The sequence below is a fragment of the Eutrigla gurnardus genome (genome assembly GCF_963514095.1).
Source record: "Eutrigla gurnardus genome assembly, chromosome: 18".
Lineage (NCBI taxonomy): Eukaryota > Metazoa > Chordata > Actinopteri > Perciformes > Triglidae > Eutrigla > Eutrigla gurnardus.
Genome location: NC_139929.1, coordinates 10,495,343 through 10,728,827, shown reverse-complemented (window position 1 = coordinate 10,728,827; position 233,485 = coordinate 10,495,343). Strand labels below are relative to the sequence as shown.

Sequence of the window (233,485 nt, the reverse complement as noted above, 5' to 3'; positions counted from 1 at the left end):
TGTGGTAGGTGGAGAGGAGGGGAGGCAGCTCTGATGGTGGAGGTTTATAAAAGAGAAGGTCCTGGCTGGTGGTGGTGGGGTATGCTGTTTAAACAGCCTGGCTTTGATTGACAGGGGCTGATAGAGAGCGGGGGGGGGGGGGGGGGGGGTTGGGAGTGGGAGGGGTGACTGAGCAAGTGCTTGAGAAAAGAGAAGAGAGAGAGAGGGGGTGTGTGTAGTTGAATGCAGGTTAGATTGTGTGTGTGTGTGTGTGTTGGGGGGGGGGGGGGGGGGGGGGGCAGGAGGAAAGTGAGCTTTTAATTACCAGGGCAGAAGCAGATGTAGCAGAAATGGTGCCCCCACCTACCACACACACACACACACACACACACACACACACACACACACACACACACACACACACACACACACACACACACACAGGGTTGTTTCTTGGCAGCTGGAAGTCATCAGCTTTTGGTGGGGGGGGGGGGGGGGGGGGGGGGGGCATATTTGTTAGGACAGGAGCCTTGAAGCACATTGTTTAAATTTAAAAATGTTCAGTTTCTATTGGCACTTCTTAGCCTGATGACTATTCATGGCCTCCCCCTTGTTACTGAATAAATCACATCTTGCTGCTGCCACCTCTCCCATAATATTCAATTAATGACATCAAATACAAACCTGGTTCCCTATACCATCTAAATTTACACTGTATATATATTTTATAAAAATACTTATTTTATCTACACTAATATATATATATATATTTTTCTTTTTTAAATGTCTACTTGCCCCATGGGTGGTCTTGTGCTTCTTCCTTCAAGCTTGGGTCCTCTATAGCTGTAGCTATAGCAGGACAGATGTTGATCCTGGACTCTGCTGGAGCCGCTGTCCCAGTTTAGGGGTAACAGCCCACTGCTTGGATTAGCACCATACCAGTGATGCCTTTACTCTCCATATCTTATAGCCCTGTGAAGCTTTGGTATTTTTCAAGCTTCTCCTGTTCCTTCTTCCTGATGTTGCTGTCACTTGATAGCTACATCTACCACTACTGCTGGATTTCTCCATATCAGCCACTTCTTCTATCTGTTGTTGCTGTGCAGGAGCTTCCATCATGGTTCCCCCTCTTCCTCCTCATCAGGTTTCTGCTGTCTGAGATATTCACTTAGCAGGTCATCACATGGGGCCGTCTTCCTGATGTACTCTTGGCTGTTTAGTCCTGGATAGTGGCTCTGACGCTCACCAGTCCTCAGCCTCCCTCCGATGTCACGGTCATTCCTGGCATACAGCTTCATGTCATCCATGTAGGGGAGGTGGCTGATTGTTGCTCCACTTCGGACCTTGTGTCCTGAGGGATGGTCTGGCTGAGCGGGGACAGAGCATCTCCTTGGTACATAACACACACTATCTATATCTATAAACTCTTACAAAGACTGAATGCTTTAGGTTACTTTATCCAGAGTGTTTCTTTATTTTGGTGTTTTGAAATACATTGTCAGATTTCCCCCCCCCCCATTGTTTTCCACTCGTACAAAATCGATCTAAACAAATGTGTGCACAGATGAAAAAATGGTGCCAAGTATAAAATGACTTCTCATCAAGAAAATGGTGCAAAACTTAAAAAAGAAACACAATGTCCCTGCACATATAAAAATAAATTAATACTTTGTGTGTCCAGTCACTGTCAACCTTTTTTGTCTGGTCCTAAAGATTCACACACACAAAATTGAGGCTTCATTGGCTTTCCTTCACACCAGCACAGCTAATCACAATCACTTATGTACACCAATGGCCAATGAGAGAGGTTTATGTACACTTAACGAGGTAGAAACTGTGCCACTGCCCGCCCCCATGACACACTTCCTCCCCCCCTACAAACAGCTATATACAGCCACACCCCCACCCCAACCAGCCAACTATCAAGTAGCTTCTAGCTTTCAAAACACAACACAGAGAAGTCATGAAACGGGTTTACAGCAAGATTCGACTGTATGAGGGAAATAAACAAAAAACACAAACAGAACTTTACACAGTAGTACAAAAATGATGTTAAGTTGCAACACCAGCAGGCTTTTAAAATATATCATCTTATGCCCATTACACAAACAAACTCCCAATAAATAAAAAGCACAATACAAAGTTGGCTTTGATATTAGAGAATGCAGCAGAATAGTATTTCCTGGCTTTATTTAAGAGACTGCACATCCAGCCTGACATTATAAAGTCTTTTTGTAATCTGTTGCCTTAGCAACGCAGCTTAATTACCAGTAGCATTGTGAAGAATTGGGCTGAGTGACAGGGACACAGGTATAAGGAAAACAAATCCCACCTTCCCCCTTGGCCTCAGGCACTTGGGTTTAGACCCTGATTGGCCAGTCCTCACTGTTGTGGGTTTTTTAGCGGCCGCTGCTGTATCGGCCTTTTAGGTCCTGATAGGCTGGTCCTGCTCGAGAGGTAGGTGCAGCAGGGGGCTCAATCAGGAAGATGAAATGCAACGACGTCCACGTGCTGACAACCAACTGCATAATTTCTCTTTGTGAGTCCGTGCCATGTGGATTAATGCATCCCTCTTCAACATTCAAATAGCTGTTTCCCCCCCCACCCCACCCCACCCCAACTTTACATTTCACTTCCCTGAGTAAGCCCCCTGTATCTGGCCCAGACAAGAGACAGTCAAAAGCAAGGCTTCTGCGGTGACTGTGTGAGGCTCGTTTCACTGACATTAACAGATCTGCACGAAACGGAGTGAAAGAAGCGGGGACAGAGGCTGCAGCGAGAACATGTGGAATATTTTCACAAGCCTTTCACCCAATATTCCCCTCGGGATCGCTGCGAGACAGATGTCAAACATACATCTGCTACTGTTAAGTCCTGTGGTGGGGAATTGCAGTCTTTCTTTTTTATATACATGAATTTCTGCTATTCTTCTTTTTATGTCTGTAGTTGTGTGTGCTAGCTTGTGTGCCGAGTTAGCCCCTGAGAGAGTGAGACAGCAGAGAGACCAGACTGAGAGGGATGTTAAGAGGATGGAGAAGCAGTGAGAGAAATGTGACAAAGAAAAAGAGAGGAGATGCTGCAGAAATGTGACACAGCAAGAAAAGGAAGAAGAAATGTGGAAGAGCAGCAGGATGATGAGATCACAGAAGAGAAACTCATTGAAGGAAAAGGCTGACCTCAGTCAGTCAACTCACCTATTTACGGACACTAACACACTTAGTTGCTACCAGTGATATCAAATCAAAAAAATTAGGTCTACAGAGACAAAATAAGAACATGAAGCAGCACTAAAGCTAAAACGTATATCCTCTAAAATTGGATGGACATAAATAATACAAATCAAGACACAATGTTGTGTTAAGAGTGTAACCTGAAAAAGTTGCAAAAACAAATCCGATAATGCCAACTAGAGTGAGCTGGTGTCTGGTTCTCATCACTGAACCACAAAGTTGACCAACAGGCTGATCTCCCGAAGACTCTGCATATTTATTTAAAAAAAAAAAAAAAAAAAAAATCAAAACATAAAGAGCATCTGCCGTCATGTCTTCTCCTGCCCTGTGACGCCCACGGCCTTCTCGGCGAGCCGTGGCTTCTGTGGCCCCGAGGCGTGTGTGTCAGCATGTGCGTGCTGCAGTGCCAGGAAGGGGTTGGCGGTGATGGTGCCTTGGCCCTGGGCGCCGGGCAGCAAGTTGTTGATGGGCAGCTGAGCAGAGGAGAGCGGGATGGAGGGAATCTGGGCAGAGGAGGAGAGGGATTGCAGCTGCTGGAGGTCCTGCTGCTGCTGCATCAGTTGGTAGAGCAACACCTGCTGCTGCTCCTGAGAGAGAGAGAGAGGGAGAGAGAGGGGGGGGAGTGAGTGAGGAAGCAAGAGGGAGGAGGACAGGAGAGAGGAGGAAGACATAAAAGGATAAAGTGAAGGTTTTAGATAAGAAAGGAAACGAGAGATGGATATGAAGGACAACAATAAGGGATGGAGAAGAAAAGAGCAGAGAAAAGTGAGGGGAGCAGGAGAAGCAATAAGAGAGAAAAAAGAGTTAATAAGCTTGGTGATTTAGGCCATTGTCCAAAGGAAAATTGTAGCTCAGTGTCTTTGTGTGTGTTTAACTGTGTGTGATAGTGGTGATGGCAGCGAGTAGCTGCAAGCCTGCCAGTGTATGTGTTTCTGTGTGTGTGTGTGTGTGTGTGTGTGTGTGTGTGTGTGTGTGTGTGTGTGTGTGTGTGTGTGTGTGTGTGTGTGGGGTACCGCTGAAGGCTGAGAGGACAGCAGCTGCTGGAGCTGATGCTGCTGCAGGAGGAGTCTGTGCTGCTCAGACAGCAGGCCGAGCCGCGCAGCGCTGACGAAACAAAGACAACTCGCAGTCAGACATACACAATAAACACTGAGCTCAACACATTTTAACACAGAGGTTTACACCCAGGAGACCACCACAGCTGCTGAAGGCAGGACAACTCATCAATTTGCCGTGAAGAGCGAGCATTTGATATGTTGCACTATTTAAATATTTAAAAAATGTGTCTTAAATGTCAATTTCAGGTGCCAAAAAAGCAACAATCATATGAATTTACACACACACACACACACACAAATCTCTTCTGACAGTCTTCCGGGGACATGAAGGAAACAACGCTACAGGCTGTTGTGATGCTGAACCCACTTCGGTCTCACCTGTTTTTACTAGATGCTGAGCTGCAATAATCCAACGCGTGAGCAAAAGGAAGCAAAAAGGAGAAGATCCAATAAAGCTCACATTCAAACACCTTGGGAAAGCGAGAGATGACTTTGCCAGACATGTGTGTGTGATTACACAGGGCATGATTATGGTGTCTTCAGCACTCTAAGATGTGGTAAGCGGGGTCAACGTCTCCAACATTAATGTATTAAAGACATTGATGCGTTTCAGCTGCCTGACCGTGAACCGATTTGTTGGGGTGGGTTATGGGACACCACATGCAATGATTATATAATCAACTCAAGACACCATTTAGCATTACTGAGCATAACTATTGTATTTTTTTATTTATTAATAAGCTATTTCAAAAATATCAGACATACCTATTATTAACAGGCAATGTGACGCCCGTGGCTGCTCCTGTAGTGTGTGTGTGAGGGCTGGAGGTGCCCGTCGGCGTCTGGATCACCCCGTTCAGCACCCCGACAATTCCCCCGATGCCCAGTGCACTACCTGCACCCAGAGCGCCCATCAGCCCCGCCACCCCACCCAGCCTGGCTGGGGCCGTCCCCACCGCAGCCACCCCATTCAGCTGTGGCTGGGGCGGGCTCTGGGAGACGGAGGGAGGGGTGGAGAGGGAGGAGGTGGAGCCACTGCTGCTGTGGCCACCGCATGACGCACCGTCCTGAGAGAGAGAGAGAGAGAGAGGAAGAAAAACACCATTAATGATGATATACCTAATCACAAATGTGATTAAGGTGATCGCTGTAGTTCATCTAATCGAGCGTGTAATGAGATGTAAAACCATGACATTAGCTCATAACTTCACTTTAACATCTGATTCTTGTTTCACTGAACCTTACTTAATTCAGTTATGACATTAATGACATGTTACGGCTCTGTCTGCTATGGTAGCGGCTGACTTTGTGGTGATGCAAAACTGATTCAATCTGACTGTGCTGGGCGTTTGTTCTTGCCTGAGCTGCCACAGGTAAAGAAGAGTCAGTGGCTCCCAGCTGGCCTCCTTTCACATCTGCAACACAAATCAATGCAGGTTTAGATTCTCTTCGTCTTAGTGTCGTCAATCATTGTGCTGATTATTTTTTAATCAGTTATCGCTTTGTGTAGGATATTCAAGTTAAACTAGGTTAATTGACTTATTGTTTCAGCCCTTGTATGTGTGTATGTGTGTGTGTGTGTGTGTGTGTGTATCTGTGTATGTGTGTACCAGAGGAGGCAGAGGTGGAGGTGAAAGGCACTGATAGCTGAGCGCTGAGAAGCTGCAGTCTCTCCTTCTTCATGGTCAGATTTTTAATCTGCTCCTCCAGCCTCCTGTTCTCCTCCTGCAACTGGTGGAGCGACTTCAACATGCCCAGCACTGAAAGAGAGGGACAGACAACGAACGTGAGCGACTGATCGAGAGTATGTAAGTGTCGTTGAGTGGCAGCACTTTCGCCTTCCAGCTTCCTGAGTTTTCAATGTACTGCTTTCGGGTTCTGTGGGATTCAATTTACATTCAAATCTGCAATAAAAGAAAATCATCCTGATGCAGTGTGAGGTCACTGCACGCCTTTCAAACTACAGTTTAAATGTAAGGTTTTGTACTTTTGGGACGAAGCTGCATTCGACATCTTTTCACAAGCAGGAACAAAGATGCTCTGACCTTCTGAAAGGCCATGCATCTCTGTTAAGCCTCTACATGACTTCGTTCAAATACCCAGTGACTGATTAGACAGATGCACTCCATGGGGAGGTCAAGAGGTCAAGATCAGCTACAGAACAGCGACCGTGGTGCCTGTGCAAACTCAGCGACAAGGACAACTTGGTGAGCAGGAGGAGGAAGTGGAGGATTTGCACGTACACTCACAGGATTCTAGACCCGAGTCCGGATGAAGGACAACCTTTCTAACAACTAGGCTGCTTTCCCCTTTCATCTTTACGTATTAGATCCCAGAAGGGATGTTCAAGTAGGTATGGAACTGACTGTAATTAACAATAATATTTGAAATTTGTAGTGATTTATATATGACACCCAGCCCGGTGTGTGTGTGTGTGAGTGCATTCTCGTGCAGCTTCAGGTGTGTGTGTTCTCACCGTCTCCCTGCGCTCCCTGCTGCAGCAGGAAGCTCTGCCCTTCGTTCCACTGCCTCTCCAGGAGCTGCTCTATGCTGGTGGCCACCGGGGGCAGCGTCTCCCCACTGCCTCCCCCCGCCCCTAGCAACCCCAGCCCTGGCCCCGGCAACGACCCCGAGGAGTCATAGCGAATCTGCAGGCCACCAATGGGAGAGCTGAATGAAGGGAGAGAGAGAGAGAGAGAGAGAGAGAGTGGGAGAGAGTGAGCATGGATAGAAAGGGAGAGATAGAGAGGTCAATGGGGAGATTAACGACCCAACATAAACGTCAGACAAACATAGACACTGCTGGCTATAAAACTACATCAATTTGTTGTTACAGTGGCCTCTAATGAAAAGGGGCCAGGCTTTCTGTCCATGTGTGTGTGTGTGTGTGTGTGTGTGTGTGAGGCAGAAAGAGAGAGAGAGAGAGGTGGGAAGAAAGAGGATATGCAAGAGAGAGAGAGACAGATAGAGGGAAATGGACCGTCTAGATGCGATAAATCTGTGTGTGCTGAGACAATCTGTTGAGTGTGAAAGAGGGGAAATGAGGGACAGCAGGAGAGAGTAGAAAGGACAGGAGGTGCATACTGTGGGGGAAATTAAAAAAAATGGAGCATAATGGCAAGATTTCTCCACTTTTGCGTTGCAAACTTACATACACTCGGATTTTGAGTGTCAATGTCACAGTAATATTCACGTGGGATGCAAAAACGTGTCAGCTATATTAATATTAAGACATTACATTGTTTAACTAGAAAATGTCAATCAATATATGTGTATTCTATTACGATATTATTCTATTACAATGTTTTTAAATTAAATGCCACCCTTTCTTACACACACCGATGATGTCCCCTAAACGTAAGATGTGAAATATTACCGGTGCAGTGCAAACAAAAGTAACTAGGTAAGTAACGGAAATTGGAACCAACCTCATCAAGTGAAATTATCCATCCCACAAAGAAGTAGAAACAACCAGAAATGGATTTGTGTCATCAATATTCTCATCCTTAAAGATCCATGCAAACACTCCCAAATGAAGGAGATGCAGAAAACCAGACTGTCGTTCCATGTGTGATTAGAAAAAACAAATCTAACTGGAGTTGAAGGATGGTTACCCCCTTCAAAAAACACAAGTTATCGTTGGCTGAGAGAGCAACCGAGAATTGCCTGTAGGGGTGAGAGCGAAAGGGAGAGTGTGCATGTGTGTGTGTGAGGAGAGAGAGGAAGAGAGAGGAGACGAGGGGCCAGCAGAGGGAAAAGCAGAGAGGGGGATGGGTGATGGAGGGGGTGGGGGGCAGTGAGGAATGTAAATGGAGAGGGATGGGTGGGGGGGGGGGGGGGGGGAGCATCTGTGTGTGTGTGTGTGTGTGGACTCACCGCGGGGTGGTCTTGGGAGAAGCTCTTATGGAGAAGCCCTGAGCTCCGATGCCGCCGCTGCTGCCGTCTCCCATCTCCTGATCTACACACACACACACACACACACACACACACACGCACACACACACACACACACAAATCAATTGTACATCTAAGAACAAGCCCGCGCTTAGCCGGCTAAAGTTGAAAACACAAAAAAAAACAAATTGCACCTACACTACCGTATTCAGGTACATTTTGTTAAATTCAAAGGTTACAATATATATATATATATTTGATTTTCCTCTTGCTTCTATCATTTAACAGAATGAGCAGGGCCAAACAGTGGCTTATGAATATCACCTGTTAACCAGGCGAACAGCATTACACACACACACACACACACACACACACACACACACACACACACACACACACACACACACACACACACACACACACACACACACACACACACACACACACACACACACACACACACACACACACACACACACACACACAGTAATGACTGCATTGAGTGATTGGCTATTTTGAGATTTAAAATGACTGTGGATTCCTGGAGGCATTCCTAACACCTCAAGCATCATATCCAACATTGTTTTATAATTTGAATGAGCAGTTCTTATAAACATGATTGGGAACTGTTGACTAGCTGTTACATGCGGTTAGGCACAATGGATTTTCACAGTTTCTATATCATTGATTAGTGTTGACAGTATTGTTCTGTAATGATTTGAGGTCTAACAGAGGTCTAATTCAAACCCTGAGCCGGCTTACAGTAAATCATTTTCCAAAAGTTGCGTAGTCCTTGTCCACACTAAAAGGCATTGAGGTAGCTTTAAGATTTATCCGCTCGGGAGACTGGCTTGAATCAGAAAAATGTCAGCTGAGTAGCAAAGCAAAAAGAAATACATGTTCACATTGAATCAGTGTAGTGTGGAAGTATTGTAATTATTGTGGCTCTACAACTTCCAAAAACTTTGTCTCTCTTCCTTCACATCACACACACACACACACACACACACACACACACACACACACACACACACACACACACACACACACACACACACACACACACACACACACACACACACACACACACACACACACACACACACACACACACACACACACACACACACACTTCATTCAAAATGCATGTGCATTTCTCCCTCTACCTTCTGTGGGTCTCTACGTCCTCCCTCTGGGCCCCTGGCCAGACGCTTCTTTTCATTTTCCTCACTGAGAGTAATGAATCACACATGCACACACACGCAAACGCACACTTTTGCATTGACGCTCACACAAACTCCCCTCTACTTAAAACAGTCAATCCCAGCTTTTACCCCCACCAGGTCACCACTCTGGTCCCTCGCTCGCCTTCTTTTTCAAGTCCTTCTTCCCTCATAACCCTTTTCGTCCTGGCAACTCCCTCCAGACACTCAAAAGCAAAGAGCGACGGCTGCCAAAGTAAACAGGCTGCATGCATACAAACACACGCACGCACACCTTGCATGTTTGTGCTCACATGACCCTGACTAGTTGACAAACAGAACTTCTCCTGTACACACGTGCTGTACACGGCTGTTTTAGAATCACTGTAAATGCAATATCTTTGGATTGGAGACGGTTTTACTTTTAGACGATTTGAAGAGATCAAGCGGGAATCTCAGAAATCTGATATTTTTCTGATATTTTATAGAACAGTTAACTGATTTATCAGGAAATTAATTGGCAGATTAAATGATAATGACATTAAATAAATATATTCAAGAAATTAATATAAACTGATATAAAAGAAGATGATCTTCACATCTGAGAAGCTGGAATCAGCAAATGACATTTGTGTGAGAAATTACTTATTAATAGAAAACCAAATAATAATTAAATGCTTTTGTCCTTATTAATGGTTAAACATCTCTAACATTCTGCTTTTTATTTAATTAAATCAAATACAACATTTATACAAAATAAAATGTGTGTATATATATATATATAAAATATATGTCCAAAAGTGAAAAAGTTGCCACGAAGCTGTTGCAATTTGTTTCCAATATAATCTATTTTTCAGGAATTACACAAAGCTTGCTTGTGTAGACACAAAACCTGCCTAGTCTCTATCTACCCCACACACACACACAGACACACACACACACACACACAGACACACACACACACACACACAGACACACACACACACACACACAGAGACACACACACACACACACAGAGACACACACACACACACACACACACACACACACACACACACACACACACACACACACACACACACACACACACACACACACACACACACAGCCCTGTCATTCACCCTGATTAGTGAGTTGACCTACAGGTCAGGGTGGATCTGGCTCTGATGACTGCTGACCGGCAGCAGGAACTACCTACCTTCCTCCCTCCTCCTCCTCCTCCTCCTCCTCCTCCTCCTCCTCTTTCTCAACTCTCTCCTGTCTTCTCTCTTTCTTCTCTCCCCTCTGTTCAACCAGATGTCTTGTATCAGGAAGTGACTGCTCTGATTACTAAAGCCATGTCTTGCTCCTTCATCAGCTCTTCTGCTGTGGACAGACAAGGAACCAGCTATTTTCTCCCGCAGGTCAGGCAGCTACTGACTTTCTCTGCCCCTCCGCTAGCCACCACCTCGACACAATCCTCCTCTTTCTCTTACACGGACCACAGCTGACAGCAGAGTTCTACGTTTGACATGTAAATCATATGTGCGTGAGCTCGTGTGCTGTATTTGTTTGTTTGTGAGACAGAGACAACGGGTGAGAGAGGGAGAACAATCATGGTGTGTAACAGGAACCGAGTGGGAGGAGCTTGAAAATATCACGAGTGCTGACCCTTGACCTCTCTGTGGGACCAAGGGGGCGTGACCTATCCATTATCTCCCCCTCTCTCTCCCTCGAACACACATCTATACATTTGTCACATGCACGCACGCACGCACACACGCGCGCACACACACACACACACACACACACACACACACACACACACACACACACACACACACACACACACACACACACACACACACACACACACACACACACACACACACACAGTCACACTAGGTATGTTGCCGTACCTGCTGGTGAGGCCTCTGACTGGGCGATGAGTGCCGCCATGGCCGAGTTGGGATTCAGCCTGTTACCAAACATGTGGGAGGGAGCGAGGTTGAAGACTGACCCTGGCAAACCGCTCACCTGTAGACGGAGAAAAAGACACAGGAAGCCATGTTTCACTGCGGTGGAAATGGTTCTTCTATTCACTTAGTACCCCTACGGGTCTGAACAGCGATATTTTTAAACCCTGAGTAATGTACATTAAACAATGCCTCAAGTGTTAAACTGCTTCAATAAAAGTGTGGAAATATATGTATGCATTTAGAATAATTTTTCAGGGAATTAAACATAATTATAGGGTTGAAATTTACAATTATTTTGAATGAATTATTTTTATGATTCATAAATCATGAGGAATATATCCGACAATTCAACTATGAAAGTCAAGTGTATAAAATATCACAAAAAGGTGTTAAATTACAATTACAAATTTCCAGAGGCCAAAAGCAAAAAAAAAAAAAAAAATACACAGCGCCCCCCCACAGACACACACACACACACACACACACACACACACATTCAGATTGAGACCAGATCTGGGTGTTGAGACCAGATTTCCCGTGTTTTTGCTTGATAAATTACTAAAACAATTGGTTGATTATCAAAAGCCTTATTGATTTATTTTCTGTGGATTTAATGACCATTGTTTCAGCACTATATATCTATTAAAAAACAAAAAAACACTGAATCTTAAACGGTAACAAAACAATGCAATCTATGTATGAGTGGGGAAAGGTAAGCTGAAATTTAAATCTTACATTGGTCAGTTGCATTTTTTATTTGTGTGTATTTCATAATAAGCGGTTATTATTGTTATTATTAATAAATCCATGAGTATTGAAATACTCTGGTCTCTCAACACAAAGCATTTACATAATTTCATGAGATTGAAACTCATGTGAGTTAAGAATTAAAATATATATATATATTTTAATTACATATATATATATATATATATATATATATGAATGTGCATTTGACGACACTTAACTATCATTCATGGAAAAAAGGCTCATTATTCTGTTACCAACACACACATGCATACGGGGCTCAGAGTGCCTCGACACCCCGACAGTACGCTGACATGCTGACAAAGTGTTTCTGATGCATAGAGTTTAATCCAATTAAGGCATTTCCCAAATAAGGACCGTGGAGTGGAGGGTGGGGTGGGGTAAGATGGAAGAGAGCACGGGTGGAGCATCAGGAGAGGAATCAGGTCCAACTAAAATAACAAAATGGCTGACAGGTTTTGGTTCAAAATAACTACCAAAGCAAGTCACACAAAAGAAAACTTATTTTTGTCAATGGAAACATTTTTGGTCAAGCTGAAAAAGCATAATGAGCTAATTGTTTTTAATTAGGGGAGAGAAAGTTGTGTGTTGAACACAATTTAATAAATAATTGATGAGACATAATGTTAGCATAGTGTTGTTTCCTACACTTTCTGCTGGTTGACTGAAGGAGAGTTTTGATCAGTATTTAAAAGTAAAAAAGGTTTTTGCAAAAATATGAAAACACCAAAATGCTCAACAAAAGCTTCAGTATGTACATGCAAATCCTGCATTTTTGAAACGGGATCGTATTCCATTGCTTGGTAACTCATCCGTTTGCTGAGATTTAGGGTGCAAAAACAAGAATGCCTCCTCCCCCTCCCCTTGGTGCCATAATCTTGCCCCCTTCCCCATCAACATTCATTTTTCATTTTCATTCATTTTTCATTCAAAGTCTCTTGCACTCCTTTTCTCTGTCCTAGGCTGATGGCCAATAACAGTAGGCTGGGAGTCTGCTAGTGGACTGAAAATAGCAAACAGTCACTCACATACGCACACTCATCCGTCTATAGTTGCGTAATTTCTACAGGGTGTGTGTATCGCGGACGCCCGGAGACGTGCAACACACTTTACAAATAAACACACGTTTTTCACAATCAGCAGCGACAGGAGGGAAAATAAAAATGATTTCTCTTCCCTTACACTGGGTCACTCACAGTCGAGCACACACACACCCACACACACACCAAACAAACTCATCTATACATGCTGCAAACAGGCGTGATATCCTGTGCCTCCCTGGGCCTCCTGTCCTCTATAATATGTGCTGAACAGAGGAGCAGGGCAAGATGAAGGCCAGGCCAGCCAATTCAAAGCCTGAGTGCAACCCCCCCCCACCCCCACCACACACACACACACACACACACACACACACACACACACACACACACACACACACACACACACACACACACACACACACACACACACACACACACACACACACACACACACACACACACACACACACACACACACACACACACACACACACACTTGCCCCGATCCCTCCCTCCATCTATCCCTCCATCCCTACTGTGGTGCTTGTCAGATGTCATTACATCACAGGACAACGGAGGGAGAAAAAGAGAAATGGATGGGGACAGAGAGAAGAAAGGTCGAGGGTGAGAGAAAGTGTGTGTGTCAGAGAGAGAGAAAGAGAGAAAAAGAAAGAGATGGTAAGTGGACGCAAGAGAAAAATGGAGTTGGGTGGACAGAGACAGAGCATGGTCTTTGGGTAGGTTGTGAAAGGATGGACACTGGGGTCAGTGATTGAAGATGAGTTTTGGAGGGGTTTTTTTGGGTGGGGATGGGGCTGCGATAACCGGAGGGGGATGAGCTGATCAAATTAAAGTCAATGCCCTCACTTTTGAATATAAGTATATTTAAGCCAACGGGAAACACCAAAAACAATTACTCTTTGAGGAAAAGCATGACCCCAATTTTTTCAAGAATGCTTTATTCTCAACTATTTCCATGTGTGTCATATTTCTGATTATATCCCTGCACATTCAAAATAATAAAAGAGGCGTCTTGGTCAACTGTTGGATTTAATTAGGCAGAAGAATTACAGATGTTTCAATGAAATGTTCAGAGACAAAAAAAATACAAATATCTTCTTTTTTTGCTTTGAATAACGACCTTCTACAGGTGCACCATATAAAGTCAGCTACAGTATAACTCAAATAACTCAAACAAGGTCAGGACACACACACATTTCACACATCATTTTATTAATAATAGTGCTGAGGGATTTGGTGCCAAAGACGTTTAATTAGTACGCTTTGATTTATTTGTGTTCCCACAGTTTATCTGCACTTCAGCTCAAAGATGTGGAGATGTGGCTGAATTGATAGATGAATAGTGTGATGTCTGTATGAAAAGAGTGTGTGTGTGAGTGTGTGTGTGAGAGAGAGAGAGAGAGAGAGAGAGAGTGAAAGAAAGAAAGAAAGAATGAAGGATAGAGTGTGTTGAATGAGCATGAATTTTCATGCATGCGACAGTACGGAGGCCGTTGAGAGTTTGGAGCACACTTTGTATGTTTGGACTCACGTGTGTGGAGGCTGTGCTGGTTAGCGGTGCGGTGGCCGTGAACGGAGAGGGAGGGGCTAGCGAAGGTGTGGGTTGCTGTTGCTGTGACAACTCAGAGCTGGCTCCGCCAACGGCAATCGCTCCCGTCCCCGACGATGACCCATCTGCACCGGAGAAAACACCTGTGGAGATATCAGATATACAACCAAACAATCAACATCAATGTGTTCTCTTCCTCCAACACTAAACACTATAAAATAATTACTTTGAAGGAATAAAGCTGGTGTTGCAGTTAACAATTACTACAGTATGAAAAGCGCTGGTGTAAATAATACAACAAATGATGGCTGAATTTCATTTGGCTGGTTCCGTTTCAGGGGCCTGGTCTACAAGGAGATGCATCACTATATTACAGCACGAATCATTGACAGTGATAATCTAAAATGACGTTTTAAACAAGGTGCAGAGCTGTTGAATTTAACCAATTTAATGCATCATTAATAAAATCAACAAATGGGATGCTTGATTAACTAGGTGGGCTCGCCCGGATACGCGGTCTGATCATTCGGTTTCTTCATGTTCCCTCCGTTGTAATAAACTTAAACGTTCAGAAACACACAAACTCAATAATCCACATAGTCAATCATTCACGTTAAGCTTTTACAAATATTCTTTACTAATTCAGATAAAAACAATGACATTGATTTATTTAAAATCCTGAATGTTATATAAATTATAAATCACCAATGCAAACATTTTGCACCATTTTCACACACCCATACTCATGCTCCATTCTCTTATCTCTTTGCTCTCTCCCCCTCCCTTCCCCTCACACACCCCTGTTCTTGCCCACTAACCAGGGATAAGCCCGGCCCCTGCCCCCCTTTGACCCCAGCAGAGGGGGTGGGTGAGGGGAGGGGAGGGGGGGGGGGGACAGGGCCCCTCAGCCCCACAAAAGCCTGAATGGCTCAGGGCAGCACACATTCACTGGGGGAACAAGAGATCTTTGTGCCAGGAAGGGAGGGGTGGAGGGAGAGAGAGGGAGAGCAAGAGAGGGAGAAAGAGAGAGAGAGATAGGAACATTGCATGGGCCTACATACTATTTATAACGCTTTGTAATATGCACCAGAAAAATTGATACCCAAAGCAGGGCTGCCGTGACTCAGGGGGCATGAGCTACTGCAAGATTTTTAGCAACTGGATTAGAGGCCAAACCAACAGTTTATCTGAGTTTAGCTCATGCCATTAATGCAAACCAAGGGGTGGAGGAAAGAGAGTGCTAGTAATGGGAACAAAAATGAGAGGTTCATTTGAATTAATGTTGACTTCTTGATGTAAGAAAATAGAGATTAGTTAAAAGCGTCCCATACGTGATCATACTCGATGTATGCTGTGTTTTTAATGCTCCATAAAGAGTAATTTAACATTTTGATTTATTTTCCTGAATTACACAACCAAACTAAACAGCTGGTTAATTTCTTTTTTCCCCCCAAGCAAGTGGGACATTATAAGTTGAAGTTAAAATGTTCACGCCATTTGTTAACAAATGTGTAAATTGGTTATACTATTATATTTATATGACTTTTTAAAATCTTGTCCATTTAAAACCGTCTTTCTCCAACTCGGGCGAGTCTGACAAGAAGACAGGCTCCACCAATAACTCCACAAAGCATGCATTAATAAAACTTGCTATAAACTAAGCTCGTGTTGAAGTGCGTTCATCTCCAAATATAACACAGACTGTTATTTGAACAAACACATAACAATTTGATTACTGCTTTAGGAGGAGACGTAAAACTTCCCCAAGGAAAAACATAAAGACAGCGCGCGAATCAACAACAGTTTGGCCAAACAACCAAGTCATGAGTTTCAGTAATTATGAGCAGTTTGGTTGGTTTTTAAAATTAAACATACTCAGTGTAGTTTATTGAGGAAGAACATGAAAGAGTTGCAACGTTTGTCTCCAGTTTTCAGATGTGCTGTTTGAGGTATTCTGCATAATGTGTGCATACCGCTATGTGTATGCTGAACACTCGAAGCTGAAGAAAAAACAGCAGTCTTTGTTCTGGATGAATTTGCTTTTCTCCAAACATGTTTTAAGCTAAATCCACCCCAGTGCTCACAGTCATATATTGATTGAAGCCATATTGCAAAAACATAAACATTGTAAACTAAAAATTACAAACGCTAACCCCTAAAAAAAATTTAGAAAACTTTGAAATTGTGAAGTGAAATGTAATTGTGACAAAAGCATTTATTTATCCAACCCCCAATAATTACTTCCAATAACAAATGTACAGGTTTCATGTTTTACCAACAAGCTGATTAAATTAAATCCTGTTCGTCAAACATTTCCCTGGTTTTCATAACTTCTGCACTGTTTTTTTTGTGGTAAAACCAAGCTACTGATAATTATTAATAATTATTATTTCACTGGGACAAGCGGAAAAAAACAACGTACAGCTGAAGAAATCGTTGAAAACTATATAAATGACCAATTACATAGTTGAATAAACAGAAATAAGCATTTCTCGTCATTCTTATTCTTTTCTACACATACACTCCGCTGGTCCAAATAAATTAATGTCCATCCAACATCTTTCCTCCCCCACACACACCAAACCCACTGTGCTCAACCAGCCCGTCCGTCCCATCAGTGACCCCCCTGCTGTCAAACATTAACCTAACCAAAATCTAACCCCCTGCCTCTTCCCACCCTCAACACATATCTATCAGGCTAACTATCTATCCATCAACGCTGGGGAGTCAGCAGACAGGATGGAGTGGAGAAGATAAACGCCAAGATCCTCCCCATTACTGCCCTGCATTAACCCCCAGCTAAATATTTACAGTAGGAAGACGAACACACGGTTCTCAGACACTCAGCTGTACATAACCACCTTTGTCTACCCTATCTTCTTTCACCAGCTGTGGTCAGAAATGCCACCACTGCTGTCGGGAAAAGCACAAGCACCAAAAATTGGTATGAACGTGGAGCCACAAACAAATTATCCTCAACCGCCACTGCTGCAAATAATTATACATTCACAGAGCAAACGGCACCAGTTCTCATGTGTGACTCACCAACTCACATGTGCTCAAAGATACGCAAATATATCCACGAACCCCGCCATTCAAAGCATGAATGAATATCAATATTTATGGCTAGTGACGAGTTGTGGTAATACCATTAGCATCAATAAATTGGAGGGTTTGCAATGACACAATAATTCCAATGTGTTAGACAGTCAAATGTCTAATTGCAACATTTAAATGTTTAATAACATGTTTATATTTCCTCTCAGTCACATATAATTGTTAATGGGAATATATACGTATCAGGATATTTCTGTCAATTCACAAATTCACAGTTAACGCATTTAATTGGGGCTAAAGATCCATTTATAAAATGTCTGGCATAAAGCTATATTCTCACTATAAAATAATGTAATCTCTCTTGCATGCAGACAAAGACTATAGACTGTATTTCTATTTGTTTACCATACCAAGTAACAAATGTTAAGATTAGAATCAATGTATTGTATTATTGCACTTCTTCATTTTTCATACTTTTCAAATTATAGTGCTATGAGGAAAAACTTAGTATATATTTACTAGTGATAACTGTATTATGTGGACGCTACAATCAATTTGGTGTAAAATGTATTATAGGTTTGAAGGTTATGGACCAATAATTTAAAAATATGTATTAAATCACTTTAAAAAGATAACTAAAATTTAAAAATAGAGAATAAAATAGAATTGAAAAAATATTAATATTTTATCATTTGGAATCAGCAGAAAATAAAAAATAGCCTCAGTAACAGACAAAGAAACACATGAGTCTCTTATGTAAATATGTTAAAGAACAAGAACAAATTGGTGATCAGTATCGGATCAGCCAATCCTAGTGATCAGCGATGGATCCTGTCCTTATAACAGTATCTTTTTTCTTCATTTGCATTGGACCTAATAAGCATAAACACATGTGCTTCTACACTATATATGGATGACTTGGGAACTATGCAATCACACGTTCACCTTCCACAGCACAAAGCATCAACAGGTGAAACGAGGATTTCAGGAACGAGCAGAATGCAGGTAAGAGACAGCAGCCGAGAGGCAGGAGAGAGAAACAAAAGAGTGGTAATTCTGGAAGAAAGGGGAGATGTGGGATGTGTGGGCTGTACTGAGCCATTTCCATCAGCAGAGGGGAACTCCAAAGCATAAAGACAGTTGCCAAGCAACTGAACACGATGAAAGAAACATACAGACCACTTCCACGTGTGTGAGCAAACAGCACATAGTCCCGCACTCTTAGACACACAAGGCACCAATAGCAACGTCAAATCCTTCACGTTCGTGATTTTTTTAATGTTAATACAAATATTATCTGGTAAATGCATCAGCATTCAGTAGTGAGTGACAGGATGGACTCACAGGTCAGGGGTTGGACATGAACAAAACCCTGCTCCAACAATGCTACACATGAGCTACTTCGCTTTTAATAATTTTGAGGACACTATAGCGAAAGCAATGGGACACAACTTCTATGTATAACAGGACATAATTGGCTGATGGAGCTTGAATTAAACCAGCCCATTTCCTCATTTCAGCTGCACACAACAATTTCATAATTTCGGTTTAGCTATAGCACAACTGTGAGGATCATTTCCTGAATGCAGCCAACGCTGACAACCACATCTGAGAGTGTTTGTCGTTGTGAGACGTGAGCTTTCAAAAAACTCATTGTTGTGACATGTTGTTGTGTTTTGTGTGTGTTAACCGTTTCCTCCTCACCTGGCCCGGTGGTTGTGGAGCTGCTGTTGCTCTGCAGACTCCCATTCCTGAGGAGCGATGGGGACTTCTGAATCCCACCGCCGACACCCATGACCCCAAGCCCCCTCTCTCCGCCTCCCCCGCCTCCCACCCCCACCCCTAAACCGCTGCTGGATACTAAGCCCGGCCGGCCTGTGAGCAACGAGGATGAAGAGGAGGATGGGGAGGCGTTGGAGGAGGAGGTGTTGGCCGTGGAGGAGGTGGGGAGAGTCAGGGAGGGAGCTGGCTCTGAAGGCTTCACGTCCGTGGTGAAGCAAGGTCCAAATCTGTTTCGCCAGTTGCCCTTCTTTTTCTTCTTCACCCCTTCATCCCCTCCTCCCGCCACTGCTCCTCCGATCCCCGGCACTGAGCTGGAGGTTTGGGGCCGCTTGTAGCCAGCGGACCCACCCAGGCTTGTCATCTCGCTAGCTGTGTGACTGTGGGAATTCTCATACAGCTTCCCGCCCACTGGAAGGATAAGAAAGCAGAACTGAATATTTAAATATAAAGCCTGCAGCCTCTTGGTGTGTTTTTGTGTGGTTTATTTTGGCCATCAAAGAATCAACTTCAAGAGGAAAGCACAAACAGCCTCATCAGTTCTCTTGTAAATTAGGAGCGCATCCAATGATAACTACTTCTCATTATTAATTAATCTACTGATTAATTACTCAATTAAAGAAACATGCCTGAAAAACTGTGACATCGCTGTGATAATGAGACTGAAAATTTGACACTTTCTGAGCACCTAACAGGACAACAAAAATACATTTTAGGTGACCAACGACGTAAATACATTGCTGGTACCTGCAGAAGCCGTAGTGGCGGACATAAGGGAGCCAAACAGAGTCGTAGTTCCCTCCGAGGCTCCGCCCTCCGAGCTCGGCTTCACAAGGCAGCTGCTGAAAGATGGTGGCGAGGAGAAGGTAGTCCCGCCCCCCGAACGCAACGATGAATCTGAGAAACTTAAGAAGTCTGAGGAGGAAGGGGCAGAGGGAGTCTTGCTGGCACTGGTCAACAAGAGGCCTGCAATAAGAAAATCAAAGAAAAGAAGGTGAAGAAAGAAAAAGAAATGACATAAGTGGAGATTAAAGGAATGACAACTATCAGACAGAAACAACACAGACTTAACAGACATTCCAGCTGGAAAAGTTTTCTTAGCAGTCTCATTTCCATCATCATGGGAGGAGCAGAAACAAGATAACCAAAAAAAAGCACTTTATCTGCTCTGCCGGTCCGTATCTGCTCTACAGTTAGCCCTCCCTCATCGTGTAGTCCTCCCATGTAACAGAGGAAGTGCTTCGAGAGCACACACACACACACACACACACACACCATTTCTTCACGAGACACACACAAACAAACACACACATCTGACAAGGGCTTCAAGGTTCTGATACAACACACAGGAGCTCAGTGTGAGCTCTGACTCCTATCAGGTCCTGACCCCCCACATGTCCTTTCTTTCGTGTGTTTCTGTGCCTTTTCCCAGACAGGGCCTCCGATTACAGGAGTCAGAGGCCAGTCAAGACCTAGCACTGTTATCAAGGCCAAAAGTCTGGTGTCTGGCCAAAATCCAGCCAATGATACAACACACACACACATGAATCACACTCTTATTTGGGTTTCAGAACATTTCTGTAATTGCAGTTGTGCTGCACTTGGAGTTTTTTGGTGGTCGGGCAGGGCAGGAACACCGGATGATTTGTCAATGCGTTTCCATTTTTCTAACAGCAGGGTTAATTCCCAGTTGTGGGGAAATTAACATACAGTACGATTTGCAGCCATTAATTCACCTTGGTGGAAAGGCCCAGTGGAAGCAGAGGCAGATGTGGAGGAGGTTGCCATGGTGACCACGGCGGAGGGGAGGGGTTTCCCTGAGGAGGTGAGAGATTTGCGGCCACCCCTCTGTCCCACTGCATGACTTGCGCCGCTGTTCTTCTTGTTCTTCACCTCAGACGCCGCCTTCCCACCGTCTGCAGCCAAGCCGTCTTTGGAAGCGCCGCCGGAGAGCGCGGAAGACACTTCTTGAAAGTTTGCGGTGGTGAAACGGGCAGTGCCTTCATCCAGCCGCTTCTGCGAGGATGGCGGAAGAGACGCGACTCCTCCCCCGGAGCTGCTGGTGTTGTAGGGCTTGAGGAAGAAGATGAAAAGGGGTGGGTTAATAAAGAAAAATGACGGTTGAAAGGAAAGGGAGGCAGGAACCATGAGATGCATTGGAACAGGGGAAGAACATTATCAAAACAATGCCAATTGAAAGAGGGAAGACCAAAAATGGGTGTGCTCTCACCTTGTCTGGGACCATGATGTTAGGAAGGACAAGGGAGGGTGACATATCCATGGAGATCTTCTTGTGTTTTGGTTTGTGCCTGTCCCGCTCCTTGTGTTTCTGAGCATGGAGGGTAAGAAAAAAAGGAGAAACAGATGGGTGAAGCCGATTAAGACATGATGGAGAAAGGAGAACAATAAAGACAGACACAGAGAGAAAAACAGACCACTGAGCTCTCTGCATTTGAGTAACATTGGGAAAAGTACTTTATACATACTGAACCAAGTTTTCTGTCAGAAATTAAATACAAAGTGATGGCAAAAAAAAACAAAAAAGGGATGAGTTATTAGGATATAAGCACAATAGTAGGAAGAATGTGCGTGTGTGTGTGTGGAGGGGGGGTGCGTGTTTGGCTGATAGAAAGAGAGAGCATTACATTTCAAAGGCTCAGTCTGAGATGAAAGCTAAGAGATCTACAAACACAAAGAGAGTGATGGAAGAGTGATAAAGAATGGGCAGGAGGAAACAGGAATTCAGTGTGCTGCAGTTTAGTGTGTCTAAGTGCCTCTTGCCGCACACAAGGTCTCATCGTTTCATCCAATCATATCCTCCTTCCTGGACCATCGCAGCTCAATTTACACCCTTGCTATCACAAACGCGCTGCCACCCTCCTCTCGCACTCCTGGAGGTGGCGACTGGGCGGCAGCGCATTAACACATCACGTGCGTGCCCCGCACCCCGACTCCTCTCTGCACAGAAGTAAGACGGGCTCTCACTCACGTCCACATGCATGCAGGCACGCAGCCACACGCACACTTTCAACGATGGGCGGTGAAAATATGCAGCGATCCTGAGAGACGATGTGGGACTCAGCATGCTTGTGATGCTCAGTGTCGCGACGACTCCGAAAACGCCAGAAAATGCCCCCCTCCCCCACAGGATGACTGCATGGAGGCTGGTGACAGTTTAGCCAGACTTCCTCTATGAGTGACATTTAACCGACATCACCAACCAAATCAGGTGATAGCAGCCGCACTGTAACCGAACCTAATGCTAACACTCTGGGGTTAGAAACAAATGGGGCACTGTTCTGTTTGTGTGCGTTTTAGCGTATAATTTGGATCTTTTCCATTTTCGTTAAAGTTGTAAAAATATATATACACACACATACATATACATACATACACACACACACACACACACACACTATTTCACTCAATGTAAACATGCTGCCTCAAAGGAAAGCTGGAACAAATTGTTACAGAATTCTGTTTATCATTTTTATTTTTTTTACAGTTGCACATTTCTAACAAATGAAAATATTTTCTATCTTTGGATACACTGGGATGCCTACAAGAATTTTACATAAGTGTTCTGGGAGTCTAAACCATGTTTGTCTGCACAGCATGTAGCAGTTTGTAATGAGTGACCGACTGGTGAGGCGCTGTTTGTTTTTTTAACCCCCAGTGATTATTTTCAACTAATTAAGTAGCTGAGCCAATCACATTCTCCCACAGCCCAGGGTGGACTCTTTCAATTGCTTGCCATGTCAGACCAGCAGTCAGCAAACCAAAGGGGGAAAAAAAAGAAATATTGTAAATACAGTTTTTTTTAACTGTTTAAACTAATTAAAATGGTTAAAATCGTTTGGATATGGATAACTACAGAGAAACATAGGATAAAGTGACAAAGTTCGATCTACTGCAACAAAAAGGAGACTTGATACGGAAGAAAAAGCGAGTGAACGAGAGACAGAGAGGTAAATTCTTCGGGATTCCCTTGTTGCTTTTCATTAACATTCCAGAGGTAGGTGTTGATGGACAGAGGCTGAGCTGCGAGGGTCGGATAACACACACACATACACACACATACACACACACACGGACCCGACGCACTGGGCGTGGGAAACATAACGTGCACAATGTAACTCTGACACACCCTTATCAATCAGGTCAATTGATTATACAGGCAGAGACAAAGCCTTTCAGCGTGTCCTTTCCCTGCTTTCTCCGTTGCTGACCATTAGCAGCCTGATCATTTGACATGTCCGAGTGGTCTTTGAGACTGTGTGGGGTAAATATGAGCGGTGGCAGAGACTGAGGGCCACATCTATTTATCAACAAGCCCCCAAGCAATAAGCGATACAACAGCAGGCTGAAATCCTCTCAGTAAATGACGAATGCTGGTCATGAGCTTCTGAATTGGGGAAACCCACTTTTCGGGAGATAAATGCGATTTCTTGAAAGGTCTCTTTGCAGGTCAGAAAATATGTGCCTGGTACATCTTGTTTTTTGCACTTGGTATCTAAAACTATATGCTTTGCACCAGTAAATAACAACTCTATATAAAACTGATTGTTTTGCAAAACCAACAGTCATAAATCACAAATAATGATCTTATAATTGAATAAAAACTTAACTTAAATCAAACTGCCATTTGAACAGCACAATGTGTATAAGCTACTTTTCCTTGCCATTATATAGAAACACAAGAAATCAAAATTCAATGTACTTCGCTAGGTTATGTAAGAAATGAAGGGCCTGTACCAAGGGTGCAAGGAAAAAGGTTATTAATATGATGAAATATGCATCTTAAAGGCTTCACACAAGTTAACACCATGGCCTCAAGAGGAAAATGAGAGGGTGCAGACACAGAGGGGAGGAGGGCTGAGGAGAGGCAAGGGAAGATGGGAGGAAATGGAGGAACAGGAAGTAAGGGGAAAAATAATGCACCCTGACCTAGCAGGAATTCCCCTGTGCAGTTTCCTGCAGGATTTCTGACCATCCTTTGTGTATGTATAGATGCGCGTGTGTGTGTGTGTGTGTATGTATGTATGTATGTGTGTGTGTATTTCCTGCAGGCCTTTTCTAAGTGGCCAGTGTGGGGATCCTTTAGCCCCTGCTGTAGTTTGACTGCAGGGTCTAAAATGAGGTGGGTATACATCTGAGCCTCCAAACCACATAACAAATGCATCAGTAGATGTGTAGACACACACAGAAACACACCTCTGAGCCTACTGATCTCTGACCCTGGAATGTGGATGGAGAGCATATGTGTGTGTGTGTGTGTGTGTGTGAGTGAAAGTGAGAGAAGAGTAGGATACTCTGACTAATGCAAATAAGGCAGCGCACACACACACACACACACACACACACACACACACACACACACACACACACACACACACACACACACACACACACACACACACACACACACACACACACACACACACACACACACACACACACACACACACACACACACACACACACACACACACACACACACACACACACACACACACAGAGCCTCAATTTGGAATCCACAAATTACTATATGAATGAACACAAAACACATCTATTGTCTTTTTTCATCCTTTCTATGAAAAACAATTAACTACAAATAGAAAATATTGAAAGGGAAGTCAAAGCATCAAAGTATTTTCAACACAACAACATCTCTGAGCTGCGCGCATCAACACAGGTTTAAAAATAAATACAACATCTCATGAGAACATGAGCATTTCATTAAGTGGAAATGGAACAATTACGTGTTGAGCCATGACAAAAACAAGCTTGGTTGAGGAGCTGACTTCCTCTGATTTAGAGTGATGGAGCCGACTGCAGGGCAGAGAGACACTTTCAAAATGCATCCTTTCATTCCTTCTTCCTCAAACTGAGAAGGCTAACCATGTGTGTCATTATTTTCACTATTTATTAGAATTGCATTATTTTTATACTCATTATAATGAAGACTTACTATCACTGAGCTGATGTGAAATATCAATATTAGCTATATGCAGCCCTGTGATATATTCCATATGAAGAAAGCTAGTGACTTGAAATACTTATATTTCTGCTAAGAGTTTTTAGTTGTGATATTTTCACTGTTGGTTATATTGTTGAAACAGGCAATTTCTTCTAAATGTAGATTTTAAGCATGCCCTTTCTAAATGTAATTAGTTCTACATTTACCATCCACAGTGCAGGTGCATTATGTAGAACAGCATAAATATCAGGGACATATGGAGAGCATTTTAGACGACTGAGCCAACTTGTTTGGAAAGAACTTGACCGAGTCATAAAACAACATTTTATACTCGTAAGATACAGATTCTGTTGTGGTTCACATTTGTTAAACAACTGTAAAAATGGCCTGTTTCTTATTTTGGATGTGGCCTGGAACAAGTTTCCCTTTGGTAAAATATAGTCACACATAGTTGCACACGCTCGTACGAACACAAAAGCTCTGGTTCACATGCTCGATCATTTTTAGTACTTGTTTTATCTAATGAGAGTCCTTTATTTGCTGCAATGCCATTTGGGGGGATCCTGTTTGCTATAAGTGCTTGATAAACTTCACACATCAACACCAACTTAGCTGTCAATATTTGGCTCCTGTAAACTCTTCCCAGTGATTGCTACTCAAGAAGGGAGCAGCAAGTTGGAGATGGAGTATCAACCGTCAGAAACGGTGCTTATTGAAACGGGGAATATTCAGCTTGAGCCCTGTCCTCTCAGATGTCTGACAGCCTGTTATTACATGTCCTGCTAACAGCTGTGACTGATTAAGTCACACCAACGTATCATTCATTAGAGGCTGGGATAACTGGTGGGTGTAGGTGGGCTGCAGTCATACTAGCAGCTAAAAGACAATCCAAATGCATTCACTGCTGGGTCTATACAATGCAATTTCAGCGCTCACTTGGAAATCAAATCGAAGGACATTTGTGAATTTAAAGGCTTTGTTTAGTGAAACTGAAGGGCGCATTGATGGATTTGGAGGCGTGACAATTTTTTACACTCCCAACTCTCAAGGGAGTACACGCAAATCAATAACATCTATAGCGCAGGTTTTTCCTCAGGAATGTTTTTTTAAATAAAGATAACAAATGCAATACTTTCAGGGCCATCCATCCATTTCAAAACATTCTTATCTCATTTTCTTTAAATCAGCAGACTTAAAAACCGATGTTCAAGACTGGTTAATTGTCAACATGTAATAAGCTACATTAAGATAGGACTGAGAGCCCTAAATATAAACATCTACATTAGTTAATCAAAACCATACATGCCTTTTTCCTCTTGCCTGTTTAATTCAAACAAAAGGCCTTCTGCGACTCTGCTCGTCATAAATATAAATTAGTATTTTGCCGATATATTCAATGACTGTCTCCATAAAAGCTCATTGTGGAGCAGTTATATAAACCACTGAAAAAGTAATATTGATCAAGGCTTTTACTGCGTTTTTGCCTGTCCCTCCACAGTGTGAGTATGCATCAGTATGTTTCAGGGTTTGGAGGCATAGAGAAGGTAAGATCTAAGGACTGTCTTACCTTCTTGTCTTTGTCTGGGGGTATTATCCAGACAAGGACTGAGAGGAAGAGTCATAAAAGCTTTGAGACATGCTACCGCTGCTCCGTTGCTAAAAAGGTAAAGAGGAACTCAAAATTACTGCATGTAGTCCAAAGAAGAGTCTAAAATTAGACCAAAAAAGAACTCTATGATATAAACTAAAAAAGGCTGACTGAACTCAAAATTCAAAAACAGTCAAATGAAAGAAGTGGTTATAGGGGTAAGCTAAAAAGAAGTTCACGGTGGCAGTATTTAAACAAAAATACATTAAATGTCCATTGAAAAGGCCACTCAAGACATTCAAGTGCAGAGAAACCGTCATGACTACACATTAGCAAAAACAATCAGGATTGAGGGCAATAGAAGAGACACACACACATAAGTTGTGTTTTATCGTTCCTCCGTTGCCAAAACTCAGATCTAAAGAGGCATCATGGGACACTTTTGAGGGGTCTTTGTTATCGATCTCACTCCAAGTCAGCTTGCTCTTGCTCATAGCATCAGTTGCCATGGCGATAAACAACTACATTCTCAAATTACAGCCAAATTACCTCCAGGCATAGATCAAGGCTTGTGTTTCCCTAGTCTCTATTCAGAAATACAGATCTATGACCAGAGACTGTCTTACTTTGGGCATTAATGTAAAACTGACTCTCCGTGGCAACATGGTGCACCATGGGATAAATCCTCCTCTTCTGGCTGCACATAGACATTGTCTGAGTCACAGTGAAATCTCTCCCCTTTAAAAATGCCTAATATGGATTTCCAAGCTGACAAACCGTACAACATGCACAAAAGGTTCCTCAATTACTGTTCCTTCTGAAGAACTATGATCCAACCACAGGACAACCGTCAAAAATAAAAAAGCCTTTGTATCAAGTTGCCAAAAAAGCAAACAGAATTAACTTGTACCAGTGAATCCCTCAAGCTTTATTTCCTCTGCACCATTTTCCAGGGATAGATATTCAGCTTGGTTACAGTTTCGATGTTGCGACAGAAAGCTATGCAACACTGTTGGCCAATTACTGTCACTAAAGAAGTTTGAAATAACTTTTGAACCCAAAATGCAGCTGTGTGCCAGCAACACCCAGTGATGATGATTTGGAAAAGTAAGGCAGAAGCATCGATGAGTGCATTTACACTTCTTAAAAAAACGAAAAAATATTCACAGTCTCATGAAATCAACATCAAACAGGGATAATCTACCGGTATGTCTGAAATTGAAAAATTTAAAACACTGTGTCCAGTCGAATACCATATGTTGCTAACATGCCGTAAACATCCATCAAGTGGTATTTTATGAAACCCACTCTGCTAACAACATCATTGATCCCCTCTAGCACATTCCTGTCATCCATACAATCCCAGCTTAATGCCATTATGCCCCAGCATCCAAAGCCATTCATACAGGATCAATACAACAGCATGAGTCTTTCCATCAGCAGTTATTAACATTGCAAAATGGCATCTGTGTTTGTGAGTGTGTGTAGACACTATAAAGTCTGTTCTGTGTTTCCATCATCCTAATCAAGGAATCATAATAGTTAAGTCATGCACATCTTGCGATGGGTTAAGTATTGGAGAGGTGGAACAAAACAGGACATCTGTACAGTGAATTTTTTTGTACTGAAACCACATTTTCTCTGCATATCCAGTTGTTGGATTTGTGCTTTGATATGCCTATGCTTTTTCATTCTTCCTTTATCTGATTGAATTCTGCTTGACAACGGGTTAGCTATCCACCATCAAGTTTGCATTATGCTGGTTGCATAGTCAGAGTAAGGCTAACAGAATACAAAAGATAAGGTCGGAATCATGGACAAGACACCAGAGAGACCATATATCTGTCTTCTTTGTTCACATTTATGCTCTTAGTTTCCCCAATCATATTCATCACTATACCATGTACATTGTACGTCCATACCTAGGGCCCTATTGATTCCTGTGATGTGGAAAATGCAGATTCATTCAATTTTGAATATTTATTTATGAACTTGTTTGAAATCGTATTTCTCCATCCATTTTATTGATCCATGTGTTCAGACACTTTTTTCTGATAACAATATGTGCTTAAATCTTAAAAAACAGACCGCAGACAAATAAAAAACGGAAAACACTGTACTTAGGATAAAATGAAATGTAATCTGAAAAAACTAAACAAAATGGATTTCATACAGCACTACTTATACCATCTAGAAAAGAAGAAAATCTTATCCAACAGTGACCACGTAATACAATTGACTGAAAGACAGGTCGGTTCAAAACCTAAGAAATAAACCACTGACATATTTTTTCTTTGGACTTTGGAATGTATAAATAATGATCAAGTCTGATTGGACATGTTCAAGTGGGGTTTACGCTGTAAAGGCCCCTACCCACCACCTGCAAACCCAACCCAGGAGGTAGAGGGGGATCATGGACCACTGTTAGAGAGATTACAGGCGTCAGGAAAGGAGGATGAACAAGAGAAGATGGAAGGGTAAAGGACAGGTGGAAAAGAGGCGAGCAGTGGGGGGGATGGATTCATTGGTCCAGTGAGAGAGGAAGCAGATGGGGTAGAAAGATAGATGGAGGGAAAGGGGGAAGAGGCCAACAGAGACCGGAAGCAGAGAGCAGGAGGGAGACGGCCGAGCAGGAAAGAGAGACACAAAACGGAAGAATGGTTAGACAAAAGATAGGAGATGTGGAGCAAAGAGGAGAGTAGTAATAGGAGAAGGACCGCAATGAGATGTGCTAAGGGAGTTAGAGACACAAGGAAAAGGAGAGGGCAGAGTTGATGGCAGGTCGTCTCTCAGTGGCAGCTTGTTTACAAGATGAAGAAGCTAGTGTGTGTGTGTGTGTGTGTGTGTGTGTGTGTGTGTGTGTGTGTGTGTGTGTGTGTGTGTGTGTGTGTGTGTGTGTCACATCTACATGGTCATTCGCTGATAGACCGTTCATGCATGAGTCTAAAACAAGCTGGTGAGGGAGATATATCAACTTGTACACTTATGCGATTATGTTTGCAAAAGTACCAGCTTGCTCTTTGGTTAATTAGTACAGTCAATAATTGATCATCTTACATGTAATACCAAATAAAGACAATACTAAATTTGTCCTCATGCAGAAATAGGTCATGGCTACAAAAGTTAAAAATAATTACTGTTGGGTGATGTGTGAAGTTGTGTTTTAAAGTATCAAAATGCATGCCATCCGTAGAATATGCCAAATAAATAATATGAGAGCTCACTTACCAATTTGCTGTGGTGATACTTGCAATATCCACAGTACTTGACATTGTCTGCGTCAGATCCTTGTTCCTCACATAACAACCCTGCAAACTGGGCACTGTGGCAGAAAGTGGTGTTAAGAAAATTCACAAGATTAAAAAAAACTTTTCAACATTTACATGTAACATTGTAACACAATATGTATAATAATTCCAAGTTATGAACACAAAACAATATGATTTTATCACAAGAAAGCCTAAACAGAATTGGCATGAAAAGGTTTCACTACTTAAAACAAGGTTGTTATTACAGTTTAGAATACATGCAAATAATATCCATAGTTTACTCAAAAGTATAAAAAAAATCTACCAGTCTTTATTTGAATTGAGAAAAAGAACTGAAGACACAACTGCAGGAACAATCTCCTTCTTTGTCTGCTGAGGTTAATGTGATGTGAACCGGTCTCACCATGTGACGTGGAAGGCCTGCCTGCAGCCATGTTTGTTGCAGGTCATACAGGCTCCAGTGGCTGCTTTACTCTCTCTGCCCTGGTCCTCACAGATATAACATGTCTGCATAAACACGCACAAACACACAGTTATGAGAACCAGTTTATTTCAAAATCTGTCCCTCATAATCACACTGTATATACAAATTTGAGACATGTCTAAATGGAAAGATAGATGTTGTTACCTTGTTGTAGCGATCATGTGGCACAGACTGGAGTACTATGGGCTCCATAGTTGACACATTGGCGAATTCTACTTCAGGTATGTAAAGGGCACAAACAACATGGGCCCAGCCTGCAAACACAAACAAAGCAACCATCAACTTCTGCACATGAATAGGTCTTGAATAGAAATAAGCGTACAAAGAATTGGTCTATTATCCCCTTGTTTCATTTGTGGGTTTGCAAGTTGCAAAGAACTGATGATCTGAAGAAGACAATACTGAAGTAAAACCAAAAAAACAACCCTTCTCCTGCACATTATTTTGGACTTATAATTCATGACACACACTCTTAAATATTGTCTACCCTTAATGCATAACTGCTTTATTTGTGTTGATAGGAATGCTGCTTCCTGGAGTGGATCAAACAACCAAACCAGCTGATGAAAGGCCCTTCTCACCTATCATGTTGCACCTACATGCTCCATCATCCCCTCAGTATAATGAAGTCCCTAAAGACCAGTTCAATTTTGATGAATGCTTATGTCCTGATTTTATCTTCTGAGCTCTTTGTAACCATTCTTTACACTCAGTGAAGAGCAGCACAACTAAAAAAGGTCCTCTGAATGTGTTCCTCGTCAGTCCATGAAACTTTAACCAATAGAAACCAAAAGTTGCAATTTGTGCAGCGCTTAATTTGTTGTTTTTTTGGTTAATTAATGGAGCACTGAGTGGAATGTGACAGAATACACTGATCAACCTCGGAAAATGAAGTGTGGTTGTTAGATTAAGAGCAGTGGACCTTGATGCGATCACTGTCGATCACCCAGCTAGACCTTCCAGACCAAACCCCACCAAAAGCGGAGTCGACCTCCCCAGGAAGAGAGGGAGGGAAGCAGAGATTAAGCCAAGCTAACCAAGCTAGGACCTGAGGCTACTCCATTACCCAGTCTGCTTCTGGCTGCCCGATGTCTAATCGCAGGAAAATAAGATTGATGAACAAAGACTACAGACAAACCCCAAAACAGGAGGCGACAGTCCTCCAAAAAGAACGGATTACAATATTATTTTAGTGTGTTTCCCAGTAATGCGAAGTGGACGGATTGAAAAACTTGACATTCGATTCACAAACACCACTTCGACACAGTATGCCGCAAAATACAGTTACTGTGCATGTTCCTGATTTTAGCAGCTTTCCTTCATCAACTTCTTTGTGGACTTTACTATAATTTTGTGAGTTTTTGTCTTGAAAGACTCTCGCTGTCTCCCGTGCTGCAGGACGAGGCTGTGGCTCAGAGGTAGAGCATTCGTCCTCCAATCGCAAGATCTGCTCCTCCAGTCCGCATGCCGAAGTGTCTTGGGCAAGATACTGAACCCCAAATTCAGGGGTGTGTGTGTGAGTGAATGAGATTAGCTCCTGATCTGCAGGCAGCTCCTCTGCCATCAGTGTATGAATGTGTGTGAATGGGTAAATATATTCTGAAGCACCTTGAGGAGTCAAAAAGACTAGAAAAGTCCGATATAAATGGAGGTTCATTTACCATAACCATTAACAACTCTCCACCTGAACTGTTACCGTCACATTAAATGCGGTTTAAAGTGAAACTTGGTTGCAAATATAATGTTAAAATATCAAAGAAATCACGTAATCTCAAGTAAAGGTGACATCAGATTACTGCATACCATGTACTTTTACATTAATGCATTGTAACACTTTTAATTAATAGGAAAACAGTATTTGTTACATTCACTTATTTAACATAAATTACATTGAATTCAACTTTGAAATGCAGAATCTTAAATGTTTTAATTTGCAACTTGGTAGTTAATCTACCCAAGTAGCCGTTTATTGAGCCCTAACAGACACAGCTGCCTGTCAGTGAAGACAAACTGGGGGCTGTAGAATGACAGAGGGCCATGGTAGAGTGGCAGCAGAATTGACGACGAGCTGAGGAGGAGCAGAAGGCGGTCAACGGGAGGTCAAATGGAAATGGGAGTCTCCTGCCACACTGGAGGTGTCTGATTTTCCCCATAGCGGAAACAAAAACAGGCTTAAACTTACAGTTGAACCCCTGACCTGCCTTTGACCTGGTGAGCGGGACAGGGGGAGGAGGGCAGAGGGCGGGACGGATGGGAGGCAGCGGGTGTGAAATGGGGGCATGTTGTTGTTTTGAAGTCCCTCCAAGAATCTGGAAGAGGCCTATAAAACACGACTATAAAAGTGGCATAGCCTTCCTCCTCAAACTAAGCATTCACAGCCCCCCTCCTCCCAACCTCAATAAAGCATCCCATGACAAACATCCCCTATCAAAGTCCAATGTGTTGAGACCATTTAGGTAAAATGTTGTTCAGAACAAAATGTCAAAATAATTTGAAATAAACGAAAAAAAGGGGCAAAAAGACTGTTCTAGAAAATGCCTTTATGAGCTTCTGTGGTAAACCACAGTGAAACCATGAGACAACTACAAGGGAGAAGACGAGACTAACTTTAATTGATGTTTTTCTTATTGTAGCAGGTCATGAATTGCATGTATGGTGAAACCACATCAGAACAACCAAATTATGCTCAAGGGTGGCAGTATCCGCCTGTAATTTGTTATGCCGCCACATATCTTATATTTCTTTGAGTTGTAGGAAGTGAACTTATCGCTGAATTTAAACTTGTTTCCATTAAAACCCCTTTAATATATGGATGTGACAAATTATGTTTGAAAGCCAATTCTTTCAACTTTGTATATCAATCATCTTTAAACTCTTGTTATAAAGATTGCACCAATATTAAATCAGGTATCTACAACTAAAGAAGACAACAAAGTAGCCAGGACAAGCACCGGTAAGCTTAACTTTTGTCTCCCATTATGTCTTTTATTTCTTCTCTGCCTCTGGTAAATTAAGATGCTAGATCAAATACCAATTCTAGACTAATCCCCTTGCTCTACTTTCGTACTGGCCCACCTGAAATAACAGCAACTACCACACGGAACAACAAGTGATGACGAACTGACAAGAGCAGGGAAACGGACGGCCGGGGAAAGAGATGGTGAGAGAAAAAATGGGGAGGGAAAAAAGAGAAGGAGAGAGGGGTCATGGGAAGGGTAAAATAAAAGAGAAAGTAGTAAAACGGTGTGTGTTAGTGTTGTCCTGATGCCTCCCTGCAGGCCTGGACACAATCCCACAGCTGTGCCTCTCTCTCCGACTACAACACACACACACACACCCCACACACTCACATACACACACAGAATATTTACAGTCTCCACCAAGCTGACCTCCCAATGAACCCAGAGAGGAGACTCCTCACAGGCCATGCACTATACCCATCCTGGCCCACCCCCTCATAAACATAGACACACACACACACACACACTCACTCACTCACACATAAAACATGGACTGGTAAGGACGGCAGATAGAGGCAGCACACACAACAAACAGCAACATAATTCTCCCAGCACGCTCACACCCCTTAAACTTGCCGGTGACACGCAATTAATGACAAAATACACAAGAGGCTCACCACGGATGTGTGTGTGTGTGTGTGTGTGTGTGTGTGTGTGTGTGTGTGTGTGTGTGTGTGTGTGTGTGTGTGTGTGTAGCTGAGAGGGATTCTACCTCCGTTGTCTGTCCTCTTGAGAGCTCCATCTTTGTGGGGACACAGCTCACATCTCTGTGGGTAAAGAAGAAATGACAGGTCAGAAACCAGCACTTAACTTCATCTACTTACTGGACGGTAAGAACAGAAGTGTGACACATGACCAGTACGTGAGATAAACTGGCAAGTGGCTCTGACTTGGGCACGAGGCCAGAAACTCTACAAGATAACACCCTCACTGTCTGCCAGCCGAGAGGATTTCTTTTTCCAAGTGCATGTGTGTATCGAGGAAATACAAGTCCGGCGCGCAGGCGGCGGAGTGGTTAGAGCGCATGCCATGTCAGCATGTACGCAGCCGACCCCGGTTCGAATCCCGGCCGTGGTCCTTTGCTGAATGTCAAACCCCCCTCTCTCTCCTGTCTTTCCTAACTTTCCACTGTTAATGAAAGGTGTCTATGCCTGAAAAAATCTTTTAAAAAAATACAAGTCCACAAGCAATTATTTATGCAGCTCTGAGCCTGACAATCCAACTGTTACTTAAGTCATAAATAAGCTGTAGTTGCTCAACAAAGTGTTGCAACTACATGTTACAAACAGCACACAAAATCTCTCATGCCCCTTCTTTTCTTCTCCCACCAATAGTTTTCTATTGCATGTTTAAAATCACACAGACATAGAAATGGTGCTTCTATTCCACATAACCATCATGCAAAAAACAGGTTTTCAAATATCTGCCTTTGATTTTTTACTATAAGTGTTTTATTTAAATTGCACAAAGCAAATACACACCCATATATAATTACCAGTTTGTGTCAACAGTTGAATTGTTATTATCTTTAACGAAACACCTAGCCCATTTGTCGGTTGCAAGTTGTTTGGAAATCTGGACAAACAAGTTTGCATTCAGATTCCTTCAAGGAGAATTAACTTTGGATGTTTAACACTTTACACGTCAGCTGCAATGTAAAGGTTTTAGACACTACTTAAAGCATTTACATGTACTAAAGTGACCTTGTTATTGCTGCATTTCTACCCTGAACTCATTTCTTAAATGCCATATAAATGAGAAACCTGGTTTCCTTCATCAGGTTAATGGGTTAGAGGAAAACCTAGTTATCCTGCTACATTTTTGCAAGAGAAACTTTGCCCTGTGTGCACACATGAATTCAGTTGACAGATCATTCCCAGCACCTGTATCAACAACTACGCAAGTAAATCTTGTCCTGACATAATCTCGACAAGTCCTTAGAAGTTTTCCGAGGTCATATTAAGTTGAAACTCTGCAAGCCAGCATTACTACTTTGTGGCTTTTGCTCCAAGCTTTGCGAGAAAAAAAACCCCCTGCATACATCATTTCAGCAATTGTTGGAAGTACAGTGCTTCTGGGGCCATGTTTCTGCCTGGGCAGTAACATCTTCACAGTCTGTTATGATGCAGATAAGATAGCGTCACACACCACAAATGGTATTTGGTAGAGTTGGTAAATGGACACACTCAAACAGCATTTAACATAATATTTTATAGAGGTTTGCAATCAGGATTAAATATAATTTAGTGAATTATGTTGTTACTGGTGCAGGATACTGGCAGGCAAGCTGAGGTCAAAGGACAGCAGGACACATAATGCTGCCAGTACATGTATTTGCTCCACAAAAAGAGGCAGTAGCAGGCAGGTCTGTGCAGCACTTATATATATTTTAAATATAATATTTATTACTTCCATTGCCTTTGATACTGCAGCTTCTCAAGTTAAACAATGCTACTATTGTTCTGTTATAAATATTGTCATTTAATATACAATTCCTTCTTAGATTTTCTGTTTTAAATGAGCTAAAGGAAGACTCTATTTACATTTGTGCCCACAACTGACATTTTAATGGAAGTGTTCTCTGTGCACGCCCAAGCACAAATATTACTTTTCAAAATCCAAAAGCAAGAAAGTGAGTTTTTCTCATCCTACTAGTCTTCAGGCGCATGGGACTACTATTTTTGCAATATACTCCATTCTTGTATAAAGTTTTTGGTATCTATGACCTCATAACAACTTGAATATCAAAGATATGCACACATATTGGGAGGGAGGGGGGGGAATCATATGGAAAACATTTGAGAAACTCAATGCTAGTGTTTTTCTTTGACTATGTGTGAGTGTGATTTATCATGTGATCTAAAATCTATTACCATTAGATATCGACACACAGTATATCTATACCATATTTCAAGACATTAGATCATACATCTAGTGGACTGTGGTATCATTGTAAAGTGTAAAGTCAAACGTACTGGTTTGACTTTACATTTTGCTAATAAACTAATATTTTTTATTGTGTCAACAGATGAGATGCACCTTTTTTGTGAACATCCTTAAAATCTTAGAATACATCGTAAAAACACACAGTCAAATAATCCTAAATACGGGAGTTATAAATCCCAAGCCTCCCTGCATAAATAGAGAAATGTACTTTTGTGTCCTGTATGTTTTTGAATCAGGCACTATTTTTCACTTGTCTACCGTGTTAGCGAGCTAGAAAGCTTTTCCAAGTCGTGACAATATTTACAATTATGCCGATAATCTGCTCTCTAATTTATTGTGAGTATTTTTTTTTATCTAGATCCACAATAAAATCCTATATTCTCCCATCCCTACTGTGTTATTCTAAAGGGTTACTTATGAATGTTAAATGGAAAGCTGGATTTTGTGACTCACCACACGGGCAGCTCTCTCCTGAGACTCACATTTTCTGCAGAACCAAGGACCGGTGGGCACCTGCACAATGCCATAGCAGGCTGGGGAGAAACGGGAGGGGAGGGAGGCGTTAAGACTACATTTTATAAGGCAGAACGCATTTACACAGTGATAATAAAACCACAACAAACCTGAAGACACTTGGTAAAATCTTAACAATATCCATATTCCAATTATTTTATTCAAGTGCCCAAAGGCAAACTTGTGACAAACATTGTTTTGATGTAACAGACTGTTACTGTTAATATCACTCCACTGACCACAAGCTGAGTTTTTCTGCACTACATAAATATTTTGAGCCCCAGGGGACAATGGGAGAATCACCAGTAATGCATTGTTAATCATAACACATATAGGCATCAGTGCCTTCCTTGTGTTAATGTTGCGGAGCTTGTTACACCATACATAAAGAGTATTAATATGTCAATCTTGACTTCACACATTTCTATGAAAAAGTTTTTTAAAAGCTTGACATCTGAATTTTTTGGAGATGAGAGGATACCAAAATACACAATGAGAGTCCACTTTTATTTATCTTACTCACTGCTGTGTAGATCCTACATGAATGGGGTCACAAATTCAGAAAGGCTTCAGTTGCTACGAATGTCTCTTTACTTTCATACATTCTACAAAGTTCTTTGTTCTGGAATTCTGGACTGCAACTTAAAAACAGAGTTTCTTCACCTCAAGTTGGACCCTGATTTCACTGATGCTTACACGACTCAGATTTGAAGTTGCAGTACAGACGGTGCTAACCTAAATGCAGCAGCACTATCCTAACTAGCCTACCTCTACACATTTCCATATTATCTATAATCTGACTTGAGCCCATAATCCAATGGAATAAACAGCTATAACACCCATAGCTAAAACACCCAAGCGTTACTTGACGAAACATGCAGATAAAATATAGTAGCATTTGGTTAGAATATTCTGCACACAAGCCATACTTGACACTTAATCTACGCAAATCACTTAAAAACTTTAAATTTGTATTTGTTGCCATGCTAACCAATGCCAAATAGAGTATGTGAATGCTCTGATGTCATTTTAATTATTCACAATTGTCAAGACATTGCGAAAGTCCATAGAAAAAATAAGTATTAAAAAATATAAGTGACTTGAAAAGCTGTCAAGCTTGCTATCATGGTATAGAAAATACCAGGATACCAAAATAATTTTCTATATTTATGTATTCTTTATATATGCAGGGGTGCGTATATCATTTATGATCATCTCATCTGATTTTTTCACTAATAAGGATGTTAATATAATACAAATATAAGTTTCTTAACTGAATGTAAAGTGATATCAGTAGGTTTTAGCGAGTTTTAGAACATTTTGATGATTAGCGGGGTAATTGAGTAATAATGACAGTTTAGTAAGTAAGGATAATAAGTTATTATGAAGTAAGATTTTGAATGCAGGCATTTTACTCTGGTAGCATGTAGCTACTTTTTTTAAGAATAAGATTTGAGTTCTTCCACCACTGCTTAAGAAGAAAATAGACAAATACGTGGGTGAAATAGATTAAACATTTGACTAGATCAGAGAGTATGCTTTGTATGCTACTGCTGGCAGAGACAGGCTCCTGTCAGAAGTATTCAACAGTCCAAAAACACTAACAAAATGTTTAAAAACTTGTGATACAAGTGTAAATCTGTTGCATTAAATCTGGTTCAGAGTTTCTGACCCTGGGAATTGTTGTCAGTCTCACCCTGCGTTTGCCAAATGGACACATGGCCAGCTGTTAAATTTGTAAACACTGGACGTCATCATCTGAGTCATCTTGGGTGAGCAGTGTCTTGTTGCTAACGTGAAGCCGTTTCAGATCATTGTTTTGGAGTTGGAAATGCTCCGAATTCTGGACTCCCAAGTTCAAAAGCAGCTCATTAATAAACGTACGTACAATGCTGTTTGTACTATTGTTTAGCGAGCCAGAGGGCCGTATCAAATATCTTAAAGTCCGCGATGCTAGCTTGCCGCGCAAGTTTACACCTTTTGACAAGAGAGTACCCCCTCCCATCTCTACATCCCACATGACAGCTGCTGACAGGAATACAGGAAAATGAGCACAACTCTGACTAGAGGGAATCAAACAGGCAACGCTGGCCACGAAGCCAGAGCAGTGGACAGCCCTGCCGTGTGAGCAGAGCCTGACCTCAGCCTGGCCTTGGTAAGGGCAGGCGGAGGCGGAGGCTCCATAACCTTGCAACAAGACAGAGCTAACTAGCATGCAAGCTACATGCTAACGGTAACTACTAGCCGAGCTAACAGCGCAGCTTACCTTGATGCACGGCGACGTTGCAGCCGTGTCCGTCGCAGTACACCAGCGGGTTTTCCGCCCAACCCCTCTCGTCAGAGCAAACACAGCAACCGCCGATCATCTCCTTCATATTATTCGTCGACAACTCGTCGTCCACCGCCAGACAACGCTCGCCGGAGACCATCTACGAAGAAAGCGGACATGCGGAGGAATTGGTTGTAAAGATTAACCCGAAACCTCCGCCGAAGACGCCGCTTTTTGCCCCGCTACGCCGCTTTAGGTCCCACTTGGTCGCAATGGCATGTCCTGGAGGTATTTACGTCCCTTTTCGTCACCGTATTTTCTCACCAAAACATCCAGTTCGCGGCGCGACGGTGAGGAGGAGAGGTGGAGGGAGGGGGCGGGGGGTTGACTTCGTAGAGAACAGGATATGCGTAATGACGTCGGGCGCGTGTGTGTGCGTGCCCTCTGACAGGAAGTAAAAGGCGGATGTGATTGGATCGCCGAGCGCTAACGTTCCATTTTGGTTCCGCATGGCCGAGGCGGTTTGAAAGTTTGTAGCGAGGAGACTTCACTCAACTGTAACACTGTAGCAACATGGAGGTAGTCGAAGATGTGGTTTATTGACAGATAACTATTAAACGCAGGAAGTTTAGACAACACACGTGAATGTTGACTGTGTGGTGAAAAAAATGTTGACAGTAGATGACTGTAAGTTCATTCTTGGCCTGCGGAGTGGACTAAAGGTGAGTTTGTGATGCATATTGTGATGAATATGTCCTGTCCAGAGGTTTTATTTTCAGCGTGATGATCATGTTTGATTATTTTTTGCGTAGTTGAAATTGTTATTTCAATAAGCAAGCAGCTGATTTTTTTTTTATTATTTTTTTTTTTTTTAGAAAATCAAATAAGTAATTTAATCAAATCATTCTCAAGTTTGAACTTGTCAAATACGAGGATTTCCTGCTTTTCTCAATTCATATCGGATTATGTACTCAACCAGGAGGTAATTAGATCCGAGTTTGCACACAGCTGCACCAAACTGCATAATATTGCTCATTTAAGGCTGCCTGCTCAAGGACCTTTCATGGTGGCAGTTACTCACACATTCTCAAAAAACACCTTTTAATTGTCTGCTTTAAGGGGCTACGGATGATCACACTGGGTGCGTTGCCGCAGTTTGCTATTTTTTATTGTTGTTGTTTTTTCTCTCACAACTAATGGAACTACCTGTACAGGCACAGCTGACTGCATTGCTGCCCTCAGCAGCTGCTTTGTGGCAGTTGTGGGTTGTATTAATTCATCAAACATTACAGCAGTGGTCATTGCAGACACACCTGGAGGAGATCTGTACTGAATGCACCTTTCCAGCTTTATTATTTAGTTATCATGTTTGGACTGATCGTTGGACAAAGAACTTTTTTTGTGAGCATTTAATATTTTTCCCCTTAAAAATAAAATAAGTGTCAATGGACGCGACAATCCCTCCCTGTTGAAATCAACTGCATTTATAGAATAACCAATAATAATTAACAAATTAAAACATTTTTTGTTTAGATGGTTCAAGCAGACTAAACACACTAACACATGTTTTTTTCCTGCAAATTCTGGATTGCTACATGTTTTCCCTTTCTATGCAATTTTTCTACAATTTAGATTCCCTGTACCACTTATATAAAGGCAGACTATGCATATTTGTAATTTTGCTTGAGGTTTAAGAACAAATTTCCGCGCTGTAATGCAGAATGTGTTTGTATGCATAAGTCAGACGTTAAGGTGTTTTATTGCATCGTAATAAACTCATTAATACGACATGAAAATAGTTGATGTTAAAAATACATGACATTTAAAAATTGTCCATTACAGCACAAAGTAGCTCAAGCATTTTTTTTAAACCATTTTTGCAGTTTGACAAATATAGGTTTTCCACAATTTTCTCGCACGAAATTATAGCCCACACATACAAAACAATTTTTAATCTGAGTTTCTCTCTACATATCTGAACAATCAACAGCCTCCTTTGCAACGCATCATCTTCAAGAAACTAAAATATTTCACATTTTTCATCATCCCGTTTCAATATGACTAATAATGGTTGGAGTATGTACTGGCCGAGTGAGCGTAGGGGCAGAAGACTTGAGAGAAAGTCATTTGAATAGCTTTTTATCTTTCAAAAAATACTAAATAGGCTTTGAGAATCTTGTATCAGACCTGTCAATATACAGTTTTGTTTTGACAGCATCTCCATGCTGTTGCCAAGGATGCTCCTTAACACACACACACACACACGCTATTCCAAGCACTCAGCTGCTGCTTGCATCACCGATTCCTCTGAGCGAACTCCCGCTCTTGGTTTCCAGAGAAACGTAATGACTTGCCAATAATGCGCAAGAGCACACGAGCGTCCTCCGTGTAATATGGTGAGCGAGAGGTCCCTGGGAGTGCCTGCCCATTGTTTGCTTTAATTTCAAATTGCTCAAATGCTCCAGTCGACACTGGGCACTGCACTAAAAGGGGGTGTGGGAGGTATGGGGAGCTGGGGGAAAAAAAGTGAATTGTGTGTGGCAGGGGAAAACCTATTAGAGCTGGAGAGAACAAAGGGAGGCGAAGGAGGGGGCAGCGGTTGTGGAGGGGCCCATATAGCTACTGAAACACTGAAAATGGCAAATGATTTTTACAACTTGCACTTGATTAAGTCAGAGTCTGCACGAATCATGTAATGTTCCTCGAGATGTCGGAGAAGAGCTCTCTCTGAGACCAAAAAAAAAAAAATTGCAGCGACACCATCTTCTTCCAACCACTGTATAGTGCTACTTGTGTAGCACTCAGAGCTTTTATGTAATTTAAAGTATTTTATGATTATCACCGGGCTGTCCTGCATGCTAGAGCTTTGCTGCTGCACGTCAAGTTGGTATTTCTGTGCAGATCTCTACATCCACTGCCACACTGTTACAGCTGCTGGCCTTGATCTTTTGGGAAATGAGCTGCCTTTTCTCAACTGTAACCTTTTGCTACATAAAAGATAAAGTTAAGATTTTAACACACTGAAAAAACTTGCACATTTATTCCACAAAGCCCGCAGAGCAGAATTGAAGTCGTTGGGTTCTGACACTCAAGTTTTTCAAACATTGTAGGTTTTCCAAGGTTAGCTTATTTCCCTTGCCCAGAACAGTGGTGAAGTTGGACCTGGGTGAGAGACTGACTCACTGACACAACAACCTCCGAAAACATATTTGAGTGTGTTTATTTCTCCTGTTTGCAAGCATTTAAAGGAACTATATCAAAACATATGGAAATAAAAGGGCTCTCCTGCAGTATGCTCATTCATATGCTTTTGTTTTTTGGGGGGGATCTATTAATTGAAATATGACTTCATAGCTCTTGAGATTTAAAAAGTCAGAGGGCTCTTCTTGATTTTGTCCAGGGCATGATTGCATAGGCAGAGTCAAGTTTTGTGGTCTCTGTTCAGGGTAAGGAACGTGTAAAATAGGCTAGGAGGAAAGACAACACGGGGGGAAAAGCAGCCCCAACGCCCTTCTATGTAAGCTGCATCTGAAATGGCACAAATGTTGGAAACACTTAGTTGCCTGCCAGTTATTTATTTGTCTCATGGTTACTGTGCTTTATAGGTTGCCTTCCTAACGCCATCCCAGGAGCAATGAAGGTTTGTTAGAAGCATCACACCAGTAACAAAATAAAAAATGTTCTTCTTAAAGTGTGTGTGTGTGTGTGTGTGTGTGTGTGTGTGTGTGTGTGTGTGTGTGTGTGTGTGTGTGTGTGTGTGTGTGTGTGTGTGTGTGAGAATTGTTTTCACAGATTTTATGCATAAGCTTCAATAAATGACTACTGACAGGACTTTTATTTTGAAGTCATCGTGTGCTCAAACAGATGCCATGTGCTCGATTGCAATTAATCAACGAGGAATGCATATTTTTCATGTGTCGTGTAGAAAAAACATCTTTGGCTTTGTTAAACAGCCTTACATTGTTTATCTTGAGTTCAAGAAATTGTATTTTGTGTAACACATTTGATCCTTTTTTTACATATTCTATCCTGGCATATGCATTTAGCCCAACTGAGCAGTGTTTCACAGACAAAGCATTGAGTAAGCAGCACACACAAGTTCTTCAACCCTTCCTGTGAGAGCTGAATTCAAACATCCTGAATGTACAGTAGAGTGTGTCCAACTCTGTTGCATTAACAAAGCTAATGCAGTATGTTTTATTTTATTATATTCATCTGAAGCAATACATGCATCATTAAATTGTACAGAGCCTGATATTCATGTGGACATTAATTGTAGGCTTTATAGATATCTTAAGTGGTATTTTCTTTCTATTTCTATAGCATGGACATAGACTACTTGGTCAGATTTTGAATTTATTTATTTCTTATTTCTTGATGTGTTGGGAAGCATTGGAACCAATTTGTTTTTCTTTAATAACCATCAATGTTTGTGGGGAAAGTGTGAAATATTGAGTAAAAGTCGCATACACTGAAATGACCTGAGCGGTGAAATGAACCCAACGCTCCTGAGCCATAATACTCGCACCACGGTCACACCACATTCAGAGCCGTCGGCGTTTAGCCACGGTCTCCTCTCTGGTCGGCGAGTAGCACAGGGGCCCAGGGAAAAAAAACACAAACAGTCCCAACACGGCGGGGTGAAAGGTGAAGAGAGCCCTCCCCCCACCACTGTCCGCACACACTTCAGGCTCGGATTGCATGTAAAATCACATTCTCCCGGAGAGGGGGGTGGAGAGGAATTCATTGTTTTGGCATGGGGCAGTGGGTTTGTGTCATAAAAAGTCTATGCTCTTACAAGTGCCTGTGCCTCCTTGACCAAGTGTCTCCATAAAACCCGATGCAAAACAAATGACTTGAGCTGCAGGAGCAACATGTTTGGCTTGATGGGTGTTAGAGTTCAGAGGCTTCACTATAGGCTACCAGAAAGATTTTAACGCCCAGTGAGCTTATTAAAAAAAAAAATCACAAAAAAACGACTAGTTCCATAAACCCCGTCTAAGAAACTGGTTACATCTCCATTGTATGAAGTGTGAAATTGAAATCAACTGAGTTGATTTGATTTTTAGATATTCTGCAGACGCTGCCAGAGACATTCCACGCGTTCTCTGCTCCGTCACTTACATCTCAAACACTTCTACTGCTGTTAAAATGTAGGTTACACTGCACAAAACTATGGAGCACTGCTCAGGTGTGTTTATTGTGTGTGTCTGAGTGTGTGTGTGTGTTTGCGTAAATGGTGTTACCGTAATCCGCCTATCTCCTCCATTAAGCCGGTCTTCCACCATGAAGTAGTGGAAAATAAAGAAGCACCTAAAGCCGCATTCACAATGTGAACACCCGCCACGTGTTGGCCTTATAAACACATATACGTTTTATTCATTCATGTCTTATTTTTAAAGATTCCATGTAGTGTATTGTGATCATGTTCCACAGGTCTTACAATGGCACTGACGCTATATAGGAAGTAGGTTTAACTCCATGCCCTAAACATATCCTACAGATTAAAGTGTGTTTTAGTGGTTCCCCTCCAGTGTAACTGTGGCCATGCAACAAAACATGGCCTGCACAGAGAAGCGTAAAGCCCAAAGGAATGAGCCTAAAGTGTTAGATTTTGTCGGCTCAGGCATTCCCCTCCTGTCACCAGCACACTGCGGGCTTATAGCTGAACCACCCCCGTGCTTGAGGTCTCTCTCTCGGCCACTAGGTCTCGTCTCCTCCCCTCCAGTTCCCGACCAACATTCAGGCGCAGGAGAGGGTGGAATAAGTGCCCTGTGGCATCTGGTGCATCACAAATCTGCATAACAAAGAGTCCCTGGTCTTAATTGGAAATACTCACATATAGTGTGTGTGTGTGTGTGTGTGTGTGTGTGTGTGTGTGTGTGTGTGTGTGTGTGTGTGTGTGTGTGTGTGTGTGTGTGTGTGTATGTATGTGTGTGTGTGTTTATATATTTTTATATATATATATACACACACACACACACACCCACCCAACGTTATTTTTATTCAGTAATTACCACAATATTATATTATTGTTTTAGGGGGTTTTAGATGTCCCTCAATTGAGACCTTGAAATAAGCTGAGAGCTCTGATTTGAAAACAGTCAGCATGGGGCACTTATCACGTCTGTAATACCGATGTGTGAGAAACTTCACTGCAGATGTTTTTATTAATTCAACCTAATACTGAGGCTATTTTATTTATTTCATTTAAATGTTTTGCTGCTTAGTTTGTCTTATTTTCTTAAGTTTGTAAGGTTATAATATATAATAATAATAATGAATGATCATAATAAATTCGTTTTAATAGAAGTTTTAGATAAAGAATCATTTTCAACTATTGCGGTTGGCTCGAGATTTTCATGAAATTATCGTGTGTCCCTCACGTCAACTGTGTGTGTGTACGCGCACATACAGTGCGTTGAGTAATTAATCAATTAAATTAAATAATTTAAAGTTTGAACGCCAACTACACTACAACTCAACAGAGACCTGGTTTGCAACACTGTGGAAAATGTGTTATGTGAAATTGCCGCTCATTGATCCACGTTGCAGTAGCCTAACAAAGGTCAAACAGTTCTACAGTTGCTGTGCCATAGACAGTATTCGATAGAAACTGCACGTGAATGATCGCTTTGAGTATGAACTAGTTTCGGTCAGGAGAAGAGATTTGGTTGGTTTACATTGCTTTAAATCGTCCACATCCAAGTGAAAACCCCCCGTGGCTATATGATCCCATAAAAACAATAAGCAACTATTTTGTCAAACAAAAAAGGAAATCCGGATCTCAAAGGGACAAGACGTGCAGTGGTCATGACGTGGGATGAAACAATCCCTGTCTGTTCCTTCCTACATCTCCCAGGCCGGGCACAGTGCAACCGCCGGCTCTGGGATCGGAGTTATTCCCCCGGGGACCCCGGACCTCCACAAGCTGCCCCTCCTCTCACTTCACTCTGCTGCATCCGTGGAACTCTCCATGCCCCACGCATTAATGCTGTCATAAGGCTCCAGAAGCAGCACGTGAAAAGCGAGAATGCAGGTCAGATGACCATGTGTGTGTGTGTGTGTGTGTGTGCGTGTGTGCATGCGCGTGCGTGAGAGTTGAGCTGGATTGAAGAAGTGCTTGTGCAACGTGTAAGACATGTATTCACTGATAGCTGCACAGTGGCGCACCAACACACGCACAGTAGGACATATATACATATAGTGATATTGGTAGTCCCTGACCACCGCGTCGGTGATTCTGCCCTAAAACCGCGTGGCTTTTGTGAGCGCAGTCCAATCTTATTCTAAGGTTTACAAAATAACAACGCCTACAAATGTAATACGCTGTTTGACGTAACGTCGAGGTAACATCGATGTGGTTCGACATATCAGTGAATGGGGCTGTAAATCATCAAATGGGCATAACATTGTGCTGAGCGTGTCCAGTCTTGAGTTTGGCCCCATCGTGCACAGCGCTGCGGGCCACAAGGGATTCACGTGTTTTATAGATAACAAAGACGGAACATAACGCAGAAAGCTATGAAAAACGTGGCTCAGGGGGGGGAACATAACAGCCGGTCCAAACAGCCCTCTGAAGACCTACCGATAATTCAAACAATTAGCCAGTAGAATATACACGCTCACGTTATTTGGACAGCGTTGTGGGTGGTGGCTTCATCTTACGTTTCCTGTATTTGTACCCTATGCGCATCTGTGTGTACGCGCGTGTTTCGATAAAGATGTGCGCGCGTGTCTTTCAGATTGTGTCCATCACTGTGTACGTGTGTGCGTGCGTGACCTGTGTAAAGTCATTTTGTGTGCGTGTGCGCGTGTGTGTGTGTGTGTTGGGCGGGCACATTGCATATGCAAAAATAATCCAAATTGTGGAAATACGAAGTGTTACGCATGACATCAGACACAAAATGAGTTCCTAGAAATCAAATAGTAGCTGACTACATTATGTTAATTAATCCCACGACGGTGTTCTTGTACCTAAAAAAGGCTACTTGTTGATATATAATGTATATTATTACAACAATTAGGTGTCGTTATTGTTGCTCCAAGATGTCGACTTAAAAAAAAATAACCAGAGATCTTAATTGAATTGTTTATTGGCTACAGCTTCAACCTACGTTGTCTAGAAAACCATGTGGGAAAAGCAACCCTGACTCTGCACTTTTAGCCTGTCCAATCACTGTTAGCGTTGTTTTACTGGGATTAAAAGTAGGCTATAATTTAACAGGGATATCAATTAAATAATAAATATAATTTCTACTGATTCACGGTAATGTACATTTTAAATACACGATATATCTGCAGCGCTACACCCTGCTTTACAGCACATTCCAATTATTTCACACACACACACACACACACACACACACACACACACACACACACCCTCACACACACACACACGAGAGAGAGAGAGAGACCGAGAAATAGACAGAGAGGGAAAAGGCTAGCCTAAAACACTGGAAACCCGTTGAAGTCATTCAGGTACATTCAGACAAATGCAAATAGCTCTACGTATTTATGAACAAATATTGCAGCACAGTTAGTCAGTGTATCGTCAACCGGCGAGGAGGAGAAAAATCCTATAGACATAAAGATGGAGCCAACAAAGCAGACGAGTTGAGCCTTGGTCAGCGTGGAAAAGCAGCTCTCCAAGTGTAAAAAAGCGCGTGTCTTTGTTTAAGCTGCGCTGCGTTAACGCGCATCAAACCGTCTAAAAAGGGAGTGTGGAGTCGTTTACTACCGCGTGCATTTGGATTTGTGGACCGAAAGAAAAAGCCACAATACATTCCAGCCTTATCGTGACACTACCTACTCTTGTCGAACGCGCACTGTGAACTGGGGAGAAATGGGAACTTGTCATTTCTGCATTTTTGTTTTGTTTTTACTCTTAACAGGAGTCTGGGCGCATTTGCAAACTATTGTGATGGCGGGGTTGTATGCGAGGGGGTGGGGATGGAATATCCATTTTTATTGCATCACCTGTCACCGTCGTCCAATGGGCGTCGACTCCGAGGGCATTAATTGATGAAGGTGTCTCCAGACCGGCGCACCTCCCCTCTCTGTCATTTTATTTGTGGCTCAACCAGCAGTCAGAATAGCAGCTGCATTTTTGCTCTTATTCTATTTCTCTCTGACTCTCTCTCCCTCTCTCTCTCTCTTTCTCCCTCCCCTCCACCCTCACAACTCCCTCTCCCTCCCTCCCTCTCTCTCTCTCTCTCTCCTCGCTATTTTATCCCTCTGGCTGAGGCAGTGGTGTACACCTACCCCTCGTCCTGCTGCCGACCAGAGGGGAGTGGAGCCGGCAGAGGCAGGTAGCAGCAGCCCCCGGCTTGGTGGACTCATCCGTCGCATTCCTCCACCATGCCGGACCGGGGCAAGAGGCGACGAATGGATGCTGTCAGACCGTTCAACCTATTAGACACCGGCAGCTCCATTTAAGCCCGCATGTCAAAGTTTGCATTTTCATGACGCAGCAGTGTGGATGGATTAAAGGTATGAGCAGGATGCCTTGAGCTCGCGACCCCGTGCCATTTACTGGTAAATCCACAATACACTGAGAGTGACTACATGGATTAATACATTGGATCGGACACATAAAACATGGGAGACCTGGAGTGTGGCTTTGAGGAAATGCAAGGAGTGAGGCTGGGGTACCTGCTCATCAAAGGCAAGCAAATGTTTGCTTTGTCTCAGGTCTTCACCGACCTGCTGAAGAACATCCCCCGGACCACGGTGCACAAGCGCATGGACCACCTGAAGGTGAAGAAGCACCACTGCGACCTGGAGGAGCTGCGGAAGCTCAAAGCAATAAACTCGATCGCTTTCCACGCCGCTAAATGCACTCTCATATCGCGGGAGGACGTGGAGGCTCTGTATTTCTCCTGCAAGACGGAGCGGGTTTTGAAGTCCAACAAAAGGAAAGCGAAAGCGGTGCCTTCTCCCGAGGGCGAGGACGCGTCCCCGGGGCTCCTCGGTGCCGACGCCGAACTGTGGAAGGAAAAAGTTTGGTTTAGTTTGCACGGCGTCCCGGAGACTCTCGCACGTCACAACAAAACGGGCAGGAGGAGAGAGCTGACTCCTTGCCTTACCGACTCCAAACTACCTCAATTTTACCACAAAACCCACGGTCGGGAGCACCGTTCGGTGACTAAGTCCGGTCACAAACACTTTAAAAACTATGAAACCGCGAAAATTGCAGGGAGCCGTGTTACTTTGAGCCAAAGGCACTCGTTTTTCCGTAGCGCGGTGAGCCGGCAGTCGGTGGTGCTCCAGTCCGCCATAGCTGCTCAGTCCAGGCTCTCGCGCTCAGCCGGCGACCTACTTCACAAAAGGAAGAGGAGGCGCGAGGGGGGCGGCGGCAGGGACGGCGCGAGGCACTCGTGGAGCAGGAGCAGACACGCGCACCACCACGTACCGCCGGTGCTGCTCGTACAACCCAAATCCCCCGGCGGTCACGGGACCTCTTTCGGTGGTTTCCACCTCGGTCCGGATCTCTATGTCGACCCCAGACCTCACCATCACCACCACCACCAGCACCACCACCATCACCACCACCACCACCACGAGCCGACTTTCCCGGAGAGTTACAGCAGCGACACCGAGTCCAGCACCTACTCGGACCGGGCGTTCAACGACTCGGACTTCGGGTCCGGTCTCTCCACCACCAGCAACTCCGGCAGCTCCGAGGAGGAAGAGGTGGGCGAGGATCACGATGACACGCCGTCGGAGAGTTCAGAGGTCAGCTCCGACGAGGAGGAGAGCTCCTCTCAGTCCGACTCGAGCTCGGTTTCTAGCCGTGTTTCGGTCCAGAGCATCCGGTTCAGACGGGCCCGGGTCGGTTCTCTCGCCAAAACTACTAGTAAAGCACCTTTGGTCCTGCAGCCCACGTTTCACTACAACCACCAGCATGAGCAGGAGAAGCAACACAGGACGCTGGGCCACGTCGGGGACGGCAGACCGGAGAAACGTCAGAAATGTGAGTTTCTCTGCGGTGAAGCTGGGAAGGACTTTGGACCCTTACAGACACCCACATTTAACTCGGCTGTTCTGGGGGAGAGCTTTTTCATTGATTCCAAAAGGGAAAGGGCGTTTGAGGCAGATCCGAACAGGGCTGACAACGAGGACGCGTCGGCTAGTTATTCACCGGCACCCACCCGGAATAAGGCTTTTAACCCCTCACGCAGGACACCGGGGCACTCCACCTTGTGCCCCCCCGGACTGAGCGCACACTGTGACCAGGACAAAGACGCCAGGATCTCCAAATGTATCGACAAAAGGGAGGCGAAAGCCAGCAGCCTAAAGCTGCCCACTCCTCTGAAAAAAATCAAGTCCGAGCCCGAGGAGCTGTGTGTGACCGCCGCCCCCCACTCGGACGGCGGAAGGGCCGCCAGGACGCCCCCCTTCAACCTCCACAATGTGAAAGTTAAAGTGGAGGAAAGCTGTGATGAATATGAATACCAGAGTCGGGCCACTGTAGTCAAATGTAAAGGAGACCAGGCGGAGAGCAGCACTGGCCTATATCCCGTCAAACACGGGGAGTTTTTCCACGGCGCGATTAAAGCCACGGAGAAGAGCCCTGATGTGGCCCCCGGATCCCCCTGTGGTCCCCAGGGACACAGGAGCAATCAGGACACCCCGTGCGTCGAGGAGGGGGAGCACCGGTACAAACAGTGCCGGGCTCCGGTGCTGGGGAATAAGAAAGCTCGAGTTTCCAGGACGCAAATAAAACAAAACGTGCCGAGGGTCAACAAGGCTGCCCCTTCCTCCTCCTCCTCTTCTTCTCCCTCGTCTTCTTCTCGTCCCGTGGGCTGCGACGAGGCATCCACGGATGATTTACCGAGCAGACGCAAACGCAGCGCTGTAGCATCGCCTGCGAAACTGCTTTTCAGCCTGATGGCAAATTTCCCATCCCCGCCGTCGCTGGTTGTTGGCAACGACGGGGATTTGTGCCCTGCTTACTCCCTGAACTCGCTGAGGGGCCCCGGGCCTCCCCCTCCTTCCCACCCCGTGTGGAGGTGGCAGCCAGGCGGCCAGATTCTCCCTCCCCCACACGCTCAGAGAACTAGGAAATACTGAGCTGTTTTTTTTAAAGCAAAAAAAAAAAAAAAAACACAAAAGCCCCCCAACGTGCCCATCTCCAGCCCCATCGTAGTCTTAACGCGAGCTCGCCAAATTGCTCGCAACTTTATTGGCGTATATTATTATTATTATTTCCCCGTGAATGGGTTTTTACATTCCGCTTTGTTTTGAAGTCTGATCGAGGAAAACCCACAAGACCCCCCCCCCTTTTGGGGAGCCTCAGAAAACGCCCACGGGACAGCGAGACCTCGCTAGTGGATTTGCGCTTAAAACTTTTGTTTTAAATAAGCTATCAATCCTAAAGAATCTGTTCGGTGCTCGTTATTGTGTGACTTTTCTTCCTTTTCTTCTTCTTCTTCTTCTTCTTCTTCTTCTTCTTCTTCTGCTTCTTCTTCTCCTTCTTTTTTCTATGCTCGACCTGTTGGATTGTATGGTGCCAGGGTTTCAGTGATTGTGCTTTGTCTAAAAGAGGAAAGGGGTAAAACAACAACAACAACAACACTACACAATCTAGCTGGTACTGAGAGCAAGTCTGACTTGGCAACCCCCCCCTCCAAAAAGAAAAAATCAGGGTTTCCCGTTCTGTGCCACTTGGTATATTTTCTATATCAAAGCTGTGTTTTCGGCCACATGTGTCCAAGTGTTCAATTTCAGAGAATTGTTAAAAAATAATTGGTTTATTAATTATTACATCTTTTTTATAATTATTATTTTTTTTTATCTATAGCTTCTTGCTGTGGGTTAAACCCTTATTAGATTTGACAGGAATGTATTCCTTGTGGTTGTTTTCTTTTTCTTTCTTTTTTTGCCTGTGATTTGGTTAACAGTCTTGTTTTTAACGTCTGCGAGTTTGCAAATGTGCGACTGTGCACAGACGCAGGCCCAGACACAACACAGGCCTTATGTAGTACAGACAATCAAAAAAAAAAAAAAAAAAAAGAATAAGGCTCAGACCTTCACAGCACGTCAGGTCCCACGGTAGACTCTACCCACGTCCCTCCTGGTCCACATGGCCACCGATTCTTCCTGCACACCATATTTATGCCAGAGGTCGTCTTTATTTGCGATGAAAACACGATTTTAAATAAATAGGGAAACAGACATAATGGATGGGGTGTAATGCAGGAGTCCCAGTGGGGAAAACAACACCAAAACAGCGTGGCTACTCAGAAACAATGCGACAAAGCACAAGAGAGGCTTAAATGCATTGCACTTTGACACTGTTGGGCTGGTTTCAGCTTTAGGGTTTTCTGATTAGCCTGTGACACGACGTCTGAGAAATACTGATTTTATATATATATATATATATAATATATATATTATATATATAATATATAATCAACTGCCTTCATTTGACTGCTGCTGGAGGATTCACCCGTATGTGAGTCTCCAACCATTCCATGCTGGTTTTCTGATTTGCTATCATTTAAAAAAAATAAATACTAATTTGCGTGAAGTCACTGACTCGACCTGAGCTGGAAACGCCAATAATTTCCTGTTGTTGAACACCCAACATATATTCACATGTTTCTTTTTCTTTAAAATGTTGCTTTCTTGTCAGGTAAGCCACCACCGTTATCTTTAATGTAGCTCTTTGAATATGGCCGCGCAGTGAATGTAGTCCCCCCAGAGCTGTTCCATCCACACCTTAAAAATCAGCGCACACGCCTTTAAACGGAAGTGAACCGAGCGGTCGAAGCTGCGCCTGCTTGTAGGTGTTTTTGGAGTAAAAGCGTAGATGTTTTAATGGCAGTTCTCTGCTAATTGGCAGGCTTTTCTGTCTGCGACAAAGAGAGGCCCAGCTTATGGCGAGCCGGATCACAACAAACCCAAAGCCCGTGAATGATGTCAGCCCGCAAGCACAGCAAAAAAAAGGATGCATTCGGAGGATTGTAGAATGGGTGATTGTAGAAAAAAACAACAACAAAAAAGACTAAAAAGTAAGTTTCCCTCTGCTTACATCAGCGTGGGTATGTAGATGTTCAGCCTCGTGATTAGAGCACTACTCTGCAGCCACGAAGCCCAACTCACCACGGGCCTTATGTGCGTCTGAGGCTGGAGCGACGATTCAAACTTGAACTCATATTGTCAGCCTGTAAACGGGCTATTTTCTTTTTATGCAGCCGCGACACAAGCTGTATGTGCGCGCAGGCATAGCAGTAAAAACGGAGGGGGTTGCACGGGGGTTGAGAGGGGGGTGGGGGGGGGGGGGGGTCGCTGTGTTGCAAGAGCGAAGCTTTCAACCTTTAATCCGCATGTCAAAAGCATAGGCCGCACGGCATAGGAAGAAGAGGAATAGCCTGCGCCCGGAGCAGCGCGGGTTTGCCCCCCTGACGCACCAGCCTATTCTCACGCAGCGCTCACAATGCGCGGCTGAGGGAAGGAGATGGTGGTAATGGCCTGTTGGGAGGGTCTTTCCACCGTTAAGACAAATAGCTCTCTGACAGTGACGCTATCAATGCAAACAATTGCATCGGGCAGCGGCGAGAGGCTGCGCGCACTCTCCCCCCCCTTCCTCCTCCTCCTCCTCCTCCTCTTCCCCACTTCCCTGCCCTCCTCATTCACTCATTCACTTCGCTGTTTTTTGATACAATACTTGAGGTCAATTTTTTTTTACATGGAATTTGAAGTCACTGGTTGTTTATATGAAACTGAATATTTATTTTTTTGTGACTCTTTTTCTGGGCTTTCGTGTACATTGATTTTGGTTGCTGTGAACATATATATATATATATTCTATATATATATATAGAATATATAGAATATATATATAGAATAACTGCACTCAAATGGAAACTTGAACGGTGGATTTCTGACGCACTTTCCCTTTCTGTTTTTTTTTTCTTTTTTTCTTTTAATTATGGAGCATTCATTAAACGCGACTGAGTGTAATTATCAGACTCTTTCTCTTTCTTTTGAGTTGGACGATCATTTGTTGTTTGTGGGGTTTAACAGATTTAATGATGGAGAAATTGCCCTGGGATTTGCATTAGGGTTATGAAAACAAAGAAGTGAAGTGTTTTTTGTTTTTTTTTTAAACTTTTTTTATGGGGTTTCCCTTTTTCTTTTTTTGTATCTTTTATGTTGGGAGCACATCTGCTTTTCGTCATATGTTGCACTACTTTGCTATTAAATGTCCTCAACGTTTCAATTTACTCTGTAACACGAGTAATTTTATAAATGTTTAAAGGCGTTTAGGGAAATTGGACATATCCACTCTTCAATTAAATAACAGATAAGGGTTTTGTCCCAAGGCAAAAAAAAAAAAAAAAAAAAAAAAGGTTTGAAAGAAAATAGATCCCCAAATAGAAGAAGTGCTTCACAGCCACATAGAACTAATGATGACGTATATGGTTAATAGCAACTAACACGGCTACACACAGTATCTCCACTTTGGTGGAACTCTAGTAGTGAGGGAATCCCATCCCCGGTGTGTGACGGAAGAAGTGGTAGGCCCGCGGAGCCAGCAATAATAACAAGAGGCAAACCGCAGACATTTACGCATGCAGCATTTCCAACCACTGCGCATGAGGTGGTGCAACATGGGGCAGGGAGAAACCTCGATACACTGGCCCAAACTCCTGCAGCGACTCTGAACGTGTGTGCAAGACAACTACTGCTGCAGCTTGCATGCAACTGCAGGGAGCTCGTGTGCAGAAATGACCGAATTATTATTGTTCCCTTCGAAAAAACAACTAAGTATGCAAATAAAAAAAATTATATATTTTTTAAAGGCAAATCTAGAGTAGAGGCTTAAATACAATAAACTAAACTAATAATTAACAACCATAGGTACGTGTATGGACGCACATAGACCTCACTAAACTCGCCCACAGGCTTTTCACAATGTTGTGTGAGGCGCAGGACCGTGTCACTCTCCTAAGAAGCGTTGACCAGACTTGCTCTTCGCTCAATCTGCCATGTTTGACGTGATGTGTCGCTGATTAATGGGACTCTGCAGTACGGTGCAGGCCAAAAGCCCCGAGGTTGATAAGGAGATCCGGGGCTGGCAGGCTGTCTGGCCCCGGCTCGGCTGCTGCTGCTGGAGCCTGGAGGGGCCACACTGGGAGCAGAGACGAGCCATTATACTGCTGCTGGCGTTTCAGGGTTAAATTCCAGTGCGGATTGGGAACCAGTAGACTGTAACTTCTATAGAATAACAATAGAAAGAAACGTGGAGGGGAAAAAGAACAAAACCAGCCTGAACAGAATTTAGTTTTTATTTAAAAAATAAAATAAAAATAAAAAATCGTAAAGAGCTGAGCTTATTGCACTTATGTATGGTTGGCTGCGTGTTTGGGAGACGAACTTATGGGTAATGCTGACAGACACACACCGTGTTAAGGTCAGCACTTTGCATTGATCTTTGAGACAATTAAACACACGGAGACCGATAAAAGCTGTCGGGACGTTTTTATGTTTAATCTCTGAACTGTAAAGTATTTGCCTGTCACTCAGCCCTTCACACGAGGTCACTCACGAGCCCACATTATTCTGGTTTAAAATATCAATACATTAAAAAAAAAAAAAAAAAGAGGAGAACATTTGTGAAATGTGTGTGTTTTGCAACGGGCTTAAGTGCACCGACAATTTTACTTAGCGCTCCTTTTACCCGTAAGAACCCTGTTTAGCTTCTTTGTGTGTTATTTTTGAGTCGCAGCGCACGAAAAAGACTCCCTGCGTGATAAAATCGCGTCGGAACGTACCATAAGATGGTTAAACGCTGCAGGTTTTTTTTTACTTTTCTGACACGAAGCCTGAGAAACCTGCATGGATGACCGACCTCCTGGGGGTGAAAAAAAAAAACCGCATTTCGTATTGTCAATCTAAGTGAAAAGAAACTTCCACGGGTCTATTTATAGAATCAGGGAAAGGTCAAACTATTTAGAATAACTGAGATAAATTGTTAGATTAATTTTGAACTTTTTCCTGACATCATTGAAGCAAGAAAAGTGATTTAGATTGTTTTTGCGCCTATAGAGGTGATGACGGCACAATCTATAGGTCACAAGCAATCTGCGTGTGCACACATATTTAAACTCTACAGAGGATATGGATAAATAGGCCTAATTATGGAAGTCAACCGACTGGGTGATGATTCTAATATAATGTGGTTGGGTGTATTCATTGTAATTAATTCCATACATTCAAAATATTCAGTCGAGCGTCTGTTTAAGATGTAAAACAAACTTTTCATATAAACTAATGCTAACTTCATGCGCTGAACTGACCCTCTGTGGGAGTGCCTTTCCCCTCTTTGAGCTGAGATGTGATAAACAGGGTGGATTCTTTAATTCTCTCTCATTTTCATATTTTGACCTTTGTGATTTCTGAGCTATATGCCACGGTTGTGACTTTTTAAATAGAGTCATTTTTTTATCAGCAGCCCTGATTTAATAAACCACACTGGTTTCACTTTTTAACCAAATAGCCTCGAACACTCCCATTTACACCGTGTTTACCTATTACATGTTGAAGTGAACGGCGCCTGGCAATCAATCAATATGCCTTAAAGTCCGAGCCCTACGTGAATTAAGTAGTGCAAAGGTCAGGGGCTCATAACATTATAATAGTGATCTAATCGTGCAACCGTTACGTAAGAGCCGAGCTGCACAAAGACACACATACTAATCATCAATAGTCCATCAACCTATATGCTGGAGTTTAGGTCACCGGACGTTCCCACACATTCATTCGCGATCTCGGCTCGACGCGGAGGACAGCGGGGGGAAACAGCGCGGCCTCTGCTGGGTTGTACCCGCTGTCCCCGCTGCGCAGACGCGGGAGCAAACGCTGGAGAAACACCGCAGCTCCAACTTGAACTTTTACACAATCACATCCAAGCGTGAAATGGAACAAGATGTTGGTTTATCGCTGCAGGTTTAAACAGTTATGATGGTCGTACGTTTAAACGTCTGTAGAAGTTTACTAGCACAGCTCTATTGGTTTGGGCTCCTGCTAACACAACAACACTATTTCTAATTATGATAGCCATAATAGTCTGATCCCGAAATGTTGAGGATGTCTTTCCCGCGGTAACTCTACTGTCTGCACGTGCAAATTAAATTCAAATGCTCTCGAGTTAATAAGTGACCCCCAAAGCGCCGAGAACACGGCGAGAAAAGACACAGGGAGCCCACTGATGTCTGGTGGGTTTCCCTGGCTGGAGGGACTGCATTGGGGGTAGGACGAGGAGGAGGACGAGGAGGAGGAGGAGGAGGAGGAGGAGGAGGAGGAGGAAGGGGAAAACCAGCACCAGAGGGCTTCTGCTCGGTCATGGAGCTCAACTCCATTTGTAAAGGCTTTTCTGCGGCCAGGAGAGCGCCAGATGTAGCCTCGTGTTGAATGGTGACTGGAGCAACTTTGAACACCCAATTCAATCAGTTATCAACAAGGCCGGCCTCGGTGACGTGCACCGGCCTCAAGTGCGGCTGTAAGGCCGGTGGTGGGGCGATCGGCGTGAGCGTCGTCGGCCAGCTCGACAGTGAGCACAATCACAGGAAGTCACAGGACATGCACGCGGTTATAGCCTGTAAAACATGAATTATTACATGGGTTTTATTCGTAAAACCTGAAAACTATTTACACCCTCCTCTGTTTTCTGTTGGTCCGCATTGTGTTCGTGCAACTTGTGGCTCCTCATCAGATCAGACGTGTATTTATGAATGATTTTAACTAAAGGTCCAACAAAACTATTGATACGTTTATTATAATCAACGTTTTTGAAGATTTACCGATGGATTCGTAGAGGAGGTATTATTAGAAATTATTACCACTTTTAAAATTTGAAATTGCACTTTAATTAAAAACTATACAGACTCTAGTTTTCAAACCTTCCAAGAATTCCTTCTGTCAGTTAACGTGACACAGAAAAATGTCGTCTTTGGCTGAAACAAGGATTTAGATTCAGACATGAAGCCTCACTAAATACGTTGTCAGTTCTGTGTGCATACAAAAAAACTAAATGTAACCCCAGGTGTATTTTTTTTTTCCATTAAGTCATTTTGAAGTGACCCACATTTTAGACAAACAACGTTAAAAGTTTGAAATTCCTGTTCATTTTTTTTAAAATGGCCTAATCCCATTTCATGAGTGATTGAACATGTGCCATGTATGAGCATGTTTCCACTGCCGTCCTTCATTTATGATTACACACAAGTTCCATCAATTATTATGACTATGATTTGTTTGTTTTAAATTAATACACATACATACAAATTAAATGAGTCTTTTACAAGGAAATATGATTTGGGGTAACAATTTAAAAATTCCTTTTCCTGAAAGGTTTTTGTATTAAAAGCAACAAATGGTGTGCCTTTAAACTGAATCCCTCCTCCACACAAATTAATCTCACTGCTGTATTTTTTAATTTACATCTTTATATTATTTCTTACAAAAACACATCAAACTTTCACAATGTATTTGCTTTGAAATGGTTAATTTCACTGGTTTTTACTGGTTACATCAAGTTGACCTAAAAATATTATAACTTTCATCAAAATATATTCTATGCTCCCAGTTTTTTTAAAGGGTAAAATGACTGTGCTAGGAATTAAACTACAACTGTTTTGTGCCAGTCTATTTGGCTGCATTTGATAAAAGCAGCTATAAAGTGCAGGCAGTCCTGTGGGCCGCAGGATTAGATGACAAATTAAAGCTCCTGTGTGTTGGTTCTTTATAGCAGCTGATTGAAATGTTCCAGAGCTTGAAAACTAATATGTGGACACTATTTCCTTTTATAGCATGACCGATCAGTTGAGAACATTACACACTATAGGGGGATTTGAACACGGCCACAAGCAGCGGTGACCTTTGACCCCCCCTCATACCAGGGAGTTAGGACAAGGAGCCCAGGCTGGATCAGGGATAAAAGCCACCAACAAACACCTATCAGAGAACCTCCCCCACTGCTGACAGGGACACATAAAAAAAAAAGAAGAAAACACACATAATTTGTATTTTAATTTTAAATAGAAACTGCTTTCTAATCTAATAAAAGTGAGAAAATGAGTGAGACTTCTACCCGGGGCTGGCATGCATGCAGGCCACAGCTTGTTGATTATTGATTACTATGTCAGTGCCATTGCCCCTTGCCTAAGTCGACAGATCTTCTCACCTCAGTGCGGGCTGCATGTCAAACACCAGACAGATGAAAAACGTAGCATATTGCGTTGCTGCGGGGCGTGCAGGCAGGAGGAGACATGATGTGTCAAAACCAGGTTTAAGCAGATGAGTTTCCTTTTCTTCTCCTCTTCAAGTTAAGAACATAAATTGGGTGGGGGAGAAATATAATAGGACACTTTTTAGGGGGGCTTGTCTAGACCTTTGACAGATAAAGTTTCAGCCAACTTTTTCTTTTCACCCACTTCTTTATACTCTATCAGGTATTCAGGATTGTGGGACAAAGGGGAGAGGTAGACTTCTTAACTAACTGGAGTTTATAGTAATAAGTTAAGTCAGCAAGGAGGTGTATTTAACTTTGGGAGAAAAATCAGTAGAACTTTCCTTTAAAAATAATTTAGGTATGTCTGTGGTGATATTCTTTAAAACTTTATCCTGTATGGGAAGGATATTAATAAAAATGTGTCAGTTCTGTTTAATAGCGAGTTTACAATCATGCAGTTATTTTTCCCTTCAGCTCTATTCATATTTGTATTGAGATTCATAAAGTCATGCTCTCAAGTATATTCTGTTAGGTTGTGTCTGTGATTGTCAGGTTATAATGACTTTTGTGGATAAAAAAAATAAATAAATCGGATTTAGCATCTAAAGATTATTATGTTAAATTCTAAAAGATTAGAAAATGTGTGTTTTTGAAATGTGCTTTATGTTATTTCTTGTTCTTTATTTATTCAAATGATCTGTTTTCTTTACTTAATGGTCCAAAATGATTTTGCTTTGTTATTATTTATATAATATCCTGTTGAACTCATTTTCTGATGTTTTTTTCTTCTTGTCAAACACAGGCGATCGCTGATCCTGTTGATCTGACCCTGATAAGATCTGCATGTTACAGATAATAATTTAATAATTTGGTCTGATTGAGGCTTGTTTGGAGTGTTATCTGAGCCCAGAGCTGCCCCCCCCCTCCACCTCCACCTCCACCTCCACCCATCAGCTTTAAAAAAAGGATCTTTTACTAATATGTAAGCATCAAGGTGACTCCAAAGGACTACGACTTTATTCCGTTTATGCTTATATAAAGCTGGAGGATCTGATAATGCATGATTACCTCATGTGCTCTAATAGACCCAAATGCATTGTCTCTCTGTGCTTCCTAGCTTGATTACCCATTACTTAATGAACTTAAGGTCACTACTAAATCATGCAATATGTCACAATATTTGGGTTATTTTTGACTTTTCACATTCATTCATGTTTGACCTCCCTCAGATCTGCGGTTTACTTCTGCTTTATCATGACCCTGCTGCATTTCCCTTGCCTTTCCAGTCCTGCTTTTTTAGTTTGGGACCACGTTGAACAAGGACCAGATGCAGAGAGAGTTACCCAAGTTAGCCAGTGGTGCCGCAGCCCGACGTCCCATTCACAAGCTCCAAGAGGAGAATCAGGTATTGTTCTGCTTGTTGAGGGGACCATCAGACGCAGGTTTATCCCCTTAATGAAGCTGAATGGATGATTCCACAATAAGGCCTCATTAATAAATGTGACGCGTGAATATGGAGAGACAGGATTTGATATAAGAAACCACACTTACATTATACATGTCTTACAATAGTTCTCCATCAAAACATGCAGTTAATTGTTTCCTATTAACTATTTTGAGGGTGGAAATTTGACCTACAGATGACACAGAATGCCCAAAGCCTGCATATAGCCTCAATGAACAGCTGCTTCAAATACAAAGTAATAGGACAACTAAAAAAATGAGATATGTGGGAATAGATTGGGTGTACAAACTGAGGCAATGGTTATGAAACCAAAAAAAAACTGTTATTAGTATTTTATTTTCCACATTATTTTATTTTTTGTATTTGTATGTTGATTGAGTTGTCTCTTCTTCTCCTGTGTTAACTCGCTGCCATGGCCGCCTAATCTGTTTATCTGGTTGCATTTGTGTGTTTGGCAAAACATTGCCTCGCTGGACTTCTTCCAAAATCCAAACGGCCTGGTCGCGTCCGTTTCGAATATCACAAAGCTGATAAGTGAACTGAGAGAGGAGGGATTGCTTGTGGCCGCACATTTAAGTTGCTCAGTGAGAAAGAGCTTCTTCGGCAACTTAGACAACACGATTTATAAACGATCTCTCTTCATGGAATTGTTGATCCTCGCGCCAGAATGAGTGTCAGAAGGTTTCACGTGTCCTACGTGTATTTTTGTCTCTCAGAAAACTAAAAATATATCGACAGCAATCCATTCAAAAGGAAAGGTATTTGAGCTGTTTTATGGAACATTTGTCAGTTGTGTCGAGGGAGAAATCAGGCCTATTTATCATCCAAATTAAAGCAGCTGCTTTAAATATAGCTCAATTTGGAGAAAGTCTTAGAAAAGTTGGCAAAAACGGGTGCAAGAGGGTTAACGCTCCTCCAGAAAGCCCCAAATAATAAATAAAACGAAAGCGAAAGCTTCAGTCAGTGATCGGACATCTGAACAAAGACCGAGGTTTTTATGAAAATGTCTATGAGATGAGCAGAACTTTCTTCTGTGTGTGAGATGTGTGGCGAATAAAAAGGCGCGTCAAATATGACCTCCAGCCGCCGACCATCACATGAACAACTTGCATTGTATTTATAGATTTTTTTTTACATATTCATATCGCATGTCAAAGTGTCCCTTCTTTAATTTCCGTCTGTCACCCTAGAAACGCGTTTCTTACGCAACTCACAAGTGCTTTCCCTCCGCCGTGTCTCTACTTTTTATTTATTTATTTTTTAATTACAACTCATCACTGTATCTATTGTCGCTCCACCTCAAGCGACCTGACAGTCTGCCGGAGTCAGCTGTGCTCTTTTCTCCAGCGGGCTCGGCGTCCTCAGCGGAGGCGCAGACGGGCGGGCGCTTACATAACGCTCGCTCTCGTTATTACGCCTCTCCGTTACGCGGCGCCGCAATGCCCACCTACAGCAGCTTCTTCTGCGGGATTTCGTTGAATTGCTCAATTTGTAATCGTGTCGCCGCGCGCACCCGTTGAAAACACAGCGCGCGTTTAACGAATTAAGCAGGGTTACTCGAGCTTATATAGGCCCGGGGTGGGCATTACGCACCGTCACGACCGCAGCCGCGACACACTGGTGTTCGGGCTTTGGTTAGAAAATGATTGTCAGAGTGTGATCCGGAGACCTCCAGGGGGCTTCAATGGGCTCCGGAGGTCCCGCACCTAATAAAGCATTACGTGTTTTCACTATGAATTAATTCGCAAGGAATGGTCCAAATTTAATATGCAAGCTATACGGACGTCAAATATAGGTTTCGACGGTTTTGTTCATAAATGCAGTTGGATCTAAATTAAATCAACAATAAAGCCCGATATTTATTGTTGTTTTTCCCGGACCAAATAAGATGCGATTCTGCGGTCACGTGCGCGTGTGCGTGACGTGAAGACGTCCGCGGGTCCCCGGGTGGAGGGACGGAACGAAATCGCCTAAAATGTGCGGTATTCCGCGTAACAAATGGACAGAGAAAATGTGTTTGATTCCCCCCGCTGTGCCTCTCTCTCTGCTGCGGTCTGCTCGCGGAGATGCCGCGGTCTGGCAGCGCCCCCTGCCGGTCGCAAGGACGAGTGGAGGATTCTCTTAAAGGGGAGGTTTGGAAAACCGGAAGAGTTTTTAAGGTGGAACGGCGGAGTTAGCTGCACAACTAGGACGCCCCCCCCCCCCCCCCCTACACTAAAGGGCTCATACAGGGGCGAGCTGGACTCAGATGAAACACCTTCATCGGACCCGTTTAGTGTGTTGCATTCCTCACCGCAGCAGCTCGGAACTGCTCTGCAAAAATACACGTATAAGATCGGATCCGCGCAGCAGCTTCCAACCTCACCTTTCTCTAACTAAGGTCAAAATACCCCAGCTGATGGGATCTTTTTTTTTTTCTTTTCGCGTTTCCACTTCCAAACCGAAGATTTCCCTTGATTCAAGCAAATAAGTGGCGATCCGGACCCAAGCAGAGTGACTGACAACACGGCACATTAATCCACACAGCTAGAACTCAAGTAAAAGGACAGCGTGGTGACATATCCTACAACTGTCAGGAAATCATAAATAACTGTATCCTCAGAATCAAACGAAATGGTCAATAACATTCATATTTCTCATACTGCAGCTTATTCGGTGTTGGATTTTTACATTTCTAGTGTTTTAATGGCCCATCCATATCGTCTTGACAGAAGAGGGCTGCTCCCTGGAACACAACACTTTGGCACAAAAACCCCCACAATAAAAAACACACTTTTGGATACTCGTGCAGATTCCAGATGCTGTTTCAGTTTTCATCGACGATGAAAGAACGGAGGACAGTCTCTGGTCTTCAAGTGGTTCACTCGACTGCAAATGGACTACATTTAATGAACAATGGGAGATTCGTTTCATGATTCCACGCAGCCTCGGTCCAACAAACGGGTAAATAAACGACTAATATCCCTGTGATTAAGATTTTGGGACAGGTCACCTTAGGTCAGTTCTATTTATCTCTATGAAATGGTTTCATCACAACGCACATAATTATTTAATATATATTTTAAATCAGAGTCTTTATAAGGGTATAACATATATTATAAAATAACAGGAACAACTGACTTTCACTTCATGTTTCTGCTGTTTAGTTTAGTCCCCCCCACCCCCCACCACCCACCTCATTGGGCTACTTTTTTTTTTTTTTTTGCAGTGTTTAAATAAGCAGGAGCTCAGACAGCAACGCCTCACATGGAAACACGGGCTTAAAAACATACACGTGAAAGTTGCTTTATTCCGCACGAGAAAGCCCTTACTCCTGCTCCTAATTGCTGTTGAACCTTTTGTGATTGACAGGTGACCTTTGCGGTTTGTTAAACACACACGTGGTGTGCAAACTGTATATCACGTGTTCTTTTATGAGCATACTCACAGTTATAAAGCAGATTTATTTATATTCCCAAACATCACGTTGCAGTTCATGAAACCCAGGAAAACGACGGCCTCAAGAGCCCGCTCACTAACGTCTAATTAGAACCGTCACAAATATGTGGTTGCGTAGGGACTACTTATATCCGGACTATTTTATTGCGCAGCAGCATATTAAGTGTCCCGTTTGATGCCTCTTCCTTCTTCGTCACACCCGTTCTGGTACCTTCATTTGCACACAGTCTCGCTCTGTTCTCTCACACATCACACCTGCCTCTTCTCTCCCTCCTCCCTCCTTCTTAGCTCCTCGTCAAAACGCCGTCCGTCCACCCGGCTGCTCCCCCGAGCTCCTCTCTGTAGCTGCGGCCTTTGTCCGCAGACATGTTCGCTGCTTTCGTCTACGCGCTCGTTTCATTGCATCCGCTTTTTCCTCGCTCGGGCGCGGCCGCTCCTCCGCCGGACCCCGGGGAGTCCCGGTGGTTTGTGGGCTGCGTCAACGCCAGCGGCGGACTCTCGGTAACCACAGGTGTCCGTGACCTTGAGCCGGTGAGCTGCTCTGTGCGCTGCCTGGATGAAGGGTACGTGTTTGAGCGTCTGTTGTATTTCATCCAAAAATCCAATGGCAATGTTGATAACGCTGTATTAGATTGATCTCTCTTTGTATGAAAATAGCTTTTCTTATTTTTTATAAATATGCATATTTGTGATCCTCTTCTTAGTATGATTATAGAATTTAATTTCAAACACCAACATAGGTTTTTAAAAATAGTATACATGACATGGATGAAGAAAACTCACATTTTCAACAACCAGAACCCCTAAAAAAGAAATGCTTTAGTATCTGGGCTCATTCAGATATATTATATGACCTTTTGCACAACTCAGATGTAATGTTAGAAATAAGATCTATTTTCTAATTGTTTGCCATAACATGTAACGTATTGCTGCAAAGAGTTGCACCAAATTTAAATGGATTCCCAGCCTCTTCCTTAGACCCCACATGGTAAAACGAGTAGTGAGTTTTGTAAGAGTGTGTTTAGATGAGCTGCTGCATGTGTAGTAGTCAGACAGTATCTCATTAACTTTACATATTTGTTGTTGAAGCTACCAGGTTGCAGCATTGACCTCAGAAGCTTGTTACTGTGGCAACCGGCAGCGTGATTTGACTACCGGTGAGTGTTTCAACACATCTTCTAATGGAGGGATGCAGGACGTCAGAGGAGACAGACCACGGTGAGGAAGGCTGATGCCTTTTCCTTTTCCCCATCAGCGTCTGATTCTGTTTCATGTCCCGATGTGTTACCGTCTCCTTAATGCCACCAAATTTATTCTGATCCTGCAGCATTTTGTGTTTGACTTGTGCCGGATGCTTTTACTGTGTTTTCTTTCTTTTAGTGTGCTCTACTTGCCTGTTGGAGTAGAGGGAAGTGCTGCACTCTACAGAACCGAGGGACCATTTCTGCACAGTGTTCGTCTTTCCACATCTCCAGACAGAGTGCAGGCTGGGAAAAGTTTTGTCGTGGAAGTTTCTGGAAACCTGGCTGGTTGCCCCAACCAGCTCACAGGTCAGCTGCTGCTTAATACCATACTAAAAGTTGCACATAAAGCCGGAGTTCTGTGTTGTAAATAATGTCTGACTTGGCAAAGAGGTTAGTTTTTATAAAGATGTGTTCTCCTTAACATATGAGGGAAAATGCTTCTTTGGTTATATTGTCTTTTTGTAGTTTTTTAAATTCATGTTTTTTTCTTAACCGACTGGTACTATATAATAATGTATATTATTTATACTTTTAATTACAGATTATTTACTATTATGCATTTAAATTATTAACATCACAATTATTAAAATGACTATACAGGAAAAGTTGTTCAAAATGTACATGGTGTTTTAGACAGGCAACATTCGTGTTGTCAGTGTTTATTTATTTATTTGAACTTTTAAAGGTTCAGTTATTTTTACAAATAAATGACTTATTGTCAAAAACAGTCAAATCCACCATGAATAAAACCTGCTAATGCACATGTTTGGATATAAACTAGGAACAAGCTACATGAAGCAGTGGAAAACACATTTTACTGTAAAATGATCAACATTCATTTATTTATAATAAATAATTTAAAATAATTTTAATTACATAATTGTAAATATGAATATGTTTTTACAGCTAACTATAGATATAATTCTAAAATAATGTTTGTATTTGAGAAAATATTTGATATATGTTGTGCCGACCAATTTTTCATTCAAAATGTGCCTTTGTGTTTGTGTTTTTATGTGAAAAAATAAATTAAAGGCACAGAGAAAAAATATCAGGATTTTTAAAAATGACTGTTTAATATTTTTAAAAACATTAAAACATGTGTGCGTGTTTAAATGTTCCTGTTTCAAATGAGTTTTTCTGTGATATTTAGGGATTGTGGGTCTGGGAGAGCAGGACCTCTCTCACGTCACCGTTGAGTTTCAGGGAACGCCCTCTAAAGGTCAAAGTTCACATCATGTCGACGTGTTGGACGACGGCTCTTTTGTTGCGTCATCTCATTGGATTTTCGAAACTCCAGGAAAATATGAACTCAGTAAGTTAACAAATACATTTAGTTAAATGGTGAATCATGAATTAATGAAAATATATAGTCATCCCCTTTTCTCTCCTTTTTATCCTGTCATCTTCCATTTAGACATCAGTGTCTCCAACCCCCTCTCCACCCTCTCCTCCACCCTCCACCTCTCCGTCTTGCAGCCCCCTCCAGACAGCGTGGTGGTCTCTGTGCTTCATGGCCCGCTGGGTGGCCCCTCCTGCATCCCTTCCCTGCTGACAGACTCCAACGGCGTGGAGGCAGCATACCTGGGCGACCCTGTCACTCTGAGGGCAGACACCAGCAATGGTCTGGCAGTCGAGTTTTTCTGGTGCTTTACTCACAAGGAAAAGGAGAAAAACACAGAGCGTGTACGGACAGCTTGCCTTCCAAACTCCCGCTGTCTGAACAGCAGCGTGGTAAGTAGGGCTGAGAAAGTAGCACCGCTATGTGATACAGATAGATATCAAAGTGAAATGCTAAAAGTTCCCTCTTTTCAATTGATCAGAATGTATTTTTACACATTTACCAACACGGATCAACAAAACCTTTTAGTCTAAGCTAAATTAAGCAACAGACAGCCGGTTAAAAATGTTTTCCATTACAACGTATCAATGTTAAGGACACCCTGCTCATGCTTACAGTTGGGCTTATTTGTGACTGCTTCATAACAAAGAACATCAAAAAGATTACAACCCTTTCTAAACCAAACTAAAACATAAATGATCTGCCTCTGAAAGTGTCTTTCAGCTTCAAATATGGAGGAACTGCACACTTTCTTTAAAAAAGTAACCAGTGCTGTCTGAAAATGAAGAAATATATGATGCAAATAATTTGCAGTCAAGATTTATGTTTCATGATTGTATGAAGAATTTAGGTTTGGTGAGAAAATATGCAAAATATGTATTGTATTAGAATTATGAAGATGTCTCATCTGATGCCTCATTACAGAATAGTAATCAGTGAACAATAAAAGGTGTTTTTGTTGTATAAAAATGGAAAAAAAAGCATTAAAGTGAAAAAATAAGTAATCTCTGATCTTCCTCACCCCCGTCTGTCACGAATTAAAAGAAATGGACCTTTAAAACGGAGGGAGTTCACATGGTGTCAGTGAACGCCTCCAGTGCCTACGAATGGACACAGGAGACAATACATATTGTGAGTAGTTTGTTTGCAAATGTCATTCTCTAAATACTTTCTAACTCCCACAAGTTGTCTGTGGTTCTCAGCAAGAAGTCCTGCTGAAGACTTCTTTAATCATCTTTTAAAAATTAATCAAAAATATAGTTTAATTTTTTTTAAAAACCTCAGTAATTTTCTCAAACAGCGGGACATTTTCGTTTTTAGTTACTATGTTACTGAAACAGGAGTAAATGGAGCAGTTGTTGGGGACTATTTTCTGCTGCGTATTAATACACATTTGATGATAGACTCATGTCAACCAGTGCAACTCATGCTCATTGATGTCAGATATAAGATACTTGTTAGTGGAATCAATTTATTGATGTTTTTGGTCTTTTCAGGGGATTTGTTGGATATAAGAGAAACATTAAATATATCCAGACTTTAATCTGACTTTGGTGTGTTGTTGTGTGCATGTTGTCTGTGTGTGTGTGTGTGTGGCTCTACCTGCAGGTGGTTGTGCCTCTCATCGTCTCTGACCTCAGAGTGAGTGTATCAGGGAGTCAGCTGACTTCTGGAGAGGACTTCCCCATGGATGTGGATCTGTTCACCACCATGAAGCACCTGCTGGTCCTCACCCTCACGGCGTACGCTGAGCATGACACCGAGGACAATGACAACAAAGGCATCGGTGAAAGCATTGTAATGACTCACCAAGAAAGCAGTAGTCATCACGACTGTATCGACAGTAACCACGGCAACGCCAGCCGTGATCACAGTCTCAGTCCAAACCGACATACCGTCTACTGTCGGGGTGACACCCATAGCTCAGATGCCCGCCACTACGTCCCTCTCCGTCTCCTCCACGCCTCCGACGGCTCCGGCTGCCGTTTGCACCTCCGCCTTTACTGCCGCCTCCCCACCACCGCAGGACGGTATCACCTCACAGCGTCTCTTCACTCCGCCTCTGACCCATCACCAGCTACGCTCCCCGCCATCCTAGCCCTGATGGTGTACGAGCATATATGTGCCCTGAGGCCTTCTGGGAAATGGAAGTCAGCAGTTCCAACACACACAGTATTCAGCCTGGAGGTCGTCAGCCTCGCCAGTCCAACGGGGTCCAGAGTGAATTGGACCTTCAGTTTGGGTAATGCTACCGTGATGAGCAGAACAACGGAGGAGTGGAACCTAAATGTGTCTTTCACAACAGCGGGCCGTTACCATGTGACAGTCCAGGCCTTTAACCCAATCAGCTGGGCCTCATTCCGCACACAGATTCTCGTTCAAGATCCAGTCGGGGAGTTGGCGTTGAACGTCCCCAGCGTGCTCAGAACCCGTGGTAAACACTCTGTTTCATTTAGAGTCACAGCGGGGTCCAATGTCACCGTGTCCCTGTTGGTGAATGCAACGTTGCTGTACAGCGACAGCAGCTACGCTACAGGAGAGGAAGCAACGGTGGTTTTGCTCTTCGACCACACCGGGACAGCTGTGGTCGAGCTTCACGCTGAGAATCAAGTGTCTTCTCAGAACAAAAGCGTGAGAGTGTGCGTCGAGGGGAACAGGAAGCCGTCACCACAAGGTTGGGTTCATCCAACGTGGCAACCACCTACCAGTCGAAGACCTGTTCACAACCCGGCCCATAATGGTGAGAGTGTTTTAATGAACTGAGCAGTACAAACCATTCTATATATATATATATATATATGTTTCCACATGGCATGCCCTTTTAACATGCAGATTTAGTTAAATGAAGGTATCATGTGTTTATCTGAAAATGTAAAATGTTAGCCAAAGTATTTTCTGACTTCTTTTTCTAACCTTTTTTAAACTCTAAACTTTTTTTAATACAAAAGCTGCAAAATGATGACGAAGGAGACGAATTCTCATAAATAATTTGTGATACACTCTCTCTCTCTCTCTGTTTGTCCCCAAGCAGTGCAGATTTATGCAGCAAAGCAAGTTTATCCCACAAACACAGATATAAGTTTCCTGGCGGTGGCTGAAACACCAGACCCAGTGGAGTTCCTCTGGCACTTTGGAGACTCGAGATCAGACAGAACCACCTCAAGGACCGTCACCAGAAGATACCCCAAACCTGGCAGGTACGAGACGCAGATGAAGTAACAAAATAATCTAGATTGTCTCATAAACATACTTAACTGTAAAAGCAGTTTACACGAATAAATGGAGATACAGTACATAGACAACTTTTCTTCAATGTAGGTATGATGTAGTTGTGGTCATGTCAAGAGACCGGACCCCCCTTGGCTCCGATGTGTTCCCGCTGGTGGTCCAGAGAGCAGTGAAGCTCAACAGGCTGGTTCACCAGGCTTCTGTCCTGCAGAACCACACAGTGGAGGTGAGCTGCCGGGTCAACGTGGGGACGGACGTCAGCTATGTGTGGAGCTTTGGAGACGGGTCATCGAGGCTGGGACGGAGCACAGAGCAGCACGTCTTCCACAGGTCAGCTCTCATTATGGGATTTTAATTAGCTTCATGGTAGATGTGGGTGTTTCTAATACAGATAGACTTATTGTAGATATATCTATATTGTTTTTTTAATATATATATATACTGATATATACATATTGTATATTTTAATCTCTCAAATATCTTGATATTTGTCAAACTATAATTTCTGATTATTTGTGGACCAGTTTTATACTTTTAAACTTAAATTTCCTCACCTAATAAATCTTGATGAAGGGGTTTTCTGTTGTTGACATCCCAGTCAGTTTGTCTTTTTCATTGTTCTCCAGCTACTTGTAAATCTTAAAATGATCTCACACCGAGTGGATGTGTTTCCTGTCTGCAGGACAGGAGAGTTCAAAGTGGAGGTAACGGTGTCCAACCTGGTTAGTTCTGCCTCTCTAAGCGGTAGCATCTTTGTTGTGGACCGGCCTTGTCAGCCGCCACCAGTGAAAAACATGGGGCCTCTCAAAATACAGGTGGACAACATTACATTACCTCAACATTAAGATGGCTGTACTAAAATATAGCTAAAAACATAATTAAATGTATCATTTCTCTTCAAGGTGAGAAGATATGAAGTTATCCGTCTGGGGGTGACCTATGAGACGGAAGTGGACTGTGACGTTTCAGGAGGCCTTCACTACACCTGGACCTTGTTTGACTCTGCAGGACAGGTCTTCCCTTTGCCTCTAGTAGACACACACAGACAGACCCTCATACTACCCAGTCACCGCCTGCACTATGACACCTACACTGCCATCGCTAGGGTAAGTAGAGGAGTAAACTGGGGCTCCTATATATAGGAAATCGAGACTGCAGCAGCTGCCTTGGCTCCACAGGTTCAGGTCGTTGGCAGCGTGGTGTACAGCAACTACAGCGTGAGAGTGCAGGTGATACCAAGCCCTCCTGTGGCCTTCATCCAGGGGGGCACCAACGTATTCATTAACAACAGGAACGTCACCATGGTAACCTTGGATGGGCGGGGATCTTACGACCAAGACTTCCCCATGAATCCACTCAGGTGCAGAAACGGTGCACGAAACCTTTAATGGTTGTAAAGTATTTAAATTCTGTAAAGATGTGACTCAAATACGCATGGCATTTTTTACTTCTCCACAGCTTCAGTTGGACGTGTAAACCAGTCAGCTCTGTCACCAGCTCCTGTTTCCACCACGACGTTCCCACTTCATCCCCTGTGCTTTCGTTTCCTGCCAGTTCTCTAAAACACAACTTCGACCAGTTCCAGTTCTTGTTCACCCTCCACAGCGGCGAGCGCTCGGCGCCATCGGAGACCTTCCTCACCTTAACACCAAATGTGATCGGGTGAGAATCCCAGGATTTGACAGGACAGATGAAACGTGGATGTGAATATTTGCCACCGATATTTGTCACAGTGTACTTGTGACTGTTACCATGCATCTGAATGCTTCCAATTCAGGCAGCTGTCAGTTTACTGCCCTCAGTGCCAGGGAGACCACGTGAACTGGCATCAGTCCTTCTCTGTCAGCGCCTCGTGTGAAGGCTGTGGTATTTCTCCAGAGTACATCCAGCACACCTGGAACCTCTACTTGGTCAACGCGTCATCCAAGCCTCTCACAGAAGGTACAAAGAAGACAAATACACTTTGACATGTACAGTACATTTTTTCATTTTCAAGAAAATAAATCCCATCTTTATACTGTTCTAGTCCCGTTTTGTTCCACACTGGATCTCAGTGCTCCGTCCATCATCATGGAGGACCCCCGTGATGTCGATACCTCTGCTGCCGTCTCTCTGAATGAAAATGCCTCAGAAACTAGAGCCAAAACTCAGACCACAACCGACCGGAAATTATCAAGCAATAGAAGAAGGAAGTCAAGTATGTCTGCTGTGTAATTAAATGGGACCTGTGTGCTTCCTAAGTGGTTGCCTCTGGACTCGATAACATAACTATGGGTACAGAAATAGAAAATGACACTGTGTCACTAAACTTACCTCTTTTTATCGTCCTCCCACAGGTTTGACGGAACCCGAGTCCTCTGCTATCTCTTCTCTAGTTGACATGACAACAGCAGGATCAGGTAGCTTTTACTGTTTTCAAATGGAAATGATCTCACACTGCAGGTATTTGGAATTCAATGTGAACACGTAACGTTTACCATGATTAGATTTGAATAAAACAACGCATAGGCATTAAAACATGGACATCCATAAGGAAAATCAACGAGAAGTAATCTGCAAGGTCATAGTAAAAAAGGATAGTTGATGAATTATTGAACAGCTTTTCCTCTTTATGTCCAGGAGAGGAGGCCTTTTATCGCCCTCTGGGGGAGTTGGACCCTCCAAAGCCTTTGTCCTCCTCCACTGAATACCCGCCCTTTGCCTTTGACAGCAGTGGCGTCCTATACTCAGGCCACTTTCTAGGCCACGGTGATGTTATCAGTGAATCCCCACTCGATGCTGACTGGGAGTTTTCTTTTCCTGTCCTGGAGAGCGCTGACTTGGGAGGTCGACTAGGTGAGACCAAACAGCGCTGAAACTTTGGCTGTGAAGCTTCTCTGGTCTGACAAAATCAGTCAAAATCAGTTATTCCATCTGATTTTAGAATGATAAAATTAAAGGGGTAGACCTCTGCTCAAGTGGAAGCTAAGTTATCCAATTAGTACCACTGAATTTCTTCATCAGATCATTACACAATAAGCACCTTGTTAGATTTCCATATGTGTGTGCAGATGTCCAGTATCTATATTGTGCATTAAAGCTGATTTTACGGCAGATTCAGATTATGATGCTCCCTTGATCAACGCTGAGGAAGGAGACCCAGGGATCTCGGCAGGGAGACCCACAGGTGCAGTACATGGCTGTTTGTTCATAACCACACGATAGCGTCGGGAGGTTGTGTGTTCATCACATATCATTCCCAGATGTAGATGGTGAGAGCTTCAGGCCAGGAGAGGATTCAGTGTTTGATGCAGCTTTACGTGAAGACGAGGGGAGCAACCTGGTCGACTCCAGACCTTCCGTTGTGATCCAGGAGCCAATCTTGCTGGATTTACCCCGAGACTTAGTAGACAGAGGCCTCTTTGAGTCCTACACGTACACAGGTACGTTATTCAGGAAGCCCACAGTCACATTTCCTCCCTTGGTCCGCCTATTGGAGCCTTTAGTCATCGTTTAGTCATCTCTCTCTCTCTCTCTTTCCAGGTATTTCCTCAGCCTTGCTTGGCTTCAGACCATTTAGTCTGATTCCTGGAAGCAGATACATGTTGGAGGTCACTGCCAGTAAGTTGTTGTTGTTGATGGGATGACAAATACATTGAAACACCAATTATATACAGTCTAATATAATTCCTGTTTCCTACTTAGAATTATACAATAATGAGGTTTTCTGGTTGTTCCTCTTTTCTACTCAGAATCTCATAATAGTCTTGTCGGCCGGACTCAGCTGTTCTTAAAAACCAACCCTGCTCCCAAAGGCGTGACGTGCCAGGTGCAGCCAGTCAAAGGAATGGAGTTATACACACACTTCAGCATCTTCTGCACCTCAGGAAAAGAGGTGTTTACCATTTCATACAGTGAACACTCATACTCTCATAATCATATTACTGATTTGACCCTGCATATTGTTCTAGATGGGAGTTTGTAAAGGAGACACCTATTTTATAGACAAAACTGACTTATATTTACCATAATTTATTGTTTTTTAATGGCAAATCTTCAGATTTGAATAGCAGAAACAAGCACTTTGACCTTTTCACTCCAGCTTTGATGTCTTTACATTGCTGCCTGCATGACAACCCTCACACCTTTATGTGTGTGTGCTGAAGGACTTGCTGTATAAGTACAGCGTGGGTGTCGGAGACAGACCTCCCAGGACTCTGTATCAGGGCAGAGACTTCCAGCACTACTTCAGCCTTCCTTCTGGTGAGCCCAGTGATGACTACAAAGGTACGCCGCACACGGGGACTGATTAATAACTTTTTATGCAGCAAAAGGATGCATCGTTATTGCAGACATTTCCTTTTTTTCATTCGCTGAGTGATAGATTGTTTGTTGCTGTAGTAATTATTTACACAGAGATCAGGAGCAGCACATTTGGGTCGCCCACTAAGCCGTGTCCCGTCACCGTCCGAGTCCGACCGAGCTTCTTCAGGGACGCCTCGTCTTCTTCCCACCGTGATCCAGATCTGGAGCTGTAAGAATCACCATCCCTTCACTTCCTACGTTCACTGTACAATTACAGTGACTTTGAAATGACTTAAAATCATATAAACATTTTGTATTTTCATAACCTAGGGAAGACATTATGACTAAAGTGTTTATTAGTGGCAGCTAATAGCTTTCTAATGACTAATAAGATATTCATTAATGCTAAATATGCCCTTAATTGCCATCATTTCTAGAGTTTTACAAGTTTGACTATTTATACAGTATATTCTGGGGTCGTTACTATCATTTCTCTCCAGGTCAGAGGCAGGTCTGACGAACCTGTCAGCTCTGATGCGACTCGGAAACAGTGTTGAGATCCGTAACTACGTCACTCTTCTGTCCACCATCCTCAACAGACTCAGTCTGGACACGAAGGCTAACACACACGCACAGAGATGCACGCGCCATGTGCTTATGTGTACGGTCTGTGAGCTTGAGAGCAGTGGACAGGTACACACACACACACACACACACACACACACACACACACACACACACACACACACACACACACACACACACACACACACACTTTTCCACTTTAACAGCATTTTCATGACATTGTCATTTAATCCTAGGCATCAATGATGGACAACATCTGCATTTTGAAAAACCTTTTCGAGGTCACAAGTCAGGTAGGTGGAACGTTGTCTCCTTTCATGGACTTTCAGACACTAAAGGATGCTGAAACAGTGTTTCTCAAACAACACTCTATCCTGTTTAGGTGACATTGGCGAGCGTCAGACGTGTGACGGCCCACGTCCAGGTCATCTCGGAGCGGTTTTCCGAGCCCAGCGCCCCAGCGTTGTACTCGTTGGAGCGGGATACACTCGACGCCCTGGTGGCCCTGCTCTCACACAGCCTGCGAGCTGCTGTGACTAGTAACGACTACACACCAGCAACCGGTGCTGACATTACACAGACAGCAGAATCAGACCCGCGTGATGAAGTGCAGGGCTCACCCTGTGATATTTACATGGAACAAGGATTATCGATTTCAGCCAAGCAGGCGGTGCAGCTTGTAGCTGATATTCTGCAGACTGCTTCAGACCTGATGCTGGTGAGAGAGGACAAACACGTTCTTGTGCATACCTCTTGCATGTATTCATATTCCTACCTCCACATATCCCTCTACTGTCACTCTTTTTTCTTCTTCAGAAGTACATCTTGTTCCATGAGGCCTATGAGCACAGAGTCAGCACTGGCCTCATCTCCTTATATGCCACATACCAAAACCAAACCTCCACAGTCCTCAGCAGTGGTTCTACCGCCGTCTACATGCCTTCCTCCCTGATCCGGCTCCTGTTTGTTCATGGCAGCGGAGGGACTGAGAGCAGACTGTGTGTGCTCAGCATGCTGACTGAGCTCACTCACAGCCCTTACACCTGGGCTCACTACCCTGGAACGGTGAGGCTGGCGGGGTATGACGACACGGAGTGAGTAACCGGCAAGGCATGGCTCTCATTTTTCCTCTGCCGATTTCCAGCTGCGTGGACCCGTGGTCGACTTCAGCCTGTACGAGTGCAGCACGAGGAGAAAGATCCCCGTTCGCTCCCTCATTCAGCCAATAAACGTCGAGCTGCGACGACCACCGAGAAACGTGCGTTCCTCCGTTTGCACCGTATCACCGCTAGTGGAGCATGTTGTTAAATGAAAGTGAGTGACCACGCGCTCGCATCCGCTCCGCAGGAGAGCCGTTTGCCTGAGTACGTCCTCCTGCGCAGCCGGATCAACTACCACACTTTCAACATTACCCAGGAGCTTTTGCAGCAGGCCATCCAGCTGAGTGTGGTGTTCAATCCGCCGCTCGACAAGGCATTTCCCATCATGCTGCTCTTCAGGTAGGCTTGCGGTGACGTGGCCTTGTTCATCTGATAGTGGCAAGAGTATGATACACAATCAAACCAAGAGTCTCTGTTGTGGCAGGATGTTTGAGAGGCCGACTCCCAGCATGCACCATCTGCACAGGATTCACCACTGGGAGAGCAATATCACATGCTTCACTCTGCCCCCATCCTACCTCAGTGGTAAGACTGTCAAATTTCAGTTCTTTCCGTCCAACCTTTTTCGTGTCCTACACTGTCATCTATCCACCCTTCTCATATTTACCTGTTTTAAAATGTACTTTCGTGGTTATTTAAAAAAACTGGATTTCCAAAATCCTAAACCTTTCTAGCTGGAGGCGTTGGTCACCTGGCCCTGCTGAATGCTGATTTTGGGAAAACACCCACACACAAGCACCTGAGCAAACAGGTGAGCTACAGTCTCACAGTGGACAGCAGCCTGTGTTTGTCCTGGGACGGTCGCCAGGGGACCTGGACACAGCAGGGCTGCAGGACACAGCAAGCAGACACAACGACTGCAGTCAACTGCAGGTAAGGCATGGATTATGTGTGTGTGGGAAAACATGAAACCATCACGGAGGAAAACACACATGCGAGAAATAACATGTACATGGGGAGGACTCGCATAAATGATTCACCTGGTGCTGTTTGTCTCAGTTGTCACCAGTTGAGGCCGCTGGCTGTGGTGCAGCAGCAGATCCAGAGCAGCCATGAAACAACTGACCTGGACCCGTTCCTAAGGTGACCTCATTCTCCTCGAACTTGGATCGTGTTTTTAACCAGAGAAAATCAAAATCTGCAGCAGTAATTTGGACCCTGGACTTTGGACACATATTGAATAATAATCATTTACACACACATTTGTCATTCTGTGCTCTCTCCCTGTCTGCGCTGCAGCGTGTCCAGTGATGTGACGATGCTGGCTGTCCTGCTGCTCTGTGTGTGTCTGTACATCCCGGCGTTGGTGGTGTGTAAGAGAGCTGATGTTGCATCTGAGGAAAACCGGAGAGTACACTTCCTTTCTGACAACTCCCCCCGTGACCCATATCTCTACGCTGTTACAATCCACACCGGCCTCTGCTCCGCAGCCTGTATGAGTGCAAAGGTTGGTTCTTTCAAACCGTGAGGCCAAACTGAATGATTTCACAGTACTTTGATACCAGGATATTCGTGCACTGACCACTGGGTTAAGTGAAACTGTTGTCATGTCGGCTGTATGGCTCTGATGAGGTTTGGTTTCCACAATAACAACATTAATGCTAAACTGTAAACTTCAGTGTGTATTGTGTTATTATTGTAAAGGTCAAGTCCTGTACTTTCTTACTTTGTTCACCAGGTTTATATAGTGCTGAATGGTGAAGATGGGTTCTCGCAGACAAGAGAACTACAAGTCCCAGGATGCACTCTGTTCAGGAAGAACTCTCAAGACACCTTTATATTAAGGTAAAAATCCATATATTTCTTTCAACAAGACAAGAAAATGACACATTTACGACAATACTATAAATATTGTAATATGTAATATTTAGAGTAGATTTAAGTTTGGTTTGCTCATTCATAAAGTCTTTGATGTGCTCTCTGTGGCCACAGTGCAGCAGACAGCCTGGGCCCAGTGTGGGGGGTCCACATCTGGCATGACAACTCTGGACCCTCCCCGATCTGGTACCTCAAACAAGTGGAGGTATCCGAGGTGAGGTCCTCTTGTTAATCCGCCAAATATCTCAATATATATCCGTATCTCGATAACAATACATATCACAATGTCTGGTAATTCAATTAATAAATGGTCTATGTATACTCCTTTCAATTTGCCCACAAAGATATCTTTTTTTTCTACTCTGAATACAGGTGAGCAGAGGGCATGTGAAAGGTCGCGCTTGGCTCTTTGTCGGCCAGTGTTGGTTGGCTGCGAACAAAGCCGATGGCCGGGTGGAGAGAATGCTGCGATCTTGCACTCATGCAATGGGCTTTGCTAAGGTAGAGTGTTTGCGTACGTCTGTGAACTCTAAGCTACAAATAAGAACAGTATTTAATCTCTTCTTCCGTGTGATTCTGAGTCTCCACCTGTGTGCGTGCAGATGTTGGGCCTCAGACTATCTGACTACTTGGCCGACTACCACGTCTGGATGTCCGTGTGCAGCTGCCCCGCCCCTCACTCCTTCACACGCACTCAAAGACTTGCCGTGAGTCTGCTGCTGCTGCTGGGATACGCATGTGTCAACACAGTAATCATATCACACATGGATAATCAGGTAGGTGAAGAAAGAAAACACCTTGATACTTCGGTGCATGATACATGCTGCCCACAATGCTGTTATTCCTGATCGCCTGTTTGCAGCTGCCGCTCCAGTTGGGCGTTACAGATCTCTCAGCTGTTTCTGTGACGACGGGAGTATTAAGTGTGGTGGCAGCGTTGCCCGCAGCAGCAGTTCTATCATTCCTGTTCAGACTGCGTGTGCTTAAGCTGACGGGGTCAGGAGTCCAACATGCGAAGTGCAGAAAGACTGAAAAGGACTTTTATGAAGGTTCGTATTTAAATAGAGGGAGATTCAACAGAGGTTCTCCTCTTTCTTAGAAACGGACAATCTACCCTTTCCCCTGCCTCCCTGCCTCCCTTCATTGTTGTTCTGTCTCCTCATAGATGCCCTTTCAGTTAATGGCAGTGTATCTTGGAACAGACTTCAGGAGTGGGCACAAGAAGCCTGGAGGAAGAGATACCAGGTTTAACTTACACTTTCACACACACACACACACACACACACACACACACACACACACCATCTTTCATCCCTATCTGACCCTTCTTCTTGTCTTTGTAGGGCACAGACCCGCCGTCGGGGTCCACAATTCTGGAAAATAAAGGCAGCGATAAAGAACCTGTACCACAAACAGATGTGGAAGGAAAGGTGGACACTTATGCAGTGGATTACAACACGGGACCAACGCTTCAAAATGTGCTGCTGGTTACCGAGAGGAACAATGTTGATCAAGCACCTCCGGGAAAACGGTTAGATCTTTTAAGTGAAAGCAGCAGGTTTCGTGGAACCCAGAGAGCTGTTTTGTGCGGCACGACGGATGGTGGTGAAGCTCTTCGCAAGGAGCGAGATCCTCATGGAAAGGTTTCATCGGACTTTCAGGAGGATCGCTATCACCCGGCAGCGTGGCAGCCTGACAGCAACGTCATCGACAGGCTGAGAGGGAGAGGATTCAGACCAGTATCTCAATGGTCTCACTATTTGGCCTGGACTCTGTGTCTGCTGTTGTCCCTCTGCTGCCTGGTGCTCTCTGCTGTGCTGGGAATGAGGTAGATGAGATGCATGGCATTAAATGGATGATGACGTGTGAGGCCAGTGGTGTGGATTATGCTTAATTGATTTATTATCAAAGGTATAATATGCAACACCTTCCTTAAAAGGCAAAAGCCTGGTAGAGACAGAGGGAGCAGACAGGCCACAGCAGGATGAAGCAGGCCTTGAGCTGCTTGTATTTAAAAAATCCACCTGCAATTTGTGAGGAGGTGTGGTCCTGCTGCACTTTCTCACTGTTTACACCAATGTGACTACATATTATGTCTCCAGGGCTTACTTTTTGAAACATGCTGTACATCCGCTCTCTCAGAATTCAAATCTATGCATGTGTGTGTGTTTCAGGTTCAGCAGCAGCAAGGTTCTGCTATGGATACACTCCCTATTCTTCTCCCTGATGTCTTGCGTCTTCCTCATCCAGCCAGCACTGGTAAACTAATTCCAGCCTCTAAACTACACTTAACTCTTTGCACTGTACATAAGAAACATTGTCTTTCCATTTTGCAGATAATTACAGCAGCAGTGACTGTCTCCTACTGGAACAGGAGGAGATCAGACTATCATAGTTTCTTCAGCATCAGAGAGATTGAGACGGATACTTTAAAACTGTGGAGCCACAATGATGCGATTCAACCAGCAGAGCAGTTTAGGACGTCAGCTTTTCCCCAGGATAGTCGCTCACACCTGGAACAGGTGATAACCAGACTTTATTATATGCGATTCTGCTCTCAGAATTCCTTTCTATTCCAACATCAAGTTCATTATGTGTGACAGCTGCTTGGCGCCCGTCGGCGAGCCCGCTACCTCCGTCTTGTACGCCCACCAACCCCAGCAGAGCTGAGGAAAACCTGCAGGAAGAAAAGAAGAGAGGCACTTCTTTATGACACGCTCAGGTGTGTTTTTGTGAACGTGTGCACCTGTATATGATTTTAGAGCTGTGTAAGCAATCGTCTCCTCTCTTCATAAAGGGATTTGTCCATCTGTGGCTCCATGATTTTCCTGATGCTGTGTATCAATTATGGAAGCTCCTCCACAGACCATTACCACCTCAATCAAGCTGTCAGAAAACAGTTTCTAAGGTAACACGCACACACACACACACACGCTGCTCTATGTCCCTGTTGCTCTCTAAAATCTTCACTCTAAAATACCTACTTTATCTTTCAACAGGGGCCGTGATGATGCATTTATGTCCATACGAACGCATGAGCACTGGTGGAAGTGGGCACAGACCAGTCTCCTCAGTTTACTCTACAGGAATGCATCAGCTGCAACTGAGGTGAGCTACAAAAGCTCTACAGTGACTCATCACGCCATGAAGGTTTCACAAGTACAATGAAAATGATTCATCCATCCATTCATTCAATGAAAATATGACTATGTAAGCAAGTCTTTGTAACCCAAAAGAAAGAACTGTCCCTGAAGAAAATATCTTATTTTCTCTTCCATCATTCTGTAACTAAACTATGTTTTTTTTACTGCAGACACACATCTTGATTGGAGAACCAATCCTGTTGAAGTTAGAGGTGTCCAACTCATTTCAGGGCCAGGTAGGTAACAAACAGAGACATGTCTGTACATGTAGTATTACAATACTTACTTACGCCTAGTTCATTATTTTTATTGCATGCATGTGCCATCTTAATTTCATTTACTGCAAAAATAATTGTGATGATTTTTCTTTTAATGTTGAAGAGGAAACCATTCTCATATTGCACACCATTGAAAACAATGTTTATTGGTAATAGTTGAACATGATAACTACATTATGTAATATTCTGTGTTGTGAAATAACAGCAAAGCAACAATATTCTTCTCAAATGATCCATACTTTACTTTACTATTCTACTATACTTTACTTAAAATAATCATTCAAGATCTTCTCAAGACATCATTGTACTTTGCACTAACTTCCCCTGTAGAGAGCGCTGTTTGACAAACATATATTCTGCAGTAGTCCAGTGTTAACTTCTATTACATTGAATTATGTGCGTTTATTAAAGCAACCATGGTATCACAGTTACTACAAGTGTTGCCTTTGGTTTATGATTAGTTCTGACTGTGTGTATTCTGACAGACTCTGTCTACTGTGGATGACTACTCAGGTTTTAGTTTCTATGACGACGCCTCCAAGGACATGTGGACACCTGGGCTGCTTCTCGGGACCAGGCGCTACGGTTGGCTTAGGCCACTCAAAGTGAGAAACAGACACACAGTTTTTTGCTGCAATGATTTTCTGCAGTATCAACTCTCATATCTGTAATATGAATGGCGCCTTCATTCAGTTGACCTCTGCTCCTCTGCAGGTCGGACGCTGCGTCCAAGCTGAAGCTCCTGCATTCAGGTAGCTGGCTGGGCAGACAGAGCGTGTCCGTCCGCTTCACCTTGTTCAGCCCTGCACCCAACCTGTTCACCAGTGTGACCATGCTCTCTGAGCAGAGCCCCACCGGCGTCCTGCTGCCCTCTGCCAAAGTCCAGTCAGTTAGGATGTATCACACTCCTACTGTGTGGGACTATGTTGTCATGGTGTGCCAGGTAAAATACTACATTACTTTATCTGTAAAGGTCTTCACTGCCATTAGAAAGTCACTCTAACTTTGCATGAACACTGTACACTTTGATCACAACATCTCAGATAGTTCCATGTCGAAAAGCCTTCAAGCTAGGGTTGGAAACAAGCAAGATTATGCTAGATTATTATAGTTATCCAAACAACAAACAAAAACCCAATATTAGCCAGCAGTACTAGCCCTTCAGCCCTCCCTCAAAAGCCACTCCCTTTTCAGCTAGCAGTCACAATGTAATAAAAATGTCTATATAACAATATTTTTAAAGAAACTTCCTCGTGTGTTTTCTTCCTCCCCACCAGCTCCTCTTTCTTCTCTTGTCTCTGCTGCAACTCTGTGATCAAGCGTACGCTATGGGGCAGCAAGGGCTGATGGGATACTGGAGGACGCCCTGCAACTGGCTGGAAGTGAGTCTGCCACATATGCCTAAACACACACAGGCAGGACATTTGAATTTCAACATTGTAATTCAATAAAAGATTAAAAGCTCAAAGATACATGCAAACATGCATAGGCAAGCACAACCACTGGGCCACACACCAATGCAAACAAGATCAAAATGACCCAGCTGAAAGGGTAGAATAACCTGTGACTCTTAAACTAACATACCTGCGACGTTTGAAGGTCAAAGCATGCAGCGTGTTTTTAACTGTGTCTGATTATGCTTTTACTGCCGTATGAATATACCTCACTCTCTGTTTTTCAGGTCATTCTGCTGACGGTATCTCTGGTGTACTATGTTTATTACATCTATCGCTCCATTATTATCTTGGAGGTTGTCGAGCTGCTCCAGAGAAACGACTACAGAGGAGATGTTGACGTCAGCCTGCTGGCTACCTGGGAGCAAGTGAGAGACAGGAAAACAAATATTTAATGTTGAGAACACCGTTCGCTGCCTGCCCTGCTTTAGTTTATTCCAGTTAATGGAAAAACGAAAGAGCCTCATCTTTAAAAAGAGTATTCTGAACATAATTAAAATGTGACATTTAATACGACATTGTAGGTATACTAAAAAAAAAGCCCATCTTTGAGGTGGAGATGTCCTTTAGAGATCATGGTGTGGGTTTAATTGGTTAATTAAGGTGTCTTTTGTGTCTGCAGTATATTCGTACTCTGCGTGGCGTCACACTCTCCCTTCTCACCATGAAGTGTGTGGCTGTGTTGAGGCTGAACAGGACCATGGCAACCCCCGCTGCACTCCTCACCCACTCTCTCTCCAGCCTTTTCTGGCCCACGGTAACCCGGTTGTCACAACACCACCAGGAATTCCGATCCCTACCTTGAAATAATATTTTTAATAGGGAGCTCACAGGTTTTTAAAGGATGTTTGACCAATTCATCAGAAATAGTGCTGTTTGTGATACAACCATCGGCGTGGTGTTCCACATGGTTTTGCCTTCATGTGTGCTAGAGTGACATTGATAACATAATGATATGTTGTCTCTGCTTGATTGTCATTAGCGTTATACATGTACTAAAAAAATCTAAATGTTCTGTTCTAGATTTCAGGTCTTATCCTGGTGGTGGCTCTGGCCTACGTCGGGAACCTCCTGTTTGCACAGAGCTCCTTGGCCTTCAGCTCTCTCTCCTGCTCCCTTCAGACTCTGCTGCGGCGCTGCTGGGGTCTCAGGGCCGGTCCGAGCCTCGCCTTCTCTGGGCGTAATTACCTTTACCGTGGGCTTCTCTATCTGTCCTCTGTGGTGGGGACAGCCCTGGTACATATCTGCTATATAATATAAAGGTTTTCTTTTTTCTTTGAAATATTGTGATTGTGATTTCTGCATTCATGTTCATGTCACTGTTGATCTGTCTTTCCTGTAGGCCATAGGTGTGGTGTCCTCATTGGTCAGAAGTGCCAGAAGATCTCAAAGCAGAGGGAATGTCTTCACCATAGCAGAATTAGCCGGCTACGTCAGATGGAGGGTCTCTGAAGTCACCGGGCAGCGTAGACCAATATGGATGGAAAATCACATGGAAGGGAGGGTGAGTGAAAAGCTGCTCAGGCCATAAAACAGCAGAGTGTGTCTTAAAAGTAAAACCACATTTCCCATGCATCCTGATACCTTTTTTCGTTACTCCTCAAATATCCACCTAATAGTTTGTAAAGTTTACAATAACTTTGCTTTCTGTTTCTACAGACATATTACTTTGAGGAGTTTGAAAGCTTAGTCGATGAACTGCTGTTCAGACTCAACGCCCTCTCAAACAGTCTGCACCACACGCTGCCCTCCAAAGCTCATCACTACAGGCAGGAGGACAGTCCTGTCATCGTGCCCATACAGAAGCCATCCAACGTGGAGGTGAGCCAGACTCATGGACACATACATACAGTGCATGCACCTACATGCATACTTGCTCTCACATACAATATATCGTTTGAATGGTTGTATTCTGGAAAGCCAGTGTTGTTTGAACAGTGTGATTCTGTTACAGGACTTTGTAGGAGCACAAAAGACAGAAGAGATGATGATGATGATGATGATGATGAATGATCACAGAGCTCCAAAAGGAGATAATTTCCCCTCAGACAATGTTGTGGCATCGGATACGTCACAACAACGTGAAGAAAAGCCAAAAGGCCGAGAGCTCCGGACTTATTTAAAGGCACAAAACTACCCGTCCCTCCCAGAGTCAGCATCACTCATCAGGGTTTGGACAGAAGATGTTCTGGAGGAGGAAGTTGACCAATGGACTGAAAATAGTGACAAATGCTGCATCAGTAAAACTCAGGCCACACATACAGAGGTGGTGGTCGAAGTTCTGGTCCATGTGGAGCCTGGGAGTTTAGAGCCAGGTAAACAGTAGGGTCGCTATGACAACAAGTGGGAGTTATCGAGATGATAGTTGTGGATGGGACACTGCAAGCATTTTAAAAAATATGTATGTTCTAAACTATTAAGGTATACTGTATTGTAGCATTGTGGCACTGTAGGCAATGAATTAAAAGGTACTCAAATTCAGAGACATGTTGGCTGAATTATGAATAAATGTTTTTTTTTACAAACAATGAAAGTAATTTGTCTCAATTTCTATAGGTTTTTACAAGAATATCTTATAATTCGTCCTGCCATATATTCTGAAGATATGGTCTTAAGATATTGCTTTAGGATACTGATTTGCTATCACAATATCTAAAATCTAAACCCTGAGACACTGGATTGTGATGAATATTCATTGTTTGTGCATTGCGAGGTGAAGATGTGTCAAGTTGCACTCAAATTATCATATTTTCTTGCACTAAATCAAGTTTTATTATCTCTGCCTGCTGGCCCATATCAAAAGAAACGACCAATAAAAGGATCCAATCACATCATCCAACGTAGAGTTGAGTGGCGAATTGTGATTCGAGGACGGCGGAAGATGAGGACCAATCACAGCGTGGCAACTCAGACAAGTTCCCGACGGAGGAGGCGGTGCGCGTGATGTTCGGAAGTGATTAGTTTGTATGAAACCACCAGCCAAAGGCGTCTACAGCCACACTATTGATCCGGACAGCGGGTCTGTGCAGCCGACAGTGATTTGATGATATTCATCAGCGTTATAAGCTTAAGCTAATTAGCCGTAATTTACACGCGAGAGGCGCGTCGCGAACACCGTTTGTGGACAATGAAGAAGCTTGCCCTGCTGCTGGTTGTGTTGCTCGGCGTTGCACACTTTGCAACTCTCGGCAGATGCGAGGAGGGTAAGTGCGAGACTTTTGACGACCTAACGAGTCAACTCGTCGTAAAACGTCGCAGTGGCTGCGTGTCCTGCTCGTTATGGTTACGCCAACTACGTTAGCTAAGTTACTGTAGACACTCTTGCTAGTTATGCTAGCGAGGTGACGTTAGCGTCAGTGGCTGTCATTGGTGCTGCCAGACATGCAGATGTGCTAACTACGTCAGGCATGTCCCACATCTTATGAAAGTATGTTTCTGTTCAAACGTTACGTTGTCTGTGTGGAGTATGATGAGAGTCCCCTCATTTGCAAACAGGAAGTGCGTTGCTATCACTGTGTTGCTAATATGTCCACGCTGGTTTCTTTAAACTAGCTGTAGTAAAACGATGAGAAACTCACTGGTACATCCCAAAATCAGTCCATGTCCTTTTCTTGTTGCAGAGGAGGAGGAGGAGAAGAAGAAGGATGCTGAAGATGAGGACAGTGATGATGAGGACAGTGATGATGAAGATGAAGATGATGACACAGAGGTGAAAGAGGAGAACGGAGTGCTGGTTTTCACCAACAACAACTATGAGACTTTCATGGAGGGCAAAGACACCGTTCTGGTTGAGTTTTATGCCCCGTGGTGCGTCCGTTATTCCTCCAGGCCGTTCCCTGTTCCCAAGCATTTTACAGCATTCCTCTAACTGTCCTCACCTTCCAAACTTTTCATATTCTTTCTATGTTCTTTGTTTGTCATTTTTTAGGTGTGGCCACTGCAAACAGTTTGCCCCGGAGTATGAAAAAATTGCTCAGGCTCTTAAGGAGAATGACCCTCCCATACCCGTGGCCAAAGTGGATGCAACAGTAGCCAATGAGTTGGCGAGCAGGTTCGACGTGTCTGGGTATCCCACCATCAAGATCCTGAAAAATGGGGAGCCTGTGGACTACGATGGAGAAAGGACAGAGACGGGTACGGACATTTGAACGATTTAATCGTAGTCGCAGCCTTTCATTTGAAAAGAACTGGCGTTTATATGATGAATGTTTGTCGTAGCTATTGTGGCCCGGGTGAAAGAGGTGGCTCATCCCGATTGGAAGCCCCCTCCTGAGGCAACACTGGTGCTGACCAAGGACAACTTTGATGACACCGTTAACAACGCCGACATCATCCTGGTGGAGTTCTACGCTCCATGGTCAGTCAGGAGACATACAATTTATTATAAAATACAAATGGTGTCGCTGTAAATGTCGGTATCAGCTGCTTCCAATGAGACGTTTCTCATGACTTGCCTGTTATGACTCGCCTTCAGGTGTGGACACTGTAAGAGCTTGGCTCCAGAGTACGAGAAGGCAGCCAAGGAGTTGAGCCATCGCTCTCCTCCTATCCCTCTGGCCAAGGTAGATGCCACCGTGGAGAGTGAGGTTGCTGCACGTTTTGAAGTTACAGGCTATCCCACCATCAAGATCTTCAGGAAAGGAAAGATGTTTGACTACAATGGACCCAGAGAGCAGCACGGTAAGTAATTTTGCATGAATACATGCCTGAGTGCGCCTTTTTATTTCTGTTTATCAATCGCAGATGATCCACTCTGTCTTTCCCTCTAGGCATTGTTGACTTCATGGTGGAGCAGGCGGGGCCTCCCTCCAAGCAGGTCCAGGCAGTAAAACAGGTGCAGGAGCTCATCAAGGATGGTGACGATGCGATCATAGTCGGCGTGTTTTCCAGTGAACAGGATGCAGCCTTTGAGATCTACAATGAAGCCTGTAAGTACCGTGAACATCTATGTGTGGTTCTCGTGAACATGTGTTCTTCAAGTGCCAGTCCAGTTAACATGCTGTCATTCTGGCAGGTAATTCTCTGAGGGAAGACTTCACCTTCCGTCACTCCTACAGCTCTGATGTGGCCAAACTGCTCAAAGCTTCGCCAGGTCAGATCGTCATCGTTCAACCGGAGAAGTTCCGCTCAAAGTACGAGCCAGCGTCGCACACACTTGCAGTAAAGGTACAGTCTGTTTGCTCATTTTCAGTTCAATAGTTGTGATTTGAATTGTTTATTTATGAGGTGTTAATAGATTGTTGATGGAATATCAATGTTTTTTCCCCCCTGGCAAACTTTAAGTTTAAGGTGTCTATGTGATTTTATTTCTTAAGTGTCCCTTTTGCGTGATACGCATTCATTTATTTGTCACATAGGACTCTACATTGGTGTCAGAAGTGCAGGACTTTTTCAAAAAGAATGTGATTCCTCTGGTCGGCCACAGAAAGCCAAGCAATGATGCCAAGCGTTACACCAAAAGACCCCTGGTGGTTGTGTACTATGGGGTGGACTTCAGCTTTGACTACAGGAAAAGTGAGTTTGTTGCATCTTTTTGTTATTAAGTTTGACCTGTTTATGTTCATTCATTGCCATTTTGATTATTTGTCATAATGCTCTTTATAATGTCATAATGCTCTTTATAATGTCATAATACACTATGCCTTTTTATGGTTATATGTTATGTTACTATGAAATACTTTTTATGGCATTCTGATTTTTTTTCACAGGTGTGTGGCATACTATTCCGATTTGTCATAATATACCATGACTATAGAATACTACACTAACTTTTGATGTTGCGCTATACTTTTTTAATAACTATACCACTGACTTTTTGTTTTGGCTAATTATACTATTTATAGACTTGTTATGACATTTTATTTACATCATATGCCATGACTTTTTCATGGCATACTATAATACTACTATGCTATGGTATACAATGTTTTGTTTTCATAGCATACTAAGCTATGATGTATTACATTTTTATGGCACTCTGAATTATGATTGTTAAATGTTCTATAACATTCATTTTATGGCATGTTTTTTTATGAACTTGTATGACAATTTTGTGACATAATATAGTTTATTTTTCATGACATGATTTTTATTTATTTTATTTTTGCACTTTTGTGGCATACTGTACCATGACATTTTAAATGTTTGTCATCCTTTTTAGGACATTTTTTGTGAATTATTCTATATCATGACTGCTTTTATGGCATAATTTACTAATAACTTTAACTCTATCAGGTGTTGAAGTTCGGTGAATCTTGACACCAGCAAAATACCCTTAAGAATTTACACCATACTGGAGGATTTATCATGCAACAACAAACCTTCATCTTGTTTTCTTTTCATTTTTAGATACGCAGTTCTGGAGGTCCAAGGTGCTTGAGGTTGCCAACGAATTCCCGGAATACACGTTTGCCATCGGTGATGAGGAGGACTTCGCCGATGAGCTGAAGGCCCTGGGCCTGAGTGACAGTGGAGAGGACGTACATGTGGGAATTCTGGCAGAAGGCGGCAAAAAGTTTGCCATGGAGCCAGAGGAGGTTGACGCTGATGTGCTGAGAGACTTTGTAAAGGCTTTCAAGAAAGGCGAGTCTTAAAAATAGTCTTGAGAATAATTTGTGCTCCGGTTTAAACGGTTCAAACTGCAAGTTAACTCCTTTATTTCACGTCCACAGGAAAGCTCAGTCCCATCATCAAGTCCCAGCCAGTGCCAAAGAACAACAAAGGACCAGTTAAAGTTGTGGTAGGAAAGACCTTTGACCAGATCGTCATGGATACCCAGAAGGATGTCCTGATTGAGTTCTATGCTCCCTGGTGCGGCCACTGTAAGAAGCTGGACCCTGAATTTTTGGCTCTGGCCAAGAAATACAAGGGGGAGAAGAATTTGGTGATCGCCAAGATGGACGCCACAGCCAACGATGTGCCAAGCGACAGCTACAAAGTGGAAGGTTTCCCCACGATATACTTTGCCCCAAGCAACGGCAAGCAGAGCCCCATCAAATTTGAAGGTGGCGATAGAACAGTAGAGGGCTTCAGCAAGTTCTTGGAAAATCACGCCACAAAGCTATCACAGAAGAGAGACGAACTTTGAAAATATCGCTCTCTCTCCGAGTATCTAAGAACTCTTAACCGTGCTAGACGCCCCTGGGAAGGTGAAGGGAACACGGAGGGGTTAAACGGTGTTACTGAGTTGCTGTGATGATTACAATGTTCAATCATCTTTTCTTTTTTTTAAGTTTGTTTTCATTCCAAGAGATTCCGCTTTCTTCCATTCATAAAAGCATGTAAGCACTGTTGAAGATTTCAGTCTTTTTAAATAAAACGACAAATGATGGCAGCTTTGTGGGCCAGCACTCAAACGGGACTCTTTTTGTTTTGTTCATCAGCACTAGCTGGAAAATGTTTTTGCAAATATATTCCAGGTTTAAAAGCTTGCATTGTCAACACTTAAGAAAACACGTTTTGTAGAAATTAGTTTTAATCACATTTAAGAACAATTTCAATATATTAAATCACTGGATACAATCTGAGAGAGGCCCTTAAACACACATTGACCTGCCTTGGATTGCCCTCAGTAATGTAAAATGCTGTTATTGATACTTCCAACTAATTTGGCTGCTTGGAAGGACATATGCACCTAACGGTATCAGTCTTAGTCGTTATATAACATAGAATCGGCACTATAACATTTTTAAGCATTGAAAACCTGTCATACTTTAAGAAAGTGTTTAATTTACTAAACACGATCACATGCTATACATACTGTGAGCAGCACATCCAACTTTCAATAGCCGTTACATAAGGAAGGATTCAAGTATCTTCACTGATACAAGCTGGAAATGTCTGTAAATTGATCTTGTAGTGAATATACAGCCTTGGAAGTGAAGGAGCTGACATTAAGACTTTTGCCACCTCCTCACAAAAGGCACTTAAAAGATACTGGCATTTAAGTAATTGGTTCTTGAGACGATGGTTATGAAAACTCTTTTGTGAACCGCACGTGGAAGTCGCTGATCTTCTGCAGCACGATCTTCAGCTTGTCGGTGGGAGGCAAGATGGTCATCCTGGACACGACAGCAGGAAGAAGGATGAGGGTTAACGACACCGTCACAGGAAATACTGATGATGACTTTCATGATCATTCTGCTATCATGACCTGAATTAATTTAAGAAGCAGTAAAGAACTTGTAGATGAACTAGAAGCCTTTTGAAAATTAACTCTACATGTAGTGATTATATCACAGAGAAATCCACAACTTAATTAATGGTCAATGTATGGTCAGAGTGCATGTTTCTCCTTTTTCCACCACGAAGAACAACAAACTGAATCAGTAAAATCCCCAGATGTTTTAGCCATGCTCACCTGAAGTGGAAGGTTCCCTCTCTCTGGCCAAAGCCGCTGCCTGGCACCAGGCAGATCCCCTCCTCCTCCAGTAGCCTCATACAGTAGAACATGTCTGGGACCTGGTCTTGCTCCTGTGGACGGACACATGTATGACATTTGAACACGTCGAAACAAGACGGGTATATTGGGGTGATGCTCATTAGTGCGTTCTCGTGCACGGCAGACCTTTGCCTTGTCGATGGCCTTCTGCGGTAGAGTGATGCGTGGGAAGGTGTACATCGCCCCCTGCACAGGGTTACAGGTGATACCTGGTACTGCGTTGAAGATCTGCTCCGTTAGCCTGGCCTTCTCTGCTAAAGCTGCCAACACTGCTGTCCGCTCCTGAAGAGGAAGCAAGAGTTAGAAAGGTGTATTCTATCCTTAACATCCTGTGATTAACAGGTAATTGGGGTTTTCAACAGTTACGTAAATGTGATACTGTATATTGTCTGAACCAAATTCCTCGTGAAACGTTATTATTTCCCAACTATATGAATTGACAAGAAAGCATAGATGTTCAACAGAATGTGGAATACAAGTCATGGTATAGTAAACCATAAAAAGGTGGAGAATATTAAACCATTAATAAAATATTCATAAAAAATAGCAGAGAATAATATTCTGTAAACAATGTGATAAAAAAGTATAATGTCATAAAGACATTGTATAGTATGCCCCAAAAAGTCAAGTAAAAAAAGTATGCACAGTATGCCATAGAAAATGTAATAAAAAAAATATCATTGTAACCTACAGTGTTTTCAAAATATCATAAAAAGCAATACTATAGTAGAAGTCATAGTAAAAGGTTCATAGGTATATGGTATCAAAAATGTCGAATAGTTATATTCTAGTATGCCATAGAAAATGTTATGAAAGAAAAATATCTGTTTAGAATGTTAATACAAGTATGTTATATAATGTAATTGAATGAATCATCATCAAAAATGCCGTTTTGTACGTCATTAAATATGTCTTTGTAATGTCTTATTAAAAATGTAATAGTCTAGTCATCAAAAATAATAATCATAATATAATATATAATAACAAACTAAATTATAATATAGTATTATATTAAGATTTTTTTTAAAGTAATGGAGTAGTGGAGTGTAATGCATCTATTCTGGTGCGTAATGTCACCGCCGTCCTCCCTTCTTCTTTGCTGTTTATTTTTTATTTACATGTCTAATGAGCGGTGGAGCAAAACTATCCATATGCAAACAGAGGTTTAAGGGCATTGCTACATCTGTTCATAGCCACCGGTGTCAACACGGTGTGTGTGTGTGTGTGTGTGTGTGTGTGTGTGTGTGTGTGTGTGTGTGTGTGTGTGTGTGTGTGCACGCCCAGCTCAACAATGACACACATTATGTAAAACAGAACAACACTTTTTAAAGGGCCTTATTTCTCCCTAAATTGTTCTACTTTTTAAGACCCTGTGATAAATATGATCCTCTTTAAAAAGCTCAAACCTCTTTTCTGAACATTACAGGATTCAAAAGCTGATTATTCATTATTCAGAGACCTTCAACACACGTAATACAGGGTGTGTGTGTTTCCAAGTGTTTTCAAGTACATATTTGTTTTACACTCAGGATGTGTGCTAGCTGCCGTGTTCCTCAGACCTTCATAAACGTGGTGTAGGAGGGCTCATCGGGCTGCGGGGGGTTGACCACCAGGTCCATGAGAGCCTGTCCAGGGACCGGGGGGCACAGACGCACCGACACCAGTTTGGTAAGTTGGGCCTTCACTTCAGGGTCCATGTTAATCACCTCCATGTAGCCTCCACGAAATCCACACCTGACAAAAGCAAACAGAGGAAAGGAGTGAGCGAGGAAGGAGGTATACTCAAGAACCAGTACAGGTGAAGCACACGTCAGCAACGGGAGCCTTGTTTGTTTGGAGAGGTGATATCCCAGAGGGTCTTTGAAGTAAAAATACACAAGAAAACCGTTTCACTTGTGTACACAAGTGAGTGTCCAGCTACTCACTCTCCCATGTAGCATTTGGAGGTGGAGTGGAAGGAGGCCATCTCCACTGTACTGGAGTACTCTGGTCCCATCTCAAACAGCACCCGTTTAAAGGAGTGGAACTTGCAGCCCTCTGCATACACGTTGTCCTGGTAGACCTGCAATGGCATTATTATCCATTAATGAGTAAACTGAAAACCTGTTCTGACATCACTAATTTTGCTCTTTACGACAGACGAACACGAAAGAGGAAAACATCTGAATGAAGGAAACGTTATGGAGTATTACTTCATCGGCCATCAGGAAGAGATGCTCCTCTTTGGCAAATCGGATCACATCTTCAATGCACTGCCTGCTCTGGACCTGACCTATCGCACAAGATATACCAGAGTTTGATGATTTAATCAGGCGTGCACACACACACACGCCACCCCGCACAATTATACCATTCCAGCAGCTGTTTCAATGAACGCACAGAAATCCCCGTCAGCAGACATACCGGTGGGGTTTCCGGGATTGATGATGCAGAGGACGCGGGGGTTGCAGTGCTGCCTGGCTGCCGTGACGGCTCTCTTGAGCTCTCCAACATCCAGGCTCCAACACTTGTCCTCGTCCAGGTAGTAACTGATCTGCACAGCGCCGAGGTCTGCCAGGCTGGCCGAGTACAGAGGGTACTGGGGGATGGAGATCATCACTCCCGTGCGGTCACGGCCCTCGCCGCACACCAGCAACTTCAGCATGGTCTGGGATGAGGAGGAGGAGGGAGATATGAAAATAACGGATCATTTGGAAGAACACACAGAATGTGCCTTTCAGTGTCAGAAAAGCCTCCAATATCTAAAGATGGTATATAAGAGGTAGAGCATTTCTACTGCCTCTCAGCAGCTAACAAACACACCTACATTAAGGGCCGACATGTCACAGGTAAACACTCCAGTAGCTGATTATACAGTATATTCAGGTCAGTAGTAGCTTCATCATTTGCATACAACTGGAGAAAGACTGTGTTGGCTGTGCCAAAGGTCTGTGGGTGGAGTGTACAAGTGAGTAAGTGTACAAAGTACAGCCGGTACAGAGTATATAATTAACCAAGGGTGAATGAAGATCAGACTCGTAGGCCAATTACACACAAAGTATGTCACCTGATTAAGGCACTATATCAACTCGTGGGGAAGAGACAATAAAAAAAGTAGAGCCCATACCACGATGGCATCGCTGGCTCCGGTGGAGAGGTAGATGTTGTCGGGGTTGGAGGGGATTCCACCATCTCTCTTCTCTATGTAGAGCGCCACATCCTGGCGAATGCACTCAATGCCCTGGCTAGCGCTGTAGGCCCCTTCAACACATGAGAATGAACTTTGGAGTCAAACTAAACACACCGCAGTTGATGCCCTGTTTAAATAGTGTATAGGCCGTCTAAGACAAATGATTAATGAGTAGGATGCTAGTGACGTGTGTGTTGGAAGGGAGGGGGATGTGAACGTGGTTGGTGGAGTGAGCGGGAGGCGTCGGACCTATACTGTGGCCTCCGCAGGCCTCCAGAATACGACGCGCTCTTTGCTTCGCATCCTCCGGAAACTTATCGTCTTCCAGGAGCTCGGGGTAGGAACACAGAGCCAACACCTTAGAGAGGGGCACAAAAACATGACATGACATGCATTTACATACACAACGTGCAAATTAAACAGATGCAATGGAGAGGCAAAAGCAAGACAACCTCCCTAAAAAGGGAATGGTTTTCAATGTCGGATTCTTTTATAGCTTTGTGTTCTGCTCCTGTCTTTGTCACTACTTGTAGCATGAGCCGGCCCCCCTAGCAGCCCAATCAGGTTACACAGGTATTCCAGCTCCTTGAGGATGGTCCACCATTGGGGCCCCTTTATGCTGCCTGTTACATCACCCAGCATGACCGGTTTGGTGGGTGATAAAGTTGTACTGACTTGATGTTACACTGCAATTATTGAGTTTTTTAGATGCAAAAAATGTGATTGTTAAGCACAAGCACGAAACTGTAGAATGTTGTCTTACCTGTCGGAGAAATGTGATTGGTTTCTGACCCATGGCGTGGGCATCGCCTATGTTGGCCTTTATAACCTCGGTGAAAGGTTTCTTTAATCCCTGGAAAGATCAAGACAGAGAAATGGGGCACATTAAGCTCAGAGTTCAAGTTATGGAAGGTGTGGAAAATAATGACACTGTGAGGATAAAAGAGTGAGAACATGCTGACTTTTAATTATCTCTTACATGTAGTGACAGCACCTCGACAAATAGGATAACAATGAGTTATTGGGAAGGAGACACATGAGTCAGTGGAAACATCATGACTCAAAAAAATAATAATCATAAGTCCCTCTGTGTGTCTTTAGCCCTCTTCATATAATAAGAAAAACGACTGTTTGAAATTCACATTAGCACATCCTGACTTTACTCGGCAGCCGAGACCTAAAATAGAAAGAAAATTCTGCACATGTGCATTTTCTGCACAGCTGGTCTACATTTATAACCCCAGAATACAAATGGGATTTATCGATGTTAGTTGCAGGACTCAAAAGACATTCCTCCAACATCTGCGTTTCAAATCTGAAAAGGTTAATAAGAGACATTTTGCATTTGTAGAGCTTCAGACAGAGACAGATGTTTACTAAGCGCATCACATCTGTGTCCATCACTCATCTGCGTTGTTACCACCTAATGGCACAGCATGCAAATCAAACCCGAGACACTTATATGCATCCCGCACATGCATCTTCTCTCCATAGCACCCTTTTGTTGCAGACTTTGGCTCGGCTTTTGGAGCAGGAAGCGCCGGCCTGGGCCAGGATGACGTTGCTGCAGGCGCTCATGGAGACACAAACCCTGTTCTGTTTCTGGTTATGGATTCACTCAAGAATTACTGGCTTAATTCAATCGAGTGACAAGCTTGAGTCTTCTTCATTACATTTCTCTCCTTTGTCTGTGTCATTTGCTCCGATCACTATTCATCTTCATTGAATCAGAAAGGCATTGATCTGGTGGTTTGGTACCTGCAAATCTGTTTGCTGCAGCTGTTGCTGTTTGTCAGATGAGGTAATGTGACAATTGCTATTACACATCTGTAGCTCCAGCCAGCTGCTGTTCATGCTGCACAGAAATGCAACGCCCGACTCAACGAGAACATATCTAAATCTTATCAAACTGAAAAATCGTTTTATCCAGTTAAAAAGCAGAGAGCTACAGAAAGAAGTGCCCTAACCCAATTAGAGACCTACATTTAGGCTTACTTCATATATTTTCCTATTCTTAATAGAAGTGGATTACATCAGATCACTACTCACTAATTAAGCTACAATGCAATAGGAGTAAACAGGCTTTTCAGCATGTTTTACATGATAAAGTACCAGCCAAACTGCTGCCAAGGGACCGAGAACTTTCTTCAGACCTATGACCTTGCATGACGGCTACAGAAAGACCAAGATTATTTGGCATTTGCATTCAAATCGGATAAGATGTTTGATCAAATCAACGTGGATGCAGCGCGCTTCCCTTTTGGTCCTCGTCCCTCGAGCAACAAAGAGGCTGCTGTTCTCTGGGGGGGGAAAGAGGAGCCAGTCGGTTCCGCGGCTCAGCACTGCGTTCTCCTGCTCACTCAGTCAGCACCAGGCAATGATTACACAGGCTGGACAGGCGAGCCAGGCCAAGAAACCCTCTAGGTCATCGGGCTGAATAGCGCCTGACCTGAATTCATATTTCACGTAGTCTCATGATTATAATGTGTAATAGTCAGTGTTCGGTCATGCAAGAATCATCAGAACTGTAAAAACTCAAGCTCCAGCCGATGCAAAGTCCAAATGCAAGATAAAAAAAAGAGGTTTTCTGTGATAACCGCTGTTCTTTCTTTGCTCTCTCTTTCTACACATTGTTTCCACTCCATTGTCACTGACAATGCCAGTAGCTTAGATCCAAGCCTGAAAAGGCTTACTGCAGAGCAGCCACTATCATGCCATATGTCTGTGTAAGGATTTATAAGAGTCATCAACACACCAGCACACACAAAAACACACACACACACACATACACTTGCCTGGAAAAATCTGCTGAGCTACCAGTAAAAGTGTTCCAGTCACAGATCTGACAGGAAGCACAGTTTACTGAAATAAACCTCCCTGACCGCTCAGAAAACTCCTGGGTTTCACATTGTTTTCACTTGCAGTTTTATTATTAATTAACGTGTAAAGTTCGTCTGAACTAATGTATGTGTCTAAGATTACACTCTCTCTTCAACTTTGGATTTGACCTGCCTAAAATAAACCTGTAGAAGTCATAAACAAACATTTTACGGCACTGCAGTAAATGACTCTAGTGTTCGTAATTGAGCACCGGGTTTGTTTTTTGCTTTTGCTTCTGCAAGTGGGGAGAAAACAAGTGGATTTCCAAGAACTCCAGCACTTTTAACAGAACTGGGGCGGCTTGTAATGGACTCCTTGAAGAGAAAAGGCCTGCGACACTGCTGGGGCCTCACAGCTGCAGCGTCATCCAATGAACTCTCTCCCCAGTGGGGAGGAGGGAGCGGGGGGCAAACCCAGGGAGACAAAAGAGGACCGAGAATGTACCCTCTCATCTTACATAATAACCCTCCAGGATATACACATCCTCTTGGGCCACCTCGGGCTAGAGCAGCAATGTAGTCAAACAGAGTTAGACTTCCACATCATTACGCGTCTTGTGAAGACGACATACATTACTGCAGAGGGGATTGCGTTACACCCTTTTAACCCTGTCCAACACACTCCTTAGGAAAAGCACGGTGGGTCAATATTCCCACAGCAGGATGTAATAGGAGTTGAAGTGCAGAACATAACAGGACTCAACCGCACCGCTGCCGTCATGCAGAGGCTTTTAAAAGCCACTCAGCAAATACAGTCCATGGCGAGCACCTTATTGATCAGGGCTACCCACTTCTCCTGGCTCCTTCTTTAATTTCCACAGGAAATAAAGGCTTCTTTTTTTGCTCACTCTCCAAAGTAGCTGTTGAATGCCAAAATCAACTGAGACTTTTTCAAATCAAAAGGTGATCCAAAAAAATGTATTTGAAAAAGGAAAGATAAGCATCAGCTATCAAATGATTACAGTAATTACAGGCTGGCTGACGTCCAATTCCAGCTGTCTCTGTCTCTCTCACACGCACACTATTAATTCTCATGTACATTGATTTCACACATTTTTGGGTAGGCTGCTGCTACTAATCTCGTTATGAATCAATACAATAACCCCCAACATGTACACCTGATTAAAGCTCAACTTTGTGTAGGTGGTTAAAATAGATCAACAGCTGATCATAACTTCCTCTCACTGCCCGTCACATCACAACTGGAACATTTCATTTCGTTTTATTGTTACCTCTTTCAGTTCCCTCTCTATCTGCACGGCCCTCTGGACTATGGCACCACGGACCGCGTACTCGACCCGCTTCACGTTGAGGTTCATGCTGTCCAGAGTCAGCACCTTGCCCCGGCACGGGACCCCGTTCGTTGCCTGCTCTGACATGTCTGTTATGTCACGCGCGCTCCGTCACGCTGGTCTGCACGTCTGAAACATAAAAAGAAGATTTTAGAAATATCGACAACGACCTCAACAGATAGTACACTGGAGCAGAGGACGCGTTATCAGCGGTTACCAGTTGGAGTCGGTTTAGTCCAGTGTGTTAACTTTCCCCGCAGCTCCTCGGAGCTTCGACTGACAGTTGAAGCCTCTCGGTGTTCATATTCCCACCCGGCCGACACGCCTTCGCTCGCCTCCGCTCCTGGTTGGCTGGATTGCTTCACCGACTTCGCCTCCGGCTTCGGCGTGCCAAATGACGCCTTCACGTGCTGTCGGAAAAAACGTTACTTCAAGGCTCATTCGCTCAAGTCAACGGGACTTTGAAACACTTGAAATTGTATTTTTTTTTAGGAATAACAGACGAGTCTATTTGTAAAAAGTTAATTATTATTAATTGTAATTCAGGTGTCTTGCAGTTGTGTAGTGAAGTATGAAGAAGTAGCGTCTTAACCATAATAAAAGTACCAATGCAACAGTATATAAAGCACTGCTGCATTCAAAACCCCCATACTGATTTTATGTTGCTACTTGGAGGCAGTCACACATGGTAGCAACCTATAAAGTTAACATGGCACACATGAACACATTTAGACAACTGTGACCTAAGGGAGTGGATGTTGCAACACTGGGTGTTTTGCTCGGGCTTGCAAGGAATCACAGGGAAGCAATTTGGTCGGATCCTTTTAATCTATCATGTGCCCTGCATTAACAACAAGGGGATTTCTGAGAAAGACCCTCAGAGTGCAAAGGTTAATGCACATAACCAGAAAACAGACTTTGAAACAAGACTGAGAAACAGTTTTTGAATAAAGTCTATGGGTGGTAGCGACCTGAGATAAAGCAAAGGGAATCACATTACACCAAAAAGAACAAAGTGTTAGGAATGAAGGCGGGAGTTTGGAAGACATTTGTTAAGCAAAAAGCTTCCTCTGTGTGTCTTTTGTTTGTGCAAGAGAATGTAAGCCACAGAAAATAGCTGTCTGCGTGCGAGAAGCACAAAGTGTGGTCAGAAAAACCCTCAGAGGACTTGGAAAGGACATTTGATATCCCAAACCAAAATGGCGGTAATGCCCCTGTGATTTGTGTGTCATGCTGTGCATATTTTAGCAGCATCGCATAAGAGTTTGTTCCATTTATCTGCTCCTATAAAAAGTTTTAAAAGACAAACCGACATTGCGTTATAGATAATTATGTCAAAACAGCTCTCTCATAGTTCTTTGGTTGCCAGTCAAAACATGTTTGAACAGAAGCGGCTTCCATTTTTAACACACCGTATGCACAGCTGTTACCAAGGCCACATACAACAGTGTTAGCATGCTGGAAGAAATATGTAAGACAGCAACTCGTAGCCTTCCAATACCCTGGAACTGTTTTAGCCACATGTACTAGTTATGTGTGCAGTGTCATGTGCTGCCCTGGCAGGTGCATCAGAACGGACTGTGACATTCCAGATGAGCTGAAAGTGAATGACCACGTGATATAAGTGGAAGCGAAAGTGCATTGGAGGAAAAGTGTGTAATGTGCAACTGCTCACCACTAGAGGGAGACATCCTCAACATCAGGTAAACGAGACAGTCCAGGGACAAAGGTCAGAGTCTTGTCTCGTTTTAATCACAAGGGCATTATTTGACCTTGACTAATGTGTTAAAAGCCACAAAAACATAATGTGATGGTGTTTTGTTTTATTTTACAAACACATTTATCTGATTCCATCCTTTTAAGACCAAGGGATGTAAACTTATGATCCATTGAATAAATCTATCCACTTGCATAAAAGACAAACACAAAAATAATTAGTGAAAACAAAGCGGTGTTTCTTTATGTTTTGTTTTTCTAAACAGGTCTCAGTAAAAATCACTAACAAAACTAATTTGCAATACAGAAATTAGAGTGCATTGACAGCACATCAAGTTGAGGATAGATCATTTTATCCCACTGCTCACCAAATGTACACGTGGGACTCTGTGCAAGCATTGCAAACCTCTATCAAATTTGCCACCTGAAGAAGGCACAACCCTTTGACATATAATCATCATCAAGTTTGTCAAAAAAAACTATATCTCATATCTTTGATAAATATCTTGCTTTCAGACTTTTATCTCCCCCCCCCCCCAAACAATAACTGTACACCATCAACCATATTCAGTATCAGATCAGAATAAATAATGTGATTTCATTCAGAGGGTAGAAAAATAGAAATACTGACAGAAAAATAGAAATCTAGAAGTGATAAAAAATGGGCGTAGTAAATTATCCACTGATTTAAATATATGTAGATCATCTCACATTCTTTCAAAGAAAAACAATTTACAATCTTCTTTAAATGTATGCTTTTCTGTGCACTGGAAAAGTAACAACAACAACAAACCCTCAGAAATGTTTCAGTCCAAGAAAATCAAGTAATCAAGTAAGGAAACAGTCCTTGTTTTCATATTTGTGCAAATGTTAGTACTGTAATGTATAATGAAACTACCAGGACCAAACAATCTCTTCACCACCAATAATGTATGCAAATATAGACCAAGTACCCTTCATAGCACTCAGTAAAGAAAACATAACCTTAACCTCTTAAATTTTTACAAATCATCTCGAACTGCTCATCAGTTTCATTCACATTCACATGGATAATTTTCATGATTCTAAGGCTTTTCAATGAAATGTCAATGCACGGCAGTTTAAGCAGTGAAGGAAGAGATTAATAAACTAATGACCAAAGAGGAAGTAAATATTTGCTTGTGATGACAAAACTGTAGTTCTCGTCTGAGCCACTAGATGGACATCTGACATCCAACAGATTGTGCAATATTGAAATAAGAGAGAGCAAAAGACCTTTAGAGAAAAGGGTGCATCATATTGCTAAAAAAGGAAGGTGAAGCAAATTGGTACAAAGTAGTACAAAGATTGCACTTCAGTTCACTGAAACGCAGAATAGCTCAATCCCTCATTGGCAAGTGGCCTTAATTAATGCTGAGTTCACACTATGAACGACACAACAACATTCTACAAGTCATTTTAGATGGAGGTTGGTGACATGAAGCAACAAAATGATGCCCGATACTTCTAATGACACAGTGAAGTGTCAACCAATCACAAGTGTTTGTTTCACCCTGTTCCATTACAGCTAAAAACATCATGTTGGCTAGTTCCCAGTGCTATTAAACCACATAACTACATCAATATGCACATCAACGGCAACTCAAGGACAATGCAGCTGGCAGCTTTTTGTTGCTTTTGTCATTCGCAGTGTGAACATAGCATTACAGTTGTCAATTATTCGTTTTTTTTTTTTGTCACTTTGGAGTGTAAAATGCCTAGTTTCTCTACTCTGTAGGCAATATGTGTGTGTCAGGCTGTCTACATGAGTCCACAGCAAGGCTCCTTATTGTTAGACTGGTCCTCCTCAGGGGCTCTGAGTTTGAGAAGCGGGGGGTCTCCACTGGCTGGGGTAAAGTACACCTGGCTCGGGGAGGCTGGCTCCTCTGTGCTGGGCGTGATTTGGAGCTCTGCTTGGGCCTGAGTGGTTGCCACTTCGGCCACTGCGATAGAAGGCTCCTCCTCTAAAGGAGGGGGCAGTGGTGGGGGAGGAGCTGGGTACTTATTGAGCTTGGCGGCAGCCCGCTGGCGTTTCAAGTCAGCTAGGGTTTGGTGGGATTTCTCCCGAGTCATACTGTCTCCTCCCTCTCCCTCTGCGGACCCTACCCCTGCTCCAGATGCAGGGCTGAGCTGGTACGAAGCGCTGCGCTCCATGAGACCTCCGGCGCTCCATAGCTCTCCAGGTACAGAGGAGGCCAGAGAGACGGAGGTCCCTCCATTACCTAGACTTGACACAATTTTCCTGTCTGCAGCCTCCAATTCCTCTAAACGTGACGTGGCTCCACCACCAGCAGCCTGAAACAAAACATTAAATAACACATAATAGTTGAAATCAGCTGCAACTCTTTGACAATGTGAGAAAAAAACAGTAATAACGAGACACCACTGAGCTTGCTCACCATGGTGGCATGCTGGTGCAGCTCATGGTCCGTTTGTCTGTCCTCATCGTCGTCCTGTGGTTCTGGCTGTCGGCCACGCTCCTGCCACACCATGGCCTCTTTGCGGTGCTCCCGTCGGTACAGACTGGAGCGCTCGTTCACACTGACACGACGTACCACCTTACTGTATAGACAAACGACAGAGTGGGAGACAGTAAAGCTTCACTGCTCTAATGTTACATCTTTCAACCCCTGCTTCCCTAAAGCTCTCTGGCCTAATGTCCTCTCTCACCCTCTGCTGCCAGTACTAGAGGCTCGTCTTTGCAGTGTTCCCTTCTGCCGGTCCTGGCTCTTCATGATGGCATCGTGTTTGTGCTTCAGGTCCATCAGTTTGGCTCTGACCTCTTCATCCATACACACGTCTGAAAAGGCAGTTGCAGCAAAGGTTAACCACTGGGGGCTATGAAAGGAAAGGCGCTAACAAGAATGCTATAATTGACAGACATTTAAGAAATGGGTGAGGATAATTAGTTCCTATTTTTACACAGGCCGTTATTACACTTGAGGCATTACATCATTAAGATGTGAGAAGGTAAAAGGTACTTTCAGGTACAGAATTCCGCTATGAGGCAACACAGGAACAATTGTCTCTCTGGTCTCACCCAGGGGCGTCTCCTCCAGGACAGACTTGGTGTCTAAACTGGCTCCATGGGCGACCAACAGTTCCACCATTTGGATCTATGGAACAAAACAACCATATTAATAGATAAATGAAGAAAAGTGGAAGATTCTTACCCTCTGCCTTATATGCAGCACCTACTTGTCCCCAGCAGGAGGCGGCGTGTAGCGGCGTCCAGCCATCAGAGTCCTTCACCTCCACCAGAGCTCTGTGCTCTAGCAACAGTTCCCCCACAGACACATAGCCGTTAGCAGATGCTATATGGAGCTGAGAGAGAGCATTGGTCATTTAATTGGTGACCTAGCGGGAGGCACTTCTAAATTGTAGGGTTTAACTCAAAGCAGAAAAAACACCTCGTGTAAAAGACAAAGTCCAAATGCAGTTTGAAAAAAAAAAGAAAAATGGATCAAAGTCTTTAAAAATAAAGGAAATTGCTGCATTTTATTTTTATACTCTACTGCTAAATTAAACTCAATTTACACTCCTGTCTTAAACCTTTGGAGAAATCCTTAGTAATTAAGAAATTCCAGCCAATTACATTCCTTTATAACAGTTCAAATCCCTGGCCATGCTTATGCATTCATGTATTATTTCTTAAATGTTCTTTATGTATACACTTCATGTCCCTCGGTCTCACCGGTGTTGCTCCATTAGCATCCTGTGCGTTCAAGTCTGCTCCGCTCTGAACCAGAGCCCGAATGTCAGCCAGCATGGTGGCCTCTTTAGCCCCTCGACATTCATCTATATGGTCCTGAGTTATCCCTACAGGCAGACAGAAACAATGGTAGCACACTAACAGCCTGAGTGTACAGATGTCAAAGACATTAGATTTTTAAAATGATGAATGAATGTTAGGCTTGTAAGAAAAATGTGACATTTGATGAAACAGATGAACAGATGACTACAGAGGAAAATGAGCTTTTAGCTATAATATAATAAACTAATAACATGCCGGATTCGACTCATCTTACTGACCCTGTTCAGCCATAACCATCTCCAGCAGCTCAAGGGTGGCCTCGTCTTCACAAAGGTCATAGGGCATGTTGCCATCCGCATTGACAGCCAGCAGATCAGCACCACTAGAAGCATGCATGCACCACATGCAAAGACACACGGATGAGCAGCCACTCAGGAATATGCATACACATTGTTTTGAAAGTCAAGCTGAGCCTTATTTGCATCGTTTATGTAAACTAGCCTCTTGTCGAGAAGGCTCTCGGTCGGTTTGGTCTACAAAAAGAAACCATTCCGCATTCAAGCAGGATTTATATTATATAGCAACATTTTTCCTAATACAGCTCAGAAAAAAAACTCCACAATAAATCAGCTCAACAAGTTCTACACTTTGTTACCATCATGATGGCAGGAAAAAGGTTTTATGGTTTAAAGGATGCATGAATGTTTGGCTGAAATTAATAAGAAAACTCACGCCTGAATCAGGAGCTGCACCAACCCAGTGTGTCCACAGGTGGCAGCAGCATGCAGCGGCGTCCACAGCTCACTGTCACATGCGTTCACACAGGCACCAGCATCCAGCAGGCACTGCACCATCTCCACAAAGTCATCAATGCAGCACTGAGGAGAGAGAGCCGATGCAGAGATGTATGAAATGTGAGGGAAGGGAAGAACAACAGGCTTAGAAAACGTACTATGGGCAAAGAAGCATAAAGAGCAATGTTGAAATCTATGCATAACTATTTCAGGCAAGTAATACATTGGCTTGGGTAATAGCAGCATTTGCGTGCATGGCCCAGCTCTCTGGTTTTCTTCTTGGAAAACGTAGTGTTTACACAGCAGAGTCAACTGCTTTTATAAAGAGTCCTCTGTGCTCAAAATACCCGTCTCATGAATTTATAGTAGCATGTGTATGTGTCCACATATAAAGAGAGCAAAACAGTACGGGAGACAGAGTGCCCATCTGCGTAGTAAAGATTTTTGTGATGCTTTAGATTTGCGCGTTTCAAGGTCCCGACAAACAAAAGGAAAGGAATGCAGGCCTAACCAAGTTGCCCTCACTCTTCAAAAAGGCCGGCCCTTGAACGTGCTCGTGTAAACTGACTTAAGATAAGTTACGGTTAAGACAAAATAAAAGCAAACAGTACTTAGAGAGCTCAGAGCTGTGACCGCACGCTACATAAACACACTACTCAAAAGATGACCTGCGTCTTTAAGGTCACAATAGTGTTGGCGCGTGGCACAGGGTTCTGATTTTATTTTGGCTTAGTTGTGCATTTCAGTGAACCCACTCGGTGGTGTTTGCAGGTGGGAAGCCAGTGAGGGACTGCTCTGGTGACAGAACTGAGTGTATGTGTAGGTACCTGATGCAGGGCTGTCAGTCCATCCTCGTTGACCAGATCTGGGCTGACACCACTGTTCAGCAGCTCCCTCACTAGAAGCACAAACACACAGGCTGCATTATGACTGGCCACCAGGGCAAAGTCCTTTCCTCATAAAACATTATAACACTTGTACATTTTGATTGGCCTATTGAATGGTCTGAAATCACTTCATCCTGTCTTACTTCTAATTTAATAAATAGTAGTGTTTAAGCTCTTCAGCCCATAACTTGTAATGCTCTCTAGGAGTGTGTGTGTTTCTACCAACCTTCTTCCAGGTCGTTGCGTGCCGTTGCATCCAGCAGGGTGATGGACTTGGGGAATGTAACTTTGGTGGTGCGCTTCTTTTTCTTATCCGCTTTGGCCCTGGACCCTCGTGCTGTGTCCTTCTCCATCTGTGCCCATCCCTTCAGCTGCTGGGCGCGCCGCTTCTGCGCGTGCTTCAGGCGTTCGGTGGCACTCAGACGCCCAACTGTGGCCATCTCAGCCAGCAGCTCGCCGTGCTCTTCTGCCATACCACCACAACACTATGAATGAATGTCAACGTGGCTTTGCTTCCCTGTTCCTGTTTCTTTTAGTCCAAAAGGATATTGAATATAAAAGTTTCAGGTTTTCCCCTTAAAGTGGCCCTTCTGTAAGGCCAACAGGCCTTCGTTAGGGCCTCTGGGACAAACAGATACTGCAGTTTATCTGAAAATGTATGAAAAAAATTCAAGCCAGCAGCAAAAATATCCAAATTATGATGAAAGAAAACAACTTATGTTGTGCATTTAGGTAACGGATATCTCCATGATTTCAGAAAAATGCAACACTTGCAACGTCTCTTTCCCATCTTTCAGATAATAACAACCCTTATTGTGCCACTGAAAAAAGGGGGGAGAAACATATCCAAAACATTGTCATTCCTGTCAGTCCTCCCATCCATAGCAACTCTTGGTAACTTGGCCTATGATCCACTGAGAGAAAAGACGGACAGAAAGAGAAACGGGCAAGAACGGCAGAGTCAAAACATTCTCCAGGTCGGATCCTCCATCTGAGCTTCTAATCCAAGGTGGTGGTGTCCAAGACTTGGATCCAACAGAGGAGTCAGTCTTTGAGAATCCATAGTGAGAATATTGTGGCAGCGAGCAACAAATCCACAAGATAGGAACAACTGGGGAGTTTAAGCAATGACAAAAAGTCCTGCTTTAGTTAAACCAGTGACAGGATTCAAGCGGGAGGAGAGACTTTTCCAAAGTCGACTTGTTGTTGTTGTAACTGTTGGTAGACTTTTTGGGAGGTCACCAGAAGGAGAGAGCTGGAAACGAAGGTTTCAATGATTTGTCCTTCAACGTCATTGTCTTCCGTCTACAACTGTGGGCAGAGAGAGGAGGGGGGGGGGGGGGGGGGGGCAGGGAAACAAAATGTGAGTGCTGTGTTACAGTATAGTGTACGCACGCTGCCCTCGTAATCCTGTTATCTTTAACCCCTGAGCTCCTTCCCCCCCCCTACTCCCTCCTCTCCCACTCCTCTCCCGGAGGAAACCTGAGACGGTGGGACGCTTTTCATTAATGATTGACACACCCTGCAGCCTGACACACACTTTGCTGCCACTGGCAAACACATGAAGGAAGACCGATAGAGGAGATGTAGCAGAGAAGTGGATAAATAGCTGGTATGTGACACGTTTCAGTGCAAGTACCAACACTGGCAACCTTGCTCTCGTTGCATTTCGTTAGCTTCCCAGGTAACTCACCTGGGCTCACACACACACACACACACTCTGCTCTTTTGAGGCTACTCATTCATTATTTAGGCCCGGGGCCTGTGAGCGCTGAGAGGAAGGTCAACTAGAGGCACTCAGTGAGATAGAGAGAGTGACTGACGAGACCGTGGGCCACAGAGCCTCTGCAGCAAGCGGCCAACTACCTGAAAAGGTGGGAAACCACAGTGAATTTTAAATCAGCTGATAGCTTGGCAAGCAGTTGCAGTGTGATTGCTAATAGACAGGTAGCGGTTACATGGCTACTCTTTGGTTCATCTCTCAATGAAGTGAAAGTAATGGGTTTAAAAGTGTTTAAGACCTAAAATTGCAATAGTCCTTGCCTTGAGAACAGGCAGATTTTTGTAATGTGTTCCTTCACTAAGCCTTCCTACTATTTTTAGGATACCTAACTCGACCCTTTGTCACAAGCTACAATGTAAGGATTTCCTTAGTTTGAAGCAATAGGCTTAACTCTCCCCCTTAGCTTGGAATGCACAAGATTGAGACGTGTGAAATTTATAATGCCAATGATGGAGAGACTTTCTTTTAACATGTCTTCCTCCTGCAGGAAAAATGAGTCCATGTTCTTGTCAAAGGTCAACAGGAAACAAAGTAACACTGAAGGAACAATTAAGGCTCGGCCTAATAGCCAAACCTGATGTTGGTGTGTTTAACCACAGTTAACAAATGAAAAAGGGAACACGTTTTGTGGTATTTTAAGGGGCTTTAAAAGGGAGAAAGGATTGGAGAAATAAAGAAAATTCCTGCAGGAACTTAGCGGCTGTATTAGCGGGATAATGCCTGACACAATCTGAAAGGTCAGTGGAATAGGGATCCTAATCTTAAACGTTAGTACTGTGTGGCTCACAAAAGAAACTCCATTCTGAACGAACTCTCATGAGGCTGCATTTGACTCAAATTCCAGATGACTCAGAAGCAAACACAAATGTGTTTTATTTAAGAGTTTGTGTCAAATGCAGTGGTGAAAAATGGCCTTCAAAACAGACCCAGACATAAACAACAAGAACAGATTGGGCATGTCACAATGCAGCCAGTTGCACTGTGCTTGTGTTGATTTGTGCAAATCAGAAGTTTCAATAAATGTTTACAGTTTTTGTGAACATGACTCTTCCAGTGTATACTGTTTGACTGGAGTCCATTCATCTTTCAGATGAGTCGACTATGAAAAACCAGCAGTGTTAATTTCAGCTTCAACTTGATGACAGTGCGTACTGGGCTCAAGTTTGATGGCTTGATTTGACTATACTATCTGTAATATTACCTATGATTGTGAGTGAATGAAGGCTGCCTTAATTTGAAGGCATTATAATGTTGAAGTGAATGACATTTATGTTATATAGCGTAAATAAACTCACTACAAACTCCCATTAATGTATAAAGCAGCTTGGAGGCTACAGTGTGGGTCACATACGGAGCAGCATTGTCTCCATCTATTTTTATTTTAGCAACAATTACTGATCATGTGATCATGACAATTAAACCGGTTTACTGTATGCTCCACCCAGACCACACAACCTCACCTGACTGCACAAGTGATATTTATAGTACTATAAATATATCTAATTTTCAGGATATTTAAGCATATTTTTGTGTAATGTTGGATCAGGGATGTTTTAGTGTTCCTTCAAAACAGAAAAACAAAGTGAAGCTTCGGTGGGTGAGAGGTTATTTACATATAAACTCATTTCTGGCTTGTGTTGAAAACATCAGGACAACACCAACCAAAACAGACCTTTTCTATCTGTTAATTTGACCAAGCTTTGGTCCAATTATCATCTCTCAAACGATCATAGTCTAGATTCACCTGACGGACAAAACCCTCATCGAGAACTCCAGCTTCTGCCTTTAACAGCCAACGATTCTTTTAAGTGTTTCTTAATGGACCACAATAGACCATGTCGAGGCTGTGTCAGGAAGATGTTATTTATAAGGTAATATACCTTTATATATAGGTCAACTTTGACACATAAACACATGTAAAGTCACATTTACATGCACAAACACACACATAATCATTCACTCGGCACACAGGACAATGTCTCCTGATTATCCGTCTTGGCCAGACAACTCAAATCTCAGCCAAAGCCAATCAGTGTGGGGTATCAGGGGGAACGGAGCTGATGCACAGGCTCAGACAGTACGATGTTTACTGGCTGGTCCAGGTACACAAACATGAAGGACGCATTGTGTAACACTAAGAACACGGGTCAAAAAAACACGCTTACTCGTCCACCCAATCAATCCAACCCAGGCCTCATCATCATCATGGAGGTACACCCACTCTGCTTTCACACACTGTAGTAGAGTTATACCATAGTAATATGTTTCCCCTCGACATGCTTAAAACAGACAGTCAAGAACAAATATATTCAATAAATGTGTTAAAATGGAAATAGCAGGCTGTGCATGGGAGTCAGTCACCACTTCTTCTTTCTCGTGTATGTAAACCACGACTTAACAAGTGTTTGCATCAAACGGAATGTGCTCTAATTTAAAATGGACTCTCTTAACCATAACCTTTCTGTTCAGTACGTGCTGCAGAGTCTGAGAGTGGAGACGAGGGCGAGGGCTATCATTTGGAAGGAACTAAACAAAGTAAAAACCAGGGTGTGGTGGAAAAGAGAGGGGGGAAAAAGCTGTAGGATCCTCTCAGCTGTGTTTGTCTGACAGACTAGCAGCTCAGTCAGCCTCAGTCTGCTGGCTGGCAGCAATCAGCCTACTGTCCCACACTAACCAGCAGCAAACTAGTAGCAAGAGTGATCCATAAACACTAGCATTTCTGGGTACATTTAGCAAGGTTGTGATCCAAAGTAGATCACAAAATATCTTGCCTTTAACATTTATTGTGTCTCCTGTGATTTGAAAATCGCAGGAGGCCATATTTTCAACATCAGGTTTTAAAGTCAGTTGCTGGCAAGAGTTTCTTTTCTAAATTTGGATTTTAATGTTGAAAATCTTCACAGGCAGAAACGGCTCTTTCTACACAAACAAGAGCAACAACATCCAAGTATATTATTAACAAATTAACTGACCCACCATATACATGTATAAACCCAGACATAAAGATCAACTGTTACTTTGGGAGAAAGTAATTAACAGAGTACCGATACCAGTATAGGAAATGCCTCTACAGCACAAATGGACATAATTATTTCCGTGATGTTCTGATCTTACCTCATCCATCCATGTGTACCTTGCAGATTAAGCTCTTAACTGTATGTATCCCAAAAGGTTGACTGAGAACTTGCTATCAGTGCATGCAGCGACCTAACCTCGTGTAACATTTTATACGTAGGACCTTAGGACTGTCCCTTATAAATTGAGCCTCTACACACATGCAGAATGGGGAATTTGTGACTCTAGAGCCTTGTGATTCTTTGAGTCAGGCAGAACCCAGACAGACGGAAAAAGACGAGGTGAGATCACCGATATTGTACAGTCTCTTGGCAAAGCACATGCACGCTGAGGAATACAACTAAACACGTTGTGTGAAACTGTCCCTGCATCAATCCGACGTTTGTCGACTTTTTCCACCTAATGACCTCACAGGAAGGGCCGTCTGCAGCTTCTGAGGAACAGAATCTTTCTGTCAACAGCTGGAATGAATAGCCCAGTATTAATACACGCACAAACTGAAGCTCATGCATTTATCGAGTGGGTGGTACCTGCAGTGAATGTAAAAGCTTGTGACTGAACTCACAAGAACACAACAGAACACGCAGCTAAAACTCCTGCTCAGCCTTAAATCTGGCTTTACTGGAGGAGGGCGAACAGAGCTGCGTGCGTTATTCACGGGTTCGCCATCACGGAATGACATGGCTCAGCTGTTGTGTGCGACAACCAGTCCAGTGTACTGTTCGGTGTGACCCGCGGGACCTTGTTGATTGAAACAAACAATGCTGAGTCAGTGCAGCTTGATGATTCGGGAACACTCCCGCTTGCTATCTGAGCGAGTGCCAAGTGACCTGCCCGATATTCAGAGCGGGTTTTTATCCATGACAGTGCAACATAAAATTAAAGGAAGTCGAGCTGAAATAGTTTGTTGGTGACTCGATAAGCTGTTGGTTTGACAAACTCTGGACAACTACTTTTCTGACATTTTCTTTAATCAATATATCAAGAAAATAATCAGCACATTAGTTGCAGCCCTCGTGGGGAAGACAAATCTGAAAAGAGAGCGAGAGGGAGTGAGAATAATGGTTTGAGCTGCTCCATATAATCACTCAGCAATCGCAGTAATGCTGCAGAGTAGCCAGAGTAGAGAGAGATCAAATGGCCATGCAGAGAAAAAAACACAGAGAGAGAGAGAGAGAGTGTGTGCATGTAATATAGAGATATACTGGAGATTTGGAGATATATTGACAAACAGACAAAGAGGCGCTGCTTTTTCTGGAGTACAGGATATGGTACGAGAAGGCAGGAGGATGTGGAGGAAAGAATGTGAAGGAGATAGGGGATAGTATGAGGAGGAGGGGGAAGGATGGGGAGGAGACAGACTGGCCCACTTTAACTCCTCTAACTGCTCCCAAGCAGGAAGTAGGGTCATGTCATGCATGCAAAGTGGACAGAAAAATAGGGATAAAGAATTTGTACATTGTGCCCACGTGATGAGATTAGATATATGACATCCATCAGAGGAATCTTCTTGCCGTTAAACATTCACACGGGATGGTGAACGAACGCCTCGCTAGGAAAAGACAAGGGGGGAGTTTCTGCACGAGAGAAGGAATGTAGCAGAGAGCCAAACCTTAGCAAATACAGTTTGACCTTTAAAAGAACTGCGTAAGTCATTTGTTGGAACCATCTTATCATGAAGAACACAAGTGTATTAGGATGAAAAATAACTATTTTTTAACTCCCACTGGGTTCAGGCCTTCATCCTTCTCCAATATCTAATAAAACCTGTTCTGTTGAGATAACGTTTTGTCAGCATAATGGATGATGCACACCTTGGATCTAAATTAAATGCATCACAGAGGTTACAGTCTCCTGACGTATACATGCAATGTTGAAATGTAATCAAACCTTTTTATGATTCCCTTCTAGATCATCGACACCATGCGTGTGCTGTCATCAACACGGCCTATGTTGTGAAACCGTGCAAATATTTGCCCATACATACCAAGGAAATTGCTATTGAAGAAGTACTTTGACCACATGTGCTAATAGTTGTGAGAAAGCTGGCTTGACAAGAACAGATAACGGTGAGATTGTTTACATTAATAAGTAAGTGATGTGTTAAAGTCAAATAGTTTGCAAATTACAATATACTGTAAAAACTCCTAGATTTTTTCCCCCTTGAAACAACATTCCTCCACAGATGATTGGCATTTTTGCTGGATGAATGACTGAAACTATTCATCTAAACGTATTGACCTAATGGATGATCAATTCTCTCAAATGACAGCTTGTTTCAGCTCTACAGAATAAACTGGGGACATGGTGAGCTGTACAATCTATACAACAAGAGGACGAACAGCACTGGGTTGGCATATGACCCATTTGCCACTGAACTATGAGCTGCAGCTCGTACTATAAAAGTCATATCACATTTATGTCAGCCTATGGCGCTGATAGTAATAAGACTTTGCACCTGTTGCCCTATCACGACGCTGCAGTGTGCTGGATTAGATATTAGCCAGGAAACTTAAGCGAAAACCCACCGTGTAACTATCCACTTTGACGGTTGCTACAATGACTGTAAATGGCCATTAAACGCTTAACAAGCGGCGGCGGAAGCGTTTGCTGTCGTTTGTCTCATAACGTCGCTGTGTGGGTGTGAGATTAAGATAACTGTGAGCAGCAGATTAGCTAACATTAACCTACCTAGCGGTCCGCAGACGGGCTCAACAGGTGGCTAAGTCTGACAGGTAACGTAAACAGCTCGTTTAAGCTAGCTGGCTTCATTCATCGCGTCCAGGTGCAGACTCGGTTCACAACGGCGAGTTTACCCCAACTCGGTGACTATTATCGTTAAAAAAAAAAGTAAAGAGCACTTACGTTAACGTCACCTTAGCCTCAGGTTAGCTTACTTTTCAGCCACAACCAGAGTCGCGCCGGGTGTTTTAGCGAATTGAATGTTACGTCGACTTAATTTACTTTGACAGACGCCAGTTAAAGCGAGCAGGGTGCGCAGTACCGACGTAAAAAATGAGAGAAAACAACGTGGCGACGTCTTACCTGTCAGCTGTGGCTCCTGTGCAGGTCTGCGGCTGTGAAACTAAATCAGCTGCTGTCCCCTGCTCCCTGCTCCCTGCTCCCTTCTCCAGTCAGCCCTCGGGGGAAATGCTTCACCATAACAACCGGACCTGCGCTCTCTCCTCCTGCAGCGCACACCGTCCACCAGGGGGCGACAAACGTCTGCAAGATGTGGTGCAGGTCTGCAGGTTGGATTCAAGTGCAATGGAAAATAACATTATAAGGAATTAAAAAAAACTCAATTCCAATATAAATAGGAATCTAATATGAAAGACATGTAGCTGCTGTATCAGTGAAACAAATAAATAATGAATATCAGGAGTCAAGATGAGAGGAGACATGGATAAATTGCTCAACTCTTTTTGAGGAAGGAGCAATGTTTTTTTCTCTGGCAAATTGAAATACTGATTTATACTCTAATGTGCCGATTGAAGTTGAGGCATGAATAAAAAATGTAAAGCACAGATGAACGTGATCCCAGATGAAGCTGGCATTGCAGTCATATTCACCACAGCACTTCCCTGCAAGATCACTTTTAATTAGAGTGCAACAGAATCAATATTAGACACACATTTCAAGTCCAAGTATTATTATAACTGAATATCAATAAAGCCAACCAACTGACGGTCTTAATTGAAAGGAAACAGCATCAGAATCAGTTGTAAACCTAGAAACAGACAGTGATGACCCTGTTATCTGCTGACCCCTGCAGTGAACTGGCCGACCAATAAAGCAGTGACACTCTGCAGAGATGCAATGAGGGAACAGCTTGGGAGCATGACATACTGTTACATCTCTGGTCCTCGGGATAAGATAAGATAACTTTATGATGTTTCAATTTTTGGAACATTTTCACGAAGGATCGGGTCAGCACCTTTCAGCATATTGTAATGAATGTGATCTGAGATGAAACTAGACTTCTACACCTCCTTGTGGCTATGTTTTCCGGTTCTATCTAAGTAAATCTAGCTGTTGATGGGAGACTTTGGCCAATCACAGGTCATTTTAGAGAAATTACATACCTGTGTTTCACGTGCATGGTCCTTTAGATGGTAAGAGCCTGACATGATAGAATGCCCTGCAGAAAAGGGTGCTATTCAAGCACTGGCAACAACTCAAAGAGATTAATCAAAAAGAGAGTCTGACAAAGTGTTGCTACTAGTTTAATCTTCTGCCAGGTCATCTAAAATGACCAATTTGTGCACAGGGTGTTGGTTTTGTGTGCCCATATTTTTTTTTAGAAATCTATCTTTGAGAAGTTTGCATTTCCTGTAACAAAATGAAGGTGAATGGAATTTCATTTGTGATCCCCACAGCATTGAAAAATGGCATTTTTACAAAATTGAACAGCAATGCATCATTCCAAAAATAGTCCAGAATACTCTAAGTAATCTAAACACTCACGCTTCTTTGGAACTACCCTAATACCCAGAACAAATCATTTGGTGTACGTTATAGGGAAACTGAGGGAAAATAGCAGCAACAAAGCTGTGACAGCACAACGAAAGCTTCCCTCTCACTTTCTCTGTCTCCATCACAAAGGGCTAAACCTCATTCCTCCTCTCCATCTCAGTTCCAGGATGCATCCCAGGGCAGCTTAGGAGGGATTTGTCCAGACACAATCAGTCTGTGTGAAGCCTCGTCCTGGATGCTATCCTATTCATATGGTCTCCCATTCTTCTCATGCATGGCTCACTAATCCAGGCGCAACCTATTAATTGCACTCCTGCAGACAGGAAGAGATAGATCGACAGTTTGTATTTAAATCGGTGTTTTGCACTGAGCACTTCTCTGTGAGAAGGTGTGTGAAATGGGTCCAGGTTTTGCCTGTACATGTCTAGTTGTCCACCTCACTAAAACAGATCATTCTCATTGAAATGAAACTGAACAAATGTACTGTCTCTGAACAGAGCATGCTTCCTGTGTGACTCGTTTAGAAGTGACTCAAGCTTCTTGTTTCATTTTGGGTGAAACCACTAGAGGGTGGCAACGTTTCTGGCTATGCAACAGAGTGTGAGACAACCAGAGAAGAAAATCACTTATGCAAATTGCAGCAGGTTATGGGGTTTTGCTGCTTATCGGGAGAGAAGCCATCTGAGCTGGAAAACAAGGTCAAACATTTTGTGTTTTACTGAAAAAAAATATATTCAAAAGTCCCAAATCCACGTGGTGAGTTAGGCTACTTAAGCGATGCCTCTGTTCAAGAAAATTAAAATAAAATGCTCTTTATATCTGCACCCCATTCACAAATTACTCCATTTGCTCTGTGAATTGGTTGGAGGCAATTTGGTGTGATTTAAATTGAAGGTGAATACATTTTTGGCATACAGGCCAAACACCGAATGTGGTTTTAATTGGGGAAAGTAGATTTCTTGGGGCAACGATTCTGGGAAACACGATCGCTCCTGTTTAAGGTGTGAATGTCCCACCTGACGACGACACTTAACAGCTTGTAAAGCGCCAGAAAACCCCACGAATGGTGTTGAATGGCCCCCGTATTTTCTTCACATGCTAAGCAGCTTGTTTGGGCAGGAACAGTCTCCAAGTTGGCCAACGGGGTTCCTGCTAATCCAACTTGTTTTCACTGTCTCGCTGGGAAGAAAGCGTTTGCACATTAGCACGACGTTAACGTGAACAAAAGACGCGCATTCCCGAAACTTAGTCTTTCAACACCGAATGACATCCTGCGCGGCCCCGAGGAGACCCCGCTGCGCGCCACCATAACGTCTCCAAACTATTTATTCTGCGTCAGTTGACCAGTTGTAAACTTTCCTCGAACTGGGAAAAACTTTTTTCAATGCGCATGCGTCGCTCCCTGGAATTACCTGCATGAATAACAGCATGCGATTTTCAGTGCGTTCCTCACAATCTAAGTATTCCAAATGACTCGGATAAATTAAGACTACATTAATTTGATGTACCCGGATGAGACGAATGGTTCCCAAATGGTTCCATTAATGTTTTCACGTTTTGTATATTAGCCATTCATTTTGTATATTGCTCACCAAATATTGTTGATTGCATGTGAGCTTCAATCGAAATTACTTCTGTTGTACCCCGCCCCCTCCCCCCCAGTGTCACTCGAGAGAGAAACGTATTCACGATTTACGAGGTGGGAAGTACAAATACTTCGTTACTGTACTTAAGTAGAATTTCCAGGTATCTGTGCTTTGCTTGAGTATTTGTTTTTTTGACAACGTTTTATTTTTGCTCCCTACATTTAAAACGCGTGTCTGTTCTTTCAGGCTCGTTGCTTAAGTTTTAATGTATTTGTGGGGAATTAATGATATTTTGTTCTTATTAATATGACGCCAGATTCAGTCACTCTTTCAAAAAAACATCCAGTAGAAATGTCCTTCATATGAATATTGTTTACTTTGAGTTATCCTACATATCAGACACTTCTTAGATAGATAGAGGACTTTTTTTAATTGTAAAGGGAAATTAAATGATCATAGCAGCATTGAATAAAAGGTGGAAAACCCACTTTCACTTTAACTCGAGTAAAGAAGTAGAACCAAGACTTTTTTTTAACACTGACATCTGAAGTTCTACTTGAGCATAGATTGGCTGTACTTTTGGCTACTCTGATTTTTGGGTAAAATGGAGATGTAAAATTAAGGTACTGCTCTTAAGTTGTAAAAAAAAAGCGTAATTGTTTGTTTTACGTGTATTGCCTCCTTCAAATACGCACTTAATACTTTAGGAGTTGTGCGTAAATCTTCTTAAAGCACTGATTCAAGCTGAATCTCTTCGTTACAAGCAGTGTGTTGATATTATCATAAGGGTTATTAACAGGTTTACTGTCTTTCTCTCGCCCCTCCTCGTACACAGACCCTCCCCAGCCCCCCGGGGCGATCAGTCATTCTGCCCTCAGATAACGCGTCACTCTCCCCTCGATTACGCAGCAGGATTTACATGAAACTGTTAATTGTTTGCTCTTCAAATAGAGTCAGCCTGGAGCCACCAGTCTGCCAGAAGTTAAGGACCGACTCTTTGACCTCCCTCCCCCCCCCCCCCTCTCCGCGTTCCTGTCCGAACGTGCGTGCCGATCTTCCCCTCTGGCTGATCAGCATGACAAAGCACTGGTCGGAGCAGATCCTCCTGGCACCACCCGCTCTGCCCCACCTTGGAGAGCAGCGCGACCATCACCTTGACTTCCACAGAAATGCGCAGCAGACCTTCCCTCGCAGCAGCAGCAGTGTAGCGCGGAGCTCTCCGACCCGACACTGGCCCCAACACCTGGCTCAGATGGTTCCCCAGCAGTTGTCGCGCTTGGAGAAACCCGCGGCGGGCCACGAACATCTCCCTAGTTCCGCGGCGTTCATGGATAACGCCGCGCCACAGGGCTCAGCGCACCCGAATCCTCAAGATGCCAACTTCAAACTGGAACCCGTTACCCGGGACTCGTGGAGCGGTGACCGGGAGAAGAGTAGCACCGGCGGTGGGAAGAAAAAGAACTATCAGCGGTATCCAAAACCACCATACTCGTACCTCGCTATGATTGCTATGGTCATCCAAAGGTCCCCGGAGAAGAAACTGACGTTATCTGAGGTAAGAATGCATTTAGATTGCTAAAGTGAACACGTTTGAGTGCCCAGTGCTGTAATTTGGGTACGGTTTGATTGATTTGAGGGTTGCACACGGTGTGATTTACGCACGGTGCTTTTTTAAAATGAATTTAATTTAATTGAATACATCTCAGATGAAAGGGTCTGTAGGAAACTTCTATCAGGAAAGTAAACCGAGTCGGAGATTTACTGTCACTTTTCCATCGATAAGACACTGACGGATCATTTTACAGTGACATAAAACAGCAGCCCCTTGGTGACACTTGAGTGACTACCGCCCCTACCATTCTTGGTTTGCGTTGATAAGACTGTGAAACCAGACACTGATCTATAAAAGTAATGCCCACAACTTAAATTCTTAAACTGATTATTTAATTCATTAACAACTTCCAAGTGAAGGGCTAAGCATTCACTCTGGATATGTATGTCACACTAACCTCTAAACTGTAATTTGTCCTCCCATCAGTGTGTATTTAGACAGCATATACCACGGCATAGTTTATCCAAATTGAAATACAGTGAAGCAGAGCATCTTCTTCAGACAACCATACTGACATTTTTGTTTTATTTTTTAGATCCTCAAGGAGATCAGCACCCTTTTCCCATTCTTCAAAGGAAACTACAAGGGCTGGCGGGATTCTGTACGACACAACCTGTCTTCGTACGACTGTTTTGTGAAGGTATGTTGAAAATGTGGACAATTCCATGTTAAGGACCCTATTTAGGCTCGTCAATGGGCTTTAGGGAAAGAGTCCACTGCTTAACATTTGCATTGCACTATCCTGAGTTTGAGGTGTGTTTGTAGAAATATCCAAACCAGTTTGGCGTTTTCAGTGATTGTTAACAGTGAAACCAGCTCAGTCCTGCCTGACTAGGTTGTTGGGCAAGTGCTCTTCTCACTGTCCATCCTCCCTCCCCCTGTAGGTGCTGAAGGACCCTGCGAAGCCACAGGGCAAAGGCAACTTCTGGGCAGTTGAGTTGAGCCGCGTCCCTCTGGAGCTCCTCAAGAGGCAAAACACGGCTGTGTCACGTCAGGATGAGACGATCTTTGCCCAGGACCTGGCCCCCTACATCCTGCAGGAACACAAGCCAGATTCTGAGCCGCCACCCCTCCCAGTCACCCCTCTCCCTCCCATGTGCTCAAGTAACCCCTCCCCGCCACAGGAGGAGTTGTTCCGACCAAAGCTGGACTCGTCCTTCGCCATCGACTCTCTGCTACACAGCCTGCGGCCACCGAGCACCTCTGGGGATGTGGACCTGTCTACCAGGGACTGCTGGGGCAAAGTTCAGCACCTTCGTACTTCACCACCTCCACGACCTCGCTACGCCTCCTCTGCCCGCAGTGTATCAGCCAGCTCCGCCAGCCCAGCCTCCACCTCCTCCTCCTCTGATGAGGAGTGGAAAGGGATGTCTCTGTCTGGGAAGCGTGTTCCTCTTGACGGTGAAGCTGGCTCAGACGGTTACGAGGACTACAGACCGCCACTGCACAAGTCAGCCCGACGGGAGACTGTCGCACCTCCGTGGGAGCTCCCTACCTCCTATGCCAAATATGCTCCCCCCAATGCTGTCGCCCCACCCAGCATGCGGTTCAACGGGGGTCCACTAATGCCGCTGCATGGTGGACTTCCACTTTACAGCTATGGCAGCTCTCCTGTGGCCCCTGGTCACTTCTTAGGGCATGCCTATTGGCCCATCCTCCCCAGTGGACGCGTTTCTGTCCAAGCCCCTCCCCTCCTCATGGACCTGGACAACATGTTGCAATCTGTGCCTCCGAATAAAAGTGTGTTTGACGTGTTGGTACCAACCAATCAGAACTCTCACCCACACCATCAACCACCCAGTCAGTACACACTGCAGAATGTGCCTCCCCTAAACAGGTATCCTCAGTACTGACCTGGAATACTGACTCGTTTCCTCACGCTGTCACTCAAGAATGCACGGACGCTAACCCGCTATGATGCAGGACAGGAGTTTTGATAAAGATCCACTAAGGAAGTACATTTCTGCTGCAGCTTTTCCTCAATGAAGTCTCAATCATTACCTCAAGAAAATTGACTATAAATTGCAAAAAGGGCTGAAGTACAGATAGCAGATTCACGTTTTTAACGAGGTGAAAGGCCAGTGTTTTTCGTCTTTTAAGGTCAAGATTTTCCTAAGCAAACACCTTGTTTAACATCAATGGGATTAGCTTTACATACCACAAACAAGCTATACAATGCAACAAGTATCTACCTCAGGCTTTCAATGAAATAGTGTGTGTATTACTACTGGCTCTTTGCACTGCCAATCTTATTTGCACTGTTTTTATTGGCTTGAATTTGCTTTCTTACACAATTTTCTTTTGCATGTTGTCTTTCTATTGTGACCGCTGAATGTATTGTTGGATCTTTTACTGGTATTTGATGGTCATGTGAAAACCTACAGCAATGAGCTGGACTGTTGATGGTACGTGTAGTAAATCTGAGCTACAAAACATCAAATGCAATATCTCTCGTCACGGTTTATCCTGCCAGCATTTCAAACAGAATATAGGGTTGTTAGGTAAATAACTAGTATACGTGCAAACATCCCTCTGTCAGGGTGTGTCTGTGTACACAGATCAGTGTGTACACACACTTGTGTTGTTTGTGAGTTTTAGTGTTTGTTCAGATGGTGAAATATACAGGAACAGGTCATTTACAGTAATGTTTTTCCTGTCTTACATTTGCGTTATTCTGGACTGTCTGCACGGGTCCTGCAGCTACAATATGGTATTAACCTGATAAACCTGATAACTGTCCTTTTTCATTTGTGTTGGATTGGTTTCACCTGACAAAACCAACCCAGAATGCTGCATGTTCTGAGGACACTGGAGAGAATCCCAGCAGTATCTACCTCAGGAGTATAATGGGCTGGGACGTGTTTCCTGTGGACTTTGCACTGCTGGTTGTTTGCACTATTTTTGATGATCTTCCGAAGGAAATTGCTTATAAATGTCAGGTGAATGTCTTTTTTCCTGAGACTTTTTTTTAAAAAGGTGTGTACAGTAGTGAGCTGGAGTGAAAACAGCTCTAAGTATAAAAAGTTATGGAATTGAACAGGGTATGTAATAAAATGCCATTTATTTTAACTATGCTGCTCAGTGTTGTATGTGGCAATAAGTTAACTAAAAGTTTACAACAACTTTATTTTCTTTTTATTGTGTTTTGGTGTCACTTTATTTATTTACATAACACAATTCTAGGGTGCTTCTTCAGACGGCTGTTTAGTTCAGCTTGGGCTACTCGCTCGACCTCCTGTGTCTTTAAAACAAGAGACTGTAGTAGTTCTGCCCAATTGACTCAAATGTAAAGATGGCAAGGAAAAGTAGCAATAGTTCAATTAACAAGTAATCCATAATAAACAAGTATAATGCATAATAAAAAGAACCCACTACAAGTAAAACCTCTAAATTTAAAAATAAAAAAATATATATTTTGGGTATTATAATGTATTGAAAGTATCAAAAGTAAAAATGTAATGTAGAACAATGTCACCTGTGTGCATTAAACATTAGATGGAGTTGAGTTTTTCTGTTGTAGCTGGTCATGGTGGAGCTAATTATATATTGTTTGGTATTAATCTATAGCAATATGTCAAATTATATGAAACGGTAACTTGTATTTTCCGGTGCTAAAAGTCAAAAGATTGGTGATTTAGAACTTAAATGACAGGCTGCTCTAATGAATACCAACAAGGTATTGTGTGGATGCTGTATTAATTAATTTGAATTGACTACGGCTGTAAATTCACACAAATACTTCTCTTGATTCATGCCCGTTTTCTGTTTAGTCTCAAATTCTCCCACAACTAGAGCACCTAAAGCGGACCGTCAGCCTGCGGATGAGGTGTAAAGATGGAGAGATAGTTCCAGGCGGCAGCAGGGGGTGAGTCTCCGAATCCTTTCAGTGCGATTTATTGTTTTACCGCAGGAATAGTGATTTATAAACAAGGAAAACTATCTTTGATCCACGGTCCGTGGCAACTGTATTAGAGTTCCCAGCACAAACACACACACACACACACACACACACACAAACACAAACGGAGCCAGCTGATTTACATCAACAGTCCAGCAGCCGTCAGCCTCCTGCTGCTGTGGCCACTATCTCTTTATCAGCTGCCTACGCATGCCTGCACTCCCTCACCATCCTTCCTCCTCTCCTCCCCGATCATTCCTGACCCAAAGAAGGGAGGAGGGGACACCACTTAAACGGGGACGTGTCCCCCTCCCCCTTTGACAAACGCACGACCATTCTGGGTTGCATCTCAACACTCCCTCTCATGAATTTACATGACTGGCAGTAACTCTGGATTTGGGTGGGTTGTGTGCATTTTTAAGTGTCGCAAGTCTCCAGCAAACAGCAACTGCTTACATGATGAAGAAATATCTTTGAATGAGTCAAATCAATATTGATGAACAACCATTTCAAAGAGCATAAAAGTGACATTTAATACTAATATGGTTTATAGATGGAGGATGCCCCAAGAACAAAACCACAACAGCTATATTGTGAATTTCACAATATGATTTGACAAATCATAGCATTGCTACCTCTCTAAAACAGATTTCCTCCAAAAAAAGGAGGTGAAACTACAGTTTTCTCTCAAAGGAATAAAAAGAGGACAATCTAATCAGTAGAAATGGGGTTTATTTACAGTAACCACAGTGTGAGATAAGTGGTTGTTCCAGTTAAAAACACATTGCTTCACACTTTCTTGCATTGTAAGATTTAATTAACATGTTCAAAAGTACACACAGTTTATACCCTCCATAAAATGCAGTTACTACACAGGGAGATGTATTGACAAAGTGGGACAGTAAAACTTACTCACTTACTGTAGTTAGTGATAAGAAAAGGTTTCAAAGTGGAATGTCACATTTAACTGAGCAACACTTTTTGTTAAGTCCATCATATAAATGATTAATGCCTGAGCTATTACTATTCACTTCCTTGGCCTGCTAATGTAAGAAAAGGCTAACTTTGAATCTATTTAAGCACAAACAGACAGTACTATTGCTAACATCTAACCAGCCTGAAGCTTGTTTATTTCTCACAGTTCCTCGGTCATTTCTAAGAACCTTCCCATCTTCGACGATGAGTCACACATTGTTTTTTCCATCGTTCACTCTGCTTGAGTTCCTGTCATTTGAGTTTTGACTGAGCGCCTGAGCTTGGTCTGGGTCTTCCTCTCTTCCATACCCCCCCTTCTTCAGGGGTGTAGAGGCAGAAAATGTCCTGTAGGGGGAGGCACAGACAGAGTGAAATCAGCTGATTTATCAGTTACCTCATGAAAACTTTAAAATGTAAAGGGTTAATCGATGTGTATTCTGATTACTTTCAGAATGCTTGACCATAAAATAATTGAGAACATGATATGTTTTCTTACCGTGCCTCATTTCAACAAGACATAGGTCACCTTTTAATAACGGCAGATGGAATTTAGCAGATTATGGTTTCATGTCTGAAGTTAGTACTCATCTGAAGATATTTCCTTGAAGTTATATTTGATAACAGAATCATTGTGATGTAAATAACACATATTTTTGAATGAAATTCTGTTATCAGAATATAATATTTATTCTTGCAACAGAATTCAGCTGATGACGTCTCTTCAGGCAGATCCATCCATGGTCAGTGGATAAATAGATCCAGAAGCAAAAGGTCAGATTTAAGATTGATGCAGGGGCAAAATATTATAGTTATATAGTTATGAATCAAACATCAATTCAGAAAACCCCCCAGAATTGGAACATTTATTGCTACATATTTGTTTGAGCTCAGTTGCAAAATGATTTCCTTCATTCAATAACTGTATTTTATATAACTTTCAAAAAAACATAATATTGTTAATAACAGCATAACTCTTTATTTACAAGCAGTATAGAACCTTTAATAAATGTTTTAGACACCCTCTAATGGAGTGACTAGGCAGGCGCTGTGATTCGTCAGAGGGTCTGTTGCAGTGTTGAAGGCGGTGTATGCGTCTGCACTGAAGTGTCTCCTCAAACAGTGGAAGACCTCAGCGAGAAACACCTGACCGTCCACCTCGTAGGCGCTAACGTCCGTCTGCTCCGGAGGCAGGCGCCCGCTGGCGATCAGCTCCCTGAAGGCCTGAAGAGGGAGAGTTCAAGTTAGAATACGAGGCAGGCGGATCAGCGCGGTGGCAGGATGAGTAGCACATGTTACCTGGCAGACAGGCTCCTCCAGGTGGTTCCCCCAGATGTACATGTGGTTCAGAGCTGTGTTCACTGTCAGAGCCTGAGCCAAAGACAGCAGACCCTTCGTCCTGATGCCATTTCTGCTGATAGACAGTCTGACAGACAGACACACAGACGGATAGTGTCCTCCTGTAAATACTTCCAGCTGCTTTAGTCTGATAAGTCTCCATAACTCCTTCGGGGAGACCTGATGTTGCAGGAGTGTTGGACTCACTCTCTCAGGATGCAGCCCGGCCAGCTGATGGCTTCGCTCAGATACACAGCTCCCTCGTCTTCAATCCGATTGGCCGACAGGTCTACGACCTCCAGAGTCGGGTTGTGCTTCAGCAGCTCGGCTAGATGACGCGCGCCGTCACGAGTCACGCGGTTACTGCAGACAATAAAAGAGATGAAGAAGAAGTACAGGAGACAGCGGACGGCATGGATTCACATCCCTACCAGCGCAGGTCCAGGTAGCGCAGGCTGCGGTTGAGCCGCAGGCCTTGAGTCAGCCTCTCCATCCCCGTGTCCGTCATCCCCATCTTCCCCAGGTGGAGCTCCACCAGGCTGCTGTTCACCGCCAGCATCTCAGAGAAGTGCACCGCCCACTCCTCCTGGGAGACAGACAGTCATTTCTGACCTTACATTATGTGTCAGATGGGATTTTGTCTATAAAACAAGCCAGCGTGACGCTCTGGGTGCTTGTACCTGGTGGCTGAAGAGCAGTGGACGGCTGATATCGACAGAGCGAAGAGTCTTGTTGCTTTTCAACACGATGGCGAACGCCATCACACTCTGAGTGTCCTGCAGAGACACACGAGGTGACAACCATGCTGACCCCAACATTAGGCAACATTACTCATCAGCCTGGTGCTTTGCAATCTAAATAGTACCTGCGTGACAGACTTTTTATGAGTGTGTTATGAGTTTACCAGGTCGCAGTGGGCCAGCTCCAGCTCCTTCAGGGTGGCGTTCACCTGCAGCATGCTGGCCAGGTGCATGGCTCCTCTGCTCCCAATCTTATTACCTGACAATCTGAGCGACAGCAAGGTGCTGTTACACTGCAGGGAGACGGACAGAGAGAGATTAACGTCTTTATGAATATAAAGGTTGTGACAGATAATAAATATCTTCTTCCTCTGAGCTATTAAATCAATTAATGAGCCTCCCTGGAAGACATGTTCCTTCATCACCATTAACACAATCTCACATACTCCGTTCTACTGCCACAAATACTCACTGGAGCACCAAATGTGCATTCATTTGCTGCTGAAATAAGTCCCCAACTAATGCACTATTTCCTCCTGTGTGTTTTGTAAGTACTATAACGAGCTGTTTTTAAAATAAAGCTATGTATTTGTGAGCTTGGAGCTGCCATACAGAATTTAGTCTTTTTGTGTAATTTGTTGACCATAACAAGGTGAAAGTATGCAAAAAATTATGCAGTAAACAGTATTCTTGTGTGTGTCAGAGAGAGAGATAGATATAAACCTGCAGACTCTTGGAGAGAACTTCAGCTCCGTCCGCCTCGATGTCGTTGAACATCAAATTTAGAGAGTGCAGCGCTGAGCTGCCCTCCTGCTCGGTGAAAACAGAAAGATAAACTACAACTGGAACGTGAATAATATCATATATGACCCACAAACAAAAACATATGGAGGAACAACAGTTATCAACTGGTCCAGAGAAATTAACCCTATTATAATATTGTAAAATACCATCCTTAATTTCTTTCCTACCTGTAACAGGTCAACTAGGTGCCCAACACCTTCATCTGTTATGTTGTTGTACCTGATGTCAAGACCTGTTGATACAAAGAAAGCACATTTTTAATTGTTAAAAAAGGATGTCCTAGTGAGTTCAGGTGTTCACGTAAACCTGACTACTCACCTGTCACACTCTTCCTGTTTCTCATACATTTTGAGACAGCAAGGATATCTTTGTTATCAAGTCGCTGAACATGTTTCAGGCGGTTGTTTCCTGCCAGATTTAAGGTGACACTCCTGCCACACAACAACAAAACTAGAATGGACTTCATGATTAGACCCCCGTGCTGCCTCCAGGTGCCGGAAGCCGGATCTGTTGTGGTTGTATTTTTAGCCTACTCTGTATTTTACGGGATACAGAGTAGGCTAAAGGTAAAAGCAGGCATGGGTACTATATTTTTGGTAAATAATTTGTCCAAAATAATAGGCGGAACTTTATTTCTAAGCAGTGATGTTACCACCGATCATCTTCAACCACGGCACCTGAAGGCAACGTTAGTTCCAAAAGCTAATCAGTTCGCTTTTTAGCTTAATGTTGACGTTTAGTAAATTCAGATTACATTTAGATACTTACTCCGTTGTCGTAGTCTTCTCTAAAACTTGTGAAACATGTGGATTTATTTTAATGTCATGTTCTGCGCAGACAGCAGCGTAAAACTCTGACATATTGTAGCTAGACATCTTCGAGCGCGCAGTGGAGTTTGAGTTTCTATGGCAACACGGCACAGACAGAGAAACAGAGAAATTAACAAAAATATATCTTTAAATTCACGTTCAACATAATAATTATAATAACAAGAGGTTTTTTTTTTTTTTAGAATATGTGGTGCAGTCATAATATCATCAAACGAAACACAAATATATTGAAATACATAATTGCAGCTCAAAAACCACAAGTACAACCCCTGATATTGAAACAGTTGTAAAATAGAGAATAGAGGAATGACATTTGGCCAGTAATTCAATAAAAACTCCTCTCTCTGTTGCTAAGCTTACGTTTTTGCGATAGTACTGATACCTCACTGTCCTCCGTTGTCAAGGCGTGTCGGTGTTCATCTCGACCGAACCGACTATCTTTGCTAAACGACGTCTCGCGAGAGCCGCTGACGTCACAGGATAATGGCTGGAGATCGCGGATATTAGAAGGTACTTTTCTGCTTTTATTTACTTTGCGCTGGATTAAAAATAGTGTATTTACACATACGATACGTTATATTCGACGACGCGTTTGCGCGGCTTGTCCGTGAAATAAGCGTTTCTAACATTTCGTGCCAACTTACGTCGACACCGCCGGTACAAACCGTTGAACCTTCGAAATAAGAGCACAATGTTTTCCGCGCTTTTTACCACTACAAAAACACTTAGCTTCACACGTTATCCACTCTGGTTAAACACTAAACCGCTATAATCGCGTCCAAGGCGGCTTCGACACCACACGAAGTATTCGTAAATCTAAGTGAAACGATAAACCACCATCGGAAGTCATTTTAACCCATCTACGACACCGCTGCTAGCATTAGCATTAATGTAAGGCCTGCTCAGGAAGCAGGCGGGAGCTTTTATTTTCCAAAACTACTTTTCCATATCACCTGTCAAAGCTGCAGATTCAGAGAATTATAACTGTTTATACGTGTTTATATAGATGATATATGTCATTATGCTTCATGATTTGTCTTCTTACACGCCCCGGTACTCTCTTATTCATTCATACCTATCTCCAACAGAGAAAGCATTTAGGAATTAAAGAAAGAGGAAGAGGTGAAGCAGACACACTTCTGAGTAAGTTGAGATTTTTACTATAAATGTTTTCAATGACAGTAAAGTCGTTTTTATGTGCTACGAAGCCATATTTGATATCTTTTAATTTAAGTGAAATATTATGTTTATTTCGTCCAGCTTCGACACACGTGAGTGATATAAACACACAATCTAACCTTGTTCAATTTAATTTGTAGGTCTTTAAATTCATCCTGTCATGTTAGTTCATAAGTCAAGACCTGGACTGGTATTAATATGTATCTTAAAAACAGTACTTTGAGTCAAAGTTAAGTCATATTTATATTTTTATTGTTGTCAAGCCCATATCTTATTAATGTGTGCCGTGGATGATAAGATAATACTTTATTGTCACCAAAGCAATAGTGCTAAACACAGGACGGTACAGTGGCACCAAAGACACAGTAAAAAAGTAATGTGCATGCCTTGTGAGATAAAATATTTAAATACATAGGCATTATAAAAATGAGAGAAATCATATAAAATAACATAAAACCAAATGCAACAGTGCCTCTGTGCTTATCTGTGTAATGAATGTGTGACCGGCCCTTCAGAAGAGTTTGTGTGTGTCTCAGACAGGAGACACAGCTGCCAAGCTCCATTGTTGTCCAAAAATAACAGTTGTAAAAACAACAATCAATGAGCCTGTTTCCTCCTGTTTGAGTTCTGTTTGTTTCAGACAGGGACTAGCTGTTTAGCAAAATGATTGAGCCTTTTATTAGAGAATTAAAACTCTATATTGTGAGCACGGTTTAAAGATTCATGTCGTCAGTTGCAACAGTAGAAAGTGTTGAGAGACGGACCATCACATTGTTGTTTTTTGGGATTTTCATGGGATTTATTGACAAGAAAAAAACTTACTGCCAACGTTAAAATGGTAGATATGTAAGAATGTTGTAGTTGACTTACATTCAGTTATTCCTAATAAAACATGTTGTCTTGTAGACTTTCAGGAAAATTAATTCCATATTATTAATTTGTCTTTACCATGTTAGTGTAGTATTACATATTCATTTCAAACAAACGTAACGTATTAAAACCATAAAAGAAACGGACAGCAAATACCTTGATGCAGCAAAAAATTGAAAGGTTGTTTGCTTTTAGCAACATGCAAGTGTGAAGTGTCAAGCTGCTGTTAGTGCTTCATGAGGCTCTTGAACTTAAAATATTCTCAGTTGAATTTGACACATTACAGCGCCCCCCAGAGGAGTATATATATGTCATAATGAGTGAAACTAAATAACAGTGGCATTGACGTTGACTGTCTCTTTCATTGTTAAGCAGCAGAGATGGCTCAGGTCACCAATCATGGGAAGCTGCTCCTGCAGCGCTTGCATCAGCAGCGAGAGATGGACTTTTTGTGCGATATAACCATAATGGTGAGAGACGTGGAGTTCAGAGCCCACCGCAACATCCTGGCTGCATTCAGCAAGTACTTCTCGTCCCAGGCTGAAAAGGGTCAAGACGTCACGACTCTGGACCCTGATAAGGTCAGCCGCTACGCTCTGGAGAAGCTTTTGGAGTTCATCTACACTGGACAGATGAACCTCAGCAGGTAAAACAGCATCTACTGTACAGCATATACTGTATTTAAACAGTATATATTTAATTAAAATCACTTGACTCTTACTTGAATTAATAAAATGTTGGTTTTCATGGTTTCAGTACCAGACAAGCAGCTGTGCGTCGAGCTGCCGTTTTCCTAGGAATATCTGAGGCCACAAAGTATCTGGTGGACACCGCCAACTGGTCCGAGTTGAGCGAAACGTCCCAGTCCGAGCTGGATAAAGAAGCTGGTCTCTCTCCTCCCAGTCCGACCTCTCCTGGCAGCCCCTCCTCACCAGTTCCCCTGTCTATTATCTCAGTTGCGGGGGAATTGCAGGAGGAGGCAGTGGCTGGCGGAGAGCAGGGCGATGAAGCCAACGATGTATATATGGAGGAGGGGCTAAGGAGTGATGACGACTACACCCCTGCCACGCCAAAGAGCATTGGAAGAGGACAAGGGAGGAAGAGAGGCAGAAGGCCTAAAAGTTTTAGTGACGAACAGGTGGAGCCGAGCAGCTCGGCTGATGGCACACCCAAAACCCAAGGCTACAGGGGAAGAGGGAGAGGGAGAGGCAGGGGGAGAGGCAGGGGGAGGGGGAGAGGTGTAATTAAAAGCGAAGATCTTTCTTTAGAAGATTCTGATGGGAGCGTGAAGGATTTCGGGGACTTCTCTGAAGACTGGAGCCCCTCTCAAGAGGATGACTTCCCGGCCAAGAAACCTCGACTGAGCAGCGGACCGGGGCGGAGAGGGCGAGGCCGGGGCAGAGGCAGAGGGCGAGGCAGGGGGCGAGGTAAGAGGAAGGCCACTGAGGAGGCAGACGAAGCAGAGAGCAGCTGGCTGGGGACAGATGACGACATAGGAGAGGAGGAGGAGGAGGGCGAGGTCGGGGAACAGGATCCGTCAGAAATGGACGAGATGTCGCTGTCGTGCACCGAGTGCAACAAACTGTTTAAAGACGTGAGCAGCCTGCGCAGACACGAGAAAATCCACAAGGGCCTGAAGCCGTTTGTCTGCATCTTCTGCTCCAAAAACTTCAGACAGGCCACCCAGCTCAAAACACACCTGCGCATACACACAGGTGAGCTGGCTTATAAAAAAAATCATCTGTATGGGGAAGCTCATGCAGAAGTACCTTAAACCTGAATTGCTTCTACTGGCCAGCAGTGGGCGACACCAAAATAAGTCTGATTGCATGGAAGTCTATGAGAAACTGACCTTACTTCTCACTTGATTTATTACCTCAGTAAATATTGTTTAAACCATCATCTTATAACTACAGAACATTGATAATGCATCAGGTTGTTTAAGCTCAGCGGGTGATTGAGTCCTCACCAGTTTGGCTAGACTGTCTCTGGTGTTTGTTGCAGGTGAGAAGCCGTTTAACTGCTCCGAATGTGACAAGTGCTTTGCACAGAAGTGTCAGCTGGTCGCTCACCGCAGGATGCACCACGGAGAGGAGAAGCCGTACACCTGCGAACGCTGTGGTTTCAAGTTCGCTACCTCGTCCAACTACAAAATACACATCAGGTACGTGGCACTGCTTGGGGTATTCTTCTTAGTGTTCTTCTACTTCCTCTTCTTAACTATAGGGGACCTTTTATGTGTGTGTACTTTTGGTTTTGTACGTTTTATGTGTGATAATGTTTAGTTTCATTTTCACTTCAGTGTTCCTTATATTTTAGCATTTATCTGCTGATTGTAACATTGAGTAGAAATGTATCGTATACACATGAAATATCTCCTTGTTTCCCACAGACTGCACAGCGGAGAGAAACCGTATGTCTGCGACATTTGCGGTCAGGCGTTCGCTCAGTCCAGCACGTTGACCTATCACAAGCGGCGTCACACCGGAGAGAAACCGTACCAGTGTGATCTGTGCGGCATGTCCTTCTCCGTCTCTTCTTCTCTCATTGCTCACGCACGAAAACACACAGGTGAGAGTGTTTACCCACGTTTATCGATTAGATTGATCTTCAGTCAGCTTGGATTTCACAGTAGAACTTGTTTGGTTTCCTTCCAAAATGTTTGGACTGCATCGCGACAAAAGCAGCCAAAACGGGCTCAAAGCAGCAGTATCTCATGTGTCGATACAAATGTGTGTGTGTGTGTGTGTGTGTGTGTGTGTGTGTGTGTGTGTGTTGTCTTTCAGGTGAGACTCCGTATAAATGTCCACAGTCGCAATGTGATGCAAGTTTTGTGACATCTTCCGAATTGAAGAAACACATGAGGCGACTTCACCCAGGTGAGTTTTTCCTGAATCCTACATCAGATTTTTGACTTTAAAGTCAGCGAAGAGTTCAACTTGGAACCGAAAAGACTCTCACAATAAGTACAGTTTATCAGCAACAACTGGCTGAGATTTCTTCTGTGTAAAACATTATTTGAATTGGATATTTTCAGAAAAGAGTGTGACAGTAGTGAGATCATAATCACCATCTAAGAGGGTATAGAGGAAGGAGGAGGAGTTTCATTGATAGCTTTTTGATACTTTGTAGAACTGCTGCACTGCTCTCGTTTCCTGTTAGCTAAACACTAATGATCATGTGATGTTCAGCTGTGACCTTTTTGTCACTTAAGAAATGGGACCTTAGTCTGAATGTTCATCAACAAAGATCTTCTAATTGATCACAGAAGATGAGAGTTGGATTTAATTTTGCTCACTGTGTGTGTGTGTGTGTGTGTGTGTGTGTGTGTGTGTGTGTGTGTGTGTGTGTGTGTGTGTGTGTGTGTGTGTGTGTGTGTGTGTGTGTGTGTGTGTGCAGAGGGGAACAACGGTGTTCAGTGTCTGTTGTGTGGAAACCGGTTTGCCAGCGTGAAGAACATGATCAAACACCAGGAGAAGGCTCACGCTGATGAAGTGAGGCAACACAAGGAAAGAGCCAGAGCAGGTGAGTTGTGTGTGTGTGTGTTATGGACATCATACATTACATATATTACTGCAAATAAACCCTTAAACTTGAGATATTTGCTGTACGGATCTATCCATTTTAATTCTGCTAGTTTTCTCAATCCAACACCCATCCTCCTGCGTGTCTTTCCTATCGCTCATATTAGTTTGGAGTATCGGCAGCTGAGTACTTCATTTGTCATGCTCCTGCTGTGTAAAGGCCTTAATTGGTTGAAACAGAAAAGGACATACTTCCTGCTTGATCACTCTCGTGTGTGTGTGTGTGTGTGTGTGTGTGTGTGTGTGTGTGTGTGTGTGTGTGTGTGTGTGTGTGTGTGTGTGTGTGTGTGTGTGTGTGTGTGTGTGTGTGTGTGTGTGTGTGTGTGTGTGTGTGTGTGTGTGTGTGTGTGTGTGCAGTCGTCCTCCTGGCCTCCAGTCATCCCGTGGCCTTTGTCCAGAGCAAACTCACCCAGGAAAACAAAGGTATGGCCGCCATCCAGGAAGACGGGGAGCCGACCAACCCCGAACCCACCACCCCCAAAGCAGCTATGCCATCGTCGGCCGCCATCACGGACGACAACGCTACCGCCACCGCAGACACCGCTACCACCACCGCCATCTTGCAGGACTTCAAGGCAGAGCCAAGTCACCCCTCCATCACCACCACCGACACCGCCGACGACGACCAGGTGACCTTCGAACCCGACCAGGAGCAGACCATCAACTCAGACACTCTCCACGCTTTGGTGGAGCAGCTGCGGCCGCCGCCCTCCCCCGCCCAGAGCCTGGAGCAGATCGTCATCATCAGGACGGTGGACAACGGCGAACAAAACCCTCCTCAGCAGTGAGGCTGATCTTCACAGTCAGCCGCTGTTAGGATCAAAGTACATGACCAGAAATACATTTTAACGGACATTTGGTCTCCTGCAAGTGAAAGATAATTCTGTCATATTACAATTAGGGTCTTAATTTCATCGTTTTGTCCATATTTACATCAGTAAATATAACTATTGTTGCTTAAAAGTAAATCTCCAGGTTAGACAAGCTGATGTTGGAGGAGAAAACAAAGGTGAAAGCAAAATTATCAACCCTTTCTGGTGCATTTCACCTCCAAATGAAGTGGTTGAGATCATCTGGATGAACTATTGGTTGTCTGAGTTATTATAAGGATATTATTACTCCTAGAAATGGTGGCGAAAACTCAAAAAAAAAGAAGACCCGAGTTGTAATATATAGTTATTATTTAAATGATGTCTTGGACATTTTCATAGAAAAGAACAGAGAACTGGATGAAAAGTGAGTTTTTGGGAAACCAGAAATATCGGAACCTTTTCATTTTTGCCTCTTAAAGTGATTTGTACTTTTAGATGGCCCGGGTGGAATTAGCTCTCGCGGCCTCTACAACCTGTGAGAATTCACTGTCTCATCCGTTGGGTCGACAGTAAAGTAACGTGATGATTTTAGGTCGTTGTCTTGCAGAAAGCTGACTATTTAATCACTTTATTGGTCGTATTCACAAAATCGTCGTCAGTGCGCACTGATCCAGTGTTCTGACCCTGATAAAAGGGATTAAGAATCTGAGAGGAGACCAGATTTATTACTCGATATTATAAACTCTACCGTTTCCCCAGTTAGATCAGTCGTTTGTGTTGGCCGCAGACAGTTTTTTTTCGTCCTGTTTCTCCATGATTTGTTTGATTTATAGATTTTAAATATGTGGAGAAAGAGCAGTTTATACCTCTAGGTATCACAATCTGATCCTGCATCGCCAAACTTCACAGCAAACCAGAAGAGACAACGATCTTCTCAAATGTGGAAACGTTCTAAAAACTCCTCATTTGTCTTGTCGTTGCTCGTCTTCAGCTAAATGGTAAAACTGTGTAAATCACTGGCAGGTAGAAACCTACTCTTCTCTGCATTTCCTTCCACTCTGGCTGATGATTTCCAAACTTTTAACGGCTACTCAGCTTCCACGACTTTCACCAAAAACCCCCGAGACTAACATTTTCTCGAGCGTTGACGTGTCGCTGCAGTAACGTCGCTGCAGCTCCAGTTGGATGATTTAGTTGTTTGACGTGTGATAGTGATTTTTTTTATGAATTAAACATCACTCCGTGAATAAAACCTTTTTTGTTTCAGTGTAATATTTTTTCTTATTTTTTTTTTAGGTCTTAGCTTAAAAGATTGTGCTTCAAGTTTAAAAAACTGCATCATATTTCTATTAACGTGTTATTTTTTTTCATGCTTTCTTTTTTTTTTTTGGATCAAACTGTTTGTATTGTACAGAAATGTGAGCTACATGATTACACTGCTGTAAAAAAAGAAGAAAATAAAATGACAGAGAAAAGGAAGTTTTTCCTCCTAATGATGTTTCCTTCTGTATTTATTATTTATTTTGATTTACATTATGCTTTTAATGATCCCTGGAACATGCAAGGCTGGGATATGATTTTCTTTGACCATTAGTACTTATTCTCTAACAGTATTTTTCACTGTGGTATTAGTACTTTTAATGGAAGGCAGTATCTCTACAGTGGTATTAGTACTTTTACTTGCTGCAGAGTATTGTTTGCAGTGTGGTATTAGTACTCTTCATGCTGTAAAGGATGTGAATACTTCCTCCTACACTACTGTCAGTACTGATACCAGACAAACAGGATCACTCACATATTTGCGCCGATGTCACGTCGAAACCTCATAACTCCACACACACACACACACACCTGTATGTATGAGCCGTAGGTTAAAGGACAGAGAAAGATTCCTAGAGTTATAAGAGGACACAGAATCATAATTTACAAACATCAGATGATGATCGTGGCGTTGTTGAAAAAAAGGCTGCATATCCATTTTGAGTAAAGGGGGAGAACTGATCAATATTCAAGAAGATAGATTCTATGTAGAACTTATACAAACCCAGAGCAGCTTTAATGGAAACATGATATGTGGTCAAATAAACTCTTAGGACAGTTTTAAAAACAAAACTACAGAGACTGGTGTTGCCTGAATTTTATTTTAAATAATAGTATCATAATCTGTAATGGTGACGTCCAGTTGTTTTTATGCAGAACATTTAATTAAGTAAAAGTATACCAAGTATACAACTACTACAGAGTAGAAATACAAGTCAAAGTTGCTGCTTATTATTAGTATTATCAAAATATTGTAAAAGAACCAAATCATGATGCAGAATCATATAAACTACTGGATTATAATAATTGATGCATTCATTTTGCAGAAGGGACATTTTGAGTTAATTTTAATTATTTATTGGATATATTATATCTTTTTATTTATTATTTATTTTCGATCCAAAATAATCTTTATCTTAAACATATTCCTACTCATCCATCATTGTTATTAATATTTATTTCCAAAGATCAATAAAGTTACCTCTTTATCTATATAAATCAATTATACATTATGTATTTATTTGTTTTTTTTTTAAATATGAAATCTGAATTGTACCGTTTAAGTATCAGAGTATTCTCTGAGACACTGTTTAACATTTCCAAATCATTCTTTTGTTGTTGTGTATCATATTTAGTTTACAAATGTTCCTGGAAGGGGCCTCCCTGACAAACACTGTTCACATGGTTACTGAGGGAGTGTATTTTTGTGTCATAGAAAGAGAAAAGCAAACAAATGAGCTGAGAGGCTGTGGACACGCTGGAGTATCAGAGAGGTCACAGCCCTGATTTCCCATTTGGTAGCAACAATAACCCTCAAGGCGACGACTGAAGAACTGGTGCAGAGAAGAAAGAGCCGTCGCCTGGATCATTTTATTGATCTCTACGGGTTGCTGAGTTTCATACAGCAATGCATCAAACTATAAGACCATCATATTTCCTGTGAGAACCACGTATCTCTAAAAAGAAAAAGAGATATCTGGTCTTCAGAGTACAATATTTACCTCTGAGATACACCATTACGTAAAATGATGTAAGTAAAGTACCTCAAAGTACTCTAATAAAAACTTGTGATGTTTCACCGCTGGAAAAGATAACACCAGTAAAACTGCGTTTGCATTATTACTCAACTCTGCAGCGGAAAATGCAAATCTGCGAGGACAGGCAGCCACAGAATGAGATAAGGGCGACAGAATGTATAGCGGCTGGTTCAGGATCAGTCTATAGCACACCACATGTTTGCTATTTTAAAATAAATCATCTGAGCAGGAAGAATAAGACTTCCTTCTCCTTTAATGCTGCTGGATTCACTTTGACAGCATGTTTCTGTTGGTGCACACGGAGGACTTCAGGGGTCTGATGGCTCCGAGGGGAGTCGATGTGTGTGGGTGGTGATAGAGAGAGTTGTAATGGTACATAACTAGACGATTAACTGCCTCTCTAAGGCCTAAGGCTTCATATCAAGGAGGAGTCTGCTGATGTGACACAAAGAGGCAGATATCGGTCTGCAGGAAGCTTTTATGCACCAGTATAGTTTTACTATTATATTAGGTCCCAGTTCCTATTTTCTTCCCTCCCATATGTCCTTTACTTTGAGTAAATGTTGGTTTGTTGGTCTGTTTAACTTTTATCTGATCTGTGAACATGACAGATGCTTGTTCACTCAAAGTTTAATCTGTATTTCATCACCATATCAGCCCCTTTACAGCAACCATGATTCACAACAAGCACGCTAGCGATCAGCATTAGCTCGTTGCTAAGGTAACGGCAAAAACAGTGAAGCATGTTCAGCCATGTTAAAGTAAAACGTAGACCAAGCCCAGCAGTTCATGTGCTGCTTTTTATGTTTGCATCAGCACCAAAAAATATTACGCATAACATAACATTCTTTCTGCACCAAAGCATTCGAGAGCAAAGTATAATGTTAATGTTAATCACTCAAATATAAAATACATATCCCAGCCTTGCATGTAAACTCAAATTCACAAAAGTTGAGTAAAATCCATCTGCAGATGAAGACCATGTGATGTGATCAAAAGCTTCAGAACGGCTCACCATGAGAACCTTCTTTCAACTGTGCAACGAACTAAAAGCCATGTCCTGTTCTGTGGTCAGCCACATGAATTCTAACACTGAAAGAGAGGTGAGGTCTAAGTAGTCACTGATTACTCCCCTGCAAGCTCACTGCAGCACATCTGCTTTCTGGTAAAGCTCATGTAGGTTAGATACAGCCAAAGTAAGGTCAGACAGAGAGGACTCTCCCCTGTCTTCCTCTCACTTTCTCTCCCACCTCCTCCCCCTCTGCCACATAAACACAGAGCTCTTGACACATTGATTATGCGGTTCAGCAGATTGCGGATGTCAGCTCTGCAGACAAAAAAAGAAGTGTGTGTTTAATTGTGTGTGCGTGTGTCTTATTACCAATGAATCATTGTAATTTTCCTTTAACGATCCTGCAGGGACCTGCAGTTTCTCAGTACGTTCACAGTGTTTCCTCTTGCGGTTTATTATCACCCCTCTGTGGTATTTCTATGACGTCTCATAAGTACGATATTTTATGCATGATACATTTCTAATTACGTTACAGGTGAGCTGTGTTGCCCTTCTGTTACAGAGGTTTTCAGGCGTGGTTTGGCAGAGGAGGCGGTGGTTGGAATCAGCTGCAGCAAGTTAGAGACAGGAAAGTAAGTGCAACCGGAAATGGTTGTGATTCGCATTTCAAAATAAACATGTTAATGCCCAAAAAAACATATCAAATTGAAAAGACTTAATTTCTAATCCTGACAACCATTTATATGTTTGTTTGTGTTATTATAATTAACAGGGGATTGAACAAATACAGTGTCAAAATAATATATTTTTTTAAAGTGTAGCCAGTGCAGGATGAAGTACTTGGACAATACAAGTAGCTGATATTCAGTGTGGGGCCCTCGTTCCATTGTTAAGGTTTATTTAGTACAGTGTTTTGCCCAATGCTTGCTACAAATTGTGACATGACGGTGAATCACTGGAACTGATGAACCTGTTTACCTTTATTTATTCAGTAAATTCCAACCTTCTGACACTAAAAGGGCGTTTTATTTTGAAAGTAGAGCCACAGGAAGTCCAGCCTTTAGTCATTGTCGCGGATGTGCTGACCGGCTCAAAGCTCCTCATTCACTCAAACCAGCAGCTGCTGTCGCTTCTTCAGTTCGTATCAGGAGGTAAGGAGAACATCCAGACATCATTTCACAGTTTAATCCCACACCGGCCGCTCTGTTTGCTGTGTGTGTTTGGTGATTCCACCATGTCAGCGTTTGGTGAAGTTTGCTGACATTGTGGCAGCGCTGGTGCGTAAAATCCGTAATTAGTGCTAATTTGCGCGTAAAGTTGACGCGTAATCAGTGCGAGGATGACGGGAGGCAGCCGTGGCGACGCGGTGTTGTTGTTGCGGGTGTTTTTTTTTGTTTTTTTGGCATGTGAGGGCATCCGTCCTCTGCAGTGGTCCGGCGGGGCATCGTGGTGCTGCTGCGCGCTGGATTGCAGTGGGCAGCCATGCGTTACAGCGTCGAATCATCGGGTGATCCACGGAGCCAAACCCTGTCCCGGAGGCAGCTTCGCGCACGGCAGGAGGTTTCCTCAGGAGGATCAAGAACGGGTCAGACCTGAACTGTCCTGACGAGTGTGTCACCATGCTGGCCTGGCTGTCACCGCGCGCTCCTTCCTTATTTTCACTCCCATATTAAAACCACTTCCTCGAAATGATCCAGTCCATCTCACAGCTCAAATCCACCACCAACACCTTCTTATCGAAGCCGCGGTGTGAACTTGCGAAGGATGTAGAACACCTGGTTCTGCTGGTTGGTATTCTACATCTAAACAATACCAGCTCTTCTGTGAGCTCTTTCACACAACTGACGCATAGAAACATTAAGATTCCCGAGGCTGATGATTCACCACCAATTTGCCAATTTGGGTAACCACTAACAGGCATCTCTGGACAAGCACTGCATTGTAAACATGGGATATCCGACTCAGTTTCTCCCTCCTGTTGTTTTTAATGTGCTATACAAATAAAGTTACAAAATAAAGTTGAAATTAGACCTGACTACAATTTCATATCCACCACTTCCACACTATAAACCTCGCAATGGCTTATGGGATCTGTTCATTAGCTACACAGTAAAGAGAGAGTACTGACTAACTGGAATATGGAACAAAACTGGCTTCTCCTCATCTTCCCACCAGTTCTTACCCTCTTACCTAACTGACACGATTCCTTTAGTTGTACTTGGACATGGATGAGGGAGACTTCTCAGACATTTCCTTATTTGATCAGGCATTTTTCATGCTTTTTCATGCAGAATGATAGATTTAAATTGGTGCTTTTCATGGGATTCTTAGTGGATTCTGTCGATTGAATCAACTAATTGTTAGTTACTAATGCCAGTAATAAAATAGTCCAGTATTCTCAGTAAGCCTGCTTTATAACGGTCAGGGTGTGTTGTTATCGGATGTTTAATCCTGCTGTATTTTATCTACAGTTCCTTCCTGTTTCTTTCTCACATGTTTGATGTGTGACACGGGCCTTCTAAATAAGTCAGGGCTGTTTTGGCACAAGCATTATACAAATTAAACGTTTATCGGAACAGCATTCAGTTTTTATGCTCCAAATATCTGGAATCCCAGAAAACTGCAAATCAGCTGCAACTTTCACTTTTGCTGCCTTTGATTTAATCCATTTAACACTGAAAATGTCTTATTCAATTCTCACTTATTATTTTTTATTTCATTTTCTCAATGACAGCTTTTAATTGGATTTAAATGTTGTTTTACGATGTTTAATTTTGCTTGCCTTGCCTCAGTACACCCATTTGAGCGCTTAAATGGTAAATTAATTAGACTTAAAATGTGGACATAAATGACAAAAGTATTTCACTAATTATCAAGTGAGAATTTCAGACTCACTTCTGCTTCCATGAGATGCCTACAATGTGTCATCCGGAGTTTCCCCTTGAAAGTAAAATAAGTATTTTAATCTTTATTAATATCTTTTTTCTAGTGGATGTGGTAACTAAGTCACCCACATCCTGACGCATCTTATCTCATGATCAAAATGAAAAATGCGTCTTCATACTATGTCAGCTTGTGAACTGTTTTCCGGATTTCAAATCTTGAGAAAATCAATGTTTTTTCAGATCTGTGGAGTGTGTGGAGAAGATGTGTGAGTTGATGCATCTGTCAGTAGTGGATAGAGATGCTGAAATGACTGCCAACAATTTATAGTTTTACCTGATATTTTAAAAAATATGGTTTTCTGCGATAAATGTTTTCTGGTGCTTGTGAGAAACCAAACACATAGACTGTTGCTTTTCTCGCTTTCAACTTCCTACCTCCCAAAATAGATGAGTGCCAGTGGAGTTGTGGAGTGGGAGGATTATTCCCTCCTCCACTGAAAATGTCCATTAAGCAGTTTAATTTAATATTTTGGCCTCTTGTTTGCAGCCGAAAGAAGTTGTGAACACAATAGTAACATGAGGCCGAAGTGGATTTGTTGATGGTTGTTTATTTCCACATCCAGAAGTCGCAGAGCAACATGATGAGTCATTCAAATCTTTATGTTTGTGTTCTGAATGTTAGTCCAATATTGACTCTTTTCTCTCTGTATTTGGGTTCCACCACCTTCCAGGATAGCATCTGTCTCTGTAACTGTTTGCTGCTGAGCAGGTCATGTACGGTTGCTTCTTCTCTGAATATGAGGCTGTGAGAGCCGTGAGAGTGAACCAGAACCACAACGTTGTCACATAACTTCTGTAGTGATGTAACGTCACTTTGGTAGTTATTTAACCATAAAGTTGAATTATTTGTCCTACAACTTCAATACTTTATTAACACCGCTTCAGCAGTGAGAAGAAACACGAAAGAAATGTAAAATGACTAAAAATAGATGCAAAACAACAAGGGGGTGCAAAATTACTGGAGACATAAAATGACACCATATAATTGTAAAAAAAAATGGATGCCAAACGACTAGAAGGAGATGCAAAATTACAAAACATGCACGTAGAAATGTCGAATAGACAAATAGACTCTGGGTTTGTCTATATCCACGGGCGTTTTACAGTAGCTGTGTTGAAACCCCGCCCCTCCTGCTGTAACGCTTGTTGTGGGGTCACCACATGAATTGTTTTGGGGTCACAAAGTCATCGTTGTAATACCACAGTCGTACAGCAAAGAGTGAGGAAGAAAGAAATCTCTTTTCTTATTGCTCGATTGTGAAATAAGCATGTGAGTGGATCGACTTGTTTGTGTTTGAGAAGGACCTGCTCTTCCAGTGAGAGAAATGTGACCAATTTTCTTTTTGTCATGAATTAAATGGGGCGAAGTTCTTCCATAGAGGCTGACTAATGGGCTTGGCTCGGGTATTGTGCACAGGTAGGATACTGCCTGTTGGATTGTACATGCACGTAATGGCTCTTCCAGCAAACACAGTCCACAGCGAAGGAGTGCTTAATTGACTTTGTGGGTGTGTGCGTGTATGCTCCTGCACACACACACGCACACACATGCACACACACACTCACTCACACACTCACACACACACACACACACACACACACACACACACACACACACACACACACACACACACGCACACACATGCACACACACTCACTCACACACACCCACTCACACACACTCACTCACACACACACACACACACACACACACACACTCACACACACACACACATGCTCACACACTCACACACACACACACACACACACACACACACACACACACACACACGCGCACACACATGCACACACACTCACTCACACACACACACTCACTCACACACTCACTCACACTCACTCACACACACACACACACACACACACACACACACAGGCTCAAGGGGCAGTGGGCGCGGTGGGAGAGGTCCAGGCCTTTAATCAGTATTGTCAGCAGTGAAATGTCATGACACACAACAAAGACTGACAATGAGAGCAGACAGGAACTACAGAGACCGGAGCTCACATATACCTCTAACGTCGGCCCAGAAAATGTCTGCAGAATAAAAACTGCAGATTGAGTTGGAGAAGCCTCCCATGACTTTTTTCTTTAATATCATATCACATCCATTAATTTAATGGAAAAATACAAACAGTCCGGAGATGTTTTGAAAAAATGCACATTACCTGGCCAGAAGTATGTGAACACTTGAACATTGACGTCACACAGTAATAGTGGGATGTGTGATTGCGTTACCATGGGAATGGAGTTCTGCACGGTTGATGTATTTTTGTAGGTTGTTGGTTTGGGTTAGCACGCATGGCCACAATTTAAAAACTAGTTAACGTTGTGAATTCAGAGAAAACTTCTTGCTTATGTTTTGCAAAATTTTTGGGTTAAAATAAGTCTGTTGCGTAAATTAAGTTACGTTCCATAAGTGAAGTAGTCAGTGTAAACCGTCACAAATGGACATATGGTCACAGTTTTAAAAAGAGTACGTTTGTTTCAATATTTAAAGTCGCAGTCGGCAAGTCTGGCAGATCGAGTTGACTCAGTCAAATTTAAAATATTACAACACTCACGCCCCTCCCCCTCTACCACCGAGCTCCTCCCCTCCCTCCCATGTGTGCTGAGTGCTCGTCAGTGCACGTGCACCAGATTCCTGTGAACGCGGCCGTGTCTTCCTCATCGATAAACGGCACACGCTACACAGAGGTAGGCTGAGGTAGGCTGGCTAACTTACTCATAGATAGCAACTGCTAACGTCATTTAGCGTATGCCTAGCTTGAGGCGTGTGCCTGTGATATTGGAACATGCATGAGGGGGGAGGTGGGATCTGTGGCGTGTGCACAAACGGTGGTGGATTTTTGCAAAACAAACTAGCTCTAGGTGCACGTAGAGGCATTTTTTTCCTAAAACCGGATAATTTATGTTGTTCTATTGGAGCATAGTGTCGGTTTCAGTGAATATGATCAAACAAATGCTGCTGCGACTTTAAGTTATGTATTAAAGTTAAGAATTCAACGTAAAATCTTACACTGTTATTCAGTGTAAGTATGTTACCGTATACACGCAAAATATTGTGATATTCATGTGCCATTTTGGTTACAAGTATCATTGAAGATGACTTCACCTTCACCTAAAGTGAAAAACAAACACCTACAAAGTATTAAAGCACACAAATCCTGCAACAGCAGCCAAAACCAAACAAATAATTGTAAGTAGGTGGTTTTGGACGGAGGGGGAATGAAACAAGAAACAAACGCATCAAAATGCTGTGCAAGCTATAGTGACTTTATGTTTCATAACTGGACTAAAATGGTGCTGAAGTGTAATGAAAGAGTCTCGACTCTCACAGTGTTATACAGACATAAAGTGACTGGATCAGGAGTTAAAGAGATTATTGTGTAACCAAAAGGTCACAGGTTTGATATTCAGTGTAGCAGCGTGTCGAGTTGCATTAAACTCTCAGTGACACGTTGAAGAACCTTTCCTACGGGTAAAAGCATCTCCTACTTCAGGTCCTCCCACTTCTCCATCGTGTCAGGATCTGAAGCGTTAGGTCACATCAGATGCATTTCTGTTGCTTTTCAGATGAAATAAGTTGCCATTAAGGTGCTTCCAGGGTGCTGTTGTTGAATTAAATAATAGGTTATGGTGTCTGTTTTTCAGTCAGTAATCAGAAGGAAGTTTTGACAATTTATTGAATCCAGCATTCCACCATAAGCAAACTTCTTTACAATCAGGGAGCTGCCTGCTGCTGGACTTTTTACTGAAGCATCATGTTCTTTGTTGCACTAAAAAATGTGGATTAATATTAGAGTCAGTATGAAAATAAATTACATATTTAAGATAGTTATTATCGCTTCAACCAATCAATCAATCAATCAATCAATCAATCAACCAATCAACCAATTAATCAATCAATCAATCAATGAACAGTGAAAAAACAGAAACCAATGCACACAAGACAATAAAATGATAAAAAAAAGAGCCTCTTTTAAAAAGCTGTAACAAATGATTCAATATTTTATTATAATATATTTTTTATAAAACTTTGAATCAAATAAAAACTAAAATGAATTAGGCTAGATACATTAAAACAAATATATTGTTATTATACATACATTATCCATAATCCAGTAATTTAATTGGAATTCCAATTAATTTATTACAAAGAAAACATACTAAACCAGTAGTTTTTGGGCTGCCAACTTGCTACTTGGTAATCCAGTTGGGGATGGACGCCAGAAAACATATTTTCTCAATTTTGGTAATCTGACCCCTTTAAATTACATTCTGAATGCAGCATCTATATTGTATATATTATATCCACCACTATTATTATTATTATTATTATTATTATTATTATTATTATTATTATTATTATTATTATTGTTATCATGCAATATCAGAATAAATGGTTTGTGCAGTAGACAGATGTGTCCACTAGGAAGCAGAGTCACACAGTGTCTTTACTGTGTCAGTGTTCAGTGAAGAGCAACTACTCCCTTTCCAGCATCTTTCCAGCGTCCTACATCAGAGAAGTTACTCTGAAATATAACTCAGCTCAAGATAAATATCCCCCTACTCCTGCGTAAAGTAAAGCAGCTGTAAAACAAGTGGAGTACAAGCACTGAGTACCGCTCGCTCAACCAGGAACAGTCATTAAGCTGGCAGTTAAAAATAATGGTCGAGGTGATTGCTACATAAGGAGCAGCATTACAGAGATGAGCTGGTGCACAGTATTGATCAGGGGAAGGAAATGGCTGGAACTAGCTTTGTCTAATGCAATTAGAGTTATTGCATCTTTTAATTAAACCAAGTTTCTTTTGTAATCTTGTGTATTTAAATAATTCCAACGTCTCCTGCTTTGTTTATTGCACATTTTGCACTTGAATGTGTTTTTTTGAAGGGTTTTTGCACAAACAATCCAAAGTACTCTGTTGACGGTTATAATGTCCATATTCTAAGAGGCTTGGGTGTTTTCTCAGACGTTAGAAGTATTTCACAGAGTCCTGTGAATATCCGTCTGTCCTGCGATCTGCAGGGCATGAAGTGCCTCTGCCTTTTGCTTTTCAGAGCCTAAACATTTGTATTTTATTAATTCAACCTATTATTTCACATTGAAACAAAGTATCCTAGTACCATCATGATGTACATTTTTTGCAGCACTTTGCAGTTTTGGGTGGAGGCACAGCAGCCACTAGAGGGGGCAGATTAAATGATATGAGTGCACAATGTAATTTGAAGATATTAATTATTAATTTGAGAGTGTCATACTGAAGAAAAGGGTGGAAACAAATGTAGTGAGTGAATAAATGAGTCATTTTAGGAAATGATTCATAAATTGAGGGCTTTCCCTCTGTGACTCCACCAAGAAATGTTGCAATTTAAGCAGCGATTCTGCTTCATACCGCTTTAAGCAAGATCCTATCCGTTTTACACTTCAGCTAGTGTTGTGAAAGCTTGTTTTGTGTGTGTGTGTGTGTGTGTGTGTGTGTGTGTGTGTGTGTGTGTGTGTGTGTGTGTGTGTGTGTGTGTGTGTGTGTGTGTGTGTGTGTGTATGCCTCGGTGCTCACATGTGGGTGGGTGTCTGAATGCTTCGTCCGTCTCTGGAATGTCAACAATGAGTCACGTCGGCCTGCTCGACCCGGGGCGGGTAGATGCTCAGTAATCCAGCTTCACTCGAACTCACTTCTGTAAAATCCACAGTAGGTCAGCCAGTTCACCACTGAGAGTGCAGGTTTGTATCATGAACTTGTGATTCCATTGTGTTCTGTTTCCTCTCTCACACACATTAATATCCTGCAGGGGAGTCTGGAGCCTTTATAACCTCCATAAATGTTCACAGGAGAATTATTATGTACGTGACCTCTACTGGTGGACTGGAACAAATAATAGCCAGGCCTCTTGAATCCGATTGGATTATTTATTTGAGCCAAACTTTTAGGTATTTCCTCCAACAAAGAAATCCTTTGTTGATGAATAAAGAATGGATTTGCTGACTAATCGATTAGTTGATTTAATCAATGGTTTCTCCTCAAAGAATAAAAACAAAAGTGCCACTTTAAATTAGTGTTTACCAGCATCAAACGAATAAATTGCGTCCTTAGTTTTTATGAATAAATATTTAATAAAGATACGTATTTGATTTCTTGCAGAGGTTTAGGTGAGAAGATTGATACTATGCTATACATATGAAGCTACAGCCTATGACGCTACAGCCTGTTAGCCAGCTAGCTTAGCTTAGCATAAAGGACACCTAGCCAATAACTAGTTGTAGCACAAGGCTTCCTGTAAAACCAACACTAATGTGTTAATTATTGAGCATTAGAGTCAACTAAAAGCAGATATTGTTACTTCAGACACAACCAGCCTTGGTGTTTCTCCCTGTTTTCAGTCTTAATTAAATTATTTCCATGCATGATTAATCTGCTGATTATCTGTTTAATCAGTTGATTAATTCTGCTATGTTTTCCTTGAACACACAGTCTGTTCTTTAAATGTATAGTTTTGTTTGACCAACAGTCAAAAATCCAAACGATTCAAATCAAGATTCAATCATTTATTAACATATCAATGAAACCTCGATTGTAATTTGTCTGTCTACACATCAACATAATCAACAGAAGTACATCAAGAATATTATTACAGATAACATTTAAAAACAAGCATTAATAAATCATTAATAAATAATCAATTATCAAAACAGCTGCAAATTAATTTGTCTTTTTCATCAATTGATAAATCAAGAATTGAAATAGAGTTGAAAAGTTGGCACAGAGCGCCTTTAACACAGACAGGTGCCTCAAACAGGAAGCCCCCCCCCCCACCTCTCCCTCTCTGATTGGCTGTCTTCAGCTGCAGAATGCCCCTCAGGCCAATCACGTCTCCTCCCTCCCCTCTTCATCCCGCCCGGCTGAGTCTTCCCTCGTCTGTCTGCGTCGCTGCTGCACTCCGCTGTAAACCTCCCATCCTGCCTGACTGGGCTCTGTGAATGTGTGTGTGTGTGTCTGTGGATGTGTGTGTGAATGAGTGTGTGAGTGTAAGTGAGTAGAGTTAGAGAAAACACACTGCAGAGGAAGAGAAGAGCGGTGGCTTCTCATTTTGTGTTTTTGAGTAACTTTGTTTCCTGACCGTGAGACAGTTCAGGGAAGTGAAGGTGATGATGATGATGATGTGCCTCCCTCAGCCTTCACGGGCTCAGGTCAGTGGATGCCTTCAGAGAGAGAGAGTGTGTGTCTGTGTGTCTGTGTGTCTGTGTGTGTGTGTGTGTGTGTGTGTGTGTGTGTGTGTGTGTGTGTGTGTGTGTGTGTGTGTGTGTGTGTGTGTGTGTGCGCCCGAGAAGAAAAGGAAATTCATGTTCCTCCTGCTATTGTACAATATTGTATATACCAGCATGTTGATGGCTTCCAGTTTCCTGTGTGTGTGTGTGTGTGTGTGTGTGTGTGTGTGTGTGTGTGTGTGTGTGTGTGTGTGTGTGTGTGTGTGTGTGTGTGTGTGTGTGTGTGTGTAGCCAAATGTTACAACTATACTGTTTTTTTAAGTATCAACGCAGTCTTTTCTACTGTGAAATAGCAAAAATAACAATAAATGTGTAAATCACAAGTTCTCAAAGCTTCTAATATATTTTAGAGCGCGACCTGTAGTGCATTTTTGATCCAGATCCAGATATTGATAATTGAGTCTAGGCATGGGATGATATTAAAACTTTGTGACTTTCATGATGATTATATTGCCCAAAATAATTGCAATTCACAATATTTTCCAGATAGTCAACAGAATATGCTTAAAACTCTTAAAATGGCACTAAATCTTACTGGAATAACTTAACATTTTGTTTGGAATCAAATGTTATAAATGTATTTTGTTGCAGTCTTTTTAGTGAAAAACAAATAATTTCAATTCTATAAGAATTTGCCTCAAAGAGCTTTGATCATACATCATAAGGCCTACCTGCATTTATGCAACATTTCAGACTATCCCGACAATGGAAATTCACCCCATTAAATTAATGTCGGTGATAAAATCCTCTATCATCCCATCCCTATAATTTATTTAAACATAAAATACAGACGTAACTAAAGGTGTGTTCAGTGGAGAGCAGATCTCCACCAGGTGTCTCTGCAATGACCAGTGTGTTAATATTTGATTGAATTAATGAAACCCACAATGAACCCCGTATAGACAGAAAGTATGTATTAGACGTGTTTCTCACGTCACACACAACAGATTTTAATCTTTGCTGATGTTTTCACTGACTCCTCGCAGGAACGCATCTCAGGCAACAACTAGCGTTGATAAAGGCTTCATGACGGAGACACACATTCCAACAACAAGTCCAACATAGATAGTTTAACTTAAACTATATACTCATTAATCAAAGTATTTTTAACAATGAAATAACTAATGTGTCCTTTATTATTTGTCACTGTGCATCATTTTAGATGCAGGAACCACCAAATATCTGGTGTCTTAAGTGACTTTAAATCAATCAATCTTGGGATTGTCATTGATTACCGATGAGTTGCACTTATGCATGAGGTGCTTCAGTTTGAAGAAGTTAAAGAAAAGGTAAAGAGGAACAAAGGTGTGTGTGTGTGTGTGTGTGTGTGTGTGTCTGTGTGTGTGTGTGTGTGTGAGAACTCAGCAGCCTGCCACCTGGTTGGCGATTGATGCAGTGGGGGGGGGGGGGGGGCTGTTATATGGTCCCGACTGTACCCAATTAATCTGAGTGCTCACTGGGCATAATGCGCACACACACACACACACACACACACACACCCCCCAACTGCTTCCCTGCTTTAATCAACTCAAAATATTTTTGGGTTATTTTCAAGGTCAACAATGAACCGCTCAATTTCCAATCTCAATTGTAGTCACGTAGATTTAACTTGGGTCATGTCCTCAGAAAATATCCTTAAATAGCAGCTCTATTACGTTACATTTTTTAAATGAAATGTAATGTGAACGAGTTTGCAGCAGCTCTGAATCCACAGAGGATTCTCTCACCGGCTCTGCAGAGCTTTTTAGCCTCTTAGGGTATTGTTTTGTTTGTACGGCACATTTAGCATCTCAACGTTTCCAGCTGCAGCGATTCTGATGAGCCTCCTTGTACGTTTCAGACAGACCCAGTTAGAGACCAGCTGGTGAACATGGTGGAGCATCTATCAATCAATCAATCAATCAATCAATCATTTATTTGTCATTGCCATAAATAACAATGAAATTCCGTTGGAGCATACAACCGTACATAGTGAAAAGTGCATAGTGCAAAAAGTGCAAAATGTGCAATGGTGCAGAATCCCACGGGCATGTCATTCATGTACACGAAAGAAGGACAAAAACACAAGGGGCGCCAGAGTACATAGTCAGAGGTAGTATAGTGTGTGCTGCAGCAATGCAGAGACCAGTTCACAGTTATTGTAAGATGGAGTATGGTTACTGTCCATGTGAGGGGGGGAGAGAGAGGAGGGGGGCACTGTTCAGCAGCCTCACTGCCTGAGGGTACAGGCTGTGGGCCATTCTGGTGGTTCTGGCAGATAAGGCCCTGTACCTTCTACCTGAGGGCAGCAGGTGGAACAGGTGATGGGCCGGGTGGTGTTGGTCATGCAGGATCGTACGCACTCTCTTCAGACAGCGGGAGGTGTAGATGGTACTGATCTCTGGTAGAATGGTCCCCATGATTTTCCCCGCTGTTTTTACCACCCGCTGGAGTGCCTGCTGTTCGGCCTTAGTGCAGCTGGAGAACCACACAAGGAAACCGTACGTCAGAACACTGCTGATGGCACAGTTGTAGAAGTTCACCATCAGCTGTTTCTGGATCCCGGCATTCTTCAGTTGCCTCAGGTAGTAGAGCCGTTGCTGGGCCTTCCCTACTGCTGAGGCGGTGTTGATGCCCCAGGACAGGTCCTCAGTGATGGTCACTCCCAGGAAAGTGCGCCACCCTCTCCACCGCCTCGCTGCCGATAGAGAGTGGAAGGTGGTTGTTTTGTCTCTTTTTGCGGGGGTCCACAATAACCTCCTTGGTCTTCTTGATGTTCAGTATGAGATTATTACCCACACACCATGCTGCTAGATGTTGCACTTCAGTCCTGTAATCCCTCTCATTATTGTTGTTGATGAGTCCGAGCACTGTGGTGTCGTCGGCGAATTTAACAATGAGATTGGAGGGAGAAGAAGCAGAGCAGTCATGTGTGTACAGGGTGTAGAGCAGAGGACTGAGCACACACCCTTGGGGAGCCCCGGTGTTGATTGAAAGGGTGGAGGACGTGTACTTGTCCACTCTCACACTCTGTGTTTGGTTTGTGAGAAAGTCCACAATCCAGTTGCACAGTGAGATGTTTAGTCCAAGATGGTGTAATTTAGCTTGGAGCTTGAAAGGCCGGATTGTATTAAAGGCCGAGCTAAAGTCGACAAAGAGGAGTCTCGCATAGGTGTTCTTCTGCTCAAGATGCTCCAGTAGCGAATGAATGAATGATCTAGCAGCTAAACGGACAGATATTTCCCCGCAGGAGTTGGTGGAGACCAAAAATGGAGCTTTAAAGGGATAATAACGGTACAATAGAATGCTGCAGGAAGTCACCATCTCGCAGGTTCCCACTACAAAAAGCCAATTGGATCTTTCCATAAAATTTGGGATTATTGCAGAAAATATACGTTTATGATACATTTTGTTTTTTTAATTTTTTTAAAGACTCTGTATCGGATGATTCATGTTACCTTGTGTTCGCTGGAAGTCTTTATAGTTTGCCGACATGTTTTCTGTCGTTGCTGAAAACGTATTAATTTAGGTTTGAAGGTGGAGAGTTTGACCATTCATGGTGCTAAGAGAAAAGTCTTCATGACGCAAGCATATATGTGATGCGGTACATATTTCTGCTACTGCAAAGCAAACAGCAGTGAAGAAGACTGTCTGCTGGAAAACATGGATTCAAACATTGTTAGCCTTCAAGGATACACACTTTGCATTTGAGTGAGAAACACTGAATGTAAAGAAAAACATTACGCCACAGAAACCTTTAGGTGCACGTCAACATCCAAGAGAATACAGGCAGCATTGAGTTTGCAGTGTTTTAGCACATGAATGTGCATCACTGTGTTTCCCTTTTGGCTCAGGACTAGCATCACCAGCAGATCTCATGTCATTTAGAAATAACCCACCATGTCTGTATTTCTGCATCTTTTACTCAAATTGACTGACATTATCCCGTAAATATCATGTCCAGGCTCTGCGTAACATCTTCTTATATTAAAATATTATACAAAATGTATAAATATTTCAAAATACCTTAATGAGGTGGGAAAAGGCATGGAGAAAACAAAACCTTTGCTTAAAATATGTTTTTTTTATTCCAGATCAACTAATATTATTACATGACCTCACTTCCGGTGTAATTTTTAACTTGATAAATGACAGACATGTCAGATTCACACAGGGTTAAGATCACAGACGGACGCCGCAGTGATTCCTGAGGTAATACTAGTCCAGTGTGAACAGGTCTATAGAATTTTCATCTCCACTCTACAGGATCTCACAAAGGCAAGAGACGCTCTCATATAAAACACAAATAACCTCAAGTACATGTTGGCATAGTGTACATTATTATTGCATGATTATTTATTATCTGTTCTATTTTTTTTTAATCACAATTAAATAAAGATGCTCATGCAGAAACCCTTTTAAAAACAAGGCAACCGTTTTGAGTCCTCGAATTACACTTAAAAGGCTCTTGAGCAGAAAGGGAAATATATGCAGCCGTGGGATGAAACACTCACAAGTTCCAGTTCTTTTAATCCTTTTTATTTCGTTCAAACAGGGAGAAAAGCCTCAAGCTTGTGTGATTTCAGTGCTGATTGCATTATTCCCTCGCAGACATGAGGGTGTGTGCACGATAGATAAAATGTAAATGAAGCCATTCTTTACATTCTGCAATGAAACCATTGGCTGTTGTGTTTCCCACCTCCAGCTCTTTATTTTCTTCTGTCTAATCTCAGTTTGCTGCTCAGCGCTGTCCAGGTTTCTTCACTTTCCCTCCTTTCCCTTTATTCAGTCCTCTGTTATATTTACATTCCCTGCTTCACCGGTTCCACCAGGATCTATTGTTAGATGTCTGCAGACACACCTCAGACGCAACAGCGCCAATGCAACAGTGCCACACAGGATGTTCATGCCGTGGATGATTTGCATACTACAAACGATATACTGTTCCTCGTGTTTTTGCGGCGTCATGGCGTTACTAGAAATGTTGCTGCATTTGCATCTCATTTGTTTGAGTTGAAACAGCTGAATGTGAGGTAACTGACCTTTTTCTGTTTTTGTTTTAATGATTAATTTACTTGATTTTAAATATGTTTCAGTTGGTGTTGTACACACTGTACACTTGGGACAAGAAGTCGCAAGATGATTGTTTTTGTAGGGAATAAGAATGGGTTTATTGGTATTACAAACTTTGTTGTAAACTTGCTGTTTAATTAGATAAGAAGTCAGATGAGAAGTATTATGTGTTTCTGCTATGAAGACAGGAGTATTTTGTCTTTATTTGTTCAGCACTTTTTGCTGGTGAAGAGAGATCTTTTAAGTGAAAACTGCCCTTTGAATTCAATTTAATATAATTGAGTCAAAACTCTTCCTTTCAATGTGGCGTTCTTGGCTTTTAGCTTTTTAAAGGAACATATACGTGTTCAGTGTCTTGCTCAAGGGCACTGTTTACGGGACTGGTGGCTGCTGGTCGTTGATTCCCTGCCTCCCTGCCCGCTGTGGTTGGTGGTGGTGTCTCCCGGAGGAGGAAGTGAAAGCAGACAGACCAATTTCAACCCGCAGCTTTACTCTCTACACAACTAACATCAGTCGAAGAAAGTTTTGTGAATCTCGTCCAACACTTTCTGCTTTTACTGAAGGACGAAGACGCTTTAATTCTAGACGATTAAGCTAATTAACAACATTTCACACGGAGCACTGATTTAGTATCAGTTTTGTTTTGGGAGTGTTAAGTTTTGGCAGCCGTTCTGCTGATACAGCAGCTTTAGAGTGTTGCATTAAAAACTTCTGCTGGACTGATACAGAATTCTTGACGCTCTTAAATCGTTTGAAAGATGTAAAGGCTTAACATACCAAAATTTAAAATTGGTATGAATACAACCCTAAATGACAACACAAATACAGAAATATATTGAAATAAGAAAACTATAAAAAGCTGCCTTTTATTATCAATATTTAACAACTTCTAGATTTAACACATTATTGCTCACATCAGCTTCTTGTTACTTTTAACGGCCCATATTTACACCGATACTGACATATCAGCGATATGCTAAACTTATATGATTTGTTTCATCCCGAACATGTATTGTTTTCTTTTTAAAACAGCTTTGTTATATGAACAGTGAAAATCCACTTAACTCCCACATCTCTGTTCCAATTGGTGACGTCATAATTTAATGGTGGAGGAAGTATTTAGATCCTACTACACACCACACTGTGTTTTTTTCTGCATCATTAATGACAGATGACACATTTACTTGTTCATTTGGGTGTCTTTTTGTCATCATTGTCTCTGTGTTTCACCCACTCACACGTCGTGTCGTCTCATTCATGTTTCTGGGTCAGTATATGTGAAAATCCCTTCAGTTTATCCTCCTCATTCAGGAGAAAAACACACGCCAACACTGTTTGACCTGTTTTTCTGTCTCTCACACACGCTTGCGTTGAGGAATGCGGTTAAAAAGCTCCTCTGCTTCCTCTGCTTCTCCTCGGGTAATCCTGTTTGGATTGGTGTCTCATCCGATCCGAGGCTGGGAGGACGGAGAGGAAGAGATGGATGGACGTAGCTGCAGGGTATGGAGATTAATAGGATGAAGAGACAGCTGGATGTAGAGGGCGAGGGAAGAGAGATGGAGAGCTACAGAAGACGTTAAAAGGATCCATCAGACAAAAAAGTGATGATGGATGAGACGGTCGTTTTAGCAGTGTGGTTCCAGTGTAGAAGCAGCGCTTTAGGTTATTCAGTTACTGTGGAGATAACAGCAGCGTTAGAGCATGACTAACTAATATATAAATATATATATAGGCCCTGAAACATCCACATATTTTTATCTTTCATGAAAGCAACTATCCAAAAGTTAAAATTCAGGAAACCCGCACCAAATGTATTTTGTAAAATCCAATGGAATTTGTTTGGGGGGAGATTCTGTAAAACCAGAGTTTGTGTGATCACTTGTGTTGCTTCCCTTCTGGACACTATTATTGTGGTTTCACCACTTGGGCCATGATATCCTTGATCCTCACCTTTTGGTTTAACTCCCACTTCCCTTCCTTACCTGTCACTCCAGGGGGGCCCCGGGCTCCAGACTGAGTGCTAGCCATGTTGCGGCAAACGGAGCCAACCTCCAGCACCCTGACGCTGGTTGCCAATGATATGACCGGCATCATGGAGAAGCTGGACACCCGCGAGCTCGACCTGGAAGATGGAGAGTACGACACAATCGACAGCCACGCCTCAGGTGCGTGCATTTTGTCAGTGTGGCGTTTGTCTCCCATCACCGCATATATCCGTGTCCGATATCTTTTATATGTTTTTTTTTTTGCAGCCGAGCGTTTGCCTTTCACGGCGATCTACCACACGGTGGGTTTCAAGGAGGCCCAGGCCAAAGTCTTCCTGTCCTCGCCGATCACCGCCAAGATCCTGGAGGTCGAGCGCTTCACCTCGGCTCAGGACCGCTTCAATGTCACCCAGCAGAGGAGCGTCAACAAGGTGCACATGGACACACACCTTCCTAATGGGTCACTCTCACAGTTATTACCCCTTATCATGTGTATCATTACACAGCCCACTATAAGACATACAAAGACAGAAGGACGAAATAGAAAAGACACAAGCACTAAACATAAAGTAGAGCCAACAGATGGTTTCGACGTGGTGATTTGACTTGAGAGAAAATTTGCTGAAACTCATTACCACACCAGACCGGATGAGGCTGGTTTTGTTTCCTCAAACAAACCCACAAGCAGCGTTGTTGCCTTCAAAGGAAACGATTAGGACAGCCAACATAAACCTTGCCCGATGATGTTATCACATAACAAACTCTACTTGATTAAAGCTGAAAAGTCAGAGACCAAAGTCAGAAGCAGTAGCAATCAATCATTTGATCAATTTTCAAAGCTTTTTTGCAAATAATTTAAATGCCAAACCTCTTTTAAAATGTGAATGTCCCTATCTGACTGACGTGTCCGTGTTGTTGCGTGCTCAGTCGTTGCCGGCGGTGTTTAAGATCGAGTTGAAACACGGGGAGTTCACATGGCTGGTGAAGAGGAAGGAGAAACACTTCATGGAGCTCCACAGAGAGCTGAGGACGTACAAGACCTTCATGAGGCTGCCGCTGCCGACACGCAGGTAAACACTGCCAGGCTTTTACCACCTTCTCTTCTTCTGGATTCTCTCAGGTTTAAGTTCAGTTAAACCCAGGAGCTACGCAAACAGGCTGGATCTTCTTTCATGTTGCCTCCATCCATCAACCTTCCAGGAAGCTGAAGTGTTAAAGTGACATTTTGTCATTTCTCTCTGCAGCCACACCGTGAAGAGGCAGACGGCGGCGAGGGGCGAGGTGAGGCAGATGCCGAACCTCCCCAGAGGAGGAGGAGACGAACTGGGCAGAGACGGGCAAGTTTCCAGTCGCAGGGTAGGTCTTTCACCGGAGCGGCTGTCAATCAACAGTCTCTCTTGATTTCTCACTATGATTTTACTTTCTCTCAATGTTGCAGAAACAACTGGAAGATTACTTGAACAACCTGCTAAAAATGCCGATGTACAGGAACTACCATGCAACGGTACGTAAATATATCAGAAGAGTTTTTCATCTTGGAAAATTACAAAATAGACCATAACGTCCAGGAAAAACACTTATTTGTCTGTTTCAGATGGAGTTCATTGATGTTAGCCAGCTGTCTTTTATCCACGATCTTGGACCAAAAGGCTTGTAATAAAAACTATCTTCTAATTTTGACACATATATACAGTATTTTCTTTTGGCAGAAACAGCAGCTTTGTTGTCTTTCAGAGAAGGAATGGTGTCGAAGAGATCCGGCGGCCATCGGATCCCTGGCATGAACTGCTGTGGTCGCAGCAGAATGTGCTACCGTTGGTCCAAACGGTCAGTGATCACCCACAAACACTGGCCATCATTCATTATTCATTTAAACTTCTTCAGTTAAAGTTGCATAAATGCATGTTGTTGTTGTTTTTTGTTTTTTAAACCAATGACTGGTGTGTAGCTGGCTGGTGGTGAAGGACTCCTTCCTGCTCTACATGAAGCCGGACTCGGGTGCCATCTCCTTTGTGATGCTGTTCGACAAAGAGTTCAGCATCAAGATGGACTCCAAAGACACGGAGACCAAACATGGCGTCCGCATCGACAGTCTGTCCAGGTGGGTCCTTTTATATAGCTGTTACTTTAGGGTGCTAACTGGGTGAAGCTGGCACAGTAGAAATGTAAATATGTCAAGATATAATGTATATCTCATGGAGCCCTCTTTCAGGACTGGTATAACGTGTGTGTGTGTTTCCAGATCACTGGTGCTGAAGTGCAACAGCTACAGACACGCCCGCTGGTGGGGTCAGGCCATCGAGGGCTTCGTCCACAAACACGGCTCGGCTTTCCTCACCGACCACCGCTTCGGCTCCTTCGCCAGAGAGGAAGTGAACATTCCAGCCAAATGGTAACCCTTTCAGTCTCTCTGGGCCAGATGTTAAAATGCTAGACGAGGCCCGGTCCAGTTGGCAGCGCGTGTGTGTCTGTGTCTGTCTATCTGTGTGTGTGTGTGTGTGGGTTAGTTTGTGTGTGTCTCGCTGGAGTAACCCGACACAAAGAGAGGGAAAGCGAGCCCCACCTGCTCATCACCTGTCTCCCTGCTGGGCAACACTATACTGTCTGTGAGAGAGACTGAGGGTGTGTGTGTGTGGGGGGGTGTGTTTGTTTGGGTTGTTCTTTCTGTCTAAAGGTGTGTGTGTGTGTGTGTCCCCTACAGGTATGTGAACGGTCAGATATACATGGAGGACGTGGCCGATGCTCTTGAAGAAGCCAAAGAGGAAATATTCATCACAGATTGGTGGTACGTGCGTGCGTGTGTGTGTGTGTATGTGTGTGTGTGTTCGCGTGTGTGTGTGTGTTTGTGTGTGTGTGTGTGTGTGTGTGTGTGTGTGTGTACACACCTCAGGGTGCAGTGAGTGCACTTGGCGGTCACCTCTTGGGGAGGTTTTCTGGTCAAACAGATCAGTTACAGTCTGAGGCTCAGACTACTGTTATACTAATACACACACACATACACACACACACACACACACACACACACACACACACACACACACACACACACACACACTTTTATCCCACATCGTGTGTGTGTGTGTGTAGGTGATTTACTTTATCTGCAGTACTGCAAAAAGTACTCTTGTGCAAAAGGTAGTAATGTAAAGAAATACCTCCATTCCATTTAAATATGCTGAGTACTGTAATGATATGAGTTATTGGCATTAAACTGAACTCAAGAATCCCAAAAAGAACCGTAGAGTTTTGTTGTTGGATGAAAGCCTGTCATTCAGTTTTAGTGATTGTCATGCAAGTAGTGAAGCAGAGCGTGAGGTCAGGAGATAGAGAGGAATATTATATTAATATATTGTTGCTCCACAGGTTGAGTCCAGAGATCTTCCTGAAGAGGCCGGTTGTCGAGGGCAACCGCTGGCGTCTTGACTGCATACTGAAACGCAAAGCGGTGAGCAGGAAACGTTTCCTCGTTGGTCTGTTTTCAACTCGACCGAGGCCGAACTCGAGTACTACAGTTCTGAATTAGTTGGTACTCGCTGATGGAAGCAGGCGCCATATTTTGTTGTCCAGGGAGAAAAAAAAAATGTTTTGATATATAAATTCAAATAATTTGATTTTTTTAAAACTTTTTTATTTGCATAAATTGTTAAATAGGCGTACATTATGACCAGGGATGTGATTGAGAAGAGAAAATGATGCACATGATATTTCCATCAGCTCAAATGCTGCAGCCATAAATAAATCATTGTCAGTATTCTCTCTCATACATATTTAATCTTAAAAGTAGAGCTGGAACTTACAGATGACACTCGATTATTGTTTTGCTGTTTTAGCTGTTGAAGTTTAGCTTTGTGTTTCCACAGCAACAAGGAGTGCGTGTCTTTGTGATGCTGTACAAGGAGGTGGAGTTAGCTCTGGGCATCAACTCGGGATACAGCAAGAGGACGCTGCGTCACCTTCACCCCAACATCAAGGTGAGCATCTGGTACGTTTCATACACTACACGTTTCCTGTATCAGTCTTTTTGCAAAATATATATATATATTTTTTTTTTACAAAGGTGATGCGTCACCCAGACCACGTCTCCTCCGCCGTCTACCTGTGGGCGCATCACGAGAAGATCATCGTCGTTGACCAATCGGTGGCCTTCGTTGGTGGGATTGACCTGGCGTACGGTCGCTGGGACGACAGGGAACACCGGCTGACGGACGTTGGGAGTGTTACCCTCTCACACTTGGAGCAGGTAACACACACACACACACACACACACACACACAGCTGCACTGACTGTCGGTACCAGTGTCACCTGATTTAGAACATATTTTTAAAGTCTGAAAAAAATCTATTTCTTTATATTTTGAGTAAATAGCAGCTAAAAAAGGGTCATAATTTATGGGCAATGTGAAGTTTATGAGTCATAGGAGACTCGTGATTATTGACTATTCTTTTTTCCAAGTCATCCAGTCCTAGATTAAAATAAATAAATAAATAAATTCAACACACAGACGATCACACAAAGTCGTGAATTAATTTTATGCCTACCTCCAGCAACTATCAAATAGAAAGATTAGAATAAAATAAAGTAAAATATTTTACTGAAGAAGCAATATAGCAAAAACATGTTAAATATATAAAAATGATAAAATAAAATATTTTGTAAAAGAAACAATAGAAAACGCTTACTTAAATAAAAAAACAATAATTAGCTTTCAGCACTCTGACCTTATTTAAATGATCGTCAGGCTGAACGTGCCTCTTCCAACTTGGCTGCACCGGCCAACGGCAGCGGTGCCGTTTCCCAGAAGAATGGGAAAGGCATCTTTACAGTGATGGACTCGGGGGACCAGCCCAAGCTCAAAGGACAGGGGAGGATGAAAAGGACCAAGTTCAGCATCCGGAGACACCTGCAGAAACACGGTCTGGCCCACCCTGACAGCGACAGTGATCTGGAAGACGAAGAGAGTGAGTGAAGATGTTTATTTCATATATTTAGATATACTTTTGAGGTGTGGATTCATGAGGTTTGTCTCCATAGTCAGTGTATTTACCTGGTAGATGGAGTTTAGAGAAACAGAACAGGAGCAAAGCAATGTACTGCTGTGGATGATTTTCCGACACCTAAAACATTATCAGTTTGAGCCTTTCTGAAGGGGAATGAAGCAGTTATCTACCACCAGACTCCATTGACAAAAACGCTCACACCTTGAGGATCATTTGACTAGTTGGTTCTGATCCGGCAGCGATCCCTCTAAGCTGCTGTCTCAGTGTTTGTGGCCGCTCTGTTCAGGTTGGTCCAACAGCATCACCAGCCAGCACGCTCTGATCCCCAGCAGGCTGGCGGAGCTGAGGACGGCCGCTCCCATTGGCCAGTGTCAGGCTGGTGAGTCCGTGGCGGCGGTAGTGTTGCTGTGTGGCCGCTCGCCTTCCAGTGTGCTTTGCTGTGGTTTTGGAGTGGAATGAACCACATCTGGTTCTGTGTGAGAGTTTGAAACTTCACTCTTCCCATGTGTCTTTTTATATTTGAACATCTTTCATGTAGACATGAGAATTTTGTAGTAAATCAGACGGCAATACCATTTATTTTTCACATTTTTATTCAGTATTGAAGCACAATTTTGATAATCTATTTATTTTGAGTCTTTTACTCATAGCAGAAATGTCATATAGCTGCTGGTTTCCATGTGTTTTTTGCTTTTCTCTGATTTATATAATAGTACATATAGTATTTTGGGTGTTTTTGACTCTTGTTCAAACAAAACTGGATTAGAAGATATTAATGACAAGGATAAAAACCTGCAAATACTGATTTGTAAGTGTAATAAAAAACATATGTACAACTGCAAAAATATAGAGCAGCACAAATGAGAAGCAGAGCAAACGCTAACCACTTGAAAAGTCCAGTTGATCTCAAGGAACAAGTAAAAATAAACTGCAACAACATATAGCCTATCCTTATATTTCCCTTTTTAAAGTCTTGCACATACATCAAGCAGAGCTGTGGTTTGGTTTGATGAGATACTGCAGCCTGTAATCTCTCTTTTTAAACAAACTCATATTTCTCTGCTGGCAGACGTGTTTCTCCTGCAGTAAAACAGATGCCGGAGCGTTTTATTAACTGCTGCTGGTTTGCCAGGATCACTGTTTGCTGCTTGTGTGATAGCTGGGAAGTGTCAGGGATGAACATGAGGCAAACAACCGTTACTATAAAAAGATTAAGTCGTAATTCCACAGAATTGTTTTCTTTTTTTTATTATTTTCTTTGATTTGTCTACAATCCATTCACTTCCACTGTTTATTTTGCTGTATTTCAGGTGAGTTCAGTGTCTCTGTACACCTCTGAGGTGTTATTAATCTCGACTGTAGTGCTGTGTTCCCTCCAGCCGCTGTTTCTTTTCTGTGAAATGCTGTCAAAGTATTATCCAAACACCAGTGTATCACAGTCAACGTGAGCGTGGTACAGATTAGACCATCGCCTCCTTTTTAGAGAGAGAGGTACCGAGGTATTCTTTAAACCAACGTTTCTCTTACATCACAATCCTGCTGTGGTTTTATTCCATATTCTATATTCTTTGTTATTATCATCAAACCGCATAAACACATTGTAGGTTTTTTATGAAACAAACAGGAGGAAATAGGGACATTTTTGGGGACTATTTTCAGCAGTGGATTAATCCATATTTGTGTCAGCAGGAAGGTGTACAAGTGTCAATACAAGTATCAATCTTTTATTATATATGATTAATATGGCATTTTCAATTTTTTCAAGACTTTTTCAATTCACTAGAGTTTAACGTTAATGGCGATTGTATCCATGCTTAAAAAATGAGAAACGTTTTGTTCATTTGTGAAGATTATCTTGAACAAAAAATGTCCTTTTTTTGAAATGTTTATAATCCATAATCCAAAATCCTATGAAAACTCAGAGGGCAATGCTTACTTCCTGCCTACAGAAATACTGCATCCCTGCAGGACTGAGTTTCTGAAAAGGTTCCTAGTCCCTGGGGAAATGGCTTCAGTTGTTGGTTCTTTTTTTATTGCGTCGCACTGCTGATAAATAACTGGATATTCACGTGTATGTGTTTCAGGGAGCGGCTCAGTACGCAGTCTACAAACGGAGGTCGGGGAGTTGTTTGGAAACACGCGGTTCTGGCACGGAAAAGACTACTGCAACTTTGTGTTCAAGGACTGGATCCAGCTGGACAAACCGTTCGACGGTAAGAACACCATCGAGCTCAAAGTTTACCCTGAGAAGTGGGGAGAGATTTATTTCACCTTCCCGTCCTCCTGCTCACATTCCTGTGTTTCAGACTTCATAGACAGACACACTACTCCCAGAATGCCTTGGCATGACATCTCCTCGGTGGTGCATGGGAAAGCAGCTCGAGATGTGGCCAGACACTTCATCCAGCGGTGGAACTTCACCAAGGTCAGAGGTCATGATACTCAAACATATTGAGTCTCTTTACCTGATTCCAGGGAGACATTGTTCCTTCTGTTGAAGAGTCACAGAGAAAAACACAGAAAAAGATTGAATCTAATCTATTTTTAACTGAAAAATATCAATATCAGTTCAAGTGTACACTTTATTTAGAATAATTTTACTGCGTTCCCTTGCTGTCAGACTTTCTGACAGGGAGCTTAGAGGCTGTTATCTACCACAAGACTCCATTGACAAAAATTATAATTTTACTTGCCCTGGACAGAAGTGATGCAACTAGATTGGTTGAGGAAACAAATTTAAATTTAAAAAAAATTGGAGATAACACAAAATCTGTATATCTGTATCATGTCTTTATTTTCACAATGTGGCGCCAGCGTCAGCATAAGCTGTAATAACAAGAATTTAAGTGCATCAGATAAACATTTATCTCTTTGGTAAATCTTGCTGTGATCTGACTCTGCAGCCACATTATTGTAGCAGTATGATAAATCTGCAGCTGTGTGCAGCAGCGCTCTGTGTGAACTGTGTGTTTCTATTTCCAGCTCGTGAAGCCAAAGTACCGTTCTCTGTCGTTCCCGTATCTGCTGCCCAAATCTCACACCACAGCCGGAGAGCAGCGATACCAAGTCCCCAACTGCACCAACGCCAAAGTGCAGGTTGGTGCTGTATATTAAACTACTTCTCTGCCAGTTTCCACTTCACTTTCAGTACAGGTTTTGGTTTATTTTATTTTATTACAGTCCCGCCATCACCACATTCTACCTATCTCAGCTCTGTCAGTGGGTTTTAGTGTGCAATATGTCTCCCTTCCCTCAGATCCTTCGCTCGGCCTCCGACTGGTCCGCTGGCATCAAATACCACGAGGAGTCCATCCACAACGCCTACGTCCACGTCATCCAGAACAGCCAGCACTTCATCTACATAGAGGTACTTATCCGTACCAGTGCAAATGTTTTTGTAAGACTGCAGGTAACCATAGCAACGACACATATGCTGAAACTAACCACAGATTAACACAGATTTATCCAATGCAAATAGTGAGTTTTTAGAACATTTTAAACAACTATGTAAGAGACATTTTTAAAACAGTGTATAAATATGAATTTAGACCAGAACAAATGACAGTTCTTGTTCATTAATTGACATGTTTGTTTGTTTGTTTGTCTTTCAGAATCAGTTCTTCATCAGCTGTGCAGACAACAGACACGTTTTCAACAAGATAGGAGACGCTATCGCAGAGCGCATCATCAGAGCATATAGGTAACCCACACACACACATACACACACACACACATGCAAATATGTAATTAGATCAACACACACTTTGTAAACTTGTGCACGGCTACTGTGTATATTTAGCCTCACCTTGTTTGTGCACTCGGCCTTATCTTGAAATTATTTCCCAGAAACACACACACACACACACACACACACACACACACACACACACACGCACACACACACACACGCACACACCTCCCAGAGAATTAATAGACTGAATTGATCACATCATATATCATGTTTGACTTTGGCCTCTGAAGATTTATGTAAATATGTTCCTATTTAGGGTTCAGTCTGTCTGTGAGGGTTTGTTGTCCAGGATATCAGAGCTTATCAGAGGACACACATCCTGCACAAAATAAGGAAACGTGTGCACACAAACTAGCACTTGCACACAAACCTGACCTGATTTCTTCCATAAAGATTCAGCGTATAAACAGTCCAGGGCTGCTTATATAAACGTTCTGTCTGTCTCAGTGTCAGCTGACACAAATGAAAGTGTTGACACTAACTTCCTCGTGTCTGAATGATTTTCTGAAGCTTATGTCAATCCAGCTCTTCTTGTCTCTGAATGAGTTTGCAAAGTGCCTTTTCTTGTCTTTCAGACTGTAAAACTGTTCAACTATACACTTATTTAGAAGATCATTAAGATTTTATACCCAGCTTGGCTGAACTGAAGCATCCGCCTCCTTAAGCTTCTTAAACTGCCCCTAAAATAGACTTTAAAGACATTAATACACTGCATCAGCCACTTTTAGCTTCTCACAGACATATTATCAGTGTGTGTTAGTAAAAGAAATATTGGAATGCCAAAGATATCACTTAGTTTATCCACCAGAGAAGTTTGTTTTTTAACCGTTAAATGTCGTGCATGGTTAATTCTTTAAGATGCACATTTAAGGTTTGTTTTGTGTTGTGTTTATATATAGAATACAGATTTTAGGGTATCTTGGTGCGTTTTAAGACTCTGACATTGAACATCCCCGCCCTCCCTCTTCTTTCTCATTGTAACTCTTAATATGTTATAATATTAAGAGTATATACCTGATATTTAACTTTTAATATCAGTATCAACTGCAAAAATCCCAATTTTTTTTATCACAGTTGGCCTAACTCAGGGTGTGAGTCTTTGTGGCCATATAAAAAATATATTCTTCCATTACTTCACTTAAGCATTTTTTCTCTGTGAAGCACTTTGTAGGGTTTGATAAGTGCTCTATAAATAGTTTATTATTAAAAAATAAACTGACAGTCAACAATGGAGCTCTTCAGTCCTTTCTCAGCTCTACCTCCTTAATTAATGTTTTCCCACAAAATGAGGATGCTTTTTGGTGGAAAAGGTTTGCTGTCCACCTCCAGCTGCTAGTTTTTGTGATCCAGCCTCAGTAACGCTGTTTATTCCTTACTTGTAATCCATCTGATAAATACGTCACACATAAATCACATCACACATTAACAGTGTCATCTCTCTCTGTATGATGTTTTTAATGTTTTCAGGGAGGGTAAAAGGTACCGAGTATACGTGGTGACGCCTCTACTGCCGGGCTTCGAAGGAGACATCAACACCGGAGGAGGCAGCGCCATCCAGGCCGTCATGCACTTCAACTACAGGTCTATTAAAGCTGCCTTAAGTCCCCTGTTGTTTGTCTTGAGTTAAACCCCAGAAGGAGCCGGTGATGGATTAACGCCACACCTTAACTCTTTAAAACGGTTGCTGTAAGTCGTGTACACGCGTGCGTGGTTACGTTCCATTCCTTTTTCAGGCTGACATTCATTGTCTAACCCGCATTGTTGAGTAAACACTCGGCCCTCCCCATGCAAACACTGTGACACACACAAAGGCTTGAGGAATGTGGACCTGCTGCTCATCCACCTCTGTCCCTTTCTGTTCCCTGCAGGACCATGAACAGAGGAGAGCACTCCATCATCTCCCAGCTCCAGAAAGAGAGTAAGTCAGAGTTAACCGCCGCTTCACACCGTCAGACTGTGAGCTTGTTGTTGCACTGGCTGTATGTGTAATAACCTGCAGCATTTTATTTTGCCACTTTTCACTTCCTGACATTATGTCACAATATTTCAGAGACGTAATATAAGATAAGTGCTTGATATTATTCCTTAAATTCTCTTTATTTGAGACTAAAGTTCTGTCGTTATTTAGTTTGTATGTAGTATAGTATTTATATACAACCCTAAAGAACAACTTAACAGCAGCTGGAAATCTTCGTTGTGGTCGTGGTTTTAACATGCAGCAACAAGGTTTCCCAATTTATAGACCTAGTTTTAAAGCTGGTTTTGGCCGTTATTTACAAAGAAGACATGGTTATGGCAACAGACCAAATTGGTGGCGATCAAGACTTCCTGTAGGTGTTTGCGTAGACCCGGTCATTGGGCTGATTGTCAGGCAGCTGTAGTTTCTAGAATATTGACCACCAGGCCAATGGATAAACCACTTTCACAGGTGAACATTTGCAGGAAATCCCACAACTTTTGTTGTCACCATATGCATTCATGTTACTGTGGAAAGATGTTGCTGAAGAAATAGAGCCTTTTCTCTGTGCTGTCGCAAATAAGTTGACATGCTTGAATCTTGTCATCAGTTGTTTAACACAATACCAGATGATGAAGAACAAAATATAAAGGACATTGTTTGGACATAAGAAGACGCCACACATGTTTTTCATTAAAGCCTTACAGCTTCTTACCCTGGTGGAGCTTTCCCTCAAATTGCCCCGGGAGCTTGTGGTCAGAGCTGCATAACATCGACAGTGCCTTATGAAGTCGCCCTGCTGGAAAAATAAAGGTCCCACATGTGCAGCTGGACGGCATATATAACATGTATATCCTATAATATAGGAATCATTTAAGAAACATTTCATTTAGTCTGTCATTATCCAACTAAACCCCACATCCACAAACACAAAACCACAAACTTGCATTTGCATTCTGCTTTTATGTATTTTTACATCAGTCCTTTAATCTCTGGTTTTTGAATGGTTTACTGTACATTATTGCCAAGTTTATTTTAAATCATAGCGCCTTCAGGTTCATTATAGTACAAAATGTAAATTCTATTTCTGCTGGTTCGATGTCTTCCCATATGTGACTGGTTCTTACTGTTGTCCAGTGGGTGAGCAGTGGATGAACTACATCTCCATCGGTGGTTTGAGGACTCATGCTGAGCTGGAGGGGAAGCTGGTGACCGAGCTCATCTACGTCCACAGCAAGATGCTCATCGCCGACGACAACACCGTCATAATTGGTACTTTTCTTCCATTCTGTGACAACCTCACTGACTCCTCAGCGTGAAACACACTTGCATCATACCACACGATTAGCCCATGTCCATATAGCCGCTTGAGTTTCACCATTACAAGATTAAAAGATGACAGATGTAATGAAATATTCCCACGGACACTAGACTGACCATGTATAATAGAGGAGAGAGAAACAGGAGCTGCAGAGACGGAGAGACCGGTGACATCCTTTTTATATTAAAGAAGGCACAGTAGAAAAACGACAAGATGAGAAACATTTAAAAAGCCTGAAGACGTTAGAAAGCAAAGTGTGAGCTTTCAATTTCAACTGCAGCCACTTGTGCTAAAAATATACAGCAAGTTCTAACAGGTGAGTCAAGCGCTGCAGATAAAAGCAACCGGCAGATGTCAGATGCTACATTATTTTGCTCTAAGTTTTCTTGAACTTTTAACCGTTTCACGTTTTAAATGCCCCAGATAGTCTAAAGTAGTACTGTGGTTGCCAAACGTTTTGGCTTCCCTTTAAATGCAGCAATGTGTGCTCGTTGCATGTCTCATCAGTTCACTTCTCCGATTGGTTGATTTGAGTTTCGTTGTTTCCTTCCCTTTTCCATTATCGTAGTGCCACCACAGATCTCTTTATATGTACGCTATGTTTTACTTAAGAGGTGTTTCTTTGAACACGTTGTAGTTCATGAACACTCATGCGGTCTGAGCTTAGATGTTGCAGCGCCACCTACTGGTGGACTCTGTGGTCTCACTTGTCTTGTTGTCTTGTGTCGTGCAGGTTCTGCCAACATCAATGACCGGAGCATGCTGGGAAAGAGGGACAGTGAGGTGGCGGTGATCGTGGAGGACTCGGAGACGGTGACCACGGTGATGGACGGGCAGGAGTACCAAGCTGGAAAATACGCCCTGCAGCTCCGCCTTGAGTGCTTCAAGTACTGAAACATCCTGAATCCTGCTTTATTTGTTTATTAATTCATCTGGTGCATCTCTACAAGTTTTAAAGACATTACACAAGAAATAATAACATATTAAAGGAAAGAGAAAACTCATTTTGACATATTAATTTGAATGGGGATGTCCATTCTACTCCTCTTTTATATGTATAACTAAGCTTTTTCAGCAGGGGTTCTTAAAGAGACGGGCACTAAAACAAAGCGTTTCAGACAGAGGGTCAATACAGATATATTCAGATTGACTGTGTGAGTTAAATTATTTGTTTTTTGAACATTAAAGCATGTAAACACGTTCTAGTAGAAACCCAAAATACAAGTATGAACCGGAAAATGAGCAGGATATGTCTCCTTTAAAATTCAACAACACAGTGAATCTTGAAAATCTAATTTCATGTGTCATTTTTCAAGTTGTTTTACACAATCTTTTAACTCTGCCGGGAAAATCGTGTTTGGCAGACCTCAGATCACAAACGACACAAGCAAAGGCTCTGCGTCTTCTCTCTTTTTGTTGTACTTCTTTTTAATTTCATCATCACGTCTGCATCTTCTTGCCAAATATCTTCATTCGCAATATCCTGCAGTGTTTCAGCATTTCCCTTTCTGTTGCCATCAGTGTTTCTTCATGGCTCTCCCCCTCCTCCCCCTCTCTGTCTCCTCTCTCTCAGGATGATTTTGGGCGCTAACACAGATCCCTCCATCGACTTGTCGGATCCTGTCAGTGACCATTTCTACAAGGAGGTCTGGATGGCCACCTCTGCTCGCAATGCCACCATCTACCAGAGGGTGAGTCTCCTGCTCGGTTTGTTGCACTTCTGTTGTCATTGCTTGATTTCAGAATTTTTTTTAGCTTTATCACAATGAACTTTAAATATATGATTTGGTGATGCAGCTTTTAACAATAAACAACAATTAATTGTTAAATTAAAATTAAAAAAAGGAAAATAGGTTGATGTTTGTTGTGATTTAGCAGATTTTGTTCCAGCCTTCCCTTTACATGTGTTTGAATGTTTATTTATGTATATTGAACATTTTCAAATATATTAAACAAACACCTGGAAATCCTGAACTGGATTTGCACACCGTCAGCCAATTCACTTGTTATATGTGCCAAATCATATTTGACAAGTCTTAATTGGCCACGAGGAATACAAATATTGAACAAAAAAACTATTCAAGGGGAAGTATGTTGCGAAAATGAAATTTATAGGAATGTTTTGGTGATTATTCTCCCTGTGCGGTTAGAAGTAGAGCTGAAACCATTAGTTTAGCAAATATCTATTCATTGTTTTAGTTTAAGCTTCTTTGTTGTGAGGTTTTGATGTCTTTTCTCTTTTTTATAATAAAGATCCTCAGAAATGGATGACATATTGGAAACTCAATTGTATTGACATTAATGGAAAAACATTTTAACAAGAGATCTTGTCCAAGGCCAGTTCTCAACACCAAACCCAGATTTTGTTTCTGACTTCCGTCTCCTTTTCTTCAGGTCTTCCGTAGTCTGCCGTCCAGCGACGTCCGTAACATCCTGGAGCTGGAGGGCTACCTCGCCAAGCTGGGCCTGGATAAAGAGGACCCGGCCCGGGCTCAAGAGGAGCTGAAGAAGATCCGCGGCTTCCTGGTCCAGTTTCCACTTCAGTTCCTGGCCGAACAGAATCTGCTTCCTCCCATCGGATCCAAGGAGGCCATGGTGCCCATGGAGGTCTGGACCTGAGACACGGGGACTCACCTGTGCATTCACATGTTTGCACACAGCATAAAGAAGGCTAACCGGTCGACAATACCCACTCTGGTGCCATTTTGGAAGTCACAGTGGCTGAAAACTACTGTTTAAGTGTTGTAGTTATGAAAATGTCTAACAACAGTATTCATATCTGTCCCATGGTAGGCTACAACAATGGTTCCCAACTTCTGGTCTGCAAAAAAAAAACCTAAATATAACTTCTAACCAATTCTCTAGTGTTAATGCAGTAAAAACGTTGTCTGTCTGTGCTATATCTGTTCCTTTATTATTTATTATGAACTACAAGTGGTAGAGCCTTACTTTTACTCCATTTGTAATATGTAAATCATCTACAGTGCAAAAGCGGTTGGGAAGCCCTGATGTACCGTTGGATTATGATGAGGTATTTAAGTAGAAATGGGGAAATGAAGCTACGCATCATCTGCGAAACACACACGAGCAGTCAGATGATCAAACAGATAAAACAAATTCTCTGTAAATATGGTATCGTTCTCCTTTGTTTTTTTCATCCAAATATCTGTTATAAACATCCACACATTTCAGCTGCGCTCGCTTCCACTTTGACCTCTGAAAAAGTGTTTAAGATAATCTGGATAAACAGTTTTGTTGATCGTCTAACTGCTCGTGTTTCTTTACCCATTGGACCTATTTTTAGTGACATGGCCACAAACTGAGATTTCACCCCAATAGGATCATTATTAAAAATCAAAAAACCATAGTTTTCCTTTAAAGGGACAGAGTGTAGGATTTGGTGGCATCTAGTGATGAAGTTGCAGATTACAACCAACTGAATACCCCACTCCTCCCTTTCCAAGACGTCTTAGCTGCAGCCTGAGAGGAAGCTCTGCCTTATAAGAATAGCAGCCAAAATGACTTCCAAAATGGCGTCAGCTGTGGTTGCAACATCGCCTCTGTACCTGCGGTGCCACTGAATGCACACCGATAACCTATTGCATCATGGGAACAACCTTGAGACTCAGAATGGATGTTTATGCATACAAATACACACATGTACATGCAAACATGGAGAGAAGTCAACTAGCAGGCGGAGTATTGAACGCCTGAGAAACTGGGCCTCATGTTTACACAAAGGAAAACAGTGGAAGTGATCTACTCTGAGGCCTCCTCCTCCTCACCAGGCTATTAATCTACGATCTTGCTCCTTCATTTTGCCGCAACACTATGCAACGTCAAGTGCCGGCAAACGCAGCTCTGACTCTTCGGTGTTGACGGTTTGCAAAGACACTAAAAAAGAAAACGAGACTTTAATGAAGACATCGGTGCAGAGAAGAGGATGAAGAGCAGTGTGGTGCTGTCAGAGGTCTCCAGATATTTTGACTCGTATCTCTGAAGCCCTGCTTTTAATATTTATGTCAAACAGGAAAATCACAAGTGCCAAAGATGACAGACTGTAGCCTGATGTAAATACAGTACATTCTTTTACATTCCTCATTCTGTGGATTCTACATCACGCCTTAAATTAACTGCTTTCATGCTCTGATCTGGTAGCACTTTTGTTTTGCAAGTCTGTAATTTCCAAAAAAGCAAGAAGTTGGTTTGAAAAGAACTGCTGTAATTTGGTTTTAATTGCAGCAAATTCTAACTTTTTTTTTTTTTTTTTTTTTTAGGTTTCTAACTAAGTAAACATCAATTTGTCACTCGATTATAATTGGAAACTTTACACTACTTATCATAATTTATTGCCTGTATAGAGAACATTCTTATTGGTGCACCAACTAAAATACTCTAAGTAACACTTAAAGTTATTCAGAATATGTGTGCAAATAATCATCCTTTCCAAGGAACTGCCAGGAAATTACAGATTTGAATAAACCATTCTTTTTTTTTTTTTATCTACACAGATTCATGCATGATAAGTTTCATTCAGTGTCAGCCAACTTTATATGAACAGTCAATGCTGATTTGTGAGGAAAAGTTTTAGCAGCTGCAAGTGCAAATTTACCGTTGCCCTCTAGTGGCCAAAATATCCATTATTCCAGGATTAGCTTTACGGTTTTATTTTCATAAAGATGTTATTCAAGTTTACTAATTATTTAATAGTTAGAAACCATGGTTCACAATGTCAACTTAATGCTGACTTCAGATGAACAGAATCAGTATTTCTGAAAAGAATAATCTCTAGATTTCTGGAAGGCAGCATCAGTGTTCTCCAGTGTCTTCCTCGTTGGTCTGTGTGTGATCTGCATGACGCTGTTTTGTGCAATGAATTAGATTTTTAGAATAAGAAAAGGCAAAACATGAGATGTTACCCATAGCCGACAGCCTGACAGCAGCTCGTTGCCATTAAACATTACAGGTAAATGCATGAACCCTGCAAGCTGAATGGTTGCCTTTTAAAGCCATGGACATTATTGATGCTAAACTGTGTGCCTGTCTACAAGCTGTGTGTCTTCCAGACACACCTGATACTTCTCTACTGTTAACAATATTGATGGAAAATGCACCTTAAATGTGCTCTTCATTTTAGTCTTCCTCTCTACCTCCTTGTGTTTCTACCTCCTGCTCCTGTGCATGTTTGTAATCTTTGAAAATGTGGAATATTTGCAGATACACCCCCAAACATTTAACCAGGTTAAGTCATCTGAAAAGGCAAAGAAAGGTTTGGAGTCCAATGACTATAATAAACTGAATTCATCCTACAGAGATGAGGAGCAAAAAGTTGATTTGGATGGAAAGATTTTCTGTGCATCTACAATAACTGAATTTATACCACAAATATGGATGTAGTTGTTGTTTTAGATGATTTCTCAGCAATCAGGAACACAGACATACTGTGCACATGGATTCGTACCAGGTGTTAATGGGCCTTTATACCGTCAATGGCTGCTTCATTTTCTCGCCACCTGAGAGGTAGAGGTTGAGAAACACTGGCCTGTTCTATCTTTACTCTCTTTTAATCACTGTGTCTCTGAAAATGCACTATTTGCACAGACTGTTGTTTTCTTGTGGTGACCCCTTAAATGATCTGCAGTACCATGTCATGTGCTTTTTTTTGAACGGAATAGATAAATTATGTAATAAGTCATTAAAAATGATCTGATCTTCAATCTATGTGACTTTACCTTTTACTTTTTCTCTCAAAAATGTGCCATTCATAATCATCGTCTTAAAAAACACAGCATTAATCAGGAATAAAATATCCTATATTTGGGTATATGAGTGACATCAGTAGAGGTAGTAATCAAAATAATTTAAAAAGGTGATGAACGTATTAAAAAACTGAAGAGCCACGTTGGAAAAAATGTTTTCCTGAAAAAAAATATATAAATACTTGGATTGCAGAGACAAATATGAAAAAGTATTAACAACCGTATTCAAATAATTCATTTTATTTATAAGCTCAGATGGCCCTGCTTGTGAGGCATCATCTCGAACAACTGTCCCACAACAAGAAACAAACATGAGTGAGCACACACAGAAAAATTCACTTTTATATATTCAGTATTTTTATACAAAGCTGCAACTGCAAATGCCTCAGATGCAGAACAAGATAAAAGTCACCCCAGGACTATTTCAGTAAATAAAACACATTTGATCCATCTTCTTCACACCTCCATCATCCCTCCGTCCTCCTCTATACTCATTGAATATGTATGTCTCTTGTCTCCTTCATTCTTTGCACAGCTCTGTTTATCAGCTGTCACCGCAATGAAAAACAAGTCTGTGGTGCAAATGAAAACAGCTCTGTCCTCAGAAAACCTCCACCGTCCCAAATTGTTCCCTCCTGCAGCTCTCATTTATGCCACTCGATGGCGCCACAGAAACACAATCTGAAGCCTACACTGCCAAAATATGTGGACACCTCTGTCCTTACACTTTAGTGTTGTCTGGATCTGGTTTGTATACCTGTCCTGGCATGACATCACTGATTCGGGTGAGTCCTGAGATCGACCTGTCTGTACTTCTACTGTAAAAGGATACACGTGACCTCTCACACACACACACACACAAAAGGATGCACACACATTATATGAACTGCTGTTTGCTCGTTAAGTGTAATTACTTGTTGTTTCATGGAGTGATTCAGGCTTTCAGTGTGTTGAGACTTGAGAACATGCACAGACAGAAACATGACCAATGATGTTCAGAGTTCTTCCCAGGAGTTGTGTTGAGCTCTCCGTTTTGGCACTTAGTTTGCCGCCATTGCATTAAAGCAATAACACACTTTTAAGTGTTCTGATAATTTTCATATATCAGCAGGGATTACCGAACAGGACATACTGGACTTCAAATGGTTAGGAGGCCCCTGGCCTGTTTGAAATCACTTACATGCTAACATTTGTTGTTGGGAAGTCACAAATAGACACAAAATGATCAGAAAGAATCCAAAATGACCAAAAAGAGACACAAAACTACTTCAAACAGATGCAAATCAACCAAAAAGAGAGACACCCACGAATGCGTCTCTCTGTGGCTCTTGTTATATAGGAGGGGTGGGGCCCTTTACATGTCTGTGCCCAGGGGCCCACTGTCTCATTATACATTGACATCAGGACTCCAAAGTGCAATATTGCATACTTCACATACAATATTCAGTATCTTAGCTTGCCTCGTTTTGCTCTAACATCATTTGCCTGCAGTTTGCAGCACTTGCTCACAGACATATGATCCTAACAACAGACCATGGGTGTGACCTGCAGGTGAGTCAGAAATCTGAGGTATTGAGAATCTGGCAGCAGCTAGAGAACAGTGACAGCAGGGTGTGTAAAATCAAAACTGTGCTTTCAAGCATGCATTTACAAATCTGCCCCTGCACGCTACCTCGACGAGGCGACTGATTCGTTGAACTGGGGGGGTGGAGTTACACAGGTTGAAAGGGCGCTACGGTGCTGTAAACGTTATGCACTTGCAAAGAGCCACCAGAGAGTCACAATGGAAAAAGGAACATTTTCTGTGTGACTCAGTGTTTTGTTTTGAAGGGGAAGGACTTGTCATTGCCATTCTGTTGCAACAGCGTTGGTCTAAGTTTACTTCCTGCAGTACCAAACATTGCAACAGGGAAGGCCAATTAGACAGTTTGAACAGGTCTATACAGTCAATCTAACAGGTGCATTTCTCATTGGATAGTTGGACAGGATTTCAAATCTATTGGATAAACGATCAAGGTGGAAGTCGCCATAATCCACATCCAAGTACACCTCCTGCCCTCTTAAAGTTGCAGATACTATATTGGTGTAATGTATGAATAACATTAATGAAATGCAAAATTCAATTATGTTCCACTATTTTATAGTTTTATACAAAATAATGCTCATGTTTTCAAAAGCTGATTCCAAAATAGAAACCAATATTTGTATTGTGCATCTGTTTTTTGTTGTTCTTCATCCAGATGGTAGGAAGACTGTTCAGGATCCTGGAGACACCTTCAGAGCAGCAGGACGTTTCTGCCGGTTATACATTTATAGGAAAATCCGATGCTTAGCTCGGTGACTGGAATACGAGAGACACGCAGAGACCGGAGGGCACTGGTGTTACCACTTAAGTGTCCCTCTGATGTGACATTAAGACATAAATGAAGCATGAAAATGTCCCACGGGGGCAGGGTGCTCGCCCCCTCGTGCACGTGCACGCCCCTAACAGTTACGGACGTGAGACGGTGACCTGCAGCTCAGAATCTTCATTGATCGCCAGTTTGTTTTGTCCTTAATGAGCTGCCATACAGGAACAGACAGATGCGTGCCTCTTCCTCCAACCACGCTTTAAGGTGTGTGTGCGTGCGTGCGCGCGTGTGACATTGTGGGCGTCTCTGTCTGTAGCGCAGCCTCCTCGCAGGCCACTCCCGGGAAGCGCGCTGCTGCTGCTCCGCCACACGGACGGACGGAACGACGGTGTGTGCTCGCTCTTCAGTGCGCCTTCCCCCAGCTGCTGTGTGCGCTCCTGTGCCCGGTCGCGGACTCCCGTCTTTCTCCCTCTGTGCGCGTGCGCGTGTGGCACCCCCACCCCCTTCCACCGACCCCCTCTACCCCGTCCCCAGTCCTCCACCTATCCTGTCCACACTGGGTGTCGGAGGTGGAGGTATGTAGCGCCGGATTCAGCGCGCCGAGCAGCATGTAGCACCTGGAGCACCGCGCACATCGCCTCCCTCCTTCGCTGCTCCACCGCCTTCTCTGCCCCCTGGAGCGGGTCATTTCTCCCGCCGGGAAAGCGACGCCTGCACGAGGATTTTTGTTGGGGGGCGGGTGGGGACATTTTCTTTATTTTAGCGGAGTGTTTGTGTGTGTTCATCAGCGCCGCTCTGCACCTCTCGGTCGATGGTCGTTGAGGAAGCTTCCATCTTGAGTCCCGTATCTACCGAGAGAACCATGGCGAGCGACTCCCCTGCGCGGAGTCTGGACGAGATAGACCTGTCTGCACTACGGGTAAATGTCTCCCTCTGTGTGCACGTGCGTGTGGTGGCTGTGTCTATGTGTGCGCGCGCGCGCGAGGCTTTTGAGCACCTGTCCTCCCCTCTCTTCTTCATCCTCACCCACTCCCCTCCCCTCCGTGCGCCGCGCAAGGATGCGTCTCCCTGCGCTTTCCTCTGCTTTTGCTGCTGTGCGTGCGCGTGCATGTGCGTTACCCTTGTGGTGAAAGTGTGTGGGCTGTAGCGCGCGTGCACGGCCGCCAATGATTGAGGAAATCAGGTCGGGTAGCAGAATGTTGGATCATGTTGCCTCCCACCGACACTCTTGTTTGTTGTTGATGTTTTTTTCTTAACAATTGGGACGTGATGTAATGAGGCCCTGAGCTGTTGCTGCTGCGCGCGTGCAGTCACCCCCATGCGCGTGCATCAGACAGCATAATAGAGGCCGCTCTGTCTGTAGCCTACTATGTGGGGCAGATGTTGAGCTGCCTGCTCACTGACAGATTCACAGCACACACACACACACACACACACACACACACACACACACACACACACACACACACACACACACACCACTCAAAGACACACACACACACATACAGAGGCTACAGATGCACGCACTCTCTCTCTCTTTCCCAGACACACACACACTCACGCGCACACACACACACAGCGTGAATAATTGCGATCATAACCGCAACAGGAGCGAGTTCCGCCATTTCGTGATGTTGTGGCGACAGCAACATTGCATTGCAGTGGCCGTCTGTGTGTCTGTGCGCGTGCACGTGCGAAACTGCGAGGAAAGGAGGTGTACAGAAGGAGACAGTGTTGGAATGTGTGTGTGTGTGACATAGAGAGAGAGGATAGATGGAGTGTGATGATCAGAGAAAATTAGAATTTCTTATTTGGATTCAACTGCTCTGATGACAAACTACACAACTACATGTGAGTGTGTGTGTGTGTGTGTGTGTGTGTGTGTGTGTGTGTGTGTGTGTGTGTGTGTTATTCTGCACAGCTCCCTTTCTTTTTTCGCCTGCTGCTTACGCAACACAGTTGTACCTGCAGAGCAACGCTCAAGTCTGGACATGCTCAACCTCAACCGGGTGGGACTGCATGTCTGTGTGTGTGTGTGTGTGTGTGTGTGTGTGTGTGTGTGTGTGTGTGTGTGTGTGTGTGTTTTACAGAGACAGACACACAAACATGCTGGCCGACAAAGACGTACAGACATCAAGATAGACACAAGAACCAAGAAAACGTGTATGTTCGTGTAAAAATGAGAATCCTCGCTCTCTCCACGAGAAATTAGGTCACCCAGGACGTAGAGCCGTGGGAGGGAGGGGGGGGGGGGGCATTTAAGTATGACGCAAAGCCTGTGGCAAGCACACACACTTCCTGTTTCACGTCCCAAAATGATCTCCACTCATGATCACGGATGTAGTCCTTCACCTCCACTTCATCCTCCTCGCTGGCTGAGCATGTCTGAGGACTCTGGTCTGAGACAGAATTAATTCATTGATAGACTGAAGATTCTTCACAGAGAGAGACGGAGCAGACATCATGTCTTCCTTTTAGCGTCCCAATCATTATTCACACAACGTGCAACTCATTCCGGACAGAAAGGGACCTGCTTTTAAACGTTCTTCTCAAACTTCCCCGTTTTGTCAATCAGTTCTGTCTAGAAGAGTCCAACCGATTGTAAACAAAGCAACTGTTCCTCATAACAACTCTTTGAAGCGTCCACAATTATCAGAACGTTTACTTTCATTTTCTCTTCCAAACAATAAAACAGAGGCTTAACGCATCATCACCAGAGGAATGTGTCATCAGTGTACAAAAGACTAGAGCGACCTACATCAGTAGGATTACCGGACAGAAGTAGTTGTTGTTAAAGCGCTGAAACCTCTCGGACTGCAGGCTCGGATGGGTCAACAAAGTGTTTGACACCTGAGACAACATCCTGATTCCTGCCGTCAGATGTTATAGAGACACCAAGAAGCTGTTTTGACTACAGATTTAGCCATTTAGTTTGGAGGACGGTTCGAACCGGCTGACCTTTTATAGGAAACAAATTAAAAAAGCCAATTTCAGAGTTGCCAACTTCTCAGTTGAAGACTGAATTAGCTAATTTTCAAAATCTAATTCCCCAATTTCTTGCAATTACTTCTTTATTGACTTGCTATGATTCATCAATTAGTTGTCAACTATTAAATTAACTCCCACCTATTTTTTTTAATGAAAGAAAATGAAAGCTTTCACAAAATTGTTCTCCTTTTTTCTTTTAAACTTCACAGTATGTTAAATGTTATACTGTATACTGATTAACAGCTATGTGCTCAGAAAGGCCTCCGTGTTAAACTTGTTTCATAACTGCACCCTCACAGCCTTCTAATCATGCTCTTGTGTGCAAACTCCTGCATCTGTGTGCTGCATGTCAATGGGAACTCTCAGCTGCTCACAACTTGCCTTGCTCACATTCTGATCAGCTCCTGGTATCTTTCTTCTTTGCTGGGGTTTTTTCTTTTAATGCTTTTAATTTTACAGTTAGTAAGGCCTGTAAAAGGCACGTACAGGTGTGTGTGTGTGTGTGTGTGTGTGTGTGTGTGTGTTTGTGTGTGTGTGAGGTCTTCCAGGATTAGATGTGCTTCTGTTTGACCTTGAGTGAAAAGGAACGCTGCTTTTTAAACTAATCCCCCTCAGGAGGCTCCAGTAGTCCCAACACTGCTGTGGCCTAGTGTAGCACACACACACACACACACTAATACCAAACACACAGGTACGTTTAAAGATCCAGATCTGTGTTATTGAATTTTAATCAGCCTGAAGATAAGATTATCTTGTGTGTGTGTGTGTGTGTGTGTGTGTGTGTGTGTGTGTGTGTGTGTGTGTGTGTGTGTGTGTGTGTTTTGTCTGCATGTCTGTGTTTTAATCCACCTGCTGGTTTTCATCCAGGTTTCCTGTCACACTAGTCCTGTTTCCATTCACATATATGCACATTTTGAAGTTTCTCAATAGAAAAGCTGAATCAAAACAGCAAAATGAGATAAAACTTTTTTTACGCTCGCTTTGTCGTAAAAGAGGTAATACAGAGTTCTGATGTAGCGAACATTTAACTCTCATGGTTGATCAGCTGTTTCCACTTCTTCCTGTCTGCAGTCTTTGTTGTGCATGTGGCCACATAGAAGTAGCTGGTTGGTTCCTAAAAAGGTTCCTTTTTTACATCAGAGGACATTCTGCAGATTGCTGCAGAGTCGGCTCTTTGTAGAAATTGCATTGAGTTGCAGAGGACGTTGAAACAGCAACTTTACTTGAAACTAGCTGAGCGTGATCTGCGTTGCCGTGGATTAACAGATGGATGGGTTGTGTAAGTATGTCGAGGGGGCACGGCCGTAAACATACGTTATCATAGGTTACCCATTGATGGAATAATGACAGTGTGGTGATACAGAGAGAGAGACTTTTCACAGGGTAATACCACAGCTATGCAGCGTGTGTGTGTGTGTGTGTGTGTGTGTGTGTGTCTGTCTGTGTGTGTGTGCGTGTGTGTGTGTGTGAAGGTCAAATTCCTCACACACAAATTCCTAAATCCATAACATTTCTGTTCCCCTGACTAACTTTGTCTTGTTGTTTTTTCCCCTCCATCTCTTCCCGTCTCTCTCTCTCTCTCTCTCTCTCTCTCTCTCTCTCTCTCTCTCTCTCTCTCTCTCTCTCTCTCTCTCTCTCTCTCTCTCAGGACCCAGCTGGTATCTTTGAGCTGGTTGAACTGGTTGGAAATGGCACCTATGGGCAGGTCTACAAGGTAAGACTTTATAATCTGCCGCCACATGCGTGTGTGTGAATATTCCTCCTATGAACAACAACGAGCTACATTTAGGTTAGAAACTGTAGCATCCTTTTTATCTGATAATGAGGGCTTTAACGAGTCAGAAACTTTCCACTGCAAGGTCGACTGTCTTTGCAGCAAAAAGAAAAGTAGAATTGCAGGTAATGATGTTCAAGCATGGAAGCAACTACGAGAATCATAGCTATAAAACATTTTCTAAAGGTGTGTACATAATAAGAGTGAAGGAACTATTCATCCCATAAACCATTGCAAAATGGCTGCATTTGAAAATCTTTAATCTAATCATTGAGCTGAGACTCAGCATCTCCAAGCTTCATTTTCTCCAGCTCCCTTGTTTTCAGAAACAGATTTTGGTGAAATATTTCCATAATATAAAAGAAAAGGAGCCGCCACGTTGGTCCTGGTAATCATTATAGCATTATTGCTTGGTTTGAACTAATCCTACTATTATGCGCTGCGTTTTGGCTCGCAGTGTGTTTAAAAGATGTGATTGGAGATTTGTTGGCTCAGGAGGACCTCATTTCACTCTCCATCATGCTCAAAGAAATTACATTTCTGACTAAAACCGAAGCTACTACTGACTTTCTCATTTTATCGGCCAGCGGTAGAAGCCCACGCAGACTCTGTGTGTGTGTGTGTGTGTGTGTGTTCTATCACTTGCTTATACACAACCAGATACACATCGCCTCGACACACTTGTTCTGTCTGCTGGACGTTGGGTATTGATCCGCTGCTTCAACAAGGGGACGCCTCCTCTGGCAAAATGATTGATAGAACAAACTGTAGTCGATCACAGAACACGGCGGGTAAATTAAGAGCTAAAACAATAACACACGCTCAAAGAAATATCACCTCATAAAAGATGTTGTCGGAGCCGGCAGATCAATACTTCAAGTATCAATACTGTAAAAACACTTGTAGTTAGTGTGGGAGCATCGATAATTGCATCAATACACTTTACACTATATCTCATTTTTACTTCAGAAAAAGTGGTTTCTATGATCTTAATGTGGTAACATTACCTGCTTGTCATTGAGGTCACTTTTTAAACAGTTAAAAAGAGAGAAAGTGCACTCTGCTGCCATTAAACACCCAACGTAATCACCCACTTTCATCAATTAAGGATACTTCAACGGCTAAATTTCATTCTAGTGAGTCAGTGAGTCCTTCCATCTGATGATTTTCAAGGCTGCATGTGTCTATCCACCATGCTCCTTTTTCCTGTTTTTCCTGGAAACAGTACATTTTCTGTTATTTTACTGAACAAATTTGAAAAATTGGCAATCCAGTTACTGAATCTTCACTCATGTTCGATGTACATGGTGTAATTTAAAGGTTGTAGAGCCATTTTAACTGGGAATGAGGCAGGAAAAGGGCACGAGGGGAAAAAAACATGTTAAAAAAACCCAACAACCCCGTAATTTGTGCTGGGATTTTTACTTTACTATTTTACAAATTACACACATGGCTGATTTGCATGGGATTAACATCACAGACGTCCTCCACAATTATTGCAAATTACTAGAGGTCCCCAGGCAATACTAATCCTGTGCGAATAAGGCTTAACTCTGAATTTAGGCTTTATTTTTTACCAAACCAGAGAGGGGATTGTTGGATTGCCTGTTTTGATGAGTTTTATTTTGCTTCTGTTGAGTTTGAAGTGTGTTTTACAATCATATGAGATGCCTTGTGGCTTTGAGGAGAGCATATTAATTGTATGTTGGTACATTTATAAACTGCTTTAATTGTTATTTTTATTCTTTATCTGCGAATATTGTTTTGAAGAATACAAAATCAATATTCCTTGTAGAAACTATAATGTACTGAATTATTTTACACACACCTGCATCAAACAAAGTTGTGATTTATTGAATGTATATCTTCTAAATGGCTGGTTTTCGTATTTAAGATAAGGTGATGTAGAATTAATGATCAGGAATGATCATTTACACACAAATTCACTCTTCTCACTATTAATAGATAATGCTTTATGTGAATTGGGTTGCAAGGGTTTGTCATTTTTAAAATGTGGGTCCCCAGAAAAAAAATCATGAAACACTGATCTCAAGAGTCCCGGGATGAGAGACGATATAGAAAAACAAAAGACAGCAAGATTTTTGCATTTCAGCTGACGTGCTGTGTACTCAGTGGAAGACTCTAGGCTCAGCGACAAATTAATTGGAATTAATTAATTGGAAGTGTTTCCATTTTGCCTACAATTAGTGCCAAATTACATCATGTTGTTCCAGGAAACTTAATCAGAAATTAGAATTAGTCAGCGGCTTCCTGGATATTTTTTATGAAGCTGCTGGAGTCTTTAAATAAACCAATGACATATACATCTCACTCAATCTTTATTTGTATAGCACCTTTTCACAGGTTCAAAGTGCTACACTGATTAACAGACAAGCTGAAGAATGAGACGGAACAAGTGTGGACGGGAAACAACATAAAGGAAAAGCAGTTCAGCAAGTTAACAATTCAATCATTTGAGATCAATGCACACAATGACAACGATAAAAAGTGTAATATAATAGAATGAAAAGCTATAATAACAGTTTAACTATAGTAAAACAGTATGAAATCAAAATCAGACTAATAAAAAATCTAATACAGATTCACAACTTACATACAATAAAATAAATGCTAAATAAAATAACAGTAAAATAGAATAATATTGTACAGAGTATATGCAATAAAATAAATGACAAATAAAAAACATATTATGCAACTTAAATGCAATAAAATAAAAGATACAAAAAAATAGAATAAAATCATGCAACTTTAAAACAATACAATAATTGATAAATAATTGTTATTGCATGAATATAAAATAAAAACTTAAATATGCTAAAATACACTAAATGATAATACATAGGAGGGGGCAAAGTATAAAGTCTTACAGAATGGAAAAAGGTCAGTTGCTCAGTTACTTTCCAGGAGAGTTTTCATTCATCCTCCCTTCCAACATCTTGCAGCTGCTTCCAAATCATTGTTCTCCCCTTGGGGCTGCGGACGCCTCCCCTCCTGCCTCCCAGGTTTAGTAATCTGTCACACTTACAGAGTGTTAGGTGTGAGCAAGCAACAGGGAAGGAATATTTGAATGATGGCGCAGGACTGTCAGTTCCTGGAGAGCATGCAAAATACATTTTACTGCAGTCATTTAGCTGCTACTCTTCTTGCTAAACAGCACATTTGCAGCTCCGGGGAATCAAACCTGTGAGTTTTTTTAACCAGACTGTAAAAACTCAGGTACGGGCTCTGGCCAATGAAGAGGCAGCGTTTCCTGGATCTGATTAACTTGTAAATCAGCGTTTGCAAAGTGGAGTTTATTCGATTTGTTGTATTGATTGAAAGACAGCGAGGCTCCAGCAAACACCTCTCTCATTCTGTTCCACTGCACTGGTGTCATTGTTAATCAGAATGAATTTTTAATTTACTCACTGGGTTAAAGCAGTCTTTTCTGTCTTATTGTTGGTCATAATAAGATCACATTCATGCATCTCTGTGCTGGAAGATTTCAGATGCTGATAACTTTGAGGTTTTGACTCGTTTATCTCGTTTTCATTTGTCAAAACGGAACACTGAGTTGATCCCTGTGCTGGAGGCATTTAGGTGTTGCCGACTGTGAAGCACAGATCTGATTTAAAAGCCCTCCAGCAACGCCTCCGCCCTCATTCATGTCTAACTTTCATCACATTCCTGGCAGCTGGGAGGCTTTTCTTCTGACTCTGATGCAAACACGTGACGTACACAGACCACAGAATGCAAATTTACCCGCTCTATTGAGGGTTTTCTTTTCACCATTTCACTTCCTGGGAATATAATCACACTCTCTTTGTAGAAAACAGGGGGAAAGGAATTGACTTTTAAAACAAATCTGCACTGAATGAATCGTCATACTTCTGACGTTCTTCTTTCAGATTGTGTGGTAATATTTTTTTTGTTGAACAACAATCCCATGATCTTTGAGGTGGAAACCATTCAGTATCATTTCAGTATTTTACCACATAGGGGTTTGTATGTTATCATATTTAAATGCTGGTCTGAGTACAAACTGTCCAATGGGCGTCAACACACTCACTGCCATAGGCGGTGTTTTGGTTTAACAAGCGACCGTATCAACTTCTTAATTACTTCGAGCGACTGCCTTTTTTCTGCCCTCCATGTTTGAGTTGTTTTAGGCACCTCCATACAGTCGTAATGACACTTTTGGATATCGACACGAGCACTGTTTGCATGCCAGAAACAGATAATTACGATAACTGCAATGTGACAGGAGCACAGCTTTAGCAGCAAACAGCTGCAGCTGAGAAGCCGTATCACTGTAATAATGACATTTCAGGATAATGCTTGGAAGCATTAATGAGGTTGTGTTGCAGTAGATATGACTTCAGCAGAACATGCAGCCACTCAAGCCTACACGTCAGTATTTGACCTGGAAAAGAGAGATTTTTTAATCATAATACCAATAAAATGTGGTACATTAGGCAGCCCAGGACATGTATTTCACTTGTGAACCAATATTTGTGCAGCTAAAATCAAATCAGCAGAGCATCTAAACTACAGACTACAATGAAATGTTTCTCTAAAATGTGACATTTCACAGCCACCTATAGGCCAAATATGGTGCAGATTGCATTCCCATCGCAGTCCTTACAGTCTCCCGGTGCTTAGCTCATGTGTTGCCTCTTACAGTCCCTTTCTGTCTTCATGTGTTGAGGCTTGTGTTCGGGTTAAGAATGTGAGGCTTGTCTGAACGCGAGACCCGAGGAGCGTTTTTACGCCTCAGGCCGCCTCAAAAGGCCGGTTTCTATCTGCTGCCTCTCCTCCTCCTCACCTGCCTCACCCCTCTCACTCTGTTGCTATATTGCATGTGTGTGTGTGTGGATTCAGGCTTTAATACGGCTTCCTCATGCCATCTTGATTCTGGCTTAATCTCTCACACACCGGGAGCCCGGCGTCACCTTTGGGAGATTGTTTGGCCGGCCGCCGATTTCGGAGGAAGAGCGATAACAAAACAAAGGGCCTCCCTGAGACTGTATCTCTTCCTCTCATCTCTGCCGTTTTATCTGCCTCGACTTTTATTGCTTCATCGCTGCCATTCGTCCAGGAGACACAGAAAAACCTTCCCACACTTAACCTCAGGTCCAAGGAAGCAGGTTTCTGGTTGATAAATCCACAAAAGCTCCAGAAATCTGGAGCTTGGGACATGGAAAGTCTGATTTTTTTTATCCAGATTACACTGTAAGCTCTGGAAACAGCTCAGTTGGTACATCAACACAGGAAATGTCTATATTCTGTAGCTTGTCTCATTTTAGTAATCTGATCAAAAATAATTTAGTAAATATAATATACAAAAGAGAAAATTAGACGGATCAACTAATTGGTTTACTTATTAAAAGACTCAACATTTATTGTTATTGATGTGATCTAAGTTTCTTAGAGCTAGTGTTACGAAGCTAAACAGGATTTAATTCCTGTAATGCAGCACTGTGCTGTCCACTGGCTGCTAACAGCTAACGGTAAATAGCTCTCCTCCTGCCGATTTCAATACAGATTATTCAGTTCAGTCCGTGCACCGTTAATAAGCGAACTGCAAGAGTTTCTCGAGGGATGGTTTCTGCAATACTCTTCACCTTGGAAATTTTCCACCTTTAAGTCCCCATACCAAGCACAAAATGTAGCTCACTGATGGTGTTTCTTCCCAACATGCACCATGGGAGTTGTTTACATCTACCCTGATATTTTTTTCTGTCCACAGGCTTGTACCTTTTTACTTTTTTTATTTTTTTTATCAAAGAACCAGACACTTAACCCGGGGCATTTCATACTGCTCGAGGCCAAGTAGCCATGCGTAAAATCACTGGGAATTTGAGAACCAAAATATCTCCAGCAACGGCAATATGTTATTTCACAAACAATGCCTTGGCAACAGCTATTTTCTCTGGCGAATGTTTAAAATAAGATAACAATGCTGAAAGTGGAGCCAGGCTTGTGTTAGCATGTTAAAGTGCTGCGATGAACCCTCAGAGGATCTAGAGGATTTAGCTGAATCTGCAGCTCCCCTCAGCTTTCCAAAGCTTTATAGTGAGTTCCAGCTCATTGTTCGTCTGTCCGGCCACAACCTAATGTCATGGTTCACTCGCACCGTTCTTATAGCGTCATTTCCATTACAGTCTGATCGGCGTAATTGACATTTTGCAGGTCAAATTGTATTGCGATGAAACCATTTTCTTGTCATGGCAGGATAGTAGTGTACTTAAATCTGTGCTTTCCTTTTTTTGTTCGAACAGATGGAGGTTAATTGTGGTCGCTCTGCTTCATGTTCTTCTCTCTGTATGGGCTTTACTGATGCAAAAGTATAAATGCAGAGTGAAAGACGCCCGCTGGGGTGTTGAACGAGCATGCATCAAGCTCTGGATTGACAGTCGCCTCACACTTCGATATAGCCGCTGCTGCTGCTGCTGCAACATGACTGAGAGAGTGAAAAGATAGGAGAGAGAGAGGGAGTCGGCAATCTAAAAGAGGAAAACAAAGATGAGAGACGCACAAAGAGAGACAGACAGAAAGAGAACACAAGACTTTCCCTACTCTGAGGTGGTTTCGGCCTGTCAGATGCGTTCAGTGTCTGATGCAACACTGAGTAACCAAGATGCAGTGTGTGTGTGTGCGCGCAAGTGTGTGTGTGTGCGCGTGTGAGTGTGTGTGTGCACGAGTGGAAGTGTGAGTATCTGTGTGTGTGTGAATCTGAGCAGCTCACATGTGAAAGTGACCCAGAGTGTGAAGTATCATGGCCTCCTAACACACACATACATGCACACACACTGCCATCTATTGCCTCTTCCAACCCCCCATCCGTTGCCCTCACTAAACAACCTGCCAGGCCTGTTGCTAGGTTACCATGAGGAGATGGTGTGTGTGTGGGGTGAGGTGAGGTGGATAAATTTCCACTTTCTCGCTTTAACAGCTGTGATACTGACTTAAGTACAGTGGTACGGTGTCATGCTCCTCGGCGGTGGTTCTCCACATAAGAGTCAGGAGCCTTCCTAGGGGCCACAAGATAAGTCTGAGGGGGGTTGGGAAAGAAGAAAACAAGTAGCTTTTTCATGTGAAATTCTGGATGATTTTTATCATTAAAAAAAAAAAAAAAAAAGATCACAGATCACATCATCTACATGTGATCATCTGTCAACTTTAACTACAGCAGCCGACTGAACTAACATGCAATTTCACAAGACATGTTATAAAAAATATATATTAGGTGTTTTTGTTTAATCCTAATCATCATTTTTCTTATTATGTCGTTTCTCTCTGTGTCTTTCAGGGTCGCCATGTCAAAACAGGACAGCTTGCTGCCATCAAGGTCATGGACGTCACAGGAGTAAGTAACACACACGCACACACACACACACACACACACACACACACACACACACACACACACACACACACACACACACACGTGTTCAATCTTTACATGCTCCTCACAAACCTGGAAAGACCTTTTTCTATATTGCCATTGTGTTGTGTGTTGTAGGATGAGGAGGAGGAGATTAAAGCAGAGATCAACATGTTAAAGAAGTACAGCCACCACAGGAACATCGCAACCTACTACGGAGCCTTCGTCAAGAAAAACCCTCCTGGCATGGATGACCAGCTGTGGGTACGTACAGCACGTGTGTCCAGAACTTAAAGAGCAATGTGACAGATTGGATCAGTGGTTTGACTGCTGTGATGTACAGGTGTACTTCAGGACCTCACAACATCAGTTTTGGGTGTGGTCGCAGGTGCAGCAGAGTACATTTCAGACCATCAATTAGGTTTGAGCCCATCAGTAGCATATTTAGAGTGGTGAATTAATCTGAACTATAGTCCAAAGCACAAAGATATTCAATTTACAATAATTGACAGAGCATCAGAAGCTGGATCCGGCATTTATTCTTGAGATTTGTCTTAAATAATTCATCCATAGCTCAATAATCATCTAGTCGGTTTAGAATAGCCTGTTGTAATGGAAAACACGTTTCAAAACGCTGCAGATTTATTTTGAGGGCATACTGAAAAGAAAAGCTGATCAATAATGTAAAAATATAACAAGATGTATGATGATCTGTATTGTAACATTGTTTTTGTGTAGCTGGTGATGGAGTTCTGCGGGGCCGGCTCAATTACGGATCTGATCAAAAACACCAAAGGGAACACTCTGAAGGAGGAGTGGATCGCCTACGTCTGTAGAGAGATCCTCAGGGTGAGAACTTAAAATTAAAGTCGCCATAAATTACATGTCTGCATGAAAGCGCTTTTTAGATCTCATTTTGAAGACATAAATGCTTGTTTGGTAAACAATAGCAAACAACCTGGAGATTTCTTTATGGAAACAACTTTTGTGGGTGTTATCTTTAAAAAAAAGGTGGGAAAGCAATTAACATAATAAAATAACCCCGGTTGGTACCATGAGGAACACAGTATTTTAATATTCTCTGTTATTTTAGGTAATGTATTTTATGCTGCAGTTACCCAAGTTGCGTCTGTTGTTAATTCAAATTAATCAATTAAAAAAAGCCATAGAGGGATATTGATGAGCCATTGTATTGATATCAGAGCCCATATTGGATCTTAGAAAGAAATTATTGTAAACATCTTTTGTAGGTGTCTTAAAAAAGTACAATTATGGTGGAACTCTTTTGATGGGAGAACAATTGCAAACATAAAGGAACCGCAGAAGGTGTCCTGAGGAACACCTTATTTTGCTAAATGAATGAATGAATTGCTAATATAATGTTTTCTTTTCTTTCTTTCTTTCTTTCTTTCTTTCTTTGAAATAATGGTTGAGCAATCTAGTTTCAATTAATCAGCAATATGTTTTAGACAATAATTATTATGTTAGCCTTAGATTCACTAGGCTTCAAGACTTGAATTTGGCAATTGTAAATATTACATTCAAGACTGGCAGCTCACTGTAAAACTGGACATGGCAACTAGAGTGTTACGATGTTCTGCTGATGAAAGGAGTGTAGCAAACCATGTTGACTATCAGTGATGTCTGTGTAACCAGGAAGTATTTTTCTTCTCTGTCTCCAGGGTCTGACCCACCTCCACCAGCACAAGGTCATCCACAGAGATATCAAAGGCCAGAACGTGTTGTTGACGGAGAACGCCGAGGTTAAACTAGGTGAAAGGGCAGGCACACACTCTCACACACACATTAATATATAATAATATTGCTTTCAATAGAGTGCTGCAGGAATGAGTCCTAAATCCAGGAAATGAGTCAGCATGTTTGCTCTTACAACTCCCTCGTCTCCAAGTTTTGGTTTTATGACTTCCTGCACAATGTGTCGTTAGTCCACCATGCTCAGATTGTGAAAAATAAATAGCAACTAGGGATCCTATCCTATAGCAGAAAAGTATTTTTACCTCACAAAAATATAACATATAATGATTTTATTATATTATGTGTTTCTGCAGTGGACTTTGGCGTGAGCGCCCAGCTGGATCGTACGGTGGGGCGGAGGAATACGTTCATCGGGACGCCGTACTGGATGGCCCCCGAGGTCATCGCCTGCGACGAGAACCCCGACGCCACATATGACTTCAAGGTAAACCTGATGTCTGTGTGTGAGTGTGTGTGTGCACATAGCAGTATATAGCACTGGATATAGACCAGAAATGTTGGTGGCTAGTATAATCTTTTTACTTAAATACCATTAGATACTTTGTAGTTTCAAATTATTGATACAAACATCAAATCACCTAATAGATGATGTTATTACAGATTAAACTACCCAGCAGTATATCATAATGAGCTCCCTCTTAACCAACTGCAACGTTGAAATTACACATTAATGCATAATTAATTATAATACAATAATATCAATAACATATATGATTCTAATAATAATTTGATGAAGGTACCTTCAAGTAACTTTTGAATGCTGGAGTTTTACTTGTAACAGAATATTTCTACACTGTAGTATTATTACTACTTTTTATTAAGTAAAAGATCTAAGAACTGGTGGAAGAATTATAGAAATTCAAAAGTACTAATACCACACAATTGTAGCTGGGTTTTTCAGAGTCAAAGTAAGTCTCTGTGAACACCAGCTGACCTTTAAAAACCTCTCGAAAAGGTTCAATGTCGTATCTGCTGTTGTGTTTTGGAGACATTTAATCTCTGATCATCGCTGCACGGCCGCATGAAAACTCCAACGACGGGCCCGTCTCCTTATAGAAACATTAGAGAATGGAGGATGTGCATTAATGGGGACATGAATCCCCACAGCGAGCCTGTGGAGGACGAGCGCTGCTCTGTTAAGATGCCATTAAGTCCGACCCTCTGGGGCTTTTAAAAGAAAAACCCCAGTTCATCCTTCAATATTAACTTTAAATAGCAGATACATTCTATTAAATCCAGAGGAAGATGGATATTGTTGATAAAATGTCAGCATTCAGGCAGAGATGTACAGCAGCAGTGTTAGGTGGGTAGATTCTGTATTTTTATCAGTTAACAAGAACACTGACCAGTGGGCCTCAAACATGATGTGTGAAGTGGGTAACAGGTTCTTAGGATGTGAAAGTTTCAGTTTTCTCTCTCTGTGTGTCTGCAGAGTGATCTGTGGTCGCTCGGTATCACAGCTATAGAGATGGCGGAGGGAGCACCACGTAAGTGTGAAACATCCGACTCATTAAACCATTACCAGTGGACGCAGGACAGTTTGTCTTCCAGTTAAAAGTCTAAATCTATCTCTCCTCTTTTCCTGCTATTATGTTTCTTTTCTTTTTCTTTCTTCTCATCTCCTTTTCCATCGTCTGCTTTCATCTTCTCTTACGTCCTGCCTGTTTCTCGTCTTTTCCTTTCCCCTATTTCCTTTCCTCCTTTCCTCTTGTCTCATCTCCTGCCTATTTGTTTCCTTTCTTCATATGTCTCCTATCCTCTTCTGTCCTTTCCTTTCCTACCCTCCCCCCTCCTCTCGTCCCATCTCCCTCCTGTCTTCTACTCTCCTCTCCTTTCCTCTTGGCTCATCTTGTCTCCCGTCCTTTTCTCCTCCTCTTCCTCAGCTCTGTGCGACATGCATCCAATGAGAGCGCTCTTCCTCATCCCCAGAAATCCTGCCCCCAGACTCAAGTCGAAGAAGTGGTGAGTCACTAAAACACTAAAATTCAGATAGTCAGTAGTTAAAAATTAAAATTAAAGAAGGGAAGTTTAATTTATGTTTAAAAGGACAACACAAATTAATCAACATTTTAATTACAGCCGGATATCACTTACATCCCATTACTGAATAACTTTTTAATTATACTTTGCACGTGAATTTAATTTTAAAAATCCCCCATATCGTTAATCATTTATGATTTAATTTGAATGTGATCAGCCGCGCGTCTGACTAACTTGTTTGTGTGAGAGTCCAGGTCCAAGAAGTTCCAGTCCTTCATAGACAGCTGTCTGGTGAAGAGCCACAGCCAGAGGCCGAGCACCGAGCAGCTCCTCAAACACCCGTTCATCAGGGACCTTCCCAACGAGCGGCAGGTCCGCATCCAGCTGAAGGACCACATCGACCGCACCAAGAAGAGGAGGGGAGAGAGGGGTGAGGCTACACCCCCACTGACTCACCTCACACACAGCCTCCCACAGCTGCAGCAACATCTGGATGTTAAACTGACGTGTGTGTGTGTGTGTGTGTGTTTCCTCCAGATGAGACAGAATACGAGTACAGTGGGAGTGAAGAGGAGGATGAAGAGAGGGATGTTGGAGAGCCCAGGTACAACTAGTACTACTCATACTACTGCTGGAACTACTGCTACTACTACTTCTACTGGTGTTACATTCATGATTCTACTACTACTACTGCTACTACTACAGCTGTTTGAATTTATGTTGCTACATCAGCTATAGTGCTACTAATACTTCTTCTGTCAGTCAAAGCAGTGTTATTGTTATGGTTACTGCTACTTCAACTGGTGCTGTTACTGGTACTTTTACTACCACTACTGCCACTACTTCCACTGCTACCACTATTGCTACTACTAGGTCCCTACTAGAGGTGTAGTACTGCTACTGTTACTGCCAACAGTTACTTCTTACTTACTACTGCTGTTAGTACTGCAACTGTGAGTACTACTGGACTACTACTGTACCTGCTGCTGCTGCTGCTAATACTACTACACATACTAGCCCTCAAACTCTTAACTCCCAAATGTACTGAATCCATTTTTAATTACGTTTTGAATTGAATTTGAAACTTCTTCATATATTTAAAGGAAATGAAGATGTATGTTATAATTACGGTGCATTGCTAATACATCAAATAAAAACCTTCTGGTGCTCTTCTAGCTCCATCATCAACATTCCCGGCGAGTCCACCCTGAGACGGGACTTCCTGCGCCTCCAGCTGGCCAATAAGGAGCGGTCGGAGCTCATCCGCCGTCAGCAGCTGGAGCAGCAGCAGAACGAGGAACATAAGCGCCAACTACTGGCTGAGAGGCAGAAACGCATCGAGGAGCAGAAAGAGCAGCGGCGACGGCTGGAGGAGGTAACTTCTGGTCTTTAATCATCTTCTAGATTATATTAATTACAGGGTCTCTGTGGAGTCTATTAGTGGTTCGAGAGGAGAATCAAGGCAATATGACTGTATTATGAAAGCAAAATGACTTGAAGTTACAAAAGTCTAAAAACGAATGACCCTTTTAAATTTCTAGTCACCTGCATGAACACATAATTATGAGTGAATGGTGACAGCTTTTAGGGGTGAAGGTGGAGCCGAGTGACACTTGACTATTTGAAAATAGGAATGCTTCTCATCATGGATTGGCAGACAATGGCACGCTAAGGCTCCTGAAATGCTTGCTTTTTAACAACGGGCACTTTTAGACAACCTATTGTGATGAGATTGACATTGTTCATTTACAAACCTGCATATTTTGTGCATAGTTTAAAATGTCCACTAGCAGGCAGGTTTGCGCAAAGTAAGCACTCGAGTTTGTTTATGTTGAAAATGTGACAAAAAAGCAGCTGCAACAAGAAAATCTATTACATTCTGATCAACTGACTGTTATGTTATTTCAGTTTCCAACATTATTTTCCCCCGCTTATTCCTGTTAGTAGTTTCAGTTTATTTATTAAAAGCAGTAATAACCCTACCCCCAACATACTTGGACTCGAATGCATCATGTATGACTGCAAACAGGAAGCTTGTTATTCAAGTCTGTGGAATAAGTGCATAAAATAAACCTTAAAACATTTAAAAAGGGAAGAGAAAGAGCTAAACTGATGGTGGTGGAGAGTTAAAACAAACCAATGAAGCACCTTCACATAAAGTCTAAAGTCTAGTCTGATAAATGACTGTTTCAGCCTGAGGTTGTTGTCTCGTCCTCCATGCAAATCACTCCCCACCTGCGATGTTTGCACCTCAGCCTATCCAAAGGGAAACTCGCATGATGTGCACAGACAGACACGCAGAGCGGCGGCGTTGACTTGTGTGAAATCCTCTCCACCTGCAGCAACAGCGTCGCGAGCGAGAGATGAGGAAGCAGCAGGAGCGAGAGCAGAGGAGGAGGTACGAAGAGATGGAGCAGCTCCGCCGAGAGGAGGAGAGGAGGCACGCAGAGAGAGAGCAGGTAAGGAAAACACCCGGCCCACGTTACATCACAGGTGTCCTCTAGAGGGGCGGGGCTTGTCGCCTCACCTTCACCACCCTCATATGAGCTATTTCTTCTTTATCTCCGTGTGAAACAAACAAGTGTTGATATTAATCGCTCTTTTGTTGCTCGGTCGACGGACCTTAGTGATTGTTTTTTTGGTTTTGTGTTACAAGCAGCAATTCACCCACAAAAACATGACAATATTAGCTCATCTGGTCCCGGGAGAACTGTGATCTCGGTGATTTCAAATGCTGAACGAAGCTGCAAATGAGGCCTTATCTTATTAAACATGTGCAAAACAGCCCAAAAAGAATTGATGAGTGCTTGAATAGCAATGTTTTTACCTGCAGTGTCTCCCTTTTAAGACCTTTTTCTTAATTATCTATCTAACTAATCAAGCAAACTTGTTACAGTACGATTTAAATATTTAACTACACATGGTTTTCGGAATCAATTTAAGAAATAATAAAGTTACTGGCGGATCATATTTTATTAATACAGTTTCAAGTATGTGATGCAGCCGGATGCCACATTCTTATAACTACAAAGGGAGAAATGGAGAAATATGTGAAGAATCACCACATATAATACAATTACATATAGGAGGCTTTGCAAAAGGCTGCATGACTAATAATTAACTTTCCTGCAGCGCAACGCTCTACTTCTTGCACAGCTGATTTTGGACTTCAACATCTGTTTCCAACATGAAGCGCGTCTTACCGCTCTCCTAATTACAACCTCCCGCTGCTTCTCTCTCTGTATCTCTAAATCCTGACTTTCACACCTCTTCAATGACTCTTCTTTCCTCCTCTTTCATTTCCATTTCTCCTGTTTCCTGCTCTGCTGATGTCACTGGTTGCCTGGGCTCCGATACACTTCTCACTCTGCCTCTGCGCTCTCTGATTGGCTGCATCTCACGCTGCTCCCGGGTGCTGATTGGTTAGGAGTATATCCGTAGGCAGCTGGAGGAGGAACAGAGGCAGCTGGAGATCCTGCAGCAGCAGCTCCTGCAGGAGCAGGCCTTACTGCTGGTAACGCCACACACACAAACACGCAAACACAGAGACTAAGTTATGGGACAGGTCCGCGCAACAAGAGAGTGCCCTGTTAAGGTGATCAATACTCGGTCAATACCAGGCAGCAACATCTGGGTCTGAAAAGTGAAGCCAAAGCTGAAGTGTCTCCTCTCCTTCCTCTCCTCTCCTTCTCCTTCTCCTTGGTTGCAAAAAGAAATCTGATTGCATGGAAGTCTATGAGAAAGTGACCCTACCTCTCACTTGATTTAGTAACATGAGTTTTTATTAATAATAATAATAATAATAATAATAATAATAACTTTATTTATAGCCTCTCAAAAAACTGAATTTTACATTGAAACACTGATAAAAGTAGTAAAAGATGGTACACCAGATGAAACAATAAAAATAAAGTCCAATACAATACATATAAATAAGAAGAAAATACATTAAGAAGTATTGAAAAAAAATAAAAGCAGTCAAAAGTCTGTCTGTAGAAATGGGTATTTAAGAAGCTTCCTAATTCTTAAAGCTGTATTTCCTTGTTTGGAGCCTGGAGCCAGAAGAGCCCCACCTGAGGATCAAACACTGGTTCATACAGGGTCAACATCTCTGCTATGCAGCATGAGGCCAGACCCAGGCATGCTTTAAAAGTGATGCGCAACATTTTTTAAATTAATTCTGAAACGAACAAGGAGCCAGTGGAGAGAGCCAGGATTGGTGTGATGTGATGTGAGAAGCTGAGCTGCCGCATTCTGAACTATTTGGAGGCGAGAAAATGACTTTTGGTGGATGCCAGAGAGGAGGGAGTTACAGTAGTCACATCTTGAGAAGATGTAAGCATGAATTACTTTTACAGCATGTGAGAGGATTGGTTTGATTCTGGAGATGGTTCTTATTTGAAGGAAGCAGGACTGGACAACTCTTGTGTGATTCGTGGTTTGAAGCTTAATTCTGAGTGAAATATTACTCCTAAATTTCTGGCAGTGGACTTCATGTTGGCAGATAAGAGAACAAGGGCTATTCAATGGGATAGATAGGGTTTGTAGGGTTGAACAATATGATTTCTTATTTTGAGTCATTGAGTTGAAGAAACGTTTGTGCCATGCAACAGCTAATACTCTTAAGACAGTTGAAAACGGCAGCTAAGTGTCTTGGGTTATCAGGTCTCAGAGGAGGGTATATATGTGTGTGTCATCTGCGTAAAAATTAAAAGAGATTATGATTATTTTGGATGATTTGACTAAGTGGGAGCATGTATGTAGAAAATAGAAGTGGACCTTAAATTGAACCTTGTGGTACACCACAGGTAATGTGAGTTCTAGAGAAATACCAAGTAGGTTCTGTTGAAAGCTAAGAATAAAACCAAATACATGTCCTTGATAAAAACCCAGGTTTTAAGACAAGTAAAATAAAACAGCAAGATCTACAGTGTCAAAAGCTGCAGATCTAAGATAATGAAATGCTCCACCCTTTTCATTACACTTCCTGGTTGCAAGAAGCCCAAAATGTGAAATTGTAGACTTCAAAACCGTTCTCAAACCAATGGGTGACGGACGACTGCGTCCACATCTAATAAAGAGTTTTTGGTTCACAGAATCACAGACAGAATCACACATCAGCTCTAGGAAAACACTGACAAACATCAAATCAATAAAAACACTCTGTGGTGGGCGTGTTGGTCGATAGCTGGCCATCCTGGTATTAAACTTTGCTCGGATTCATTGTTCACGATGATATCGCCAACTTTTAAAAATGACATGAAACCAGACAGCAGGGACAGTCTGTTTTTACAACTTCAGGTTCATCCACCTGGGTTTTGCCAGGTTCTGAAGGGACGTATACACACCTCGGCTACTGAACTGACGGTCACACCAGATAAATACCAGATCTCTGACCTGACCAGACGGTGTAAGAAACATGTTATATAAGTTTAGCTTTTGTCAAGTTTTTCTCCGAACTGAGAACTTGTGGAAACTCATAAACAAATCCTCACCATCTAAAGTAATAGATCAAATAAAAGAATAATTTTTGGGGTTGTAATTTTTTATTTAATATTGGAAGGCCAGTCATTTTCTATCAACGTGAGGAGGCCTCATGTCAAAACACAGTCCAGACAGTTTTTTCAGTTTCTTTCCCTCAGTAATTTATTTTTTCTGTCACGGCTTTATCAATTAATTATTATTGAAAGGCTGCACCGTTGAATCAGTGCAGTGGTTCATCCTGCATTAAAGAGCTGCCAACACTGAAAAACAGTCTGGTGACGTCCAATAACGACACTACCTGACATGAATTACATTTCTGAGGTAGATGTGTGGCCTTTGGGAACAAAAAATCTCCATCTATAAATAAGATTGTAATAACTTTGATGTAGTGATACATGAGAAGGGGACCTGGTAAACGGAATTAATGGACAGAGAGCTGCAAGATTTTCTTGCTGTAAAAGGAAGACGACTTTCCATGTTTTTGGGAAATTTGGGGAATTATTTGTGTTTCCCCTCCGTTAACCTCCCGTCTTTCCTCTTGTCGCGTTCATTGTGCAGGAGTACAAGAGGAAGCAGATTGAGGAGCAGCGGCAGGCCGAGCGGCTGCAGAGGCAGCTGCAGCAGGAGCGAGCGTACCTGGTGTCGCTGCAGCAGCAGCAGCAGGAGCCGGCGCGACCGCCGCAGGACAAGAAGCAGCTGTATCACTACAAAGACCAGGCGCCCGGCACCAACGACAAGCCGGCCTGGGCCAAAGAGGTAACCTGAGCTTTTACAGTACAGACACGTACTCATCACTGCTCAAGACCTGAAACCTTAGAGATTTGTTTCCAGACGTTTCTGTCTTACTCCCAGCGTGCTGATGTGTATGGTTTCAAGTCAACTCACACTTTTCTGGATAATTACATTTTATTTTCTTGAATAGACACATTTATTTGTATTAGACACATTTTAATACGCTGAAATAAACACGGCAAGACATAATACTAATTAATTTCATCTGTCATTTTCAAAATTAGAATACATTTTCAAGACATTATTTATAAAACTGATTTGCATAAGGAAAACAAATGAGGAATATAGCAATAAACCCCCCAAAAATGATTAGTAAGAATGTTAAATGAAGATGTGTCTTTTAATCACATTTATAATAACTAACAAACGACTTTCATCATCCTGACTTAATTATGGAATAGAAACTGCTATTGTTTTAAAAACTGGTTAATAAGTGAGAATGCAGGCTGTCAACAGTTTATATGAAACAAGTTTTTCCTCTCAGGAGGCAGTTCTGAACCACCGCATTTGCATTTCTTCCATTTTTTTCTTTTGTTGCTGATTGTACACACGAACACGCCCGGATTAGCTGTTTGCAGGCCAGCAGAACTGCCTGGAGGTTAACACTGTTTGTGTTGTCCTTGTTTCAGTTCACCTGTACATCACCTGCAGAGGAGTCAACCTCATCTCATGACCACTTTTTTATTTTTAGGTGCAAAAAAATTGATGTGCTGTGAAATCCCTCTTGAATGTTTAATGTGACAAAGATGTGGAGGTTAATTCCAATGTTCTTTTATTTCAGGTGGATAGGGTAAAACATGTAACTAGTAGATATTGCCAAACCTCCCCAGTTGATTACAGATGATAAATGTTGTCAGCTGATCAGTGAACTTCCAATATGGCTGCCAGGGGGCGTGTTGCATCGCCTGAAGGCCACATAAACATCCTCTGCTTCCCAGACTGTGAACCCTTTGTTTCCTGTCTTGTAAACACTCACCCTGCTCTCCAGGTGATGCGTCGAGCTCAGAGCAATTCGCCTCGCATCCCTCCCAAGAAATACCACTCCTTCAGGGAGACGCGAGACGTCAACCTCAACAACCTCCTCTTGCTCCCCGGTTACAAACCTCGCCGCCGCCGCCCCCCTTCCTACCCCGCCCATGTCAGTCCCTCTAGGAGTCACCAAAACGTGCCTCGAATCCGTGTCACCTGTGTGCCTGAGTCCTCTAAGGTGGTGATGCGCCGGCAGCACCACAGCAACAGCCCTGACAAGCACCCCGACTCCAGGGGTCGGAGCCCGGAATCCAGGGGCCGGAGCCCCAGCCGCCGGGTCAGTCAGAGGATGAACAGACTCTTTGCTCTCCTTTTCGATCCTGCACTTACTAACCCCAGCCGTTGGGAGGATTTCCTCTTTAATCACTTTTTTATTTCTCTAACCAGGTGGACTCACACGCATTAACTCTGGTGGCAGAAATGATAATGTGGACTCTTTTTTATCATCTCACTATTTCTCAGAGGGATCTTTTGATTAACTTCCTCTTTGATTGGTGCAATAAACTCCCACCTCTTTCATAATAGTCCTGAATCATATTAGACAACTCCTATGCAAAGTTGACTCTACAGCAGTGCTGATGAGGCTGTACAGTATTATTCACTGAGCGAAAAGCTAACATTAGCATGACAAAGACTACGTTTACATGCACCAAATATTATGTTTTTTGCACTTATTGTGAAAAAGACAATATTCCTACTCAGCTGCATACATACATTCCGAGAGAGTTTGTTGTCTTTCTTCATCATTTGAGGAGCTCAGTGCCACATCCTCATCATTGGGGCCAGTGAATCTGACGTCGACGCCGTTCTCGGCTCCGTTTGATCGATGTCCTAACAACTTGTAACTTCCCTCTTTCGTTCTCTTCTCTATTTTTAACCTTCACTTTCCATTATACAGGTTACTGACACTTTGTCTCTGGGTGTTGTCTGATACCTCCTCATTTTTGTTTTTCAGAATATTTACTTGATCCTGGCTTCTTCTAACGATTGTTGTTTTAAATTGGTCTTCTTGTTGCATGCTGTGGTGTGATGGGATAATGTCTAACATACTAATTTCAACAGCTCAAACCAACCTCAGCTTAATCTTACAGGCCTTGTTTATGTTAACTTACTGACTCTTAAAGGGCCAGCGCGTCACATTTAGGGGGATCTGTTTTTTTGAGTGTATAATCACTTGGAAAATAAGAATCATTGTGTTTTCGTTAGCTTAGAATGAGCCGTTTATAGCTACATGAGGACCTCTTCACGTATGCTGCCATGTTTCTACAGTGGCCCAGAATGGACAAACCAAACTAGAGGTGCAGTTGCACATTACAACCAACTTAATACCCCTACACTGGGCCACCTGGTGCAAAACTGTGGTAATGCCATTTGCCTCATTTAGAGGCCATTCTTACAATAACAACGCTACTTTACACTTATTGAATCCATTGACCACCTTTCACAATAAAATGCACTCCACATTTGAACTCTTATCAGCATAAATCAAGGCCAAACAGCACAGGGTCACTCGTGAACACCTCTCCCTAGTGAATGAACACACATTTAGGGCAGACCTCCAGGCCTGCCCTCTGGTGGCGGCTGGTAGATTGATGTAGGGCAGCTGTAGCTATATCAGGCTCTCTCTCCCTCTGGACACCGCACACTCTGTACAGAGAGGTCTACCCTCAGCCACAGCCTCCCAGGATTTCCCTCCAAGCTTCAGAGGAAGAAATATTTTCCATCACACACAATGTTCACCTTTAAAAACAGACGGCCACCGTTCAGATAAGAGGATTGTAGCCGTGAAGGTCCAACTGGAGCTCAACCCTTTATAAATGACAGTTGTGATTATGTGGACCTCTCACTCAATAGCTTTTACACACATAACCATTGAGACATTTGCTACAAAGGACCCACTATTGAGACTATTTAAATTTGTCGGTAGCAGTTTAATTAAAATGTGGTGTTTCCTTTGAATCTATCGTTCTAGTTCTAAATCTCTCCGATTAAGAAAAACTCCATTTCATTTATTTTCATTCTGTTCCTTTTCTCAGTATTTAAGTTTCCTTTTTTATGTTTCAAATAGTCGATGCATTAAGTACTTACTTTTTAGCATGGAGTTGACATAAATGCTCTTCTGCCGTGTTTACACTAAAACATCAGACTTTCTATTTCACACAGTGAACGCCATATACAGTATTTTATCAGTGTTAATGCCGTTATCTGGAAAGTGGATTCATTATGACACAAGATGCATCACGACCAGAATAGTTTATCACCAACCCTCAACAGCATTTCAACATAATAGTACAAAAGTACAACGTGCTATACAGAGAAAAATATTGAATGACAAAAATGAATGATTAAATAAATTTTAAATCAAAAAATAAGCAAGCAGCTCAGGTACAATCAGGATGAGCTTTCTTTAATCAAACAGATTTTGCACAGGTTTATCTGAGATGTTTAGATGTCTTTTGACCTGCAAATGACCAAAACCAAATTCTTACTGGAAACTGATCTGGTAACATTGATCGATCAAACACATGATGGAATTTAGCTGATGAACTGTCTTGTCATTTCCATTTAGTTTTACTACAGTGCAGGACAAATCTTTAAATCTTTTTTATTTCTGTATGCGAAGAGTGTGCAAGCTTGAGGAACGAACCTAAAGAGGACGTCAGCTGTTCACTCCAAGAAAAATATAATCTGTTATATAAAGAATCACGTTTACAGGAAATAAATCTTTCTTCTAACATCTGGATAAACTGATTGCTTATCACAGAAATCCGACCGATTCATGAAAAACCAACAGCAGTTCGTACTAAATGGAATTCAATTGTTTATACACATCTCGCTGCATGCTGGGAGTGACTGGTCATGTGTGTGTGTGTGTGTGTGTGTGTGTCAGGTGGAGGAGCATTATAAGATGAACAGACAGACTTCTCCTGCATTGCAGCACAAAGTCTCAAACCGGATCTCAGACCCGTCGCTGCCACCCCGCTCCGAGTCCTTCAGCAGTGGAGGCATCCAGCAGGCTCGGACCCCGCCGATGCACCGGTCTGTCGAACCACAGGTGTGTCTCCCGCGTTCTCGTGTGGATGTGTGTTGGCATGTGACACAAACTTACAGGCCTCGCGAGTTTGGTTTCATTGGTTTGTGTAAAAGCAGAAACGATGTTGCAGTTTTCAGGTTGTGACCTTCATACTCGAGAACGTGTACTCGACGGGGGGGATTGTTGCCATACCAGCAGTAATAAAACCGCTGTTGTTGTGAAGAAGGAGCTGATTCCGCTTCACATTTTTGAGGACATAATCTCAAGACAGAGGAAGTGATTCTAGGATTGCAGCTCTACTTTATGCAGATGATGTAGCTCTGATCGCTTCATCAGACATCTCCATGTTTGAGCTCAGTTGCTGCCCCAAGTGAGAGAGTGAAAGTGTCTTGAGAGCATTCACGTTAGAGTTTTTCCAATACCATCGTCAGAAATGCCTCCAGTACAGGAGCAGGAGAGCTAGTTAATGTTGGCTGTCTCCTGTTAGCAGCCAGCGGCTAAATGACAGAGCTAATGGTTTACGTGAGCGGAAATTACATTGACCTACATCATGATGCGTTCAGGCTCTATTCAATAAAACATTTTATTGGCCGATGGCAAATTATAACATTATCAGGATGTGTACAAATTTAATTTGAAACACTACATATATCAATCACACCAGGGAAGAAAACGGTACCACTCAAATCGTGGTGCTGTTAGCGGCCGCAGTCCATTCTTTGTGAATTTGCCCCCAGATGTGTTTTCATTCTGTTTACGACACACAGTTGTTGTGTTGCTGGAGGTGAGAGGCTTTTATTCTCAGGGCTGTTAAAGGAAACGTCGTTGCTGTAACTGAACGGTGGCTGGTGTGAACGCACCCTGAGGCTTGTGATTCTTACCTTCCTCTTCTTCCTCACCTCCTCTCTCTCTCTCTCACCACCTGCATCACTCTTCGATCACATTGTGTGAACGCATCCTGATCCTGCTCTTCCTCCTCAACCCTGCCTGTTTCCTGCTTGTGTGTGTGTGTGTGTGCGTGTGTGCGTGTGTGTGTGTGTGTGTGTGTGTGTGTGTGTGTGTGTGTGTGTCCAGATGGCCCACCTGGTGCAGGTGAAGAGTCATGGTCTGTCAGGCTCCCAGTCTCTGTACGACCCCCACGGCGTCTCCTCCTCCTCGGCGTCGCCCTCCCCCTCCCGGCCTCCCATGCCCCGGCAGAACTCCGACCCCACCTCCGACACCCCTCCTCCCCCGCCCCTCTCCCGCCTGGCGCCCCCCCTTGACAAACTGGACCGCAGCTCCTGGCTGCGGCAAGACGACGACATGCCGCCGAAGGTCTTTGCATGCCACCACCCGTGTGTTTGTGTGTGTGTGTGTGTGTGTTAACCCTTGTGGCTTATCTTCGTTTAAATTCTGTCTTCTTGTCTGTGCTTAGTGTTTATTTTCTGTTTCTGTTGGGTGTTTCTCCCGATATGTTATTTGTTTTATTTTTAGATCTAATATTTGCTCTTGTTGGGTTTAATCTCAAAGACCATCAACTGCAGTAAAGTGAAATACATTTTAATAATCTGCAAACAGTCTAATTTGCATAAACCTAAAGAAAATACACCTCTTATTTACTTGTAGGCTAGAATTTCAATTCATACGTATGAAATTCTACACAGATAAAGGGAATTGGTTCCAAACTTGAGACACAAAAGAGGAATTTTCACATTGATTTAATTCATCATAAGTAATAAAAAAAAAGTTGCATGTAAAAAATAAAATCAAGTGGAACAAGTGAAAATTCACGTGGTCAGATTTCTAAAAGATTTCTTATGTACATATTTAGTGTTTTTGCAGTGTAGACACTAATATGATTTTGATATAGTCAAACATGAAGTCTCCTCTAAGACCCGTTGGAGGTTCTGATCCAGATGGTTCTCCCCAGGTTCCTCAGAGGACGACCTCCATCTCTCCTGCTTTGGTCCGGAAGCACTCACCTGGAAACGGACCTGGTCTGGGTCCTCGGGCTGGAGCTCACCTGATACGGGCCAGGTACAAAAACACGCACACACACACACACACGTGCGCTCTGTGGAAACACAGGTGTTGTAATTTCAACTGTTTTTTACCGGATGAATGAGGCAGTGCTGTGTTTGTGTTGCTGTAGCAACCCCGACCTGCGGAGGACCGACGTCTCCATGGATACACCCCTGAAGAGGACGAGCAGCGGCAGCTCCTCCAGCTCCAGCAACCCCAGCTCCCAGGGAGGCTCCAACGAACGAGGTGCACACACACACACACACGTCTTTAACTTCTGTAAATGTGAGGCCCTCATTCATGTAATGATTCCCTCGCTCCTCACCATCACTTTACATTCATTACTAGATACAATTAGCTCTACAGCCACAAGCTAGAGGTCATTGAAATGTTTCCAACATTATTATTAAGTTAAGTATCCAGACTTTCTGAAACTGTCAATTTCCAAAGAAAAACATTTCTTGCAAAAACTTGTTTTGTCACTTCCCATATAAGGCCCACAATTTCTCAAATGTCCTTAATATACAAATCAAATCTCCTCACTTTCCAAATAACTTTTCCATTCATGTTTCTTCCTTCAGAAAATGTCTTTTCTTTTCAAAAAACTTTCCAAAAATGTCTTAATGTTGAAAAATGTGTGTGTTTGTGTCTGTGTGTGTGTGTGTGTGTGTGTGTGTGTGTGTGTGTGTGTGTGTGTGTGTGTGTGTCTGTGTGTCTGTGTGTTCAGGTAATTCCGCCGTTAAGACTGAAGGCTCGACACTTTCTTCCCACGAGACCAAAGATGATGGCAGAGAGGTGACACGACCCAGCAGACCTGCAGTGAGTACACTCACACACGCACGCACACACATGCACACACGCACACACACACACTTAAATATTAAATACACATTCGGGGATGTAGGAGAACATGTAAACTCACTGTGACTCTTCTCTCTGAACTAACCTCCTTGTTGCTGCTCATGTTCCTCTCTCTTCCTCTCATCCTGTCCTCCATTCCTCCTTTCATCATTCTTCAGAGCTATAAGAAAGCTGTAGACGAGGTCAGTGACATTTCTCCTCCTTCACCCCTCTCTCTACCCCCCCACCCCACCCCACACACACACACACACAAACCCTCCTCTTTTTATGGAAAAACATTATTTTTTAGTTTTTTTAATTTAATCCCAAGGTGTTTTGGCTTGCAGTAACCCATCTCATTTCTGGGCCTGCTGCTGCGTGCACGTTAATTATGAAAGGAAAAGTGGATTGACTTTAGCTGGAAATGTAATTCCACTTTAAAGTAAAACTCTAAAGAAAAAACCAAAGAGCAAGCAGTGAGTGCAGTGACACAGAGCTGGTGTTACACCACATTCTGTGACCCATCGGATTCTGTGACCGCAGAGGGACTTTTGGTAAAGATGCAACATTGGTGGATCTCAAACATGTTTGTAATAATTATCCGTTTGTGATCACTATCAGAGATGATATAATGATATCATGGAATAAAGTCTGAGCAGAGAGTACATTTGCTCTCATACAGCTGATAACTCCATCCTGCGGTGTAAACGCACATGTAAAAGCATCTCCTCTGGTTTTCATCTTGTGTGAGAGATGAAGCTGTTATTGATAGTTACTGCAGTCTTCCTCTCATCTCATCCACTTTACTTCCTGTTATCGCTCCAGACATCTCTGCACTCATGTTTCATTTCCAGTCACTCTCTTTCTTCCTCTTTCTCCCACTTTATGTCTTGTCTCCCTCTCATCAGGAGGAGTTGGTAAGATAAGATCCCCCCCCCCCCCCCTCCATTCCTCCCCCACCTTGTCCAGTCCCTGTCACTTAACCTGTCACATGCACAACCCCTTTTTGCTGCTGATGTCACAGAGACTGAAGTTAAAAGGTCCCTGAGCGTAAACGTCCTCCTGCACTGATGGCGTCTGTACTTTTGACTCTCTTCCCCCTGCACTGTCCTGCTGCTCGCTGCCCCTCCCCCGTATGAACTACTCAGTAATGTTACTAAAATCTACTCACTCAACAGCTTGTGCCACTAATAGTAAAACCTCTTTTTATTTGCCTTTCCTGCTTGGTTATTTCTAAAGCCGCATATTCTCTGATAGTGAAATGATTTCAGCAGAAGTGAGCACTTAAACACTGGCTTTCTACTGGTTAAACACATGTTCATGTTAAAATAAGGTAAGGTAAGATGGGGAAATGTGCAGGATTACAGCAGCAAGAGTCATCAGTAATAAATAAACAAAATAAAAAGAAGATTAACATAAAAAATAAGTAAGTAAACATTAGTGAATAGTAAAACGACTTAATATAGAATATAATAATGCACAGACTGGTGAACGGTGAGTTCACATTATTTCATGTATGAAATAAGAAATATAAAATGTTGATATTGCATAGTATATTGTACCGTTATATTGCGAATCTCTAAATTACTTCACAGATTGGATGCAAAGTAAGTAATAGTTATTTTTCTTCCATTTAGATTTTATATATGATTAGAAATTGTGCTTCCAGATGTCACTAAAAACTTTGTCTCCTGGATTTGCTCATCGTATCTTCCATCACAGTCACTTTATACACTTTATTTTTACATCGCAATGCAGCAAACTATCTGATGGCATCAGCTGTAATTGTAATATAATCTAAGTTGCTTTCAACGGTTAATTACTTTTTCCATGATCAACATTTTCCTCGCTTAATTAAACACTTTGTTTGTTTGTGGAAAATCGATCTCAATTTTAATGAAATGTCAATCTTATATCCCACTGGAGAGTTGCCTTCGACTACTGATGCATCCTTTTTTCTTTACACCTTTTACAGAGACAAAAATAGATACAAATGTCTTACCGTGTAGAACCCTTTACCTTAACTCTCCAACCAACTGGAAAAATATTAAAGACATATTCAAGTCTTTATTTGTCATATGCACAAGAGTGAAAAAGTAATTGTCAATTAAATAATGTAATATAACAATAATCAGGCTCATGATTTCATGCTACAAAATGCATTAAAAGAAAAACATGATGTAAAATAGTGCAGAAATAAAAATAGAATATGCTGCTGTGGTGGGCTGGTGTAATGGTAGACGTAATACACTTTATTATTGACCAGATAAAGTAAATGTATATTTTTGTACTGCAGGAAGCTATAGTTAAAGTTATTGTTTTGAGTAGTGACGAGACAGCGAATGATTACTTAAAGATTACTTGTAAAAAACAAAGTTGTAATGATCTAAAATCAGCCTCACTTGTCTTTTTTACATGAAGGTAAGCATTCCAAACCATGTTTTCTACAGTCAGCAGAGATCACGCTTCATAACCGACTGGAAGTGACGTCTGTTCCTGTGAGTTTGATCTTTTCTGACCTTCTTGCTGGTCTTCCCGTCCTCCAGGACCTGACGGCTCTGGCCAAAGAGCTGCGAGAGCTGCGGCAGGGGGAGGAAACCAGCCGCCCGCCCGTCAAAGTGACGGACTACTCGTCGTCCAGTGAGGACTCTCACAGCAGCGAGGACGAGGACGGAGAGGGCGGGCCTAATGATGGGACAGTGGCCGTCAGCGACATACCACGCATTATGTGAGTGTTGCTGTTTCCTGGCTTCCCACATCAACACTCACACTTTACTAGGTATACTTGTGTAATGTAATGCAGTCCAATGGTGTAAATCCATAGTTAAAGGTGGTGTTGTCCTGGACTACATTGTATTGAGAGCAGTGGCGTCGCCAGGTATTTTTAACATTTAAAAGTCCAGCATTCAAGTACAAAATTAGTGTGTATTTTCATCAAAATATACTTAAAGAGCTAAAAGTAAAAGTACTCAAAATGCAATTAAAAGTATTGATGCATTAATGAGTTTATCAGTTTTTATGTTGCCGCTGGTAACTCATAATGACTTTATATACTGCTAGATAGTTTGATCTATAGTAATACATGATCATTTATTAGTTGATTGATTTTGTTTTAATAATCCTAATCTGTATTCAATTTAGCAAAATGAGATACAGAGCAAGGAAGTCACTGGTAGTAGTTTGTTGAATGCTGGAATATTGCTGGTGTTGCTTCTATCGTTGAATGAAATTTGTACGTATTTAATGTGAAAACATACTTTTTGGTACAGAATTAGTACCTGAGATGACACTTCTCTGTTTAGGGCAGTGTATTTAAGGTTTATATTCTGTTTGCTAAATTAAATGAATAGAATGCATCCTTTCAGAAATAATATGATTGGAAAACAACAGAAAAGCGTGTTCAAAACAACATGGATTAGATATGCTGACTTCTCTTTTTCAGGCCGGCCGCGAGTCAAGGCCCTAACGAGTCGTTTGGCGTGATGGGAGGTCACAGCGACGGCCACGACGACTCGTATGGAAACAGCTCCCAGGACGGCACCCTGATGATGCGTGAGGTGAGTCAACCTTCTTTGACCTCGCTGAGTCGGCACAAACGTGCACGGCTGTTTCCTGATTTTGTTCTGGTTTGTGAGTGTGAATAAGGAACATCTGGCGTGGAGACTCAGATGTTTTTAAATATGACCTGAGAATCGACCACTCTGCTTCGCCTGGAGCCGGATGTTACAATATAAAATCTTGATAAAGTTAGACCATAAGTTATGTTAAGATTGATATGTTTGTAAAAGCAGTGTAAGCTTCTGGACTGTGGGCTGATTGGGTGGTTGGATGCCAGTGGATGTTCTAGTTTTCCCAGTTGAATTATTTGGGATTCAGACTATTTATTTAAAATGTGATGAGAGTAAATTGAGATTAATAAGAGATGTAATTAAAAAATGTGGTTAATTGTCCAATTTATTTGTCTGTGATTGAGTTTAATTGATATATTTACTGTAGATTACTGCAGCAAATATTATTATTATTTAAAGTAGTATTGTAAGTATTGACGATGTTTTACTTATTTATATATCTTATTTATTACTATTGTATATAACGATCGACTTATCAATTAATGGAATAATCATCTCAGCTCTGTGTGCGTTCATGTATTAAATATTATCATTACATTCACTAAGGAGGTCATGTTTTCGGTTCGTTGGTTTGTTCTGTGTTTTTTGTCAGCAGGGTTAGAGAACAACTACTTACCCAAAGGGTTTATCACAGACCAAGAACAGAATACAGCTGAATCATGGTGCAGCTACATGAATTATTTTCCACTAATGGGAACTTCTGCGTTCTCCGAGTCCCCCTCTATATATAAAACATGTTGTGTCTTTATAACCAGGGTCTTGGAGGATTTTAGTGTCCATCTTTGTTTGAGAAGCGTTTCCAGGAGTTATATGTTTTATATGATGTGCGACAACATGTATGAAGAAACACTTTCCTGTGGGTTCAGTTTCCACTCGCCCCCCCCCTTCTGAAAAATCCTGAAAACGAACACACTCAGCAGGTTCCTCCCTCCATCACCTGACCTGTCAGTCAGAGCCTCGCTGCACAGTAGCCCGCCCTCTCTCTCTCTTTCCAGAAACATGGGGGACGGAGGCGGAGCTCTGCCGCCAGCAACGGTTTCCCCGGCAACGCTAATCTGTTCCCCGGCAACGCCAATCTCCCTGATTTGGTGCAGCAAAGCACCTCCCCCCTGGTCTCCCCAGGCGACGCCTCTGGGGCCCAAGTAGGTGGAGCAGCACCCAGCTGGTGGCCCCCAAATCTCACACCTGATCCTGACAGACCAGCACCCCGTCACCTGTTCACCCTGTCCCCCCCCAGTTGCATCCCACCTGCCCACAAACCCGTCCCCTGGTCCTTCATCAGAGTGGGAAATTACCAGCAGCCACCAAACTAACACCAGGGACCTTAAAGGGACAGTTTTGATGTTTAGAAGTGGTTCTCCATAGTCAGTGTATAGTAGATGGAGACAGGAGTACCTCAATTAGTTCAAGTGTACGCTGTATTTAGAATACACTTTACCTTGCTGTCAGACAGCCATTTCTGAAGCTGTTATCTTCCACCAGACTCCATTCACAAAAACAGTCATTTTACCTCACAGAATACAGGAGCTGCTTATCTCCCGCTGATTCAGTTGGTTAGTTTGTCTGTGTTATTGTGTGACTTTGGTGTTTTGAAAGGTTGGTTTGGATTCAAACTCACAGAATAACACAAACAAGCTAACGGATGGAGGCAGCGGTAAACCAGCAGCTCCTGTAATCTGTGAGTCTCGTGGCTTTGAAGAGAGCATAGATAATGAGTTCAAACAACATTGAATTTTAAAAAAATGAATTAAAGAGCCGTCTTTTTTATTTCTCCAAACACCATCTAGTGCAATACAGTAATACACTCACTGTGGAGAAGAACCTTATAAAACCCCATTTCAAAACATCACAGCTATCAATTTGAACTGGTTTGTAAGAGCTTAAACATTTAGTGGGTTTTGAGGTTAAAGTGGGATTGTGGACAAAAAGAATAAAATGTGCAACATGTCATATATAGACATCAATAAATAATCATTAATTTCCAAAATGTAAGTGCTGATTTAAACGGATCACTAGAGATGATTTTAGAATTAGATTTAATGGTAAAGTAAATGTACGCACACGAGGAATCTAAGCTAAAAACAAGCTGAACAATGTCATTTAACTGCTGTGTACAAATATGTTAAGTATATGCATATAAAAAACAACGGCAATGTCCGCTGGAATAAATACAATATGATTAATATAACAGGTTGCTTTTCCTACACGAGGAAGGTGGATTTGACAGTTTATACAGTGTGCTTGGATTTGTAATTAAAAGTGATGATATTTACATATATAATACTGTTACAACAGTGTGTATTTATATGACACACTTATATTGTTATAATTCTTTTGATTTAAATTGAAGACAGCATTGAATTTACCAACGTCAACTATAGAAATATTTTTTCCCAATAATAGGACTGAACTATCTAAGCAAACATTTCAATTCCCTATACAACTTTTAAGACATTACTTGGTGGCAAATCTGGTGGCTGCCCAAAGAAATGTGAATAAACACTTTGATGAAACAAAGCATCAAATATAATGACTCATCTCAGTTAACCTTTTCACAAAGTAATACCTTCAAATTGCTGACTGGTCATTTTGCTGCCTTACTCAGCTTTTGTGCGTAACAGAGCAACAGGGTTTCTAGGAAATGAGACTCTTAGCATGAAAATTAAAAATGGCAACATGTGGCACCTTTAATTTCCTGCGCTGTTCTATTTCCGTCCGCCCCACTTTGGCTCCAGTGTTTTCCCCCACAGATGGAACAAACTGGAGTTTTTCCCTCCCTCGCTCTGCTTGTTTTATCCCCCTGTTTTGCTCCTCTCCCTCCCTCGGTTTTCCAGCCTCTGATCCAGAAAGTTTCCTCCTCTCTGATCACATGATGCAGGTAGCTGACAAAATAAAAGGAACACTGAGAGTAAAGTGAAACGCATGATGAGGTCAAAAAAGGGTTTTCATCGCTGTGACACGTTGTTGAAGCAAATAGTTTTCACTGAACACGCCGTGTTTCCTTTATTTCAATGGTTACCTGATTCATTCGGTTCTCCCAAAAAATAACAAACCGTCTGACAAAACATGTGGCTGACTGTAATCTGTGTTTGTGTGATCTGCAGTACGCGATGGGAAGCAGCAGCGGCTCCAAGTCTTCCTTCACACCGTTCGTAGATCCGAGGGTGTACGGGACCTCCCCGACCGACGACGACGATGACAACATCTCCGCCTCAGGTGCGTTTCCTCACAGTGTTCAACATTGTATTGTCATCGTCATGTAGTTGTAGCCCATTTTCTACAAAGAAAAATATGCTGAACAAAACAGCACATTAGTGCCTCTAGTTAATTCTTGAATATTTGCATAAGAAGGAAATTCAATTAAAAACACCTTTCACGTAGACTCAACACATTGTAGTTAAAGAAACAAGACATTGTTACATATTAAGGTGTCACAAACAAAAAATAGTATCAAAATATGATTAAATGTATACTTGCCATATGTTACCTTGAATTCTTGAAGAAAACTTTATTTTTCTCTCAAGAATCAAAAAGAAAGAGAGAAAAGTCTTGATAAATTATAGTAAATGGGGTCCGACAACAGAGGAACTATTGATACATCGGTTAACACATCGGCTCCCACACAACAAGCAGTAGCATTAAGTCTCATTTACTAATTTACTAGATAATTTGACCGTGTGTCATGTTGTGTTGCAGCGCTGTTTTCCGATGAGCTGCTGAAACACGAGCAGGAGCAGGCGAGGCTCAACGAGGCCCGCAAGATCTCGGTGGTCAACGTCAACCCGACCAACATCCGACCGCACAGCGACACGCCAGAGATCCGCAAATACAAGAAACGCTTCAACTCCGAGATTCTCTGCGCGGCTCTCTGGGGTGAGACGGTTACAAACCTTAACAACAGAAACTAAATGATTACACCGATGCAGGCGGAAAACACCAGTCGTGTGTGTGTGTGTGTTTGTGCAGGAGTGAACCTGCTGGTGGGGACGGAGAACGGCCTCATGTTGCTGGATCGAAGCGGTCAAGGCAAAGTTTACAACCTGATCAATCGACGGCGCTTCCAACAGATGGACGTCCTGGAGGGACTCAACGTCCTGGTCACCATCTCAGGTGGGTCTGCCTCCGGGTTTCACTCAATTACTTTATTTATGGTACTTTATGAGTACTTTTTACTCCACTTAATTTGACAGCTTTAGTTACTTTTCAGATTATGGTTTTTGTCCACTTCCTGTCCAGTGAATCCCACGTATCTTCAGATGTGTTGATGTTGAATATTTGTGATTAACTACTTCTTCGACCAAGTAAACTCTTCAAAAAGCCTCTAGGAATCAGCTGGAGAATACATGGTCACAAAGGAAAACAGGGCTTTTTATCTTCTTCAAGATACGAGGTTCTCACAGGACATATGATGATCTTATAGAAAATGATGCACTGCTGTAGATTTAACTAGTTAAAACATGCAACATACACATTAATGCAGCAATAATATTCATTCAGAAACATCATATATAATATTTAAATACTGACTTGGAACATTTACCATCAATACTTTTACTGTAAGTATTTTAAGTACATTTATATACTTTTACAAAGGCTCTGGATGCAGGGCTTTTAGTTGTAGTGGCACATTTTTGTTTGTGGTTTTAGTACTTTTACTTTAATAAATCATGTGAATACTTCGACAGCATTGTTTAAAAACCTGCATACCGTGGCCTGAAATGTAAAATCTGAGCACATTTACAAGCAAAGAAACTATTGTTTTCTCTGAATAGTTATTTTCTTTCTCTTACCAGGGAAGAAGAACAAGCTGCGTGTTTACTACCTGTCCTGGCTGAGGAACAGGATACTGCACAACGACCCTGAAGTGGAAAAGAAACAGGGCTGGGTCACTGTTGGGGAGCTGGAGGGCTGCGTTCACTACAAAGTCGGTATGAAAACACACACAAACCTGTTCACACACACATTAGTAGGACAAAAAAAATTCAATTAGCGAGGAAATTTGAGGTTAAGCATTTTTGGGGGGTTAAGGTTGATTTTCCCTCTGAAGTATTTCATTAGTTGGGTGACTATGAATGAACTCTGATTATCTGTTACTGAATGTAAAGTTTACAAAGAAATAAACATATGTACATACATATTTTTATTTCTTCATTTTAACTGCACTTTAAACATAATACCCATTTGTTTGCTGCTCTGCCTTCCTCCTGCAGTGAAGTACGAGAGGATTAAATTTTTGGTGATTGCTCTCAAGAACGCGGTGGAGATCTACGCCTGGGCGCCTAAACCTTATCACAAGTTTATGGCCTTCAAGGTAAGATTTGTCAGGATGCACCTGAGTGGATATAAGACCCTTTGAGAACATGTGAGCTAACAAGGCAGAGGCAGCAGGATGTTCATTTTTCATTTATTCATCCAGGACATAGACTCACTGAGATGCAGCATTTCTTTTACAAAAGGGGACTTGCAACGAAAAAACATTGGCTTGAAAACATGCAATTAAATCAAGTCAACCAATAAACCAACAAGCAGATGATTAATTTAAATCGACAAAAGTGATACTTGATTTTTTTTTTAGAATTCTTGAAAGAAGTTGATTTGAATTGAAAACAGGTTAAATATATCTAAATAACTACAGTGGCAGATTTTTATGCTTGTTTTAAGAAAAATGTACTTTTAGTTTTGGTTTTAGCTGTTCGATTTTAATGTCAACCCTGTAGATTTGACTGTATATGTTTGAATATTAAATCTGATATGCTGGGCTACTGGTGATTCACTTTTTTAAAACATACGTCAATTTAAATAAATGTTCTTTTGTTGATTGTATGCCAGGGGTTTAATGACATGCTCTTTCTGTCTCCTCAGTCGTTCACTGAGCTGCAGCATCGCCCCCAGCTGGTTGACTTGACTGTGGAGGAGGGACAGAGGTTAAAGGTCATCTACGGCTCCAGCGTTGGCTTCCATGTCATCGACGTGGACTCTGGAAACCCCTACGACATCTACGTCCCCTCACATGTTAGTCTATGTGTATATGTGGGAGTGTGTGTCTGTGTGTGTGTGTGTGTTTGTCTAAATGATGTCCTGCTATGTTTAAAATCATCAGAAGTTATTACTTGCATTTGATTGCATGTTTAAATTGAGTGATTGTAAGATCAACTTTGTAACTGAAGAGTGAGAGCGAATGAGAGAAAAGATGAAACAATGAATGTGTGACTGAGAAAACTAACGATGGAGTGAACTTGTGACTCAGTGAATAGATAGGAGAATGGTTGAATGAAGGGATGGCTGGCTTAATGAGTGAGTGAATGAGTGAGTCAATAAATAAACGAGTGGATAAGGGAGGGAGTGAGTGAGTGATTGAATGAGTGAGTGAGTGAGTGAGTAGTGGGTGAATCAGCGTCCTCTTCTAACCCTGGTCTGGTTACAGTAAGAGATGGACGGTGGAAGGAGACGGTAACCACAGCAACCGCCTCACATTGCTTTTGGCAGTCATGAATCACGCTGTGCTCATGTCTGTTTCCATGGCGATTGCGTGGCTGGGGAGCGGGAGACTCTATTGTTGCAGCAGTTTCTTCTCTCTCAGGGTGGGGACGGGAGGGTCCAGACCTGTAGGCTCACGTCAGCTCCTAATCCCCTGCCCCCACCCCCCCTCCAACCCCCTCCCGTGTGTCGCCCCGGCAGATTCAGGGTCAGGTGACCCCGCACGCCATCGTGGTGCTGCCCAAGACGGACGGCATGGAGATGCTGCTGTGCTACGAGGACGAGGGCGTCTACGTCAACACCTACGGACGCATCACCAAAGACGTGGTGCTGCAGTGGGGCGAGATGCCCACCTCCGTCGGTACGTCAACCAATCAGCTCGCTTCTCCCTGAACCCCTGACCTCTGACCTCTATAAGCGGTCTCAGCAGATCATCTTTCACCCTCACTAGTATCTCCTCCTCCGTTCAAAGCAACACTCTTCTCTCTCCTCCTGCCTTTTTGCTTTTAGTTCCACCTTCAAACAAGAAGCCCAGACTGTAGCCTCACCTGTTTCATGACCTGCTCAAAAGGAATACCACAGGTTTTTGGGAGGTTGAACAGACTGTTCAACTTTATTTGGTAACGTGATGAAAACATACGAACAGAGCCAAAATCATCCGAGTGAAACTGATTGCTCCGTTGCTTCATGGTAACACTTTAATACGTCATTGAATAAGCCTGCCTGTGTGATGGATAAAAATCTAGCAGTTGAGATATTTCAGTCTAAGAAATATGAAGAACATGTCAATTTTCTCTGAAAGATAAACTCTATTTCTAAACTAATATTCACAATATATTACAGCTTGAAGTCATTTATTCATTTGTGTATAATAATCAGCTGTAGGAACAACTTATGCAGCCTGTTTTGACAGAAACTGAAGCTGCAGAACAAAAGGTACTGTGTGAGTGATAAGCTTCAGTGAAGGATAACAATTTAAATTTTAGCAATCTTTGGAGAAAAATAGTGTTGTCATGGAGCAACTGCAGTGTGATGATGTATTGGGGACGTGGAGAGTTTTAGGCATCAAATGTTCTCATCACTTTACAGGTGAATTAACCCAAAAACCGAGTGTATCTCTTTAATGTCAAGTGTTGAACATCCATCTACTGCATGAGCCGACAACAACACGTCCCACAGAGCATTACCTCCACCCTGTACGGCACAAGCACACACTCTTCTTGTTTATATCCAGTATAACTTTTGTATGTGTTGGGGGGAATGCTTGTGTGTTGTTTGTCTGCTGTGTTCTGTCCTCTTGTTTACTGAAATATTTCAAAAATGAATCTTAAATTCATCCTCGATTGCATGAGCTCCAAAATAATTGACAATATATTTGTGAGACTGGGTCGAAGTTGATCAGGAAGTTGGAGTGCAGTGCATCTAAATTCATCTATTATTTATAAGTACAACCAGTCAAACCACACAAAGAGGAAACTCGAGCACATCAAGGATGGATCTCGGATCTTATGATCCGAGTCGATCAAAGCCTCTGTGTTTTTCCATCCAGCCTTCGCTCCCTTGACTCTCAGATGTCAGTGTACGATCTCCTGATTGATTAAACATGTATGTGTGACCGACGGCGTCTGGCGAGGCACTGGCGGTTGTGTGTTCTGTGTGTGGACATCATTTCCTGTTAACATGTTTGTCTGTGTTTTACTGTCAGACCAGAGTTTTCTCACAGCCAAGCCCGGCCTCGCCCCCCCCCCCCCCCTACCCCGACCCTCACCCCCAGACAAAACCTGCTTCGTCGTAGCGTTTTATCCTGCGCAGACGCTTTGATGATGAGCTGCTGCTCCATCTCCGTTGGACCAACTCTGAAACCCAAAATCTTCCACTGGAATTCATTTCTGGAAGGTGGTCTCCGCTGGTTTGGTATCTCACTCTGTAGTCGTGGCTCGGTTAGGTGTTGTCACAAACACCACGAGTTTCTAATCTAATTGGCTCAACGTTTGCCGATAAGAGGGAAACCACAGTTATTAAACGTCACACTTATTTCCATTGCGTGCCACACGCACCCAACTTAATGTACGGCTCACATGCAAAGTTCAAACCATGGGGCTCATTTAGATCAAATGCTGACTACATCAACGGAAGCCCGGCAAGCATCCTGCGTTATCTGTTGGTCGAGACGCCACACGAAGAGCTCCGAGGTCGATCGTTCTAATCAGTCAGAAACTGCTGCAATAATCTCCTCCCGGAGTTGAGGCGGAGGACGCCTCAGTGTGTGACTGGCTTGGGTGTGAGACTGGTGCTGAGTCTTCTCCTGTCCAATCCCCCTCTGTGTGTGTGTGTGTGTGTGTGTGTGCGTGTGTGTGTGCGTGTGTGTGCGTGCGTGTGTGTACCCTCTCCGGTCCTTGCAGCCTACATCCACTCCAACCAGATCATGGGCTGGGGAGAGAAGGCCATTGAGATCCGCTCCGTGGAGACGGGACACCTCGACGGAGTTTTCATGCACAAGCGAGCTCAGCGACTGAAGTTCCTGTCCGAGAGGAACGACAAGGTGAGTGTCACCTTCCTTAAAACAGGGATTTCCCTGCCAGTGAAAAGTTAAGTTAAGTTTTTAATTTAGATTATATTATACTATCCTTCTGTCATTCAGTTACACAATTATTGAAGGAGTTATTCTTAAAGAAAATGCATCCAGATGAAGAGATGCAACCAGAGTCCTTCTTGCAGATGCAATACAACCCAGAAAAAAAAATTGGCATTGTACGTCTCTGCAAACCACAGATAGGTGAAATGATGTTTCTGTACCAAAGAAATGCACGCTTCCAGAAACACTCACTGAGACTTACTGTAGCAAGAATGAGCTTTTGGAAAACGTCCACCCTAATAAGTAATAATGTAATTTAACAACATAATTAGTGTAATTAAATAACACTAGCGGACTTTCTTACATAACATGATGTAACAAGCATAACAACGATGCAACAACCGTTATTACGCAATATAACATGGTTCTTGCTAGTTATACTCATTATTATTATACCAACGTTCAGCTGACCTACAATGTCAACATTTTTTCCTGGCAACTAGTCTGGAAACAGTCTGTTCAGACACAAATATTAGCACCAAGTAACTATATCTTCTGTGGTGTTTAACCTTAAAAATGCAGTTTTTATTAGAAATATAAATCTTTAAATTCCATTTCATTCAATTTTTTTAGATGGCAATTTTTGAACATTGTTTAGATTGGTTTTTACTGCATCATATCCACCGTTTCAGAAGTGGATACTGGCCACTGTAGGTGTTTTAAATAAAACCAGTGGTCCAACTGAAATATCAAAATGTACCTGTCAGCCACCAGAGACAGGTGTCCAGGCTAACGCTGTCCTCTCCATGTGTCTCCTTCCTGCAGGTTTTCTTCGCCTCTGTGCGTTCTGGAGGCAGCAGTCAAGTCTTCTTCATGACCCTCAACAGAAGCTCCATGATGAACTGGTAACCTTTCTCCACCGACCCACAACCCTCCTCTTCTTCATTCTGAACATCGCCCGACATCAGGAGAGAGGGATGACAAGAGGACTGTGTGTGTGTTTGTGTGTGTGCGTGTACAATGTTTGTTGTCGGGGAAAGCAACGACTTGACGGTTGAGCAGCTGGAGGGCGAGTTGAACCACAGGAGTATTCCCCTCCCTCCCCCGTACAGATCCAACTGTAAGGGGCGCCACAGGCCCCGTGGATGGTGTCCGACGCCTTCGCCTTCCCTGTGGACTGTTCGATTGGGCTGATGGTCGCTCACGAGGGTTTTGATCCAGACTTTAAAGGACAGTGACATCATGCCGAGTAGCCTTTTGACTTCCCCATTTGACTTTAGACGGGGCTGTGGAGAAGTTCTCTGTGTAGCACATTCATGATTCCTTACAGGGTGTTCACACTGCGAGTACCATGCGTCGTTTGACTCTGCTCGTTGGTGCTGATGCAGGCGTGCGGACTGCGTTTATTATGGCGAATCATCCTCTACTGTGCTGTGTTATAGTGAGGAAACATTACTGCTTATTAACGTAGCATCAATAGGATAGAATAGAAAAATTGTTGAACTGAGGTGTCTCAAAATAAAAGTCACTTCAGGCTGAACCAAAGTCATCCACACTGCATCAACACCACATGAGGTGGTCACCCTGGGTTTATCGCTAAAATGCCTGATTTGGTGTGAATGCAGCCCAAGTCAGCTAAAGTTTTTCCCACCAATTTAGCCTCTATGTAAGCCATGTTTTTCTCTCCCCCAAAAAATGCTTTTTGAAAACAAAACTTTTAAGTGCTAAATAAATAAATACACTCTGAGACTTACTGTAGACGAGCAAGAATGAGCTTTTGGAAAACGTCGGCCCCTAAAAAGCAGCTGCTGGCCAGATGTTGTCGAGACGTCAAATCAAGTCTCCTTTGCAGTCTGTGATTTCAGATTATTTTTGAGAAGCAACGTGAGAGAAACGTGGTGAAATCTTCGGTGGTGAATCCAGACGATGGTCTCACTGTTGCATTCACCACCATCAACGTGACTTCTGGAACACTACGGCCCACGAACAAACCAAAGTATGGCATGAAATGACACAGAATACACAAGCAAAAGAAAAGGTCCTGGTTTCTACAAAGAACCCTTCTATTGTGTAATGGTTCTACACAGAAACCTATCTGAGTAGTCTGTCCAAAACATATCCGCCTTCTAACAACAGCCCATGGAGAACTTTCTATCAAGAACCCTTTTATATTCAATGGGTTTCATTTAAAACCCCACCCAGGGGTTTTATCTACAACCAACCTACTGGGTTCTACCAAGAATCCTTTTGTATTCCAAGGATTCCATCAAGAACCCACCCACTGGGTTCTACCAAGAAGCATTTTTTATTCCAATGGTTTCATCAAACAGCCATCCAGGGGTTTTACTGAGAACCCTTTTATATTCCAGTAGTTTCACCTAGAACCCACCTTGGCGTTTCATCAAGAACCCTTTTTATATTCCAAGGTTTTCATCAAGAACCCATGCAGGGGTTTTTATCTAGACCCCACCTAAGGGGTTCTACTGAGAACCCTTTTACATTCCAAGTGTTTGATCTAGAACCCACCTAGGGGTTTGATCTAGAACCCACCTAGTTGGTTCTACAGAGAACCTTTTTATATTAGGGTCTCATCTTTTCACACCCATCCTTTCAACAATCCTTCAAAGAACACTTTCTTCCAAAATGAAAAGGGATCTTCGTCTTATAAAGAACCCTTGAAAAACCCTTTCTTCATAAACTGCTTCTTCAGAAGCAAATAGCTCTTGGTGGATCCTTAGTCCTTCAAGAAGAGCCCTTTTGGAACAAATAGAGAGAGTGTACAGTTCAATGCTATGGCTGAAAACATGAACTCAAGGTCAGTTTGCAAAATTGCCAATTGAAGTGTCAGCGCTGTGGCCGTGGTTTTAAAGACCCAAGATGGATCATGGAAGTGTCTCTGCCTGCATCGTGTTTGTTTTTCAGTCCAATTCGAGAGCATTCAACATCCATCATCAGACAATCTAACATGCCTCAAAGCGGATATCGCACAGTCAGACACAGATTGTGATCAAGCCTTCATTGGACTCATCTCAAACCTTACAAAGAGATTTCATTGTTTCATGTTCATGCATTTAATTATGAACAGAGACAAAACAACCCAATGTGGACACACGTCTTTTCTATTGTCTGAATCGCCCTTTTTTTAGACAAACATCTTGTAGCAGAAACTTAATGTTGTCTTGTTAGTGCTGTCAGGTGTGTTCATCATCCAGCAAAAATACAGAAACTTTAAAATGCGACTGACATGCATGTTATTTCCCTGATCATTGCTCTCTGTCTGTAGGAAGTGAATGGACTTGATGGTGTTGCTCACAGTGTGAACACTCATTTTGCTGCTGAAAGCATCTTCCCCTTTAGGAGAGAAAAATACCACACAAAAGCATTTTATAGTGGTTATTGAGGATACTTCGCAGTTGCTTTCAGCTACTGCGGCCACTTTGTCCTTGTGTGTTTCTGGTAGGGGGAGGAAGGTTGTAGATATTGTATTATTGCTGCAACAGCAACACAATAACAAAAAAAATCTTAACATCTTCTCTCAGAAGAAGAACCTGGCATAGAGTAGTTGCCAACTTTTGGAAGTTTCTGCCCTTTGTTTGTTTCTCTCCACCTCTTTCTGTCCCTGCTGTTCAGTGTGGCTGCACCTGTGTAAATACTCACTTCAATGTTAAGGACTGACTTTGCAAAAGCAGGTGAGAACACTGAAGATAAAAAAAAAAATAACAGTCTCACTTTTTTTTGCCATACCTCTGTTAATCTGTCCGTTCTGTAGAAGGTTTTTTTTTTTTTTTTGCACAGAGCTGAGCGAAGACTTTGTAATTTGGTTTGGGTTAACACTCCAACGCTTTTTCTCCGTAGTTCATTGCTATTTATTTAGTAGTGCATTTTGCATGGTGACATACATGTTTTACCTGTCGTCACTTGTTATGAATTGTAAGTTTTAAGGCAATACACAGACTGGTCTGACTGTCGAAGCTGCACGCTGAGAGTCAAACTTTCTATATGAGCCCTGAAGCTTTTTTCTCACAAAACTGAGCTGTAAAGAACTTAGCTTCTGGACTTTTTTAATATCACGAGTAACGGTCAGAGTAGTCAAGATTGTACACTGGATAATTATACTATTAAATTTATATTTTAGGCATTTTTGTTGACACCCGGAGCAGGACGTGCTCGGCATCACTTTGGACAACATTTTATATTTTTGGGATTTGACGATTGTCTCTGTAAACGCTGATGTTTGTGGGATTGTGATCAGGCTGCGAGAGAGGAAAGGGGGTTCGCCTTTTACTTGATATTTCTTTTCTTCTTCATCGATCTTGATCTGTGATAGGTGCAAGCAATGCCGCTTGAAGCCTTTTACATGTGCAGGATGTTAGCATTAATCAGCACCCTGTGAATAAAGGTCAGGAGGCAGGGTTAGAGTGAGAGACCATAGATTAAAAAAAAAAGATATATATATACTGTAAGAACTTTCGTTATGATTATATCTTACTGATCATTTTAGAGAAAGACAAAAAAAAAATCACTTATTAAAGCTTAGTTGTCTTTCTACAGAATAGAGAACATAGCTATAAGAATTTCTTAAAAATATACGTTTTTATTGTGGTATTATTTGTATTTCAATTTTTGTACGTATCAAGACTGTGAACGTATGTACGGCTGTCAGCCTGTGAGTGTGTGTGAGTGTGTAGGTGAGCAGCAGGCGTGTGCACAGGTGTGTGACATGCATGTGCGTGTATGTTTTCACCTCGTCTGAATCACTGGAATCAGTAAAAAGACAACCTCAATCTGGTGACACACATCTGTGATGTTGGAAATTCTACAATAAATGTCCTCTCCTTGTACAGCAACACAACCTGCTCTGCTCTCTTTCTTTACGCTGCATCTGGATCACCTTATGGATTATAAAGTGTTGTTGACAGGTGTGTAGGATGAAACACTTGTTCTCCTTTAGTGCAAGTGATCAATAATGTCAACACAACATTGGTCTTAAATTATGTTTAATTTAAATCTACTTGTTAATTTTATTTATAATTTTGTGAAGTTGTTACAACTTAAAAATGGAAAGTGAAATGAACTTGTTCTTTCTAAGTGTAGCAAGACTGATTTATGCTGGCATTGCTTTGAGCTAAATGGTAGATCAACATGCTCACAGTGATATACACATGCTTACATTGGCTATTAAAGAATATAGATAAAGTTAAATGGAGGCTGATGGGAATATCATATCATTCTGCAGGTATGAACTGAAAAATTGGACAAATTTAAACCTGGTGATGGAGCTAATGTAAAGTTAAGAGATCACCAAATTTCCCAAAACTTGGTCTGCATTTCTTTTTGTTTCTTTCTTTGTTTAACACCTTTAAAGGGTCCTTAACCCACACAGCATCAGTACAAACTCATCTTTAAGTTGGACATCTCATTTTGTTTTAACAAAACATAATGCTGCCAGGAACCTCCCAAAAATACCATAAAAATGTACAAATCTTAAGTGATGATCACTCAAAATATTATTGTAGAACACTGTAGAAAATACTGTTTCACTATTTATCCACACAAATATACCTACAATAAAAGGATGTAAGAAATCTACATGATCATAAAGTTATGTTATTCTAAATAACATATTTGTATTGTAAAGACAGTATGGTATTGCTATTTCTACTTAACTTAAAGAGTATTTCTTCCAAACCTGCTTACTTTTTTTGATGTTATATTTTGAATACATGACTGATCTAAGTAACTCTACACTTTGGTATTCCTACAACTATTTCTTCCACCACTGTTTCATTTTCTACTATTTTCGTATATTGTGCTGCATGGAATAGCTACTTTCACTCATATAATTGAAATACTTGTATTTGATGTACTTGTACAACAGTTTACATGTAATACATTGTAATGGTGGTGGGAGAGGGTGCCCCAGTTTTTGGGGGGGACTGTAAAAGATGCCTGTTGCCTGCCATGGAACCCTGCGTTGCCATGTTTGACTGCCTCAGACCTGGCAACCCTTTCTGCCAGGCTGCTACCGGAACACATAAACGCCCCCTCCCTTGTCCATCTACGGATGCTGCAGTAAAGTTGGCCACGCGTGCGCAGTTTCGGTCCTCTTTTTCTTGGAAGGTAAGTGTGGCATGGCGCGTGTTTCTACTCTGGTGGAGATAAACGGATGACTTAACGCTTTTTTTAAGTGTACTGATAAACGATTCCGGGTTACTAACTAGCCTTGTAGACGTCTGAGCAGCTGCGGGAGTAGTTATTTAATTTCTCGGTGGTTGTAGTCGATCGCAGGGCAGGGTGTGGGTGTCCATGTTTCAGCTAACGTTACCAGGTTGAATCAAAGGGACATGCGGCCTTCGGCGGCGCGGTCAGTAGAAGTCGCTTGTCATCCCCTACGCTAATGTCTGGGTTTTTTCCGGTAACGGAAATATGCGTCCGTGCTTTATTTGTCAGCCGACGTTTTAGATGTCGATCATACAAACTCAACGGCCCGCAAACCAGCCACTGTCGACCGAGCGTCAATCCCCGGTTTTATTTGGAAGGTGCTGAATGGACGACTAGCGTTAGCATCGCATTAGCTAACATTAGCCGGATAACGGTACTCGCTTTTTTGTGCAGCAGCACCGCATGTTGGCCGGCTAATAAACATCGCGGTAGAATAAACGTATCCCAAATAGGGCTTGCTAATTTGAAACTCGGTGTTAGGACCGGCAAGTATAACATTAGCTGGCGGTGGTGTAAAAGTAGCGTTATTGTTGGCTGGCTTTGTACCGTTATCTGGCGCTGTTGCACTTGTTAACCCCCAGGCCAAGCTAACTTGCTTGCGCAAGCTAATGTGTTGTTGTCAGATTGCTGAAATGACTCCCATTAGCTCCCCAGCAAGAGTAGTTTTTTGTCATCTAAAAGGCACTGTTGGCTATTGGGTTAACCAAGTATCTAAATCGGGTTTTGTTTCAGTTAATGTTGGCCAACATAAAAAAAAAAAAAATAGTTGGAAACATTGAAAGTGGCGCAGCCGCAAAGCCTCGTGTTGAGCCGAGCTAAGTTGATCCGTGATTCTGTCTGTGTCGCTGCATGTTCATAGTTGGGACTTTATTATTAAGAGCAGACTTTGATTTTAATTGACGGAACAGATCCTAATGATGCCACTTTCCCCGAGATCTCGCGATGTTTATTCGCAGGGTATCGCACGGTGGGGCCCTTTCCAGGGCTGCAGTAGCCAGAGCAAACCCAGGGACCGCGTCTATAAATCAGCGTTGAACCCAGTAAAAAAAATAATAAAGTATCCATTCATATTTTGATAAGTGATTTTAAATGGTAATGTTTACACAAATGGAATTCCTCAAACTTGGGGTTCTGAACCGATCTTAAAGGTTTGTGTTTGTAGATTCAACCCTGAAGTTTTAAATTGCAGAATGTGATAATCATACTTTTTTTTCCCTATTTGATTATAGATTATGCTACATGTTGATTGTAAAAGCTGTCATGTAAACACCAACTCTCTAAATTACAAACTAACTGCTGGCAATATTACATTTTCCGTTATTTATTTTCACTATATTTTGAAAAATGACCCCAAAAATGTTGGCCCATTTTTAATCCCCACCTCTGTGAGTCTTGACACCAAGTCCATTGGTTTCTACTCCTAGATATAAATCTACAAACTACTTAAACGCCAGGGTACTGTCGTAGGTACTTAATTTGTTTGAATATAGTCTGTTGTGGATTAAGCTTTGTTGGACAATATCTAAATATAAGCATGCATGGTTACTGCCAACCATGTTTGTCTTTACTGTGTATCAGTTCAATAATGTGTAAAATCACATGCATCAAGATGTTTTCCCCATCATGGTTGTACTGCATGCTATAGTTACATTCTACGGTTTATTTGCAGCTAATTCAATATTTTCCACATTTGATGGTAAGGTTAATGAACTTAAAATATCTTTTGCAGCACCGCTGACCCATCGCACCATGTCAGATCCCGATCTTGACTTCACGACCGCCGAGTCTGGCGCCTCCGCCACCTACCCCATGCAGTGCTCTGCACTGCGTAAGAACGGGTATGTGGTGCTGAAGGGACGTCCCTGCAAAATTGTGGAGATGTCCACCTCCAAGACCGGCAAGCACGGACATGCCAAGGTAAAATTATTTATTGTATGGTAAAGTGGCTGTGCAAAGTGATTTTAAATGGAAATAGAAATTAAAATAAACACTCAACCAGTTGCAAAGATGGGCTTGGCAGAGACCTGAGGCTCAGCTTGGGGCTTGGATCTCAAGTTTCAAATCAGTCTGAGCCAAGCGACTTGTGTAGTTCTCGTTTTAGTAATCTGGATGGAGAAACCTTATCTTTTTCTTTAAACACCAGGGTGCTCCTACATGTACTTTGCCCTCCAGAATTAATGGAAACATTGAGCTTCTGGCTGACTAATTGGCATCACTTATTTATTATAGACTTAAGAGAATGTGTAAAGTTATTTATATATTGGCATCACTTCACACCAACTTCTCGATTCATGATCTCTCCAGGGACAACAGATGGAAAAGAGTACATGGCTAGTTCCGGCACATTTACAAGAAGTTGTATTAATTTGCTGCTCTGTAGTTTTGCATCATAATCATCATTTGTGCATTTTGCTTTAATTTATTGTGCTGCAGTTATAAAGGTCATGTTTTGTCATCACTTTATAAAACTACATTTTCTTCTGTAGGTTAACATGGTTGGTATCGACATCTTCACCAACAAGAAGTTTGAAGATATGTGCCCATCCACCCACAACATGGATGTTCCCTCCATCAAGAGGATAGATTACCAGGTACACAAGCAGTCCAAACATCCCTGGAACGTTTCTCACATAAGTGTAACTGCAGTTAACTCGAGAGTGCAGAACTTATTTAGAAAGGACTGGTGCTGGCTTCTGTGCTGGCTTCTCTTGAGCATAACTTTGAGTAGCTGCTGGCTACTTGCATACATTTACATCAGCCAGAAATGTGACATTAAATCTCATCATGGGTACATATTCTAGTCAATCATATGGATGTTGCATTAATGTTAAATTACTTGTTGGAAAACATTTTGCAATACATCTAATATTTGCTTAGAAAATAAAACAATTCTGCTCGTGCTTTTGAACATCCTGTACCAATATGAACAAGAGATGTATGTAAACAACGTCACTGTTAGTTGATGTAAGCTTAATAACTTTAGGACATACTGTGAGGACTAAACTGCTTGAGGTTGACGCTAAAGTCGGTAATATGGATGTGCTTCCTAGCAAATAAATATGCAGAAGTTGCATTGACTTTATAGAATACAGTCAATGTTGTGTTGCAGTTCATGTAAATGGCCGTTATCTAATGTGTCCTTATTTTCCCAGTTGGTCAACATCAACGAAAGCTACATGTCGCTGATGAGTGACAACGGTGAAATCAGGGAAGACCTGCGTGTCCCTGAAAGCGATATCGGCAAGGAAATCGAGTCAAAGTTTGAAGCCGGTGATGAATTCATGGTGAGTGTAAATTATTATGAGATCTGTGTTGACCTGATGAACCACTTATTTTTGAAGATAACTAATCAGTGCTGTTTAATTCCTGGGCTGTGGGCACTTTGAATCACGTTTATATAGCTGTGTAGATGCCCGAGACCAGCAACTCAAACATGTATTCTTGATTCTGCTGGTGGTATGAATCAGGTTGAAGCATAAATGTGACCCACGTGTGGATTCTGAATCAGGGCGCACTCGGACTAGACCCAGTTGCAACGTATCATGCCAAAGCATGATCATCCCTAGTCCCTCGCTGGCCTGCATTCGCATAGCTCTAAGCCCAACCAGGCATAAACATGGTTACCTCTTGTACGTATGCCATCACAATGTAATAAGACCCGCATGGATTTGCATAGTTTCCAAGAAGTGCGGTCTCAGAGTCAGCACAATGGAGAACATGACTTTACTGACAAGTCACGTCTGCCAAAACTTCAAGTAAATACTCAACCTCTGCATCAGAGCATGTGAGTGGACTGCTAGCAGTGGGATTTTGGATGGAGCACAGAGTGGCATTTTTAAAAGGTCAGAGCGTATCCCTATGTCCCGCTCCAATTTCTCTCCAGTACTGCTCACACCATGAGTCTGTAGCATGCCCAAGCCCGTCCCAGAATCCCTCTGCCAATCCAAAGCACACCTATTTTAGCACGGTACAGCGCACTAGACAAACTGGACTTTGATGGTCAAGCCTGTCTTGGTCACAGCATGGTTAGAGCTGAAAGTTGTCCCACGTGAGGCTCGTAAAGTTTCAGCTGATTGACATATTGTGTGATCTCCGCAGGTCACCGTGATTTCTGCCATGGGGGAGGAATGTGCTGTCGCTACCAAGGTCTTGGCCAGCAAATAGGGAGACGGACTTTGCTGCCAAGGCAACAAGCACCACCCACAACCAGTCTCTTGCATTCTCATTGGTTCTGTCACCAAAGCGTCGGCCTTCACAGACAACCTCAATCATCCTGTTGTGATTTCTCTCATCATTGATCTTTTGTTTTTGGTTTTTTTTTTCCCTCCCCTTTTCATTTCTCTTTTCCATTGCTGTTGGGGAAGTTCCAATGCAGCTCGCTGCATGGTCCTCTGCCTGATCACTGAGGTTTTGTTTGGTAACAATCTACTTTATATAAAACATAAAAAATAATGATCAGTTGCTCATTCCTGCTTATTTTTGCCTTCAAGGTGTTAGTTTTGCCACTCACATTCCTGAATGTTTAATAACAACGGGATTCAGCTTTTGTATGATTATTTTTTTATATTCTTGAATATAGCAGGTCTCAAGCCTTTTAGAGGGAACGGGAGGGGAGGGGGGAGCAGTTTTTGAGTTGTTAAAGCAGTGGGAGGGTGGGTAGTACTTGTAGATGCTAAATTCTGGTTTAGGCCGTCCCTCTAGCAGCCATACCGCTTTCCAGCATGGTCTTTGCTCTGGTTCCTGATTGGGCTCGACGGGTCCGTTTTACTCCTAACCGCTGGGATTGGTGGTGGCTAGCACTTATGAGCACTTGAGGTCCACCCCAGCATGTCAAGCTCTAAAACCAAGAAAAGAGAAGTGATTTTTTTTCCTTTTTTTTTTTTTTTTTTTTTTCTTCTCCCTCCCCTTAAGAACAGAAACAAACTTCAGTGATTTTACCCTCGTGATGCCAGTCTCTCGTCTGTGTAGAAGTTTGAGGGGCGTGAGAGTCCCGTGCGCTCACGCCTCTTGTCCACCGGGACAGTCGAGGGCTTGCCCCCGCTGCCCTGGCCATCCCCCAATACAAAAGGAGTGTTATATTTTGTTTTCAGAGGCGTGAGTGTGTAGCGGTGTGGGCCTCAGAAATGTGGGAGGCGGTTTGCAGTGAGGCGTGTTTCTTTTTGAGGGACTCGATCGGGTTGGGGAGGGTGGTAGAGTTGCAAACTTTGTTCACTCGGGGCCTTTGTCACCTGACTGGAGATGGCAAAAAATAAAACGATGAAACAAATGGACAAAAACTGCAATCTATGTCTGGTTTTCTGTCTCTAATGTACACTGCAATTTTGTAGGTTTGGTCAGCATGGCAAAGTGACCGTGTAGCTCATTTGGAGGTGTATTCTACTGTAGAAGTCTGGATAAACTTTAGGTTGAAAATTAGTATAATCTGCAAAGGCAATGCTGTTGTGATCATGAAATGCATTAATTTTATGGTGCTCCTCCCTTGTTTTTTTTGTTCTCCCATTTTATAATTCTTAAATCCTGTTTAAAAAAGTATGGCCATACTCAAAGGTCATGCTTTTTCTTTCAGCTAAAGTGTCGGTAATACTTAACTTAACAAGTAAAAAAACAAAACCCAATGTGAGACGTAGAAAGTAGTGTTTGGGGTCACATATGGTATGTTTTCATGTGTCAAATCCTTTCCTTCAATGTGACCCTAACACATGTCAAATAAATGAACAGAGAAAAAGGTCTGATATACCACCTCAACGTCAGTATGTCTTTTACAGTCCTGATGGTGCGGGGAGGGGGGGGCTTTTGCATCTTCACACTAACTCCTCCCACTGAAATACAAAACAATACAGCACAAAATATAGTAAATGTGTAGTGTGGATTATATACTATTAAAGCACTGTGCAAATGTGTGAACTCATGGCTGCAGATACGGGCTCACAGCAGTAGCAACCAATAACTTATGCATGTCTACAATGAGCCACAGATGGCATCACGGTGGAGAGAAGGATGCGTGTTCTTCATTTGACCAGTTATGGTTTCTCTGACTCATCAGGAGTGGTTTTACTTGGTGTGGTCATAGTAATGCAGCTGAATGAACAGGGCTTCCGTGAGGCCCCTGGCAGAGCAGGGATTGTGTGTGAAGGGGCTGTGAATGATTGCCCAAACTCAGCAGGTTTATTATCAGGGTGTGTTTGGGCTGTAATTGACCTTTGGACCTACCTCATACCACAACAGACAGCTGCTGAAACAACAGGCTAAACTCTAAACTCAAAAGTCATCGCTGTTGATCAATGTTCAAATATCAGTATTGCAGGAAAAATGACGCAGAAAGAATTATTTCATATTTAGTAAGGATTTCGGCGGTGCCACCAGCTCTTCAGTAGACCTATTATTTCCAGATCCATGTGTTTTTCCGTAGCAATACTGGTATCGGCCCTTATTTGGTAAGGGCGTTCCAAAAGTCGGCCCTACGTCACTGCAGCGTCACCTCCGGTTCGTCCTTTCACGTCCGAGCTCTCAACATGGCGCCGGTAAGTCCCTCCAGCTCCGCTGGAATCTAAGCGTTTTATAATCAATCTCTTTGCCCTTTCCCACTTATTCTGTTAAGTTTATACTTTAACGACGTAAAGCTAGAAGCGCACTACTCCGTGTAAACATCGAGCGGGTTACTATGAAAGGAAACCGAGAAGCTAGCAGAGTTAGCACTGGCTCGTAGTAGTCCTGACGTTTGCCGACACGTGTTCCATTCATTAGTCCGTAACAGGAAGCCGGCCTCCATAGAATACGTGGCGTTTTATTTCTTGTCAATGTTTTTTCCTCCAATTGACTTGTAAATGCGATGTATACTGCTAGTTAACGTGTGGTATAAGGCACAGTAGTCCGTTCGGCTTCACTTGTTTATGTTCGCTATCTTTGTAAGAGCTCATAGAAATTGAAGTAGAACTACTACTGTGTCGTGAACTAGATAGGTAGACCTTAAATTTAGACACGAACGTTACATTTAATTTGTTAAATAAAGGGCAGTTATTTTAAGGACACTTAAATGAAAGATTTATTCTCTAATGAAGAATATGGTGCATTCACCTACAGAATCTAAATTGTCACAGATGTCTGTAGGTTTGCAACCAGTGAAAATCTAAAAGTAATAAATTAACCACAATGAATTATCAATATAGAAATGTTAGAATATCGTCTTTAAGATGAACATAATCACATGTGCTGCTGCTAAGACCTAAAGTTTCTGATCTTGTTGCTGCTTTTTTACCTCACAGCTCAAACAGAAGAGGCCAACTGTTGGCAGGAAGACCAAAAAGGGAGCTGCATGGAAGTTCACTTTGGACCTGACCCACCCCGTGGAGGATGGGATCCTGGACTCTGCCAGCTTTGTAAGTATTGAATATCCAAAAAAAGAGCTATATAAGTCCTATGAGTTATTATTTATCACCGCACTTGTTAAACACTTTCTGGGTTAATTTTCTCATGCAGATTTAACCCTTCCAAATGTTATATTATGAAGGGGTTAATTTAACAGCCGTTGCGTGCAGCTAACCGTGTGTCTGGACTAGGGTTCCCTTCCCTAGGTCCGAATATACTAGGGTTCTCTTCCCTAGTGTGTCACTGTGATCTATCCAACAGGAAATCTTCCTCAAAGAGAGGATAAAGGTCAACGGAAAGACGGGGAATCTGGGCAATGTTGTCCAGGTCGGCCGCATGAAGAACAAGATCAACGTCGTGTCTGAGAAGCAGTTCTCCAAAAGGTGAGATATACTGTAGCACGTTTTACCAAGCGTCCAAAACCCATTTGAAACCCCCTATTATTGGAAATCAAAAACTAAAAATACTGTGACTAAACGATGCTACTTGTCCCCCACTAGGTATCTGAAATACCTAACGAAGAAGTACCTCAAGAAGAACAACCTCCGTGATTGGCTGAGAGTAGTAGCGTCCGACAAGGAGACGTACGAGCTGCGTTACTTCCAGATCAGTCAGGACGACGAAGAGGAGTCGGAGGCAGACGAGTAAATTGATGTCAGTGTGTCAGAATAAATGTGGAAAAAGACTTTTCTGACTTGTGTTTTCATCTTGCCGTTAAAAGGTCATCTCTGCACACTTAAATGCATGACGGTCCCGGTCTTAAGTCCCGTTTACTGCTGGTATATTGAGTTGTGTTTCAGATTATTTATTCAGGTATATGGACAGGTTTGGCTGCAGTATAGTATTTACATGGATGCTGGGTAAGTTATCAGTGTGACTGGGTAAAGAAAATATTTTGTTGTATGAAAATCTATAAATCACAACAGGAAAATATTTTAAAAACTGAGTGAAGATGTCACTATTCATAAATAAATTTTCATACTGACCATCGTATGGAATCTTTTTAGACTGTTGTACAAGAGTAATCCAAACTTGTTTCTGCAGTTTTTGTCATTGCTCCATACACCAACTGACCAAATTCTGGATTGGATAATTGCCCATCATATATGTACACTTGTTTGCCAGTTTATTACTCACACCTCACTGAAACCAAAGCAGTTTGGTTCATTTTTGCAAGAAATTCTCCTTTTGTGAAGTTACACTTCTCAGTACCATACATTCACACTACATTTACATTTAGGTAATTTAGAAGATGCTTTTGTCCAAAGCGACTTACAATAAGTACATTTGTCAAAAGAAGGAAACAAAGAAACCACAACGTATCATTGCTGATAAAGTAAGAGCTAAATATAGAACAAGTGTTAGGTCCTCATCTGAGTAAAGTAGTACCTCAAGAGCAACAGTGCTACGATCAGAGTGCTATAAGGGTGGTGTTTTGAGAACATGAGAACATGGAGAAGAGTTTCCTGGGGTTGGAGGCAGAAGAGTTGATCTTTGCCAGGTACAAGGCAGATTTAGCTGCCGAACCACTAGATGGAGCTACAGATACTTTTTGCATACTGTGCATCTTAAACATCCAGAAATGGAAAGGATTACAGGTGCAAAAGATCAAAAGTGCAGTATAATATCAGTTTGGATTAAAAGCTCACTTTTAGTCCAAACTATATTATGGTTCAAAAAGACTGAGCTTTTTAATTTCCATTAGACAATTCAAACGCATCTTTGATGGGACGACCCCCCCCCCCCCCCCCCCCCTATTCATAACAAAGGCTTTCTGTTAAAAATGATCTGTCCTTTCCGAGAACCATTTATCCATCACCTGGATTATTGTTCATAATTAAGGTGATAATTAGACAGGCTCAGTAGTACTCATACATGAAGACTTTTAATATATACTTAACAAGCTTGTGATTGCAGCCAAAATCATAAAAAGGGGGATTAAACTGATGCTAAATATTTTTGTTTGTACAGATAAATATCTCATAATCTATGGCTTGAAACCAGGCTCATGTTTAGCTTTAAAAAAAGACACTGAACAGCGATGTGTTTTTCCACTTTATAAAATTGACCTCCGTTCAATTGACTGGCATGATGAGGGAGTGTCCATCTCTCCTGCATGAAATGCTTCAGGCTCCCAATGAAAACCTTTATTCCCTTAAACAGAATAGAATGTTATGGTGTGTGTGTGTGTGTGTGTGTGTGTGTGTGTGTGTGTGTGTGTGTGTGTGTGTCTGGATTCACTCCCATCAGCTCATCTGTTGTGTATAAAACACGTTGCCTCAGGAATGCCTCCACCTTCAGCTGCTCTGCAGACAACACCGGCTGGTTCCCTCTCAAATCTTGATATAAAGAGTCACAATCAGACTTGCTTGTCTTGTCAATTAACTGTTTTCCCCCCAAACTGTCTTATAAGCCAGATAGACAATAGCTGAGTGTCTTGTTTCTCCTGTTTTAGACCTTCGTGTTACCATGTCTGCAGGTGTAATCTGACTCCTTGCATCAGATTACAACAGCAGCTACAAACCATACAGTGTGTATGGGTTTGTGAGTAGGAGCATGTTGCTGAGGCTCTGGAGGAGCTTGGTCAAGTCAGAGAAAATATCGAATACATTCATAACACCAAGTCTGCTTTACAAACAGGAGGTGTGTAGTTTGAAAGGATTGGCTATCTAGTGATAGCTCTCACTATCAATAGCTTTGTTTGAGGGCATGCCAAACTAGTGGCTGGGCAGATGTTACTTGATGACATCACCACTTTATGGAAGAAAAGACAAGAGGAGCAGTGATTCTTCCCGTTGGGCATGGACTGTAGGCTTTGACACTCTGGAGACCTTTTACATGC

General features: G+C 42.5%; 13 protein-coding genes and 1 long non-coding RNA gene across 33 annotated transcripts; 9 read left to right on the top strand and 5 right to left on the bottom strand.

The window, feature by feature from the left end:
* Window positions 1–1,429: 1,429 nt before the first annotated feature.
* mllt10 (MLLT10 histone lysine methyltransferase DOT1L cofactor) lies at window positions 1,430–39,974 on the bottom strand. Its single transcript, XM_084034199.1, has 19 exons — window positions 39,602–39,974; window positions 37,276–37,355; window positions 34,589–34,643; window positions 31,001–31,110; window positions 30,776–30,879; window positions 30,332–30,425; window positions 21,766–21,864; window positions 21,272–21,608; window positions 20,283–20,501; window positions 19,461–19,946; window positions 14,682–14,842; window positions 11,262–11,379; window positions 8,144–8,225; window positions 6,744–6,937; window positions 5,878–6,027; window positions 5,627–5,682; window positions 5,033–5,334; window positions 4,223–4,313; window positions 1,430–3,796 (listed from the first exon to the last, which is right to left on the bottom strand). Exons 1-19 carry the CDS (start codon window positions 39,762–39,764, stop codon window positions 3,518–3,520), a joined length of 3,180 nt encoding a protein of 1,059 aa, XP_083890325.1. The 5' UTR covers window positions 39,765–39,974; the 3' UTR covers window positions 1,430–3,517.
* An 8,544-nt stretch (window positions 39,975–48,518) lies between these two features.
* Window positions 48,519–53,854, top strand: skida1 (SKI/DACH domain containing 1). The gene has a single exon (XM_084033263.1). It carries the CDS (start codon window positions 49,208–49,210, stop codon window positions 51,680–51,682), a length of 2,475 nt encoding a protein of 824 aa, XP_083889389.1. The 5' UTR covers window positions 48,519–49,207; the 3' UTR covers window positions 51,683–53,854.
* Window positions 53,855–65,118: 11,264 nt separating this feature from the next.
* On the top strand, window positions 65,119–85,715 carry pkd1l1 (polycystin 1 like 1, transient receptor potential channel interacting; the record flags this gene model as incomplete). The annotated part of the gene is made up of 53 exons (XM_084033661.1): window positions 65,119–65,315; window positions 65,842–65,909; window positions 67,150–67,311; window positions 67,414–67,730; window positions 68,947–70,078; window positions 70,367–70,535; window positions 70,657–70,896; window positions 71,249–71,381; window positions 71,469–71,672; window positions 71,745–71,926; window positions 72,025–72,228; window positions 72,344–72,507; window positions 72,593–72,763; window positions 72,903–72,965; window positions 73,186–73,401; window positions 73,661–73,732; window positions 73,809–73,988; window positions 74,089–74,166; window positions 74,298–74,440; window positions 74,712–74,832; window positions 74,947–75,079; window positions 75,351–75,543; window positions 75,672–75,728; window positions 75,818–76,153; window positions 76,252–76,500; window positions 76,586–76,693; window positions 76,783–76,934; window positions 77,020–77,120; window positions 77,270–77,468; window positions 77,595–77,678; window positions 77,835–78,042; window positions 78,274–78,380; window positions 78,528–78,627; window positions 78,786–78,914; window positions 79,016–79,189; window positions 79,276–79,462; window positions 79,579–79,658; window positions 79,757–80,241; window positions 80,588–80,672; window positions 80,750–80,935; window positions 81,017–81,135; window positions 81,211–81,321; window positions 81,413–81,521; window positions 81,727–81,792; window positions 82,348–82,439; window positions 82,549–82,777; window positions 83,112–83,216; window positions 83,516–83,656; window positions 83,911–84,045; window positions 84,312–84,524; window positions 84,631–84,792; window positions 84,948–85,109; window positions 85,243–85,715. The coding sequence occupies 53 exons, from the start codon at window positions 65,119–65,121 to the stop codon at window positions 85,612–85,614; spliced, it is 9,585 nt and encodes a 3,194-aa protein (XP_083889787.1). The 3' UTR covers window positions 85,615–85,715.
* Window positions 85,716–86,252: 537 nt separating this feature from the next.
* Window positions 86,253–90,643, top strand: pdia4 (protein disulfide isomerase family A, member 4). Its single transcript, XM_084034200.1, has 10 exons — window positions 86,253–86,491; window positions 86,909–87,095; window positions 87,217–87,422; window positions 87,507–87,645; window positions 87,763–87,968; window positions 88,058–88,216; window positions 88,303–88,454; window positions 88,646–88,802; window positions 89,637–89,870; window positions 89,960–90,643. Exons 1-10 carry the CDS (start codon window positions 86,416–86,418, stop codon window positions 90,373–90,375), a joined length of 1,932 nt encoding a protein of 643 aa, XP_083890326.1. The 5' UTR covers window positions 86,253–86,415; the 3' UTR covers window positions 90,376–90,643.
* A 101-nt stretch (window positions 90,644–90,744) lies between these two features.
* On the bottom strand, window positions 90,745–99,403 carry LOC311029192 (alanine aminotransferase 2-like). The gene is made up of 12 exons (XM_084034201.1): window positions 99,286–99,403; window positions 99,009–99,197; window positions 95,661–95,750; window positions 95,147–95,255; window positions 94,835–94,968; window positions 94,132–94,375; window positions 93,921–94,000; window positions 93,654–93,790; window positions 93,288–93,462; window positions 91,855–92,010; window positions 91,648–91,760; window positions 90,745–91,348 (listed from the first exon to the last, which is right to left on the bottom strand). The coding sequence occupies exons 2-12, from the start codon at window positions 99,153–99,155 to the stop codon at window positions 91,258–91,260; spliced, it is 1,476 nt and encodes a 491-aa protein (XP_083890327.1). The 5' UTR covers window positions 99,156–99,197; window positions 99,286–99,403; the 3' UTR covers window positions 90,745–91,257.
* Window positions 99,404–101,002: 1,599 nt separating this feature from the next.
* ppp1r16a (protein phosphatase 1, regulatory subunit 16A) lies at window positions 101,003–114,241 on the bottom strand. 2 transcript variants are annotated; one of them, XM_084033158.1, is made up of 11 exons: window positions 114,141–114,241; window positions 106,464–107,548; window positions 106,178–106,248; window positions 105,289–105,434; window positions 104,835–104,938; window positions 104,497–104,621; window positions 104,001–104,126; window positions 103,843–103,918; window positions 103,473–103,602; window positions 103,202–103,364; window positions 101,003–103,097 (listed from the first exon to the last, which is right to left on the bottom strand). In XM_084033158.1, the coding sequence occupies exons 2-11, from the start codon at window positions 106,708–106,710 to the stop codon at window positions 102,564–102,566; spliced, it is 1,722 nt and encodes a 573-aa protein (XP_083889284.1). In that variant the 5' UTR covers window positions 106,711–107,548; window positions 114,141–114,241; the 3' UTR covers window positions 101,003–102,563. The 2 variants fall into 2 exon arrangements, with proteins under 2 accessions (XP_083889284.1, XP_083889285.1); XM_084033159.1 differs by lacking the exon at window positions 114,141–114,241 and adding an exon at window positions 111,135–111,240.
* Window positions 114,242–118,232: 3,991 nt separating this feature from the next.
* foxh1 (forkhead box H1) lies at window positions 118,233–120,622 on the top strand (the record flags this gene model as incomplete). The annotated part of the gene is made up of 3 exons (XM_084033324.1): window positions 118,233–118,712; window positions 119,305–119,409; window positions 119,654–120,622. The coding sequence occupies 3 exons, from the start codon at window positions 118,233–118,235 to the stop codon at window positions 120,620–120,622; spliced, it is 1,554 nt and encodes a 517-aa protein (XP_083889450.1).
* A 2,978-nt stretch (window positions 120,623–123,600) lies between these two features.
* On the bottom strand, window positions 123,601–127,466 carry lrrc34 (leucine rich repeat containing 34). The gene is made up of 11 exons (XM_084033951.1): window positions 127,290–127,466; window positions 126,840–126,952; window positions 126,689–126,753; window positions 126,441–126,527; window positions 125,882–126,010; window positions 125,658–125,753; window positions 125,409–125,563; window positions 125,185–125,340; window positions 124,939–125,065; window positions 124,640–124,863; window positions 123,601–123,987 (listed from the first exon to the last, which is right to left on the bottom strand). Exons 1-10 carry the CDS (start codon window positions 127,394–127,396, stop codon window positions 124,654–124,656), a joined length of 1,245 nt encoding a protein of 414 aa, XP_083890077.1. The 5' UTR covers window positions 127,397–127,466; the 3' UTR covers window positions 123,601–123,987; window positions 124,640–124,653.
* Window positions 127,467–127,805: 339 nt separating this feature from the next.
* On the top strand, window positions 127,806–134,746 carry mynn (myoneurin). 6 transcript variants are annotated; one of them, XM_084033948.1, is made up of 9 exons: window positions 127,816–127,861; window positions 128,440–128,494; window positions 129,776–130,046; window positions 130,157–131,115; window positions 131,405–131,564; window positions 131,793–131,971; window positions 132,187–132,279; window positions 132,800–132,925; window positions 133,342–134,746. In XM_084033948.1, the coding sequence occupies exons 3-9, from the start codon at window positions 129,781–129,783 to the stop codon at window positions 133,770–133,772; spliced, it is 2,214 nt and encodes a 737-aa protein (XP_083890074.1). In that variant the 5' UTR covers window positions 127,816–127,861; window positions 128,440–128,494; window positions 129,776–129,780; the 3' UTR covers window positions 133,773–134,746. The 6 variants fall into 6 exon arrangements, with proteins under 6 accessions (XP_083890076.1, XP_083890074.1, XP_083890073.1 ...); XM_084033947.1 differs by having other exon boundaries at window positions 127,819–127,861; window positions 129,773–130,046; XM_084033950.1 differs by lacking the exon at window positions 128,440–128,494 and having other exon boundaries at window positions 127,806–127,861; window positions 129,773–130,046.
* Window positions 134,747–139,012: 4,266 nt separating this feature from the next.
* pld1b (phospholipase D1b) lies at window positions 139,013–169,908 on the top strand. 2 transcript variants are annotated; one of them, XM_084034150.1, is made up of 26 exons: window positions 139,013–139,036; window positions 155,163–155,333; window positions 155,421–155,584; window positions 156,081–156,223; window positions 156,398–156,509; window positions 156,592–156,657; window positions 156,748–156,806; window positions 156,888–156,980; window positions 157,102–157,254; window positions 157,396–157,545; window positions 157,855–157,938; window positions 158,517–158,598; window positions 159,014–159,124; window positions 159,211–159,393; window positions 159,893–160,112; window positions 162,236–162,364; window positions 162,458–162,576; window positions 163,134–163,247; window positions 163,408–163,518; window positions 163,763–163,851; window positions 165,370–165,483; window positions 165,771–165,820; window positions 166,997–167,131; window positions 167,914–168,067; window positions 168,754–168,871; window positions 169,575–169,908. In XM_084034150.1, exons 2-26 carry the CDS (start codon window positions 155,195–155,197, stop codon window positions 169,797–169,799), a joined length of 3,117 nt encoding a protein of 1,038 aa, XP_083890276.1. In that variant the 5' UTR covers window positions 139,013–139,036; window positions 155,163–155,194; the 3' UTR covers window positions 169,800–169,908. The 2 variants fall into 2 exon arrangements, with proteins under 2 accessions (XP_083890276.1, XP_083890275.1); XM_084034149.1 differs by lacking the exon at window positions 139,013–139,036 and adding an exon at window positions 147,802–148,038.
* A 1,562-nt stretch (window positions 169,909–171,470) lies between these two features.
* LOC311029159 lies at window positions 171,471–172,891 on the bottom strand. The gene is made up of 2 exons (XR_014598860.1): window positions 172,404–172,891; window positions 171,471–172,372 (listed from the first exon to the last, which is right to left on the bottom strand). It is a non-coding gene; the product is annotated as an uncharacterized lncRNA (long non-coding RNA).
* A 2,769-nt stretch (window positions 172,892–175,660) lies between these two features.
* Window positions 175,661–221,908, top strand: tnikb (TRAF2 and NCK interacting kinase b). 13 transcript variants are annotated; one of them, XM_084034132.1, is made up of 33 exons: window positions 175,663–176,209; window positions 179,927–179,992; window positions 187,365–187,421; window positions 187,578–187,703; window positions 188,178–188,288; window positions 189,122–189,212; window positions 189,509–189,639; window positions 190,648–190,702; window positions 191,099–191,177; window positions 191,450–191,625; window positions 191,733–191,799; window positions 192,372–192,570; window positions 193,538–193,654; window positions 194,623–194,709; window positions 197,238–197,435; window positions 198,460–198,777; window positions 201,439–201,555; window positions 202,609–202,848; window positions 203,444–203,550; window positions 203,666–203,781; window positions 204,263–204,354; window positions 206,922–207,103; window positions 207,818–207,932; window positions 209,000–209,146; window positions 211,109–211,220; window positions 211,701–211,877; window positions 211,971–212,114; window positions 212,798–212,932; window positions 213,215–213,315; window positions 213,867–214,016; window positions 214,683–214,842; window positions 216,884–217,023; window positions 217,882–221,908. In XM_084034132.1, the coding sequence occupies exons 1-33, from the start codon at window positions 176,102–176,104 to the stop codon at window positions 217,963–217,965; spliced, it is 4,305 nt and encodes a 1,434-aa protein (XP_083890258.1). In that variant the 5' UTR covers window positions 175,663–176,101; the 3' UTR covers window positions 217,966–221,908. The 13 variants fall into 13 exon arrangements, with proteins under 13 accessions (XP_083890262.1, XP_083890258.1, XP_083890253.1 ...); XM_084034127.1 differs by having other exon boundaries at window positions 201,391–201,555; XM_084034136.1 differs by lacking the exon at window positions 214,683–214,842 and having other exon boundaries at window positions 175,661–176,209; window positions 201,391–201,555.
* A 3,082-nt stretch (window positions 221,909–224,990) lies between these two features.
* Window positions 224,991–228,560, top strand: eif5a (eukaryotic translation initiation factor 5A). The gene is made up of 4 exons (XM_084033938.1): window positions 224,991–225,195; window positions 225,765–225,869; window positions 226,431–226,562; window positions 227,377–228,560. The coding sequence occupies exons 1-4, from the start codon at window positions 225,028–225,030 to the stop codon at window positions 227,440–227,442; spliced, it is 471 nt and encodes a 156-aa protein (XP_083890064.1). The 5' UTR covers window positions 224,991–225,027; the 3' UTR covers window positions 227,443–228,560.
* A 1,149-nt stretch (window positions 228,561–229,709) lies between these two features.
* On the top strand, window positions 229,710–231,327 carry rpl22l1 (ribosomal protein L22-like 1). The gene is made up of 4 exons (XM_084033517.1): window positions 229,710–229,799; window positions 230,541–230,654; window positions 230,905–231,026; window positions 231,144–231,327. The coding sequence occupies exons 1-4, from the start codon at window positions 229,791–229,793 to the stop codon at window positions 231,289–231,291; spliced, it is 393 nt and encodes a 130-aa protein (XP_083889643.1). The 5' UTR covers window positions 229,710–229,790; the 3' UTR covers window positions 231,292–231,327.
* The last annotated feature ends 2,158 nt before the right edge of the window (window positions 231,328–233,485 follow it).

Coding starts and splice junctions, on each gene's coding strand:
- tnikb (XM_084034127.1), top strand. CDS start 176,102: ATGGTCGTTGAGGAAGCTTCCATCTTGAGTCCCGTATCTACCGAGAGA. Junction 203,782..204,262: donor GGGAGGCTCCAACGAACGAG/GTGCACACACAC, acceptor CTGTGTGTTCAG/GTAATTCCGCCGTTAAGACT. Junction 207,104..207,817: donor AGCGACATACCACGCATTAT/GTGAGTGTTGCT, acceptor TCTCTTTTTCAG/GCCGGCCGCGAGTCAAGGCC.
- LOC311029192 (XM_084034201.1), bottom strand. CDS start 99,155: ATGTCAGAGCAGGCAACGAACGGGGTCCCGTGCCGGGGCAAGGTGCTG. Junction 93,463..93,653: donor TCCAAATGCTACATGGGAGA/GTGAGTAGCTGG, acceptor TGCTTTTGTCAG/GTGTGGATTTCGTGGAGGCT. Junction 92,011..93,287: donor CCTACACCACGTTTATGAAG/GTCTGAGGAACA, acceptor CTTCCTCTTCAG/GAGCGGACAGCAGTGTTGGC.
- skida1 (XM_084033263.1), top strand. CDS start 49,208: ATGGGAGACCTGGAGTGTGGCTTTGAGGAAATGCAAGGAGTGAGGCTG.
- mllt10 (XM_084034199.1), bottom strand. CDS start 39,764: ATGGTCTCCGGCGAGCGTTGTCTGGCGGTGGACGACGAGTTGTCGACG. Junction 14,843..19,460: donor CTCCACAACCACCGGGCCAG/GTGAGGAGGAAA, acceptor ATATCTCCACAG/GTGTTTTCTCCGGTGCAGAT. Junction 4,314..5,032: donor ACATTGCCTGTTAATAATAG/GTATGTCTGATA, acceptor TTGTTTCGTCAG/CGCTGCGCGGCTCGGCCTGC.
- eif5a (XM_084033938.1), top strand. CDS start 225,028: ATGTCAGATCCCGATCTTGACTTCACGACCGCCGAGTCTGGCGCCTCC. Junction 225,196..225,764: donor GCAAGCACGGACATGCCAAG/GTAAAATTATTT, acceptor TTTCTTCTGTAG/GTTAACATGGTTGGTATCGA. Junction 226,563..227,376: donor AAGCCGGTGATGAATTCATG/GTGAGTGTAAAT, acceptor TGATCTCCGCAG/GTCACCGTGATTTCTGCCAT.
- ppp1r16a (XM_084033158.1), bottom strand. CDS start 106,710: ATGGCAGAAGAGCACGGCGAGCTGCTGGCTGAGATGGCCACAGTTGGG. Junction 105,435..106,177: donor GACTGACAGCCCTGCATCAG/GTACCTACACAT, acceptor CTCTCTCCTCAG/TGCTGCATTGATGACTTTGT. Junction 103,365..103,472: donor TCTAGTACTGGCAGCAGAGG/GTGAGAGAGGAC, acceptor TTGTCTATACAG/TAAGGTGGTACGTCGTGTCA.
- lrrc34 (XM_084033951.1), bottom strand. CDS start 127,396: ATGTCTAGCTACAATATGTCAGAGTTTTACGCTGCTGTCTGCGCAGAA. Junction 126,011..126,440: donor TTCTCTCCAAGAGTCTGCAG/GTTTATATCTAT, acceptor GTCTCCCTGCAG/TGTAACAGCACCTTGCTGTC. Junction 125,564..125,657: donor CACTGCTCTTCAGCCACCAG/GTACAAGCACCC, acceptor TCTGTCTCCCAG/GAGGAGTGGGCGGTGCACTT.
- pdia4 (XM_084034200.1), top strand. CDS start 86,416: ATGAAGAAGCTTGCCCTGCTGCTGGTTGTGTTGCTCGGCGTTGCACAC. Junction 87,969..88,057: donor TGGACCCAGAGAGCAGCACG/GTAAGTAATTTT, acceptor CTTTCCCTCTAG/GCATTGTTGACTTCATGGTG. Junction 88,455..88,645: donor CGCACACACTTGCAGTAAAG/GTACAGTCTGTT, acceptor TTTGTCACATAG/GACTCTACATTGGTGTCAGA.
- pld1b (XM_084034150.1), top strand. CDS start 155,195: ATGTTGCGGCAAACGGAGCCAACCTCCAGCACCCTGACGCTGGTTGCC. Junction 157,255..157,395: donor CGCATCGACAGTCTGTCCAG/GTGGGTCCTTTT, acceptor GTGTGTTTCCAG/ATCACTGGTGCTGAAGTGCA. Junction 157,939..158,516: donor ATATTCATCACAGATTGGTG/GTACGTGCGTGC, acceptor GTTGCTCCACAG/GTTGAGTCCAGAGATCTTCC.
- rpl22l1 (XM_084033517.1), top strand. Junction 230,655..230,904: donor TCCTGGACTCTGCCAGCTTT/GTAAGTATTGAA, acceptor TCTATCCAACAG/GAAATCTTCCTCAAAGAGAG. Junction 231,027..231,143: donor GAGAAGCAGTTCTCCAAAAG/GTGAGATATACT, acceptor GTCCCCCACTAG/GTATCTGAAATACCTAACGA.
- mynn (XM_084033945.1), top strand. CDS start 128,365: ATGTCATTATGCTTCATGATTTGTCTTCTTACACGCCCCGGTACTCTC. Junction 128,495..129,772: donor TGAAGCAGACACACTTCTGA/GTAAGTTGAGAT, acceptor TTCATTGTTAAG/CAGCAGAGATGGCTCAGGTC. Junction 130,047..130,156: donor GGACAGATGAACCTCAGCAG/GTAAAACAGCAT, acceptor TCATGGTTTCAG/TACCAGACAAGCAGCTGTGC.